This window comes from Scleropages formosus, chromosome 21 (genome assembly GCF_900964775.1).
Source record: "Scleropages formosus chromosome 21, fSclFor1.1, whole genome shotgun sequence".
NCBI classification, from domain to species: Eukaryota; Metazoa; Chordata; class Actinopteri; order Osteoglossiformes; family Osteoglossidae; genus Scleropages; species Scleropages formosus.
In genome coordinates, this window is record NC_041826.1 from 16,235,881 (window position 1) to 16,470,189 (window position 234,309).

At 46.2% G+C, this 234,309-nt stretch overlaps 9 protein-coding genes across 14 annotated transcripts; 3 read left to right on the top strand and 6 right to left on the bottom strand.

Annotated features, from left to right (window-relative positions):
* The first annotated feature begins 2,330 nt into the window (after window positions 1-2,330).
* Window positions 2,331-18,626, top strand: cerk (ceramide kinase). The gene is made up of 14 exons (XM_018729766.2): window positions 2,331-2,841; window positions 8,525-8,656; window positions 8,787-8,909; window positions 9,432-9,557; window positions 10,174-10,240; window positions 10,519-10,664; window positions 13,879-13,953; window positions 14,263-14,415; window positions 14,492-14,597; window positions 14,959-15,041; window positions 15,859-16,064; window positions 16,578-16,786; window positions 17,501-17,621; window positions 18,467-18,626. The coding sequence occupies exons 1-13, from the start codon at window positions 2,685-2,687 to the stop codon at window positions 17,586-17,588; spliced, it is 1,671 nt and encodes a 556-aa protein (XP_018585282.2). The 5' UTR covers window positions 2,331-2,684; the 3' UTR covers window positions 17,589-17,621; window positions 18,467-18,626.
* Window positions 18,627-45,619: 26,993 nt separating this feature from the next.
* Window positions 45,620-73,692, bottom strand: gramd4a (GRAM domain containing 4a). Its single transcript, XM_018730136.2, has 19 exons — window positions 73,368-73,692; window positions 68,663-68,870; window positions 64,797-64,917; window positions 57,405-57,525; window positions 56,327-56,388; window positions 55,085-55,217; window positions 53,746-53,771; window positions 53,457-53,548; window positions 52,770-52,861; window positions 52,331-52,379; window positions 52,160-52,231; window positions 51,952-51,995; window positions 51,724-51,833; window positions 51,319-51,473; window positions 49,045-49,192; window positions 48,756-48,849; window positions 48,511-48,601; window positions 48,119-48,187; window positions 45,620-47,977 (listed from the first exon to the last, which is right to left on the bottom strand). Exons 1-19 carry the CDS (start codon window positions 73,394-73,396, stop codon window positions 47,879-47,881), a joined length of 1,815 nt encoding a protein of 604 aa, XP_018585652.1. The 5' UTR covers window positions 73,397-73,692; the 3' UTR covers window positions 45,620-47,878.
* A 4,072-nt stretch (window positions 73,693-77,764) lies between these two features.
* On the bottom strand, window positions 77,765-145,690 carry celsr1a (cadherin EGF LAG seven-pass G-type receptor 1a). Its single transcript, XM_018729833.2, has 36 exons — window positions 141,806-145,690; window positions 118,100-118,744; window positions 114,073-114,295; window positions 111,900-112,015; window positions 109,875-109,963; window positions 106,255-106,335; window positions 99,782-99,939; window positions 98,253-98,416; window positions 97,536-97,661; window positions 94,707-94,873; window positions 94,438-94,623; window positions 94,092-94,205; window positions 93,641-93,815; window positions 93,176-93,317; window positions 90,037-90,157; window positions 89,474-89,657; window positions 88,981-89,082; window positions 88,705-88,799; window positions 88,339-88,548; window positions 88,055-88,238; window positions 87,677-87,820; window positions 87,065-87,245; window positions 86,729-86,896; window positions 86,513-86,639; window positions 85,048-85,248; window positions 83,833-84,007; window positions 83,359-83,471; window positions 83,055-83,134; window positions 82,790-82,916; window positions 82,292-82,417; window positions 81,801-81,895; window positions 81,315-81,418; window positions 80,690-80,851; window positions 80,158-80,367; window positions 79,836-80,076; window positions 77,765-79,402 (listed from the first exon to the last, which is right to left on the bottom strand). Exons 1-36 carry the CDS (start codon window positions 145,278-145,280, stop codon window positions 79,378-79,380), a joined length of 9,036 nt encoding a protein of 3,011 aa, XP_018585349.2. The 5' UTR covers window positions 145,281-145,690; the 3' UTR covers window positions 77,765-79,377.
* A 706-nt stretch (window positions 145,691-146,396) lies between these two features.
* On the bottom strand, window positions 146,397-153,360 carry trmu (tRNA 5-methylaminomethyl-2-thiouridylate methyltransferase). Of its 3 annotated transcripts, XM_029247234.1 has the most exons (11): window positions 153,200-153,360; window positions 152,836-153,001; window positions 151,911-152,017; window positions 151,220-151,342; window positions 150,569-150,741; window positions 149,420-149,473; window positions 149,250-149,316; window positions 149,055-149,155; window positions 148,756-148,900; window positions 148,590-148,672; window positions 146,397-147,643 (listed from the first exon to the last, which is right to left on the bottom strand). In XM_029247234.1, exons 1-11 carry the CDS (start codon window positions 153,279-153,281, stop codon window positions 147,494-147,496), a joined length of 1,251 nt encoding a protein of 416 aa, XP_029103067.1. In that variant the 5' UTR covers window positions 153,282-153,360; the 3' UTR covers window positions 146,397-147,493. The 3 variants fall into 3 exon arrangements, with proteins under 3 accessions (XP_029103067.1, XP_029103068.1, XP_029103069.1); XM_029247235.1 differs by lacking the exon at window positions 151,220-151,342; XM_029247236.1 differs by lacking the exon at window positions 148,590-148,672.
* Window positions 153,361-154,000: 640 nt separating this feature from the next.
* Window positions 154,001-156,577, top strand: LOC108920953 (L-threonine dehydratase catabolic TdcB-like). Its single transcript, XM_018730096.2, has 6 exons — window positions 154,001-154,201; window positions 155,083-155,264; window positions 155,348-155,478; window positions 155,664-155,812; window positions 155,904-155,993; window positions 156,138-156,577. The coding sequence occupies exons 1-6, from the start codon at window positions 154,021-154,023 to the stop codon at window positions 156,377-156,379; spliced, it is 975 nt and encodes a 324-aa protein (XP_018585612.2). The 5' UTR covers window positions 154,001-154,020; the 3' UTR covers window positions 156,380-156,577.
* Window positions 156,420-162,369, bottom strand: gtse1 (G-2 and S-phase expressed 1). The gene is made up of 12 exons (XM_018730091.2): window positions 162,044-162,369; window positions 161,695-161,740; window positions 161,468-161,522; window positions 160,458-161,076; window positions 159,975-160,142; window positions 159,620-159,758; window positions 159,019-159,399; window positions 158,102-158,168; window positions 157,768-158,001; window positions 157,095-157,392; window positions 156,864-156,980; window positions 156,420-156,763 (listed from the first exon to the last, which is right to left on the bottom strand). Exons 2-12 carry the CDS (start codon window positions 161,714-161,716, stop codon window positions 156,671-156,673), a joined length of 2,193 nt encoding a protein of 730 aa, XP_018585607.1. The 5' UTR covers window positions 161,717-161,740; window positions 162,044-162,369; the 3' UTR covers window positions 156,420-156,670.
* Window positions 162,370-165,229: 2,860 nt separating this feature from the next.
* Window positions 165,230-169,993, bottom strand: LOC108920789 (dual specificity tyrosine-phosphorylation-regulated kinase 2-like). The gene is made up of 4 exons (XM_018729834.2): window positions 168,467-169,993; window positions 167,336-167,518; window positions 165,858-166,460; window positions 165,230-165,382 (listed from the first exon to the last, which is right to left on the bottom strand). The coding sequence occupies exons 1-4, from the start codon at window positions 169,748-169,750 to the stop codon at window positions 165,230-165,232; spliced, it is 2,223 nt and encodes a 740-aa protein (XP_018585350.2). The 5' UTR covers window positions 169,751-169,993.
* Window positions 169,994-172,262: 2,269 nt separating this feature from the next.
* On the top strand, window positions 172,263-175,369 carry alg10 (ALG10 alpha-1,2-mannosyltransferase). 2 transcript variants are annotated; one of them, XM_018729898.2, is made up of 3 exons: window positions 172,263-172,549; window positions 172,810-173,007; window positions 173,527-175,369. In XM_018729898.2, the coding sequence occupies exons 1-3, from the start codon at window positions 172,451-172,453 to the stop codon at window positions 174,583-174,585; spliced, it is 1,356 nt and encodes a 451-aa protein (XP_018585414.1). In that variant the 5' UTR covers window positions 172,263-172,450; the 3' UTR covers window positions 174,586-175,369. The 2 variants fall into 2 exon arrangements, with proteins under 2 accessions (XP_018585414.1, XP_018585415.1); XM_018729899.2 differs by having other exon boundaries at window positions 172,265-172,636.
* Window positions 175,370-183,247: 7,878 nt separating this feature from the next.
* LOC108920937 (copine-8) lies at window positions 183,248-233,338 on the bottom strand. 3 transcript variants are annotated; one of them, XM_018730060.1, is made up of 20 exons: window positions 233,000-233,338; window positions 220,291-220,331; window positions 217,799-217,845; window positions 217,211-217,314; window positions 213,532-213,571; window positions 211,277-211,353; window positions 206,360-206,423; window positions 205,642-205,745; window positions 204,284-204,388; window positions 201,702-201,743; window positions 201,352-201,427; window positions 200,459-200,512; window positions 199,758-199,819; window positions 194,508-194,554; window positions 194,058-194,239; window positions 192,247-192,374; window positions 189,723-189,825; window positions 188,306-188,363; window positions 187,811-187,884; window positions 183,248-185,512 (listed from the first exon to the last, which is right to left on the bottom strand). In XM_018730060.1, exons 1-20 carry the CDS (start codon window positions 233,095-233,097, stop codon window positions 185,324-185,326), a joined length of 1,695 nt encoding a protein of 564 aa, XP_018585576.1. In that variant the 5' UTR covers window positions 233,098-233,338; the 3' UTR covers window positions 183,248-185,323. The 3 variants fall into 3 exon arrangements, with proteins under 3 accessions (XP_018585576.1, XP_018585577.1, XP_018585578.1); XM_018730061.1 differs by lacking the exon at window positions 217,799-217,845 and having other exon boundaries at window positions 183,249-185,512; window positions 233,000-233,090; XM_018730062.2 differs by lacking the exons at window positions 217,799-217,845; window positions 233,000-233,338 and adding an exon at window positions 228,754-228,799 and having other exon boundaries at window positions 183,249-185,512.
* Between the last annotated feature and the right edge of the window lie 971 nt (window positions 233,339-234,309).

The window sequence follows — 234,309 nt, forward strand, 5'->3', positions numbered from 1 at the left end:
GGGAAGGGGACACACCCAGGACGGGACACCAGTCCGCCGCAAGACACCCCAAGCGGGACTCAAACCCCAGACCCACCGGAGAGGAGGACTGTGGTCCAACCCACTGCACCACCGCACCCCCTAGCAAGAATAACCTTTAGTATTAATTGGGAAATTGTTGTAAAGGTGATCATTAAACATTGTAAGTTGCTTGGAAAAAGACATCAAGTGAAGAAAGTTAAAACTGTTAATGTGTACCTTATCTTTTTGTTCCCAATCCATTGCACTGAGACACTGTGTGGTACAGTGGCAAGAAAGTACATGATTCTGTAGACAAAGCAGTGTCAGTCCCAAACACTGGTTTTCGGTGTATGTCTGAACCCGCTAACTGTTCACGGTTTTAGCCGAAGTGATCGTTAAAGGAATATATTCAGCAAAATGAGTCAAAACAACAAATGGGCCTATGTATGAAGCAGTTACACATAAAATGACTCATTTGGATAATCACTGCTGTTGTAATGTAATTATTCATTTAAACACAGCACTTTATTTACATTTATTCATTTACCTGATACTTTTCTCCAAACAGCTTAGAATAATTTACCTATTTATACAACTGGGTAATTTTTACTGAAGCAATTTAGGGTAGACACCTTGTTCAAGGGTACTACAGCAGGAAGTGGGATTTGAATCCACAACCTGCCATTACAAAGGCTGTGGCTCTAAACACTACAACCACATGCTGCCCAATATGTTCAATGAATTAAAGTATAAACACTTGAGTGGGTTACAACCGACACTTGTGCATGTTTATGGTTTATTCATGATTTTATTTCCAGGTTGAACACAAGGATTTTTTTAAGTCAAACCTGGCTGCCAAAGTTTTTAAATTATTGAGCATAAACCGTTAGTGAGTAAGACAGAAATACAGAAAAATATTTTAAAAATACACAGACAAACAGGTATGTTTGCTTGGGGAATGAGAGCGTAACATCAACAGTCACCTTTAACCTCTTAACAGTTCTAAGGATATCATAAACTTGCAGTTGCTCAAAGCAATTAAAAAAGTAAATTAAGAAAAAAATGTAAGAAAAAATGAGCTGCAACAAATGAACAAATAAATAAGTAATACATATTCCAGATGTTTTTTTCATGGAACAGAATGGATTACCAGCCCACCAATGGTGTCTGACTCCACACACTGTCCAACTTGGCAGGTAGAAATTACTCCATTCATCATTTCCAACAATTAAAATCTTTATTCAATAGATAAATCCTAAAAACTGCCATGCCAATGATAAAATCAAAAATAAAACCAATAAAATCAATAAAACCAACTAAAATGAAGATTGCGTGACAGGACCTTTAAGACACTAAAAGACGTACCCCAAGGCTAAAAGCCATAATTTTTTCCCATACTTTATTTCATACCATAAGAATAAAATTTAAAACCATCCAATATTCTACATTACAAATCACAAACACAAAATCACATCCAAGCATTTCATCATAAAGACATCTCTCAGTACAAACATGACAGAGCCCATTCACTCATCCATTTATTCACTTAGCAGACACTTTTCTCCAAAGCGACTTACAATGGATACTATGTAGTGTTACTAGCCCACACACCTTCTTCCCCAAGGTGACTTACACTGCTAGATACACTACTTACAATAGGTCAGTCATCCATACATCAGTGAAACACACTCTCTCTGTGACACTCACATACTATGGGGGAAACTGAACAGCACGTCTTTGGACTGTGGGAGGAAACCCACTCAGACATGGGGAGAACATGGAAACTCCACACAGACTGAGTAGGAATTGTACCCACATTCTCTCCCACCACCCAGGTGCTATGAGACAGCAGCCCTACTCACTGTGCCACCCCAAACATCTAATTTTTCTAATAGAGTCACAAACACCAAAATTTTAAAAACAAATATAAATATCCACTATGAGAAGAAAATCTGGGACTTTAAAACCCTTAACCATTAAAAGTGTTTTTCTAAAAAAAAAAAAAAAAAACATGTGTGTTATACCCAACATGAAAGTACCCAAGTGCTATGTCAAACTTTAACACTCTGGTTTTTTTTTTTTTCCCCAAACTTTATTTAATAAAGCTACCAATAATACACACAACCAAAACAATACATTAAAAACCCACAATGAAACAAACCCCACTCTATCATTAAAAAGCATAAACAGAAAACCATAAACCGAACCAATGGCCCTATTATTCCCCAAAACGGTTGCCCACTGAACTACTAACACACGCAGTGGCAGCACTGCATTATGGGAGAGCCACAGCTCCACTCGCAGTCGCTACAAAGTATCTTATTTTCGAATGCAGTACTTATGATAGCGAATGGAGTGGATACTCGCTTGTGTTTCAGCAGAAGCGGAGCTTTTTCCTCACACGTGACACGTTGAAGAGTGTCGTACAGTGAGAAGGGGTCGGTAACACCTGGTGACGGAGCGGTGTGGACGGACGGACACACACACACACACACACACACACACCACGCTGTAAAGACACACCGAAGCGCTCCGCGCAGAGAAGTGCACGCGTTGCTGCTACCAGCGGTGACCAGGTGCGACCAGCGTGGGCAGGGCGGCTGCAGGATGCGAGGGACCCGTCACGTGTATTAGAGCGCGCGCTCGCGCTTCTCCTCTCGCCGCTCGCGGGTGAAGAGGCGGTCATGATGATGGAGCACGAGCGACCGGCGCTGTCTTCGCGCTTTGTCCTGAGAGTGGCCGTGTGCGAAGTGACCCTCAGCAGAGCCTCGCTCACCTGGACGGAACTGGGCACCGAGAAAGCGCGCGCGTCGGGAGCGCGCCGGGACGCCCCCAGGGCCGGTAAGAGTTACAGCGGGGCGGCGATGCACTTCGGGCAGGTAGCGGTGGGACAGGTGGAACACACTCACTCAGCACACTATCTATACACACTTCTGCACACGCGCTGCATCAAAGAATTTCCGGCCAAGCAAAAATATAATAATTATCGTTAAAGAAAATGTCTCTGTTCTCTCGATTTGATTTGCTTCATTTCTTGGAATAAGGCTAAGGCATTTAACAAAATCTTTATTTTACACCAGCATTTTATCTAGAATTGTGCAGTACTTTGAGCTCTTTAGCAGTGACACGTAGGTACTTTTACAGTTCATAGTGTTACAATAATTTACACAGTTTAAATTGTTACTTTTAAAGTTAGAAGGCAAGAGCATTTAATATTTATCAGAAGAGTCGGGGAGCTGCATACTCTTTTTCAGCGAAATGTTCCCTTTTTTTAATAAACTAATTAACCTCTCAGACCTTCAGAATGAAGCTCTATGACAAAAGATGTATGTATATGAATATTTAGGCTGTATATTTCAATAGTGGAATATGCCCTGATAAATGACACCATATCAGTTACTGTACCAATAAACTTCTTGAATGTGATAAGGGACCAGGGTGTGTGTGCTCTGACGTTCTGACCCTACATGACTTTTGATCTCTTCTCGACGCTCAGTGTGAGACCGGGTTTGTGGGTCAGCAGAAGGCCCTGCGCTACCCATGGAGGGACTGTGTAAATAAGTATAGTAAATGAATGGTAAGAATGGATGACCTGTTACACAAGCCATAGCCAGACTTGATGAGCGGGTTCGGATGGCTTCCAGTGTGGTTGGCGTGTTGTGCGTGACTTATTTATAGGTTGTCATGCACACAGTACATAATCCCATAGACCACCAGTGTGGTCTATGGGATTATGTACCGTATGCATGTGTATCTCTGCAGTCTGAGCTACAACTGCCAGTAATTGTCTGTTCTCTCACACACACACACACACACACACACACACACACACACACACACACACACACACACACACACACACACCATCTAAATCACTTGTCCCACACAGGGTCACGAGAGCCTAGCCCAACAGCACAGGGCAGAGGGCTGGAGGGGGAGGGGACACACCCAGAACAGGATGTCAATCCATCACAAGGCACCCCAAGCAGGACTTGAACCCTAGACCCACCAGAGAGCAGGACCCGGTCCAACCCACTGGGCCACCGCACCTCCTTTCCAAATATGTATTACACTTTCAATATCCATACTATGTAAATGTGTGAGTGAGTGTGTATGTGCACGGCTACTCTGGGATGGACCAGCCTCCTGCCCAGGGTGTACCACCACTCAGCCTTCCAAACAGTGATTCCAGGATAGGCTCTGGACCTCTGTGACTCTGACCTGGTCAAGTGGTTAATGAAAATGGATGGATGGATGGACTCCTTTTTTTTCTGGAAATTGCAGTAGATAATCAGTGCAAACATTCTGCATGTTACAGAGATGCATGTGTTGCGTACAGTGGTCTGCGTCACGAAGCCCTGGAAATAAAGCACAGCCTGTTCGCACAGTGTGACAATGCAAACTATTTATAAAAGGGTTAGGTGCTTTTGTTCCAGGAAAAAACAACAAGCACCTGCATTCTTCCCTTAACGCCACATCGCCTTATGGCCAAACAGGTACAGTCAGTCACGTGTTCTACGAGTTGTACGTTGGCACCAGAAGCAGATGGTGAAATAGACACAAGGAAAGTGTTTGGTTTCGATAAAACCTAATGTGAGTCTAGATGTGCTTTTCGATCGACAGGACTTTTCATCATCCTTCTTTTCGACAGCCTTAATAGCGTTCGTAGGTCGGAATCATTTTACAGTTCTTGGCCAGGTGCAAATCAGGGTGAATCTTTGGGTGATATAACAGATGAAGGCACCGCATGTCTGAGCCTGAACCTGCCGATCTGAAAGTTCGTGAGATCCTCACTGAAATTCCCATCAACTGATGCTGTCCTCAGATACTGTGTTTTAAAACATTTGATAAAAATACATGTGACTTGCGGTGCATGAGCTCAGAATGTTGCCTTATCTGCATTAACTTCCTTTTATATACTTTGTCAATATGCTGCTTACTTTTTTTGAATATTTATTATTGCTTCGATCCTTAGTCGTCAATTTATATTATACTGTAGAAGTTGGATACTACAAGGTACTACAGTAGGGCCACTCATGGTAATTTGAGGCAGCAGTCTTCAGCTTTCAAGTTTTGATTCTGGTTTTGGTTCTGATCCCTCCTTTTTCTTGACTGTGATCCACAACTCAGTCCTTTTTTTGTCTGTTATCAGAGACAAAGGCTTTGGTGTACTTGGCAAGTCAGCATTATGTAAAAATAAGTTGTCTACGTTCGATCTGACACCCAAACCTACATTTCCCCTAGTAGATAATTATATCTGCTCCAGTTCGTACCCCACCCCAGCCCACCGCACCCCTCATGACAGTCTCATGTGCCTGCATACACAGTGACATTGCATTTCCCAAAACTGTGCCTCACGAACCCCGTGACCCTGCAATGGACGATTGTTTACTGAGAATGGAAGGATGTGTGTCCTTCATAAATTTACCACATTCAGACCCTTGTTGTGAGCTGGGTCCCGGTCTCTGGCTGGTCGGGGGTTCGAGTCCTGCTTGGGGTGCCTTGTGACGGACTGGCATCCCGTCCTGGGTGTGTCACCTCCCCCTCCAGCCTTGCGCTCATGCTCCGGTTCGCCGCGGTTTCCGTGTGTGTGTGCGCACCTGACAGTATTTCCAGACCAATCTCATGAATCAGTGTGACATGCCAGTAAGGCAGATGTTTATCACAAAAGTCTAAAAATGGTCAACTGGCTTCCTCACTGGCATTTAGAGTGAATTCGTTCTACTTCTGCACAATTATTCCCAGTAACTTCTTATGCTGTTTTCATTGCTCTTTTTCCTACATTATGTACTTTGAAAATATTGTTGCACACAGTGCTCTGGGTTCATGGGGGGTGAAGTAGGACGCACAGGCAGCATTCGTAACAAATACTTTCTTAAACCCCAGCCCACAGGGAAATAATACACTTAGGCTACAGACTCAGCTTCTTCAAGGCCCTTTACTTCAAACCAGCCTGCTTAACACCCCCAGTCTTTTTCTTCTCATTAGCAAAGGCAGTTACCCCTTTATTTTGCCCATAAGTCCCCCCTGTGGTTGCACACTTCATTCACATTTTTCCCATAATGCAACTATTTATCATAAACGCACTCCCTGCTCGAACTTGAAGTAAAGCAAGTCATTACAATATCTTATCAGCAACAGAACTACAGTGCTGCTTGAAAGTATGTCAACCCAATAAGGATGGTAATTATTCTTGTGTAAAATATTTAAATAAACTCATTAAATATCATTGTCAAGTCTTTAAATTAACTTATAAGTTGATGATTATGATTTAAACACCTGATTCTACTTACCTGTTTGGTTTAACCAGTGCAGCTTGGGGTTCACTTACTTTTGCACCTGCACTACTTCCGTGTTTCCACTACACACATGATTTTCTCTAGAGAAACATATAGAATTGATCACACACACACACACACACACACACACATTTTCAGAACCGCTTGTCCCATACGGGGTCGCGGGGAACCGGAGCCTAACCCGGCAACACAGGGCGTAAGGCCGGAGGGGGAGGGGACACACCCAGGACGGGACGCCAGTCTGTCGCAATAGAATTGATCATTACACACCTATTATGTCACATGAGGAAGTTTGCTATCTGATAAAATTCACAGTAAATGATTCAACAACAAATATTTAGTATATATATTATATACCTTCCTCCTTACACTCAAAAAACACTAAAGTTTGTTGGGTAAGGAGTGAAAAAGCATACATTTCCAAATGTGCAAGAGCAGTTTTTATTATGAAAAATGCTGCTAGACCACGTAGACAGTACAGCCCAGCAACCTGAGGATCCATGTTGTGGTTTGGCTGTATCACCTCATGTTCAGGGACTTGCTGGTGTCAGAGTGATAAAGAAACCCAGCGCTCACTCCACCTACCAGCATTTTGAGGCTTTTTGCGCTCTTCTGCCTCGCATCCTCAAGTTGGTGGTGTATATAATAATAAATGTAATTAAACACAGAAGCCCAGAATAAAGCATAATGTACGGCTGAAAAAGTAAGCTGTCGCTGGTATTTATTTAGTGCTCTCTGAGATCATATAACACAAAAGAAGCAAAGAAATAATTTCAAACTGACTATGTTGTAATAAGAGGCACCTATCATGTGGCAATACTCATGACGGGCTTTAATAAAGCCTACATAAAGTGTAATAAAGGCTGTCTTGTGCAGCAGTTTTTTATAAACCCATCTACTCTTATGAAATTGTTGGTGCGATATAATCCAAGCTGAATGTCAAAAGGGTTCCACGCCCACGGAAGGAAGCCCTATTTATTAATAAAAGCCATTTAGGCCAAGGCATATTAATATTAAAACAATCTCGAATCATCATTAAAACAATCTTCCCATTCATTCATTCAAACACTCAGAGGGCCATACGCCACAGTAACGCAAAAGCAAAACAAACGTGGCAGTCTTCGAATAACAGAGATCAACATAAAGTGAGAAAAAGCACTTTTTGTTTTCTGCACTGTGAGGGAGTAGTGACACTGTTCTTGACAGCCTGTAACACTTCAAATTCTACAATTAATACAGTTTAATGTTAACGAAGGGCAATCTTCCTGAAGCTGCACGCATAGAATCCCTTAGTGGTCCATCACCATGGGGAAAACCAAAGATGACGATAATGTCAAAGCCTATTTTTTGCTGAAAAAAATGCACTTTTCCAAAAAAACTGTGTTTTTTGAAAAAATATTGTGTTAAAATAAAAGTGTATGGCTTACCCATGTTTAAGCACCATGCTTAAGATCCTGGTCATGGCCTACAAATGCATCAATAGAACTGCTCCTAGCTATTTACAAGACTCGATCAACCGCTACACCCCTTCACTCGTCTACTTCTGCTCGCTTGGTGGTCCCGCGCATGAAAAGTAAAGCGTGGAGGTTCTCGGTTCTGGCTTCGTTGTGGTAGAATGACCTCCCCCTCTCGCTCAGAACTGCTGAAACTCTGTCTACATTTAAGAAGGGTCTGAAAACGCAGCTCTTCCCAACTCACTTCGCCCAAGATCTCTCCAGCTCACGTATGGTGTAAATGTTCATGCACCGTGACTTCATGATCATCCCCAGATAAGCCTTTATACAGCCGCTACTCCTGTATTGCATGTAAATGTTTTTTAAAATTTCAAATTTTGCAGAAGGGTGATCAGGATTCCTCTATCCTATGTTTCATGCACCTACTCGAGCGATGAACATCAGTACATAAAGTGGAAAGAAACAAACTAAGTTTACTTTAGAATCACATGTCTGCAACTTTGTCTCTCTTCCTCCTAATGCAATGCACAAATTGTATTTTCTCTGAGATGTACATCGCTTTGGAGAAAAGCGTCTGCTAAACGAATAAATGTAAATGTAAGCTCAAAATATCACCCACTGCATGTGCCATTTCTGTTATATATTAATTTTTCATTAAGGGTGCCATTAATTCTGAAGTTGACTGTGAGCCCTCTCTACTGTAGATACACTACTGTATTGGGCAGAGGCAGCCGATTTCCATGAATCATCACTATTCCTCTGCTTCCACAGGGAACAACTGCGTGCCTGTGTGTGAAATCATAGCTGCTCAAGAGGCCGAAACTGCCATCCTGTCCATAAACAAAGGAAGTGGGCCAAGTATATCGCAGGAGCTCTTTAGGGCATACCCAAGTGCCTTCACAGGTACGGGGGCACACCTGTGCTGACACACCTCGAGTTCCTACCTCCACCTCCACAGAGGAGAGTCTGTTTACCACACTGGATTTCCCCACGGAGCCTCAGTGATGCCCGATCATTTGTTTTTCTTTATCAGTGTCCTACGTGGAGAGGGCATCTCACCACCGCTGGCGCACCAGCGATGTCACCTTCCGCTGCCCCAGTGCAGCCACGTGTCACCAGTGGGTCCAGACCATCAGGGAGCACCTCGTAATGCTGTGTAAGTACAACGTGCCTTCATTGTCTGGGAGGGAGGGTTCATATGAACCCTGAAAGGTCTTTTCTTCTGTACCATCCTATGGTGTTTTGTCTTCTCTGTCCCCTGAGTTCTATACCTGCCTGTCACTGTTGCTACTACAGCTATTTGCTGAGTTTACACAGTGTGGTCAATGAGATGGTATCTGGTACATTGCTACATGAATACCAGTTAGACGGTGTTCATCGGAGCCAGTGAAAAAGTCAGGCAAACGTTTGAATGTTTATACTGTCCGCTAGGCTGACTTTGCTCCTGTGATGCACTGTGATTTGGGTTTTACCCCACTGGGGGATTCGTAGTTATCCGAGGAAATCCCATTCTTCAGACTAGCGGTGGCTGTCAGCATTCTTCCTTATGAAGGACATAGCAAAGTTTGCGACTTTTTGGAGAAAGTGCGCGGAAGTTGTCCTGCGCCACGCTGCCCCTGCTAGGAGTCGGAGCGACACTCTCGATTGTTGGGATCAGCGAGCTCCCGTTGCCTTGCAGCTGGCCGGCCCATGCGTTTGCTGGTCTACATTAATCCTTACGGTGGGAAGCAGCAAGGGAAGCGGATTTACGAGCAGAGGGTGGCCCCACTCTTTGCCCGTGCCTCCATATCCACCCATGTGATTGGTGAGTCCCTGTCAACAGCGAGCATTAACATTTAAATGAAAAATGGGCCTTTATGGCCTACAAATTGATCCCTGTAGGCAAACGGCCCAGTCTGCTGAACACGCCTCGGAAAATGATTTTGTTTATTGCTTCATCTGTCAGCAAAATATTATGATGGAAGCTCTGATGGTCAATAAATGTAGTAATCCTAAGACGTCCATTATTTATTTGCATCTATGGAAGAGCGTGGACCCTACTAAGCGATAGTATCTTACGTTCGCATGTAAGCAGGACGTAGGAACATGGCCATTTCAGCAGTAGCTTCAGCAAATTCTTCAGCCATGTTACCATTTTATAAATGCATAGGGCTTACAGGTGGGCTGCTCTTGCTCATTGTTTCAGGTTACTTCTGGGGGTCATTGTTCATGGGGTCAAGTTGAGTGATGAGCAGCAGGAAAATGACCGTACCTTTAGAAAGCCTACTTGCATTATCCATTCAAACAATTAATGTAAAGTAGACTGAAGGATCACTAAAGTCGTGGTTTTAAAAATCCTATATTAAGTCACAATTAAGAGATGTTTTCTGGCCTGCAGTCACCGGTGGAGGAATCCACATATGACCAATTTGTTCCCACAGTAACCCAGTTTGCCGAACAGGCCAGAGACGAGTTGGCGAGCAGCGCTGACCTAGAGAAGTATGATGGGTGAGTACGGACCGTCGTGAGTTATACCAGGAGATCAAGCTCTCGGCGAAACCCGTTCGGATGGCAGCTAAAATCCTGACACTGGCGGATGACTGTTCTCAGTTGTCGAGAACTGATCGCCATTTCAAGGAACCGTAACTGAACTGGCAGCTCACCGACGGGCGGAAGACAAAGCTGTAGCGTGAATCTGAATACCACTCATACCACTTGAGGGGATTTTCAGCAGTATGTTTTTCTAATTCGGTGTGGTGAATGTGGGGCTGCTTTACCTGTCGCAGCGTGGTGTGCGTCGGGGGCGACGGCATGTTCAGCGAGGTCATACACGGCCTGATCGCTAGAACCCAGAGGGATGCGGGCCTTGACCAGAACTGTGCTGAGGGGAAGCTGGCGCCCTGCAGACTCCGGGTCGGTATCATCCCTGCAGGTGAATACTCCTACCAACACCTCAGCCAGACACTGAAAACACAGTGATTTAGTTATTTAGTCATCGGGCAACTTTTTTGTTCAAAGGCCGCAGCAATGTTTGTTGAGACTGATTTACTGTAATTTGCTCTAATTCACTAGTAATATTTACTGGAGCAATCTGTGCCATCTCCCTTGATCAAGAGTACTAGAGCAGGTGGTAGGAAAGCAACATTGGTCCAAACACACACACACACACACACACACACACACACACACACACACACACACACACACACACACACACACACACCATCTGAAACCGCTTGTCCCATACGGGGTCACGGGGAGCCGGAGCCTAACCCGGCAACACAGGACGTAAGGCTGGAGGGGGAGGGGACGCACCCAGGAGGGGACGCCAGTCCATCGCAAGGCACCCCAAGCGGGACTCGAACCCCAGACCCACCGGAGAGCAGGACCTGGTCCAGCCCACTGCACCCCCCACAACCTTGGTCCTTTGAGTGCAAATCTCACCTACTGCTGAGTGGCAGTAAACATTTCAAGGCAGGGAACACTTACGGCTCTTTGTCGTCCAGTACCGCATTAGGACGTTCCTCCTCAACAGTGAGGTACAGTTTTGTTGTGCTTGTCATTATTATTGATGCTGTTATTCATGTATTATTCATATTATGATTTATTGCTTATTTTAGTGATTCCATATACGATGAATAATTACCTTATATGTAGTTACCGCCATGGCAACAGTATTTGTCACAACAATGAAGAAATTTGCATTTAAAATTCTCTGCTTGGGATGCAAATGCCGTCAACTGCATTTGAGGGCACGCTTGAAAATGAAGCCTATAATCACGAGCTATCATCAAGGCATCAAGCTGTCATCATTTTCGGCCGGAAGATTAGCTCAGTAACTGAAGCCGGTCCTGGGAAGAATTTGTTTTACAGTGTTTGGAACTACAGGATGCTGGAAAAGCTACGGCACATACACAGAATGGAAAACATACCCAGTAACTGTGTCCGCGCATGTCTGCGTGTGTGTGTGTGTGTGTGTGTGTGTGTGTGTGTGTGTGTGTGTGAGAAACTAGGTGGGCTCTTAATGTCGTCAAAGAGACACTGGGTGGGTGTTCCACATTTTAAAAAAATCACAGCTGACAATACATTTGTTGAACATTAGCTACAGCAATGTTAAATTATGATCATATTCCTCACTGAAAGGAACGCCACGGTTTCCATAACAACGTCGCGGCCCTGTCACTTAAGAAAATGGCCAGGGAGGCATGGAGGGGCCATCATTCAAAATTCCTTTCCATTATGCATGCGGTGTCCCATTTTTAAATCACTGTAAATAGGAGAAACATGGAATAAATTGGATAAGTTGATTTGCTGCCATCGCTGGCGATTTCAGACACAGCCTCTGTGTGTGTGTGTGTGTGTGTGTGTGGTGTTCCCTTCAGCCATGCAGTAATAGAGCCGTCCAAACATTTAATGCGTTTTCGGTCGCACTTTGCTGCCGGTTCGTCCGCTCACCTGAGATCGTAAATGACTCCAGCAAGGGGTCTCGGTTTCTCAGCCTTGACAAAGTGTTCCTTCTTTACTTTTATTGTGTAACATGCATTATGTCCCGACAGTTCTGCCAGGAAGGTGTCATTTCGTTACCGTGAGCCTTATCACGCTGGAGAACGCCGCCTGACTCACGTCCCAAATTAATCAATTTTACACATCAAGAAAGGGCAGAAATAAAGTTTGAAAGTCAGAAAGTAGCTGGCAGTTTAGCAGAGTAGCCATGCTTTGTAGTACACCGTGACAGCTAAATGAATTGATTTCTTTCAGTTCTGACAGCTAGAAGACCGACTTTGCGAATGGCTGGTTGAAACGTTCACTTTTGTGTCCTCTTTTGTTTTATTTAGTACGAATCCGTTGTACGCAGCGGGTTTGGCCGGGTCCCGCTCTCCGGCGGGTCTGGGGTTCGAGTCCCGCTTGGGGTGCCTTGCGATGGGCTGGCGTCCCGTCCTGGGTGCGTCCCCTCCCCCTCCGGCCCCACACCCCGTGATACACACCGGGTTAGGCTCCGGTTCACCGCGACCCCGAAAGGGACAAGCGGTTCAGAAAGTGTGTGTGTGTGAATCCCTTGTAGTCCGCTTTGTCTTTGACATCGTCAAGGAAATCTGTTATTCCGGCAATTTTAAAGCAGCCTTTAGCGCCGTACAGTTACTGCAGTTTTTAAACGGCGTTCATTAAAGAGCAGTACGGCATTCAGACGCTGCACTGGGACTCGAGACAGATGGTCCCGGAGAGTAAAAACAGATGCCAAGTTCCTGCTTTGTAATGAAGTGTCGAGTACCTTGTCACGGCGGCGTAAGCTTTAATAACAGGTTGTGGCAGGTTATTGACAGGTCAGCGCTGCTGAAGTCTTTCCACAGCCCGTCTAGTTATGTTTTATCACAATGCTATTTATAGCCTGAGCGCAGAGTCCGTGATGACAGGGTCATAAAGTGCCTCTTTCTATCGTATGTCTGATCAGAGCACCTCCCCTTATTTATCTCCTCTTCTTGTCCTCCTGCCAGCAGCCGAGCTCGTCGTCTTACGTCCCGGCGCAGGGTGCGAGTTTCTCGATCGGAGAAGGACAAGCATGTGTTACAAACCGGTTCCGACACGGTTTTGCCTCGGTTTCCTACAATAAGGCCGGAAACACGGCAGACGGCACCGAGAGGACAGAGAAACCAAAGGCCGCGTTTAGAGTCGGCGAACGTCATTTTCGAGCGTCGTTTTCAAAGTGCTAAAATGGACACGCCCACCTCCGGGATCGGCCGCACCTCATTAAGCGATGAGGGTGAGGCGTGGCCGTAGAAATCAGCGCAAATGGGCTTAACGGTAGCTTTATACTTTTTCATTAAACCTTCAAAGTCAGCCCTGTACTGCCTCGCAGCTCGTGACTCGCCGAAGCTGACATGCCGCAGCTACGCGATACGATCGTTTGTCCGTTTACGCACTGGGGTAACGTTTTCACTGGAGCGGTTCGCCGGTAAGTGCTTTATTCAAGGGTCCTACGGCAGGAGGTGGAATTAACACCCGGCTTCTTTCGAGCGCGAGGCAGCGGCTCGATACGCTGCGCTACCTGCCGCCCCCTTCAAGCACAATAGAACTTGTTTAGAGGTGTCCCTCGTGTGGCGTTTAACGTACTGTACCAGCGCTGACGTGTAAATCATCTCGTACTACAGGGTCAACCGACTGCATTTGCTACGCATCGGTGGGCACCAACGATCCTGTGACTTCTGCCTTACACATCATTTTGGGTGAGTCGTCTTATCCAGACGGGAGGAGACGAATGTTGGGCGCGGGGCATACATCGGAGGGTCTTGACTCGGCACTCATCGGCGCTCAGAGCCACTCGTGTTGAGCATAGTGTAAAGAGAGACACAGATTACGGGGCGTTATCTTTATTTTGTCTTACCCTACGCAACCTTGTGTTCCTGGCTCGGCCAAATGTAAGCCACGTACAGCATATAGCGGCACCTTACGTATGGAAATGCATCATCCTTGTGGCAGGGGCCATTACTAACCGTGCTCCATGCCAACGCACTCCTTGCTCAACATCTCCACAGGGGACTCCCAGCCTATGGATGTCTGCTCAGTCCACCGCAACGACAAGCTCCTCAGGTACTCCGCGTCCTTGCTTGGGTACGGTTTCTACGGCGATGTGTTGGCAGACAGCGAGACGAAACGGTGGATGGGCCCGGCTCGCTACAGCTTCTCGGGTAAATTCAATTACCGGCAGCCGAATGCCTTTCCCGTCTTGTCCGTCGCTAACATCCAACGTGGTTGTCTCTTCAGGTTTGAAGACGTTTCTCTCACATCACTTATATGAAGGAACAGTATCTTTTCTACCAGCTACCGACATCCTGGGGAGTCCAAGAGATAAGACGAGGTGTAGAGCAGGGTAAATTCCACCACTTCGGCTTACGTTCCACTCCTACAGATTACATTTCAGATTAACATCTTTCTGCTCAACGGGGTTTGTTACTCCTTGACAGTATTTGTGTTCCTGGTAATAAGGACATTTTGTACTATGTAACTAACAGGAGGGGCCTCGAGGTTCAGAAGGTTTACTTGAAATATGACGTGGAAAACAACTGTAGTGCAGTGCTGGATGCAGCCATTACCACCGGTACAAGTAGACCCTGTCATGTTCTACACGGTGACCTTAAAGAACCACCGCTCCTGCCTGACACCTGGAGGAAGCCGGCGAAGCTCAGGCGTGACTCCGACCCTGCTAACCCTCCATTTTCCATTTGGCCCAGGTGCCGCCTTTGTCGGCACGACGGGCAGCTCGCTTCGGAAGACAGACAGGTCTGCAGGACAGATGAGGACATCGCTGAGAAAGGTGCGGAAACAATATCCGTTTGAATTTTTTCCTGCACGAACCCTTTTCCAGATCGGCAGCCCTTGGCACCTTGTCGCAGGCCCCGCAAACAATCGCACGCGTCGTCTCGGGGGACGAGCATAGTTATTTCCCCAGCTGTCCCCCGAGCCCGTCCCCTCATCTATTAGCGTTGTGCCAAGCAGCAGGAGCCAAGCAGCTGATAACATGGGGGATCCCTCCTCCATCAGACTGTGACATGGTACATTATCTCTCCCACACGGCGCCTGCTGTGTGAGCCGTCGTCTTTGGGGAGCATCACACCAGCGCCATAAACATTATTTGTGGCCGCTTATGCTAAGCAACAGATAAGTTGTGTTTACTGAAAACAACAGATCGCCCCCTCCCGATCCCTAATTGGCAGCTTCGCATGCTAATTTATTGCGCTCATCTCATCTTTGGTTGCAGATACGGTTCCCAGGGGATCATGGGAAAAGGGTCATTTTAATTGGGGAGACTGCCCCACTGCCAAACTCAGCTTCTGCCCCCCCCCCCCCCCCAAGCCCGATGAATGAGACACACCATCACTGCTCGTTCAGAATAGAAATATCACAAGTATGAATGCAGCTGGGCGACACACTGGCAGCTCCCATGCAAACGAGCTTCCCAAAATGCAAACAAGTCATTTGAAATGCCTGTTGCTCATGGCCTGGTTAAATACGATTAATTTTCAATACAGAATAACAAACGATGCATTTCACCTCTCCATTCTTTTATTTGTAACTTGTTTAAAGTAAAACTTGGAGCTGCTGAAAGATACATTCACGCGTATTCACGGCAGAGCACCAGGACAAGTGGCAGGTGGTCCACGGAAAGTTCCGGGCCATCAATGCCGCCACCATGAGCTGCGCCTGCCCCCGCAGCCCGGAAGGGCTCTCGCCGGCTGCTCACCTAGCTGACGGCACCACGGACCTCATCCTCGTCCACCGCTGCTCCCGCCTGGGCTTCCTGTGCCACCTGCTGTGCCACACTAACCGGAAGGACCAGGTGTGGACTCTTAATATACTACTGTACTACTAATATACTATGAATCTGTGCACTTAATATACGTTGAGGTGGACGGACGTGATGCCGCAACCGTGTTTCTGCGATTAAGAGCGCTGTGTTCTTGCAGACAGACAGATTTTGTTACTCTAAATGCTGGGAACCGGGACTCTGGTTATTGGTAAGGTTGCAGTCACGATACACTTTACATTAATGGGTACCAAGACGACACATTCATGTCGTTGCTGTCATTTCACTGCCTCACTGATTATTTTATGTAAAGCAACTTACAATTTTACCCCTTTATAGAGAGAAATATTTTTGCAGAAGCAGTTTAAGCATTTGAAAGTCCAACATCAGGTTCCCTCCTGGGACTTCCACCTGCAGCCTTACTGGTGACAGTCCGGTGTGCTAAAGCATTGTCCTACCTGCCGTAGAGAGCAAGCGTGACTGTACAGTGGCCTCTGTAAGACCTACGGGTACGAAAATGGTGAAAGCCTTCCAACCCACCCACAGTTTGACATGGACTTTGTGGAGGTGCACCGCGTGCGCAGCTTCCGCTTCACGCCCAAGCATGGAGTGAGCCGTCCAGAACCGGAGAAAAAGCACAACTCAAAGAAGGTCTTGCAACAGATGTGTAGGGACCACCCAGCCTGCAGCGTCCCCTTCAACAGCAGCTGGAGCTGCGATGGGGAGATCCTTCACCATGCTGCCATTGAAGTCAGGTTAGGGTGCTTTGTGTGTGTGTGTGTGTGTGTGTGTGTGTGTGTGTGTGTGTGTGTGTGTAAATATGTGGATTTCAAAACACTTCTACTCCTTCTTCCCAGAGACAGGATAAAACCAGGTACTGCTTATTGAGCTTTTTGCCTTGCTTTATGCCTTATCCTCCTCATGTTCTGTACGGATGGTGGGTCGCATCAACAGTGATTTAGTTGCGTGTGGCTGGAGGAATCTCCATATCTTGGCTCTTGAATCCATCATTTGTTTAATGTGTCATTGTAACCAATCTGTGAATTGTACTTGTGTCAATGATGCATGGCTTTGTAGCATTCTTAATTTAATAGCTCTCATGCTGTTAAAAGCCTACATCCATTTAATTAAAAATAAATCCATTAATTTATTGCTTTTCCCACTCCTGTAATTGTTCTTGATGCTGGTCAGCAAATAAAGTTGCTTGTTGGGATAACTAATAATTAGAGTGACTACAAAAAAGGGCAATCTTGCTTGTAGAACATCCTCTGACATACCCTCTGTTTACACTCCTCGATGCTATAATGCATTTTAATGTCATTCTGCATAACTACTCCCCGCTTCAGCACTCGTGTCTCGTTCCGTGTGATCAAACACACAAAAAGACCCACTTGAGCGTGGAAGCTGAACGCCTGTGACTGCAGCGGAGAATACGGACAGACGTGTTCTGACCGTCTCTGTGGCCGTAGGGTGCACTGCGGGTTGATCCAGCTGTTCGCAAGAGGGATTGAGGATCGGTCACCAGCCGAGCAGCTATCCGGCCCCCGCGCAACCTAAACCATGTTTCCGGCAACTTCCGATGGATTACAGGTGATTCATGAGCCCTGCATCCTCCATGTGTGCGTCTGTTACAGATTTTTTTTATATAAAGCCCATCCTCAAAACAGTGGACAATAGGAGGGACAGTGTCCATATCTCTGAAAATCTGTTCTTCCCAACATTTCATATACTACGTACATGTCTGTTTATACAGTATATGCACACACACATATTTATGTCGCTATACGCAATATTTTATTACATGAAAATATTTGCATTTTCTTGAAAAAAAACACACACACACACACACACACTTTCTGAACCGCTTATCCTATACAGGGTCACGGGGAGCTAGAGCCTAAGCCAGCAACACAAGGCACAAGGCTGGAGGGGGAGGGGACACACCCAGGACGGGACACCAGTCTGTCGCAAGGCACCCCAAGTGGGACTCGAACCCCAGACCTACCCTAGAGCAGGCCCTGGTCCAGCCCACTGGGCCACCACACTCCCCTCGCAAGTCACATGACAAAAATTAAATTTAAATAACACAAGCACTAATTCCAGGCACTGAGAAACACATGCAAACAAGTGCCTGCTGGGTTAGGGTTTGGGTTGCTCCCGGTAGTTGATGTAAAGCACCAGCTGTGATAGGTCCCAAGGCCCATTTTGCAGAACTGTGCATACTCAGACACATATGTGCATATGTACATTTATATATATTTTTGTGTATTTTTATTGTGTTAAATGCCTCTCTGTGTCTTTTGCTTTTTTCCTTAATTATTTTAAAAAAAAAATTATATTTTTCGGCCGCAGTCTGTTCCCAAAATCCATTGTTCCGCGGTTGGGCTGTATAGCAATTCTTCCTACAGCTGTCAAGTCCGAATGTGGTTTTTCAGGCACACGGAGCTGACCACCACCCCCTGCATAGTGGGACGGATACGCCTTTGTGCAGATTCAGCCCTTACTTCTGCATTCAGCTCCCGTGACTGCGCTTGTGCTTCTATCTCGGGTCCAAGAATTAAAGCAGAGATTTAAGGATCAAGTGATCCTCGGAAATCACCGCAGAGTTTGCGTTGTGAACATGTTTTATTTATTAAAAGCTTTTGATACTTCTGTAATACTGGAAATAAAAGCTTTATTGTTAAAGCTGTGGCAGATCTCTGTGTTACTAATGAGAAATTATTAAAGCAGTGTATGATGGGGAAAAACCCAGGAGGATTCACAGATACCAGGAACATGGAGGAGCAGGTTATTTGTAATGTAATATTGTGATGCTGTGAATGACCGTAGACCAAACCAGTACAGCTGACACACCCGTTCCTGTTAAGCAAGCGGCATAATCAACGGAAAATTTAAGTGATTCTGTATTGTATTCCTCTGTTCTCCCACCAAACCTTCATCATCATTCTTTCCTACAGAGAATGTTCACAGTGGCAGTACTGTGAATGCAGTACCGTGATTGAGCTGCCATAGCCCGTGATCAGGCTGACCCCGGAAAGGTCTGGTGTCTCTAGGCTTCTGCTCCAGCCAGACCTTTCAAGTCATGAGAGCCGTTCTTATTTTTTGCCCTCATTTCAAGTCACTTCTCCCATTGGGGGGATTGGTTGGCTCCCTGGGGTCTGAGTAGTGCAGCTGAGCATTTAACAGCTCTTCTACGTGGCCCATGGGAATGCTTTTCCTGTTGTATTTTCTTCTAAGGGCTCATTTTCTGTTCTTTTATTGGTTTTATTATTGTACAGTTGACAGTTACTGCAGCTTACCCTTAGCCTAGGAAAGTCAGGTCTCTGCAGATTATTTCCAGAATATTCAAATGTTTCAAAGGTTCTCACCAAAGACTACCAGTCAAAGACTTTATTTTTTGAGTTTTATAGAACAGCCCTCATATGTACAACTAAGCAGACAAATATCACGCAAGGACAATGCAGACACGCACATCCAGTGTTTCTCAGTACGTGTGTTGCAACGGCTCGGACGCTGCCTGCCCCGTATGTCACCGTGGGACTGGTTGCACTGGGAGAAATGGAGGGATGGAGGCTGCTCCAGGGCATGGTGTCAAATGAGCCAAAAAAAAAAAAAAAAAAAACACACTAGGACTCTGTATCTCAGGGGCGGTTCTGTAGCCTGGAGCCCAGATCCCAGACCGCCTGCAGTTCTGGACGACAACGGTCTGAGCAGCATGCCAAGCGGTAGTCCAACAGATGCTTCGCTCCAAAGCCAAGATCCTGTCGCACAGCAATATTGCAGCATCACACCGATGTGTGTAGCAACACCACTCTCCATATGGGAGCTAAATTCTCCAATGTTTCCAGCATCGCTGAGGGCCGATTTCTGTCCGACCTCTTCAGAAGGTGCGCTATAATCTGATTTTAATCCTAAATGTACTACACCGACACAAAGACAATTAAGAACAGTACGTATGGGTCAGGAATAGAACTGTAATAGAAAGCCTAACAACAAAAATATATTGTTTGACATCTGTACTGGAGCAAATATGAAACATTGACGGGCCGCAGACAAAGGAAGAGTATTGCAGATAGGCTTGTATACGTCAGTGAGTGTTATCATCTGTGACTATCCACCTTCTCCTACTGCTCCCCCACCTGTCCCAGCCTTGTCATCAGCGTTCATCAGGGAGGAGGACACAGGTCAAGTCCATCAGCAGGATGAAAAACGGCACGGTGCAGCGAGACAGAAGCACCCTCCCTAAATCACAGCAATTTACAAGGCAGCCCCATACCCTTGAACTGCAGTGTCCACTTTTATCCATGATGCCCACACCAAACTCAGTGGCCAAGAACAGAAGAGTCTCATTACCAGCCTTGCCAGCCCGGGTTGTTCCCGGGAGAACAGTGACTGGACAACGTATTCACCAGCACACTCTTCTTCAGCAGTACTTCCTCCTGACTCATTCACTTGTTTTTTCATTAATTCATTTTTTCCCCCTTTTCATTCATTCATTTTGTCTAGCTCTTGCTTTTATACTAATCATATAATTTTTGTAGGCTAATACACCTGGATCCTTTATTAGAGCAATTAGGGATGTGCACCAAGGGCTAACGGCATACAGCAGGGCTCCACGGAGAACTTGAACCAATGACTTTCACATCGCAAGTCTATGTCCTTAACCTGTTTTTACTGCCTGCTGCCCTACCTGTTACCCCCTGTTTATAATTATACATGCATTGTTCAGTTCCCCATCTGTCCCTCAGTGAGTGGTCGCATTCATCTGTGCAGATGCAGTCAGGCTGAAGAGCAGCTGACCTTGCTCGATTAACTTCGAGGTGACTGACAAGGTGACATGTCCATAAGGGGAGGAGAATGGGTGAGGGTACTACAAATCACTTTAAAAAACATGGGTGCCAAAGTTAAAACAACTTGCATCACTGTCCATAGCAGCTGAGAGAAACAGGGCAGCAGCATCAACCCTTGGGGGAAGAAAAAACACAGGAACATTAGTAGAACCTAATTCTCAGAGTGCTTCTGCCCTGGCAGTCTGGGGGGGGTTCCATTAACACTTTTGAGGTTCAGAATGATCACCGGTTGGCTCATTGTTGGATAAACATTGTGATGTTTAGTCGTGAACAATCTAGTCCTAGGTTCATGTCATCTTCATCATTGCCATCAAATGATTGCCAGCTTGTAGATCTTGGAAGCACTTTTGCATTGTTCAAACGTAACATTGCAAGTCACCTTGGACTCTGAGAAAACTTTTCTGTCGCAGTCATTTTTACAAGTGAAACTCCATTACAAATTCAATTTTCCATTCATCTGTGCAGAAAATACACCACAAGGCTTCTCAGAGACTTGCGCTTCATGGGAAAGCAGCAAGCAACACGCTATATGCTTTAGACAGATTGTCTTACACAGCTCTGCATTATGACCATAGCGTAAGATACTTCGAAGACAGTCGTGTTAACATAAATATCGCACACGAATGTGCTTGTCCTCGTAAATACGAGTTTGGTCAAAAAGACCTTTCAGCGAACAAGCGCAGATCCCTCGGAAAACGATAAAGAAGATGGCAAATACTTCAGTTGGTTTATCATACAGTGTATATGTATATAAACTGGATGAAAGGTATAAATTCTGTTCAACTGACTTCGCTTTGCACAAAGCAGAGTGTTTAGTCTCTGTCAAGTTGCAGGCTATATTAACACTGGCCATACGTTACACTGCTATCTAATCCAGTGTGACAATGACAATAGGCAATTTCACAAAGTAAATTTCATTCTCTCCCTCTTGCCCATGCTTCAGTGTTTATTTATTGCTATATTTCACGCCTTGCGGTGAAAAATCGCACCAAGAGCTGGCTTCGCTCTTGCCGTCTTCTCCCTGGGAACATTAAGGAGTAGAGAAAACCAAACAGCTGTTTCCAGCTCTCAGACAGCTGTTCATAGAGCCTCATTCATTCCGAGAGCAAATACGCCTGTCCAGCACCTTCAGGTGAACCTGCATGTGAGCATCATCCGGTCATGTGGTCCCAGATATATCTGCTGATGTTTTTGAGTTGTCCGTGAAATAGAAAAATGGCTTAACGTGATCGATTTCAGCTACTAAGATACAACTTAAGGGGCTTCCTCAACTTACTGCCTCTGATAAGCTGTTAATATTCAGTTAAATCAGAAGCACCTATGGCTTATGTACTGGCCAAAATTAACCATTAACGGCAGCAAAGTAAGATAGGGGAAGTTACTCAGTTTAGTGAGTTTCAACAAAATAAAGAAATCCGTAACACGTCCTAACAACCTCCACTTTAACTTCTGAAGCTGAAAGTAAACCTGGTGGTGAAATTCAACATATCAGACTAAATCAGCGGTAAACCACTGGAGGTTTATGTCCTCATTTGCAAAGAAAATTGATGAGAAGAGTTAAAATTCCAGAATTCCAATGGAGGAAAGAAAGTTTCATTAGCAACCTGCCTGGCTTGTCTAGGTACCTTGAGGAATGATTTCCAGAAGTCACAATTCAGCAAGTGCTTCTCCAAAGAACCTATGGCAGAGCTGACTCTATATAAATTAACAAATTAATTAATTAATAAAACTATGTGAAACTGCTGGATAGTAAAACCCACACAAGGAACTCTGAGATGCAGATAATTCATGTACTAATACAAGCCAGTTTGGTGCTGATTTCTAAAGTTTGTTTCAGACAAGACTATCCATGCTCTCTTGGGATAGTCCAGTCCTCTGCTCAAAGAGCCATTGATATTTGTTGGACCACCCATTCAAAGTTATCAAATAATGTTTATCTGACAAACGTGGTAGAATTGACAATGCTAAATCATGTCACGCAACTGTCAACCAGTTAACTGCTCACACAAATCTAGTCAACTGAGAAAAGCCAATACCACACTCAGGAGGTCAGTGGCTTTGAGAGAAGAAGGTTCATCAAGGCTGTGGCAAGGCAATAAAGCAACGAGATGTGTTTGTGCTGTGATGGCATGTCAACGGACCATGTTCATCCAATTTGGAGCTGTATCATGGAGGCCTCAATCAATGGAATTATGAAAATGTACAGGATCCTACACACCACCCCAAAACCATACTTGACCTCCATAAAATCTGCTTTCCTGCTTCATCCATCTCCTATAACTCCCTCTCCTCCTCCTCCTCTCTACACCTGAAGATAATGAAAGACCCATGTAACAGTAGTGTGTTGATACCAGCCCAAAGCCCTCACCTCTCACTCAATGGTTTCCATCTTGCAATCCATACTATCAGGGCTTAATGCCCAGATAGCAAATTAAATGAAACAATTATGAGCTCAAATTGAACACAGCCTTTCCAACCCGTGGTTCTTGAATACTGGAGATTTGTCGTCTTTGTTCTGCAGTTGAGCATAACTTTTGCCAAGAGCTCCACGTAGATCCACATTGGTTCGCTGTAGTGAATTATATCAAACATCATGCATCTCCTACTCCTTACCTCCCAGATGGCACCGACGAGGCAGGAGAGACACAGATGGAAGATGGAACAGGGTTGGCCTTTCACGTTATGGCATACAGTAAACCAGGAAGTGTTGATTTGGGCCTAATCCTCTGCAAATTGCCTTTGTATCCAGCATTTATCTGAAACGTTTCAAATCTCTTTCTGTGTATTAAACATGATTAGTCTGCTGCAGAATGAAGGCCCTTGCAGAGCCAGGGATTAGTGAGGGTACCTACATCTTCACCGAATGCAAGCCATAGCCAGCAGTCTGACTGGAATTAGCGTTAGCACTTTGGAAATGCTCCTGACAGAACTCTGTGCCTGGTTAAGGATGAAAAACACAGTAGGGCTTTCTTTTGACACAAGAAGCATAAGAAATCACACCAGCTAATGATGCTTAAAAGGTAAACCTACATCGTAATGCTTCATCCCGTGTCGTATGTTTGATGCGGCCTGCATGGAGGTTTCCTGCTTCCCAGGATCCTTTACACGTGCGCATGCTTCACGTTCGGAAACAAAGTACTCTTTGCACGATGTATTATTCATTTAGCCGACACCTTTGTCCAAGGAGCCTTACGCTGCAGGATTGTAGACCGAGTTCCCTATAGTTTTGTACCCATTGATACAAGTGAGTAACGTTTACTGGAGTAATTCGGGAAAAATAACTTGATCAAAGCTGCTGTAGCATGAGTGGGGATTTGAATGCAAGAAAATCCAGTTGGTCCTTGGTTGGCTCTAACTATTATACCACCTGCTCTTCTGTAAATGAGAAGTGGGACTCTTGCCGGAACTGAGAAGGGAAAAAAACTCCACGAGTAAACAAGGATCAATGCAACGGTGTACTCGGCGTTGGCCAAGTTTCTTTGAGAGCGAGCTCTCGGCTGCTACATAAGTACTCGCATACATAATTGCGGTAATTATTTGATTAACTCTTAGTGCCGTACGCCCATCTGTCTCAGGCTCCACACCGATTTAATGACTACTGTGTTGTACAAACACTTGCCAAACACTTGGAGTCAGCGTTTTCATTCCGTATTTGTACTTTTTACATGCATTCGTATCCCCTGTACCTGCAAGAGATGCGACTAAATACCACACCAGTGTCTTAGCCACACCTGTCCTTTTCTCTGTTCTACTGCATTTCGCTACACCTGTGCAGTTCTTTGCTGTTCTATATACTGTACTAGAATGGCTCTGGTGTTGCGTTTTATCAGTTATTCTTATGCGCTTCTATACCATTTGAGCAACATTCTCTTAATTTTGATCATTTATGTTAACATAAATATCAGCGGGACTGACGTTCAACAGTTGCAAAATACATATGGTGTCCTTACGCCACACCCCCCCCCCCCAAATTTTTCTCTGTTTGTTGCTGGTGGGGAATCGCGTGCCACTTTGCCCCAGAAAAAGCTTCTGGGAAATCTGACAAAGCAGGCGGAAAAGAGTGAAACAAACATTGGCGCAATCTAATGGGGCTGAAGGGAAATGCCACAGGGGATGTCTCAGCACAGTGCACACCAGAACAAACCCGCTTTTCCCAAGTCCCCTGCATGAGTGCGTGGTCAGAATTCATTTCTGCGGACTGCCTAATGTAACATCTGAACATGGCTCTACTTTAGATACGTGGAAGTAGAGGGGTAGTGAGAGAGAGATTTCAATGGAGAGCGAAAGGGTACAGGGAGGGAATGAACCTGGATCTGCAATGCCTTCTTTACATTTATTCATTTAGCATCTACTTTTCTCCAAAGTGAATTATTATGTTACAGCTAAGTGGTTTTTTTATTTTTGTTAGTTTACGGTAAATACCTTGCTCAAGGGTACTATAGCAAGACGTGCAATTTGACCCAGGGTTCTCTCAGTCCAAAGGCAATCTGGCGGTCAGTCTGCATATCCATCTCTAGGTCTTAAAAAAAAAAAAAAAAAAAAAAAAAACACACAGCACTGGGAACACATTCTTCTGAAAATCAATTTAATAAAGATCTCTGTTACTGTCTGCATCCCCCAACACAGAACTGCGCCTGTTTGTCTTTACTCACCTGGCTCTCAGATGGCTGGTACACATAGCAGGCCACACTGGCAGATTTAATCTTGCCGATTTACATCGGCCACTTAACTGCCTGCTCTATTTATTGGCCATTTTCTCTTGATTCATCCTGTAAATGAGAGTCTGAGTGTTGGGCCTCTGCGTGCAGAGCCTGTGAGGGGTGGTAATGGTCACATTGATCATGTCGGGGCTCGACGGGTCAGGCCGCCTTCAAGGACGAGCAAGCAGGCCGGCCACCTCCCGTAAGCTCGCATCCAATCAAAAAGCCATTTTCTCCGTGCCCGCGCAGCGCGACCAGTCAAAGGCTCATCAGTCCATGTCATTAACTTGTTCAGAGACGTATCTCCTCCATCTTATTGCTCGATCAGATATCCGTGCCTTCCTCCTCTTTGCATGTGCCGCCCAATTAAAACACATTTCTTCCCCCAGCTTACAGCCAGCTGTCAATTTAGATTTGATTCATTTCGTTGTCTCCCTTCGGATATCAAGCAATTAAAAAAAAAAAAAACAAATATTTATGCATTTCTCATTTAAATTCTAAGTCAAGAGAAGAGGATTAATTGTTATCACAATTAACCCAAGAATAAATCCACGTTGTTTTCAAATCTTTAAGACGACTCACAAATACTGTTAATATTACTGGAAAAAGGCAGTGCGGCAGCACAGTGGGTAACACGAGTGACACGCAGCATCCTAGCTGTGTGATCATACATAGGTGGGGCCCCTCCTCAGTCTGTGCAGTGTTTGCGTGTCTCTGAGCCTGCATGGGTTTGCGTAGGGTACTCTAGTTTCCTCCCACAGTGCAAAGACATGTGTTTCAGGTGGACTGGTGACTGTAAATCATACATAACCTTTATGTGCACGCCTGTGCTGCTATCAACTAACATCCAGCCGGCGTGCACAATGCCTGACTTAGTGTTCCCTCCATCCAGGATTGGATAAAGACCACCGTAACCTTGCATTAGGACTGGAAGTCATCAATAATGAGTGAGTGAGTGAATTTTGGAAATCTTACAGTATAGCAAGAATACACTTCACATTCTGTTCATTATAAAAGTCATTTTACCAGTGTCACAGATTTATACAAGAAAAAACAGATCACCTGACCACATACGACTTCAGAAACAACTGTTTGTGTCAGTCCACCCCTAGAGAACCCAAACTTGGTGTCAGAAAAAACTGATCAAGGTTAGGGGAAGTGTTCAGCACATACTAGGATGATGTATTCCCCTTCAAGGCTGCAGAAAGGCCCAAAGCACCGGGCAACCCTCGCAGCGCAGGCCCACGAGAAAGCCGAGGACACTTCCCCGAGCAGCCCTTCCTGACTAACTTGCAAGTGCTTTTATTTATTTGGCACGCACTTCCCTCCAAAGAAACATACGTCTTAAAGTAAACAAAACTGCATTTCACACCTGCTACAGAGTTTGAGATGCACCCATGCGAGGGTCAAAGCACAGTCAGTTTTGTCTGACTCCTAAATGAGTAGCTGCCTTTAGAACCGAGTCATATAGGAAATACAAAGTAAAAGTACAGATGGCGCGATGCAAATTCTTAGAGCCGTTAAGCGATCGGGAGAGAAGCAGGTCCGAAACAGATGTGTTCCGAGACTCTTCTTGAATGCCGAAGGGGATTCGGTAGTTCTGAGGGAGAAAGAGTGCTCATTCCACAACACTGGAGCCAAAGGTGAGAAGTTACGGTGAGCCGGTTTCTGTGAATAAATTACAAATTAGTCCTGAGCAGTTATTAGCTGTATTCAAATAAACAGAAGGGTACAGGTGATATCAGTGTATAAAACCTTGTGTAATTGTCTTTTCCTAACCCAAAGGGCTAAGAATGCCATTTCAGGCTTTGGTCAATCCGAAAGTGTGTGAACGTTTGATGCGATGAACATTTGAGTCCATTAGGGGACTGGACCGGGGGCTCTCTTTGCTGACCACAAGTCCCTTCCATGAGTCTGTATCTTACCATAGTGTATCCACCTTGACAGAGCCTGTATCACTCACACATTGTCTGAACCGCTTGTCCCATACGGGGGCCGCGGGGAGCCGGAGCCTAACCCGGCAACACAGGGCGTAAGGCCGGAGGGGGAGGGGACACACCCAGGACGGGACGCCAGTCCGTCGCAAGGCACCCCAAGCGGGACTCGAACCCCAGACCCATCGGAGAGCAGGACCCGGTCCAACCCACTATGCCACCGCACCCCCTCTCCCTGTATTACTCACGCTGGATATTTCTGCAGTAGTCAATGCTACCCGTTTCTACTGAGTGTTCCAGCAGAGGAAGTATTGATCTTCCTAAAAGCACGTTTCAACTCAGGTGTCAGAAAGGCCTTCTTGTTGTATTTAAAGCACTCCATTCGGTGAACGACCGCTAACTTCCTCATCCTCCTCGCCTGTGGCCACCGAAGCATCCCGATCGATCCCAGTCAGAAAATGTTACCGTCAGACCGTTTTGTTTCATGCAAAGCGGAGAGTAGAGAAGAAAAAGTGTATTTGGAGCCAGGTTAAGAACTTCAGAGATGCTGCTGGTTCAAATAAGGCCAGAGCTGAAAACAAGTCCGGAGACCTTCAGCATGACTGGGTCTTGGGGACTTAGAACTCTGAACTCATTCACTCCCTGCTTCTGGACTCAAGCCTTTCTTTGTTCCATGAAAGTAGATCCAGGAAGACGAGAGAGCGAAGGTCCCTCTGTCCTTCACAGCAAAGAGAAAAACAGGCATAAATCAACAGGCTCCCCCACCGCCAGGGACAATATGTCCATGTTTGTGCTGCAGACATGCTTCTGAGAGAGCAGAACCTATGATAATGTGGTCCATTTGTCCCGGTCCAGCGAGGAGCCAGTCTCCTGGTTCTTGCTGTCCTGTGGATGAACGGATCGTCACACAACTTGACGTCGCATGGAATGGTACACGTTCTGACAGTTCACTAATGCCCTCTTTTGGACCTCCTCTTAGTCCCGCCAAAGAGCAGAACTGCCTCTCTAGTTCTGTTTGCAGTTCATGTTATTGGAAAAGCTCAAACAGAAATTAGCCAACAACCGTTCTCTAATTTATATGAGGAAATTACCGCAAAGCTATATTGCATCTTTGATTAGAACATTATGTAAAATATATAGATTTAAATATTGAGGAAATACCCTTGCAAACCACACGATTATAGATTTCACGAGATTCATTTAAGCTAATGTTTGCATATATAATGGACTGTATTAAGCCTATAAATAACCACGAAGTTCATATACAGCTTTATTGCATTACTTTTGCCGATAACATTTCCCCATATCTGGTTGCTAATAGAGGGGGTGCGGTGGAGCAGTGGGTTGGACCACGGTCCTGCTTTCCGGTGGGTCTGGGGTTCGAGTCCCGCTTGGGGTGCCTTGCGATGGACTGGCGTCCCGTCCTGGGTGTGTCCCCTCCCCCTCCGGCCTTGTGCCCTGTGTTACCGGGTAGGCTCCGGTTCCCCGTGACCCCATATGGGACAAGCGGTTCTGAAAATGTGTGTGTGTGTGTGGTTACTAATAGTGCAGCGACATTCATAAGATGGTCCCTGACATTTCGATTCAAGTTTTTAGCCCAGCTCAGACCCCCTCCCCTCCAATGCAGCAGTAGAGAGGTTAATGGCCCACGCAAAGGGCGTGATAATGAGGCTCCGGGAACGGACTGTGTTTTAGCAAAAGCGCCAAAGGCTGATAGGGCTCGATCTCACGCCGAGATCAGTGCGTGACGAACAGTGTCTCCAGTTGTTAATCACTGTTCCGAAAGCTCCAGGGAACCTCTCCTTGCTTTGCTTTGTGTTGCGTGGTCTTGGTGCCGTGAAGGTGAAACCGTTTGCGGAAGGACAGGAAAAGAAGAACAAATGGGGAGACGTGGAAGGAAAGAGAAAAATCACATCGCTGTGAAATGCAGAGTACATGAAGGGTGTGATGTTTGCTGCTGATTCTTTGGGGCCGTTTGACCTCGCCACTGTTGCCCATGCAAGCACCGGGTGCTTTGGTGTAACCTTTGGGTAACCCTTTATAACCCTTCAGGTGTGCAGGCAACCTTCATAGTACCTTTTCAGTGCGGCATCACAGCTCCACCTGTTGAAGTGTCGCATGGCGACAGCTCTGACTCCGCATGACCTCCATCAACGAAGGATGCTTGGCAATGACATCCTTTTAAAATCTGATGCACCGAGCAGTCAGTTTGACTGACAGCTCTGGCTTTTCGCAAGAGGCCATTGCCGAAATTGACCCGGTGAACCAGACTGGTTCATCAAGACAAGAGTATGAGAGTGAACGTCCTTACAACTCTGAAAAAGCAGGCTGCAGGCTCTCATCTGCTTCTCTTTTCATTTTTTTTTTTATGCAATTGCTTTTTTTTTTTTAGTGAAGATGTAAAAAGGTAATTCTGTTATTCAGAACACTCCACATTTGTAATCATACTTACTATTTCTCAGACATAATACAGTATCTCTCAGACATGCCAGGGTCACAAAGGCCACCTTCTTTCCCTTCCCCATGGTGGTTGCACTTTCAGCTAATCCTGAGTTCTCATCAACACGCCTTTTCACCATTATCCGTAGCTTTTTGAGCCCAGTCCTCAGACCAAAACCTTATCATTAACAACTTCTATCCCTCTGGCTCTCATCACTGTATCTTGCCATAGTTTGCACAAGTTTACCATCTATAAATGTACTCGTTTAAAAGAAAAATGCGAGCTAAATACATCGCTAAAAGGCCCCTGATCAGTTAACAGAATCTCACAGCAAAAGCACACCTGTTCTCTGATATGCATGAATAGAGTGTACAAGCATTCAGAGGCATGAATGACAGCGAGCTAGATATAATCACAAATAAATCATCAACAGGTTCCATTAGATGAAAAACAAGTGTCGGAATATGAGCTGGAGAGAGCCTGATAGGAGAAAGAAACCAGGGAGGGTGATTAAAATTCATGACTTTGGGTTTTCACTCTGCCATATGGAGAGCAGTTGGTACATAGGAGGCAGAAGAGCGTCGGACGTTCGACTGTGAGTTGCGGGCCAGCAGAACCATTGTCCTAAGATTTTAGTCCTCGTTCCAGGGACAGTTGAGAGCTCCCTCAATGCCCAGAGACAAATGTGCCTCAGCTCGGCGCCAGATGCCCGCCATCGACTTCCAGGGACTTTCTCAAAAACTGCTCTAGGATCACAGCCAAGTGGCGCATGGAATCCACCTCTGGGACCCATGAGTGAGTGGGAGAGGGCATGTCAGATTGCCCTAATAAAGCGACCATTTAGCTCAAAGGCACAGGGGGCCGGAATCCATCCACCACCGCAAGGACTACAAGAGAGGGAGAAAAAAAAAAAAAAAAAAAAAAAAAAAACTGCCCATAGCTACCAATAAAACATTCTCTAATTACGAAGGACAATCATGACCACAGTGCAGGATAGGAGCCCAACCACCTGTTGCCAGGATAAATTTAAATTTAAAAACTACAACCTTGGAAGCCTACTTTCAAGGGGAATCCTATAAAGAATCAGTACTGCTTCCTTGTCATAAAAAAATCAATACATTGTTAGAGCCTGAATCTATCTTCATTTCAGAGCCCTGTTTTTAAAAAAAAAAAAACACTGTCTGGTGTAAATAAGGGGCCTTGCTGAGCTCAATCAGACCTAGCCGGGCTGGACTTTTCAGGTTTTCGGTGGCTTTGCTCTTCTTTCCAGGGAATGGGAACTGACTGGCACCCGATTGTGATGGATGACGTGCAGACTTCAAGCACGGAGGCAGAAGCTGCTCATACAGGAAGATGAACATGCAGCCCGGTGACAGGAGACACCCCCATTATGGCTACTATGAGTGCTTCATCTTCATTTCACACCTTGCTTGCCACAGCAACGTGACCCCTCAGACACAGAATTGGACATTACCTTGTTTCTGAGGTCACCAGTCCTTAGAGAAGCGCCCCCATCCAGGTTGATGAGTACCTTTATGAGGGAATACTATATCTTAGGTCACTCTGCTCACAGGTCCTGCCAGCAAAGATGCATCACCTCATCCTCCCAGTCAAGAGCACAAGCAGATGTAACTAAACATTTGTAGACTAAGCTGTCAAAAAGCAAAGTAATCTAACTCTAAAATTAATTATGTGATTCTCATCTGGAGAGGATTGATGGGATTAACACCTTTGAGGCTCTGCTTTATTCACTGCAGTGTAAAGTGGGCCTAAATGATGCCTATCTTTCCCAGAGTGCTCTGCATGTTGCCTCTGCAGGTAGGAGGGGGTCGGTTCTGTTTGCAGTAAACTGATCACCTGGCCACAAAGGGGCAGCTGCACCCCCAGAGCAATAAATCCACCAGCTGAGCTGTTTGTGTGAACTTTGGTACGCTACACCTACGGGAGCATTTGTCACGAGAAAGGTGTGTGCAGAATTAACAGCCTGGAGTTTTTAAAGAGCGCTGGAGTTGGAGGGAGCACAGACTAATTATCTCCATGGGGGTCGGAGGTAACTATGAAAAGTAGACTAAGGAAAACACCCTCATGTATATTTAGAAAATATGTGACCTACCACAATAGCTTCAATTGCTGCCATAAGTTATAGGTAACAGCCTTGCATTTGTTTTGCAACAGCACTGTGCCCTTAAACTGTAGTCTACTAAAAAGGTGCCATGCCTAATTAAAGCTGACATCTTATGTCTTTCAAAATGTCTGAAATGTACCTATCCAAAAGACTCCTTGATGGATTATGCAATCTAACGATGGGGTTGCGCAAATTATAGAGGCGTTGCCTTCAAATCTGGAAGTTTCTGGTTTGAATTCTTCTTCTGCTGTAGTAGCTCATCTTCTCATTTGCTTTCTGCAGCTGCCCAAGTTCAAGACCCTGCAACCAACACCACAGCCCAAAGAGACCACTACACTCCTCCACCCTTGGTCACTCAAAAGTCCAAAGGTTGTCACACCTGATGGAAAGAGCTCCCTTTCTCCAGAACGCCTGAATCCCACTCAACATTCAAGATCGATCTCAAAACATCTCTTTGGGACTCGCTTCTCTTCTGATCTCCCATTAGCTTCAAACTTTCAAAACTTGCCCCTCATCAACTCTATATGCAGCTACACATAATGTACGCTGACAAAAATTATGGTATCAGACTAAGTGACTGTACTTTGAGAGTCACGTCTGCATCGGTATCCTTGAGTTGTGCATTGCTTTGAACAAAAGTGGATGTAATACCTTTTTCTAAAGGTTCTTACAATAATCTGCTCTAGTACAACTACCATGCTGTATAAAAGCATAAAGCAATGGCAAATATTGGCATGCTACCTGGTAGATTCATGGGCCTTATGACCTAACTGCCATTTCAATGCAGGTAATCTGAATGTAGAATGACTTGCCTTTGAATAACGAGAACATCTTCATCTTGAACCCTGTCACCATTCAGAGATCATAGGTTGGTGGCCTTGAGCAAAGAGGTATGCTATTCTCGTAGCGCTTCTATTTACCTCTCATGGGAACAAACACACACATAAGCACATATTATAAAAGCGAGCTCTTTTTATGCGACATTCATGCAAAAGTGCTGGTTATGTATGAGATGCAATGGAGACCAACAGAACTGATAATCTGGATGGGAACCTGGCCTCTCTGAAGAACTCGGATTTCAGTCAGAGGAGGATGATGAAGATGGTGTTTGCCAAGTTAAAATCCTCCTTCTCTTCCACCCAAAGAGAGAACACAAGTGGTTTACACAGGAGATAATGTGCATCTGGGACATTGCAAACCTAAAGCCTTTAATGCAAGCGCAGTCACAGGGCTCAAAATGAATCAGCCCGACTGGACCACAAGCTCTAGGGACGGCCGGTCGGAAAGCACGGTGAAACATTTGGGCAATTACTGCGGCTGGAAGTTGGAATTGGGCCGCTGGAGTGATTACTGTAGGTGGTGTGGGAGATGGCTATTGAATAATTAATTTATTAACATTGTGTGGGAGGTACTGGGGTGGAGTTATGGTATGTGGTGTAGAAGGTGAGGGGGAAAGAGTTATTAACATAGCCCTCCATTCTCTCAGAATTTATATATTTAATATGTGATGCTCATACATATGCACCCCCATCATTACTGCTACAGAACAGATGCACAGCTGAGCTCTACAACACAGAGTAATAGGAGGAGCAGGGGTTTATAGTTTGGGCTTTTCTCTCTCTACCCTAAGGGTAGGAGGGGGGGGGATTTGATAAGCCTTGTATTCCTGTCTCCCCTCACTGCTATGGCCCGTAGTCATCCTGACTCTCATTCCACCCCCCCTGCCAAAGTCAGTCTAGGTCCCAGTTTGCTGCTGCGTGCCATGTGGTCTCCTCTCGGTGTTATAAATCTACATTTGGCACCAAAATGTAGGCTTGATCAAGTCGCTGCAATGGGGACACTGTCACCCCCCCCTCCAGTTCATCACATTATATGCCATCTCTATCAATCTTTGTTTCTTTCAAGAGTAATTATCCAATAAATCCTTTGTAAGTGAGAAGCTGGGCATCAGTTTAATTAAAAACCAGTGCAGGTCTTTAAAGGAGGCAGTGGTGTGGAGTCTTTTTATTTATTTATTTTTTTTAACACATGAAAACCAGTTCCAACAGGCTGAGATGCTGCGATCCCCCTCCTTCCAATAGACTTCTCTTGCTGTGGGTTTTCATCATGTCAGTTATAAGTGCGGGCTAAATTAAATCTGCGAAATTAAAAACAAACCTCAGTTGTCAAAGCGCCATTGTAATTAATCACGTACATAAACATGTCGTTTATTAGATGGTAAACCATTTCCGCTCGGTTTGTTTACAGCGTTTTGTGTCGTAGTGCTGACCGAGCCAACGCTCCTGGCTGATCCACTAACACTAAAACAGGAGCTGCCAATCAGTGTAATTGGGTTTAAAAATCATTTGACATTTGACGGGAGCAAGCGAACGTTACTTTTTGAGGAAACTATTAGTGGAAGAACAGAGAGCTGCGTGATGCAGAGAACAGACGCACACTTTGCAGCCTGAAACCCGAGCGACTCGGTGTTTCCTCCATTTGTTACCTCCGAACAGCTCCCGTTTACATTTTAGCTCCATTTCACGCATCTCCTTTTTTCCTGCTTTCGTTGCAGCAAATCAATAAAATGTTATGAAACACCGGCTCCGATTCCAACTTGGCCGTCTTTGCTCCCAAGAACCTTGGTTGGCTATGGGTACATATCCGGTTAATTCATATACTGCAGCTCTTTTGTGGCTCTGAAGAAGTAAATGCAAGGGTTCGGCGTGGAAGAGCGAACCGAAGTCCCAGGAACGCCATCCGAAGTGCACGAGCTCCTCTGACGGTACGCGGGGATCCTGAGGGTGGACAAAGCCACAGTGATTTGTAGACCATGTCCTGATCCAGGCCTTTCCTCAAACCCGGCAGCCAAATACCGTGATGAGGGCCAGTCACCAGAGGAGGACCTAAGTGCTCCTCATGAGAATGAAGGAGAGGATTAATGGCCAACATTGTAGGAAGGAGATGACTAACATAAAAGCTTGCGCAGCTTTGTTGGCAACACTAACCGGACCTGCGCCCCCCAGGCCAGACCCAACACCACTGTACCCCACATAGGCCACAATACTGCAGTGACGTTGGTTGTTCACGCTCTCCTTTCCTTTGCACAGGTGCCCGCAGACCAAAAAAAAAAATCCGTTGCAATCTACACACTGACCGCAGGTGGCCGCGTCTTCCTCCGTGTCCACACTCAGAAGCTGAACACCCACCAGAGGGCCCTACCCGCCACAGACGAACACAGCTTTACTGGTTTTCTTGCAGGAGCCCTGACAACTCACCTGTGAGCCCCCCTCACCACCTTCAAGGCTCAGGTACCACTGAGGTGGAACATCCAGGTCTGGCCCAAAATACATCTGACCCTGAGGTTTGTAAAGAAACCAGACACCAAAACCATGCCTTCCTATCCAGATTACAGAGCAGCACTGGGTTGCGAAAACTCGGGATATCCAATAAAGTCAAAACCATACAGGAGCAAAGGGAGGAGGAAAAAGATGTAGACCGCAGGGCTTGGAGTGTAAGAATTAGACCGGAGATGAGCAGAATGATAGCCTGGCCCTTCCCCAGAAGATGATGATTATTCGGAACCAAAATCAGGACAGCAGAGGGGGGTTTCAGAGACCTTTCCAGGGGCTGTTAGAGGGTGAGGGCCAGCGGCCCAAACCCAAGGCAGCACCGGCCCAAACCCGCGTGGCCCTCCACCTCCGGCCCGGAAGCAACCCGGCCGAGAAATCGCAGCCGCAAATTCGCAGCCGCATTATCGCCGACAGCGCGACGGCGCATTGAAAATCTCTCACTTACAAACAGGCTCACGTTGCCAATCATTAGCGGGGCTTAACAGATTAATACTCACCCTGTATTAGATTGGATTAGACTCGCACTGTTTTTTTTTTTTTTTTTTCTCTTTTCTCCCCAGTGAGCATACAAATGTACCGGCTATGATTACGCTCCGCTGTGGATTAGCCAACAATGCGCCGAGCCCTCATTCGCAGCAAACCTGGGTAATTGAATCCGCCGACGGACACAGGAAACCTGGCAGCGGACAGAATTAGAAGCAGAGGTAAAGGATGAAATGACATTGCCCCGGTCCCGGAACCCCGAGCCACTAGGTCTCGTCGCCGAGAGGAGCGCAGGAGAAAGACTTTCGCCGCCTCGCTCGCGTCAGATGCTGACCGTTCGGTCGAAACGGACGGCAGCGGATGACACGGTGCACGGAGTCTCTTTCCGCAAGAAGGACATCGTGAGAAAACTGCCGAGATTCAGTCAGCACAGCTCTGGCGCTTTTCCCTACAAACTGGACACATTCGCTGTTGGACAACACCGAGGTGGATGAAATATGAGTTTATACTCTCATTCTTTCATTATGGTATCAAAGCCTGAAGGCCTTCAAATGGCTTCATGCGCTGACAGCAGTAAACATCCACCGCTTGGTCCAAAAGGTCACGGACTAATCCAACGCGCCCTCAGGTGACGATGCGCTGGAAAGTAAATATCCGAGCTGTATGAATCAGTGCTGCCCGACGCAAAATCATCCGGGAGGGTCGGGACGGAACGTGACCCAAGAGGAACCTTTATGTCGGATGACGGATTCGGAGATGAACTGAATCCATTTCGATACGTGCGACACGGATTGTCACGGAGACAACAAGCACAATTATTAGCCATTAGTTCGGTGCCAGTTCAGTATAAGAAAGAAAGCAGCTTTTTCCTTGTTCCTAACAATTAAATGTCAAACGCTCAAACTTGTTTGCACGCTTGCTGAATGGTCTCTTTGCGGTGCTGCCTGAACCTTTGTTAACGAACGTAACGGTGTTGTGTATTGAGTGTTTATGTAAACGCAGGGATAAGTGTTAATAGGCCACTCTTAATAGTAACGTGGGTTAGGGTTTACTTGGCCAGCGATATGTACAAAGTGAGCGAGAGTTGTTACATGCATGCGGTTCAGTAAAAATAAATTTAAAAACATATTCCATCATGTCTTATCTTTATTCGTGTTCGAGTGTAATGAATACACCAGCAAAACACGATAGAAGGGACTCCTTTCTTTAACCTGCCTGACAAACGGACTTTGTTAGGAGTGTGGTTGCCCAACCCACCCCAGGCCCAACAAAGGCAGCTAAGGTAGAGCTGCTGCATTTGGACTACCAGGACCCACCTCTTGCTGGTATACCCTTGAGCAGGGTACTTTACCCTGGGGGGGGGGGGATAAAAATTGCCCAGTGGCTTTGGAGAAACATTTCAGCTGAACGAATATTGTTACGACTCGCGTTACTGTGTTTTAGCGGGAAATGTGTTTAATGTAAATAGTTGCATTATGGGAAAAATGAGTGAAGTAGGTGTGCAACCACTGGGGGGGGACTTACGGGCAAAATGATGGGGTGACCGTGTTTGCCTGTGGGAAGGAGAGAGGCTGTGGGTGCTAAGTAGACTGGGGGTTTTTTTGGGGGGTGTTTTCAAGGTTCTGCCATGTGGTCTTTCTATCAGCTGGTCCTTTTCATTTTATTGTTTTATTTTAAACTTTATTATTGGCATGGCAGTTTAGGATTAATTTATCAAAGATTTTAGTTACTGGAAATGATAAATGGAGAAATTCATTCATGTTGAGTTAGACAGTGTGCAGAACCAGACACTTTTGACAGGCTGGTGATCCATAGCAAAAAAGGAGAAGAGGGAAAGAGTGTAGACCTTCGAGGAAACGGGGTTCTCGGACCGAGAGCATCATCATTTCCCTACGTTCGAGATGAACGCCGCCCGTGCGTCCTTCTTCACCCCATCCAAACCCACGGCACCGAGTACCACAATATACAGTATGAAAGTGAGAGCGACGTCAGTACACGGCACGAGCCCATCACCAGCAGCAAGGACCGAAGCGCGACCGGAGGGGTCCCCGCACGTAGCCGGCTCCTAGTTCAACCGCACAGAACTAGGGGTTCGGAGGATGGAACCGCACAGCCACGCTGCGACTTCAAGCTCAGCAGAAGAACGGCTGCGCGAAACTCATTTCGAAGGCGAGTATTTGTCTTTAATCTCTCTCGAGCGCCGCACAAAGGTTGACTGCTCTGAAGAAAGAATATTGCATCACATTGTGTATTTGTTTATAAACTCATAACCTCCATCTGCGTGATACAATTCATCTCTTGGCACGCCATTGTAATTGTAACTAGAATAACTACCGGAGCGTTTATCTCCTTCCCGACAGGCCTGAATAAGCGGAAATTCATTCTCCTGTCAAGCGCCGCGCACCCCAGACGGACCGGGCTGAATGTGTTCGGTGCGGCAAATGACTACTTCTAATCCGCAGGTTCAGACGGCGCCGAGGAAGGCTGCCCGTTGTCAGGGATTACCGAGAACATTAGAAGACGGGGCAGCGTCGCAAACAGCAGCGGCAACAAACACGACGGCGGCGGCGGCGGCGGCGGGAGGAAGCGCCTGCCGTCAAACACCCCGAGGATTGCGGAGGTGAAGAAGTGAAGATGTCTCGCAGACAGGAAGATGAATACATAACCGAGGCCCGGTTAGAAGCAATCATCCTTCCTTGTTCAGCATTCCCAGGAGCCTCCAAGGTCACGTGTGGGAAAACAAACTGCCGGAACGAGCGAAGGGGCCCCAGGAGGACCCCGGCAAGCCTGTGTAAATGACAAAGTGGGGGGGTGGGGGTGGGGGTGCGACAGCACCACAGGACGTAGCGCACGCCCGAGCATGATTACAGCCGGCACCCGCAGGAACGGGTTCACCCCCAGAAAGCTGCAGAGACCAGAAATCATTTCCCCTGCTCAACAGCCTTGGGGGCGGGGGGGGGGGGGGAGGTTGGGGTGGTAGTGGAGATGTAGAGAGGGATGAGCCTGCGGGGGGACTGATGGATGAGAGGGCGATATTAAAATGTCCTCTCGCATAACCAAACAGAATGGGAGCCATCATTAGATGTGTGGAGCCTGGGGGAGGCGACACTCCAGGAGGGGTGGGGGAGGCTGGGAGGTGTTTTCAGCTAAATCAAAGCTGTGGAGAAGCGTTGCCAGTGAACGAAAGCAGCCACCCCGCCCCACCGGGGCTTCCTGGAAGCACAGTGCAAGCAGGGCTTGGTTGGCGTTCCCCGGGGGACTCGTGGGCAAGGTGCGCCGCTCCCGTGACAAACGACGGCCCAAAAAAAAAAAAAAAGCAGCAAAGTGCGTTTCAGACGTTCGCTCAGCCCAGGTAGAGCGCTGCTGAATACGCTCCTCCCGCTCCATATTCTGCGCGGCGACTCATCGGGGACCCGCGAGCCTTTGCGACGCCGTCCCTCCGGAAAGCTGCCGCAGCCCGAATACCGTTTCTTTTTGTAGCGGAAACGAAGCGGTCGACTCGAAGCCCGTCGAAAAACCTGTTAATATTGCATCCGGCCTCGATCCGGCGCCGGCGCGGGGCCGTCTCATCGGTCCAACGCTCCGCGGCGTCGACCGGGCTTCGACCGCGCAACGTTCGCCGCAAAGGGCCCGGTTCTATCGAATCGCGCACCGGAGGCTCGGGAAACACTCCCGGCACATCACAACAACGTTAGCAGGCATTAACCCCAATTACCACCCCATCGACATACTGAACCTCTTATTAATGGCCCCGAAACGTCGTTATCTAGGGATATCGCTGTACTCCCCGGCCGACCCGAACTTTAGGAATATATTACGCAGCAATTGACGGGAACCGGGTGTGATTTCTAGCTTAATTGGGTCTGAAATGTCAGCCTTTAATGCCAGGGGAAAATGTTCGAAACCCAGCTACCTTCTTAGTTACCCTTCGCGGGACGCGTTCGCCTCATGCATAGAAAACAGGGAATTAATATTCTCATCACGAGGGGGAGCATCCGAAAACGGTCAAAATAAGTGGGGCGAGTACAAATGAGGGAACATGAGATATGGGTTCAGCCATATGTCAAATCCTCGGGAAATAAAAAACTGTTGCATTAATTGTCCCGTACTTTGCATAAATATGCATAGCAGACATGCTGGGAGTGAAAATAGAAACGGCGCAAAGAGCGACGTAAAGTGACAGATGGGAAATGACAGGTGCGTTTCTGAAGTGACGCCGGTGCACAGCGGATCGCTAATGAGGTCATGTTGACACGCGTGCTTTAAACAAACGCGGCAACGCGCTTCAACGTCATCTTGTTCGTTCCTTTGAAAGCGCAGCGTCTCAGCCGAAGCGAGGAGCAGAACCAAAAATGAGCGATATCCGGTTCAAGGGGGGAACGCAAACGCTCGTTTCCAAAGCGATACCTGAAGTATGTGGTTTGCAGAGGGAAAATAATAATAATAAGAAATTGAAATTAAAAGATCAAAACTGTTTCTTTGCCATTTTTAAAAAAAGTTCATTCGGGTGTCACGCTGACAATTCGGCCTGCGGTAAAAGGGCTACTAAAAAACAAAAAAAAAAAAAAAACAGGACAGATCTGTAAAGTAGCAGATAGCAGCCGTCAGGGTTCGAGCTGTGGGATAGAGAGGCGCTGCTGTAGAGCGGGGTATCAGACAAAGGTAAACTGTACCACACTCCTCAACTGTGACTCCTCAGGGGCGGTGATTCCGTTTCCTACTCCGGTATACCACACCGCTCTATGCTGAATGCAGAGACATACTATAGTACCGTGGTCTGTGACCAGGAGCTGGTTTGTCATCATCATAGAGAAGATCCATCAGCGCTGAAGATTAAACGACGGATGACAGGAAGCGTGGCGGTCAGAGCCGATGCCCCGCAAACCCAGTGCAGATCCCTTGAGCGAGATTCTCACCCAGGACTCGTAAAATACTCTACAACACAACTGAGGGATAACTGGTAGCGTAGTGGTTAATGCTGCTGCCTTTGGACCCACAGGTTCAAATCCCACCCATTGCTGTAGTACCCTTGAGCAAGGTACTTACCCAATAGCATAAGGAGTAGCGTTGCCGTCTCTCAGTGCCTGGGTGGATGTGGGTTTGATCCCTGCTCAATCTGTGTGGAGTTTGCATGTTCTTCCTGTGTCTGTGTGGGTTTACGCTGGGTGCTCTGGTTTCCTCCCACAGTCCAAAGGTTCAGGTTCCCCCATAGTGTGGGAGTGTGTTCTGCTGGTGTATGGAGGAGTGACCCATTGTAAGTAGTGTACCTAGCAGTGCAAGTCACCTTGTTAAATAATGTGTGTAGGCTGATAACACTACATAGAGCTCACTGGAAGCTGCTTTGGAGAAAAGCATCTGCTAAATAAAGAAATGTAAAATTGCTGCAGTAAAATTATCCAGCTGTATAAACGGGTAAACAATCGTAAATACCTTAATGTTGCAAGATGCTTTGGAGAAAAAAAAAAAAGTGTCAGATGAATAAATGTAAATGGGTTAGTTGCTCTACCTTAGAAGCTTCATATACAAACTAGACACTGTGGGTCACGTTGGACAGAAGTTACAGTAATGAAGAGTAATGCAAGTCAGTCACACTCCAAACACCCCACCTTGTCCAGGCTCTCTGTGTTTGCTCAGAGGGCCCTTCTCTTCCAATGACTCTAGACACACTCCATGGAAAACTCTCACTTAATACTGTAAAGCCACCGCAGCAGTGATTTCTGGAATGTTCTCACAGGGCTGCTGCTTCTAGCGGGTTCGTTGGCTGAACTCATGGAGGACAAGGCTGAGGCCCAGTGCTGGAGGGGAGTGAAGTGCTGCAGCTCTCCAGTGGAAAGAGCCAACCTGATGCCTGGGAGTGCTGGAATGGGTGCCCCCCACCCAACCCCACTTAGAATGGCACAACTCAGCAGACACTACAACCTAATGCAATGTCATTACCGTGACGTACCCACAACACCAGAGCGTTCGCACAATCTGTACCGCGGTCCTGTTGGAATCTTCCCAGATCTACGAGGGTCCTGGCGATCGGCCACCCGTGAACCCCCCCCCCCATAGTGGGAGAAATCCCAGCAGCTCATATTGATCTGGTTTCCAGGTAGCGGGCAATTACAGCGCGAGCAGCGTGAGCACATTCATTAAAGCACAAGAGCCGACATGTTTCAGCAGGAAAGGCGCTCGCGTTCTAATTGGGGTTTTGTAGACAAAGCGAAGGCCTTTTGTCAAACACCCCCCCCCCCCCCGAGAAGCCCTCATATGCATTTCATTAGGACTCTCTTTCCATCTAACCCCACTGCACCAATTGTTTCTCTCTGCTGTTTTTTTTGCGGAGGGCGAGATGGAGGTCGGAACACGTTTGTTTCGGGGACCCGGGTTCGACGCCGTGCCCGTCTCTCCGTTTCCGCGTGATCTCCTCAACCCCGAAAGCGGGGTGCGTGTGGGGCTGAGGGGATTCAGCAGCACGCAACTTAATGTCATTGTGCTCTCTATTGTCAGAAAGACATTTCGGCAGCCTTATAAAGACATTTTTCATTTGTTAGCGGGGGGCGGCGCTGGAGCCCAGAGCCCCTGCCGACAGCCTGCAGTCTCTGAACCGGGCAGAGAAACTTTACCGCCAACAAGGAGGATCCATAAACACATTTGTTTATTAGCAGATGCATTTCTCTAACACGACTTACCGTGTTTACCGCGTAGAATTTAGCCGATGCCTTTATGCAGGATGACTACAGCGTTCGAAACGCTACGCTGAACTGCCTACAATCGTTCATACATCTGTAGAGCAGAACAACACACACACTACAGGCAGCTTCGAGACGATGCTGGGCGGTAGATGACGGGAAGCCAGCAGCGGGCTTCATCTCTTCCAGGCCTCTCCACTCACTCCCTGTGCTGCTTTTCAGTTCGCTTAATTGCTTCATTGAAACAATCATTTAGGCAGAAAGCAACCTCACCTTGAGTTTCTGGTGTAAATCGCACACTAATTAAAATGTTTCGTAAAACCTGTATGATTACATCTCCTGTGCACAGACCAGAGTTGTTAAGCCTTTGCTAAAATCATTATGCTGATGAGAAAAAAATTTAAATCTTCAATTTCATATTCCGCTGCCACTCCAATATCCACTTTGAAGTAATGCTTATAATAAATATGCGCGGATATGTAAATGCATTTTGAAAATGTGAGGTTGTGGGAAGGCAGCATAGTATGGCTGTGCAGTTAATTTGGTGTAATAGCCTTAAATACAATCACGACAAAAAAAAAAAAAAAAAAAAAAAAAAAAAAAGTATTGCTGGTATGAGCTGCTGTTTTTGTTACGTTTTACAACAGCGCCTCCTTGTGGCCACATTTCATGCGCGTTGCGGCACAGCGAACGCACCGAAGGGACTCCGTATCCACTTGTGTGTCCAGCGGGCGCCATCTAGTGGCCAAAGGGCGCACAGGCGGACGAGCAGCAGAATACAGGAATAAATGTTTACAGCGCGCCCGACAGCTGGTGCTGTAAATGCTAACAGTCATTCAAAGGGCCTCTGGGTAACGATGCACAAAAACTTGAAATATTTGATCTTTACAAGACCAGGGGTAATAATGCGGTTCTTAGTGACGTACGGTGCAGGATGGTCCGGGAGCGTCTGCAGGCGCACCTGTCGGAGCCTGTAGACCACAGCGGGGCCTTGGATCGAGGAGCGTCCCTCCTCCCCCTGCCCGCACTGCGATCGGACGCCTTTACAAACCGTGATCGCTGTCCACTCCGAAATCCGCAGCGCGGTCCTCTCCGGGCCTACAAGTCACACAGTGACCTTGGAGGTTTCTGTGGCCATGATCTTAGTCAGCATGGTACCACCAAAGCAGTGGCGGAGCACCTTGATGGCTATTGCTAAGGCACGAACGATGGCGATATATGGACATATATGAAAATATTGCATTTATATATATAATGGAGATATATTCCACTGAAATGGGGGGGTGTGTCCGCGCGCACAGCTGTTAGAACAGAATCCTGAGCATTGACAGTATTGAAAGATTTCTCAAAACAATCTGGAGCTGTCATTTCTCTCAAATTCAACATCCTGGACAAACCGGACAAACCCTTTTCTGTTTCCTTCTAAAAGAACAATTTTTTTTTTAAAAAGAAAATTAGAGCCAGACCATACGATGGTACAGCAGCTTGCAAAGGTGCATCACAGCACCTGGGTTTGTCAGGCACAGGTTCGATCCCCATTCAGTCTGCGTGTAGTTTGCATCTCCTCCCACACTCTGAAGACGGGTGGATCAGCAACTCTAAACACCTGTGCGCATGTGTGATTTCCTTGTGACATTACTGACGTTAAGCAGGGTGTACTCTGCCTCACAACCCATGACTAAGATAGGCTCCAGACCACCATGACCCTAAATCAGGCAAGCAGTTAGTCAGTGTGAGCATCAGAGACGCGCGACAGTGAGAAACACACCGAAGGCAAACGGGGTTTTCATGTGAGCCAGTGAAAGCTTTAATCCCGACTAACGCTTTAACAGTCAGAACTCTAGAAATGGAATGGTTTCCGTGAGCTGCCATTAAAAATGATTATTTACGCAGAAAGAAAAGGGTCATTTCTGAGATACTGTTACAGCAGTGTGTGGACCAGGCCTCTCAATCATTCCAGCACCACTGTGTCCCCTCGTGACCAGACCGATCGCTGAGAGAAACACAGCAGTCACTTAGGATTTGGTAATTTACAGTGCATAAAAACCACAATTACATTAAATCTGTTTACTTAAAAAAAAGTATCACTTTTTTTTTTTTTTTACAATAGGCATTCTCTTTAAAAATGTACAGTTTTTTTTACATTACATTTTATATAGAAACTCCTGTTCATGATTTCAGACTCCTACAACACAGAATATAAAGTGTTCACAACTCAAGGAGACCTTGAAAAGTGTTCCTCTGCAGTTAGATTGGGAATATAATTTAAAAATAGTCAGCGCACGCTTACAACACTGAACACTAACACCAAAAACTGCACAAGTGCACACGCGTGTGCCCAGGGAAGTCGGCAGAGGGGTTATGACAACCTTCCCTCGTGGGAAAGAGGGCGACGGGCTTTTTGGGCTCAGGACGGGCTGGAGACGACCGCTGGCTTCACAAGGGCGGGCTGTGGATGGGCAGGATGGGTTCAAAAAAGGTTTACACCGTCACATATCCCTAGATTATTGTCAGGACAACTGCACATACATATTACATTCAACTGTTACAGTTAATTGCTACTGCAATTTAGCCTTCATAGATCATGTTATTTCTTATATAATGTGACTCGGAGCAAGAAATTCCCCCGAAAGGTAACACTGTCACTTAAATGTGTGCGTACGTGGTGCATCCTGCCACATCCCTGGCACTCTGTACGGAGTGGTGAGGGTGGACGCTGGGATACAGCCATTGGTGCTCCTGCACACATTGCCTGACCGCTTCCTGCGGTAGAGCATCATGCAACAGAAAATTACGATGCTGTTCCCCTCCAAATTTACAAAGACGACCCCAAACCTGTCAAGATGGATTCAGCAATCGACGTTTACAGCCCAGCTCAACATGTTTTGAGCATGAATACAGTTCTGTCCCCATCAGCACGAACCCCAGAGAGGTGTCTGCAGGTCATCGGTAGTCTCCTACCCACCGTCACTTTGAGCCCAATATTTTTGTTTTGTTTTTTTTTTTTAAATCCAGATTGTGTTCTTGTGAGATTCACAGCAAAAGTTGTGTACAGGTTTGAAATACTTTTAATCACATCCGTTACCATAAAATCCAAGCTCCATTTGGACACGTTCAAAGATCATAGCAAGGACCTTAAGGATGTTGCTGGGGAGCCCAAGGTGCCAAGGGCTCTCCCTGGAACAGAGCTACACATTCCCTGGTGCACACCGGCAGCATGTACTTAGGAAAAGGTGCACAAGCTGTCACGTGGCCACCGAGAGCAGGCAACGCGGCAACGGCATTCGTCGGGAGAGGTGTCCTTCCAGTCTTCATTCCCCCATCGTCCGGGGTTCCAACTGGCGTCCACGGTGCGGGCGCTGGCCGGCCTCTTGTAAACATCACCTCCGGAGCAGGACACTGACCAGCGATGACTTGGACAGCAAATGTTGGCAAAAGCACAGTTTACATCACACATCCTGCTCTCGCTCAGCAGGCTCCATTGCTGCACAGTGCTGTAAAAACCCAAATGCAGCGCCAGAGTTACCAGCACAGCCAAAAAAGGCAACATAAGACTAAGAGCGGGATTTACGATTTCCGTCCCCTCGACCACGCTGCAATATTTACATCCAAGCGCTTTTTTTTTTTTTTTGAAAGGCCTGAATTTTGCTTCCTCACATAAACTAGGAGTAATTAAAATCCCTCGAGGTTACGGGAGAAAGCCTGCAGCATCTGCTCCGTGACAAGCAGAGCTTGCACCTTCCGGAAGCCCGTGGGCACAGACACACGACTGCATGTTTGCGCTCCGCTGGACAGGTCCTCTCGCCATTTGGTGAGAATCTCTACTGCTTTCAGAGTCACGAGAGCAGCTGATGTGCCACGGCACACCGGGAACATCGGGAATGGCGATAAGACAGACTCGCACGTTACCGTAACACAATCAACCCGGGGGGGGAAGAGAAAAAAAAAAAGTTCCACCGAATCAACGCAACAGACTCCCAGTGAGCATAACCGTGCAGCTGTAAGACAAAAACATCACCACCATAATTTTCTTTTAATATGCATTTTGCCAGTTAATCCAACTGCCCTTTTACACAGCAAGTCAAAACCTGATTTGGCATTGAATTTATGAAGATAAAACCCCCTTCTATAAAGAAAAAGACCAGCTTTTATACAGAAGGGCACCAGCAAACAAATATTCCCTACAGCATTTCCCCAGAAATTAAGAGAAACAATAGGCTCACTGTTCGGATTTACAATTATAAAACTGTGCGGCTTAATTTGCATTGACTAAAGAGGATTTGACCACCTTGAGATTACTTGCAATAATTATGCAACTCCCCCCCCCTCTTGAGAAACAATGGTATTCATTATTGTCATGTGTCACTGAATTACAGCCATTAATGACTGCAACACTTAAGCTTAGAGTAATTAAAAACCGAACCAACAGCAAATGGGAGAAGACAATGGGATAAATCGTAACAAAAAATGTCCCAAAACCCTTAAGGTCATCACGGAACAACAGTCCAGCTCAGTGAATTATTCGTATAACATAAGAACAAATGTTTCTTGCTATATCAATTTACCTCCTAGAACTAATTAAGGGTTCTCTTACAAAACAGTACATTATACACGGTAACGCATGAACATGCCATGTACGCAAAGACAATTCGGTTTAGCCTAGATTAGACTCCATATTATTTCAGCGTGTGCTTTTCAACAGATTTTAACACATTCATTTCATCACTGATCAGTGCATCCTAAGGAAACATTTGAGTCCTACAGAAAAATAATCATCCTAAATAAAGGCCGCAATCCTTTAAAAACGTCAACTGCTTTCGCAGAGTTTCTAGTGTAAATTGTTCAAAAGATGTTTCTAACCACCTTGACAGAAATGCTTTTTCTTAAATGTGTGTTTCAGCACATTAAGTGTACATGATGAGACAAACCAACAAAAAGGCCACACTTCCAAAGTGCAACATATTCCTAGTGCAAGGCCTGCACAGGGAATTAGAAGAGATTTTAAAAAGCGTCGTCCACGACGACGCCGTCAGGTGGGAAAGGAGAACCAGCCTCCCCGGGATGAGATGTCAGCGAAACGAAGGCCCTCCTCAACCAATCACAAAGCCAGCAAGGCCACCTTGTCCTCGCCTCCGCAAAGGAAGAGGGTGTGGCTTGCGGCCTGACCGGCCACGGCGAGCGACGCGACGCACGCGGCCCACCCCACCGACAGACACCCTGTGAGAGCGTAAAGCGTAAAGAGGAGGACTGGGTGTTCAGGAGCTCCAGCCCTGCAGTGACGGGCAGGGCCGACCGCGCAGGAGCCAGCGCTAGGTCTCCGGGACGGAGGTCGTCACGATTTTCATGTACTGGGTGTAGATGGCCTCAAAAGCCTCATCGCGGTGGACCATGGCGCCGAACACAAGGGGCTGCCGGAGAACAGGCAGAGAGTCAGTTACACGGCGGGGGGTAAATAGCGGCGGCACAGTGTGAGTGTAGACAATGACCCAAACTAGTCACTGTGTGATTCAACTAGTCGTCTTCCGTCACTCGTATTTATGATTTCTTACCTTCTGTGTGGAGGGTGTCGCAATAGATATTCCCATTCCAGACCCCGGAAGCACGGAGAGCACTTTGTACTGAAGGGGAAAATAGTAAAGAAAGAAAAAGTGGGTTACAAAATCACCCTCTTGTGGATATAGGGGAGCAGGCGGGGTAGTAGTTTGATCCGCTGCCTTTGGACTCGGACCAGGTTCGTATCCCACCTCTTGGTGTAGTACCCTTAGACATTTACCCTTAATTGTTACAGTTAAAAAAAAAAAAAAAAAAAAGTTACTGGGTTGCATAAAATGGTTAGTTACTAAGTATCTTAACATTGTTCACTGCTTTGGAGAAAAGCTTTAGTTAAATAAATAAATGTCAACGCGTAACTGATTTGAACAGCAAATGAGCGCGTACGAACCTTCTGTATGTCTGTGATTTCCGTCAGTTTGATGACTTTGTTCTTTTTGGAGGAGCTGGAGCGGGAGCTGGAGCTCTCGAAGCACAGGTAACTGGGGGCGGAGGGAGACCAGAACACAGGCATCAGAAACCTCTGAGCAGCACAACCAGCTGGGGTGTGAACTCGGGGCAACTGTACACACACACACACACACACACACACACACACACACACACACACACCGGTCCAGCACAAAGAGAACTCACTTCTCAGTGACGTAGAGAACACCATTGCGAATGTAGTCCGTGGGCATCTTCCTGTCCCTGTTAATGAGGCAGCACCGCCACCCGTTCTCACACACTGAAAACAGCACAGGAATTACATCACGCAATTAAGTCGCAACAAACATGTTTTGTTATGGAAAGCGTATAAACGGTACTAAAATCATTCACCGATTTCTATCATGCATTTAATGCATTTTAAGTAACCAATTAAACTCCAATAGTCAGAAGCCATTTGGGCCTCTAAACTGAAGAACGTAATGCCTCTGCAAACCTGGTAGGGGACGCTCGCTCTCTGGGAGGTTAAAGATTTCGTGGAAGGCACCCTTTTTTGTGCTATGTGGTCTCCCGCCTTCTTCGTCGCGGCTCATGCCGCACGGTACGTTGGTCGCCAGGCTGCCGCGAGACGCCGTGGGCTGAACCTGGGAAGCGAATAATGAGAGGCAAGGTCACATTATTCCATTGGGGGAGGAGACTTCTGCTGTAGGGGTGGGAACTTCAGATCTTCAATGCGAACCAGGGTACGCAGGGGAGTGCCCCTCCTCCAGAAAGTGGATTCAAGCATCTGACTCTGAGGAGATGATGACCAGAACACACCGGTCCTCACCATCAGAGATGTTCAGGAACACATGTGGCGTCGTGCACGGCAGAAAGCAAGCTCTTGTGAAGATGGATTCAGACTAGATATCATCTCCTGGATCATCCACAACATTTCACTGTGGTTAGTTGCATCACAGTGCAGCTATTCCAAGAATGAGGCAACACACTAAGAGAATGTTATCACTGCTTTCCACTGCACCGATTGCACTGAAGCGATGCTGACAGATGCTTCCCAGCCTAATGCAAGTTTAAAAAACATCACCAGCAGTCAAAGCACAGCCTGAGGTCAGACCAGAGAGATAAGTCTCCTGGAAGAAGATGGCCTTTCATGTTATGCTGCAAGTCAATAATTCACATCGCTGAGAAAACGGCAAACAGCAGGAAACACACTGCAAGATGTGTGAATATGCCTACAGCAGCGGAGTACAAGCAAAGCAGCTCGTACACTTGTCTAAAAATACCAAACAGAGCAGGGCAACAGGTGGCAAAGTGGTCTGAAATGTCGCACTGCAATCAAAAGACACGGGTTTCAGTCCCTGCTCTTGCTCTAGAACCCTTCACCAAGGGACTTAGCCACTGATACAGTAAGAATTGCCTAGAAGTAGTGGCTTAGTGTACAAACATAATAGTATGCTGCCTTGGAGAAAGGTATCCGCCAAATTAGCGATCGCAACTAAACCGCGCACAAGGCCGCCTAAACTAAGCGCTTATGTAACGATGATTCACTGAACAGGGATCTCGTAGAACCAGAATAAATCAAGTATTGACTCAGAACTTTTCTCTAAGTCACCAAAGCAAACTTCTGAACGTCTCGCTGTTCTTCTTCGTCTTTCTTCAGCAAATGCGTCTGCATCGCGGTAACCATCATTTCATCTATTTTCTAACACAACTCTCGTTATCTACTGTTGCTACGCACAACAAACATATACAGACACGCAGCAGAACTACGCACAATTGCATTACGATATAAAGAGAGTCATATTAGTGGACTTGCTAATTATGCGGGATCGTGTGTAGCAGTTCAAAAATCTGCCAGGACGGACATCAACTTCATTACAGCCTGTCATTCAGATTTAATGTTAGAAGTTTCCCAACTTTCCTTTCACTGTTTTTTGTAGAAGGGAATTTAGGAGAGTCACCACATGGATCACAGCAGCACTTACTATGTTGTGTGGAAACATGTGGGACAAGCTTTGATCTGTTCTTGCACAAACACTGCTCACACACACACACAGGACCCTACCTTTTCATTCCCAGAGGGCTGAGAGAGAGAGAGACACAACAAGACTCATTTGTGACAGCTGCTTCAGAATCAACACACACACACACACACACACACACACACACACACACACACACACACACACACACACACACCATGTGGACTACCAGGGGAAACTGCTGCATAGGAGCATGGATGACAGCACATCCACACAATGACACACAAACAGCAGGAATTCATTCTCTCTCACTCATTATCCTTGTGTGTTGACAAGTTCCCCACTTTGTTCTCTAACACTGCGAATTCATGATAAATTAACTAAAACGGTGAAAATGCTGGATGGCAAACAAACATAAGTTAACACCATATCATGGCCAACAAGCTGATGTATGGAATAATAAAAGGCTCAAGTGTGGGTGTAGCTAGAGTGTTTGGACCTTTTCAAAATAATGCTGATTATAAATGCAACTGCTGCAATACTATTTATGTAACCGATAATGTCAAAGTGAGAAACACTGTAGGGTTGGGCCATGTGCTATGAAAATAAAATCAAACAAAATATACAGAAAATATTACAAAACACTGTTTCCAGAAGGAAACCATCAGGACGCTAGTGGAACACCAGCTTGTCCGGAAAAACAAGTGTATCTGAAGGCCCAAGGTTAAAAGGCTACTGAAGAGAACAGAACATGGTATTAGCTGCAGGTCCACCGCAGGGTACCATACCCGTCGGGACAAGGTGGCGTTGCTGCGCTCCTTCAGCTGCGGGTCAGTGGGCAGGCTGGTCCACACGATGTAGGGTGTGTCGTACTTGTCCCGCAGCTTGGGGCAGCTCTTAAAGATGAAGTCAATGATGAAGAACTTGATTCCAGCATACAAACCTGGAAGGAGCAAAATGGGAGAGGGGATGTCAGCCAAGAAGTAACCTTTAAAGAGAACGGAATTTAAGAACACTTCCCCCCCATGATGCATCAGTCTCACCTTGGTACCAAAGACAACTAACACAGAGAGCTCTGTTATGCATCGCATCAGTAAATAGCAGTGTCCAGCTGCATTCAGGGAGTACAGGGCTGTGTGGATTTGCCTACGGAACTACAATAACCGCGAAGTGCGGCGTTTGAAAGCTCTCACCGATCATGAAGCCCAAGAGCTTGTAGGGCAGCACACAGGAGGAGATGAAGGCCACCCATAGAGCAATGTAGAGCTTCTGAGTGATTTCTGGCTGCACCCACATGAACAGACTGAAATACAGACACACACACACATACATACATACATATGTACGTACACACATGGGGTACTGCGCATGCTGTCCACCGTGCTGCAAACACCTGAAACCATCTGAATTAGAACACTTACTTCTTGATCTTCTCCAAAACATCAGCCATCTTACCGAAAAGGTTCTGTAAATGAGAAAAATTAATACTGTAAAACAGAAATGGAAATAAAACAACGAATTAAAATATTGCCCTGCGGTCCACTGTCTTAAAGGGGGTTTTGAAAGGCCCCCCTACTTCAGGGTGGCATCACCCTCATCAAGTTTACCCTCTGAAGGAAGCCAAGTCACCTGTGCTTTTTGTGCAACATCAAGGACCAACTGGAACTTCTCTGACACTGTCAGGTCCTCCTTTGGAGGTTCCTAAACATTTTTTTAAAATGTAAATTGAATGCAGGAAAACAAATGTTACATAACAAACAGCTGTCATCTTGTATCAGGCAGAAGTCATATGACACTTGCCTCTGGTTCTGAAACTTCAGGCACAATGCTCCACTGAATTCTCCAGCCCCTGTGAAGAGAGCAGGTGACACACTTACATCACAGCATTAACACTGCAAGCACCAATCTCACCGCGATATAGTTACAGCCCTCCCATCACACCACACCACACCACACCCCAGCATATCCCGTTGGAAAACATCAATCAATAGCCCTCTACTGAACTGCACCCTGTCCTTCCCTGACCCCATCAAGTTGGGCCATCGCCACAGCCAGTAGCCCACAGCCTCTCCCATCATGCAGCTCTTTGTTTTTATGAAAAGAAAAAAAAAGGGGGGGGGGGGGCAGAGGCTCCCCTAAGGCAGCCATACAGCTCACACTGAGTCAAACCCATTGCTCAAGACTCTAGAGATCAAGGAATCAGAATTTACATTATACTGCATAAAACAGGAAGAATTACCTTGCAATGAGGTAATTTAAGGACAACCTCAAGATGGCTAGAAACAGAAACATGGGGATAACCCAGCCATGCCAAGCTGCATTCATGTAGACCTGTGGGGAGAAAAAAAAAAGAAAAAAAAGTGGACAAGGGGTCACAACATTCCCAGTTGAAACACAGAGCTGCCTGGGCCTCGAACCATGGGTCACTCGGGTCACAAGTACACAGATGGCACAGTGGTTGGAGCTGCTGCCTTGCATTCCAAGCATCCAGGTTCGTGTCCCATTTCATGACGTAGTACTCTTGAGCAACGCATTCGACTTGAATCGCTCCTGTAAAAATTACTCAACCGTATAAACGGGTGGACATCGGTAAGCAGCGCAACATTTGAAAGTCATTTTGGAGCGTCAGCTAAATGCATCAATATAAATTTAAGAGAAGGTACAATCTGACTAGGTACAATGTCATAACCTCATTATAATATATTTGAGAAAGAGGCTGCCTTATACCAGTATTCTTAAATAAATAACGCTGCCCTCTCTAGGGAACAAAGTTCAAACGATGTACCAGTTCCTCATTACAATAAAGAGTCCTGCCTGGAGGTGATTAACTTGTGCAGAGCCTAAAGTGACCGCGAGCGGTAGCGCAAAATGCCACAAGTCGTGCAGAGAAAGGATGAAGAGGTACGCGTGGGCAGGGTGCACTCACAATGAAGGCGATGGCTGACGTGTACACGGAGTGCCAGTTCGATAAGGCAGAAAGGTTCCTTAAGAAGTTTGTGACGGGTTTGGCACCTCGCTCTGTGAACAAAACACAACCGAAGCGTTCACCTTACGAGCACACAGTCACAGTTGATGCGTTGGCACACTATTCCGTAGTCTGAAGATATTTCTCTGAATTTCTAAAACGCTATCGCTAACACATTCGAGTACATAGTGGAGACACTGAACAATGAGAAAACTTTCGAATAAGAAGCAAAATAGTCAAAAATACTCACTGAGACGTCTCATGTTTTCAGTTAACCTGAAAAGAAAAATTTTTAAAAATTGTGTCAACCTTTTGAATGGTTACGAAGCACCACCGGCAAGCTACCGACCGATGTCAGATGAACGATCGCAGCCCGGAAAGCGGTTCTGCGACGTTCCGTTACTCTTTAGCATCTGGGGTCTCGGCACCGGGCCCTAGGACTGAACCTTCACCTCGAACAGAGACCCTCACAGCAGTCGTTCATACCAGCCAACGGCCACCAGGGGTCTCACACAGGTGCTGGAGCCACATTCTGCTCTCTCTGTTGGGCCACGTGATTGGCTATCGACAGCCACGCTGGAGAGCCAATCAGAACGAAGGTGGAGGGAACACCTCTGAGACGATCTGACGTCACCGCGAGGCCAACGGGCTTCGTTTGCATCTCACCATGGAGACACAGTCCGATGCACTTGGACCAGGACCGAATACTTTCCAATTCCAGCAAACAAGTTTTGCATACGTCCCAAATACGCACACGAGAACCATGATGTGATTATAAATAATGTGCTTGTCACAATTTCAAACGCATTTTAGAATCATGGAACAAGCTGGACTTGCCTTAGGCATGCAAAATAGTCCATGACTCATCTTTAAAACACAGAAACTGTAAAGCAAGATACACTTCATCCTTGATTGACTGAGTTACCCCAATAAATTGATTTTTTTTTAAATAATTTTGACCATAGTATTCTTATATGTAGATAAAATGTTTTCAATTTTAATATTTTTTTTGCTCTGTGTGTTTAGAGTTATATGCTTGCAAATATCTTAAATTTGAATAAAGCTATTTAATCAAACTATGGTTTTGCCCAATATCTGCCCACTAGAAAGAAGAAGAGGGGAAAAAAAAAAATTACCGAAGATCTTACAGAGGAGGCGGCTTGTACAAAGAATGACAGATTAACAAACCATTTCATCTACATTTTTTAAATTCTGTAAATTATATATGTTTGTTTTTTTTTTTTTTTTTAAATAATACTGTGATGTACTGGATCAGCCAGTCATTCCAATATGTTGTCTCCTTAGGTCTGGGCATGAAGAGCTATACAGTATCAGCACCATTCATTTTGCAGACACCTTTCTCCAAGGCGACATAAAAAGTTTGCTTTGTACATTATGCTACTTGCATTAACTCCCCCATTTACACAGCAGGGTAAATTTTAGCAGTTCAAGGCAGGTACTTTGCTCATGGGCACCACAGCAGGTGAAAGAACTGAAACCCATGTCCTTCAGTTGCAAGGCTCTACCCACTACACCACCTGCTGCCACAAAGTGTTTTTTATTGATTGAAAACAAGTCCCTGCATTTACCTCTTAGCACTTAGTGGTTCTTCCGTTTCTACAGTGTTTTCCTCCGGCTGGAAGCGGAAGTCCTCGATATACACGCCCAGCTTGTCGTATAGCCACTTCTGCAGTCGCGAGAACATTGTTTCCCTCTGTTTCTCTGCCAGCAACATAAGGAGGTGGGTTTAGGACGACCACAGTAACAACATTAATGAAGCATTAGTTGAATCTGCAGGCGACACCCGGAACCCGTTTCCTCAATTTATAGATTCTTCTCATATAACACTCTCAACACACACTCGCTCCACAGTGAACAGGCTTGGGGGGGGGACGCAAAAGGGTCGTCTGGCCTTTATTGTATTACGTACAAATGTGATCCATTTCCAAAAATAATGTGTTTTACACCTGAAGGGAAAAAAAGCACTCAGCAAGTAGTCCTCCCTGTGGTACTCAAACCAGCCTATCCACAAGGTCAACACATCCATTCCCACTTTACTCCAGTTCCGCATCTAATCCTTACACCACTTTTACACCTTGGACCCATTTCAAAATAGGAACCAAAATTTTTTTTTATAATAAACCCCTTGACCATTACAAAACTCTTCTTACATTTGCATTTATTCATTTAGCAGACGTTTATCATTACATTAAAGGAAACTGAATTAGATGAGGACCCATGATTCTAAAGCACAGTTAATTTGTTGTTTCTCACCATATGAACTAATGTACATAAGTAGCTGCATACAAGTTTGTAATTATATTGAATAACGGATAATCAAAGTTATTGAGCAAAAAACATGTATACATTAACATGCACTTAATAGATCATAGGCTCATTCTTGCCTGAATCATTTGAATATCTCAGACAGTTCCAAGGCTGCTTGAAGAAATGTTTTGGAACTTTTATGGGGGAGGAAGGGGGATAAAAATGGAAGGAGAGATGTACTGTTGTGCTTAGATGATGACAGGAAAAGGATGTTTCAGAATGTTAAATGTGTTCTTGGATCTGCTGATGCTCCACAGCAGTGGAAACTGCCAAGAGATGAGAAGACCCTTCCCATTATGTGTATACCTCACGTCAGGCCTCTGCACTGTCCAACTTCCTCTTATTCTAACCCCTACTTTCTCACAGTGGAACAGCTGTAAAACTAATATATCCAGAAGAACCCCTGGTTGAGACTGTTCGCTGAGGACTGGAAGGTCCAAGGAAGCATCTACAGCACCATTCACTGTGGTACATCATACCCACCTGGGTGTTTGTTCACGTACCTGTGCCATTGACAGCAGGCGGCTGCAGTTTTCGTGGAGGTTGAGGTGGTGAGTCTTCCAGTCTGGAGCAAAGGAAAGTGGAACAAAATCAATGCATGAAATACCTCAACATACAACAACAGAGTCCAAAGTATGGGGAATGCAGATTAGTTGTGCATTGAATGAGCACTCCGCAGGGTCTTTCCCCATCTTCTCGAACCTACAATCAACAAGTTCACATTTGGGCTGGCTATTTTACTAGAGCAGTACTAGAGAAGGAATGAGATGCAGGGCATGAACTACCAATATTACACACACACACACACACACACACACACACACACACACACACACACTTTCTGAACCGCTTGTCCCATTCAGGGTCACGGGGAGCCAGAGCCTAACCCGGCAACACAGGGCATAAGGCTGGAGGGGGAGGGGACACACCCAGAACGGGACTCCAGTCTGTCGCAAGGCACCCCTAGCAGGACTCGAACCCCAGACCCACCAGAGAGCAGGACCCGGTCCAACCCACTGCGCCACCGCGCCCCCCACCAACATTACAGTTAAAAGAAAATATCCTCAACTTTTGCATTTCTGAGCCCCAGTCCTGCAGCAGTACCCTTGAATAAGGTCCTCACACTGAATCGTTCCAGCTAAAACACCCAAATGTACAAAATCGGCAGAAGTATCCAATAAGCAATGAACTGATAGACACATCACCAGATCACTCAGATTCTGACAAAAGTTCCATTTTACTCTAGAAAAAAGTTCAAAATTAATACGAAGGGCTCAGAATACATTGTGCTGGGAGATTGATTTTATATTTCTAGGGCAAAGACTGACGCAAGTCCCTCGACATGGTCTAATACTGCAGTACGCAGCTGGTTACTGTCACAAGGGTGGAAAAAATTTGAGAATCGCTCCTCAGCCGTGGGAGTCTATTTTTAACTGGCGCTCATGGTCACCTACTGAACAGGCCATCCCGTCTGCCCATTACTGAGGTGGAGGGCACAGCAAGGAACAAGATATCCAGGCCATCCCAACGGACATGATGCTGGCGTGATGCTGGAAGCTCTGCGTACATGCAGCTACTCACCTGCTTCTGATCACTTCATTCATTTTTTGCTCAAGGTCAAGTCGCTTTGTCTTTTCCTTCTCCAGCTCCTGTTTTAAAGCTTCAATGTTGGTTTCTTCTCTCAGCTTCCTCAACTCTTCCTCTGTAAAGAAACAAAAACGTCATCATGGATGGGAATTTACAGACTATTATGTATAAAGTATACAGTTAGTATAGCATAACCTAAGGCTTTCCATATGAAACTAGTCAAACTGATCGCAGTTTTAATTTCAAAGTGAGACTTGTAATTTTAAGTTGAGTAATAACAGCCTTACAATACTTTTCAAACATTTCAGTCAATGATGATTAATGAAAAAAGAAAAAGAGGGAAAAAAAAAAAAAAACCAACATTATTTGCAGGTGTATTCCACTTAGAGCTGCTTGAAGAGCAAGTTCTTCTTGCCTCACTGTGCATTACATTTTATATATAGATAAATGTCATCTTTGGGAAGCTTAACAGTCGAGTACATCCAAATGTTTGGGATTTCACTGGTCCTCTGCTCTGAAGACTCTGGAAGAGTCAAGAGCCCATGATAAGTGCTTTAAAGTGTTCACATCTCTTGAGCTATTAAAGTGAGCACTAAAAATTTTTTCGACCATACAAAAGCTTGCGTTGGCTATATTAGGATCCGCCACTACCCACACACTCACGCATCATGCACGCTACTCTGGATAACATAGCTAAACAAATCACATTTAAATAAATGTAAATGATTAGGGTAGCTGGATTGCAATTTGCTCTTGTGAAGGCTTGAGCTCACAGCTCACCTGATGTCACCTCAGTATGAGGTTACATGTACCTCCATGAGAGTAAATAAATGTTTGAAAAAGCCTGGCCCCCTTGCTTTAAACAAAGGCTAATGTTCACAGGACACTGGACCTTTGGGTTATTTCGCTCTTATACCTTTCAGATGATCATGACCTCTCTACGTTATATGTAATTCTCAACTCAAACTGATAGCCAAGGTTCACGGGAACTGTTCAGCACAGTGCCTCAGAAATAACAGCATCCTTTAAATGGCAAGAAGCTCTCCAAAGAGCTCTAGATTATCTGCAGCATCAAATTACGAGTGTGATGACTGGGCAGGTGCATCAACTCAGCTAAACATCATGTGCCTGAGAACAGATCAAAATGCAAACTCATCTTTTAGCACAATTTTAAAAAGAGTACATTCAGTATATTGGTATTGATTGACTGATCATCTAATGTGGCATCAATAGCAATGAGTCAATAAACCATTTCGGTGTGATCTCCTACCAGTAGTGACTAACATCTGCAAACTCACATTCAAAGCCCACGCCTTGCTATAGAGACAGTAAAAGTTACCCAGATGTTAATACAGGTAAATCAATGTAAAAATTTGTTTTAAAGACAAGGGAGCATGTAAGAGGAATGTGCAGCTAACAACTCAAGTTCCAGAGGAAGAAAGATTCGCTCCATCACTCCACCGCCTGCCATCGCCAATATTACCGCCATTCTCCACTATTCACGCCAAAGGGCATCAGTAGCAATTTCAGTGACCTGTCGCCGTCCCCACCTCACTCCCGACATCCTAATCCCTTCCTGTTGAATCAGGAGTAATGTAAGGCACGATATTCATGCCCCGTTGACTCCCCGCCAAGAGTGAGAGGCACAAGCAGCCCCTTCACGGTGGGGTTTACACTGGCACAGGAGCAGCAGCTCTGTCAGCGCTAACAGTTTTACTAGTAAGGCGATTAGGCCTCCTGCCAAGAATGCCAGTAAACCTATTATACTCTCAGCTGAAAGGAACAGGTTGAGCATCACTGGGGCAAAGAAACCAATACATCGAATCTGAGTGGAACGACTGCCTGTCTACTGCTACGTCACACATCTCCCCAGTGCACAGCAACACCACACCCCACCCCACCCCACCCTCCTCTCCAGCTGTGCTAGTGCACTCACACATGGGCCTCTACCCATCTCCCCTACTAGATGCCTATGAGCATGGCCTTTAGCTTAGCAGCATTTCACACTGTCACCCTGCACTTCAACAGGTCCTGGTCATCATGATAAACAGCGGGGGTGCCTTCCTCCCCTTTCGCATCTGGACCTTACGTGATGACACTGCTTCCCTAGAGAGATGGTGTCTTACAGAAAAGGATTCCAAACAAACCCGTAGCCATCACGGACAATGACTCGTACCATGTACACACCACCCTGGCTAACCAGAGGAGCACCTTCAGAAAAAACCTGGGAGATGGGCACTACCCAAGGTCATTCCTTCCAATGACCATTAGGCTCTACAATGAGTTCTCTCACTGTCAGGCTGGCACAGACTTCTTATTTTCCAAGTGTTCACCTGTTAGTACTACTTTTTCTTTGCACACACAATATTTTTACACTATTTTACACCTGTGTAGGCTATACTTTATTCCATTGTTATCCCAGTGTTCCCTATCACTACTTGCTGTATATATGCTGTTGTAGCCTCTTGCAATTTGCTTCAGGATCAATAGTTTCCATTTATCTATCTGTCCATCTATCCATCTGTCTCTGATGCCACAAGCTGTATGTGAAGCTGTCGCTGCAGTGCAGTTAGGAAACTACACAGAGGCATACATGTAGATGGCAATGGTCTGTACACAGCAAACTTAAAGCGGCAGCCAGTGTTATGAATTACAACTTAAACTGTACATAGTCCATTGCTAGGAAAACGGTGATCATAAGGTAGCATTTGTAACATCTTTCTTGTGCAGCAATGAGCAACGTTAAGCCAGAGATGTGCTTTACCACATCCTGTTCCCAGCCTCATCTGTGCAAGACACTCCACAGAAAAGTCTCTCTCTTGTTCAAAAGAACCACAAGTTAACCTTTAGAGTTCTGCTCAAACATCTAGACAGTTCAGGGCCACTGGCTGCCGCTCCGAATACATCATGTGATGAACAGCACCATTTAAGGAAGTACAATGCACCCGCTAAAGAAAGACTTCACACACGTAAAACGGATTAGAGTTCGGCAGATCTTAACACAATATAAGCCTTTTCACTTAGTACTTCAGCCATGTAGCATCTGGTGATGAGCACCATCACTGCCAACAATCTTCATTTCATCTTAAATTCTATATTTTTATCATCTACCAATGTCAGTACCTTGTCTCTCCCACATAGATGTTTCATTTTCCTCTAAAATGAAAAATCCTTGTTTGGTTTTTTTTTTTTTTTTTAAAAAAGTTAAGGTAAAATTCTTGTGCCATTGGAGGTAACAAAAATAACAAACGGGGAGGTTTTTAAAAGGATCTCTTCTGAATGTAAGCCTGTGACCTTTCAGTCTTCATACCACACTGAGGAAGAGGGCAGATGATTAAAGCATGGCACAGGATCTCATCCAATTCATACACGCACCAGCTACCCTGGTAGGTTCCTAAAACCATTTATTAAAATACCCTGTTCGGCTTGCAGTTAGGATCTGCAGTTGACCGAGGTTAGTTATTAATAGCTTGAACAACCAGGGGTTTGATCAGAGCCAAAGTACAGTGTTCCATACATGTGTAGTGCACCAGTGGAAAGACCCAAATATATAAACCCAATTCTGTCCTCATCACAGTGAAGCTTGAAAATGAGCTTTAAATGATTTAGCAAACAATTGTGTCATTTCCTGTAAAAAGTGCCTACTCCAGCAACACTTATCTCACTCCTTTGATTCACAACACTGGTTTTTCCATGTGAAGAATAGAAACGACAACTCTAGGATGACCTGCGATCCAAAAGGTTCATCTTCCTATTTATAGGTCTACTTTAATGAGGGATGCCCTTTATAAATAACCTACTCTACCCTGGTGAGGATAACACAAATGCCTCCATGGTATTCTGTATTCTACGAATGCTTCAGCTACGCTGTCTTGATGACACTGCTTTACTCCGAGCACCACATCAGCATACGCAACACGTCCTCATACAGCCCTCAGGAACTCAATCTGCCCCTGGCTGCGGGTCCACTTTGCTTCAGCATTCCAGCAGGGCTGTTAAGCGTCACCGTGCAACTCCGTTACGGCGATTTCAGATTACGCTGAACTGGAGGCAGAGACCATGTGACTTCGCCATGCTCTAGGCGTGAATGCATTGGCTGGGGGAGGATCCTGGAGAAACTTTACCCAGTTATATCTGGGCTGTATGTTGACCATTGGCCAGTTGTCAGCTGGACAGTAGCACAAGCCAACTGTAACCTACTTAAGAGGAATAACAGACAGGCCACATGACTGGCACCTGTCCTCACTAACTGTAACCATCACAGTTATCAAATTTCCAGACACGATGACATGTGTGAAGCAATCTTGAGGGGGGTGGGGGCGCTTCCATGGAATAGTGCATTTGTAAACTATCTGAACTCTAACGTTATTAGAGTGGTTTCAAAAACCAACCCAGTCTGTGTACCTAAATCCAGGTCTTACAGAATGCTGGAAAGTAGAGTGGTCTCCAACTCCTTATATGTGCTGCTACTTATACAGTACGTGCAATACTATGTATTCTGTGTTCTGTAGTAATATATTCTGTATTTTTATGTTACACCCTGGGAGCTGCAGAAAGTGAATGTAGTTATGCTTAAATAATGACAACGGTGCATTGAATTGAATAAATGACAAAGTATGGGTATGTGGGTATATTTCAAGTAGGTGAAGTCCAAAAACTGAGCTAGACATGAAAAATTGTAAAATCCTAAAAACCAACATTTTGGCAAGTCACAGTGGACAAAGGCATCCAGTTAAACAGTAACAGCATTCCTGGGGTGGTCAGTACCTGCCGGTGCCATGTTGTGTAATAGGCCACTCTTACTCTTGACCATTGCCGTTATCGCATACAAGTGAAGAGAAGGATGATGACTCTCTGACCTCTCAGTGCACTCCAGCACCTCTACGTCTCCGAGAAACAGGCAGTCACTGCCCGGGGTAAATATAGAAGTGACCACCTATGGTCCTCTCCTGCCAAATCACTTACTGGTTACTTTATGTAGCTTCGCAAAAAGTAATGTAGCTATCTAACAACAAACATTAGAAAAGATGACAATGGTCTCATTAAAAATTGTGTGCTGGGCTTCCAGACAGAAAGAGCAGAAAAATATATTTAATGCCGGATGGAAAAGGAACAAATAATGTAATGCATGTCTCTCTTAACTGAGTCCTTTGGACTTTATGGTTGCCCATTAGTGTTCAGCTAATGGTCTCGATCAATAGGCTTCTGTCTGAGTAGTTAATGTAATCTCTGTTTTTTTTAAGGCCTGTACTAAATCCCAAGGTTTATAAGTGAATACCAGGAAACTAAGAGAAAGTTTTCAGAAGAGAAAAAAAAGAAGAAGCAATTTTAACGTTCGGCGGACACTGCAGCCGAGAATCACAAAATGTGTTTATGCTTTTGTGTTTTAAAAAAAAAAAAAAAATACATTTCTATTTTCTGTGTTTCCGTAATGATGGAAGGTGTTGGTTTACATGCTTTCCTTGTGGATCTGCAATACCAGTCAGAAGTTTGGGTACGTTTGTAGAAAACTAGGCACTCCCCTCTCAAGGTGTGTGGTCAACAAGCCGGAGCAAGGCATAAGACCATGCCTTCACAGCGCTTCTGCAACAATTTGCAGAGATATAGGACACTTGTGGGTCGCTCTGCCTTTGCTCTTCTTTTCAGTGTGTCCCATACAAGTATTGCCCAGGTACACTCTCAAACTTGTGACTGGTACTGTATGTTTGACGAATAAACCTACTTCTTCCTCACACTGAAAACAATCAGTTAAACTGAAGAACACTAAGCTATAATATGTGATCAGGATCAGCAGAGGTTTTACAACACAGAGGGGATTTAATTCCCCAAACCAATCAGCTTCACCAGCATCTTCCCCTCTATATCACATGGCTTTCACCTAGAACAACCTCTCAGTGACAACTCAGTTTTGGCTAGAGTATGTGTTAGCTGTTTTTTTTTTTTTTTTGGTTCCAACATCCTTTCCTTAATTAATCAACAGGGTCAAAACGGTGAACATGAATTGTTATGTGAGAAAACGTACAGTCACCAATCCTTGTAACACATGCAACATTGTGGAATTTATCCTAGTTACCTAGATCTTTGGATATTTAGTAATGGAAAATAACATCTCGGGATAAAACTCACCTGACACTACATTCCAAAGTTAGCAGACACATTCACATGTAAAGGAGAGGGTAAAACAGACATTTATATATGTAAGAGGACATGTGGATGGAGAAGAAGCTAAAGATGAAAACTTCAGAAGCATCTGCCTGAAACAAGTTATTTTGCATCAAATAAAATCTAAAACGTGTACAAGCTGCACAATTGTTACACATAAGGCTCATTAACCTCCAGTAAGAGATGCCCTTTGTAGACTTGTTTGTACGCAAAAGTTAATAAGACCTGCAGATATCTGCCTGGTGTGTCAAAGTGAGTCCTTTATCTGGGTGTAACCATCAGAGCCCAGCACAGCCACAGGATTAAGAGACTCAGTTGGTCACAGAAATGGATCCCCACAGCACCACATCGCACCCTTCTTGCATATCCGCCCTGCGTCACTGCTTGCCCATCCGATGCAAAGAGAGCTGCACATATCCCTTGTGAATCTTCATCCAACAACACTCCCACAAGACCAATTATGTTACCTTGAAAAGGGAGTATAAATGTCTATAAAGTGAATTGTGACAGAACACACTTAGATTCATTTACACTGCCTTTCAGCACAAATCAGCATGGTATTTCATATCAAATTCTGAGCACTTCCTTTGTACATTTACAGCATCATCATCTCCACCAAGGACCCAAGAGTGAAAGACAAACAGCAACATGACATTAAAATTACTAAATACAGAACCCAGTCAAAAATAAGAGTAAATAACACCAATCTAGATACCACAGTGGAGGACAACCATAGCACATCTAACAGGTTAAGAGAGACAATACAGATAGACGCAAGGTGCAGAAGAAACTGTGCTGCCCATACAATGAGCAGCTCTTTCTCAGGGCAGACATCTGAATGTAAGCAATAACACAGCTCTGACCTACTCTGCAATTTATTTGGAGTTCAGACAATAGGAGAAAGCTAATTAAATGTGTGTTCGAATGGCTTACAACAACAAGATAAGAAATATCAGCAGAAAGAAAACAGTATTTCATCAAGAGTGATTATTAGACATCTTAATACATTTACATAGCCAGATCAGACTGCAGATAAAACAACAGCTCTGACAATGTGGTCTAAAACTGTTTAACACTTAGGAAAGATGAAGAGTAAGAATCCATAGTCACAAATCAAGCATAAAGGTTTAAATGTAGAATAGTGAGACAGCATTTCTCTGAGGACACCAGAAGTCACGGTAACCTAAGTTATGACTTCACTGGTCAAGCCCGCTGAGTACTCACGTAGGAAGTGCTTCTCCAGCAAGGCGATCTCCAGATGGCCCTTCACCTCGCTGAGCCGCTCAGACTCTGACCTCTGGAAGTCCTGTATTGCGGCTGCCATGCTGAGAGCTCCTGACCCAGCCTGGCACGAAAGTGACAGACACAAGAGAGCAAAGATTATTCAGAAATAACAATTTGCAGGGGAGACGCGAAAGGGATTCAAAGCACTCGGTCTCACATGACAGAAGGAAGCTATCTATGGGGTGCTCAGACACCTTGCTCTCCAGCAGCTCCTCGTTGCCCCTATTCCCTACACACAAAGCCTGGCCTGCAGATTGTGGCACAGGGCCCATTCAGATCAGCCAGGCTCTGAAAGAAAGGTGCAACATGGCTCAAGAGTCTGGGCTTGCCTGCTATCGATGGAACAGCGGAAGCCGGAGCTGTCCAAGGGGTGGGTGTGGCACAAAGAAAGGAAGAAGGGCACAAACAGAATAGGGGAAAAAACCAGCCTTTTACATCCCACGCAAAATAGAAATGATAAAACCAGAACACAGCCAAGCAAGGACATTTAATCTCAGGCATGTATGTGCAAGCAATTCCTTTTGCAGGAAAGGACAGAAGGACAGCACAAGATGTCTCACACACACAAGTCCAAAACAACTGCAAGGAGATTGTTCTTTGGTTTGGATTTTGTACACGAAATTACTGCAATGCATCCTAGGTTGGAGACAGTGAGTGCCTTGTGCGGGACAGTCACTGAACTGCATTATGGGATACAAGAATAGAATTAAATAATGCATGCAGTGTATTTTGGGAGAGACCCTGAATATATTATCTCATAGAGCTCAAGCAAGGTGTGGTGTGTCGTGATGTGGTCAAAGACGGTTTGTGTGAGGGGATGTAACAGTTTTGAAGGGGGGGGGGGGGGGACCCTAAATTGTTTTGTTCCACAAAGAAAACCGCAAATAAGCAGAGAATAAAAAAAATGAAGTCTTTCTAATACAACAAATCTTTAGGAAATCATACAACCACTGTCTCCAGACAAATGCTTTTCGAAAGAGTTACACCAATTTGCATACAGCAGACTGCAAAGGAAGAAGGAATCTGAAAATCACTTTCACAAAAAAAAAAAAAAATGCTCATGCATGGTACCATGCTGCATACCATTTTTGCAAACCCAAAAAGAAAACCACAGACTGAAAGCAAAAGTAAATATTGCTGATTTTGTGGGTAACGAAATAGCAGCATGGAAAAGCAGATTAATTTGGGCTCATTTACCATGATGAACTGAGTCAGAATAAACCCTACAGGCTTGAAGTAGTGAAAATGAATGAAGGGCAAGATCTAAATGTAAACTTTCATCAAACACAGGCAACCTAACCGAAGGAGGACGACGATGGCAGCCTCCCACAATACAGGGCTCAACACCAGACTTCAGCACACAAGAACAGCCACATGCTGGAAAACAAAAAAGCTCCTTTGCACTTAAACTTCTTTTATTTAGCGGAATTAGCATCAAGCCAGACCAGAGCTGTGGCAGAAACTATTGCCATGGGAACTGGCTTTAAGGGAAAGAAACAGCCCTCAAAACTGAATGACTGCAAAGGGGCCCAAGGTGAAGGAGAACAGCACAAAAAGCCCAGCACTGCAACACTATCCAGGACCAAATCCAACATATGACAAGAGGTGGTGGAAGGAAATTTCAACCTTCTTTAACAGTTGGTGGACTTTTTCTTTGTTGATGATGTTCTCAACACACCTGTTTTATTTTCCTTCTGAACTTTTTGAGACCTCAATCATCTCTTGGACTATGAAAGACAAGGGCTTCTGGGGATATGAGACAATAGACCACAGTGTCAATTGGTTAATGGTTAATCCGATCAATCCTCTGCGTCCTCTTCCATTTCTAATATTAAACATCACCTCTTCCACACTCTGGAAATTTTCTTAAAATAGTGCAACCCCTAGGGACAGTATGATAAATCTGGATGTTTTCTGAGGGATGAAAACAATGTAAAAACATGGATAAACTAGAAGCAAACTATGGAGATGAATACCACAAGGATCACTCACACACTTCTGGTATTCAAAAATATCTTCACTGGGATGAAGTAACCAGAGAATTTCTGGTCTCTTAGTGACCCCTTCAAAAGCAGGGTTTCCTCCAATGTGGTTGTGGAAACCTAAACCAGTTTAACTAAAACCATACCCTTTGCATTATCTTACTCTCTTTCCGGTTCAGTCAAGCACTGCATACTAATGGATTTAAGAACTACGTCAATCATCTTGTGTTCTACTGAGTGCTTGATTGTATTAATCTTTTACAACACTGTTTCAACACACCATTATTTTTTTTTCCAATGACACCTTTATGTTTTGAGAGTCTGTCTGTAATAAAGATACAAAAGCATGAGATGAACAAAAAAAATAGGCATCCATTTTCATCTATTATTCTGGAGGAGCTCTATTTACGTATTTGCCAAGATTTGACGTCAACTAGACAGCACTTAACGAGAGAGCTTCTGCTACTGTGAGGTCATGAGACACGTCTAAGCTGACCTGTGCAAATAACTTAAGATCACAAGGGACAAGAAGGGAGTGTCTCGTCAGTCTCCAGGTCAAAGGTAATGCTTTCCTGAGCTCACAGCCAACATGTAACGCCAAGTAGGTTGTGTCCTAGACTCTCAACCACTCACGGGTCTCGTTAGCTCTGAACAGTGATCACTAAAGATTACTCTGTGAAATGTCAAGCATGGTCAGGAACTAACCTACTGACTTTTGGTTGTCTAACTCAAAATAACAAGGCAATTTACTAATCATGTGTGTATACTTCCTTATACAACAGAAAAAGAGGAAATAAATTCATGCAGCTTCAATCTTGGTTTTTCCTCAAGTGTCTTGCCCGGTCAGTAAGGGCATACTTTATGAAGCCCCAGCCTACATGCATGCATGAGGTGTCCAGATACACGCAGGCATCAAACACATTATTTGGATCAAGTCTGACACCCACCACACGCTTCAGCCAAAGAGCTCTGAAAACAATCTGAGCTTTTCACAGTAACATCAGAAAGTACAGCCAAGTGTCTTACCAAATATTTTACCACTTAGTGGAGGAAGACATAAAACAGAGAAGCAAATCAGTATAAACAGACATGGCACACAAATATCAAAACAGCCCAACATCAGACGTAATGAACTCAAATCATTAAAACATTATATAATAATCCCAGAAACAATTATACTGTCCACAGGGCACCAGAGCACTCCTGATTTAGGATGGAGAGCAGTGCTAATAGGTCTCCTATGGCCTGAACTATGTGCGCAGCCTAACAGAGGACAAGAGCAGGCCGCACTAATTCTGATGCAGAAGTGGAGCAACAGGAAGAGAGAAAATAAACAGAAAGGCAATACATCAAAGGTCCTTCTGGCAGGGCCATCATACCTCCCAAAGCAGTGTGCGGTCACTTCAAACTACTGAGAAAGAGCCAGAACAAGCCAAGCATACCAACAATTAGCTAGATTAGCCAAAGTACTGAGAAGTGCTGCTTTTGAAATAAATGCCCATTTAAGCTAATTAACTAGAAAACTGATTAAAAATTAAAAGCACACATTCGTCACTTGTAACACCTTCCCAAAAATACACATTTTGTGCTCGATCTAAAAACCGTTCACTAAACAAGGGGAAGATCGGTTGTGTGTGTGTGTGTGTGTATATATATCAAGCAGCGTGACCTATATCAGGAAGATACAGTTTATCAGTCATCAGGAATAACTGATAGTTAACAGGAAGAACACAATCACAGAATGAATATTCCAAACACACAGAGACACAGCGCCCTGCCAAAGACAAGTGACGCACACCATGAGTCACACACATTAACACTTACGAGGTCTCGCAGGTCTTCGGTGTCTTTGAGAGAAGACCTAGGCTTTACGGGGACCTCATCGCCACACTCATTGTCCGACGCGTTCGGAGACTCAGCCAGATCCAGGATTTCGTCACGCTTCTGACCTCTGAACCTTATCTTGTCCAAACGCTTTAACATGTTCAACACTGGGTCTTTCGGCTTCACCTTAACATGGCTGACAGGAGTCCTGTATGGATGAGAAAAAAATAACATGGTCACAACATCTACATGGACAATAGAAGTGAATCAAAACACTAGTCAGAACATATCCCAGTATCACCTGTCATCAGCTTGCTGGACTGCACAATACTGAACCTCATCACAACCACAGGGTAGACACTGGAACACTGCATCTCTCGAGCATGTGGCTTATTGAACCTCTTCAATGAACCTTTCTAAGACAATAACTGTTCAAAGACAAGAGTTATTCTGATTTTTTTTTTTTTTTTAAACAAACTGACTAAAGAGTACAGTCTCTAGTGACAAACCTAAACCCCAAGCTTCTAACTTTATCTGATAGTTTAGAGATCCCAGTGTAAAGAGGGCGATCTGACCGACAAGGTTCTAATTTCTCATTATGCACTTGTTTCATAAGGAAATGAAATGACCATTCTTGGTCCCAGGAACAGTCAGAAAGGAAGAGCTTCCACTGGGCTGGACAACCAGCTTGTCTCAATGCCAAAAGCTTCCTTTCGCTGTCCATCAAACAAGCTTTTAATAACAGGATCAATGCCACAAACAAACGTCCTTAAACCCACGCGCTGTCCTGGCTGCGTGATGACGGAACAAAAAGCACTGTATCAGTGAAGGAATCACCCAGTAAATGAGTTGGGACTGACACAAAGACAAAACTAGATGTTAGCAAATTAAACTGTTGCCTCTATCAAACTGCCCTCTTGATTGAAAATAAAGGCAACAGACAAAAAAGGAAAATATTCACCTCCTAATGAAAGCGTCACTCATTAACAGCCGCATGCCTGAGGAACAGCTCAAATTCTGTTCTTTCTCGAGTCTGGCCCTTGACTTGTTACCCCTAAGATCGTCATCAAATCTCATTCAAAGACAACGTCACACAAATATGACAAACCTGAACTATAAGCCAGAGACAAAAGGTAAAGGGGCAAAGGCCTTCTTTGTGAAAATCTTACTGTAAAGAGTTGAATGCCGTCCAGAAGAGCACAAATGAGGGGTTCTGGGGGGTTTAAAGACCAGAGAACATTCCCACAGTAGCTCAGCTTCATTAACAGCCTGATAAGCAGCCAAGGGAGTCCCTGATTGCAGCTGCAAGCCAGAAAAGCACCAAACCAATGCCAGCGTGCTCGTCCCTTTCGACCCCTGCCAGAGCGAGATGCACACCATTCTGTTGTGCAGTGTGTGTATCTGCTGTCCCTACTGGCTCTCTGCAACAATAAGCAGCAGAGTTTTGGAACAGAACAGACTCATTTAGGCCTCCACAACGTGTGCTGCGGAAAGCATCCGTGTGCTAGTGTTAGCAGGAGGCACCTGAAACACACCAAAGAGGAGGATGGAGACAGTCAATTTGGCAGAACCAGGGTCAAACAAATCCCGCAGCCCCTGCACAGCCCTAAAGGGAACCTGTCGTACCTCCGAGTACCTGCACAAACCTCCAGGTGCTCCTCGTACTGCTTCTTCCACAGGCGGAGTCGACTTTTCGGTGGAATAAATTGTTTCAAAAGACGAGAAAGGGATGAAATTCCAGAGCGGAGAAAGGTTTCCTCATGTACGCCTGGCTTCCAGTGGAAAAATGTTGCATCACCAAATAAGTCCAACACCAGATACTGCAGCACAAATAAATATTTGACTTTTTCATGCAGAATCTAAAAGCATATACATATACAGATTATTTTAATGCTGTTTAAACTACAGGGCGGAACCAGCAAACTTAAAAGCCAGTTACACACAAACATACCCTTTCCTCGGGTACAACCTGAGTCACCACATTCCAGCTGATGAACAGCAGTACAGTGACAGCAGTCCAGCTGGGACACATCTCTGTAGTGCGTAATACAACTAGGATCTGTGTAAACTTTTCCTTAGTTTAACAAATAAGAAAGAGAAAAAAAAAAAAAAAAAAAAAAAGATTTCGTAATGTACCAAAGTTAGTCAAACAACTCATCACACTCGTGATTAGAAATTATGACGTAGCCTCTAGGGGTGACCGTGATGCAGATGTTAAGTATCAGAACAGCCAATCTGACCTCCATAAAGATATCACATAGGCCGACCAGCCAAGGTCCATTGCTAGTCAAATTAATAAGTTAGGATCTGCTATTTCTGTACAGCACACACGGTCAGAAGTTAACAGCAGAGATACGAGAGTCAAAAAACAACCTAGCAAAATGCGTGCAGTCATGAGCTGCTCAACAGGTGGTCTACAAGGACACGTAGAAGTGTTAACCAGCATTTCCTGGGCTGATCATAGGCTACGCCTCTTGGGGAAGGGACTCTGTAGGTAGGTGGAAGGAGTACTCTTCGTTTTGGAATCAAATTGTACCGTTCATAAAAATGTCTCCGCCAGGGCTACAGTGAAAAGAACGTCAAGCAGAAGACCACATCGTTGCCCGGAATTCCTCAGAAAACACCTTCATCTAAGGCAATTTCCCTGCTTGTAATACTACACTTCACCATTTGTACAGCTGGACAGTGACTCGGTTTACTTGAAGCAGCCCTTGAAACTGCCTTTCTGGTCATAGGCCCAGAAGGTTAACCATTACACCAAACTAGCAGCATCATGTCAAGAAAACGGCTGATGCTGCAGTTCGACCATAAGGCCGGAAATACGGCACCTCAGATCACCGATAAGTGAATGCTTGAGCAACCGTTCCCCGATTTGCACACTTGGCAGGAGGACGAGCGCGGCGTTGGACCCAGTTTTACCGACGAGCACCGTGATACGGCCTGCCCTGTTCCCGCAGCCCACAATACCACACAAGCGACGTGACATGATACGCCTGAAACGTGGAGGAAGTGTGTCAATTAACAGCTATTAAATCTAATGTGACTAACATGGAACAATGCATTTTCATGCAATTCATATAGGTAGTAGCATTAAGTATTCTCTTTATCCCTCAGCAAGAAACCGCCATCCGAAAAAGCAACGTTTAAACTGTAGAAAATATGTACTTTGAGACTCCCACTTCTTTGCACTTGAATGAAAATATGACCGCATTCAATTAATGTACTTTACGACTTAATCTCCACACTGAAGCAAAAGGATGACCTTTGAACAACTCCTCGGCCCCTTAACCATCTTTGCCAGCGATCACCTTACAAGAAGGCGGTAACGGCAGGGAGATAACATGGTAAAATTATTAACAGAATGAGTCATTCTATTTGTGAAAGTCGATAACTGAAGTATCGGTGGAGGTGAGAACTCCGTCCAAACTCCTCTTCGGTAAATGGCATTTTTTGTATGCGTTATTTTAGGGGATAAAGACTTACGTAAATATGCTTTTCACACACTTTTACATGACTCCTATGTAATTATGCTTTAAATAAGCTTTTATCCATGGCAGAGGATTACAAGCTTTTAAAATTCTGCCTTTTTAGAAACAGTTCTCACTTTCAAGTCAAGTCAAGTGACAGAGCAGTACAGCATCACCTACTGTCCTGTCCAAACTTAGTAAAACCGCAGTAAATGTTGAGTACCTAGGCTCACTGCTGCTGTGGGTGTTAATATATATATAAGTAGCTTTTTTTTTTTTTTTTAACTGACGGAAGAAGGGACTTTTAATCGCGGTAAATTTAGGAACTTTTGTGAGAATGAGGAGAGACGGACACGAGGTGCCTCAGACAGACGTGTGAGGTTCCACCTCCGACCCAAGGTGACAGGCCTCTGTGTGTGTCGTGTCCCGGATGTGTGACAAACAGGCTCGAATGCTGCACTAATGCTCAATTAAAACATTTTTATTGCCATATTTTTGCCAAAAAAAATGAGCTCACAAAAGAGGCCTTTGTTTACTTTGTGCGGGAGAAAACGGGCGAACACCGACTCGTCCATTCAGACGAGTTCAGTTGGAAATAAACTAAAGCGCCTGCGAGGCCAAGTGCAGAGAGACACCCGGTTGGGTTTAGTCAGTGTTTATGAAACAGAAAATAAAGCTGAACTTGGTTACAAAAATGTTCACCTAAAATTCCGCCGCCTGCTCTGCGTTTCCACTTGTCACACAACGCCGGTACGGAACAGCAGAATATAATAAAGTAGGCGTTATGTTTGCAGTCGGCTTTTTTCCAAATAAAACTAAATGTGAAAATGAAGCCATCGCCATGATTTCGGATCGTTAAACGAGGATCATTTAATTATTAATTTTGCAGCACAACACAACAGGCTGAGCACGAAACGATACGGCACACAATGAATGAAGCGAGAAAAAAAAAAAATTAAAAAAAAAGACAGGAGGAGAGAATCATGAAAGCGACCATCAGGTGCAGCGCCACACACCACAACGCGCAGTAAGACACAAAGCAGAGCGGGCTGCGGGCGTAAAACGCCGTTACTGAGGCCCCTTCTGCCTTGTGTTCGCGGTTTTAAGGTGAGGGACACGGTGCAGAGAGAGGCGCCGATGCGGCGAAGAAGCACAACCCCCGGCGCAGCGCGGTCTGGTCTCGCTCAGACAATAACAACAAGCAGGGCACGCGCGCGCGCCCGCGCTCCAGTCCTTACCCCTCGCGGACACCGTGCCGAACTCTCATCAATGCCGCGCGCGCTCGTCTCGCCTCGGCTTGTTGTTCTACACCTGCCCGGGGACCCCGGCGACATTCCCCGCCGCGGAGCGCTGCTCGGCGCGCTGCAGACACGACATGGGCTCCGCGGACGCGGCTAGCAGCTGTTGGCTCTTTCTTCTTCTTCTTATTATTCTTCCTCCTCCTCCTCCTATTTCCGCGCAGAAAAAGAAATATGTTTTAATCCAAGGAGCCTTGATTTGGGCTTTATAAAAACACCGCCGCCCCCTCGCTGACACAGAGCGCGTCTCCGATCCTCCCGTCGATTTGCTCCGAAGCACCAGGAAATTTCGTCAACGTGACACATGCATGGAAGTCTTAAAGAGACCGAGAGCGACAGCGGCTCGGGGTTCGAGTGGCAGCGGCAGAATTCATTCCTTTCGCACCACGTAAACTCGAGACCTTGTAATAAACCGACATGGAAGGACTGGCAGGAAAGCAAGAGGGATTTTTAATTAAATACTTGACGAAATGTGTGTTTACTGGAGTCCTTCGTTCAGAAATTTAGCTGTCGATGAAATGTAAAAATTACCCAAATTATACCTTTGAGGCCACAGAGACCAGGTACAATAGTGTTATTCTTGGCTCTGTGAATAGCTCATAATAATAATAATAATAATACTAGCACTGCTCGAGCTCATTTAATCTGACTTCCGTTCTCTTCCTAACTACTGCTGGCTGTTTGTTTCCTCAGTTTTCTCAAATGTCGCTCAGGGGTGTGGGCATAATCTGCAAATGCATAAACGCGAGTGCGCTGATGTGTCAAAACTACATTTTAAAAAGTTTTCCCTCCGCTGTGACTGATTCTGAAAGCGCGATAGTGGAAATGAAACCAAGCGCCGTAATCGAGGTGCGCCGCCGACGGACACCAGGGGGCGCTACATACTAACCCAGTGGTCTCGTGTCAACAGTTATCTGACGAATAACGGAAACAAAAAGTTGCACCGGTGTCACAGCTACAGTGGCAGTGTAAACCAGGCTACGAAACAACCACCTTTTATATTGTGTTGAGCACGATCACTTATTCTAAATGAATATCTAAAGGTGTTTCTCCTGTGGGGGCGTGGTGGTGCAGGGGGGTTAGCCTGGGTCCTGCTCTCTAGTGGGTTTGAGGTTCGAGTCCCGCTTCGGGTGCCTTGTGACGGACTGGCGTCCCGTCCTGGGTGTGTCCCCTCCCCCTCCGGCCTTATGCCCTATGTTGCCGGGATAGGCTCCAGCTCCCCGCGACCCCATATGGGACAAGCGGTTCACACTGTGTTTGTGTGTGTGTTTCTCCTGTGTCAGCGGCTGCACTTATGCTCCGTGTCTTCAGCCCCTGAAACGTCTGCAGATGCTGTGGCGGCTAAGAATTCCTAACTCCTTTAATCCCAAACAAGCCTCCCCCATCATATTGCACAACGTTCCCTTCTTAACGCTTAAAGGAAGCCGGGGCTCCTGCTCTAAGCTGCATTTGGGTATTAATGTGGTTTTACGGGGCCGGTTTACCACATTCCCGCGTCGCAATGGAAGCTGGCCCCGGTTGGGTGCGGAACGGTGACGGGAACAGTTGCCAGTCGGACGTCGGGCTGCTCCGGTCCCACGTGCTGGAGCCAGTTAGTCAGGCAACAATAACTGTACAGCTTTTCCCAGCCCTGGTAAATCTTTACTCCTACACCCTTATATGAGTATCTTATACAAACAGGTTACTGCCATATTCTTAGTGTTAATTTTCCCATTGATTAAGTCTAGAACATTTGGCATGTACAAAATACAAACCTTTATTTGCAACATTATTATGTTACCATGTTATTGATATTTTCTGATTTACCCCATTTATATAGCAGGGTATTTTTATGGTATCAATTCAGGGTGAACACCTTAATCAAGGATACTACAGTAGCAGTGGGACTTAAACCTGGAGGCTTCATTTGCATTGGGCATAAACCGCAAAACAAATATACACACACCCTCTGAAACCTCTTGTTCGAGCAGGGTCGCGGCAAACCGGAGCGTAACACGGCAACAAAGGGTGCAAAGCTGGAGGGGGAGGGGACGCACCCAGGACAGGACGCCAGTCCGCCCCGAGGTACCCCCATCAGGACTCGAACCCCAGACCCGCCAGAGAGCAGTACCTGACCAAACCTGCTGCACCACCGTGCCCCCCAGAACAACTATGTAGCTTTATAAATTCTTCAAGTATTATAAGAACTTGGTTATGCACAATGTTTTTGTTGTTGGACTGTGGTCCAAGATAGTCCCTCATTGCACTTCTACTGGACTCACTGTTGTTAACCACTTGTTCAGGTCGTGGTCACGGTGGTCCCAAGCAAACCCTGGATGCACAGGGCACCATGCAAGACAGTACTCCCTGAAGGGGATACCCATCCATCACAGGGTAGCTACACCCACTACAGGCAATTTCGAGTCACCAATCTACCTGAAACCGCCTTTGGACTGCAGGTGGAAACCAGAGCACCTGAAGGAAACCCATATAGTGTAAACAAAGGGAGAACATGCAAACATCACGCAGACCAAGGTGGATTCATACCCATGCCCAGATAGCTGGGGCCCTCTAAGACAGCAGCACTACCCGCTGCACCACTATGCCACCTCTCTCACAACAGCACAGCAGAGACTCACTCTCCCAGTGTGATGGAGCGTAAACGGACCAAAGGCTGCACTGCACCCTTGCATTAACTTAGTAACTACAATCAATTCACAGCGTGTTTAATAAAATAACCCAAGATCTGGTTTCTAACAAGCTATTATAAGATACATTTTCAGTTTTCCCCATTCATTCCCAAAGTGATAAATTAATCCTTGAGAAAAAAAGTTCAGTTAGTAATAGAATATTCCCTACGGCTTAAGACTAAAATCCTTTAAATTGTTTAGAAATGAAAGTAACCCTTTGGCTATTATATTGAGGATGAATGTTTATGGCGAAGTTCAGTTTCCCGTCTTATCTACAAGGACAGAAGCCCTGGAACACAGATGGAGTGTGTTTTGACAAGACAGAGATGAGCTCATTTTACTGTCCTACAGGGCCAGCCAGGCTTGGGTCCACACAGGTCCTGCCCAGGCAGACCGCGCATGGTTACAGCCGACACGGTCACGTGGCCCAAGCGCTGAGCGGTTCCACAGAGCGGAATGCAACCTGATCGGCAGCTATAGCGTTTCGCTCCAATTAAGAGCTTGCCCGCATTTCCGTCTGGCTGGAGGCGTTTTTCGGTTGGCGCGATCGCTGGGCCGTGCCCCGCGAGGCCGGCGAACAGGCCTAGGTCTGTCCACGTTTGGTACGGACAGTGGGGTGGGATCCACTAGGTCAGTAACCAACACCTGTGAGTAGCACGTGGTCGCAGGGGTGCAGTTCGTTCCACCTGTATGCACACGAAACACCGAACCTGATGCAAAAGACCAACATGTAATACAGCGCGTATGACTGCGCACCAGGGCACTAATTGCCTTCGACATTATTGCAGGGGTCCCGCTTGCAGTACCGGCTTGTCTGAACCTCAGCGACTCTGTACGCTCTCTGCCAGATGTGTCGCAGCTGAGATTTGCAACCCCTTGTCTCTTTACGCTGGAAAGTTAACATCCGGAGAACGGCGCAGCTACTACACTGGTGTGCAGACGGGGGGGGGGGGGGTGTGTGTGTGTGTGAGAGAATGGCAGGAGGATGATACAGAGTGAAGTTACTGATAAGGATAATGGTAGCACTATTATACTACAAATGGAGTTATAAAATACACCTCCGGCAGGCAGTATTGTGGTTTGGGGTGCTGCTCCGAAAGGTTTCTGGGTTCAAGTCCCACTCCTGCTGTCGTACTCTTGATCAAGCTGCTTCTCCTGAACTGACAGAATTGCTGTGGAAATGGGTAAAATCAATGTAAAGTTTACCATCTAATACTATAATTTACTTCCGATGAAGGTGTTGGCTATGCAAAGGGTGTAAGTACCACTACTGCCCTAACATACCCTCCACTGCCTTTACATTTATTTATTGTATTTTAAGCAGATGCTTTTCTCCCCAGCAATTTAGTGTTAAACTACTTACTATAACGTACCCATTTATACAACTGGGCAATTTTTACTTTAGCAATGTGGGGTAAGTACTTTGATCAAGGGGACTACAGCATGAGGTGGGATTCAAACCTGGATCCTTTAAGTGCAAATCAATGGTTCTACCCACTGCACCACCTGCTCCTACTATAAGAATTCCTTTCGTGGCCCCCCCCACCCCAAAACAGTTCCCTGTATTACCATTAAAACATAAGGCAGGCTACATGGTCAGAAAGCCAAAAAAAAGAAAAAACAAATAATTGCAAAACTTTATTTTTACATTCATTTGTTTTGCTCCAGTGTCTTAAAACCATAAAAAATAAATACACATAGGTTACAAAACAGTTCCAGTGTGAATTATACAAAAACAAAATCGGAGGGATCAGATGACTTGGTACACTTTCGGTTGGGATGGGAGTGACGTACACAGCGGTGTCGCTTTTGTTTCGGCGGGTCGGATGGAACTGCTCGTAGAAGACGCTTCCGTCACGGACAGCAGCGATCGTCCACCGGGCGTCCGCTTCCACCTTCGCCCTGCTGTCGCATCACATCACGGTGACGCCGAGGCGGCTCCTTTCTCATCTCTCGCCTCGACGGTTAACGCAGAGGAACGGCGAGGACACCCGATACTCTCCGTTAGCGCATCTCGCGCACTATCTCCATGGCAACGTTTAGTACGCTCCAAAGGAGCGCTGCATGACAGAAGACAACTGGCACCGCCGTCACCACTGTGTCCTGCATCTGACAGCGTTCTTCAAATAAAACCGTGCCTTTAGATTTGAAAGGTAAAAACAAAATGAATGGCTGCGGAAAGCGAAAGTTAAGGTTCCCCTCCCGTACGGAGTAAAGAACGGAAGATCGTGACCTCGGAGAGGCGCACAATGGAGTAGTTGTGTAACCGAGGAAGACATTCGGCGCCTGTTAACGAGGCCTTTGCTGATCTCACTGCAGGAGACGGAGATGACGGTGAAAAGACCAGGTCCGTTCACCTCTGCCATACAAACGTAATTCAGGCACTTCGGCTCGGGTGCAGCCTGACGCGGGGAAGCGTCACGCGTCAGAGGTGGTTCCTACAGTTCTGTGGACGTTCAACGAAAGCTTATGGTTAGTGCGTGACCTCGCCGAAAGGGGTAGGTAAAGGTGGTATTTTGGAGGGATCTTTCTACCACAAGCGGGTTTCTCAGAATCAGGCAAAACGCTGCCAGCAAGACTCGAGGACCTGCATTCGGCTCACGGAACCGTCGTCGCCACCGTTTTGAATCACCTCTTAAAATACACACGTGAACATTGTTCCGCGTGAAACGGTCCAGATAAAAACGCCGAAAAACTACGGAGAGCCGCAACAGACAAAGCGAGCGAGCGCAGCCGATGCGCAGGTAGGCACTTTGGGTGTTTCTGAGGGTTTGCAGCTCACGGGCTCGAGCGGCGACAGAGCTTCCACTGGGCCAGAGAAGATCTCGGCGCACGAGGCCGGCGTATGTCCATCCTCACCGATGCTCACAGTCCTTTACGATAAAAACAGGCCAACGTGGCCTCATGGGAGACGGATGCCTCTCACCCACCCAGCAAGCCAGAGAAATAGAAAACGTTCGACTTGTAATGACAATAGATTTGGCTTGAGGCAAAGCGACCGGGGCGCACAGGGCTGCCCGGTAGGAGACACGGCCGCTACGTCCTTCGGCGGTCCGGCAGCGGCGCGCCGTCTTTTCGGACCCTGGGCACGGACACATTCCCTTTTACTCAGGCAGGCAAAAGTCTGCAGCAACGCTGTTCTCCATAGGAGCTGAAGAGCCGAGGGGTACGAGGTACAAGGGGGTCTCCCCCCATCCTCCGTAACCCACCCCACAACAGGGGGACGGGGATAGAGTTCCCTCACCTCAGGAGGGCAGGACCTCCCTGGATTTCCTGCTGGGTCAGATTGAGGTTTCATTACTGCCGCTGCACAGGGAGACAGAGACAGAGGGAAGGGAGACATGCAGGGTTAATGAGGTGCAGGATGCAGGTACAACACCGCAGTTAGTTACACACGCAGCATGTTGATGCGCATGCCTTCTTTCACGTGGAGGGGGGAGCAGTCGCTGAGGTGGAGCGCATGCCGCGGTAAAAACGCGCTACTCCGAGTATGCGATGTCATCCGATGACAGCGACAGCGTAACATACTGCACTGTAATGCAATGCCGGCGAAGGGCACGGCATGCTGCTCGCTGTCAGCGTACAGCGTACTGCCGCCATCATGTCACCCCACTGCAGTCACTACTCCAAGTTCAGAGGCGCGAAGCGGGACGCGCTGCCGCTTTCAGCCGGACGGGTGCGTTACGAGTCGGGAGCGAAGCGCTCGTACACCGCCACGTCAGGCCACGCGATTACTCACTCCGAGTCGGTGCCGTCGCCTCCGTTCAGGGCCCCTGCACGTAGGGTCATGGCGACCCCGTTGGGTTGCTCCTGGGGGGGCGCCGCCGTGAGCCGCTGGGAGTTTTTAATGACGGCGCTGTTGTTCCCAGGCGCGGATGAGATTGCGGGCGGGTTGCACTCGGAAAGCTTCTCCCGAAGGCGGTTCTTCATGTTCTTGTCCGCGAGTGGCGGCGGGTAAGTGATCTTGTTTTTCAAAATTCCTGCAGAGGAGGAGAAAGGAATCGACAGCACGTCATACGGTGGCTGGGGGAACGGGGCCTGGGTGAGCAACCCTCTCTCACCCTTCCTCTGCTCGGGCTGCTGGTTGCCAGAAGGTGTTCCCTCCTTGTCCTGGACAGACTCCTCCAAGTGGTTGAGCTTATTCTCCGGGTGCAGCTCCACGCTGACCCTGGTCTCCACCCTGAGCCTCTCCGCGCCTCCCGGGTCCTCACTGTCGCTGGCTGTGGCGGCCTCCACCGGCCAGTAAGGTTTCATGTGATTGGATGCCGCATCTGCCGAGCCAACGGAGCAAGAACGCGAGGAAATATAAGAATGCCTGGACAAAATATACCTTTTCTGTGAATCGCAGACTTGAAACTGAAATGTAAAGAACTCTAAAACGTCATCTTTAGAGGAGAACGAAATATTCTGCAAGGTGGGACCTCAGGGGAACTTCTATAACTTGGCACAGTTGGATTGGTCAAACAGTTCAAGGGGAACTCATACGGATCTCGGGGAATTATAGGTCGAGGAGCGACTTGCAAGAGCCCGGCGTCTCGGCTGTTGAAGAAAGGGACTGCGTGACAGCGAGGAAATGGCTTCGAGGGGCCACACCTTTGGGAGTGCTGTTCAGAGGCTGCCGCTCGTTGTTCTTGGGCGTGCTGCCTCTCCACTTGGCTCTGGAGTCCGTTTCTTCATCCTCGCTGTCCGAGGAGTGGGAGGAAGCGTAGGAGCTGCTCTGCTCATCTGCCGAGAGCTCGCTGTCCGAGTCCGAGTCTGAGTGAGAGACAGAACGGTCAAGGGCCCTTGGATCTCAAGGATTACATCTATATTTTGAACTCTCAAGCTGAAGCACAGTTGGTAGTATAGTGGTTAGAGGTGCTGCCTTTGGAACTAGAAGCCACAGGTTCAAATCTCACCTCTAGCCATAGTACCCTTAAGCAAGGTACTTACCTTAAAGTGCTCCAGTTACATTACCCAGCTGTATAAGTGAGTAAGTAATTGTAAAATAAGTTGCTTTGAAGAGAAGTGTCAGCCAAAGGAATAAATGTAAAGCCTTAGATACATTCCTTATTAGAATTGACATAATTATGGCAGACAGGGTTGTTGTTTTTGCTTTATAACGCAGATGTTTGAAAGTGATCCTGCAGAATTTGTGCGGTATCAGCCAAAGGAACACCCTCATCACTGCTGCTGCACGTGTAAAGGGATGGGCGGGAGGAGCATGTGGATGCTGTACCGTCAGCCTTGGCACCGTTCTGTTGGAAGACGGAGGGGTCGCCGTCGGCGCGTGCCGCCTTGGCTCCGCCTGAAGAAATACTGGGCTTCTGCACGGAGTCGTCCCTGCGGAGGAGAGCGTTTCACAGCAGGCCTGCGGCTGAGCCGTCACTCACCCCCCAAAACGCACACAGCCAAAACACGGCGCCGTTGCAGCACAAAACGTGGCACAAGTTTTCATTTCTTTCGCGAATGCAGCTTTTAAGTGGAGGCCTTGCAAAGCGCGTGAAGAAGTCCCCCCCCCCACTCCTCCCCCGCACACCGTGGATGACGGGGGTTGCGGGACGTGGGGAAGCGGGCCTGGGGGCAGGATGTGGGGCGGAGTTGCCGAGATAAGCACGGGTTAAAAATCCACGAAGGAGCGACAGGAAGAACGGGTGCGACAACGCATGAGCACAGTAGCTACCTGTGGGCGTAAGCAAGGCGGCTGCGTCGGCTCTGGGCTGACCTGACGCTGTTCTCCACGGAAACGGTAGACTCGTCGATGGGCGTGCGGTACAGGGCGCCCTCCTCTGTGTACGTGTTGTTGCAGTTCAGAGACCTCTGTGGGGAGGACAGCGGACCGAGCGATCAGCGGCGGGCAGATGGACGTCACCGAACGCTCAAGCACGGGCGATGCAGACACTGCCAAGGCGCTTACAACGAGCGCATTGAGGTGTAGGACACACCTTCACAGAAGGGCTTTCACTGCATGTCTTTTGATTCTATTGTGCATAGATGTAAGAAAAAGATGCTCTTATTCAGCCTCATACAGCAGCTACAGTAGTGGTTCAGCTTAGTGTCGGGGGGGGTGCAAGTTGCTTTGAGAACGAGTGTCAAGTACGGAAATGACAACATCTTGGGCAAACAGCCGATGTGGAGTCTCCCGGAGAGCAGAGACAAGTGGTCTCTGGCTACATACTGAACCCTTTTCTGAACGAGGGGAACAGACAGACATACAGTCAACAGGGAGGCACGAGTGGTGGTGGAATCATCCGTTAAGGCCTTCTTCCCCGAAAAGACGTTCCGCAGGTTCTTCCGCACGTCTTTGTTGAAGATGCAGTAGAAGAAGAAAATGAATATCCCCTAAAACAGAGTCGAGACAGAACAGCTCCATCTGTGGCTCCATCTTCATCCTCTCAACTGAACAGAACATATCTGTACCATTGCTCAGTAACAGTGACGATGGCATTATAAAGCCATTTAAGATTTTATTGACATCATTGAGCTGCAGATCTGCATTGCTGTTGTCACTTATTGAAAGCAGTATTTTCATTTTGCCTGTCCTTGTCCCCAAGCGCAATGCTGGACAGGAGAGAGAGTCATTATTTCCAATCAAGTTTTAAATGAAATTCTCATATAGACTGCACCTCGTCATTTAAAATGTCATTAAATACATGCTACTTGCGAGAAAAACCATGCCCACACCTCTCCGGGAATGGACCCAGGAGGCCCTACCTGCAGGCAGCTGAAGACGGCGAACAGGTAGTGGAAGACAATGACATCGCTGTTGACCGCCATGAGACCCAACAGCCAGGTGGCGCTGACGAGCAGCAGCAGCAGGAAGGACGTTCGCAGGGCTGAGCTAGGGTGCAAAGACACGGGCGACAAATCTAAACGCCACCGATTTTTACCGTACCTTTACTCCGCATCTCATTGGCACGCGTCTTCCTGCACCTCCTCAACGGGTCAGATGGGGACGCTGCCTCCTCCGAGTACTCACGTGAATCCTGACTTCTCAAAGGCTCGGCGCCTTCGTCCGCAGGAAGCCTTCACAGCGAGCACAAATATGACAATGCTGACCTGTGGAGGAGAGAGGCGAGAAACCATCGCGCAAATTTGATTCGAGAACCAATAAATCACAGCGTGACATTTTTAGAGGCCCAAAGCACAAAGGCCTTAAAATGGATGGGGAAAAATAAAGAAAGAAATAAATACACTGTAATCTTATCTGTGTTGAGGCAGACACAGATACAGCGATAGGGTGGCAACTGGGGCCCGAAGCGACGGTGCCGGTGAGCACTCACCAGAACCACGACGGAGACGGGTCCGGCCAGGCTCCAGACGAGGGTGTCGTACACGGACAGCCAGCAGAAGTCGGGGTTCCCGTAACCCTGGGGGTCCAGACCCACAGCCAGACCTGAAACACAGGCGAGCAAAAACATGAGCAGATTCACAACGAGCGGGAGCAGCACCATACAAAGGCGAGCAGATCCAGCTGGCATCCGGTGACCAGGGAAGGTCCAGAGAAGAGCCAAGTCGCTCTCCGCTCTCCCTGCACTGGGTTCTCTTTGCAGAGCTTTGAGCTCACGCCAGCTGGGAACCTGATACCGGGCGGACTAAACAACGCGAGCAGGCACACATAATCACCCAGGGAGTAAGTCATTCAGGAGAGGAGACGCTTTCCTGGACCGGAAAGGTCCTGCTCGACATTTCTCACAGGGATCATCGTGTCCGGGGGACATGGGGTAAGGGGTGGGGGTGGGAGGGGTAGCTCTTACCTGTGATGACTGCAGGGACGCCCCAGCCCATGGCGTAGTAGAAGTGCATGTGGCCGTGGTCAATGTTCCGCACCTCGGTCAGCGCACGGTAAATGTGTAAGCCCTCCACGAAGGTCCAGGAAAAGGTGCACATGCAGAAGTACTGCAGCAGGATGGCGATCACTGTGCACACAAACTGAAAGGGTGCGGTGGGGTACAGTGGGCCAGAATGAGTGGGTGCCATGCTAACTCTGAAAGCACCCCTTCTGCCACCAAGGCAATATTTACATTTAAATACAAATTGGCAGAGCAATTTTTTTTTTTTTTTTTTTTTTTTTTTTTTAACAGATCATGTAGTGAAAGTTTATAAAACAGACAGGAGATCATGAGAGAAGAGAATCCAAAAATAGATGTTTTGAGACCCTTCTTGACTGTTGAGAGGGATTCAGCAGTTCCGAGTGCCACAGGGAGCTTTTCCATCACCCTGCAGCCAGAACGGAGACGTTTTGGGTTTTTGATTTTTAACCTCTTCTGTGTGTGGGACCAAGTCCAATAGCTAGATCCACTGTGAGGCAACTTGTGACTGCCAGTTTTGATTTACGCAGCAAGACAGCAGGTGGCATAGTGGTTAGAGCTTGTTTCCTTACTATAAAATAAAAAACCCAAGTTCAAATCCCACCTTCTGCTATAGTGATCTTGAGCTACTGGAAGTATTTACCTTCAATTATGCTGGTAAAAGTTACTTTACATTTATTTGTTTAGCTGACACTTTTCTCCAAAGCAACTTACAACGTTAGGATACTTAGAACTATTTACTCATTTATACAAGCTGGGTAATTTTACTGGAGAAATTTAGAGTAAGTAACCTGGCTCAATGGTACTACAGCTGGAGGTGGGATTCAAACATGTGATCAGCTGCTCCATACCGTCATTCCCTCCTATGTCACTACACTGTTGTGTGTATGGTGCCGCAGCCTGGGGAAATGTCCTTCGGGATCAATAAAATTTTCATTCATTCGAAACGTACCGACACTATCAGCGCAAACATTAAAGACACGTATTCCTGCACCTTTACACCCTTTCGATATCCCTTTCCTGGACGTACAGCCCAAGGTTCTCGCAGCTTGTTCGCATGTGACATGAACGTAATTCCAACTAAGCAGAAGCTCATTTAATGTGCTTCCCCCCCCCCCCCAAAACGTGTCCTGTTTTTCTTCAGGGAGAGTATCCGCTCACCGGGTTGTCGGTCTGGTTGATGCCGACGAGGAAGACGAGCTCGGAGAGGAAGAGCGCGGCCACCAGGTTCTTGTGGATTCCGTGCAGGTTGGAGCGCAGCTTACGGATGGCGAGGAGTAGGATGAGGGTGAGGAGAAGGGCTACCAGCGAGACCGATAATGCGGCGTAGGTGACGATCTTCAAGGGCAGCACTTCGCCATGCTGGGGGGGGGGGGAGTGTAGTAGCACTGATTTAGCTCACACTGTTGCGTCCGGCTCTCGAGGCCGGGCTTTAAGGTGTCGGCATCCTACTTTATTTACAAATGCTACTCTCTGGAAAGAGGGGTGAAGAAAAGGACCCTAACCGAACCCCTAGCCACCACAGGCAGTGCCTCGTACCCTCTACACGCCACCCCGGCTAAACAGAGGAGCACCTCAAGCGGCAGACCATGCCCACTTTTGGTGTTCCAAGGGGCGCTACCCGAGGTCATTCCTTCCGCTGACCAATAGGCTCTACGACGAGTCCAACACTACGGCGGCTCTGACCTCTACTTGTCTGAGTTGTACCGAGCTGCCAGCGCTACTTTTTTCCTCCCTTATTACCTTATCTGCTTCATCGCTGCTCTTTGCACCAACATCTATGTCTCTGTCTATCTATTCCTGTGTTGCTCCAGTGTCCCCATGTGACTACATGTCTGTTTTGTCCGTAACCGACGTACATTTGCTGAGGTAACCCTTTCAGTAGCCCTGAAAATTCCCTCATGGATCAGTGAAGTGTATCTATGTATGCAGATAACCTATACAAATACACACACATTGTCTGAAACCACTTGTCCCGAGCGGGGTCGCGGCGAGCCGGAGCCCAACCCAGCAACACAGGGCGCAAGGCTGGAGGGGGAGGGGACACACCCAGGATGGGACGCCAGTCCGTCACAAGGCACTCCAAGCGGGACTCGAACCCCACACCCACCAGAGAGCAGGCACAGGCCAAACCCGCTGCGCCACCATGTCCCCCCCATACAAATATTTATTAATTTATTAGACATGACCAAAATTGTATCAATATATTGAATACGCGGGGGGCGCAGCGGCACAGTGGACTTGGCCAGGTCCTGCTCTTTGGTGGGTGTGGGGTTCGAGTCCTGCTTGGGGTGCCTTGTGACAGACTGGCGTCCCGTCCTGGGTGTGTCCCCTCCCCCTGCACCCTTGCGCCCTGTGCTCCGGCTCGCCGCGACCCTGCCTGGGACAAGCGGCTTCAGCCACTGTGTATGTGTGCGTATATTGAATATATATTGAAACCAATGACATTATATTGAGACACCTCTCAGTCACTAGAGCTCTCTTTCCCTCAGCGCAGTGTGATCAGCTTCATTCGTTTACTGAGCAAAGTTCCGTTGTCCAAGACATGAGAACAAAGAAGGAATTCGTACAGCAACAGGGCACATCGACAACGGAGAAATGCAACTGAGCAGACTTTGACGCGCACCTCTCGCTTCGAGATGTCCATGAGCACCGCGAAGCTGGTCATGTGGTTGCACTGGCAGCTGATGTGGGTGGTGTTCCTGGAGATGAGTTCGCAGCCCTTGGAGGACCATCCACCCGTACCTCCAACCCTGGAGAGAAGTGGAATGTCAGCCTGAAGTTTCTCTGAGGTGCGTGGGCAGAGAGGAAAGAAGTGCGCGGGTGGCTTCGGCAGGCCTACGTGATGGAGTGGTTCCAGAAGACGCAGATGGGCTTGGTGCGCTCCTCCGTCTCCAGCAGGGTGTAGTCCAGGGTGATCGGCTGCTCCAGAGGGGAGGGCAACGGCACCCCTTCACTGTGGACTGCGGTGCTTACAATGGGGGTGTTGATCACGGGTCGGTTAGGCAGCCTAGGGGACAGTGGGGAGACATCTCCTCAACCACGCATTCCCAGCTGCTCGCCAATGTCTGGCATCCATCCAAACACAGCCCACAGCTCACGACAGCTCGTCCTACGTGCATTCTCCACCTGAACCAGCAGAGGACAGCATTTGGACGCGTCCACCGAAAGCAGGTACCTCAGACTCCGCCGGTCCGGGTCGTATTGCTCCGGCAGCAGCTGGCCCAGTGACCTGTACACTATCACCATGGCGACCGGGTGGGGACCGGCACTTTCCACATGGCGTCTTCTTTTCACGGGTACGGTGTTATCCCCGTCGGCGGGATCGGTATCAACAGCAGGGTCCTCTATAGTTCTCGCTGTGTGGAACCGTGACAAAAAGTGTGTACAGGGCTAGAAATATATTTTTTTCAACATCCTCATGGACTGGATTTGTTCAGCTCTGCATCAGAATCCGCTACATTGCAAATCTGCTTGTTGCGGTACAGTAATCACCTGTCTGTAATAAGTGGGTCCAGCATCAGCATGTGTCCAAGACATTTACCAGACTAGCTGCTTCCGTAAATGGAATTTACACTACCAGCGGAGTAATATGCAAGAATTTACCATACATACCAAACAGACAGGAGAACAATGCTGCCCTGTGACTCAAGTATTAATTTTCAGTGTGGGAGGTTATTGCTTTACGACAGCATGCATGGAAAAAAAAACGCATGGGTACAGTCCAGTAGCTGGCATTTTTGGAGCAGGCCTAAAGGGCCTTTTGACTTTACTGCCCATGCCAGCGTACCTTTATCGTTAGCTGGTTTAGCGATAAACTCTGGGAATCGCACTGAAGATTCTAGGTCCTTTGGGTAGGCATCCCGGATCTCCTGGAAACGAGGGATCTTCGCTTGGTCCGGACCGGACGCGTCCAGGTAATCGATGGCAACAACTGACAACGGGGGGGGAAGGCAAATAAATTACACATATTCCATGACTTTAATATGATCTATCAGTGTAAAAGCTACTGTGGTACAAAATACTGAGTATTGCTTGTATTTGTGCTCTTTACACCGTGAGCGCATAAAAAAAATGATATTCCGTCTTGCTTGCATAACATACAGACGGATGTTTGAACTACACGATCGACGACGTATCGTTACTCCGCAATCGACAAACGACGCACTCATGTTATCCGTGACGATGGTGAACGGCTTCAGGTAGGTCTTCCTCATGTTCTGAGCCACGTTGTTGGCGTACTCCTCGAAGTTCCGCAGCAAGTGGGCGGTGCCGCCCTCGGACCGCTGGATCTGGTCCCAGTGCTCCTTGTTGCTGGGGTCCAAGATGGCGCTACCAGCCACGATGATGTTCTGTTGCATTTAAGAGGACAGAAACACAGGCGCACGTGATTTCGGCGACCGAGCGGCAGAAATGTTATACGTACCCAAGAATGACAGAAGTCGGGTATACCTGGTTGAACTGAGCATCGCGGGTAGCGGCCAGGTCGAAACCCTGCTGCCGGCTCTCGTACTGCAGCACCCGGGAGAGGAGGTGGTACGCGGTCCTAACGTCGCTGCCGTGGAAGTTGGGCGTGTGCTTGGTGGCGTTTTCCAGCATGTGGGCGATGGTCTTCGATTTCTCCCCGTCCATCCTGGACTCGTTACGCTGCATCTGCTCATTCTGCCGGAGTCGCGTAAAGAACGTGAAATTTTAGGTTCCTGCCGCTAAGTGCACAAGCGGCGTAAAGTTACCTGACCAGGATGCAGCGGCGAGGCCGGGAACGGGGCAGAATATTTACACGCCTTACCGTAAACTCTACCGTAGGAAGGCACCTACCATGGTCTTCAGCTGGGAGAAGGTCGCGGTGGTGCAGTTGAAGAGCTGTGGAGGCAGCCACCCTTTCTCGTCGCCGCAGTGCCGGATCGCGGTGCCTGTAGCAGGGACGCACGTCAGCGAACGGTCACGGTGCAGTTATTTACCACGGCTCCGCACGTCAGTCGCAAACGAGTAAAAACAAACAGAACTCTTCTGATCTTCCCCGGGGTGCTCTCCAGAGATCCAGCGTCATTGGCGTGATCTGCCAAACGGCAGCGTCAGGAGAGCAACACTCACCGATGGACCCTTTCGGACAGTTCATAGCAGCAGGACGTCCAAACTTGGTTTTGGGCCACCAGATTCCACCGTCAAATGCCTTGGGGCAGCCCTCGTAAACAACTGCGAATGAAACGCAAGGCAGACGGTAGACGTACCCTGAAGCGTCACCGATGAGACGCCCAAAAAAGTAATCATTTTACATGCATTTCAAAACTCATTTAAAATCTGATTAAAAGACTTCCACAGCAAAAAATTCTGAAAATGTAACCTTGGACTGCATACAGCATTCCGGTGTTAATTGTGTAATAAATTTTTTTTTTTTTTTTTTATATAAAACAGCCACAGCAAATGAATTATAATAGCACTGTGTCGTAATGAGGGTTTCTTTTTGGACATGGAACAAAGCCCAGAAGTCCCAGAATTAAATGAACTTGAAACCGGGCCCACAAGATCTAGGCGTGGAGCGTTCGGCCCGCAGAAGAAACTATGTCGCGCGACAGATGGCACGTACCCTCGCAACCGCTGGCGGTCACCTCGGCAAAAGGGCTGTCGCAGCGGTTGCACTGGCGACCGATGACGCCTGGCTTGCAGGAGCATTGGCCTGTTTTCGAATCGCATGCACGCGTGAGCGAACCCAGTGGGAAACAGTCGCACGGGTAGCAGGTATCCGAACCCTCCGGTCTGTAGTGGTTATCCTGTACGGGGGGACAACATTACACCGCTTAAACCCTCACATACACATACAGCCTGAACGTTTTTTTTTTATTCTCCACACTAACACCCCTATACTGTATGCTTCAGGAGACACGGCAGCGAACCATCTTCATTCCGGAGTACGCAGCGGTCTCTCTGCTTTCTCTTCAAGACTTTGCCTGCATACAGTCTATTTGCACATTGTTGTGTTTTTCTAGGTGTGACACTCATCTGTCGTTCCCCTGTCTACTGCGACTTCTTTGCTGTACGCATTGCTGCTGTAACCTTATACAGTCGCCTCTGGGATCAAAAAAGCGTTTGTCCACCTACCCATCTATCTAAACACGGTAAAAAGGAGTACCGGGTCCCGAGTTGTCCTACCTTGCATCGACACTCGCCCGTGGTCTTGTTGCACTCGGGGTTGAACCCTTTGCTCGTGTCGCAGTTACAGGGCCCGCACGCTGGGTTCCCCCACCACCCGCGGGGACAAGGCTGATCCACCCTGCAAGGGAACAACGAGATGACGCCGCAGGACAGAACTACTCACCCCGCGAGCCGCCCTTGCAAGTTCCCGTTTGTCGTTCGGCTCAATGTCCAGCGCACTTTGCCCTTCGCGAACTGACAGAGCGCCTGTGACTTCGACTACGAACTACAGCCATGGCTTTGACTCGTCATTGTTTCGGGGCTGCGGGAAAGATGGGAGAAAAGCAATCCGATCGCCTTCCGCACGGCCGCATCGCAAACTCCCGAGAGGGAGAGCGACGCACCTTAACTCTGATCCACCGTACATCGTTCGTTTTTATGACATCCGCAAACGTTTGAACCCTTATTTGTAAAGGAGAACGTGGAGATTTAAGTCTAATGCACTCATCTGGATGACGCTGCGTGCGGTTGGCAGGAGGCCCGAAGAAACCCGAAGCAACGCAACGCTCTCCGACCGGCAGTCTGAGTTCGTCCTGGCTTCGGCGGAATCCCCCGCTCTTTGCCGTAAATGAAAAGACAGCTCCGGGATCAGCGCAGTGAGAAAGAGCCCCAGGCCTGTACGATCCCAGCCATATGGAGCCCATTAAGTGAACATCAGGTATTTAAAACTTGGCAGGCACGGATGCCAGAGAACCCGAGGCCGTTCCGCTAAATGTATCAAAGCTAGCGGATCGTTTTAAAACACTAGCAAATATTTTGAAAAAGATGCCAAATTATGAGCGGAGGTCAATTAAGGAAAGCCGTCTAACAATATGATATGTTGCATCTACGCTCCGCTAAGCCGGCACACGGCTGGCTTTTCATAACCGCTTCCTCTCCAGTGGCGCCAGGTTGGCGATGCGCTGCCCTTGGGTGGATTTATAAAGAGCTAATAAATGAACCACGAGTCACGTTATTCCCCACACGAAGCAGGAACGCTGTGGGACGTCAACAGGTCGCAACACGGGCACTCAGAAACCACCGCCGAAGGAGGCGGCGCTTGATGAGCCTATTAAAACATACAATTCATTATTCATCAGCAGCGCAAAAACATTTTTACCACAGATGAAGACCACAGTATCCACCATGCACACACTTTGATAGTATTAGAGTGTATTTTTCTAATACATTTATTATCCTTATTATGATATGATTTACTTCTGATTATTACGTTGTGATTTACTATGTTTTTCTTTTAGATGCAGGTGGTCCCCGACTTACGATGGTTCGACTTACGATTTTTTCGACTTTATGATGGTGACCTGGACAAAGACATTCAGTAGAAACCGTACTTTGAATTTGAATTTTGATTTTTTCCCGGGCGAGCGATATGCGGGGCGATACTCTGCCGCGATGCTGGGCAGCGGCAGCGATCCGCATCTCTCAGTCTGCCAGGCACAGGTGTGTATTAGGTGTATTAAATGCATTTTCGACTTTCACGGAACGTAACCCCATCGTAAATCGGGGACCACCTGTATACTTCTTCTGTATTCTTATTCACCGTATGGTATTCATCTTTAAATGTGTTTCATTGTATCCGAGTTATGGCCTGCTGTGGAAGTTTCTGGAAAAGAGGGTTTCTGCTACTGATAAAATTCCACTGTACTGGGACTGGATGAAGACAACCTTGGAACATCTTTGTGTCTGGCACAAGGAGATAAGACAGGTCAAGCAGGATAAAAAGACAGCAGAGAGATGCAAGCGTGAAGGTGAATATCTTGTGACGAGTGTGAATTCGAGATGGATAACGTCTCGTAAGGACTGTAATAAACCTTGGAGCTTTTAAGAAAGGAGCTCTTCTTATCGAATCCTCTACAGAACCTCAGAATTAAAAGATCATTTTCGCAACAGCCATCGGAAAATGAGGTAGAAGCACAAATATGCGCACATGCATGTGCTACGCTGCATGTGTAGGATTGAACAAAATGTGGGAAGTATGCAGTGTGTGCAAAGTGTGTGCAAAATTTCCTACCACTGCTGTTCCCAGCTCTTCTCCTCTTGTCCCCAGTACTGCCTCTCAGAAATCTCTGCCTGGATGTCTGATCACCACCTACAACCCAGCCTCTTCATAAGAGAAATCCTTCACCTCGCAGTTCGCCCATCCTCCTGTCGAGAACTCGATCGATCCGGACAACCTGCTCATTTCACCTGCTCCATCGGCTAAGAGTCTGGGACTAATGACCGACTCGGGTCTGACTTTCTCTCTACATAACCACAACCCGGTCCTGCAGATACATCCCGCATACCATATGCAGGATCCGCCCCACCTTGCAACAAACTCTAGGCAACTCCTGGTCCAGGCCATGACGATATCCCAGCTGGACTGCTGCAACTCTCTCCTGCCGGGCCGCCTGGCCTCTGCCACCAAGCCACTCCTGCACAAGTCGTGTTTGATCTGCTAAAGGGTTCTCATGTATTCCCATCCCTGTCTCTCTCTACTGGCTGCCTGTGGCTGCCCAAATCAAGGTCAAAACTCTGGTTATGAGAACACCATCAATGGATCTACTCCCAGATACTCACAGGACCTGATGGCTCACCGCACCCCAACCAGAGAACTATGCTCCTTCACCTCCTTCCGTAATCAAAAGTCCGAAGGTTCTCGGTTCTGGTTCCATTGTGATGGATTTACCTCCTTCGCTCACTCAGAACATTCAAGAAGGGTCTCAAAACACACCGCTTTCAGCCCCACTTCTATTTCGTCAACTTTCACTATAATCTATTTAATAAAATGCCCTCTCTACCACTTCTACATGCAGCCGCTTGCATAATGTATGCTGGTTAAACAGTGGTTTTGGAATGATTGTACACTGAGAACTGCATGTCTGCATCTAAGGCTCTACATCTGTTGGTCAAACACACTTCTGCTTTCTCAAAGCTGTATGTTGCTTGGGAGAAAAGTGACAAATAAATAAATGTAAATGTGGTGTAACTACAGAGGTAACCAAGCAGAAGTTCAGTATAAGCAAGCAACTACAGCACAATTCCGGTGCAAGACAGACGAAGCCTGCACTCCGTGGGAAGATGGAAAGCGACGCAAAGAAGAGCCGGGCCTCCATACTTCTTCTCGCAGTACTGTCCATAGTAGCTCTGGCCGCATTCACAGGTGTAGCCATGGGAGGAGCTGGGCCGGTGCACGCATCTGGACACATGTTCGCAGGGGTTCAGCTGACAGGCGTCCACACAGTCGTTCCCAAAATAACCTGAAGGTCATGGAGGGTGACATATGAGAGCAACAACCCAAACATAGTTGCGAATGCCTGCCAGCAATCTCTTGAAAAGCACTGGTTGCATGCATCAGGAAAGATCAGCGCAGTCTCAAAAACGGCTTTGGAAAGCAGGCTCGGAAGAGGCAGTTCTAGCAGGTTCTGCTGCTGATAAATGTAGATGTGGAACAGTGAGTCACCTGGTAATTGCTGGTGACGAGAAGTTTGTACACAGTGTTTAGCATCTTGGGAGCAGAATTTATATGGATATACAAGAACTGGTGTGCAGGTGGCGAGGCTCGCGGGGGCTGGGTTGGTACCGGGGTCACAGACGCAGCTGTGGGTGCTCCAGTCGTCGCTGCAGTGGCTGTGCTCTGGACACACGTTGGAGTCACAGGGGTCAGCCAGGTCACACCCCTCCTCTACACGGATCTTCAGGCCCTGGAGCATGTTGACGTTGCCTGTGTTGGTAGCGGTCTCCCCCATGCGAACGCCCTGCAAAATAGAGGACTGTAAAAGACGGCACACCGCGCACAGTGGATCCGCTGAGGTGGAGCGTGGATACAGGCAACTACAACCACTGACTATTGGTAAGCATAGCAGGAGAACCAGACCAGTTTCAGTTAATGTATGTTTGTTTTTGGGACAGGGTGGGTCTGGGGTTTGAGTCCCGCTTGGGGTGCCTTGCGATGGACTGGCGTCCCGTCCTGGCTGCACAATTATGGGGGTAAAGAGACAAACAAATGCACGTGGGCAGAGAGGGGAACTCACTTGCATGCAGCCCTGGAACCCTTTCTCTACCAATCCGTCCGCTCCCAACAGTCCACCGACGAACAGGCTCTTCAGCCTGAGGCCTGGAAGCTCGTTCCCAATCTCAGCTGTCTGCTGTGAATCAGAACCACCCATAAACTGTTATTGACAAAACACATTCAGTGAAAACTATTTGTCTCTCCATATTCCTCTGCAGACCGGAACCATGACTAGATCCAGAGTTCGGAAAAAGTACAACGGAACGTTCTAGAAACAGCCGCATACAAACTTTCGACTTTGACAGCCCTCCGTCAAACTGTGGTTCTTCCAGTTTATAGGAACCTGCAGGCAAAGTCATTGTTTTTACCTGAAACATGCCGTAGTCGAGCGAAACAGTCGCCATGTACTTGATGTCCTTCCCGTCTTTGATGCTCTTCAGCTCCACCAGGATGTGATGCCACTCTCCGTCATTCACTCTGACCTGGGAGAACTCCAGGCCAGCCACCTGCCTCTCACCCCGGAACACTTCAAAGCGCACGTGGTTGTGTCTGATCTGAATAGGAAATAAATGCTGGTAAGCAGTGACCATCGTCAACAACGCTTCTCCAGTGTCTTCGGTCATGGGCTTCCTCTCACCTGGAGGTTAACTTGGGAAGCGTCTCCAGCATTGGCCTGCATCAGCATCCCATTACTCTGGCGAGTGCGGAACATCAGTCCCACGTACCAGGGGATAGCGACGGTGACGTCCGGCTCGACCCAAGACACGAGGGCGTGGCCATCATAGTACAGCGGGGACGGCATAACTGAGCAGACCAGAAGCAAAAGGCTTAGAATCACTTTCAAAACTACTAAAAAATGTTTACAATCATGGTCAGGTCTCTCTGGTCGACCGGTTCGAAGTCGTGAGCATGGATAAGGTGATTTAAACCTTGAAATGGAAATGTGATCAGAATGGCTCACATCAACCAAAATGCCCATCCCCCCTAAGGCAGCATGAAGGTCAGTCGATCGATGAGGTGAATTCTACCACAACCCACCAAAGTGAGCATCTGTGCAGCTGGTAGCAGAGATGATTATCATCAGAGAATATGGCCAAGACGGATTCACCCTGAAACAGTTTTCTGTAGCCTCAACGCGCGCGTATGGGCGGGATACGGAACTGTCCGCTCCCCCGGCGTTCGGTGACGGGCACCGAATCAGGCGAAGCGTTTAGACTCTGAGGGGGAAATTTCCTCCCGAGTTCCACAACGGAAATTAGGGGGGGAAAAAAAAAAAAAAAACTGTCAACTGCAATTACATTCAGCAGGAAATTCACTGTTCTCACACTGCCGCCCTTCAGTCAAAAGCACTTTTCTCCAGTCCACGTGAAGAGGGGTTCACCAGATGTACGAAACAATGTGCTACAGACCTCCACTAATTACTGCTATAGACTATATAGAGTACTAGTATCTGTAGCTATACTATACTATATATATACACACACTACTAGTATCTATAAATTGTAACAAGAGGTCCAATCATAGAACAGTACTACATTGATTCATTCAGCTGATGCTTTTCTCCAATGCAACTTGCAACTAAGTAACCATTTATACAACTGAGCAATTTTGCCGGAACAAATTTAGGGTAAGTACCTCGGTCGAGGGAACGACAGCTGGAGGTGTAATTCGAACCTGCAACCTTTGCACCCAGAGGGAGTAGCTCTAACCGCCATGCTACCAGCTGGCCCAGGTCGGGTGTAGTTCTGTATTAAGCACTGTAAACTTGTACGGTGACCACACACACACACACACACACACACACACACACACACATTTTCAGAACCGCTTGTCCCATACGGGGTCACGGGGAACCGGAGCCTACCCGGCAACACAGGGCGTAAGGCCGGAGGAGGAGGGGGACACACCCAGGACGGGACGCCAGTCCGTCGCAAGGCACCCCAAGCGGGACTCGAACCCCAGACCCACCGGAGAGCAGGACTGTGGTCCAACCCACTGCGCCACCGCACCCCCTCAGCTTGTACGGTGACCACACAGTTTCAAAAGGACAAAACGTTTATATTCCTTCACCTTTCTCACACCCAAAGCGTTTCCACGTTGAGTACGCTAGCACAAGCTGTGTGTGTGAAGGGGGGTATTGACCAGCAATGATGTAGCAGACTAGGTGTCCAGCAAAATTAAACACAGCACCAATGAACACTGCAAGGCCCCACCGTGAAATAACGTCTACCTCTTTATTGTGAGGTGTGACAGCACGCACACAGTCCAAAGCTGAGGGTACAACAGAGGTATTTTAAAAAAATAAAAATAAAAAAAAAAGAGGAGTTTGCCTGTAAACCGCAGCAACACAAAAAGGGAGTTGGGAGTTTGTCTTTGCGCTGCTTTTGCTAATGTAAATTCGACAGGGTGGAGGCCGGTCAACCGTAATGCTGGCACCGGGCAGAGAGGGACAATATTGTGAAGCGGGTTTATTAAGAAAACAATCACACACCCACTTCTAGGATGGACCTCCCCCCAAAAAAAGAAGTATTCATCCTCCCTCTTTGCACTTTAGCCACATTCAATCACAGCAACCTTTAAATCACAAACACGCGTCTACGACCGTTCGTCCTGAGCGGGGTCGCAGTAAGCCGGAGCCTAAGCCGGCAACGCGGGGAGCGAACAAACCCAGGACGGGACGCCGGTCTGTCACAAGGGACCCCAAGCGGGACTCGAACCCCAGACCCACCAGCGATCAGGACCCGGCCAAGCCCGCTGCGCCACCGTGTCCCCAGTCTTTAAACCTCTACCACAAAATCAATGTCACAACCTAAGCGGCACTTTCTATCATTTCAGAAAAAAAAAAAGATATGAACATGTTAAGAGTAATTCAATTAAGTGGAAACACCTTTTCAAACACGAACACTTTGCACTGAAGTACACAAGTTTTTCTGCTGCCTGCAAACATTAGCTACGGCAGTGTCCCGTCTTTACGGTGATCAGATCTTCTCAGGAATGTGGTCACAGGATGCAGACTTGTCACTTGCTTGTACCAGGAATAACCCAAACTCCGATGACTCCAATCACAACCAAAAAACAGGAGAATCTCACTGAGCACTTCTGCGTGGTACAGTATTAGCGCACACGGAGCGCCGCTTCAGGCCCCAGAAAACGCTGAGTAGGTGCTTTTTGTTCGGGCTTTGTCTGCGTCACGATCGCTGCTCGCTTATCCTGTTAGCAATGGAGATGTTTCCTTCACGGGAAGTTCAGCAGCGATAACCCAAAAGTCCCCTTCCTCTCTCACAGCCTCATGTAATCCATCATCTCAGAAAGACTAACAGAGCTTATATGGTTCCTCTACATTAGGATCACAAGAGACACCCGCGTGTTCTCGTGCTTGGATGTACAGGAAATTATGTGAATTTTTCTCCAGTTCACACACAAAGACACCGACCGCAGGAGTCATCACCTGGAGCCCCCGTCTCACCTTGCTCGCAGTTCTTCCCCCCGTAGTGCAGAGGACACTCGCACGAGTACGTGTTCCACTTGTTCACGCACGTCCCCCCATTCTGGCACACGATGGCGGTGCAGAAGTCGCTCTTGGCCGCGCAGCCTGACGGACGTTTCAACGACAAAGTTACCGACCGCGAGTCCGCACGGGGGAAAGTTCTGCTGACAGAGGACTAAAAATAGGTTAAATGTCTTTTGTTAGGACAACAAAACAACATCACGGCATCGCTTGGTTCTTTTTTGCACTTTAAATGTACCGGAAGATGATGATCAGGAGTTTTCCCTTCAGAGAATCCAATAAACAATGACTAAGAACTTGACAAACTTTCATTTTCTTCAGATACACTGCTGCATAAGTCTGCAAAGTGGAAACTTTACATTTTTACATATAAATGTAAAGTTTCTACTTTGCAGCTATGCATATATATATTATAAATAGTGTATATGTATATCCATTAAAGAAATTTATACATATATATAATAAAACATATATAGGAATAGTGCAAGTAAAGCAGTACCTTGCAGCAGAAATCAAAATAAATTTAACATCAAATATCTCATTAAAGCAAAAAGATGGAAGTGCCAGTGCTCAACAAAGTTTTGAGAGTCAGAGGCATCGTTTCAGAGTCCTGCATCTGACACCCAGTTGTAATGAGCGGGACATTTCGTGGGGCAGGGTCACGGTGGAACAGACCTGCCGTGGTCCCATTGTTGGCAATGAAGCTCTCCATGTCCATGGGCTTGCTGTCAATTGTCAGGTTCCTCATACAGCCCACGAAGTCCAGGTTCTGAACTGGGAAATCCTCCGGGAGGTTGGGCACACCCCCTAGGAGCAGCGGTCCAGTGAGATCCAAAGACCTGCGAGGGTGGGACAGGACCAACATTAGAGCGTGGTCATCGCACCGAACTCGCATACATGGGCAACTGCTGCGGTCAAGAATCAAACATATCGAGACATGTAAGAGTATGACACAATCTTGGGGGCAACGCAGTGGTTACAGCAACTCCCTCTAGACTCAGGTTTGAATCCCACCACCTTCTGCAGTAGCCTTCATCGGGGTACTTTTCCCTGAACTGCTCCATTGGAAAAACTGGCCAGCTGTATAAATGGTAAATCACTGTAAGCAGCTTAACGCCAAGTTGCTTTGGAGAACAGCATCAGTTAGTTTCCATTTGCCTCTATTCATTCTATTTACCGTGATAATTAGGCAAAGATTTGAGACTCCTTTAAATATCACAGCCGAATCATTCTTAAGAGGAAATCCATAGCAATTTTGTCTCGGCGCAAAAATATACAGCGCTGGACTTCACCCGCTGAACTTCGAAACGCTGCACAACCTCGTAAGACCCAGACGTATCAAGCCGCTTATGGGCCTCTTAAAATTCTCACATCAAACGCGCGGGGTTTAAAGGGCTGAAGAGTGACGTAACGGCAATGCACAATGCGGCTGATGAAAAATTGTGAATGTGCATAAAATAATCACCTTATTCTGCAATCACATGACTCCACATCCCAGCGCCCTCGAACCCGAACTCTGAACGAAAGGACACTTGAAGTGCGGCAGCACCGTAACTCGGTTCCAATTTACCGTACTTGCGAAATGCGGATCGGTTTACAGGCCCAAATCCTCCGTCAAATTAAAGAGCAGAGGAACAATGAAGCGGGCTGCTGCCGATCAGACCGGAGGGACTTGTTCCGTCAGAATCCCGGCTCATTTATAGTTTTTAAATCAAATGTGTTTCAACGCGTTGTCCCACCTGACTGTGCCATTAACCCGCCTCGCTTTCGGCACTTCTGCTCTCAGCCACTGATCCAATTACTTGTAATGAATAAACTCTGTATGGGTAACAGTGAAAAACACTGTCATTTTACAGCTCCGCGAGAACGGACGATGAAGAGCTTGCAGATCCAGGCAGATCGCGGCAAAAGGCCTTGCTAACGGCATGGTGTCATCTGCTGTAAAGATCACGAAATGTATAATTTACAGAATTTATGAATTTATGTATCGTTTACCAGGACTCTCGCGCCATTTTCACCGGTCCTTTTCTTTCTGCCAACAAACAAACATGTCCCGCGGGAGCAGAAAGGAAAGTCACACTGTCTCAGAAAGGGTATTTGGGGCTCCAGGAAGGGAGGAGGGTAGAAGACACGGAACTACGGACCGGCGGCGGTGAGGGAAGGGTGACGGGGCTGAGGAGCGGCGAGAAGTGACACGAGCTCACTTTTTCTGGCCCGTTTGCGTTCCCTGGGCGGCACAGGAGTAGTTCCCCAGCTGGCTGCCGAAACGCACCGCCATGGCGATGTCGCAGTCGTCCACGGCAACCACAGCCACCTTCTCCCCCGAGGGTCCGTGGGGAATGCCCAGGCGTCCAATGTTGGGCTGAAACACAGTAGAAGACGCATGACATTCCCCATCACCGGCAAAGGCAAAGGGAGCCATAAAACATTTGCAAATAAATATGAAATATAGTTAAGGGCAATGTATGAACACAAAAAAGCTGTTTATGCTCTTTATAAGATGACATTTCTCCATAACTGACAATTACTTGGTGCCTCTGAAGTGTACAATATGCCTTGGGCATAATTTCAAAAGCCACAACCTCATCATTCACTGTAACAATTCTGTCCCTTAAAACGATCAACAAACAAACTATGTTAATTACTTGTGGCATTTCTTTAGTGCTCCTAGGGGTAAAGTGAAATATGGGGGCATTTTCGGCATATAAAGTATAACTTTGGTAAATGAGCCTGGACCTTTGAAATGCAGCCCGGTCCCATTTCATTGCTTGAATGAATACGAGCCATTTCATAAATCCTTTTTTTTACGGTACGGTTTTCGCATCCCAAAGAGTGAAAAAGGGCTTTCGGTGGGAGAAGTCTGCCAAAATTTGCACTCTAGATAAAGGTTTACGTGTGACGTATACACCAGGACCGGCGAAGAACGGACCCAAGGAGTGGCTTCTCACTGGGGTCCCTGACTCCTACCTCAAATACCCCAAAAACACGTCGTGCAGCGACTCAACGTTCACCACACGGGAAATTGTTTAACTACGTGTGTCACGTAACTCCAGTTATTTAGCATGCCTGTGTCTGATTGGATGGCAGCAGTAGGGGGGTGGAGTCATCAGGTGTCACTCAGGGCAATCCTGGCAGCGCACACTTTTTGACATGTGCCAGTTAGAAGCCGTAAAAGAAGCGTTCGTGCAACCTGGCTCCTCGCCCCTTTTTCCGGTTGCAGCCCAGGACTTTCCACTGAAGCGCTCTCTGAATAACATGCTCCTCACCCTGTTTTTCCAAACGCGCAATTTTGGGCTGCCTGTGAAGGCCTTTGATTGGTTTCCTGTGGGAGTGTGCCACAGCGGCAGGGATGACCTCAGCACGACACCTCGGGCATCGCCGCAGGCCGGGACAATGGGAACCGCTCACACGCAGCTGTTTTTACAATCCGCCGCTTCCAAACTCGCATCAACAGGTTGCTGCCCCCGACTTCCAAGACGGTCGGGTGAAAGCGCTGAAATATGTCAGTAATTTTTTGTTCACGCTTATCAGCAGGAAGGTAAGGAGATCTGCTGCCCAGATGTCTACCTGCAAGTGCGCCATACTGACCTCAGCACCTTCCCATGGACTGCACAGTCAACGGGTGCAGAAGCGTGAGAAGATTCGAGCGACAAAGCTGGTATCCTCATGCACCAGTCCTGCACAGGTGTCACAGATCACTCTGAGATGAGTTGGGGTAAAGAACAAAACGTTGTGGTGGATCTTCCATTCTCACAACGCGCTCTTGGATCTCATCCATCGAACGCACGGAGGACGGAAAATACCCAGCACTGGCACACGGCTTTTCCTTTGCTGCAGCCCCTCGCTGGGCACCATTTATAGCCACTGTCACCCCTCTCTGACCTCTTTCACATTTTACCTCTACAGACTCCTCTCCCAGGAGATGCGCCGTGCTGACGGACCAGTGCAAGCAGCTCTAAAAACACACTCATTGTTTGAGGAACAAACATCCAAGACAATGCGAGACGGAAAAAACCCTCACTAGAAGTCTAAGAGTAAACTGTATCTATAAACATGGACCAGTGAGGAGTTACATCACTAAAAGCACATAATCACAGAACACCACAATTTCACATTACTGGTAGGAAACTACAAACTGCGAGTGAATGTGAACAGAAAAATATTCATGAAAATAAATTAATGTACAGATGCAGTACTCAATTAAACAGCAAAGTATTTTTTTTTTTTTGTTTAAGCTGCAATTCAGAGTCTATATTTACTGTATTTATAAAACTGAATGTTTAAAGGTTCAGAGGTACAAATAGAGGGTCTCTTTTTTCTAACTTCAGGTTAAAAATCCATATCTCTGAACTAACCCCTTGGTACTATTCACACCACAGGGCAAAAAGCTTTGAACCTGGATCCAGCCCTTCTGCCCGCTTTTATTTTCATTAAATGCTTGCAATGACAGCTCAGAAATAGGGACAATATTCCTATTTTCTATTACTACTAATTATTATTATCTGTGCATAAAAACCTGACAAAAGAACAAAAAAAGTTACTGCCAACAACAGATGGAAAATGTTTTCTTTTTACGGAATCAGTAAATTATGAGAAAGGAAAGATAAATTAATCTTGAATTTGCCAAGAAAATAATAGATCTCTGCTGCGCTCCACTTTATCAATTTGTCATATTTGGACAACAGGAAAACACAAAGAATTGTACAGGGCTGTGTTTCGTCAACTATGGGATTTTTTTTAAAAAACATTCATGAATGCATTTATTCTAAGAAACTCAACTCCTCCATTAACTGAGTTCACACCTGTGTATCTATCACAAACACACAGATCTGAAAATCCTGTACAGTTCAGAGAATTTGGAAGAATAAGTGGGATAAACTCCAGAAGAAGTGTCATTTTTGCAGTCTCCCCTTGACAAAGCTGGCTGGACCCTCGTCCAAAAACCATGCGGTTAGACCCTAAATTATGACAGTAGTATGACAGTATCTGAACAGGCAGGTGAGGTTAGACCCAAAAGCTTGAGTGAGGCACAAAACTTTTCCAACTGGATGCTCAACAGTGACTGAAATCTGGCCTTCCCTGAAGTAGGCCAGAAAGAGGGTCTAGTTCCCCTTGAAAAGTTGAGTTTGAGGTCTTATTACCATCATGTAAGCTATTTAGTTTTAGACCCTTAGTCTTATCATCACTACCCAACCACAAATTCCTAATATAGGATTTCAGGGCAACGGACAAAGAAAATGCTGATCTACTACTCTTGCCACCTCTGAGATGTTGACAGTTTAAACTTCAGCTTCAATGCTCTTCTCCCAAAAGAGCATGCCTGACAGTCTCTATCTGAAAGACGACACGGAAAAAGAAAGAAAACTTTCGGTTCCATGTCCTTTCACTACCAGTGAGGGAAAAGCAGTCTAAACTTCAGGAAGTAAGCCCATGCTAAGAATACGAGTGTTTCCCTCTGAAATACAAGTCAAAACTGGAGAGATTAACAATGATGGCCTGAGTCCACATGGCTCACCTTGAAGTTGATTCAAGTTACAAACCAATGAAAGGATTTGACACTTCGAGCATCATGTGCACAGAAGTTTGCCTTTCAGGATGCATATGTGGATAAAATGGATAAGGTGGGATACTAACAGGTGATCCTTTTGGCATCAACTAAGAAGGGCATATAGAAGAATCAGATTAAGATTTTTCATCCAAAACTATATTCCCTGTTCATGTTTCAAATTTGCAAGAGATTGTGACACTGTCTCCGTTGGGAGCCCGTGTCTGTCAGCATAGGAATATTTTCATAAAAGGGGAAACAGCGAGACGACGTTTGATCGGGTTTCTGGGGGGAAACAGACTTCCCAACATGCTCAAGCAGACCTTCAGCGCTTCCTCTCTGCCGGTACAGTGTCCCGAAGGTCTCTTGGGCCCCGTTGGGCTAGGCTGCAGCAGGATCAACTCACAACCACCCAACACTCCTGAATAATTGAAGAAATCATTGGCCAAAGGTGCGCTCGAAAACAGCAGACTAACATCTTGGCTCCCGTAGAAATAAACTAGATCTACACATCGGGGATGGTGGGTAACAAAAGAAAACATGCCGATCTTCCGTTTTCGAATGTCTGCTTCATATCAAGATGCAAAAGATGTCCTTAAATGTTCATCCCCAAAGAAACCTGCTGGCTGGACATTTTGGGTCGCCCTGCAAACTTCCACTATGCACATTTCAATTACGCTACTCATTTAAGCTGCTCACAGGCTGGCGGTTCCTAACTCCCAAGGAAATATTTTTCAATTTTCAGGAGATGGACGAGAAACGTTTGGCGTAAAATCAGATATATTATCAAGAATACACTTAGGCAGAGTGGTGTGTGCAAGAACAAGATAAACATTGTTAGCAAGAGAGAGGAAGTGTAGGAGACAGAGACTAAAATAATGGAGAGGGGGGATGGAAGGAGTGAGTAAGAGGGAGAGAATGCCAGAGAGACATGCCAGGTCATCACAGCCGTTCGCGTAAACGGCCTTCCTGGTCTGTAGCTCTCCGCAGGCAACTGAGCCGGCCGTGCTGGTGTCCCTGTTCGGTCATGCTGCGTCAGCTCTCTGGAATCCCGTGTTGCAAATGAGGGCTGCCGGATGAGCCCACACTGGCGGTCAGGTAAAGCTTCATGCAGGAGACAGGCAAAGGAAACCGGGAGCAGGCTGGATATTTGAACGCTGCATTCGAGAGCACCCTCACCCTACTATCACCGCTTCGTCACTCAAACGAACCTCCCCACGCTCACCTGTCGCACCTCTACCTGGCTAGAGCACTGCTCTTTCACGCCTGGTCACACGGTGCCGGTCTCCAAAACAGTAGAGAGTGAAGGAGACCTCAGGTGGCCCTCCAGCCTCACGCCTCCCAGTCACAATCAGAAGGGCAAAGGGGAGGGGGGGGGACACTAAAGAGAAGTTAAGGAAATACTCGTGAACCAACAATACCTCAAAACTCATTTCGAACCTCATAGCAAATGCCACTCATCCCAACAAATAAAATTCAATCTACGCACGATGCGGGATCTTCTCGTTAATCTGCACAGATCACTCGATTAATACTCCACTCATCATGGACAGCTTAATGAGTCAGGCTCCAAAGAAGGGGAATCATTTCTCGGCTTTGTGGATATCAGGCAACATACCTGACAATTTACATGATGAAAAAGCAGACTTTTGCGGTAAGTTTAAGCTTAACTGGCAGGGAGCATGAGTCCAGGATCCTGCCAACATAAATAAGATGAGTCAAAAATCCCTGACTGGTCTTAGAAGCAGCAGGCCATGTGCTTCAACATGCCCTGGGGCCACACAAGCCTGGAGAGGAAATGAAGAGATTCACATTTGTGCGCGTGACTGATAGGGCCATCAGCAGACCTGAGCCATCTAAAATGAGACCCACTTGGTTGTGCTCTGGACCAGAACTCACATTCTAGTCGCTGTTCTTCAAGTCCAAATGTCCTCTTTTACAGCTATGGAAAAAGTCGTGATCTGTCAGACTCTTTTTTTTTTTTTGCAGTAGAGGGTGCAGGGGGGAGACGGTACTGCGGCGGACGTAGTCCACAAGAGCTCTCTCAGCCTCCTGATAAACACTCGCAGCCCGAGTCCCCCCCCCCGCTGCCTATCGCATACGCCCGAGGAGCAGCGCCGACACCAAAACAGCGCCGGCGATGAGTGTCGGCAACGAGAAAGCCAAGATACAAGGTCATCTCGCAGACAAATTTGAGTTGCGGTCCTTGCCGCTTCCCCTAAAAAAAGCGCAGGGCAGACACCCCCAAGCTCCACCCTGGCCCATGGCGGGGGGGGGACCAACAGACCCGTGGGAGAAGGGTAACAGAAAGATAAAATTCCACAACGATATTAAAACAGTACTGCTGCGGGAGTCACCTGACAGTGCCCAACAAAGGGAATAGAACGGCAGGAAAGCTGATAGCAGTCTTTCACACTCCATTCCGGCAGAATTGGACTGAAATTCGACTCGCTGCCCCTCATAACAAACACCATTGTATCGTTTCCTCTGAATATTGCGCAAAAACTCATGTATGTGCAGTACTTCCGGTTACGGGTCGATAAATCGGTATTACTCAAACATACACAAAATTACTGGAGACTTTTTTTCCTTTTTTTTTTTTTTTTGCAGGAAATCAGATTTTTCCACCTGTGTCAATGTTTCGCTGTCGGTAGCCCTGAACTTTTCTTCACGTCTAAACGTTCTGTGCATTTTAATTTCTCCTACCCACCTGTAACGCACTTAATACCCAACAGCCCACGATACGGATCCTTAGTTACAGTTACTATTATATGTAGTGTCTGCTCGTGCTGCGTCAACTAGAAACGATACTTCAAAATATCAACTGCATCAAACCGATGGCGTCGCTACACACCGCGAGAGAGTACAGTTCGCTTTCCTACACAACATTTTAACCCGTTGTGTTTCATAACCGCCTTTCAAAAGTGTGTATTTCATAAACACTCCGATTCTCCTTCAGAGCTGATGAGGTGCAAACATACATGCACATGCACCGGCCGACAAGCCTTACCTATCCGGGCCCAAGGGGGGGTGACTACAGAGGGTCTGCAAGCCCGAAGGCTACAGGGAGCACCAAAGAGGCCAGAACCCGAGTCAGGACCACCACCAGAAAGCTAGACTAGTCCACGTTACCTCCTTATGTTTCAGCTCCAGCCAGGCTGTATAAAGGGGAACGCGCAGCACCCCGCTGGAGTCCAGGAGGTGCAGGCTATCCTGGGTAGATCATGGGAGAAAAAGCCCTCGTTAGATCCCCGCTACACCCGTTCCTCGGTTTCGCCCGCCTCCCGTTTTCGGAAAGTCGGGACGGTCAAGCGACCCCAACCTTGCCGGGTGCGTAGAACCCAGATGGTGGAGCGGACAGCCACCGCTTTGTCCGTACGCCTCCTTCACGATGCGGCGAGCCACATTTTTCATATTTCATATTTACATACACTGCACTCCTTTCACCCATCCGCTTTAAACACAAACTCCGCAGGGGGGGGAGGGAAAAAAAAAAGAAATCGTTCGCGATTACGTTTCCGTTTTCCGAGTCGACTTGCGGAACCTGCGCGATCTCAGTCCTTCTGTTCGAAGCGTAAGGCGCTTCATCGCCGGCTGCATGCGTCGCTGGTAATACAGCTGTGTTATAAACACATTAGAACGGATAAATTCACATGATTTTAAAAGTACGGCTCAATAGAGAACAGCGTTTTAAGTGCCCCGAGTCACATGAAGGCCAACTGGAAACAGCTGGACTGTTCTAGACAGAATATAGGGAAGCAGTTAACTGTGACAGCTGTGTGGACAACATCCCACGGAGGTCAGGAAAAGACAGTCTGTTTCTTCGGCGTAATCACGACAGATGAAGAATGGGAGAACCGGTTCGACTCAACCCAACGCGTCCAGGGACGAAGGTTTGAAGAAAGGGTCCTAACGGGGCAGCAAAACCCTGTGGGACGGCAGATGGGGAGCGACGGTGGGGCGGCTTCGCAGAGGTGCTCGCGTTCGGCGCCTCGAGCCGGAAGGAGCAGGTCGTTCGGACTGTTGGGCATTTTCTTAAAAATCGCTTTCGACCAAATAATCCTTTGAGAGAAAAACTGCCGCTCGCAGCTTACGTCGCATGCAAAATCTTAACCCTGGCTGTGCATTTGGCGGCCCTTCACGATTCGTCACCTTCGAATTCAGAGTTAGGGTTTAACTAAGGCTCATTGTGCAACTGCGGTTTGGCAAAGGTTGACCGCCAGTCGTGGGATTAGCCCGGTGCGCAGAGACACGCAACACGCCTCGGCGCCCCGAGAGAATAGCCCACCGGGGGCCTGCCGACGGTTTGTTTGTCTTTCTAAGATCTAAATATGAAGTGCGACGCAGAGGGGCGGCGTGCTTTACATCACAATGAGACTCCTGAAAGATTCGACAGGACACCGATGCAAAAAATCTCACTTTCTCCGCAACGCTTATTTTCCATGCACACAAAAAATGATAATGGGGATTATTATATGAAATGTAAAATGTGATGTTGAACTGCATACACCAAGAACTGGCACAGTGAGACCTGGCAAGTTTGTCCATCATTCACTATTCACTCACTCACGTCTTCACTTTACCCACCTACAATATACTGAGCGTAGTCATACTTTTTATTCTCTATTTACATAGTCCTGTTTTTCCCTCGGAAAGCCGTACATTCTTACTAAATCCAACTGCATAACTTGGCATCATAACTATTATGACAGCTATTCAGGGAGAAAAAAAATATATTAAGCAATAGCACTGAGAACAGCTTTTCTTGAACATTAAGGAGTGCATGCCACCCTTATTTACACCTACCTACAACTAGCTCATTTCATGCAACACAAATTTAGATTTTAGAGACTTGATCAAAATAATGTGTATGTGCAAACGAATAGCTGGTAACGTAATGATTAGAGCTGCTGCCTTAGGACCCAAAGGTCACAGGTTTGAATCTCACCTCTGGCTGTAGTACCCTTGAGCAGCGTAAAACCCTACGCTGTAAAATTACCCAGCTGTATAAATGAGTAAATAATTGTAGGTAGATTAACACTGTAAGTTGCTTTGGAAAGCATCAACTAAATGAATAAATGTAATGTGGTTCAATAAGAACGGGTGCTTGTATTTATCTCACACATGCATACACACACACACTGACTGAAACTGCTTGTCCCAAGTGAAGCTGCGGTGAACCAGAGCCTAACCCAGTAACACGGGGGCAAGGCTGGAGGGGACACACCCAGGACAGGACGCCAGTCCATTGCAAGGCACCCCAAGCGGGGCTTGAACCCCAGACCCACTGGACAGCAGGCCCCAGCCAAACCCGCTGTGCTGCCGCACCCCCTGCTGTATTTATTACGGTGAGCCCTAATATTCACGTAGACATTAAATAACCAAAATGCTACGAAGGCTCAATATCATTATAAATTCAACAGATATTACAGAGATTAAATGCATACAATGAACTGCAAATAAATTTACAAGAACGACATGACCCGATCTCCTGTAAAACTCAAAAAAAAACACCTCTTCATTGAACAGTATCCTTTACTTACAGGATGCAGCCTTAGATACACTAGATTAAGCAACTGTCTCTCTTTGACAAAACAAGAACGTTCAAGTAAAGCAGGAATTTAAAAAATGTTCCTCATTTATTGCCCCGATTTAGGTTTTCTAAAGCACGCATTCCTGAACGGAAGCCGATTCAGTAAATCACTAAGGACGATTCTACGGGGATGAGTATGAACCGCTACGGCCATCAAAGACCTCCCAGCACTTAACCCCCGTGAACTCTCAACCCGCAGGTCACCAGAGAGACGTGCCCTTCCCCTTAGACCCAGGCGAGGCACGTCTGGCCACCTCCTTCTTATTGACCTTTAACCTCACAGCTCAGGCACGGAGCGGTAAGGGTGAACAGGCGACTCGCTTCTGATCTAGGAATCCTTAACTTTAGCCATACCTCAAGAAGCCATAAAGACTCTTAAGAGTTCTTGAAAATTCCTACGAAAAATTCTTCTGTTCGCGTGGTCTGACGAAACTCAGCACCGTGACTGGATGGGAAGGATCTCGCAGCTAAGCCTCCGCAGATACGAGCGTCCCGTCCTGGTCCGCCGCGTTCCGTTTCACCGTGGCGTTTCTACACCTCGATAACCTTGTCTGCGAACCTGCAGAGCTACTGCTTCCGCTCGAGTCCCGCACCGGGCGGCTGTAGAATAAGGGGGTGGGTCCGAAGGGCACCGTGTCGCGAATCGGGCGGCCCCCTGGAGGCCAAGCCCGCTCAGTACCCGTGCCCCACCCAGCCATCAGAAGGACCCCCGGTGCGCTCGCGGCCTTTGGCACGGCTGGTGGTCCGAGCAAATCCACCCTTGGAGCCGCCGCACCCGAGCTTGTTCCAGGCGGCTCAGTATCAACACGGGCAACACGTTCGGTCATGAAAAGGACCGAGAGAAGAGTACGAGCGAGGCGCAGACACGCAAGCACGGATGTCGTAGGTTCTCAGCCTTCGTCGAGCGGAAATGCAGCGCTGCCCGTATCCCCAGGACGAACGGCAACTCACTCGGCACCCGGGAGAGAGAGGGACGGAAAGACGACCACGGTGGTCCAGACGCATATGCTTGAAGTCGATCTTGAAGCGTAACTAAGGTGCATTTAAAGACAAGTAGCATTCGGAGGGGTGCCTGTCACACCCGGAGGCGCATGCTCTGTGCGCGGGGTCCTCCGTCAATCCCAAGGCCTCGTCCGAAGCGGTGCCCGCTGTCACTTACCTTGTTGTAGTAGTGCAGCTGGACCGAGTGCCACTGGCCGTCGCTGACCCCGCCGGGAACGAATGGCGACACTGTCGTTTTGGATTCCCCTGAGGAGAGAAGAACCGAGATTTCACCACCCCTCCCAAAGAAAAAAAAGAAAGACACAAAAACACTTTCACGCCCCCGTCAAATTGATAAAAGATAAATAATGACTAAACGCAAATAGGTTCGCTCATGCAGAACCGATGCGGTTCCTTTTCAACAGGCTTTAAGAGGTAATTAATAGTTACTCGCGTTTGGGGAAAAAGCAAAGCTTCGGACAGCGTGTCAAAGTGCATCGACTAAATATGACCGAATGCTGCAGCACACAGAGAGCATGTTGTGAAAACAAGAAACCGTATTACAAAATTGCTCAACTGCTCAGATTTCTTTTAAACCCCACCGGCACCCAGTTTGGGGAACATCGCTGACAAAGATTTACACAGGGGTTACCGAGTATTTACCGAAGGTAGGGACTCCGTAGTACCGACTAAATCTCAGCAAACAGGTTCAGCCCAGCAGCCGCCTTGGCACCTCTTCCCAGCATGCCTTGGCAGATGGGGCTCTAAGTTTGTTACTGGAAATTCTTTTCAACGAACTATTGTGTATTCCATAAAACAACAAGACTTACCTTTTACTAAGGTATTACTCTCGTGCTATAAAATAATTTGACGCAGCTACGCCTGCTCAGATTTAACCCTCTTGCCATTTTCGTGGGCCCATGCGGCTCAGACACCCTTACGCACGACCCCAAATATATTTACATTCGTTCAATTAGGTGACACATTTCTCTAAAGTGACTTAAAATTAATTTACCCATTCATAGAACTCAAGGGTACAATAGCTCGAGACGGTATTCGAACCTACAACCTTTCGGTGCCAAAGCAGCAGCTCTAACCACTACACTACCAGTATATATAATCACCACCCCTATTATTATTGCATATTATTTATTGATGGCACCTTCCTCAACATCCGTTCAGATATGATACCTGCAACTTCCGATACTATTCTTACTGTCTTGCTGGATGTATCTGAAGGAGCATCACGTTGCCACCTTAAACTCCTTGCACGTGCACGCACACCTGGCCACGGACGTTTCCTTCACCGCACCTAGAACCCTCGTCACGTGCGTCGCCAAGAGCGTCACTTTACAAAACAAAGGTAGCGTATTCAGGAGACGAACGAGATTATTTTCACTGCAGAAATAAACACACACACACACACACTTTCTGAACCGCTTGTCCCATACGGGGTCGCGGGGAACCGGAGTCTAGCCCGGCAACACAGGGCATAAGGCCAGAGGGGGAGGGGACGCACCCAGGAGGGGACGCCAGTCCGCCGCAAGGCACCCCAAGCGGGACTCGAACCCCTGACCCACCGGAGAGGAGGACCCGGTCCAACCCATAAACAAACACGTGAAATATAAATAAATAGATGGTGGCTGTAAGGGAGACACAGCAGCGCTTCCCGTGTCACCTGCGCGGCCTTTTCGCTTTGATAGCAAAGCCGGAGAGCGTCGCCTCACCTCTTGTCTCCGCTCCAGGGAAACGTGCCCAGCGCTCGCGGGGCTTGTAATTAACAAGCCGGCGCTCACGTTACACTGCGTACCTGCAGCCTTTAAGCCGGACCGAGGCCCGTACTCGACCGCTCGGTGTTCCGCAGAGTAAAGGACTGCGGTACGTCTCTTTCAATATGTGTATAAATCCGGCTGAATGCGGAAAGCATTTTTGTTGTAATTATCACATTATATATTTTAACTGTGTAGCATTTCTGAAAAATTAAACACACGTCAAAAAGTTTTGAGCGCTGATGGTGCCATGGTGACGACATGGGTTACTGTACCGACAAGTGTGTCACTTGCGCTGCAGTAATGACGGTAATTATAACCGTGCCGCGGTACTGACGGCTGTAATTACCGTCGTTTACCACGGCGGCAGAGAGCGTTAACCTCCGTCACCCCGCGCCTCGACGGCAACGGCAGCGAACGTGGCGGCGCCTCACCTGCGGAGAAGGTGAGCTGGACCTGCTCCTCGACGATCTCCAGGGCGATGAAGTCGTGCTTCTCGTTAAACCTCCCGTTGTAGAGCAGGAGGGCGTTCCTCTCCTGTGTGGCAAACCTGCCGCCACAAGACATGCGTTACACGGAGCCCAAGTGCAAATCAGAACATCGAGGTCGGGAGCAGATGATCTCACGTATCGAAGGCAGTGGAGGGAAGCAAAGATCTACGGGAAAAAATTAATTTAGAAAATATCCAGAGTATCGAAAGTGCAAAAAAGTGTGGGCTGGTGCAGGGCTCCAGGATAAGGGTAAGCAGAATAGATGTCGGAGGAGGACAAGGGAGGTGCGGATGTGTCGTTTGGATGAAATGGGGCAATCGAGGTGTGGGGCAGAAGAATGAGAGACCAAACTGCATGACACACACACACACACACACACACACACACACACACACACACCGGCTGAAGCCGCTCGTCCCAAGCGGGGTTGCGGAGAACCGGAGCCTAACCCGGCAACTCAGGGCGTAAGGCCAAAGGGGGAGGGGACGCACCCAGGACGGGACGCCAGTCCATCGCAAGGCACCCCAAGCGGGACTCGAACCCCAGACCCACACCCACCCCGTGGCAGGTCCCGGCCAAACCCGCTTACGCCACCACACACCCCCGCGTGACACAGCGCCACCCAAATCGGCAGTGTCGCTCGCCGCCCCCGCCGCACCGACCGCTTTCACCGGGCTGCGCTCAGGCAGGACGAGGGAGCGACGCTCGCATTTCTTCATATTTCTAGCGCTGTTCATTTTCTCCGAGCTCTTTACCGGTCTCACAATCCTTCCAGCGCTCGCATTAATTTACAGATTCCCTGATGACAAACAACTGCATGACAGCCTTTCCCAGCAAATCTACCCCACCCCACCCCACCCCCGAGATCAGAACCACGGCTCCGACGTGCCCCGACACGCCCGCGCACCAGACAGCGCTCATTAATGCGGCCGCACATCCTGCTAATTAGAGGCTCTCGCACGGCCTTTGTCTAAGAGCCCGGTTGATTGTTTATGTTCCTCCATCAGCCATCAGCTGGGGGTAAATAGAGCAACGCAAAGAAAAGCGAACACCGGCGGGACGACGGAAGACACCCCTCGAGTACCGGATGTCAGCAAACGTCGGAAGGACCGGGGCTCGCGCCGTAACACGCAAACGGACCAGCGCCGTGTCACGGCACATCTGGGAGCGACGTCAGTCGGAAGAGCGGGACCTCGACGCCCCGCACCGCAATATTGGAGAGCGAAACTAAACGGTTTGCGTTCGACTCTATGGGGAGATCATATTATTGCATATTAGATCATATCCCATTTATTCATTTATCGGATGCAGTTTTCCAAGGTAACTTACAATTATTTTTGAATAGCAAGATATACTGTGATTTATCCCATTTATACAGCTGGGTATTTTTATTGTACCAGTTCAGGGGAAGTACTTTGAACAACAGCAGGTGAGGGGATTCGAACCGAGGTCCTTCAACTGCACGGCGACCATAGAAACCACTGCAGAAAAGACGCTGCTTCTGCATTGTTGCACAATGTAACAAAAAATTTTTGCATTTTCCACTCGGTTTTGCTAGATTAAACATACTCTTGACATACATTTGTACTATATGCTAAATATTAGGAAAATATTCCACATTCTTCAAATTGGCAAATTTTGGCTAAATTTGGCACCGGATTCCAAGCACCGAATACCTTTTAGAATGAATCTTCGAGAATGTTCTGGTGCCTTCTAGAATCTTCCAATGGCTGTAAAGTACCAAAATAAAAGTGACACTACCTCACTCGTGGGACAGCTGGTAGCACAGTGGTTGAGGCTGCTGCCTTTTGACCCAAAGGTTGCAGGTTTGAATCCCCCCTCCAGCCATAGTACCCTCGGGCAAAGTACTTACCCTAAATTGGTCCAGTAAAACTACGAGGCTACATAAATGGGTAAATGGCTTAAAATTGTAATTTGCTCTGGAGAGAAGCACGAGCTAACTGAGTAAATGTAGATAAACCAGTGGTATTTTTGTAATCGATAAACTTTAACCATAGTCAACATGACTAAGAACTTTGAAAAATTTTGCTGCATCGTATTATCGGGTACGGTGGCACAGGTACGCCGGGCAGGTGGAGGTGCGCAGGGTACTCACATGAAGGACACCGTGAAGTGGAACCTCTGCCTCAGGCCCCTGAAGGTGATGAAGGAGTGACCAGGGAAGCTGCGTGTGGTCACTTCGCAATAGGGCTTCTCGTACTCCCCTTTGGGGCACTGGCACATGAACCCACCCACCAGCAGGTCCACGCACTTCCCGCCGTTCTTACACACGCCGGGCACACAGCGGCCAGAGCGGGCGTCCACCTCGCAGTGTTCGCCTGTCGAGTGAGGGAGGGGGGAAAAGGAGGGGGGAACAACCATTCTTTATTCACACAGCTGGCATGTATAGACAAAGCAGCGCTAGGACAGTTTGACCCCATGAAGCAGTGCCTAGGTTTGGAACCCACAACCTACTGGACACGAATTCATTTGATCACGTGGTTTTGCTTTACATCTAAAGTAAAACCAAAGCCATGACCCATAAGTCACACACACACACACACACACACACACACACACACACACACACACACACATTTTCAGAACTGCTTGTCCCATATGGGGTCACGGGGAACCGGAGCCTAACCCGGCAACACAGGGCGTAAGGCCGGAGGGGGAGGGGACACACCCAGGAGGGGACGCCAGTCCGCCGCAAGGCACCCCAAGCGGGATTCGAACCCCAGACCCACTGGAGAGTAGGACTGTGGTCCAACCCACTGCGCCACTGCACCCCCCCATAAGTCACAGACAAACATAAAATGTTAGACGTATTAAATTATTATAGGACAGGGTGTTGGCTCTACTGAATAAGCAAGCAGCGCTGCAATTATCGTGTGCATCGACGTGTCAAAGCCCACCGTCTGCTGCGGGACGCACTTCGGTTGACTCCAAGCTGCGCGCGGCTTTGGAGAAAAGCGTCTGCCAAACGCACAAATGATGGTGGGCGGTGATGATGATGACGATGATGATGAGGAGGATTGCACGCCGTGCACAAAACCATAACTTCTGCCCAATGACCGCACCCTCAACGTGCCCTCGCAATCAAGCGCGTCCGCCTCGTCGGAAGGATTCGGTCTAAGAGCGTTTTGTCTTCCGAGCCATTCTGCCGGCGCACTTCGGCACCGAGCGCGATCCCGGGAAGACAACAGCCTCTCTCTCGGGGTCGGGGCTTCCTTGGTGGTCAGAGATGCGCTCCATTAAATGATCCAGAGCAGTTTAACAGATGAGCTAACGCCAGAAGCGAGACACCCGTGCAGCCTCGCATTAGACCGAACATATTTTAATCCCTCCTATAGAGAAACGCAGAGCGATCGGCCCAGGGCCTCGCAGACAGACAAAAGAAAACACGGGGAACTATGGGTAAGAAGCAGGTCGGCACAACCGGCGGGGCGCGTTCCCAAAGCGCTGGGAAAGCCGACGAGTGACGACTGACGGCGCCCCGGAGGCGGTCGTTTGATGTGGTGTAACCATAGAGAGCCGAAGAGCCAGAACGGCTCTGATCGAGAGCATGAAACGGGAATCTGGCAACGGATCCGATGTCGGCGGCTCTTACCAAACCCGCGGTAAAAGCATGTCGCGAAAACTAAAAGTGCGAATGTCGCCAGCATATAATTTATCGATAACTGGAGGAACTGGTTTACGTTTTGATGTTAATGACTTGTTGGGAATTCGCGCTCGAACAGGCGAGCTGGTTTGCGTCAATTTAACCCCATTTGAGAGACGATTTCAAAAGTCGCAGGACTGTGACAAAACGGAGGAACAAGTCCAGTGACAGTGCCTCTCAGACATAAATATGGTACGGTGAGATGACACTGGTGCTTCGAATGTATTGAAATTATTTTTATTTTTGCCTTTCGGTCTTGTGTCCAAAGGGGGCGCGGCGGCGCAGTGGGTTGGACCAGGTCCTGCTCTCCGGTGGGTCTGGGGTTCGAGTCCCGCTTGGGGTGCCTTGCGACGGACTGGCGTCCCGTCCTGGGTGTGTCCCCTCCCCCTCCGGCCTTACACCCTGTGTTACCGGGTAGGCTCCGGTTCCCTGTGACCCCGTATGGGACAAGAGGTTCAGAAAATGTGTGTGTGTGTGTGTGTGTGTGTCACGTGTCCACTTGTGCTCCCCGTGTGACACAGTTCACCTCCGAACATAAATGCGCGTGAACCTCTGGACCGCGAGATTCACATCCGACAGATTTCGATCCGTCCCTCGGAACTCGGCCAAGGCCGCGTCTGGCGGAACGCTCCTGTCGGGGTTGGGAAGAGCGGTTCAACACACGCGTCGCGTCTCTTTGGGATGGCAGCGCTCCGGCCTCAGCGACGCGAAGAACGCAGGCTATGCCCGGACTTGGCGCCGACTTACGCAGCCAGTAAACGAGCGTACGTTCATTTACAACTTCCCGCATATTTTTTTGTTGGTTTAACAGCCGGTCTATTAGCGATATGCCACAGACACGTGCGCTTAAATGATAACGCCGACATTTACTGTCGGGTAAACTCAGCTGCGGCGAAATGACAGCAGTAGCAGGCAGGGAGACGAAACAGAAATTACCTCCACTGCGTATTTTTAAGGTTTTGATGAGATCCCCACCGAAGCAAAAACTCCAAACGGTTGGTCGGGAACAAATCCCTGCAGCACCCGCATCCAAATAAGGGCCCCCCCAGGTAAGGTACTAGGCAGGTAATGAGCGTGGTACCGGTCGGATAATCCCCTCCCTGAGAAGATCATAACCGAGAGAAACAAGGCGACCAGAGACACGCTAATTGTCTCGGGGCACGCGGCCCACGCCCACAGCCTCCGGGTGGACCAACGGACGGAGCCGGAGCCCCCCCCGGGAGGGCGTCGGACCCACCTGCAGCACTGCCGTCTCCAAGGCTCGGAAACTCTACACTTCCCGCGATCATCCGATACCACCGGAGACGGGATTAATGGCAAAACGGGGGCTCTTCAGCCGGCCGGCATTCGTCTCACCGACAGAAACGAGGTGCTTTCGTACAAGCGGCACATTTTATACCTACGGTCCGGGGGTCGGATCTCGGAAGACCGCCAAATGCAGATCATACCAACGACGCGACACGTTAAATTCTGGCGCGCTCAGGATATTAACTGCATGTGCCATATTTACATTTACTCATTTAGCACATGCTTTTCTCCCAAGCGACCTTCAACGAACACCGTAGTATTTATCCCACATCTTTTCGCGGAAGAAGAAACGCCAGACGCACCACGGTACAATGAGTCACTCATCTATACTCCGGTGAAACACGCGCTCTCAAACACGCACACGGGCAACAGAGTCACCGATTAACTTTAAACACGTCTTGGACTACGAGAAGGAAAAACAAGCGAACGCGGGGAGAACAGGCAAAACTGACTGAGCGGAGATCGAACCCATGTCCTCTCGCGCTGCCCAGGTGCAGAGAGGTAACAGCGCTACTTGCTGCCTCCACCGTGCCACTCTACTCAGTAAAAGCCACGTAGTTTTTACTGCAGGCCCTTCACAATTCAGGGTGAAAACTACATATATATACACACACACACCATCTGAAACCACTTGTCCCATACAGGGTCATGGGGAGCTGGAGCATAACACAGGGCGCAGGGCTGGAGGGGGAGGGGACGCACCCAGGACGGGACGCCAGTCCATCGCAAGGCACCCCAAGCGGGACTCGAACCCCAGACCCACTGGAGAGCAGGACCCGGTCCAACCCACTGCGCCCCCGAAAACTACGTAAGTGTAAATGTAACATGTGCTCTATAATACATTAGGTAATTATTACCCCAAGTAAACCTATTTAACTGTTTAGAAAACTAAGCAACAACCACGACACGATGAAAAGATGCCGTTCAAGTGACAGCATTTTGTGAGGGCAGCGTGTGACATTTACATTTATTCATTTAGCAGACGCTTTTCTGCAAAGCGACGTAGATCTCATTAAAAGTACGGTTTGTGCATTACGTTACGAGAAGTGACGACGCCGCGGATGTGCGACTCTTAAGCGCAGTTAGTTACTTTCACCACACGCACCGACGACCATCACGCAAGTTTTAGCGGACTAGATGCGCGGCACGGAGAAATTCGGCCACGCGTCACCTGTGAAGTCCTCGAGGCATTCGCAGGTGTAGCCCCCTTCGCGGCCGCGGCACTTCCCGTTGTTGCGGCAGGGTCCCGAGTAGCAAAGGTCGATCTCCGTCTCGCAGTAGTCCCCGGTGAAGCCGGGGGGGCAGCGGCAGCGCAGGCCGTTGACCGGGTGGATGGGCCTGAAGAGGACCGTGTCGGAGGCGATGAAGGGCGCCGAGCTGTCGAAGCGCAGCACCGACACGCACTTCATGTAGTTCTCGCAGGGCTCGCGCAGACAGATGTTGTCGTCGAAGGGCAGGACGCGCTGCGAGGAAATCTGCGTCAGCAGCGTGCGGTTCAGGTAGATCTGCTCCTGCAGCTCCTCCGACGGGAAGTAGCGCCCGGGGCCGGGCCCGGAGCCCGGCTGGAGGGCCGAGAAGGTGACGTTGAGGATGCTGCCGCGCGCGTCCGTGTCATTCTGGATGTTGAAGACGAAGACGTCCTCCGGGCCGGTGGACAAGACGGCGGCCACGCCTTCCATGAAGAGCGAGAGCAGCGGCGAGAGGAAGCGCTCCTGGGACATGTTCTCCAGGCGCACCGTGATGCTGTTGGTCAGCATTTCGTCCGTGATGACGGTCACGCGTAGCTTGCACCGGGCAAAGATGCGGTGGATCCCGTCTGGAAGACACAAGAGCCACGGTCAACCACGGCAGAACACGTGCTCACATTGAGGCTCCAAGACCCTTGCTACGATCCCCCTAACGCACACCAGATCGGCAGATCGAAGGGTCTGGTTTCCACGACAGGAGTGTTGGGGAGATGCTTCGTAGAGTCAAGTCTATTGTGAAAACTCTGGGAGCGGATTTACGGAACTATCCGTATTCACGTAAGCGATGGCGTTGGGTCCCGGTCCCGAAAGAGACGTTATCTACCCGTCGTCATAAAAATGTACTCAACTCAAAAGGCTACAACTATGCAGGTGCGCAAGACCCACCACAAGGTTGACTGCAGAAGTGCCATTACCCCAGGGGTTAGCGTTAACGCACACAAGTTAACTAACAAAAAAAAAAAACAGGTTAAAAGTCCATGTGTGTAAATGCTGATTGCTGCTGAACGGATAACGTTTTCCGGGAATCTACACCGACGCTAACGGAAGATTGACTTATTCCTGCTGAGCGTACGATTGAAAACACAACTCGGGCCCCATTTCCTTCGACGTCGCTTTAAAAACACGATAGTTAAAAAAAACGCGCCAGAGCCGTGTCGTGGAAATGACCCGCATTGTGTTGGTGACCAAGTTCAGGAAGATTTCCTGCTTTGCGCAAACATTTGCGCCGTGGTCGTTTCCTGACAAATATCAGCTACCGTAAAAGCGGCGCTACTGACTGTCCCGTGCGGACTCTCGCGTTGTATGGTAGCTTATAGAAGACGCTATTTATTGCCTTTAAAAACCGAAGGACTTAAGGAACGCAGCAAACACGTCGCCGCCCCCCCCCCCCCCCAACATACCAAACGTTAACCAAATTTAATTGCGATCCAAACCGAATTCCCTTCCTCGTGACCGGCGGGAGATCCAGCGAGACCGCCAGGTCTCAGCAGCCCTCCAGAACTCGAGTCCTACGGACGTCCCACAATAGACGCCCTGTCCCTGCTGCCAAAATGTCGCCGCTTCAGGGCACCTGGACATCTGTGGTACAGTCAGTCAGTTTGAGGGCAGGGACCCTGGGGCATGAGAAAGGACAACCGGGGTCAAGCCGCGAAAGTTCGGGCCGCTGTCCCAGATCGGCATCGTTGGCCGAGGCTCCGTTGAGCTGAAGGAAAGGGGATGGAAATTTGGAGCGGCATTTTCGCCGAAAGTGTTCCAGTGTACTCAAATACCTATATCGCTTGGACCTCCAAAAAAAAGAAACAGCCTAAACATGGTGATGGAGAGGTAAATCTAGTTCTTCATTAAAATGTCATTTACATTAGCGACAAAAAAACAGCAGACTCTCCAGGACTGCAAACCACGGAGATAAAAGTATTCATTAATAATTGCCAATTTTATATTAGAAAGGTAGAGGGGGGTGCGGCGGTGCAGCGGGTTAGGCCTGTGCCTGCTCTCTGGTGGGTCCGGGGTTCGAGTCCCGCTTGGGGCGCCTTGCGATGGACTGGGAGTCCCATCCCAGGTGCGTCCCCTACGCCCTGTGTCGCCGGTTAGGCTCCGGTTCGCTGCGACGCCATATGGGACAAGCAGTTTCAATCAGTGCGTGTGAGATATTAGACAGGCGATAATGTGAAAAACAACACACGTGTCAATCTGGACGAGTACCCGTCTTCTTTTTTTTTTTTTTGGGAAAAAACAGCCCGTTCCTTAACTTTTTACACATAACTTCCTTCCACCGATGATTAACTTCTGATTGTTCATTAACTAACCACTCAAACCAGCCCCCTTCTGCTATTTCCATTAAATGGGCACATTTCCCCCGAAAGAGCATTCGCACGCGTCGCACGTGCACCGAAATCGCACCGAAACGAAATTCCAAATCGAACCGACCTCTACGTCAAGTGACGCGGAAACGCGCGGCAGCGCACCGCGACTGCCGCACGTCGGAACGAAGCCGAGGTCCCCGACGCTCGGCCATTAAAACCGCGTTATTTAAACCCGCTCGAGATCAAAGTGTCCCCGTTGAAATGTTATTCTCCTAAAAAATTTCATTTACATTCTTGCACGTCGCTGCTACTCTTTCCTAAGTGCTTCAGAGCCGCTTCAGCCAAGCGGCCTTTGTTGCGTCTGTGCGCGGCGACATCAAAACGCACGGCCCGCGCAGCGATATTTGGAAAGCCAGCTGTCGCGGAGAGATCCGCGACGCTCCCCTCCCTGCGTTCCAGGACAACCGATACGCTTCCGTCCGAACGGGGCTCCCGTCGGCGAGAACGTCCCGGTACGGCTCAGCGGAAGGCCCCTCCTCCCCCGCCCCCCAGGAGACACGACACAGAAGCAAGGGAAGATTTAGAGAAGCGGCGGTAGCTTGGGGGGCTGGAATGTCCCTCTTCGCGGCACTGCTCAGACAAGTTAAAATTTACACTGTCCAAACACGAGATAACTGTGTTTGCAGAATACCTGAGCCTTCCCAGTTTTCATTCCTCGAAATACAACGGTATCATAATACAGCCCCGATACAACATCTATATACAATACGAATAAGCTTAAGGGGTATGAAAAACCTTTTAGTCATAATACGAATCGTTTGGAGGGGAGGGCACGCGGTCGAGAGCCCAGTTTTCCGTGGCAGCGGATGAATTATTAATAAGGACGAGGAGCGGTCAGCCGTGGCACCGCGCGCTTGGGTTCGGCCGACGGTCGCGAGACGCGGGACGTTAAGGTGTCGCTCCGCCGTTAAATCCACGGCACGTTCCACAGGAACGCGTTCTCGCGGAGGTCCTCGTCTGTGACCGAACCGCCGGTCAAAGCACCTTCCCCATCCATCCCGAAAGAGCCTCTCCAGGACTGGACTTCCACCTAGTCCCTCCATTCGCCACCCCCGTGTCCCATGGTGCATTACAGGGCAACCGTGCAACAAGTTCCCCTGCTAGACCCGTCAGATACAAAGGCGTGCAGATATCCCTTTACAGCTGGACCGGGGAGACAGACAGACTCTTCGGGAGAACGTGTCAAATAATGGGTCTTATTTCACACGGAGCGTTCGCAGCCCCTACCCCCAGCCTGTCGCAGCCCACCCCGCATAAGTGAGTTATGAAGACGGGACCCCGTCGGCCGCGTAACGTGATCTCCTGGATAACAAGGTGCTAAGTATTTACAACGGATCTCACCTGTCCCTTCCCCAAAGGGGGGGTATCTTCATTTTTCACTGAAAACCTTTGACTGCAGGGCTTTCCTTGTTTTACATTAATTATGGATACGACCAAAACAGACACGAACACGGGGGGGGGGGGGGGGGAGGAGGCTACGAGAGTAAACTGACCGAGCAATCATTTATTATGGAGGACGAAGCAACGGAAAAGCAACGCGATAAGAAGGACCTCCTCACAGGGAAGTCTTCCAGGTGGCGGCGGACGGAGGCCATGGAGCCAATGAGCGGCGCCCAACTGAGGATTTCAGATTTTTTAAATCACAACGAAGGGTCAGCGGTACTTTGCTGTCCGCCAATCGTAGGAAGAAAGACGGGTAACGCCCCAACCCCGGGAGCGACATACCTGCGCACTCTCGACTGCCTTTGTTCTCTGAGGTATAGACAGAAAAAGGGTTTTTTCGTTAGCCGACTTCAGAAACATCTAGAATGATTAATGCTCGCTTTGGATTTACGTGCAAGGGAGAGATGGTGCCTTAACATCGTTACCTAGAAATTCCTTATTTTATGCACACACACACCATCTGAAACCGCTTCTCCTGTGCGGGGGTCGCGGGGAGCCGGAGCCTAACCCGGCAACACAGGGCGCGAGGCCGGAGGGGGAGGGGACGCACCCAGGACGGGACGCCAGTCCGTCGCAAGGCGCCCCGAGCGGGACTCGAACTCCAGACCCGCCGGAGAGCAGGACCCGGTCAAGCCCGCTGCGCCACCGCACCCCCTTTCCTTTTTTATGACAATTTAAAGAAGTGACTCCTCCCACCCGACAATAATATTTCACGGCCACATTCGGTATACAGACGGAAGTCGTATAGGCTGCATCGACGAGGGCAGAATTCCAAACAAACAGCATCCGACAGAGGAACAAATGAGGAAAACGGTCAGTTTCAAAAATACAGAGCACCGCACTAAATCCTGCACTTATCCATTTCGTGAAACGCTTCAGTCCACGTTAAGGACGAAAACGCCGATGCTCTTCACGCGCTTCACGCTCGACGGTTCGCGTGGCAGACGATTTCCACGCAAGGCGTGTCGAAATGTCTCCTTGGCATAACAAACGCCCAAAGTTACTATCCGTCCTGAGCTGCGGCCAATAAGATCGAGCCCCTCTCGCAAACAAAGCGCCAACGGTACGAGGGGATCGCGTATCAGCGCCCCACAGATACACTCCAGCATCCTGTGTGTCCTGGCAGGGCGAATAACTTCACAGTTAATGGGATTTTTAGAGCTCTGCGGACAAACGCCAGAAACGCAATGGAAATTACATGTGGAATTAGATGGCAGAAATACCACCAGGAAGCATTAAAGCAGCCTGAACACTGAAATGCATTACGGCAAAGCATCAACCTTACACATGGTAACACGTGGTATGAAGACCGAGGCGGAGTCCTATGTAGACTTCCTCTGATGGCCTAAACGTGCGTGTGTGCGTGTGTGTGCGTGTGTGTGTGTGTGTGTGTGTGTGTGTGTGTGTGTGTGAGAGGAGCACCCTGAGGGAGAGGGGAAACGGCAGCAGTTATGTGACTGGCTACAGGTGCTGGATGAAAACAGTGAAATTTAAGTTGTCAAAGTTAATCATCGACAGTGGGCTGCTGCATCTGTCTCTACACGCACAGCTGCCATTGACACGCGTCAGGGCGCCAAAGGCTGGGGGCCCTCAGAAGGAGCTGTCATAGAGAGTCACGGTGGAAATTTCTTTTTCCACGGTTGCCGCCGTCCTGCAGAATTGCGGGAGGCGCGTCGGGCGGGATAGCCGGGCGAGGGTCACGCAAAGGCATCGCGGCACTCTTACCCGGTGCTTGGAGCCCCTTTAAAAACACAACGGGCGACTAGATGAATGATTAACCACAAGAATGCAAGTGTGAAAAAAGCTAAGAGTTGAGGGATAAGAGCAGGTGGTAAGAACTGGATGAAAGTAACCAGACAGTATCCATATCGCCGAATAACAGGATGAACACATATAGGCACATTTTTCAGGTCCAATCTCCTGCCGTACTCATGCAACAAGAGGAGGGCGGGCAAGATCTGGTTTAATAGGGCTGTAAAAGTCAAAACCTTCTCGAGTTCTACACAAATGGGGACATTATGAGTAGCTTTGAAACCGTAAAAGGTCCAGCTGAAAAGCCCAGGTGCTGCACTCCAGCAGAAGTTCAATATCTGTAGAGAGTTTACGGAGCGAGGGGGCACGGTGGCGCAGCGGGTTTGGCCGGGTCCTGCTCTCCGGCGGGTCTGGAGTTCGAGTCCCGCTCGGGGCGCCTTGCGACGGACTGGCGTCCCGTCCTGGGTGCGTCCCCTCCCCCTCCGGCCTCGCGCCCTGTGTTGCCGGGTTAGGCTCCGGCTCCCCGCGACCCCCCGCATGGGAAGAACGGTTTCAGTCAACGTGTGTGTGAGAGTTTACGGAGTTTACCGACAATGTCACACAAGTGCACTTCACCCGCACGTGCTCCACAGCCAGGTTAAACACCTTCATCACAAGCCGCGGCACTGACCGTTAATGGAAAGCCAAAGTCGAATGTGATGGCAAGCGGGCCTCCCTCTTCAGTCACCTGTTCAAATCCCTCCGTCGGGGTTCGAACCTGAGCCGTCATCGAGACTAGGAGCTCTGCAACGGCACAACGTATCTTGCAGGTCTACGCAAGCAAGTGGAGTACAACAGATGCGGCCATAATTATTCTTTACAGGAAGGAAGAGTTAGGTTGTTACTCTAGTTGTAGCTCGAGTCCTTCAATGAAGAATTCTGGAAAGTAAACACATTTTCAATTTCTTTACATCTCTTGGGAATTTTCCTTCAGATTTTTCCTTTGCTGCGTTTCACTGGGTTTCAACTGCAACCACAGACCTCAACTTGAAGAGAAATTCATTCTCGTGCATCTTCCCCAAAGATCAAACCACGTGCCGGCCGCAAAGTAAAAGTAATCCGTTTAAGATGAAGGATCTGACGGTGCAGCGTCTACGGCTGCCGGCAAATCCAGCAGGAATGTATCAACTGCTCAAGGATGAGAAGAACGGACACGAGCGATAAAGAGACAAAAGACGACAGGACAAAAGACTCGGTATGATGCACGAGACACCTACTCTGTTTTTAATTTCATTTGATTTGCTGAGCAGACTCTTTGGTATCAAACCACCTCATATCGATTCAGCTGGACATTTAAATTGAAGCATTTCAGAATAAAGTCTCAAGGCGAGAAGACTTTAACCGCTTTAAGCGAGAGAGCTGAGCAAAACAAGCACCTTCCGCCCTCGGGCGGAGGGGCTCGCGCAGCAGACACGGCCCTTCCGGAAGGAAAGCAGAGGCGGCTGAGGAGGAGGAGAAACCCCTAGAAACGATCACAATTTCACACTTGTCGTGAAAAACACGGGCAATCTCAAGTCAAAAGCACCGCACCCAGCATGCCTGTCCTGCTGGACTCTGAGGACTTCGGCCCGTTTCTCGACCTTTTTTGGATTCTCGTTTATCCGTCATTGGATTCTTTCCTGGATCCCCGGAGCTTTGAAACAAGGTAAAAACAGAAACCCGAAGCCTTGTGACATTTGCCAACCGTCCTTATCCAGTTTTCAAATGCAATTAAATGATCATAAACCCAATTAAAGGCCTCTCAGCTTTTGCTCGATGGCGTTTATAGACAGAAGGACCCGCTAGAGCGGCATTCGAACACTACGGTCCGTCCCTCTTTTAGTACGGAGAAACACAACTAATGTTAAAAAATATACCAAAAACAATCCTTTTTGGCAGACTATGGTCATCTAAATTTTGTGTAGGACTACTCTCCTGTATCAGTATCAAGTTTTAGTAAGTTCAGGCCAAACAAGAGAAAGCTATGCTTTAGATGTCATGCCTTTGGGGCTCAGATAACTGGTTTCAGTTGTATTTCAAGCCATATTAAATGACGTAAGAAAGGAAGTGTCAAGATATTCTTTGTCTATTACATTAGCTACCATAACACCGAGTGTCATTCGATGTTTAACTTAAATCGACTAAAAACGGTCACTGGTTTGCTGTAGAGATAAACACCAAGTGTCTTCTTTATTCAGAAGGCACAAACATAAGCTTCTGCAACCAAATCCCTCAGAAAAATTAGACGTGCCGCAACTGCACGCGTTGGCTCTTTCGGTAAAGGCAAATTGGCAATCGCGTTTCCCAGGTGAAGTTCGCTCAACTTTTTAACTCAACTCCAGCTATTGGTACTGGACTAAATTAGGCTATTGCTTTGAGCTTCCCATCAATGGAGAGGCACGGGTCAACAGGTCCAGGTGTCTGATCAACAGTCCTCATAAGCTCCCCACATTATCCCCACGCCCTCCCACCATGATCTCGCCCGGGAAGAGAGAAGAAAAAAAGAAAGGTCACCATGACAACACCGTCGTTGACTGTTGACCTGAATAACCCACGTTCTGCTGGCCTGGGGACGGCTCACACAGGCCGCTCATTGATGGGGACGACTAGCTGACAGACTATGCCTACCAAACATGTATAGCATGAAACTAAGGGGGAAAAAAGAGCAGCTTTCCCATGCTGCCATGGAGTAGGATCGGGTTCAACAAAAGCTCGCGAGGCTGACAGAAGAGCAGTTGGCTGATCTGGAATTGAATTTCCCAACGGTTTCACGTGTTGTGCGGACGAGACATTAGCCGTGTATTGTTTGATCGGAAATTTCAAAGATCCAACAAATAACGAGGTGTTTCTAAAACGAGCCAAGGAATGAATTTACTACACAGAAACTAACAGTACAGTACATTGTTTGGAAACCAGACAGATGTGTGCAGATAGAGGCTGTAAAAGCCAGACACCATCACTGCAACAAAGCTGAGTAAGTTTCCATCTGAATCAAAACAAAAATGAAAATATGCCAACGATAATATGTTCTCAACCATGCTTGTCAAAGCTGTTCCCTGCATGACGATGAACGTAAACTTCCTCTCTTTTAGAACCTGCTTTCAACACCGACTTTCACAGAGCCGAAGAGACCAACGCAGTGAAGTTGTGATGAAGGTGAAGATGATGAACATCATCATCAGATGAACAGAAGACTGATAACGTAGCGGATCAGAACTCCTGGGTTGCTATACCACTAATAGGGGGTGGTCCACTATCTACGAAACATCACCAAGTAATGACCTTGGAATAATATTTTCATCAAATATTGATTTTGCGCATAAAAGCAATTCTATTGAAGTCTGTTCTGAACAGCTATGGACATGCAAATATATAGGTCATAACGAATGACTGACTGATCATTTATTATAATTATTCTAATGTAAAATGTTATACTTTGGTACTCCTGCTGGGAGAACCACAGCCATGGTTTATGTGAAGATAGGATCAATACCTCAGGTAAGTGAGTCAGAGACAGATATCAGGTGAGGAGAATATTTGCCTTTTGGCAGTAATCCATGCTATGAACTCCTGTCCATTCATTGTCTTGTCCATGTTTCTTTCTCATCCTCCGAGCGAAATACCTGGCACCAGAGGGAGGCTTACACAATGTTCGTAACCAAGTAATTTATCCTTTTAGGGCTTCCTGTCTATAGGCACATCCTTCCATAGCCCACAGAGAGCTTCCTTTGTCTCAATCCGCTTTCAGGGACTCAGTCCTCAGCAAGCAGGTGCCGGACAACGAGATGGGCAGTCCATGATGTTCCATTTGCTGAAGACACCTCTCACAGGCCTCTTGTTCCCTTTCTCACCGCCACATGTTGAGCCAGAAACGTCTAGGCTCATTTTGGAAATAGAGTTCCACGAATGTGTTATTGTACCGAGCAAATGATATAAATCCATTCCGGCTCTTGTGGCAAATACTACCATGTCAAGTGCTCCAGGATATACGTACCTCCGAACCAACTTCTCCCTTGAGACTCTCTGAACCACAAGGAGTCTCAAGGAAGAAGTTGGTTCAGAGGTATGTATATCCTGGCTTTGAACGGGAGCCAAGTGTGGTACGAAGTTAGAAACGACTTACCAGTAAATTAACGTCGACGTTAGAAGGTCCAAAACATTTCAGGTGCCATTAAAAGGTGGGCCTTCACACTCCGTGACTTTCAGAAACTTGATCTATTGATTCACACTTTAACGTCATTTTGTGGAGCTCTGTGCCGAGTTAGTGAAACCAAGAGGTGAGCTGAACGTCAACCCGAGTTCCTTGCATGACTTTCCAAAGCAGCGACGCACCACTGGCAGTAGGACCGGCCCCACTTCGCAGGCTTGGGCACTGGTAGCTCGTGAGATTTGTCACCGCATCCATTTACCCTCAAAAATACCCACCCGTGGGGGAGAAAGAGGATTAACACCTTTGTGTTCCACCCAAAATCAAAAGACCGACTCCAATCTGTTGATCTTTCAAGCTTTTTCTCTATAGAGACATTTTCTAGAAACTCTAGAATAAGTTCCTATGGCATGTCGGAGTATCTGTTCTAGTAACAACAGCCCAGGAGATGAAGATTTAGAAAGAGCCAGTATAAGTATTAAATGTGACCGTGGGTCATATGAGATTCATTAACTCAACTGACTGCAGAGCTCAGAGATAAACCAGCAAACGCTGTTGCCACCAATGCAGCAGAGGCCACATTCTTCCTTCGCTCTCATTAAAGAAATGGCACAGTCAGGGGGTGGAAGCGGAGCTCTGGGAGCGCTCCGCTGGAATGTCGTAAAAGGCAGCAACGCGTACCTATTGTGGTTAATTAAAGCGCATTTCTGCTAGTAAAAGCATCTGATGGCTGCGGCTGCAGCCGAGAGCGGCGGCCCCAGAGGCGCGGGACGTACCCCCCGCATCCCACCCCACGCAGAGCAGACCGGGCAGCGAGCTGCAGCCGGTCAGAGCCGCAACGCCGGAAAGCGAACGTTCGGAGCGTCCGACTCAAAACAGGAGAAACTCAGGTTGTCAGAAAAAAGTCGATGCGTTTTCAGTCAGACACAAATGATGATTTGACAACTAATTCATGCTGAACTTGACATAAATGCATGAAGATGATGTATGTAAAACCTTTCAAACGGGAACCGCACACTGGCCATATCAGCAATGTTTTTGTCAGGTACTTTACACGTTTTTAAAAGACAACAACACTCTCCAAAGTGGCACTGAGGAAGTACAGTAAGATAAATTTCCTGCTGTATTTCCTCTTGAAATAACCTTAAGAATGAGAAACCACCCAGGGAAACTGATTGCAATGACTCGGATGTGGGACTACCCGCACGGTGCCTTTGGGAAACACCGCAGGGCTTGAGGCTTTTCCTGTAGACTCTCCAAGAAATCCTGGCTCGAGACAGGCCCTGTTTTAATTCTGACAATTAACAATATGCAGACAGTGGGTTGCATCCCTGGCTCCTGGAATATGGCTTGTATCGGTCTGATTTTGGGCGGCACGGCGGCACAGCGAGTAGCGCTGCTGTCTCATGGCACCTGGGTGGGGCGAGAGGACGTGGGTTTGATCCCCACGTGGAGTTTGCATGTTCTACCCGTGTCTGCGTGGGTTTCCTCCGGGTGCTCTGGTTTCCTCCCACAGTCCAAAGACATGCTGTCCAGGTTCACCCATAGTGTGTGTGTTCCACTGATGTATGGATGAGTGACCCAGTGTAAGTAGTGTACCTAGCAGTGTAAGTCACCGTGGTGAACGAGGTGTGTGGGCTGATACCACTACACACAGTTCGTTGGAAGTTGCTCTGGAGAAAAGCATCTGCTAAGTGAGTAAATATAATTTTGAGGACAAAAAAAATTAAAATCCTTTTTTTAATAAATGAGTTTGCTAAATATGGGTTTTAAAATCATAACCAAAACTTTATCATACAGGCTGAGGGCTTCCCTCCACAAAAATGAAACCTTCTCAGATTGAATTTGTTAAAGCTGCATATTAATAACATTTGCTGTTGCACAGAAGCAGGAGCGCCGGCCTTGGTCATTTCTCCGGCTTCTATATTTATAAACCCTTTTTAATTGTGTCCCGGAACCACTTAGACACACTACCAAGGCATAGCCAGCACTCTAGATAGATAGATAGATAGATAAAAGTTGTCTCATTTCCCTGGCAACCCCTTTTATTTCAAAAGAGCAAAACATTTAAATAAAATAAAAAAAAAAAAAAAGTGTGGTAACCAAGCTGCTGTTTACCGGTAACCAGGGGAGCCACAGCAGCAGCCAAGAACTGCCTCGGCTGGACAGAAGAGTGAGGGAGGGCAAGCAGTATCTGACACAGAGAGCAATAAAATGCCCAGCGACACACACATAAAACTTAGGAAATGAATCAAAACTAAGGTCAAGTCAATAAATTATCATTCTAAAGAGCAGAAAATGGGGGTGGGGTGGGGTTGGGGGGTTGGGGGGGGTGAGTCAAAAGGGCTATGTTTTCCGGGAGTGCGATCTAATAAAAGAAACACACAACAAACGCATGGTGGAGCTCGATCGAGATACCACGAAGGAAGTGGCGGGAAAAGAACACAAATACGATCTCGCTTTGGCCTAGCGGGCGCAATCTTCGCTACGAAACTCTAGGGATCCATCCCGTCTTTTTCCGCCCGATTCACGGACGCGGGCAAACTCGGTGCCGAAACCCCGTTGTCATCAGCCATCTAATCCCTTCCTCTTCTGAGGGCTCCACGCACGATACAGATCTTGCCAGAGCCTCCTTCCACGCAATAATCCAGAAGGCCGACCTGCGCCAAAACCAAAGTGGCCCAGGGATACCGTTTCACGGGTGAACAATTCTTTATGGGAACAGCGGTGCCCCCCCCACCCCACCAAACGCTACGACAGCATCGCGTTCTCCGCACGTCCGCGGTCGAGTACGCGAGGCCGCGCTTTCGGCTGCGGTACCGACACTCCCCTTCCAAGCGGAAGCGCTCCCCAAATACTCGGACTTGTCCCATGCGCCGGAGGAGCGTACCGCCTCTCCGCACAGAGCTCGGGGGACCGCTCTTTTCTCGCACCTGTCCGACAGCCCCTTCGGAGTAGCCCCGCGGGGGACAGAGGGCAAAATGAGCCGCGCGAAGCGCCCGCAGCAGGGACGGGACCGACTGCAGAGGAGAGACGCGGGGCTGCGCCGGGACTGCGGGAGAGGGCTGGGCCAGCAGATTGGGTTACGCACTCACGGGGCATTGTGATGAAATGCATGCCTGCGAAGCATTGTCATCACCGTAATAATAAATAATTCACTCTTTATCAGATGCAGGGTAAGGTTCTCAACGGCGCAGTCCATTATGGAAAACGTACATACCGCAACCTCATTATAGTCGCTCTTCCAGCCCTCCGTTCAGCTCCTTATTAAATCTGCATTAGCAGAATGGGAGCATTTTCGAAAGCAGATATTACTCATGTGGGGGGCGCGGTGGGTCGGACCGGGTCCTGCTCTCCGGTGGGTTCGGGGTTCGAGTCCCGCTTGGGGTGCCTTGTGACGGAATGGCGTCCCGTCCTGGGTGCGTCCCCTCCCCCTCCGGCCTCGCGCTCCGCGTTAGGCTCCGGCTCCCCGCGACCCCCTGTGGGACAAGCGGTTTCAGATGGTGTGCTTGTGTGCGTAGTGTAAAAACCAGCGCTGCTGTGCACAGGTGGAAGAAAACACTTCAGGTGGTGCATTAAGAAAAGTACCGGTGCCATTTCAATGTTCAAATAGCTCCGACTGTAGAGGGGAGTCCACCGTGCCGACCGCCGACCCGCGCGAATGCCGTAACTGGTCCCGAGGGTCTTAAACTTCGGCGCGATGGCCTCGCATCAGACATCGCTTGGAAGCAAAAAGTTGGGACACAAGCAGCAGGGTCGAAGGAAAGTGAGTGACAGGGACAGCTGCTATTACGTGCGGTAAAGATGCGGTCTTGTACCCAACTGTCCGGTTAGAGCCCAGTTGGTGCGCTTTCAGACAGGGTGTACTGTGTCAGTTTCAAATAAAAAAAGCAGCAATATTCTAAGATGCGGCTGAGGGATTAAAGTGTTTTCTGGGAAAACAAATCAGCGGTTGCAAAGCATTTATCTGCGAATGCGGAGACAACGTGAGAGATGGAGGAGGGCCCGACGGGAGCGGAACCTATATCCCCCCGCTCGCCCACAGCCCACAGGCAGCTGTTTCGAGCAGACCCTCAGAATGGAAACTGTCATCAGCGGCGGCAAGCAAAAGCTCATTCCTGACATGGCGCAGATGAGCGATTCCCACGCCGTTTGGGGGAGGTGTACGCGGGGCCGCAGCGCTGGGGGTAAGAGCAGCGGCGGCGCCGGCCAAGGGACTGCTCCGAAAGACCCCGCTCAGTCGGGCTGCCGCGACACCGACAGCGTGCGCAGGACGGCCTCATCGGCACAACGGTCCGGGAGGCACGGTGGCGCAGCGGGTTGGACCGGGTCCTGCTCTCCGGTGGGTTTGTGGTTCGAGTCCCGCTCGGGGTGCCTTGCGACGGACTGACGTCCCGTCCTGGATGCGTCCTCTCCGCCTCCAGCCTTGAGCCCTGTGTTGCCGGGTTAGGCTCCCGGCGACCCCGTATGGGACAAGTGGCTTCAGATGGTGTGTGTGTGTGTGTGTGCGTGCGTGCTTTGACAGTCAGACGAACAAAAGCGTTTTCTCGCAATTTTAGGCGCAGATGAAAGACAAGATTCTACAATAAGCCGTGTTACGAAATGCACCCAGAAAGCCCGGCGGCTCCATTGAGCGAGCGACCGGAACCGCGCCATTACGGCCCGTCGCCGCGTCTCGGGACAAAGCCCAGGACTGCCCATCCTACTTTAAGCCCCATTGTCCCGCACCTCCATTAGTGACCTTCTCTCGCACCCTGGAGAGCATGCGGGAGCTGAGGGCGGGAGCAAAACAAAGGCAAGTCCCGCGAGCAAGAGGCACAATCGGCTCAGCGCAGAAAACATCAACCTGCCAACGCCTGCATCCCCCCTCCCGCCCCAACTCGCACCCATGCTTAGTCTGCAAGATATGGGAACGTGTCTCTGCTGGGGTCCTTTCCAGAGAACGCAAGGGACCCCCCCCCCGAAGCGACTCGGCCGTGTCTTACGGACTGCCGCCGAACCGCTGTCCAAATGCGTCCCCCGTACAGCATTTCAGCTTCTGTAAATTTATCTGCTGCCTTTGGACCCAAAGGTCTCGGCTTCAGATCCCACCTCCAGCGGTAGTGCCCGAGTAAGATGTTTACCCTAAATTCTCCAGTAAAATTACACGGCTGTACAGATACTTGGAAAAAGCTTAATATTGTAATTCGCTTTATATAAAGCACAAGCATACAAACATTGTCTGAAACCGCTCGTCCCGAGCGGGGTCGCCGTGAACCGGAGCCTAACCCGGCAACGCAGGACGCGAGGCCGGAGGGGGAGGGGACGCACCCAGGACGGGACGCCAGTCCGTCGAACCCCACACCCACCGGAGAGCAGGACCCGGCCAAACCCGCTGCGCCACCGCACTCCGCTCTACCTACAGCTGGCCAATCATCTTCGTTTTTTTTTTTTTTACTGGAAAAGTTCAGAGTAAGTACCTTGTTCAGGGGAACTACAGCAAAAGCTGGGATTTGAACCTGCAACCTGCAGAGTTCCAAGTGCAGAGGCAGCGGAACTAAGCGCCGCACCACAGGTAAAACAACACGCTGCGTCACGCGCCCTGGAATAAAGTGTCTATGGCTAATATTTATTTCATGAGCGCCGACCCAGAGAGCTGCTCAACGGCACACTGCGAAGGGGAGCGAGGAGGAGTTAAGCGCCGCTTTGTCGGGAGCTCTCCGCACCTTCTCACGAGTCCAAACAAAGAGCAGCCGGACAATTAAAAATAATCGGTGAACGCGTGAACTCATTTATTCATTCGGCTGACGCTTTTCTCCAAAGCGACCTGCGACGTTAGGCTACTTACCACTATTCACCAAATTTTATAGCTGGGTAATTTTCCCGGAGCAATTCTTTAGGGTAACTAACCCGCTTAAGGGAACGACAGCTGGGGGGGGGGGGGATTCGAACCTGTGACCTCTGGGTCCAAAGGCAGCGGCCGTAACCCCTACGCTACCGGCCGTCCCATTCCGAGGCGCATTAAGAGACATCCGCAAACGAAGCTTTAAGCGTGGCTATTACGGAAAGGCCGAAGACGAGCAGGAGAACCCAGAGAACTCTAAGGCTGCACGCGAACGACGACGCAGCGTTACCCTTCGAACGTCACTCGCCCACCCCAAGGGTGCAAACGGGTCCCCGTGCGCATTTAACAGAGGCGCGCGGATTCGACGCGGGGGCGGTACATACGAGTGGATACCGGACGCGGGTCACGAACTCCTGCAGGCGCCACGCAGATTCCGTAAGTCGGCTTTCGCCAGCCCGGTTCCGTTCCTCAAAAGAGCAGCTAAAAAAAATGAGTTAAAGCACCCGTTACTTATGTTCAAAGAGAATACGTGACCGTCTGCGGAGAGAGGTAGAACACACTCGTGATACGAGGGCCGTCAGATGAAGACTCCCAGCCAGCCCCCGCCAGAGCGGTGCCATCACATCCGATTAAACCCGCCCCCACGCAGCTGCTCGTCTCGAGCGGGGTCACGGTGAGCTGGAGCTTAACCAGGCAACACAAGGCACATGGCTGGAAGGGGAGGGGACGCACCCAGGACGGGACGCCACTCCATTGCAAGGCACCCCAAGCCACTGCACCATCACCCGCGCGCCCACACACACACAGTCTGAACTGCTTGTCCCATATGGGGTCATGGGGAACCGGAGCCTAACCCGGCAACACGGGGCGTAAGGCTGGAGGGGGAGGGGACACACCCAGGACGGGACGCCAGTCCATCGCAAGGCACCCCAAGCGGGACTCAAACCCCAGACCCATCGGAGAGCAGGACCCGGTCCAACCCACTGTGCCGCCGTGCCCCTCGTTAATTTAACATTGTATGTCTGTTTATATTTGGGAAAAAACTAATTATCTCTAATTTAATTGCTTTACTCACACTCACTAATTTATGCACATGGATACTACGCTGTTAAAGGCCCCTTGGTGCTACATGATGCTCTTTCACCGTGACATTATGGCTTTATTCATGCTGGGTTAAGGATATTCGTATTATTAGGAGCTTTAACATTATTTGCATTGTTGCGATGTGCATGACGGCAAAAGCATGAAGGGAGGGGGGAGTGTCCTCATCGCCATTTATTGAAATCATCCCTGGCAGTAGGATGACCTACGACCCCTAGAAGGGGACTAGAGCGCACGTCCCTGTGTCGACTCTCACCGTTATCCCTCACCAGTCACCCTTTTGGCGCATAACTCAATAAAAATCAGTAAATAATAATAATTATAATAATAATAATCGATAAAATCAGTCCTGCTCCTTAAACACACTGTCGCTAGGATTTACATAACAGTTAATTGTCACGTTTACAGTTTTCTCTAAGGACTCAAGAAACCCAAATCTTGTACCCCACCTCCTACAAGAGTTTTAAGCAAGGCACGGCACTCGCCCTCAATTACTCCAGTAAACATTACTCAGCTGGATAAACAGGTTAACTGCAAATAGCTTAACACTTTAAATCACTTTGCAGAACAGCATCAGATGAAGGAAATCACTATTTTATCACTATCACTATAAATCACTATAGCCATTTTACTTGCGATATTAAATTTACTGTAATCGTTGGCTGTGATTTACTGAGATCATCGATATGATCAGACGTTCCCTCATGTTACCTTTTGCTAAGCACTATTAAGTCGGTGATGATAGAACACAGTTAAAGAACACAAAAAATTAACTATGTCCCCATGAGTTTTTACTCCATGTATACTTTGCTGCTGTGTTGAATGACTGCTCTGAACCAACAACTGGGGGCGGGAGTTGTGTTGTTGGGAATCACCTTTGTGGGCTGTGCAAGAGGACGTGGGTTCGATTCCTGCTCGGTCTGTGTGGAGTTTGCATGTTCTCCCCCGTGTCTACGTGCGTTTCCTCCGGGTGCTCTGGTTTCCTCCCACACTCCAAAGACATGCCGCTCAGGTTCACCCATAGCGTGTGAGTGACAGAGGGAGTGTGTTCCACTGTGTGGATGAGTGACCCAGTGTAAGTAGTGTACCTAGCAGTGCGAGTCACCGCGGTGAATAAGGTGTGTGGGCTCATAACACTACATAGAGTTTGTTGGAAGTTGCTTTGGAGAAAAGACTCTGCTAAGTGAAAAAATGTAAATGTGAGGTTCAGTGTGTGTGGCCTGTTGAGCCTTTGTGGGGATGACAACAAGCACAATAAACAGGCAAAAACGCCGCTGAATGAATCATCCTGACTGCTTTATGGGGGAAGAGAAAAGAGTACCGATCCCGAGAAGCTGTTCCAACAATTTTTCATGATACAGAACCCCATTATAATGAGGGATGAGCGAACCTATAGCTACACGGCACGACACGGCACACTCCACGTTACATTCTGGAGGGAACCGGCATCGCGTGATCGAGCGTCACGCAGAAGAGACGGGACAAAGGCTGGGTCCCATGTCACGCACCTGAGCTTTGCTCGCCGAACACCTGAGTGACACAAACCGGTCCTCTAACATCCGCCAAGCCTCAGCAGGGGCGAGCCGCTTCTCGACTTATCTTCCGCCCCCCCCCCCCCCCCATCACGACGACGGACGGCCTTCGGTACCCAAGATATCGCGTTACGAGCGTCTCGGCCCGCGGGTCTCGCAACGTCCACGTGATCAGAGAAGCAGATATTGCTTTCGAGCAAAAAGCCGCCGGCGGCATCGCCGTCCACCTAAGACGGCGATTTACCCGCCGCTCGCTACTTCTCGGCTGTGGCGTCCTTTAAAGTGCTCCTGCCTCCGCATTCCTGACCCGCCTCGTAATGCCCGGACCCACGTAAAGTCAAACTTTTCCGCTGCTGGCAAAAGTGGATGCTTTTCCAGTGCTGATGTTCACACAAAGACCCCTTTGTGTCTGCGAGAGGTGACAATGGGCAGGGGGGTCGGGGGGGGGGGCAGACACGAGAGCGTCCCGCTACATGTGGACAGCTGCCAAATGAGCCACGCAACTCTTCGCCGCGAAAGAGACCCGCCGCAGCGCCCGTCAGCCCCCCCCCCCCGCCCCCAATCCAGGATAAAGACCAGGGTCCGCAGAGACCCGCGGGCAGGGCGAACCTCCGCACAAAGGCGTCCCGCTCGGGGCCTGGGGACCGACGTTAGGGTTAGGATAACACTCGTCATTAGTGCACAGGGAGCAAAGTGTGGAAAAAGACACTGCAGGCAGGTCGCCCTTTCTTCACCTGTCCCCCCCCCCCCCAGGTGAGCGAGACGGTAAAAGCCCCGCTAGAGTGTGTCCCCGCTGCCCTGGAGACAAAAAAAAAAAAGAGTCAAAAAGCTCCAGCTTCCAGCTACTGCCGAACACGCCGCTCGCAAGCAGGTTCGCGGCTCGCGGACGTCCCCGAGTCTGAGCAAAACAAAAAAAAGAGACCCGACCCGAAGAAAGGAGGCGAGAGATCGGCTTACGCCTGATCCCAGGTGCACGAATTCCCTGAACGGGCTTTTCGGAGACGGCACATCCGCACGGCGACCCCGGCGCGTCGGCCGTAACGCCGGAGCGACCCCTCGGACGCGGCCCGGGTTCGAAGACCGGCAGACGGCGGGGTCGCCGAGGGCCGGATCCTCTTGACGAGCACAAAATCGGAAAACCCTCTCGATTATGTCATTTTTAATGAGAAACGGGAGGCTTTGGCGTTTCAGCGACAACTTACCTGTCCAAGGTTTTTCTTTTTTTTTGCACTTTGTCTTCATTGTTAGAGAGAACGATCATCTTCAGCACAGCCACACTGTTCACACTTAACAGGTGAATAAAGGTCAAATATGCAACCGAAGTTAAAACAGACATCATGACAATTTAAATTAAAAAAAAGAGAGAGAGAGAGGAGAATTGTAATGAGCCAGTACATTCCTAACTGTGAAATAAATGCAAAAAAAAAACGTACGGAGTGTTTCATTGCCCTGCACACACCCCCCCCCTCCCCCCCAGGCCCCACCGCCCACCCCCCAGCGCGTCTCCAGCGCAGCGCCCGAAAACACCCCTCCCGCCGCGGCCTTTCACCAAATGAGTCTGCAAGATTGAACACGAATCGGATTCCTTTCCCTCTCATTTACCGCGCACAAGGGGGGAGCTCGGAGCGTCGGTCCGGGGGAAAGCGATGCCCGGGCCGGCTGCTCTCGGCGACCGCTCGTCGGGCTCGGGGACGACCGGCGGGACCGTTTTTACCATAGTGCTGTTCGAAGCACTTACGTCATTAACAAGGAAGGAATTTTGCTTTCTTTCTCATTAGTTAAACAGCGGAGGCACCGTTTTTCGCAGGGTTTCTCGTGGTGCTCTGTGATGGGGCCTCCAGGAGGGCACGGTCCCGCGCCGCACCTCTGGGGAGAGCCATGACGTCAGGGGTCAGGGGTCGGCGGCCGCCACAGTAGCGGTATCAGCACTACTTGAGCGACCGAGGATTGGAAAATCCTCTGTTGTGACAACGGCAGCCCTGAGCTCGCACCCGAGGGCACACAGCGCTCCACCGCCATCCCGCTGACTACTCTTCACGCTCACATTTATTTGTTCGGCAGACCCTTTTCCCAAAAGTGACTTCCAATGGATACGATGTAGCGTTATGAGCCGACACACCTTATTCACCGCTAGATACACTACTTACACTGGGTCACTCATCCATACATCAGGGGAACACACTCTGACACTCACACTGTGGGGGAACCTGAAGAGCATATCTTTGGAGTGTGGGAGGAAACCAGAGCACCCGGCGGAAACCCACGCAGATACGGGGAGAACACGCAAACTCCACACAGACCGAGCGGGGATCGAACCCACGTTCTCTCTCACCACCCAGGCGCTGCGAGACGGCAGCGCTACTCTCTGCGGCACCGTGCCGACTTGAAATGATTTACCACATTGAGAAGTTGTGCAATTTTACTGGAGTAACTGAGGCAGAGTACCTTGCTCAGGAACGTTACAGCTAGAGGTGGGATTCAAACCTGGGTCCTTTCAGTGCACGGTAACACCTGTAACCACTGTGCTACCAGCTAAACTCTATTATACTGCTTCATCAATACTTTTCTCAAAAATAGTGTAAAATCTCACTTTTCAACGCAGGAAAGTTTTTTTTGTGTTATGTGTCATTAACGTCACTCTAGAGCACAGCAGAAGGTAAAACTGAAAGGTCCCGGCTGGGTCTTGAACCAACAACTTTCAGCTTACTAATCCTTCTCCTTGACCCCTGCTGCCCCCCCCCCCGCAACAAGCGACAACAGGGTGAATAGAGCGTTACCGTGTCCCTGGCGTATCCCGGCAGGCGGCTGCCACAGCCGGCCTCACCGCTCATGTCGACACACAGCGGGGGTTGGGGGGGTGGGGGGTTGCTGGACTGCCTCGTTTCTCTAGCCCTGGGACACGTAGTCCAAGTAGGAGCAGGACCGCAACGCACAGTCACGCCACGTACACAGAGGGCGGTCGCGTGCCAGCGCACGACGGCCGATTCCTGGTCCGATGGAGTCGGCCCTCCTCTGTTCAAAGCACCTTAACCGCCTTAACCCAACAAACACCTGGATCGCTAGAGCGCAAGCTTGCCGCGCCTTCAGAACGGTGAAAGTATTCTTCCAGGAAGCGCTCTTCTGCGCCGGGGGTCGCATCCCCGGGGCGCCGAGGACCGGCCGCCGAGCGCAGCGATGTCTCGAATGTAATCGGAAAGAGAGCGGGCCCGACGGGGCCCCAGGGCCCGCGCCGCGCTGGACGGCGCCAGCCACGCGGTTAATTCGAACCTCACGTTCAGGAGGTCGGCTAAGGCCAGACGTGAGCGAAAGGCCGACACCGCGGCGTACGCCGTTATGATGAGAAGAGCGACGGACCAGCGGACGGACCGTACAACCGGAACGATCGTGCAAAAGGCAGCCGGAGGGAATTCGGCACCTTTCGCCGAGCATCTGGGTGCAGGAGCACACTGAAACGCGCGCTTGGGACGGCGCCCGCTCCTCGCTCGAACGTTTTCCCGTTACGCGATGCAGCCGAAGCGCCGGCGAAGCGCAACGGGGAACCCAGGGGGCCCACGGTGAGGAACGGAACGGCCGATCCCGCCCCGCTCCTGCTGCAGCTGTAACGTTTATCCTGACGGTCGCCAGGAAACCAGCTCAAATCTCTCCCGGGGAGAGGAGGTGGCGTCACGCCAAAACACAGCCGGCTCAAGGGTCCGACGCCCCGACGTCAAGGACTACGCCGACACTAGAGCCCATATCCATCCGAGCCTCGTTCTCCCTAGACTAGCAGCTCTACGTTTTTTAAGAGAAAGACAGAATCCTGTCGCAACCGGAAGGCTGCCCTGCTTCATCTCAGGGGAACCGTCGCGAGTCATTGCGCCTCGAAGGCTCACGGCTCCTGATGGGGGAATCGCATTTCTGCCTCTAGACGAGCAAGAGGCACCTCCGTCAGGTTGCGGAGAAGTTTCGTGAAGGTACGAACGAGCCGTACCACCACGACGACTGCAAATAAGTTATTCGCGCACACGCACTCAGAGTGACGGATCAACGGACAGGCAGAAGAACAACTGTACAGAAGGCAGCTGGAGGGGATACGCAAACACACACATATCAGAACCGTTTTTATTACCTTCCGATTACCTTCCTTTACCCGAACGCTTCGCCGTACTCTTTTTAAGCCTCGCAGACGAAATCCTCGGCCCATTAACAGGAGCGATCGCCGACCCGAAACACACACCTGTCTAAGGACACAAGAAAGGAGCAGTTTTCATGAGAGGCGACAATCTCAGCGCGAGACCGGACGCGTTAACTTGGGACCGGATTGTTTCCGAACCCCTTAACCAAGCCTGCGGGGGCAGCTCCGCAAGGGCGCTTCATTCTCATCGTTTCCAAGGCGCGGAACACGCGACGCGACCGACGCGCGCTGCTGAGCTCCATCCCTGCGGACGCGTCTCGGTCGTCCAGGCCGTCCCCCGACATCCTGCAGGGACGAGGTAAAAGCGTCGGGCTCCGTTGCTGCGGAGGACGGCGGGAGTTCCCGGTGTCCCTGCGGATGGGCGGAAGGGGGGAAGTGGGGGGACCCACTGGACAGCGCATTAAAAGTAACCATCGGTAGCCCCCAAACAGAATAACGCGGGGCTGGACGCTGAGAATGAGCGGGGGAATAAAAAATAGTTACGGTGAGGGGACCGGCGTAAACTCAAAGGGCAGACAATGGGGACGGAGAGCAACAGCCCGGGGCGGTACTTGGGGACAGTGACCCGACGACACGGAGCCGCTGGCGGAAATAAACAGCACGCGGTCACTAATAAGCGAGACCATGGGAACGGAACCGGTCCTGTCACTCGTCAGGGCTCGACACGCGCTCCTTAATAACAGCAGTGGCAAATCGTGACAGTCCGTAAGCCTTCACGCGTGCAAGCACGCACGCACGCCAGTTCACCTAAAACCCGTGTCTTTGGACTGTGGGAGGAAACCAGAGCACCCAAGAGGAAACCCACACAAACATGGAGAACATCCAAGATCCACACGGACCGAGTTCAACGTTAAGCACAACAGCTGTTTCGGCGACACGTCAATGTCAATAAGCAGCAGAAGGCGAAGCGAGTTAGCGGTGTAGAGTAACACTTGGCAAAAGCTCAGCAGCTCCTTAAAAACAGCCCTTGATAACCAGCATGTGCACGAATGTGACCAGCCTTTGGATTAACATTAGATGGTTGGTGTTAAATGTCTGCAGAGCACCTACTGCATACCAAGAGACAGGTAAGGTCACACGCAAACAGCCTGAAAGCAGCCGAACCGGCTCCGGCTCCGGCTCCTACACCATTAACCGAGTCGAGAAGGCAATTTGGTCTCCGTTTATCGTAGGAAGCAAGTCGACCGCTCACGTCCGATTCTATAAGAAGCCAAGAGAAAAACAGCACCTCGATGACCGCCGCGTACGCCAAAACGAAGGCGGCGAGAGGTCCTACCTGTGACCGACACTTTCATGGTGGCCTCCAAAGGCCGGTTGTTGTCCAGGTCTCGGCTGAGCCGGAGGTCGCCCGTGTCCTGGTTCAGGATGAGAAGATGGAGCTCGTTCCCCTCCACGAAGCTGTAGCGGAGCCTATCGGTCACGTCGGGGTCGCGGGCAGGGACCTTGCCGATCACCCCCGTGGGGAAGCTGTTGGACTTGTTGGTCACGTAGTTGTTGAATACGATCTCGAAATCCCGCAGCACCGGGTCGTTATCGTTCACGTCGACCAGCTTCACGCGGACAGTGGTGCGGCTGACCAGGGGCGCCGACGTCGCCTGGACCACGATGACGTATTCCGTCCGCGTCTCGTAGTCCAAGTCCACGAGCGCAACGAGATCCCCGGAGAAAATGTCCAACTGAAAGACCTCCGGAACGTTGCCCTCCACAATTTGGTACATGATCTGAGCGTTGGGTCCCACGTCCGGATCGGTAGCCGTGATCCGGGCCACGACGGATCCCACGGGGCTGTTTTCCTCCACTAAGACGTCCAGCTCGTCCTTCTCAAACACAGGCGCGTTGTCATTAATGTCCTGCACGGACACCCGGATGTCCACCGCAGCCCTCAACGGAGGGACGCCCTTATCCACGGCGTAGGCCTTCAGGCTGTACTCGGCCACGTTCTCCCGGTCCAGCTTCCGGGCCGTCCTGATGATCCCGGAGTAGGGCTCGATGAGAAAGTCGCCCTCGCCGTCGTCTCCTCCCTGGAAGGTGTAGCTCAACCTCCCGTTGGACCCGGAGTCCCTGTCGGAGGCAGAAATTTGAAGGACGCTGGTATATATCGGGGCGTCCTCAAACACGGTGCCCTGGTAGACGTCGCGGAGGAACTGAGGAGCGTTGTCGTTGGCATCCAGGACGATGATCTCCACGTACGTCATGTCAGACTTCTGCGGGATGCCGTTGTCACGAGCGATGATGGCCAGCGTGTAGGAGGCCTGGTCCTCGTAGTCCATCTCCATCTGCGTGGTGATGGCCCCCGAATCTGGGTCGATCGCAAACTGGGGCACGTTGTCTTCCATGACGTAGGTGATGCGCGCGTTCTCCCCCGTGTCCTCGTCGGTGGCGCCGATCACCACCACGGTGGAGCCGACGGGCCGGTCCTCGCTGACCAGCACCTGGTAGCTGGCGCTCTGGAAAACGGGCCGATGGGTGTTGGCGTCGGTGACGTTGACGAAGACCTGCGCCGTGTCGTAGCGCGTGCCGTCCGAGGCGGTCACGCTAAGGACGTACTGGCGCTCCTGCTTGTAGTCCAGCGGCAGGGCGAGCGTGATCAGCCCGCCGCCGCTCTGGCTGGTGATGGCGAAGCGGTTCCGCGTGTTCCCGCTCGTGATCTGATAGGTCACCACGCTGTTAACGTCGCGGTCGACGGCCGTGACCGTCAGCACGCTGGTCCCCACCACCGCGTCCTCGTTGATTTTCAGATTGTACACCTTCTGCGTGAACGTGGGGATATTGTCGTTTACGTCCAGCACCGTAATGCTCACGCTGGCCGACGACGACATCGAAGGTATCCCGTGATCCCGCGCTTCGACACCAAAGGTGTAGTACTCGGTGGTCTCCCTGTCCAGCTCCGTGGCCACGGTGATCCACCCGGTGCTGTTGTTAACGGTGAAGGGAAAGCCAGGGGCCGTGTCCAGCAGCCTGTATTCCAGACGGGCGTTGTCCCCGGAGTCCGCGTCAATAGCCTGGATGTGGATCACGGAATATCCGACAACCACGTTCTCCAGCACGGTGGCCTGGAACGGGGTGCTCACAAACATGGGGACGTTGTCGTTGACATCCACCACCTGCACGACTACCACCCCCGTGCTGTTTATGAGGGGGGGCCTGCCGCCATCCTGCGCTTTTATGCGCAAGTTGTACTCGCGGATCATCTCGTAGTCCAGAGGGTTGATGACGTCGATGACCCCCGTCGGGGAGTGGATGTAAAACTGGCCCTTGACGTTTCCGCTGATGATGCTGTAGTGGACCTTCGCGTTGTTGCCCTCGTCTTTGTCCGTGGCCTCCACCCGGGCCACCTCGGTGTTGACCGCCACGTTCTCCGGCACCTGGACCACGTAGCGTTTCTCGCTGAACTGGGGGTAGTTGTCGTTCTCGTCCTCTACCGTGATGTGCACCGTGGCCGTGGCGCTGCGGGGCCCCGGGTCTTTTCCTTGGTCGTTGGCCTCCACTATCAGCTGGTACTTCGACGTGGTCTCGCGGTCGGGGCGCACCCTGATCTTAACCAGCCCGTTCCGGGAGTCGATTTCGAAGCCCGAGTTCACGCCGTCCCCGTTCACGATCCTATAGATCGTGTTGGCGTTCGACGGCGCGTCCCCGTCCGTGGCCCTGATGGTGAGGACCTCGAAGCCCACCTCCACGTTCTCCCGAATGCCGACCCTGTACTCGGTCTGCTCGAACACGGGCCCGTGGTCGTTGGTGTCGCTGACGGTCACCGTGAGGAACGTCGTGGCCGATCTCGGAGGGGCCCCGCGGTCGGCGGCGGTCACTTTGAACACGTGCGTGTCCTTGAGCTCCCTGTCCAAGGGCTGCGTGGTCGAGACGCTGCCCGTGCGCGCGTCGATTTGGAAGAGGTCGTTGGACCTGCTGTCGAAAAGGGCCTCGATGGAGTACCGGACTCGACCGTCCTCTCCGTCGTCCGGGTCCACGGCCTTGAGGGTGATGACGCGGGTGCCCGCGGGCTCGTTCTCGGGCACCGACACCTGGTAGTTGGGCAGCTGGAACTGCGGCGCCGAGTTGACGCTCCTCTTCTTCCTCCTGCCGCTGCGCGTCCGCGTGGACGCGCGCCAGCTCACGCGCACGGAGACCGCCGCGGCCGGGCCGCGCGAGCTGCGCGAGCCGCGCGCCGCGCACAGGAGCTCCGCGCTCCCTGCCGCGTCCCCGCTCCTCCGGGCGCACGACGGCGCTGACAGCCGCAGGCTCCGCCACAACCGGGACAGCAGCGCCGCCGAGGCGTTCAGCGGGGACTCACCTGCTGCGGGGGAGCGCGGCGCGTCCCCGGCTCCCCACAAGTAGTTAAGGTGCACATCGGGCTCCTTCCTCCCGCGGCTCCGTCCTTCGGCTTCGCGCGTCTTGTAGGAGCAGCCGTGGCCGTGCACGAAGGCGCTCAAACGCACCAGGATGAAGTGCCGCGCCGTGAGCGAGCTGATCCTGACGCGCACGGGCGCCGGGTTCCCGGGCAAAGCGGCACAGTCCGCTGCGCGGGACACGAGCACGAGCCCGCGCCGTCCGTCCACCGCGAGCCAGCGCTCCGCCGCGCGCCCGGCAGCCGCGCTCCGCTCGAGCGCGTAGCGCCAGCCCGCTCCCACGGACACGTTGGCCACGAGAGCCCCGGGGGGCGAGTGGTCCGCGACGTGCACGTGGAGGAGACACCTGAGCGCAGGTACGTGGTGGAGGAGAAGCGCAGCCCACAGCCAACGCACCGCCGCTTCCATGCTCTTCAAAAGCACCGGGATCCGCGCGGGTTCGGCAGCGCAGCCGCCGGAAAAGGCATCTGCCGTCCGCGTCGCCGACCCGAAGCCCACGGGAAGTTTGAGAAAAGTTGGAGAAGAAGCGCCGGCGCCGTGTCCGCGCAGCGCGATCCCGTCTCTCGCCCGCTCCCCGTTCAAAATGCCCTCAAAATGGCTCCGCGCGGCTCTCCTCCCACAGCTCGCCTTGGCTTGGCTTGGCTTGGCTCGGCTCGCGCGCGGCACGCACGGGAACGCGCCTCTCCTCCACCTGCGGGAGGACCGCACCTGAGACACAATACACACACACAGCGGCGGGGTTTACTCTGTTTCGCTCGATAACAGTTTCGGCCGTTTCTAATAACTGCTTTAGTTTATTATAATTATAATAATAATAACCAACGACACGGTGAATCGAGCCCCGGATACTGTAGGGAGTTTGGTCATGACTCCAGTCACTGGACCACTGGAGATGATGTGTCACTTAATACCGAGTTAAGTCATGAACACATTTGCTTTAAACATGTGTATCAAATTAGTTCTGAAATCAGAAGAAATTCGGGAAAATTCGCATTCTGGCTCTGTTACTGCAAATAGTTGCAAATGAAGAGGGAAGTGACTTTTTTGCGCTGACTAGAATTAATTCTCACTTTAATTGGTACCTACATTACTGAACACCCCGACACACACACCACACACACAGTTATGTTCAGCACTACAGCTGAGATTGGAACCAACTACCACCTGATTGAGAAGAGAGTTAAGGGACCTCTTTGTTTTCTCATGAAGTACAGAACGGAGCTTCTGGTCGTGTTTTGGAGGCAAACTGAAACGTCACTCCGTAGCCCCCCTTGTGTCAAACCCCACTTACTGTCTGTTTGCCTTGTTTGTGGTTGAGTTTCATTATTCTTTAATGTGTGTATATTTGTTTTTCTTCCATTTATTTATTTACTCACTCACTCTTTGTTGCATCCCCTCTGGCATTGTTGTTTGCTTGAATATCTGGTTCCTTGTCCTACACACAATCCTAACTCTTATAATTGTTATTTTGTCAATGAAGTAAAAAGAAAAAAAAAAAAAAAAAAAAAAACACAATTATGTGTGTTAATAACCAGTTCGCTGAGCGCCCTCTAGCGGACACCTCCGTCTGTACACTGTGTCCGTTTACTGTATTGCATACATTCCGTTAATTCGGCCCCGTAATAAATCTGGAAAAAGCAGAATAACATAAACAGTGCGGATAAAGAGCTCACCAAAAACTGAGGAAAACTTCAGGCTTTTACTGCGCTATGTCCAAACAAAAATTTATACATTGATGTGAATAATTTGAGGCCACTGTTTAGCAGATGAATGATTTTTCATTCGTTTTAAAAAACCTTTCACATTACTGTCATGTGCCCTGAAAGGGAGTTTTTAATGTGAAGAAGTTTAAAAACAAAAGTTAAACAAAATCGGAAGCTAAAAACCAAACTAAAAAGTGGAAAATGAACGGGCCTCACGGCCACAAAGAGTACAATAATAGACATGAATGCGACATGTGTTATTGTGATACACAAAATGGCCCAAATGCTTCTTCCAGGACAGCAGAGCTGTGCAAAAGAGCTGCCTCACATTTCGGATTCATCTGGACTTAAATTTATTTTCCACTTACAAACTGTATACGTTTTTTTCTTTAACTACGACAGTTGATGTGGAACTGTGTCTCAGTAGGTCTTTTTCTGACATTCAAACAACTTCTATGTCAGTTACTTTTGGAGAAAACAATTTCCGCACAACGTTACTAGATCTTGGAGTAAAGAACCCAAAAACCCAAATTAGGAGACAAATGACACAAATCTGGGTAAAAGGCACTTTTGTCGAAGGTTCAAAAAGAAACATGCAGTGTGGAAACTGACAACACCGAACAAAACAACCACATTTGTACATATTAAAGAGTATCACCTGCTGCTCTGATTTGAATTTTGATTTAAATGTATACCTTGATTTAACGCATGACTCACACAGGTCACATCCCATCCAGTAGCACGTACCAACCATCCAGCTCTGAAGTGAAACAGTGTACAACCCTAAAGCAGTAGCCAGTCATTGTGTGAGGCGTTGAAATGTGTCTTAGGAGCTGAGCGGCTCAAGATCGCAGAGAGTCCTTTCCGCACGCCTGCGAAAGCGGCGCCGCTCTCACGCTGGAGCCGCACTCGAGCTCCTCAGCCGACCGGCCCCGTGGTGCGATCGCCGTCGCTCTCAGAGGCGGTCTTCAGGCGATCCCGGCCCCGCTGCAAGGTGTGGAGCGAGGGACCCAGGCGCACGATCTTCCCGCTGCCCAGGCACTCTTCCCCCTTGTAAAGCACTGCAAACTGATCAAGGCACAAGGGACAGAGGGGGAGAGAGCGAGGTGGGGGTAAATGACACGGGCGCACCCAGAAACCGCATGGACGCACAGAACGCCGTACAGATGTAGGCAAAACGAGAGAGAGAGAGAGATGGGGACACGGGGAACGCCACAGAACGACGCACAGAGACACGGTACGCAGGCCCCTAGGACAGGCACAGACGAACCAAACGACACACCGACACGCCCGGAGGTTAACGGCCACGCACGCGTACAGACGGACAGCCGATATGAGCCGAGAAACAGGTTTGTAAAACACGGCAGGCTGACCGACAGGCAGACGGTAGATACCATCTCGGCTGGGGGATTAGCTCTCAGAGGGACACAGAGAAGGCTAACGGAGCCAGGGTGACATGGAGTAGCCCTCCGGGCGGTCCACACTGGGGCTTTGTTCTGTCCCGAGCACCGGACTGGCAGCCCCCCAACCTACTTTCACTGTCTCTCATACACAGGTCATCGTGTTCCTGTCTCTTTCTCTGTCCCTCTCTCTCTCTCCATCAAACAAACCCAAGCGCTGGCAGTCAGCCCAACGTGCTCCGCTACAGCCGACAGGCTCATTGTTGCTCCCTCTGTAGTGGCTTCCCAATAAAAGGGTTGACCCAAGACGAAGAAGCCCCTTTGTAGAGTAAGAGACCGGCAGAGAATGGCACTCTGCATTCTGGGAAAAAGTGCGTCCACGAATCCGTCCACAAAAGATCACCTGTATGTCCGTGCAAAAGCCTCAAGTGTCACTACCAAGACACTTAAAATATGAACAGAGATAGAAATAGTGGCTATAAAAAGTGGTCATTCTGCAAAAAAGTAAAATGACAAGTCGCCCCCCCCCCCCAAATAAATATCTTGATAGGCTATGCTGCTGGTCATTCGACAAAGTGAAGAGTTTGACACAAGGAGTCTGTGTCTGAACTCACCTGTCCAAGCGTCAGCGCTCTGATTGGCCGGTGCATGGTGACCCAAACGGATCCGTCCTGGTTCAGAGTCACGGTACACGGTACTGGAAGACAGGGAATGATGCCGAATCGCCGCGTCCATGCTAACAGTGAGAGCCCCCAAACAGCAGAATTACACCTGACTCACTGAGGGGCATCTGATGCTGGAAGCGGAACTGACAGTCCATCATTTTTCTGTGCACCAGCTCAGCCGGCGGCTCCTCGGCGATCCAGTGGAACCGATCGGTCCGCAGCGTGTCTCGGTACAGCGCTGGGTGGTTGGTCCCCGGAGCCTGCGAGAGATGTTCACGGAGCCTCACGCTTTGCAGGCTTTGCACAACTATCAGTAGGTGCTGAACTGCCTGTCACACTGTGAACGTTGCAGCGTAGCCTCAACAACATCGTCCGCGATCCCGCGCGCGACGAGATTTCGCAAAGCGCACGTACCACAAATACGTCCCTCGAGCTGACGTCCTTGTCCACCACAAACCAGGCATCCCTCTGCCCTCCGATCCTCGCCCTCTGTCCTAAAGTGAAGGTGAACCAGCCTGCGGAATCGAAGAGCACGAAATCACAAAGGTCACGAAGTAGCGCACCGCCACGTTCCGAAAGGACGCGCTGCTGGGTGAAAATCTTCACTACCTTTGTGCGTTCCCATGATCTTCCCATCTTCGACGGAGACAAAGTTTCCAGGCTGTGGCTCCAAGTACTAACAAGAACAGCGAAAGCTGAGTGTTGAAACAGGACACCAGACCGTTCGTTCGAATCTGGACTTTTTTTTGGGAAGCAGGCTTGATTTTCTCAGGTTGTACCTCTAAAATGAAATCCTCGAAGTTTCTTTCTCCAATGAAGCAAATTCCCATGCTCTGCGAAAATGGAAAACATGAATCCATCAGCATTTGTTACGCAGGTGATCCTCGACTTACGACGGCCGTACTGTTCGTTTTATTACATTCCTTTCGAGTCCCGACGTTTGGTCGTGACATCCACGGACAAGTGCTCCACGTGCTGTACTATAACATCGGCCGGACGCGCTGCCGTGAGGCTCTGTATCTGTCACCGGGGTCTCGGTCAGTGTTTGGGTGCCCAAGAGCCACTGCGTTTTGTTTGCAAACACTTCGTTTGTGACTCCCTTTATACTACCATCTATTTAAAATGGCTAGCTAACAAAAATGGATTCTGGTGATGCTGAAAAGAAAAAGTGCAAAACAATAGATTGAAAGTGAAAATTATAGTGCAGTGTGGAAATATATTTACTGTATTACACACACACACACACACACACACACACACACACACACACACACACCATTCACTGAAACTGCTTGTCCCAAGCGGGGTCGCAGCAAACCGGAGCCTAACCCGGCAACACAGGGCGCAAGGTTGGAGGAGGAGGGGACGCACCCAGGACGGGACGCCAGTCCATCGCAAGGCACCCCACACAGGACTTGAATCCCAGACCCACCAGAGAGGAGGACCCGGTCAAACCTGCTGCGCCACTGCACCCCCCTTTTACTGTATTAGCATCAACGTATATAATGTGTCTAATTACTAATTAAATACAGCAAATCCATTTTACACAAGACAGCATTCATGCACGTTAACTGTTTTTAAACCATTACGGTTCACGTAATCCAGCATACGGGGACATGCAACTTATGACGAGGTCGTCGGAATGGACCCCTTCCTCAACGTAGGACTACCTGTACCATTTCACACCACACATTTATTTATTTAGCTGATGCTTTTCTCCAAAGCGACTCACATTCTGAGCTACTTACAATTATTTAGCAGTTTATATAGCTGAGCAATTTTACTGGAGCAATTTTTGGGCAAGTATCTCGCTCGAGGGTACTACATCGTACTTTGAATTATTCCACACGACAAAATAACCACAGAAACACCGTTTACTCCCAGAGGGCAGTTTGCATATAGCGATGAATCACTTCAACGTACACTACCTCCTTTTTATTTAGGAGATGCTGGAAGCCAGCCTCCGCTGCCATCTTCTTCACAAAATCTTTAGTCAGCCCTGCAAGGGGGAAGAGTGTCCGGCGCAGTGCATCCTGGGAGATCTGGCTGAGGAAAAACGTCTGGTCCTTAAGGCGATCGGCTCCCTGATACAGTCTTACCGCTGCTTGGCAGAGAGGGACGTGTTTCAAAACAAAGAGAGAACACGGGACCGTACGAGACGTTCTACAATACAAGTCAGTGTTGCCCGATAAAAGAAAAGGAACGGAAGCAAGAACTCGGTCTGGATTTGAATATAAATTTCAGAAAGCGCAGATACACCTTATTGCAGTTCGCGAGGTCCGAAATCATTTCTGGGGCACTTCCTAGGCAGCTTTGTGCACCGCTCTCTTATTCATTTGGTGGTGTTAGAAATAAATACAAATATTGATTAAAAAGGGTAGGACTGATAAAAATTATTTTACAATTTATTTTACATGAACGAAGCTCAATAACCACGCATTTGTTTCACGATGGCTGTGACGGTGGCAGTACACGGCAGGAGTGTCCAATCGCGGGTGCGAAGTGCCGCCGTCTAGCACGCACCGTCCCGTGAGAAGGGCGTCATCCCACTACAACAAACTTAAAAGCGCTTTGCGTACGGTTTCTGATCTCAAAGCGATCCCTGAACAGAGGCCGAGGAAGGGGGACGTCTCTCCGTCGGAACGCCTCCTCGTCCTCCTGGGATGTCCTGGCATAGTGCCCCGTTGCCATAGCATCAGCACCTGCACAAGCGCAGCAATGGGGTTCAGAACGCCTCATGGGAACACACAGAGACCAGTGTTTAACGGACAGACAACAGCTTTCATTTGGAAAGGATGCTTGGAAAAGCAGACAGCTGGTAGCATAGTGGTTAAAGCTACTGACTTCAGCCCCAAAGGTCGCAGGTTCGAGTGTCACCTCTGGCTCTAGTACCCTTGAGCAAGGTGCCTTCCCTAAATCGGTCCAGTAAAAATTACCCAGCTGTATAAATGGGTAGATTAACACTGTGAGGTGCTTTGGAGAAAACTGTCAGTTAAATGAATACATGTGCAGTTTGTTTAGTGACACAGCTGCTGCTTTTCTCTAAAACGACTCAAAATGTTAAGCTACTTGCATGTAATTACTCATGTATACAGCTGGGTAATTTTACCGGAGCAATTCAGGGTAGATGCCTTGCTCAAGGGTACTACGCCGTGGGGCGAGATTCAAATCCGGGATTTTTGGGGCTCTAACCACCGCGCCACCTGCTGCTTTAAAACGAAAGACTCGTCGAGGACGTACAGAAAGCCGAGGGGGCCGAGCGTTACGCACCCAGCGTGCCGACGGCGTACTGGAAGAAGTGCTTGAATTTGATGTGCTTGTTACACAGTACGTCTGGGTTGGGTGTCCTGCCACTCTGGTACTCCTTCAGAAGATTACTGCAAAGAGTCAAAATTCACTTAACATCAACAAAACGAACGCACTCTCACTTACTCGTTTAGACGACGCTTTTCTCCAAGGCGACTTGCGACGATTTACCCCTTTACACAGGGAGGGTCTTCCGTGCCGTAATCAGTCAGTTATTACTATTATTATTTTTATTTTTTATAGAGCGCTCTTCTCACGCAGTGACACAGAGCACTTTAACACAGATACAATCAAAGAGGACGGCCGACTAACGGCTACCATAGCGAAGAACTTATTATAGAGCTGTAAGTATACCTACTGGCCACCGGGGAAAGGAACAAAAACTCCCAACTGAAGGTTGAGGGAGAAAAAAAAACTCTGGGGGTCCACGGGCCAGCGGTTGCCCACCCCTCCTGGGCATTCTAGAACATAACAATTTGTAAGCCAGTGTTTAACAAGTAATTATAATGTTGGTAAATATGGCATCTTGGATCGGTTGGATTCAGGGTAAGCACACGTGATCTTGGGTGCTACGGCACTACGGGATTCGAACCCAAAGGCAGGAGCCCTAAACGCTACGCCCCCCGCTGGCCCAAACCGGGCACTGGAACAAATAACAACAACAAAACTGACCGAGGCGGGTAGCGGGTAGCGCAGTGGTTGGACCAGAGCTGCTACTGCTGCTTTTGGAACCAACGGTTGCAGGTTCGAATCCCACCAGCTGTAGTACTTTAGGCGAGCGTGTACTTGCCCTAAATTGCTCAAGTGGCTGAGCTAAACAAACGAACGGATGCGCGAACACAGCGATCACACTGCTGTGTTGGGTGGAGCCGGACCGGACGCGGCTTACCTGAACACTTCGTTCCAGTACTCTTTGACGTAGGACACCTGGTGGAAGGGCACGTCTAGCGTCCTACACACCCTGTAGGCGTCCTCGCAGTCCTGCTCCGCAGCGCACGCGCCGCGCTCCTCCAGGTGGTCCCAGTTCTTCATGAGAACTCCCGTCACGTAGTATCCTGCAAAAAACCATCGACGCTCCTTTTAATACACACAGTGAGTGAAATGACCCGTGATCTGGAGAACAACGAATGTATGTGCTGGACACCGGACACAAGCGCGCGGCCAGAGGTCACAGCTCCCGTACTGGCCGCGCGACTCCACTGACGTGACGTTGCGCGTTGAGTCGCCTTCGCTTCGCGTTCGCGTTCGGTCACCTGCGCGCTTGAGCAGGAGCGCGGCCACGGCACTGTCCACCCCGCCGGACAGCGCGCACACCACGTGCCTCCGAACCGCCATGACCGGAACAGCACGCGCCCCGACACGCGAGGACGGCTAGCCGCGGTGGCGTCGCGGCGGAGACACCGGCACCGCGAGCTCCACCACGGGCGCAGCCATCTTTAAAGTCCGTCAGACTCCCGGGCTCGACTGACAACAAGGTAAAGTGCAGGGCTCACGTTCGTTCCGGCACGTTCCCGTCCACTTCCGCTACTTTCTCGGTTTCACGCGAAGTTGAAAGATCGCTGTTGCGAGAGCTCAGTCGCCTCAGCTTTACGGGTAAGATTGCACTTTCGCCTTTTGCAAAGTTTAAAACGTCCAGCAGTTCAAAGGAGGAGCGGCTGTGGCACGGAAAGAATCATGCCAACGTTTCGCTTAGTTAGTGTCTTTCTTTTGGGGTCAGTTGATCATCATGTCAAATGAGAAACACAAATCAAAGCCCGACACTTCACTTGTTTGGGCCTTTTAATAAACGTCGCTGGTCAGTTAAACACCCATAGTAACAATGAAGTCATCAATGATTAATCGTAATGACTGACACTATTTTTTATTAACCGACGCCTTTGTCCAAGCTTGGTTACAGTGGCAAGTTTAAAAAATGAAGCTCTTCTAGGCATCAGCCATCTGATACATGTTTTGTACATATTCTTGCTCGCTGAGATATTGTCCAGGGAAAGGGGAGGTGCCAGGTGACACAGGAATCACTCCTGCGAAAGCATTTGTCTTTGCTGCAGATGTGGGACGTGTTCCGGTCCACGCCATGGAGAGCACATCCGTAGCAGCCAGCATCACCCTGGAGATGCTGAAGGAAGCGTGGGAAACGGTGCGGTCGAGTCCCCTGGGGGTGATCAACACACCCATGATCCCATGCAGCCAAACCACGCTGCCTCTCAACTGCGGTGACAGCATCTACCTGAAAATGGAGAACCTGCAGCGGACCGGTTCGTAAATCCCGACCTCCTGTGCCCTCGGTCCAGCGACAGCGGAGCGGAAAATGCCCGGCGCACTGTAGCGAAAGGACATTGCTTCCTCGACTTAGTCATAAAGTCGACTGGAAGTTTGTAACTGGAAAGGTCTGTCAGATTAATTCACAAATCTCAGATCTACAGCCGGGTTACGTGAAACTTATCATTTTCATTAGCTTTGCACTACAATAAAATGTAGTTCTTGTAGACCAGGGTTCAAATGCAGATCTGTCTTTGGGGAGTTTGCTTGTTCTCCCCGTTTTCATTTACACTTGTTTAGCAGGTGCTTTTCTCTAAAGCGACGTACATCTCAAAGAACAATACAGTGGTTTTGCTCGTTTGCATTTCATCCCCCAGTCCAAAGACGTGCGGAAGAGAGGAACAGTAAAACAATCCATTCCCACCTTTAGTCTGGAGAGTGAGACGACTTCAATTCAAAAGCATCTTCCCTTACATTAAAATTAAAACTAATTTAGAAACACTGAAAATGAATCTAGCATCTTAAACTACAATTCTAGTTATTGACAGGTTCATCTCATAAATGTGTAAATTTCTAAGTCTTTTTGTTCAGCACCAACACCAGACAAGTTTTTGGAAGCAAGTTGAACCGACAGCCTCACGGTCCAGTTGCATTTTCTTGCTTTTTTCTCCCATCTATTGGCTGAGCAGCTAAACACGAGTCACATTTGCTCTGCTACAAAGTAAGCTAAGTGGAAAAATAAATGTAAAAACTAGAAAAGTTTATTTCTGAAAATTCACATCCCAGCTGTTCATGAGGAACCACTGTACAAGGCCCTGAAAAAATAGCATGTTTAGTTATCCTTTAATAGATTGGTTATTTTTACTTTTTTTCAAAGGTTCATTTAAGATAAGAGGAGTTGCTAACCAGCTTGCCAGAAGACCCAGAGGGCACCCATTTGTGACCATGTCAGCAGGGAACTATGGGAAGTCATTTGCCTATGCATCCAAATACTATGGATGTAAGGGCAAAGTAGTGATGCCTGACACAGCTCCTGCTTCCAGATCAGCACTGATACAAGTAAACTTGATTTTTCTCCACAATCTCATTTACTTTCATCATATTGATTTCCCTTAATGCCAATATTAATGCAAATATTACAGAGTGTAGGAGTTGACGTTGAACGTGTTCCAACTTCATCGCTGATGGATGTGGTGAAGCGGTGTGTACAAGAGGAAAGCATGACTTTCTTGCACTCTTATGATGACGTTGACCTCATTGCAGGACATGCAAGGTAAAGCTAAATTAAACACACTGCAGATAAGCTCTACACTAGAATACATATAGTTCACCTGAAATGTAAAGGACTGAAAAAAATTAAACTTAAAGGGACTTAGTGCAGAAACCACAGGGGAAAGCCCCATGTTTCACTGCAGGACAAATACCAATAATTGCATTTCATGTTGGGTGTATTTAAAGCCTGGGGTTTGAAATCCTAGAAGTGTTACCCGATGTGGACGTGGTGGTGGTGTGCTGTGGAGGAGGTGGTTTGCTGGCTGGCATAGCAGCAGCTATTAAGCTCTCGGGCTGCAAGAGCACTGAAATCCATGGAGTGGAGCCAGAGGGAGGTAAGAACTGCCTGAAGCCAAAATGGAATAACCAGGTACACTGACTTATAGGTGCAGTGTTAATTGTATAAACCTGTATTTTGTCTCGCAGCCTGTACCATGTACAGAAGCTTCATTGAGAAGAAACCTGTTGGCATGGATTCTAAAAGCATTGCATCAGGACTAGCACCACCTTTTGCAGGTACTAAAGTATTTACATGTTAAAATATGGCTGCAAACTGCAGCTACTGAGCAAGGAAAATACAAACAAACTATATAGAGGAACCCTACATCACATTACACCCTGTTTAACTACACTTTTCATGTTCAATTACTTTCATCCTAGGAACGTTGCCTTATGACATCTGCAAAGAGTTAGTGAAGGACATTGTACTGGTTACCGACGAGGAGATCAAGGCTGCTGTGTCAACCCTGTACCAGTCCGGCTTTGTGGTTGAACCATCCGGAGCCGCAGCCTTTGCCGCCATTATCAACAACAAGATACCCAACATCACTGGGAAAAGGGTTGTGGTTGTTCTCAGTGGAGGAAACATTGGCAGGGATGAGCTGACCAGTTATCCAGACTAGTTCTTCCCAACAGGACATTTTGTACACCTTCTAGAAGTGCGCTAAAAATTTTGAAATGTTTATTGGTACAATTAAAGAGGGAAGAAAAGTACAGAAGGAACAATAAAATGGAAGAAAAGGTACATACTGTTATCACAGAAAAATCCTTTTCATTATGAATAGACAATTTATAATCAGACTTCTTTTAAAGACTATACATTTTGCAAACCATGGATACAAAATTAAAGATGTCATTAACATTAGGATTACCACAGTACTATTTTTTCCTTTAATTACAAAAAGTCAGACAAATTAAAATGACAGGTTGATGAGAGGTGTACCGTCTATGGTGTTCTCCTTGTCCACTGGACTCCAGGTAATGAGCGGAGAACTCAGATCAATTAGCTGGAGGCAGAAAGTCAATATATACCTGTTAACATGCACTGTCCAGTGCAACTTGGAAAAATGCACCCTGCCCCAAAATATTAAACACCAAGCCACTCACCTGCTCACCAGATGGCTTCACTGGGGAAGTTTTTATGAAGTCAGGAGTGTTGGACAGATCAATGAGAAGCCTTTCTTCAGATCTTAATACAGGAGGTGGAGCATCTACCAGTAAAACCTGCAAAAAGCATAGCTTCACTAACTGTTTGGTTATACCTTGCCAACACATGCAAGTGATTCACTATGCAAGTACTTTAATGAAAATAGTTTTGTCTGGAACAAGGTTTGATACCTCATTTTCTTGAGTCTTTGACACCTCATTAGAATCTGACAGTTGCTGCCACCCCACTGGACTGGCAGGTTCCTGGTTCTGTGGGGCATGTTTGGTGCTTTCCAAGTGTTCAGATGGGCAAGTAACAGGTGATGGAGGAGTGCACCCTTCTGATGTGGAGTTCAGCAAAATCCCTGTTTTCTCCCTGACTTCCCCCTCCATGGAGAAGGGCTGGAGCTCAGATGGGTCAGAGAGCTCTTCCGTGGAAACAGGCTCCAGCTTTTGGGTATTTAGCTGCTCGTTCACTTTCAGCACAGGACTTGAAAAGAGAGAATACTTCATCAAAAGTACTGTAGTGGAAAAGTTCAGCACAAAAATGGAGGCTGAAATGATCATGAAATGCATCAAACAGCATTTGAGGTATTTCACTAGTTAGTAGCTACTTAATGTGCAATACATGCAGTTGGGGTAGGAACAGCTGGTAGCATAATGGTTAGAACTGCTACATTTGGACCCAAAGGTCAGAGGTTCAAGTTTTACCTCCAGCTGTAGTATCCTTGAGCAAGGTATTCAACCTAAAAATTGCTCCAGTAAAATTACCCAGTTGTATAAATTGGTAAATAATTCTAGCATTGGAGCAAAGCATCCGCTTAACATTGTAAGTTGCTTTAAGTGAGACTAGAACCAATCTCACCTCCCATGGTTGATCATCTTGGCAGACATAGGTAGACTCTCCATTTCAGCGGAGTAACTAGATTTGCTAGGCCGAGTCACGCTTTTTGGAGTCAGAAGTGGGATCCCAGAGACCCGCCGTTTAACCGGGGTTGGCAAAGCAGAAACACGTCTTGCCTTGGACTGCACAGGTGACCCTACGATACTAGGGCTTTGGAGTACGTCTGGAGGTAGGACACCCGTCTTCTGGATTAGACTGAAGGAAGTCACAGAGAAACAAGCCAACATACACTTTAACACCCACAGACCAGCTACATAGAAAAATGAGGGTGAAAAAAAATGATTTAATTAGTTACCTTTCAACACTGCCAAGAGACATTAACCTTTTTGGCTTCATGCTCATTGGTGCATCAGGTGAAGGACCTGCAGTACATCAACACAACAGACTAAATTCTACAGAATGCATTTTTAGTATAAGACACTTTAGAAGTGTCTGGGTGATTCTTACCAGAGCAATTCAAGGCAAGTACTTTGCTCAAGGGTACTACAGTACAAGTCAGATCTAAACCTGCATCCTTAAAGTACAGTCATGCGCCGCTTAATCACTGACCGCTTATACGACGGTGGACCCATAAGATTATAATGGAGATGAAAAAATTAGACTAGTGATGTCATAATGCATTTGTGTAAAACATACTGCACTGCCAGTTGTATAGAAGTATAGCACATACAATTATGAACAGTACATACTTTATATTAAACACTTGTTACGGGTTTACATATATACTGTACTTTGTTAGAGTGTACTCTACTTATAAAAAAGAGTACTGTACAACACTATGCTGTGTTATGCTGGCAGCAGCATCATAAACCTCATACCATGTTTCATGACTGCATTGAGGCTGTACCATTTAGATTTGTACAAAGTACACAATGATGAAATCACTTGATGCATTTCTCAGAACGTATCTCAGTCATTAAAAGACACGTGTCTGTACATGGCAAGTAAATGCACTAACTACTGTCCATTACCTCGCTTCATACCAAATCTGTAAACTTCTGTTGCCACTTGTTTCCACCACGATTGTCACTCTATGTTACCGCAACACCTGGCATGAAGTTCACCATGGTCCAGGAGTATACCTACTGCACTCACCATTTCCCATTAACTCAAATATCAGTTACCTTATTTGAAATACACAGGAAAAATGAAATTTGATAACAGAAAATGCTAGAAATGTCAGTTTTAGCACAAGAAAAAAAAAATCCTTACACTCTGATTGCTGTAGTCCTGTGGACTGACTTCTGGGAGTTGGGACAACAAAGCTTTTTGGTTTGGCACTGCCCTTAATGCTGGGAACAGCCCCTACTACAGTGACAGGGACATTGGGCACAGAGCTAGCCCTTTCCAAGTTTTGCTTTGACGTTTGTTGTGAAGCAGTAGGCTGTGGTTTTCTGACAGGGGTTGTCTTGATGGGCTGAGCCTGAAGATCAGTTTTGCTCCGTACTGGCGGTCCAAGCTCAGGAGCTCTTGCCAGAGAAGAGGAAGTCCGTGTGTTTGTTGGTACTACTGAACTCAGCCGTTTGTTCGCGCTTCCTGATGTACGAGCCTTCACGTTATTACTGCTCGAGTTCAACGATGTATTCATTTTCCCTGTAGAGGATGGGGGGAGATTAAACTTTACAAAATGCTTTCCCATAACCATTATTTGTTAGCACTCCTCAAATTGATGTAGGATCCAAGACCGGAGTACCCACATAAAGTTCACTGTGTGGATTAAATAAATACTTGTTTTACAAAACTGGAGTAAATCAAAATCCAGCACATCTTCTGCATGAGTCAACTCCCCAAGCATAATGAAAAGATTCCTTACCTTTCCCAGTGGGGGAGGTTGAGAGACTGGAATTCATACTGGATTTTGAGGAGGATGAGGAGGATGTATTTTTTCTGTCTAAAATTATCCTGTTTTGCAGCGGTATAACTTTCATTGCGGTTTGTCTCTGAAGGCCACTCTGAATAATAGAAGTGTCAGAGCAAACAAAAGTTAGTTTCATGCCAGTAAATACAAACTATTCTTCAAAAAGTCAAGATTCTAAACCTACATATAAAAAGTATGTTGGATGGTGTACTATTACCACCTAAAAAAAAAAAAAAACTGAGAAAAACAGCTTTAGGACTTTGGCAAGGTTCAATGCCAGTATAGCCCCTCTCTAGTTAGCCCAATTCACCTTTCTGGAAGCTGGCAAGCTTGAGCCTGTCTTCAAAGGCAAGCTGGTGTTAAGAGAGGTGTCGCTGATGTCAGAAGTAACACTGGTACCATCCGAGAGGAGGTCCTCAGATGAGCCGGCACTGCTGAGATGTCGCGTGTGGGGACTTCTTTGCCGAAGCATTTTACCCTACAACAGTAACCATCACATCAACTTCATGCATCTTTACCCCAATTTATTTAAAGAAACTAACAAATCTTTACTCCTGGTTTATGAATGCTGTGCATGCAGATTTCTACTTGGTGAAACCTCAAATTATTTAGCTGACACCTTTCTTTGGAACGACCCTTTTAGTACGCGGAGATTAAATTAGTTAAACCTGGGATATGTGACCATCTGTGATAATGTACAATGAATGTCTACACAAGTCTGCAGCATTCTTACAGACTTGAACAAGAAACAACTGCTAGCACAGAATACTGGCAAACCAGTGGAAGTAATCACCTTTTCTGTACGTGGCAGCCTGGCCTTGTCTGGAGGCAGCAGTGGAGCTGTTCCTGGAGCTATGGGCCTGCTCGGAAGGACTTTTGTGCTCGACAAGGCAGCTTTACTTCTCAGAGTGTTCTTGGGCAGAGCCTTGCACACTCTGGCTGGGCTGGAGGTGCTGGCAGAGTTCTTGGTAGGGCTGGGGGCACCGCCAGTTTTCAGGAGGCGACGCTGAATGGCTGGAGGAAGCCTTTTCATTGGGCTGTTCTGCACACAGAAGGTCTCTCTTTTGATAGGACTGAGAGCAAGATTGGCTGCTTTTCCTAAGACATTCAGCTTAGCTCTAGGGTCATCCACGAAGTTCTCCTTAGTTTCTGCATGTTTTTCCATGGCCCGGACCTCTTCGGCGACCCCCTTGTCACTGTTTTTCCTCTCAATCTCCCTGGCCAGCAGGTGAGCCTCGTTGAAGATCTCTACAAATTTGTCCCCAGGGAGCGGGCTCCAGCTCGGCTCCTCACCCACAGAACGCCCACTGCTAGCGTCCTTCCGCACGCTACAGTCAATCCCAACAGACATGCACTTCTCCTTGTGACTGAATGGACCCAAAAAGACCTCATCTTCATCATCCTCCTTACCGCTATAAGAAATGTGCAAATGAAAGACATCACCACTAGCTCAATCTACAGGCATAAGGTGTCCCCAAAAAAAAAAAAAAAAAAAAAATCAAGCCCTGCTGCACAATAAACAGATGCATGATGGTTGACAAGAACCACTTCACATTAAAATCAGGAGATCAAAAAGCCCAGGTATACATCTCTGTTCGTACCCATGGGAAACAGACATATTTTCTCAGTTATCAACAGAAGGTGACCGGTATAATCTGCACCCACGTTTGGCAGAGTGTAATGCACTCATTGTATTTTTCTTTGAGATGTACACTGCGTTGGATAAAAGCATTTGCTAAATGAATACATGTAAATCCTGGAGTAACAATAAAAACAAGACACTAAGAGTGAAATAATCATTACCTTGACGATGACAGCGAAACATCAAAGTCAAACTGCTCCTCTAACAGATTAAATTCTGAAACAAAGACGGACTTAAATAAAATAGGGCTCGAGTTCAAATACCATTTATTCCCCCCCCCCCAAAAAAAAAACACAACAGTTGAGAACACAGACTGGGCAACTGCATTAAGTATTTCCACGATTAGATGGACAAACTACGAATAAAACGTCATAAGACGAGGAGGTACCAGGGCTGGTGAGGGAGGCCATTGATTGCAGCGCTGCTCCGAAACCCTGGAGAAAGAAAGAAAGAAGAGGAGCAAGAACTTGAAGAAGGCGAACATTGAGACCAACAGCAGCCAATTAATAAGTTCCCACACGCCTGTGTGGTTTTTAACTCGATGTCTCTGGCAGTGAATACTTCATTCTGAACAAATTCAGCACCGAACACTTAACTACATAATTATATTAATTTCGTGAAAAATGAGACACGAAGTGACGATCATCACGTGATACTAGACAGTCTCGCAACGAATTTCGCGTGCAAAATCCGTTTGCCAAACGTAGAGGTATATGAACAAAATAGCCAGCACTCACCTGTATCAAAGTCAAAAAGGGTCTTAGGTTAACTTTAGTTAATTCTATGTAGTTTTTAGCTAACACAGTAACAGTGAATGTTAGGTGCTAACACAGGCCCTGACAGGGTTAGCCGGCCAGTTTACTGAGTGGGCCACTGTGTGCGCGAGCACTTCGCTTAACCGCAGCGAGAAACAGCTTTAAAAAATGACGACTGCAAAACCTGCTCTTACACTTTCATGGAACTCTCAAGGCCACTGACAAACTCTAAGAAAGTAAAAGTAGAGATACGTGAAATAATACCCTCCTCTCTCCAGAAAAGACAAATCGCACACATTTCAAATTAGGTGAACACCGCGTTTGAAAAGTCATGTGATTCGGTGCCTAGACAATTATTGGTTAAAATATTGTGACGCATAAACAGCTGATTGGTTCAATTTTAAACCGTTTCCCCTTCTGGGAAATGTAGTATTAGCTGGAAAACAAAGTCAGCCGAGTACCCGTGTTTCTAGAAAGAATTATTTCAAACGATAATTTCAATTTAAAATTATTATAATTTTACTATGACTTTTTATTGAGGTCATATCCGAAAATATTTTTTAATGTTCAGTAAACAGATACCAAAAGATCGAGATGTGACGTTATAGAAACAAGCTCGTTTCGTTTCATTTGTCATAATTATAATGAGAATCTGTGATTCGCCTGAAATATAACAGACCGTGTCTGTGTAATGGGACTTCATCTTTTCCTGAAGTCTTCAGAAAATAAGTCCCAACATCTGTTTTGCTACTTTAAAAGAGATTAATGAAAAATTCCAGTAAAAATACAGTTAAGATTGTGTTGCATTCACCAGTACACCCTACCATAGACTTTCCCACAAAGCTGATCCTTTGCATCCCCAGCCTGTATGAAGGGCAGTTTGTGTGCTCGTCTGCTGGGATTAGTTAGAATATAGATGCTCATTCAATTTGTATGATCAAGGATGTTTCACCCCCGATTTGCTGCATTTATCAACTGAAAATCCCTGTAGGGGAACTGGGGAGAGAGTACTTATCCTGGGATAAGTGAGTGAGACTCCTGAAGATTTAATAAGTGAACATCCATATAACCAGTGGATGTGTGTATAACTTAATCGGCTAGGTCTACAATAAAGAATGAACTTGGTGCTCCTATGACAGTGACAAAAGCAATGACGAGTTGTTGCCTCTGACATTCCTGCAGTATATTGATGACTGTGATGATGCCCTGCTCCTCAATTTTATGGAATGACATCTGGACTGGGAACCATCTAGATGCATAACCCACAGCAAGGCTTTCTGCCTCTTTGATTGATCAGGATGACAGTATTCTGACAGTGTAGTAAGAACAAGAGAAAGACTATAACATTTTAGTCCTATAAATTCTACTCAAGTGGTTTACCTTTTCATTACGGTACTTAATTTTCAATTTTTTATAACAAGAGTTTTAATTAGAAAAATTTAAAAATATGTTACCTTTCATCTCATGGAGCATCTCTTTGACCCTTAAAAATGTTTTTATATAACAAGTGTAAGCCAAAGCTGCAAAAACATATGAGCTGTTGAAATCTGAAGCTATCATTTGATTAATATTTATGCATCTACCAAAGGCCACTGTCCTTCAGAACTGGAATGCCTTTGCTACATCCTCTGCTAAATGCAAAAACAAAGATAATATTTCAGGAAAAAGGAGGGATTGACACATCAGAGTAACTGAGTACATCCAGCACACACACACACATTTTCAGAACCGCTTGTCCCTTACGGGGTCACAGGGAACCGGAGCCTACCCGGTAACACAGGGCGCAAGGCCGGAGGGGGAAGGGGACACACCCAGGACGGGACGCCAGTCCGCCACAAGGCACCCCAAGCGGGACTTGAACCCCAGACCCACCGGAGAGCAGGACTGCGGTCCAACCCACTGCGCCACCGCAGCCCCTTACATCCAGCATATCCAGACAAAAGAAAGAAAAGGCAGAATTGTCATGTGTGATGCATGGAGGTATTCGCTATTAGTGGTGTAGCTCCCCCATCAGACTTAGAAGGTAATTTTTTTTCTACTTAAAAAAACATATATTTTTAACTTTTATTTAAAGCACTGTGCCATCGTGCTGCCCGTTTTCTCTGTATTTTTATCTTGATGTAAGACCTATGCCTCACTACCTTCGCTGTACCTGTGCTACTTCAAATGTTACCATTGCTGTGATCTAATATTAAAATGCCAATAAAAAATATAAAAAACACGTTGCTTTTTCTGTCACATTACAAAATATGATTCAGACAAAAATTACAGTATATTTTAAATGCAGTTGTTTAAATATTCAAAACAAAAGTTTAAGAAGAGTTCAAATAGGGCTGCTGCCTCAGAGTGCCTGGGTGGTGCGAGAGAATGTGGATGCGATCCCTGATCAGTCTTTGTGGAGTTTGCATGTACTCCCCATGTCTGCGAGGATTTCTTTCCAGGTGCTCTGGTTTCCTCCCACAGTCATAAGCCATGCAGTTCAGGTGAATTGGTGATGCTAAATTGCTCTTAGTGTATGAATGGAGGACTGTGCGTGAGGCTACCCTGCAATGGACTTGCGTCCTGTTCAGGGTGTACCCCCTCTCAGCCTTATGCCCAGTGCTTCTAGGTTAGGCGCTGGATCACCATGACCCTGCTCAGAACAAGCACTTATTAAAACTGGATTGATGGGAAGTTTAAAAAGTGGCTTAAATAAAACAGCAATAAAATGAAACTGATATTAAAAATCTTTATGGAGTTTGCATGGTCCCGTGGTTATGTGGATTTCCTCCTGGTGCTCTGGTCTCCTCCCACAGTCCAAAGACATGAATTTCAGGTGCATTGCTGGCTGTAAAGTGCTTATAGTGCTAACATGTGTGTGACTGTATGCATGGCTACTCTGCAATGTAGTGGCATCCAGCCCAGGGTGTATCCTGCCTAGCCTAGCACCCCATAGAGAGATCAGACAGATGGCCACAGCCCAGCCTTAGGATAAGCAGTTATTATTAGTGAGTGAGTGAGAGTGAATATTAATAATGAATTCACACATGTACCATGTGAACAATATAATTTATTAACACATAAACTTCAAATTTACTAATATAAAAGAGCATAAAAATGAGAAAATGGTGGGAGGTAGAACAAATAAAATCTTTGTGATTAACTTGCATTTTTTTAAATGCTACAGCTCTAGTCATCTTGGTCTTCTGATAGGTTACAGCAGATAACGTGTTTTTTTAATGCTTTCCACACCTTGCCTTGGAAGCCCAGTCTCCTCTGGCACTCTATCCCTTGTCCTTCTGTCTCACTGCAGGTCATCACTGGGTGTACTCTAATACCACACTGTAAACAGATGGAGGGATTTATCCCTGACTGTCAATGATTATGAGTATCATTTTCAGAATATGGTGGCAGATATTTTATTGTTCTTTCAAAAAGGAAAGCATAACATTTACTCATTTAGCTAACGCTTTTCTCCAAAGCAACTCATAATGTTAAGGTACTTACAATTATTGAGCCATTTGTACAACTGGGGATTTTTTTTTTCATTACCTGAGCAATTAAGGGCAAACACCTTGCTCAAGGGTACTATACCTGGAGGTGGGACTTAAACCTCCACCCTTTGGGTCCAATGGCAGTAGCACTTACCACTACACTACCAGAAAGCAGGGTGGATATTTGACTGTGACAAGACCCCTTTGTTTATAGAAAGAAACCTTTCAAACACACACCATTTTTTAGAGAAGCGTGCCAACCCACTTTTAGATTGGAACTACCAGTGACACCAGTGACAGTCTTTACTATACACCAAATGTACCTTCACATGTCGCACACGTGGAGTCTGCAGGTCCGTCTCCTTGCCTTTAGATACATGAGTCAAAGGAGAGGAAACCCTGAACTTGATGCATTTCACTCCATGCCTTTCTTTTGACATGTCAGCTCTGGTCTCTGGAGCAGAGGTCACAGAGGTGTTGAAGTGCTGAAACAATTCTTCAGTAATCATCTTGGAAAGATATTCACACCCATCTGTGTCTCCCAGCAGGGTCAACATCTTTGGGATCGACTGCCCTGCCCTCACATACTTGTGATACACTAAGTCCCCCACTGTTGCTGTGACCTCTTCTAGGCCCTGCTTGGCATCCAACAGTTTTTCCAACACTTCAAAGAGCTTCTTGTGTCTGGGAGCCCTGGCAATGCCGTCTTCGACTAGAATCCATAGTCTTCTCACAAGCCTTATGCGGGTTAAACGATCCTCCTTTGATTCGTTGACCTTCATCGGTGAGATGTGGTAGACCTTGCACACAAACCGATCAAGAATCCGTAACAGGAGCTTGTATGAGATTATTTTGACATTGTAGGTCTCTGTACTATCTCGTTTTACTGTGTAACATGCTCCTGTGGAAGTAGAGGAGTGCACCTCCTGAACAGAAACAGACAGACGCAAGGAGCAGCTCAGCTGTGTGCTTCAATATAAAGTCTGAGACCAGTTTTCAGTGCTAAACACTTGCTTCATGGAAAACACAAAAAGCAAAGAACAAAACCAAAGAGCCTGAACTTATAGCTTTCTTGGTTGTTTTTTTCACAAGGTTAAGAAATTTAAGCACAAAATCCACTGACTTGTCTTCTTAGCTCTGCAGCAACTCCTAGAGATGTAAGACACCCGTGGTTTATTTTGCTTTTACTTTTGTTTTGTTTTGCCCAGGTCATCGCGTACAATATTACCCAGGTTGGCCAAATGTACTCAAACATTTGACTGCTACTGTAGGCCTATATCATAGGAGAGCCTTGGAATAACAGTAGCAGCACATACGATCCTCACTTCACCTATATAGGATATTCCAAATTCTATGGTTACCCATGGCAATACTACACTGGGACATATAGAGGTGTGAGAATTTAACAACTCTGAAAATTGGTTGAGAAGAATGTGCAAAAATTTTAAAAAACAAATTAAATTAATACATTATTAAAGAAAAAAGGGTACATGTTTTATGCTCTTTCTCATCCACTGCCTCAGTGTTACGGGCATATCCCTGCATGTTGCTATGTGGAAGATTTAATAATACTAAAAGATGATATACCCAAACCTCAGGCAATTATGTCATTACTTTTGTTTCAACCCATAAATACAGCACAGCAATCTGTTAATCAGTGTACGCGTATCCCCGAAAACAAACTAACTTAAAATCACTACAATTAAAACAATCAATCCAGTTAACTTTAATTCTGGATGGACTTAAGTATGTCTCGGACAGAAAGAGCAAGTTTTACAGAGCAATAATGTGCAAAACTTACCTCCATATATCGCACATGACAGGTCTGCCTTTTCTTGTCCTTTCTGGATATGCTGGATATACTGCATGACTTTGAAGTTAGCAGAGGTTTATCACACATTAGCCTTGGCCTTTTCGATGAAGCATCATCTCTGGCGTTGCATTGAACGGAGGATGCTGCATTCCAGTTCTCAAGTGCAGTGGCCTTAGATAAATGTATAAATATTAATCAAAATAATTTGTTCAGATTTCAACAGCTCATTCATTGTTACAGGTTTTGGCTATACCGTTATAAGAAAAGTGATTGTTTTGACAGCAAGATGTCAGAGAAAAAAGGAACATGCACACACACACACACACACACACATTTTCAGAACCGCTTGTCCCATACAGGGTCACGGGGAACCGGAGCCTACCCGGCAACACAGGGCGTAAGGCCGGAGGGGGAGGGGACACACCCAGGACGGGACGCCAGTCCGTCGCAAAGCACCCCAAGCGGGACTTGAACCCCAGACCCACCCGAGAGCAGGACCGTGGTCCAACCCACTGCGCCACCGCACCCCCTAAGGAACATGCTTTTAAGCAAATTAAAGTTATTATTGCTAACCATTTTTATGTTTAAATAATGAAGCACTTGTATAAAAAGGTAAAGCACACACACGCACTGTATGAACCGCTTGTCCCATACGGGGTCATGGGGAACTGGAGCCTAACCCGGCAACACAGGGCGTAAGCCTGGAAGGGGAGGGGACACACCCAGGATGGGACGCCAGTCCATCACAAGGCATCCTAAGTGGGATTTGAACCCCAGACCCACCGGAGAGCAGGACCCGGTCCAACCCACTGCGCCCCCCGTAAAGGTAAAGCACTGAAGTAAAATTTATAGGACTAAAATGTTATGGTTTGGAAAGGTCCACACTGAAAGCACTGAGGAAGATGAGGCCTGAGCTACAGGTAAAGCTGTGTGTAATTGCCAACAGCTTGTAGCATTTCACACATTCCCAAGGTAAGAACCTAAAAGTATGGTACTGTGTAATTTTGCCATTTTAAAATGACTTAGTCTTTATGTTTTTTTTTTATATTAAAACAGACAATCTTCAAACCAATTTCAAACAAAAAATTTACAGATAGACTATGTACAAATTCAGCTTACTAATTTTGCTAAAATTGTTCTCTGTTGGTCGTTCCTACTGGCCTTTCTCTTCTGCTGCAGTTCACTCTTTGGTTTGGAAGTTGAACTTGAGGACAGGTATAACTTGGGATATGATGTTACACTTCTGGAGTTCCCTGTGATCTGCCTCATGGCCTGTTTATCCCCAGTGGTGGGCTTTGGCAAGGTTTTCTTCAGCCACGGGTGGCGGAGTGCCTGACTGGGGGTCATGCGTACAGATGGGTCCCATTCCAAGCATCGCTTTAGAAAGTTGAATATGGGGTCATCACAGACCTTGAGGGCCATTTTCCACCTCCTGATCCTTAGGAGCCTGTTAACTTTGTCCCTGTCGAAGCAGCTACTATTAAATACCACCGAGTCATCTGGAAGAAAACTTACAAAATTTTTGGCATTTGTTGATGCATCCAGAAGCTTCTGAGATGGCACACCCAGCAGCTCAATGATACATGCCAAAAGATCCTCTTCACTATCTTCAGGGAAGAGAGGGTCCCCAGTCAGTAATTCTATTAAGATGCAACCCAAACTCCACATGTCAATAGGTATTCCATAGTCTGCTCCCAGGATGACCTCTGGAGCACAGTATGGGCTGGACTGGATGTTTATGTGGAATCTCCTGTGTTCATAGCAGCTGAAACCAAAATCAATAACTTTGATGTTGCCGTCACTCAGATGCTTGAGCATGATGTTGTGAGGATTGAGATCACCGTGGATGATCCGGTTCTGGCTCAAAAGGTCCAGACACTTGAGAATTGAGTGTGCAAACTTGCACACTAGGGGCAGGCTAAATCCCTGGAAGTCATTCATTTTCATAAACTCATAGAGGCTCATGCTGAGCAGTTCAAAGGTGATACAGACGTGGTTACGAAATGAGAAGTGCTCAAGAATGTGAATGACATTATTGCTCCCATCTTTGTCCTGTTTGTGAAGATGCTCCAGGATCCGTATTTCTTCTTTAGCCTGCTGGTGAAAAATCTTCTTATTCCGCACCATCTTGATTGCCACATACTGGCATGTCTTGTGGTCGTACGCTTTTATGACCTGGCTAAAGCCACCCTTGTCAATGATGTTCAGTACCTCATATCGATAGGCAATATGATCGTGGGGTACGGGGATATAAAAGCCCTCGTAATCATCATAGCCATCGTTGCCTGACCGCTTATTGGCATCCAGACCCAAAAAGTAGGCTTCTGTGTAAGCAAAGATTTCTTCACACTCAAATGGCGTGAGCTTGGGCATGTACAACTTTATAGCTTCTTCAGGAGTCATGGGGACATGATTGAAGCTGTAGCCAAACGGCTTAAGGGAGGTGGATTTGTCCTGAGAAAATGTTCAATAAACAGAGGAACAGACATGTAGTTTCAGTTCTAGCAACTTCTAGAAAGGCTTGAATGTACTAACAAATGATGATTAAAATAATGAACTTTCTTGTTACAGACTGGCCTATTTCACCAGCCCATGTTTTGCTACCTTATATTTTTATTTTAAAGGTGAAAAATAACATTTTTTTATCTGGACTATACATCCATACTCAGTCATATCAATTTTACCTAGTCAAAACCTCTTTACATGCTTTCTGTTGCATTATAAAGATGTATATACCTTAAGTGTAACTGTCTGAAAGAACAAGGTCTCATAGTAACAAATACAGTACCTACATTATTAATCGATTTTTCACTCTGCAGGATAGGCTCTGGACTGACACGACCCTGACCATGACCACACCGGTTAACAAAAGTGAAAAAGATATTATAACAGCTGTTTTGTAACTCACATCTACAAGCATTTAACAGACCATATAAAGAATGGTTTATATTTTTTCATATTACACTTAAAATTAATTTCAATGATTAATAATCTATCATTTAAAATAACTTTGATATTAGTTCATAAAAAATAATCTTTGTAGTTTTGTCTAATTCGGTAGATTTTACTGAGTCAAATATATGGGGGAACTGACCTTTTTAACTTCTTTGTGAGTACTCATAATTTTAAAAAAATCAGAATAATGGTAACTGTCCATTTAAAATATATACTAGTTTTTGAAAACAATACAGTTTTTAAGTATAGTTCTTCTATACTTTCCTAATTTAGAAGCAGCTAAAGTATAATACGGGGGGTGCGGTGGCGCAGCGGGTGTGGCCGGGTCCTGCTCTCTGGCCGGTCTGGGGGTTCAAGTCCTGCTTGGGGTGCCTTGCTTGAGATGGACTGGCGTCCCGTCCTGGATGTGTCCCCTCCCCCTCCAGCCTTGCGCCCTGTGTTGCCGGGTTAGGCTCCGGTTCACGGCGACCCCGCTCGGAACAAGCGGTTTCCACCAGTGTGTGTGTGTGTGTGTGTGTAAACTTTACAGTAAAGTATACTAGTTTAGAAGAAGCTAACGTATAATACTGTAGTTCTTAACAGAAAATCTCCGCATTCATTGTCTGCTTCACCAAATGTCATACTGCCAGAACGTTTGACACGTTGCTAGTGGCAACCGTCCATGTGCTTGTCTGCGTCACTGTTGTAGCGCCACGTGCGTTCTTTACTCACTGTGAGATCGTGATGAAGTTACAGACGCGTCACCATGTATGCTTAAATTAACTTCTATTAACTTCCCCAGTGTCTGTCCTCACTTATGTGACGCGTGAAAAGAGCGCTCTAAATAAATTGAATGAATATCTGCATCAAATCCGGCTTGAAGCGTCTCTGACCGCACGAACCGCTGTATTATTTATTATATAATAATATCGGCAACTAATTCCAACGGACGAAAACATACACAGTCCTGCGTGAAGAGTCTAAGGAATGATGAGAACACACACCGTTAAATTCGTGCCTATATTATATCTGAGACGCTGCACTACTCTCTGCACGTGCTCCTTAGCTGCATACATACATTGGACTGGTGAATCACTGTATATATCATTCATAGTGTGGAAAACTAACACTGAAAGTCGCTTTGGACGAAGGTCCGAACACTGAACCGCTCACGGTGGGTCGCTCTGCTGCCTGTCTCCTTACAAGCTTGAGTTGCCATGGAAACTATGTCGCCTACACGAGTCATGGATGCCTTACAGCTACAGAGCTAGGCGGTCAGAGAGCTTTCCTCGCCACACACGGGGTTTCATTGTTTCTTCAGAACTTCTGGTGTGGAAAGCTCTTCTGGGACCCCGTAAATGTCTCTGTCACTTCATGTGGAAAATGGTCTGCAGTTGGCGCCCTCGGTTAATTCTTTGCTGTTGTTGTGTGAGGACACTTTTAACCCATATTTTTAAGGGGGCATCCATCCATCCATCCATCCAGAGCTACTTCATCCTAAGGCAGGGTCACGATAGTCGCGGCAGAGCCTATCCTGGAAGCATGACAGGGGATGCGATGTCACCACCAATACTTGTGTTGCTCCACACTCTTTTCCACTGACATTAGTGAGTGTGTGTGACCTTTCCCTCTGCATTCGTTCCGCCTTCAAATGAATGTTTAAGATTTTTTACGCTGATTGACTGTAGCTTAACTACTCAAATCTACTGTAAGAACAACGTGACGACAATGACAGCGATGCAATTTTTTTCAATTTTCATAAAATTTCTCCTAATTTTAATGTATCGGCTTTACTTATTGGGGTATGTGTCGTATAATTTCAATAACCGCTTTGTCGCCGTGGCATGGGCCGTTACTAGGCAGGATACACAATGGCCAGGATGCCAGTCCAAGTGACAGACACACACTACTGACAATCCAGAGTTGCCACTTCTGAACCGGAGCTACACTGGACGGCTAAACAGCAAATGTTTTTCGGGGCTATTTTAACACGGGAACTATTAACACGCGTCACTGTTTCTACTGGGAAGCTCTATCGGGACGGACCAAGAGAGCTGTTACAGATGCAATCGCGGCTACTTTTAGCGTGAGCTGCAGCAGCGCGCGCGAGCGAGCGAGAGAGAGAGCGAGAGAGAGAGAGAGAGAAGAAGGGCCGGAGACGTGCTGTCGATGCTCGCGCTCAGGGAGACGATGGAGCGCGCCGAGGGATACGCGTTTACGGCGCTCTGCAGCACCAACTTTCTGGTGGCCTGTCTGCTGTTCGCCACGGTGAGCCGCGAACAAAGGGAGCCCTACATGGACGAGATCTTCCACGTACCGCAAGCGCAGAAATACTGCGAGGGCAGTTTCCATGAGGTCGGCGAACCTTCCTTTTTCTCCTCGCGGTGCTCACGCGATCCTGTTTATATTTAAGCGTAATCTGAGCCGCATGTCAGACACACTGTATAATATTGAAATCAGTACACCGACTGCGTGTAATGCATTTTTTTTTAAAATAATCATAAATCACCGTATTGTGTTTTCCGCAGTGGGACCCCATGATCACGACGCTGCCCGGCCTCTACCTGCTCTCCGTGGGGCTGATCAAGCCGCTCGTGTTGGCCGTGGGCTGGACGGGCAGGGCGGTGTGCTCTACGGCCATGCTGCGCTTCGTCAACCTGCTCTTCAACTGCGGCAACCTGTACGTGCTGTCGCTCATCGTGGGCAGACTGCACCCCAAAGACAAGGTGAGACAGACCACGTGTCCGTAGTGTAGCGTGCGCCACCAACCCTTGTCCCTTCGGCTCGTGCTTATTCGGGACAGCTCGCGCTGAACCCCTGTATCAAAGCAAACTGCAAAATATTTGATTACTGCTCCGAAGTCTACTCGTTCCTTCACTTATTATAGTTGCTGACACTTTTTTCTCCACGGTAATTTACAATGATTTACCCATATTTTTAATATGAGCTGCAGAACAGTGAGTTGCGGTAAGGTAGACAGTACACCAATAAATTGTAAATGCATCCACGTGTGTAAACCAAGGGAAAAAGGAGACTATTCGTGGTCCCATTTATACAGCTAAGTAATTCTTGCTGTATCAATTCTGCGCAAGTACCTTGCTCAAGATATTATAGTAGGAGGTGGGATTTGAACTCAGCCTCAGGTTCTTGAAAGTGCAAGCCAGCAGCTCTAAGCGTTATGCCACCTGATGTGAAAGCAGTCACGCGCTGTACTAGTGGTCACAAGGCTGTTTGTTTTGTTCTAGACGCGCAGCGCTTCCCGTCGTGTGCTGTCGGCCCTCGCCCTGTCTACTTTCCCAGTGCTGTACTTCTTCACGTTCCTGTACTACACGGATGCTGGCTCCACCTTCTTCAGCCTCTTTGCGTACCTCATGTCCTTGTACGGCAGCCACAAAATCGCAGCTCTCCTCGGTGCCTGTGCCATCTTGTTCCGCCAGACCAACATCATCTGGGTGGCATTCTGTGCTGGTTCTGTGGTGGCCTCCAAGATGGATGAGGCCTGGAGGACCGAGCGCTCCAAGAAAAAGGATGAAAAATCACTCTCCCAAGTGTCACTGTCTGTTAGCGGTGCAGGAAAAGTGCTCCGCTTCTCTGTGGACTATCTGATGACCCCCTGCAACACAAAGGCCGTGCTTCTCGTGATATGGCCATATGTTGCCGTGGCAGTCGGTTTCCTGGGGTTTGTAGTTGTCAATGGTGGCATTGTGGTTGGTGACCGGACCAGCCATGAGGCCTGCCTCAATTTCCCCCAGCTGTTTTATTTCTTAGCATTTACTCTGATATTCTCCGCTCCGGTTTCTGTGTCCTATGGACGAATCGTGAGCTTTTTGCATTCTGTGAGAAAGAAACCATTCAGGTACCTCTTCGTCACTTTCACCTGTTTACTCTTGGTGTGGAAGTTTACCTTCGTTCACAAGTACCTGCTGGCGGACAACAGGCACTACCCTTTCTATGTGTGGAAGAAGATCTTCCAGAGGCACGAGTTGGTTCCCTATCTGCTTGTTCCAGGGTACGTCTTTGCCGCTTGGAACTTTGCAGAAACTCTAAAGTGGAAGTCTCTCTTCTGGAACCTGGCCTTCTTGGTGTGTCTCACTGCAGCCACAGTACCCCAGAAGCTGATAGAGTTCAGATATTTCATCATGCCGTACCTAATGTACCGCCTCCATGTTCCGCTGCCCTCTGTCTTCAGGCTGCTTCTTGAGCTGGGTTTCTACACTGCTGTAAATGCAGCTACACTCTACATCTTCATCAACAGGACATTTCAATGGCCAAACAGTTCAGATGTGCAAAGATTTATGTGGTGATTAGTGAACTTGCTGACTGAAAAGTTACATTTCCAATGTTTTCAAAAAATTCAGACTAGCAAGAGAATGTTGATGGAAAACAGACTTTTAAAATGCTTTGTACATGTTTAAGCCAAAATTAAGCCATATGATGATCATTTCAGCATGTTTTAATTGCAAGTGTATTTATATGCTGAAACAAAATAAAAAGATTATAATTTGTACACTTTAGTTTGGAAAAGCAAGGAATAGCTTGTGGTTCATAGATGTTTGTATTAATGCAATACTACAGGGTCTTCAAGTCAAGCACAAATGTATAAGCAGTTAAGTGAATTTTCATAAAAAGGTAAGTTGTGACAATTGGGGTTTCTATAAATTGCTCAGTATTTATACAAGGCTAGCATTTGAACAAGTTGAATGTTTACATCACTTTGTTAATGGTCTACTGTATGTTATAAATACTAGATGTGACACTTATTTACCTGCTGTCTTTTTTTTCCCCACTGTATAATTTTGCTATATGGCACTCTGAGGTAAGTGTATTATGATGTTCAACTAGATTTGACAGCGCAGTTTAAAAAGGAAAACTATCAATCATAGCGATGAGTACATTATATTAATCTACTCAGTAAGGGATAAAGTTTGACTTTTACCTAGTTTCAGAAGTTACTTGTGCTCCTCTTAGGACTGGTCGTGTATTGTAAAAATTAGGTTATTGTTTAATGACTGTTTGAGTTACTATTCTTTAGTAGAGTGTGCATTTTGTTGAACTCTACTGCAATGTTAGATACTACAAAATGTATTCAGGCGGTATACATGTTTTTTTTTTTGTATTAATAAATCAATGTCTGTCCATATTTGATCTTACACTTAATAAAAATGTAACATTTTGATTTCTACATGTTTTTGTCTTGTAGATCTATGTTTACTCATCACATTGCCTTTAATGAGGACTGGAAGACAGCTGGTAGTGTAGTGCTTAGAGCTGCTGCCTTTGGTCCTAAACCTTGAAGGTTTGATTCCCACTCTTAGATGTAGTACCCTTGAGCAAGGTACTTACTCTAAATCGCTTCAGTAAAATTATCCAGCTGTATAAATGGATAAATAATTATACTTTAACATTGTAAGTTGCTTTGGAGAAAAGCGTCAGCTAAATGAATAAATGTAAATAAGCCTTAATATTCCTCTCGCTGTAATTTCACTGGCCATCTGAACGGAGTACCAACTTTTTCCACTAGATGTCAGAGTAGCACTTTAGTCAGTGTAGTGCAGTTTTTGCTACCATAAGAAAATTTTGAGATTTTTCCATAAGAAAGACATCAAGACATTTGAGGTTATTTTTGCCCATGATTATCAATGGAAAAAATATTCACGAGAGGAATTAATCCGAAAGGGAAAAAAAAATAGCCTCCACTTAAAAATACCTTTACACCTTCAGTAGTATAGTAAGTAGTGGTCCTTTGCAAGGAAATTGCTCTAACTAAGAATCAATTTCTTGGTCTTGCTGTAGAAGTTAATTACTCTAAATTTCTAAAATAAATGTTGCCTAGTTGAATAAATGGTTATACATATGTAAGTAGCATAATATAAAGTGTCCTACACTCACCCGTGTGCTACTGCCATGTGAATTGAGGTAAATAACCTCCTCTCCTTCAGATGATTATCTAAAAAGCACTAATTGCTGCTCCTTGTGAGAGAGAAGTGTGTTTTATCCCTGCATCTATCACTGCTCGGTTCGGCTTTCCGGTTCTCACCTCCACGTTTCCTAAATCTCTCACACGCAGGCTGAAGCCGCATGTCCCAAGCAGGGTCACGGCAAGCCGGAGCCTAACTCGGCAACGCAGGACATAAGGCTGCAGCGAGACACAGCCAGGACAGAACGCCAGTCCATCACAAAGCACTCCAAGTGGGACTTGAACCCCGGACCCCCTCCAATAAGAAATGTAACATACAAAAATTCCTCAACACTAGATTTGTACCTGCACGTGGAGTTAAGGACTGACAGTTTAAAAACCTTTAATTGGTCCTATTTTAATAATAGATTATTAATTGTAATAGCTTCTGTAAACGATCAGGAAGCATCTGCAGTGACACTGGTGGATTTGGGAAAAGCAAAATCATGCAAGCCAGCATGCCATTTTTAAAAGAAACTAGAATGATGCCATCATAACTGTCTTTGCACAAAGTGAGTGAGTGACTGAGAGATATGTACAGTCCAAACAGCAGACCTTTAGTGCCTAAAGACTCCTCTTTAGAAGGCGGCAGTACACAAGCCATATCTCTATCAATCAAAGGCTTCCTTGTCTGTGGAGATGATGAAGTATTTATGCTTAAAACCATGCCATAAAATAAATATTTCATGAGGTCTTGAAACATTTCGCAAATACACACGGCTAACTTGCCTCTGAGCTTCCTGGGCCAACCACGGTCCCTGGCGGCTTTCCGCCACGCATGGGATGGGCAGGAAGCAGAATGATTCACTTAAGGGAAGCTGGAACCTTCAGATGCCAGCGGGACAGAGGAGTTTCTGCTGCTCTCTGTCATTTCCTGTTGTACTGTACCTGCACAGACAGCGAAAAAGATGTTAAGAAATCAGCTGCCCGAGGATAAAGTCATATTAGTACTTGTGATGATGAGCAAGACGAACGCCCCCAGAGAAAAGGAAAATTCAAGGAGATCTCTTCACTCGCTTTACTTGTTCTCCTGGACATATGAGCTCCATTTAACACCCTGATGAGATCTAAGGCATTTCTGTCTACACAAATTGCTTCTGAGAAACAACAACCACATTTAACCTCTCGATAAGCTGTTGCAATAAGTTTCCTAAATTGTCTTCAGCAAATCTTATTTCAGCACCATGAGATGTCTCAGAGATAAAAAAAAAAAAAAAAAAAAAAAATTAGATTAGTGTTTTTATAACAATGTCACGCTGGCGCGCGTGGTCGTTTTAGATCAGGTTCATTAGCCTTTATACTGGCTTTTAACTATTTGGCTGACGAATTTTTAAGGCAGACATCTTGAGTCCGTCAACTAACAGGTTTTATGACTATCATTTTTAAATGACTCTTCGAAGGTCCCAAGAGAGACACCAAGAGGGCACACTCGTTGAGAACTCGACATTTTCTTCTCCTGAAAATTAAATAGTGTAGTGAGTGAATCTCAATTTACGACCGAGTATCCTTCTTCTGGAGATTTTGGATGACGTGTTCTTTTGGTTCAAAACACTACGAAACGAACGTTGTGACCTGTGAGTGCTGGCTCTTTATGTCATTTTAAATGTTTATTCAACATTCATCCGAAGGCAGTTCAGTCCTTTCCAGCGCTTTCTTAAAAACTGGAGATCGCTGGGTTGCACGTTTCAGAAACCCCGGGGCTGGCTCGCGCCGCTTCTTGGCGGAACGTGCGCGCCCGCGCGCGCGCGTGTCTGAACTCAGGTGCCGGATAACAGCGTGTCACGAGCCGGCGCCACGTGCCCCATACTCCGCCACCGTTAACAGCGTGGACCAGCGCAACGTTGTCCAGTGTGTCCCTAGTTTAACGTTAACGAGCTTGACGCTTTAAAATATTTACAGGAATGTAGACTCGTTTATAGCAGGTACAAGAGTGCAAATAATTATTAGAAATTCTCCACGATCCCAATACTCTGCCTGAAAAATGACACCTCAGCAACCTTTGTGTCCTCATAGGAAAATATTTCCTCTTTTCAGTAAGTAATACTTGTTTTGAGCACTAGTTTTCAGCTGAAATGATATATTTACATCCAGTTTTAAATGTAAAGCTGTTTACCCTACAGTTAGTTCAAAAAGTTACTATATCATTACCTGTAACTTTGTCACATTTATACTGAATTTCATATTTCCATCTACATTATGATGCCTCAGCTTCTCACCTGCATTGCTTTTAGTACCGTAAAATGGTTTGTGAGCAAAAACCAAGTTTTCAAGCAAATCTCATTAGTCCCTGTTAATATTTATGTATAATTCCATTGAGTACTATTAACCCCAAGACTTGACAAGTTGCCATACCACTACAATTTCCTCCTATGAATTCCATCTTAATTTTACTTAGGATACTTCTTTATACTGCAGGGGCAGAGTTCCCATTAAGACTGACTTTGGTACATTATTTCACATCAAAGGGATTATGACAGGAGAACCAGCCACACGTCAATTCAATTTAAGGGTTTTCTGTGTAAAATTGTTTTTTTGTGCCACTTGCAGATGGCTGAGGAGAATCAGATGCAAAGCTTTAGCAAGGAGCTCTGAGAGGTGGATCACCACAGGGCACCGACAAGACCTCAACGGGACCACCATAGGATCTCCACAGGGCTTTCAAAGGACCTCCTGCTAAGTGGCAAATAGCCACATGAATGGCAAAAGGAATACTCTGTGTAGTATTGTACCAGGTTGTGTTCATGGGAACTCGAACAACTGGTGGAAATTAGTGGCAAGAAAAGAATTTGCGAACAGCGCTGCGACTTAACTAAATGGGGAAAATATTCTCCATAACAAGAAAAAAGCAGCTTCCCCTGTACAACAGTTGAGATGTTAGATGAGGTATTTTTCCTCTGACCTTTTCAGTGTGTTGCTAAGATACAGTTCTTACTAAGGCAGGGGCATTTTATTGTAATATTTGCATTGTTTATGTGGGTAAAAGTTCAGTGCAAACTGATAGGCCGAATGATAATAGCTATGTTCTTACAAACTGTAAAATAACAGAAGTGAAAACATTTGACCTTTATAATAATTTAGTACATCCCCTGTACATAGACACACAGATACAGAAGCATACACATAGAGACACTCACACACTGCCTATGGTTCCAAGTTTGCCATTATTTTCTCTATGATGAATCACAATTCTCTGGTTTGCTCTTCACATAAGGTGACCGAATGGGTAAATATCAGTAAAACAAGGCCTACAAATAACATCAGAAACAGGAGAATACACAAATGTCAGGTTACAAGGATATCTGCACCGTTATCTGTTCTGTTGGCTTTAGTGGTGCTCTGTTTCACTAATCACATATAATGATAATGATTTTAGGATGCCATGGGAGCCAGTAACTCCATTAGGTCCCCTTAATAGATGTCTCAAACTGGTTCCCCTATATATACACATTTTAGCTACTTCTTTGTCTTAAGCAAACACATCTATATTTTTCATCTATAGGAAAGATTTAAAAAGTCCTTTAAGAATGTTTAACATATAACACATTCTCAATGGGATATTGCATTGAATTGTATAAACTGCAAATCCAAATTCCTAATGAAAATGTTAAAGTTTTGCAGTGACAACGCTTTTGTTTGTAGAATATTTTCATCCAGAAGAAACTTACATAGTTCTTAATCTTGCACTTTTTGTGTCTTGATCAGATGATGGATCCTGATACAATTTTACTGGAGAAGCTGGGATGTGTCAGTCAGCATTGCTTTTGTTCCTCATTTTAGTTTCCATTCTCTCTCAATCTCTGGATAATCCACTGCCCAGCAGCATACAAAAAACCTTTTTTTCAAACAGTTTCTTTCATGCAAAGAATCACATTCCACACAAAGTTCTTGAAATATATGCAGCCTAGAACATGTGTTAACAGCTTGTAATGTAGCACTGGAGCAAGACAGGTATCAGTGGTGTCATGAGAAGGGGCTCAGGACACTAGCCCTAAATGTGGAAAAATTCTGAAAATGTAGAAAATCTCAACCAGCATGACCTAACATCTATTTTATCAGGGCTGGAGTAAACAGCAGAGCACCAGCTGAACTAAACATGCCAATATCATTGAAAGCCACTTAGATACAGTCTGGAGAAAGGTATGATGAGTTGGTAGACAACATCAGAAGTAAAGGGTGGAAATCCTGTTAATTTCCATTCAAAGTCTGATGCCATGGTTTTCCAGCACAGTCACTGTGGAGAATGTTTGGGGATTAGGGATAATTGGCAGGGAATGACAGTGGTCCAAAAGGTGGTAGAGACAGCAGAAAAAGCATCAAGCTGGCTCTGGTACAGACAGAATGAACCAGTACGGTTGCTACAGACAAACAGTGACTGATCACTATCCTGAAGAAGTACTGGACTAAGGCACAGAACTTGTAGTGACGGATAGACCCAAATAATAAAGCCAAGGCAAACTCTTTCATCTCATCTGTATTTCATATATTTTATCAAGAGTTTGACAAGTCCATAGGTTATGCTGAATTCCTTCTTCCATTCAAGAAGGGTTTTGAATAACTTTCAGACTTTCTGCTGTCCTGATCTGCTATCTACTCCACACAATGCAGTACATTATCTTTTAAAAAATGTACTCTACCAATTCTATTTGCAGTTATTCATATAGTCTGGCAAAAACTTCAGTATTGCACTAAGTGACTATGCAGGAGTCCCTTGTTTTACAAAATTAATCTGTCTTTGAAGACGGTCCAGATACCGAAATTTCATATACTGAAAGCCTATTTCCCATTATTACTGAATTATATTATCACTAAGTTATATTATTTATAAATGGGAAAAATAACAATGCGTTCCCAGCCCATCTGAAAACCACAAACCAATTTTCCCAAATATCACAAAAAAAAAAACACCACACAACTATAAACTCATGAATTCAGGATAATATAAAACACAAATTTATATCAATTTATTCATTTCAGATGCTTTTCTCAAAAGCAATGTACATCCTTGAAAATAACAAAGGTAATTTACAAGAACAAGGAGATCTAGATGCAGACAAGTGAATCACTTAATGATTATCAAACACTTAATGAGGTCATTAATGAGTATATTTCTAGGCAGTGTGTTTTGGAAACTAGTTGTGTTTTCCTTATATCCAGTAGACAGCAACAGACATTCAATAATGAAATTTATGTAAAAAACAAGTGCAGACAATTTAAAATAAACAAGGCAATTTACTGCAATGAAGTGTTACTGTACTTACGGAGTGAAGATAACATATTTTAGTGGTTCGTGGAGACTTAGGCGTTATTCTTGCACTACTACTGCACAAACATCTATCTAGCTATCTATACATACTGTGTCTAAGAGACACAAGGACTTTACATACTTTCAAGCAGCACTGTACATACACATAGTATATTGTATATACTCATATATTGGGGCAGTACATTCCATGTCTGCATTTATGTCCCTCTGTGCACTTTTTGTTTACCAAGTTGTATGTCGCTTTGGAGAAAAGCATCTGTTAAATGAATATTTGTAAATGTTTATTCTGACCTTTTCTGTTCCTCTTTACCTGTCACACACAACACTCAGAGAGCCATGGGAAACAAGGAGATGTACTTTCCACAGTGGCTGCTTTGGAACACCACCGAATTGCTGTGCTTTGGTGCTGAAGTGATAACAAACCCCGAAATCCAGAGAGAGTAGCTGCAAATCCATGCAGTACCACAGGCGTGAATCTCACAGTAAATATCTCTTCTCAGTGTATACTCAGTTCCCTACATGGAGGAATATAGGTGTGAAATCTAGGGCATTGTTAGTGAGACTAGTGAACCCGTACTCAGGAGGGGTCTGACTGAGCCCTCTTTGTTAACGTGGTTGCTGTTAGATGTGGAGTTCTTTCCTTGTAAAACCTTTTCATTCCTTACCTCACTTATTCGGTTCCTTTTTTTGCCTTCCTCAGTGTCGTTTTGGGTGGAACATTTTTAGCCCCTTTGAGACTGTCTGCAGCAAAGGACCTTGGCCGAATCTTGTGACTTGCTGCCTCTTCGCTGCTGCCTGCTGAAACTCAGACTTCCAAATGCACAGTCGTCCTTGAAGAGGACATTTTTGGCTTTTTCACTAGGCCACAAAGGCAGCGCTCTCATCCAAGCTTTATCCCAGCTTAGGACACGTGTCCATTGGCTTCAAATGCTGAATATTCAACACTACGTACCAAAACCCACTACTTTTCTAGGATGATACACATGCTTGTTTTGTGATGCTGTACCAGGCAGCACCACATTTTTGTATGTACATAACACTGATAATAGAGCTCAAGGCTTGAGAGTCTGAGATGTCTCTATGAAGACCAGTAATTACAAATCAGAATCTGGGCATCTAACTGTAAACCATTACCTTAGTCTACTGAGGGCCAGTATGTATGCTACTTTTCCCTTTAACCAATTTAATTGTCCATATTACTAAGATGTTACAATTTATTTTAGGGTATTTCTGCACCTTTACTGAAATTAGAGGAGAAATAATATGTCATCACCATGACAACAAACTGGGTGCTGAATATTCTGGAAACGACCGAAATAAACTATACATAGGACAGCACTCATAGTTCTTACTGTATTACCATAAAGACATTAATCAAGTGAAATTTAAACACCATTGAGTGTCAGACCCATAGAAAAAGGCCTGAGGCCAAACACCTGTGTGTTTAAATTTCTTGTCTTTAAAATCCATGTCACAACTGTAAGTGCTGTCCTATGTATACTATGTATTTTTGCACATAACAGTTTTCATGTTTTCCTTGTTATTCATCAATAAAATATTTGTGCAATTTTCAGCAGGAGCAGTTCAAAGTTAAAGCAGTCCAGCTCCCAGTTCCTTGTACCTTCTAACAAGCCTACTTAAAAAAAAAAAAAAAACTTCCTTGCTTCACATTTGACAAAATACACACTTATGGCAGAAACCATATTTACTAAGAATATTTATTCCAAAATGTGTTTCAGAAATAGTTGTTTAATACAGACAATCAGTTATTTTATTTTACAGCATGCTACCTCTGATTGGCCACTTTTGGAAAAAACACAACTGACTAATCTTTTATTAAGTTGTGCAGAGAAATTATACATTACAAAGCAACTGAGCACTGACACTATATATCATATATAAATATAAAACATCTGAAGGCATAGAACAAGTCCTAACAAGAAATCAGTGAGAAATTAAGGCCATGTTTTACTGTTTTCTCCTTGTATTTTCAAAACACAATATTTAGAAATGAAACTGCCTGTTTTAAAATTGAACATGCAAACATTGTGCACGTTAGAGCAAGATATAACAAGCATACAATATATTATTTGGATATTTTAAGTAAACAAAGTTTGCGAGTGCAAGGCTCCATGTTGGAATGCAGTAAATGCATTCACTAGATAGCACATGCTCTGAGAATGCAAGGACTTGATGTGTGGTGCCTGCATCAGTACAAAGAGAGCAAAGAGAAGGAAAGAAAATGCGCAACACACTGGCATCGTATCACAAGTGCAGCCTGTGGGTGTGCTTTGATTGAACATCTGAGACAGAAGCAAGCAGTACCATGCTAATGAAATCTAACAAAGTAAACTGTCACCTTGAAGGGCCATTCACTGAATAAAAGCAAGCTTCTGTCTGCACTGCACTGGGAAGACTCAGTATGTGTTTGAATTAAATTGTTAACAGTAAAATATATATTTGTTTCCATGTTTGTGGAAGATGAGACAATGAAAATGGGGGAATGGTAGACGTCATGTAAGTAGCACAACAGCTTACTATCAGTAATAAAACGCTTAATGGACACTTCCTTCTTCTCTGTATTACAGTCTAGTAACAACAACAATAGTGCTCCATGTAATCCAGACAGGTCATTTCCATCTCAGCATCCCTTGTTTACAATTACAATTTTTTACAATTTTTTTTTTTTTTTAAAACCAAGAAGGGAACAGAGTCCGATTAATCCGGAACCTGGCTACATTGTTTCTGAGGCTGTGTGTGCAAACAGCAACTACAACAGCATGTTTAATTTGAGTAAGGTGTCTGTACAGCGGATCTTTTGGTTTCAGTTTCACCACACTGGCTGAAGGACCTCGGGGTAGGAATTTAAGCTGTGCATAGTTAGACGAGGACCATCACACTGCAGCTAAAACTGTTTGACAAAACCTTGCAGCCAAACACCTCAAATTCAGCTTACATAACAAACCTGGCAATTTCAGTAGTTCACACCATGAGCTGCACATTGGCAATTCAGATCAATAAGAAGCAATGCAATGTGCCTATTATTACTTTAATAAGCATAAGCACACACAGCTGGGTGGCACAAAAAAAATTACTGGTGTTTTTGACAGTTGGGCTCCATGATTCCAGTTCAGTTTGGAACTGATCTAATAGAATGTAAGGCTAGCTGAGCTGCTTGTTTTCAGTCAGAAAGGAATCTTGTGTAAACACGCCACCTTCAGTTCAAGACAGCAGTGACAGTCAAGAGTAAGCATTTATGTGGTTAAACAGAGCACCCCGTAGTCGTACACTCATCTTCCTGCAAGCACATGATGCTGCATGCTTCATTACAGCCTGAATCACTGCCACCCAATGCCTGTAGTAAGAATAATACATCTGGAGTATAAATACTTGTAAAATTCATATTTAAAGTAGGCTTATAAAAGTACCCAATGGTAAAAATTGTCATTAAGTAACATGTAAACATTGAGAGAGAGCAAATCAGAGAGGAGAAAGATACAGAGAGATAGAGCAAGAAAATGCATTCTGACTTCTATTTACAACAGTCGAGGGATTCTGGATCCACAGGTACTGGGACGTCCTTCAAGGACTGGCCTAGAAACAGCCAGTCCCATGAATGCTGTCAAGTTCCCAGCTGCTCCAGACTCTTTGCACGTTCAAGGCCTTGGCCCCCTGTGAGAATACTGACGGTAGAACGTTGGAAAATGGAAGTAAACATAACCTTTGTCACCTGCCACGAGAGGCTTGATCCATTATGTTGCCATAGCGCAACGGGCGAGGTGGAGTTCCCCGTACCACAGATGGGGTGGGGTGTGTCCTTCCATCAGATTTGGGTCTGCAATGGCTGTCCCGGAGGTGTGTACGGAGGGGGTGCTGGTGAGGGCTTGATGCCTCGGGTCCTCATGTAGGACAGGAATTGGTCTGGGATCTCGGCCAGCACGTCCTTGGCCAGACGGGCCATGCTCAGAATGTGGTTCCCACTTCGGTCAATGTAGTCACGGAACGGAACAAACTGGAATGAAAAAACATTACGGTAGAGGCCAAGCATGTTGGACCAAGTCTCCCTGAGAGTGTCTAACTATGACCAAGTTAGCACAAACCAAAGACCATAACCGACAGAGCGGCTGGAGGCAGCTTGTTGGTTTGTTGTCTTGGAGACAAAATTCTGGTCTTTCCCATGAGGTTTTGATAAGTGTGAATTGGAGATACTAACTGTTGCCACTTGGCTGAAACCATTAGTACCTGCTGCTAAAAGCATCTTTACCAAGAGGAATTTACCCTGTTCACCCTACAATACAACCTTATGCAATAAAGGAATGCACTTTAAGGAGTATACCCTAAGGACATGTACCCCAAGGAGTTTACCTTAAGACAGAGGTTCTTAAGGTTTTTTTCAGTCAGAACCACGTTAAAATTTTACATAATCATACAGTGTTAAGTGAACTACTCTGCACATCTAAAAGTTTATGTGAGTAACACAATAAGGGCAGAAACACAGCTACTGTATAAATAAGTTCTTACAAACAATTTTTAGAGTGCAACAGTTTATATAGCAAGAAAAAGTCAAATAGAAATGTTAAATCATTCACGTACCAGCCATACAGTGAACCATACTTCATTCCTCATAAGTAACAATCTAAATGAATAAAATCCTTTCTCCCACTGACAATCATACAAACACAGAAATACTGACTTTTTATTAAAATCATTCAGTGATACCAAAAGGTACAGTTAAAACCCACACACACACACATTATCTGAAACTGCTTGTCCTGAGCAGGGTCGCGGCAAGCCGGAACCTAACCCAGCAGCACAGGGCGTAAGGCTGGAGAGGGAGGGGACACATCCCGGACGGGATGCCAGTCCGTCGCAAGGCACCCTAAGCAGGACTCGAACCCCAGACCCACCAGAGAGCAGGCCCTGGCCAAACCCGCTGTGCCACCACACTCCCTGAATAATGTTTCAATAATTCAGTAATTATTGAAACACCAGACTCAATTTATTAGCACAGCATTTGGTTTAAATTTCTGCAATCTAATGATTCCTATAGCCATCAAAGAGGTTAATGCGACTCTGAAATGACTCTTCCTGTGCAAAGTCTCCAGTTCTCCCAGATCTGAAGGCTTCCTTCCACCAACTGTTGTTTAAGATCTCTCCAGAAGTTTTCAATAAGGTTTTGACTTGGACCCATAGCTGGCCACTTCAGAACAGTGCAGCGTTTTGTTGTAAACCATTTCTGCCATGCTTTTTTAAGTGTGTTTGGGATTATCACCGTTTTGGAAGACCCAGGACCTTTGATGGACACACAGCTGGGTATGATACTGCACTGTAAAATGCCTTGGTAGTCTTCTGATTTCATGGAGCTATGTGCACATTCAACACACCCAGTGTCAGAAGCAGCAAAGCAACCCCAAAACATCACTGAACCTCCTCCATGTTTAAGTGTTGGGAGGGTGTTAAGAAGGCTGTGTTTACTGTGTTTTCTACAACAATTGAGATATGTGCTTTACCAAAAAGCTCTAATTGGGTCCCATATTCTCATAGGACATTCTCCCAGAAGGATTTCGGCATGTTCAGGTGTGTTTTGGTAAACTACAGTGAGGCTTTCTTATGCTTCTCTTCTAGTAATGGGGTCCTCCTGAGTCTCCTTCCATATAACCCCCAAATAATAACAGCTAGTGGTAGTTGAAACTGTTATAACCTTGTGTCTTTAAGGTTGGCTTGAAACAGTGTGACGGTTGATCAATGTGACATGGGCCATACATTTCTTGATAAAATTATGTATGATGGAAACAGGAACATCAAGGTCTCTGGAGATGGGTTAGCTCCCCTGAGATTGTCCAGGCTTGTTGCATTACTGAAACAATTTGTGCACAAGTGCCAATATTTTTGATCACAACTATAGGTGTTAAAAGACTACTAGTTTCGACACTCCACCGATCAACTGTTTCCATTGATTCAAGTGAATGATATTTCAAAGGACAGACTGTGTATAAAAGACTAAGTCCACTAGCAGCAACATCCTCTGATGAATTGAAAAGGCAACAACAAACACTCCAAAATATGTCTATCCCTGATACTTCACAATACAGCACTGAATTCAGAAATAACAATTACATTTAACAAATGTATTGATTCTTTAAACTAATACATTCCAGTACATTAATTAGGTGTGCCCTTCTTTAAATTTAAAGCAAATATAGAACAAAAGAAATATTTCTTGACCTTTTGTTCAGATTAATTCCTCAGACACTCCTGATTACGATAACAGCTCACAGCAGGTTTCTAGAGTCAGTGGAACAAGACATACCTGAACAATGTCCCTTTCAGCAAATCGTCCCCTAGATGAGATCCGGATCTCGTCCCCATCAAGCTCTACCATGGCTGAAGAGAGAAAACATGAAATATCAGCAGATGAATTCATTGCCAGTGGCAGGGAGAACAAAGTCTTTCTCTGTAGTTTTTACCTATCCATCTAGATAAATGTCAACGTTGGCCAGCCACAAACCATACAAATACTGCTGGATGTAAACAAGCTCAGTGAGTCATTGACCAACGATGTTGACGTATCACAGAAACACAGCTACTATCAATGTTTGGAAAAGCATTCTGGCCAGCTGTAGAATTAAATGCATTTCTGGAGGGCAATGCTCCCATTTGCAAAAAATGTTTTTGTCTGAAGCGGACGGAGGCTGAAAGGAGTTAAATCGCAAACGTTAAAAATGAGGGACAAGGGAGCCAAAGGGAAGGAGAAAAGGAAAAAAAGAAACTGTGAAGACTGAGTGAATTATCTTTGTTTCCTTACCATCGAATTCTGCTGGTCCGACTCCCACAATTATAATTGACATAGGTAGAGAGGAGGCCTGTTGGTTTTAATAAAAAAAAAAAAAAAGACAAACAGCGATAAAGAATTTTAAACAATTCACTTTTCCCATGTTTTCCTTACCCTTTAAAAGCAGGGAACAAATAATTGCACAGGCCAAACAGCATATTCTATTATTTTCTTTCATGGGGACTAAAATTGTTTGTACTGGTATGTAAATTGCACAGCCTCAAGACACAGCACTGACCCCAATATAAACAGTCATTCTGCCAATCTGAGAGACTGAGTTGTCCTCCTTCAAGCTTTATGAATATACAAACCTATCTCACGGCGCAATAAACTGATAAACACTTTTGTGTAAAACACAATCTCGCTCTGTTACTATATTACTGAGTATTTAAAGAAGCAGTGAAAGCCAATCCATTAAATGGTCTTTTTTAACTTATTAATGAAGTTCCACCATGTAGGTGTCCTGGCGGGGCAATGAGTCTGAGCAAGAGCACAACCATAACACTAAATGCCAGGGGTGCATTCTGGGACTTCTGAGTGTTAGCCTCACATGTCTGGAGGTATAAGCTGAGAGATGACTTAAAGCAAAATGAATCATGACAGATGTTCTGTGAGGCGACGGAGTCCCCGTATCACTCGCCTTTCAGGGCTGCACAGCCTTCGCAGTGTTTGCTGCTCATCCTTCACATTACACTATGACCATTACAGGCCTCCTTATCCATACCGATCACATGGCTAACTACTCTGAATTACATTAAATTTTATACACTTGGATTTTCAAATGAGCAACTCAGTTAATTCATTACTTGGTCAAAGATGTAACAGAAAGCCCCTCCTTTAGACCTCTAAGTGTCAAGGTTGCTTCTGCAAACTGGGAAGCATAGTGGCACAGTAGGTACCCCTGGTTTCGTACAGAGCTCCTGACAATGGGATTCAACGTAGGTTCAAGTCTAATTCACTGTGTGTGTATTTTGCATGTTGTCCCCATATTCTTGTGGGTTTTCTTCCGGTGGTCTGGTTTCCTCCCACATCCCATAAAAATGTCTTTCAGGTCACTCGGGGAATCTAAATTGCCCGGAGTGTGTGTACGGGTGCGTGAGTCAGTGCTGCATTGCTTTGCTGTATAAAAGGGTGAATGACTGTTGGGAGCTTAGCGCAGCACTCCTAGTGTTGTATTGTCACTTTGGACAAAGGTGTCAGACAAAAAAGTAGTCAATAACCAGTGCATGATACGTTGGAGAAAAGCATCTGCCAAATGAATAAATACAACTTAATATTCCTAATCTGTTTCCAAATCTACACAAACTAGGTCTACCCCATAAGGACTGATTACACAAAGCAAGGGGACCATGACACTCAGAAACAGCCACCAACCAACTGGAAATCTTACATTAACAATGGACTCCTTGGTCTGGGCCATGTCTGAAATAACTCCATCCGTGATAATGAGGAGGACAAAGTACTGTGAGCCATCCTTCACTGATGATGCATACCTGAGTACACAAAATTGGGTAAAAGACTTCAGTTACACTAAGAAGACAATTGGAGACCTGCCCGTAGAAGTTCTCAGTTCACAATAGCCATTTCCTGGAAATCCCTGTGTAAAAACTTGCGTAAATAAAAAGAAGATAAAGGTAATGCATATTATATTGCAAATAATACTTGTTCAGAACATACATGTGTATTTACATCCATTGGATCTTTGCAATAATGTAGGAAACGATTTCTGCAAACATTGTTGATATTTCCTAATATGCATTATTTTATGGAAGTAGTTATGTAGGTCACTCAAAGGGAGCAGCAGCTGGTTGAGTGAAATGGACCAGTGCCGCGACCACAGCGCATTGTTTCCCATCGCTTTGGTAGTCCAATGCAGCAAGGGCCACGGATCAGTACGCAGTCACAGAGAGAGGAAGAGTGACAAACTGAGCAGTAATGAAATTACAACAACACGAGGCCAGGAAGCCAAAGCATTATTGAACTCTGTGGGCATGAAGTGAGCGCAGGGGCGCGTGAAGAAGAGGATCAAAGCTGAATTAGATTAGAGGAGCGTGGCACCGCAGCAGTAGCAGCCAGGGGACGTCTGAATGGCATTAACGACTGTGGCTCCGTGATCCGCACAACCTGCTTCCTTGTTAGTGTGTGCTCATCGGTGCTCAGGCATCTCTTCAACAACCCCCCATGACCACACCGTGTGAGAAGGAAAAGCAAGCTGACATTTAACTCCCGAATCCATTCGACAGCATTGCCCAGAGTGTTGTTTGTCAGTGCCTGCACTTGAATTTTTGTTAATTAAAGCCAAAGCTCGTAAAGAAGTAAGTCTAAGAACACTTGAATGCTGTGTTCTTTCAAGTTACCACATCTCCAAGAGTCAAGTCCATTATAGTCATAAGATGCACATGTGGAGGTTGCTACAGCCTGCTTTGTAACTAGCAATTAAGCATAAATAATGCTGAACAACAAGTGGATTCTATGCTTTATTAATGTAAAGCAATGATACTTATTCAATACCAGATCCAAATCTAGTGCACCACTTTGTCGTGGAACTCATGAAGACAATGGGGGTAGACTTGAACAAAAGGTTTAATATGAGCAATTGCACAGGTGAGGTCCAGAGCATTTCAGAAGTACCTACACCAAGAACATGTTCAAACTAACTTATACAGCGACAATCCATCTTAGCACAGTAAACAGAAAATGACACGCTAACTAGTATTTGTAGCTACTGTGTTAATTTGACATATCGGTGAGACATTCTGACAGTAAATGTACCAGCTCCCAAGACCCCCTGCTAATACATAACTTCTCACTTCGCAGACCACAAGGGAGGTCAAGTCTATTCGTATTCGTTACTGATCACCTGTAGAGTTTCACTTCCAAAACCTCTACTATTTGAAGTCTATAAACGTGTCATAGCAATAGTTTAATGATGATAAAATGAATTAAGACACAAAGCAGATTGTTTGGTGTGTTGGAAAGCCCTCGACAAGCTGGCTTTCCTTAATGGCCACAATTTTTCTTGATGCACATGAATGCGGATGAATTTGGAAGCCTCAACCAGATTAGCATAAGTCACAGCTAAATTGTGTGCACGTTGGATATCAAACTCATTAGCATAAATAATTTCTGAATCTTAAATAATGCTTAGTTCTATATTGAGCTCACAGGCATACATCAGTGGTAAAGTTTAGATGTTGTTTGGTAGGAAGCTCATTCCCATGCAGCACTGCTACAATTTTTATATGTAAATTAGTTGAAAATGAAACTCAGTAGTTTGGTATCAGTCTTATTGGAATAATAATTTAATGACAGCGATGGATGGATGGAAGTGCCATCAAGCTGAATTTGACTGACAGCAATCATTTGTGTTGTTTCCATGACAAGGGAGGAATGGAAGTTGTTCAAAAGTGCCTTTTTACATGCATGTCTGAGGAGAAAGACACAAACTCCACACACCCTGAGCTGGACTCAAACCCCATCCCACCGATAAGCTCAGGAGTTGTGAAACTCCAGCTTAACCTGCTATGACACCAAGCCCCAGAATAATGACAGCCTGGCAGAATTCTGTTACCAAGATACCTACACCACTTTACCAGTATTTGGTTAGTTTGCCAACTAATATCAACCAATCCTTAAAACATTTGTTTTGTATGCTTGACAGAAAGTACTTTACATATAAAGTGCAATGAATATTGATTATAGCCAAATTCCATAAACAATTTTAAACTGAAGTATGGCTACATTTCTTTGGTATTTGCTTCTTTATTCTTTGCAGACAAACAATGAACCAAAGTCAGAATATTAGAAAATGTCAAAAAAAGTATTTTTTTTTTTTTTTTTTGCATAGAAAAGTTGTTTTAAAAAAGTTTTCATTATTTTAGCATTCTGCCTGACAGGTGAATAACACCATTTACCTGGCAACGTGGTTGATGACAGGAGAGAAGTTGGTGGGTCCGTACAGGTGGACAGACTTCAGGCTCTGGTAGTATGCCTCCATGACACCATCGATCCCATGGCAATAAGGGTTCTGTGGGTTTCCATTCTGCGGAAATGCCATGCCAATATTTCATCCATAATGTCCTAACTTCTGCCTCCTCGTTTTGCATAAACTGCAGGAGGCCTGAGATGATCGGCCATCCCTGCCAGAGGACTGAACATTTCAACTAGAGACAAAAACAGGCTGTGGCTGGATGCCAGGCTCTCACATGCCTAAAAAACCACAAGCAATAAAAGATACCCATCAAAACTCCTTGCTTTTTCCTTTCAGTAATCTGAACTCTTTCCACCAGCAAACTGTCGGACACAATTAACCGCTTGGATAAACGAATCCTGGGTGTGAACACATATCAAAAAGCGCCGGATGCCTTTCACTTCAGGAGGTACCTTGCGTGCAGTCTGCACACCCAGATGGATTTGGGGCCTGTTGTCAATTAAGAACACAGCATGGCATTTGCTGTCCTTCATACAGTTTATAGCTGTCCTTAGGCAGAGGGCATGGGCATGCCAAGAGGAATGCAAAGAGGGACAACGAAAACAACTGTGGGATCACAATGGCACGGCCAGGGTGAAGACAGTACTCATGAACACAAACCTCGGAGACAAAACAGAGAGCAGCATGAGAGGCACTTCTACAAAAGGGGAAAGAGATTGGGATAATTTTTTAGTTTCTCAGTTTGACATTCATATGGCTGGAGGGGGGGGGAAAAAAAAAAAAAAAAAAATCTTCCTCTTGAAGTACATGTTTTTGCTCTGAATCTGGGTAGCAGGTAGCATACTAGTTAGAAGGACTCAGGTTGAAATCCTATCTCCTGCTGTCCTACCCCTGAACAAGGCTCTTACTCTGCTCCAATAGAATTACCCATTCTTACAAATGGGTAAATAATGATATTTAGCTTTAGAGAAATGCATTAGTAAATTGAATGAAGAATTCAATTTATTATCAATAATAATTTAACAGTTTTAAATCTTTGCAATATGAATCATTGTTTCACTGCTCTTTTGTTTAAGACAGACAAGGACAGTTCTTTGTTTATAAGCAATGACTTCATTATATACACAGTACATGTTGTCCTCTGATGGTAAAATATCTTTCAATGAAATACATTACAGCAAACTAAAGCATGCTGTGTGAAATGTAACAAATTGCAAAATATCCCTTTAATGTTCATCTAAGCCATAAAGCAAAATGAAAATTAGCACCCACGCTGAGATCTAAATATTAATCCCTTTAATTCCTCCACTGGGCATGAAAAACCATTACTGTTATTTAAGCATTCTTTTCCCTGTGTTTGAACTATTCCAAGATCAGTAAAGTTTCCAAATCTTTTATTAAATTATTAATGCTCAAATTAGCACATCTGCAACCCAATGCAGCTTTATCCCCTTGCTCCTCAGGCTATTCATTGTCAATAAGTGAACATCTGTAAACTTAAAACATGAAGCCAAACATCTGGAGCACGGAGCTGCTAACCAAGATTGATAGTTCAAGGTCTAGGTTTTCACTCTTCATCTCTGAGCACTGTACAGTCTGCAGGCTTTCATTGTACCTGACCTCTTGAGTACTGAAACGAACCAATTCTTGCTCTACTTGTTTAGCACTCCATCTCTTCACTGAGACATTTGAAAATCCATCAGGACCAGATCTGAAGACCATTCATACAATACAAGCAAATTAGTGGGAAGAGATGACTCTGTCCTAAAACAGTATATCAGAAGCCCAACTTACCAGGGCAAACTCATGTGAGACCCTGCCATCAGGTGGCAGTTTGGCACCAAAGCCCAGGGCAGGGAACATCTTGTCGCTGTCGTAGTCCTGGATGATCTCGCCCACAGCCTTCAGTGCCATGCCATAGGCATTGAGCTGGTACGGGCTCATGTAGTGGAGCGATGTGGGCTGGGAAGGGTTACCTGCATGAGATACACAGGACCATTGAAGAAATAAAGAACACAGACTCCCATTTTGACAAATACCTCACCTGTTTGAGGACATGATGCTCCACTTGGTACTCTGCCATGAATTTACAAGGACAATCCAGCAAACAGCTCACAACAGCACAGTCATTATCATTATCGCTTTCATTGAGTTTTTTTCATTGAATGGTAGTTGATTACTCATCTGCATATATTTAAATAATCTTCAGTCTGTACTCATCAGCTTGATATGTTCAGCACTTACCATTTGATGCTGTGAAATCAATTGCCACTGTGAAGTTTATCTGTGTTCTGGAAAAACCAAACAAGAAATTTGGCTGATCAAACAGTAACACTAACAAACAAAAAAAATCCATCCACATATTTTAAGAAACCACCTATTCAATACAGGGTCATGGGAGCCTTGAGACAATAAAACACCAGGTGCGGTACACCCTGGATAGGACAGCAGGCCATTACAGGACACTGAGTCAGTCAGTTACACTTGGGGCATCAGTTCAATTGAAATACATCTTTGAATTCAAAAAAGAACCTGAAGCATCCAGAGGAAACCTGTGCCAACATGTGAAGACCATGCAAATTCCACACATACCAAATCACATTCAATCCCAGACTACAAATTAGAGCCCAAAAAAAAGATGAGGTGCCAGTGGTACCCAATGCATCACCATGGCATCTTTCATCAAAGACATGAACACAATGCTTCTTATTCTCTGAAAGTACATAAATAAATCTATAGAAAAAGATAAACATTTCAGTACAACTGTTCCACAAAGCACTAAAGAGCAGTTTAATCCACAGAGACCATGATGTTCCTTGAACCCACCTGGTCAAACAGAATGGCAACCAATGGAGGAATCACCACCAACATGAGACAGAATATAACAGCACTATGCTGGAAGGGTATAAAAAGACAGCAGCCTGAAAAGGACCTTTTTGAAAGCATGGTGCAGTGCAATGCCACCCTGGGCTACTGGTCTGGAAGCAGACCAAGCCATAGGTCAAAGTCTCCAAAGGACACAGGGATGTAGGCATGTCCTCCTCCCCAGCCTTGGAGCATCTTGGCTACCCAGACGATACACAAGTCAGCAGCAGAGGATGAAGCACCACCCTGTGAGGAGTGGCTGAGGTCTGCTGGGTTAAAGCCAGGCCTGAAGTGCAGAGATGTCTTGTCTTGTTAGGGAAGAGTTACAGCAGAGGGTTAGAAAGAGTGTGGATGGCAGCAAATGTAGAGAGGGGAAATGTGACAACTAGACCAACAGGCTAAATCATCATTGCATTTTCACACTATCTTCCCCATTATTCACCTGGGCCACAACAAGCATAGTACCTATGATCAGTCAATTAAGCAGGCTATACAATTTCTATCTTTCATATATAAACTGCAGTCAAAGAAGAAAATGGTTCCCTTTAGAAAAGTTTCCCTGTCTGAATTTCAAAAAAGAAAAAATACCACCAACTTTTGTTTTCAGAGGAATGTCTCCCTGCTTCTCACTCATCCCAGCAATACAAACATCAGGTGCTTAGTATGTGACAGATTGTTGTTAGTTGTGCGGTGGAGGTACCACAGGGATAGGATCAGAGACATTAGGTTTGGCCAACAAAATGGTGTATTTACCAAAAAAAGGGGGGTAAACCCCACAAAAGAACTGAAGGCAGTGTCATGTGGAACAGAGCATGTGGGGATGGCTGGACCCAAGCGCAGGATCATTTGTCAAGATTCGAGGGGTCAAAGTGGAAGCAAGGATCCACGGACGTAGTCAGGAGACAAGGCAACTGGTCAGAAGCTGGGGAACAAAGAAATGGGACTTGGAATAACAGCACTCAGGCCATAAGCACTAAGGAGAAGTTGCCTCATTGAGATTCCACAAGCACAGAAGAGCCGAGGAGGGTCTTTTAAAGCCAAGTGCTCTAATTGTCATCAGGCACTTGATCGTCGTCGGGTGCTGTCGACTGCGGTGCGGGTGGGGATGTGACAGGCAGCAATATGCCCTCTTTTTTTAGGAGAACAAAAACTCAAAACCACACACTCTCTAAGCAGCATTTGAAGCCCTCAGGCCAGTTGTTTTAAAGTACTTCCTAATTCTTTTTAACTGGCAGCAGCTGACCATCATTGTTCTATTATCACCTGGCAGGACCAAGCACTGGGGAGCTGTCCAACATGCTAGCTCCAAACCCTGTCAGGGTGTCATCATCCACCAGCTCACGGTATATTCATGCCCTACCTTGCTCAGGTATCTGCTGTTTAGGCATTACCACCATGATGATTGGTAAGTATGAAGATCTGACTAATAATTATATTCCGTAGGTATGATTACAACCAACATGTAATTAACAGTATCCTGGAAAGCAGTAGAAGAGAAGCATATTAAACTTTCTGGAAGTACGAAATGAGGGAAACATATGTTGGACCCAAAACACCTGCTGTGATCCCTCAAAGTGATCTTGCTGGAAGTTGATCAGCAGGGAGTAGAAGCCCTGCAAACTGAAACACTATCTCATGAAGAACAGCTGCCAGGAAAACGCACTGGGAGAATACAGCTGAACACATCTTGACATCAACAATAAATAACTATTTGAGTCTGGAATGAAAGAGGTGTGAGTCAACAATAAGTAAGCGCCTTATGTAGCATCATTGACTGTGGCCTCATTCCTAGAAATAGTGCCAAGTACACAATGCAGTATTTTCAGAGATATCAAATGGAACTCCTTGGAACCATTAAGGAGGAAGTCATAGCAACTTAACTCGACTGGAAGAAGTGATACATTGATTGGAACACCTGATTCCAATTATCTTCTTTTCAAGGTGTTATTATCATAGAGATTCATATCCTTTTCCATCAGTTGTTTAAGCTGGCAGACTTTACGTATTATGACTTGGATGAAGATCAGATAATACTTTAGAAGGCATACAGGCACAAATCCATAATATTCCAAATGATGCATAAACTTTTTCTCACAACTGTATATTGAACACAACTGCTTTTTCAGCCTGAATCTAAAACCCATTTCGATTAACATGTCCATCAAAGTTACAACCTACCACCTCAGCAGGGTATCAGGGCTGGAAAACTGGTTTGGAAAAGATGATTGATTTGGCAAGTAGAGGATGCATTTTACTCAATCAATCAATTTCAGCACTGTGAAGATTCCATGAAACACTTACAATAGTGGACTTGTTGCAAGCACAAAGAGGAAATATGAGTAGATGTTGCAGATATCCCTAGGGTTTTGTTGGTGTCATTTTCTTATACAATCGCATAAAAGTCCTTTGAAAGCTATCAAAATGTAGAAGAAAAGCTGAATGAAAGAACCCTACACGCTTTGTCATAAAGAGACAACACAGGGCAGGCAGTGGAATATACAGAATCAGGACACAAAAGAGCACAAAGACAGAAGTTCTTTACTAGGGCCACGATACAGCACCTTCTCTAGAAGTAATTCATTTATCTCCAGAACAGCTTCTAGGGCACTGGGTGGAGACACAACTGAGCAAATTCAGAACAGGACAAAACCTTAATTAACCCACTGGCGTCCCTTCGGAGGACAGCTTACAGAAAGGGCTAGCAGCTAACAAGGGAACAGTGGGCTTCACCAAATCAGACACTGTTCTGTTAAATGTAACCCTCCTGATCAAAGGCCAGAAACATTTCCTGCTCTTTTAAGTGGACCAGGCCATGCCCTGTATTTAGCTGCATCCACCGTGGGTGCTTGATTACATAAAATATGAATCAAAATTCGTTGCCATGATGCGAGGTTGTGTGAGAAAACTTGTGAAGCCATCCCACTACCCCCTGTGTAGGTGAGGTTGGCAAAGTAGTGGAGTATTAACATTAGTAACTGACTCTGTTGTAACCATGGCAACAGGTAGTATAGGTCCACCAGCACCCAGTGGTACCCAGACCCTACGTACTCAGGTATAGTGGAATGCTCTGCCATAACAGAGTTTAGATCACCATGACAATGAATGAAGCAGCAATGCTGATTCAAGTGTATGTTGCGCTCAATGTATGCTTGTGTATGCACCACTGTTGGTCAAAAATATCCAACCAGGTCTTGCCATACAAAAGATGTCCCATTGGATATCATTTTCAAATGTGCAACTTTCATACTTCGACGACAGAGCATTGGCCACAACAAAGGAACGCTGAAAAAAACAGATCACAAGCCTTCACAATGACTTTGACAAAATACACCCAAGGTGAATCTACGGGCTATAGATAAATGTGGAAATATGTGTTAGAGAAGGAACGATTTATGGTTTGGGATGATGTGTTCCACTAGCCAATTGAGAAAGCAGGTTAGAATGAAGGACAAATGCTGTTAACTGCACTTCCTGTACAAGCTTAAAACCTGGCTGTAAGGGCATCAATAAATGACAAACACTTATAGAGTCTGATACGGCTATAACCCACACTAACCTATATGTATGTGTTTAGGTGGTGTGTATTCACACAAGCTACATAAATCAGTGAACTGTACTAACGTAACTGGATTCAGCAATTATTCCTCTCTTGAAAAACATGCTGAATAAATTATTCCAACTCTGATGCAATACAGCTGACAAATTTTGGCTCCTAAAATTACATACACCGTACCCAAGAAACTACAATTCGTTTTTTGTATTTCTGTCCCGTGACCTTCAACTGGGAAACATTGTGCCATTTAGTATTTTTGATGCTCCTTTAAGTTGCTAGTATTCCATCTGATACACACCATATCTAGAAGTGACTGGACATCACACCTCAGATTACCACCGTGCGCCTTCACCCAATGGACACTCAGCAAAAGGTGACCTATTTGCTATACATTCTGAGCTGACAGCCTCTAACCAGCTAAAAGCCCATCCTCATTCTTGTGCTAGAAAAATTACCTTCACATTATAAGCTAAAGACAAATATAGTGTGTGATGGAAAAAATTGCTGGAGACCCAGTAAAGAATTAACAGGGCTAAGTAGAGTTAAACATCACACCAACTCACAACGTACATCAGAGACTTTCGCTGCCTCGCTGCATGACTTTGACTGCATGTCAAACTGTCTCGCCCACTACACTAACTATTTTAGGAAAGATTTTTTTTTTTTGACTAAAGAACGACAGGGGCGGCTTTCTCATGATTTAATGAAAATATATTAGCCCTTCTCAGTGCTTGGCTGGGCCCATGATGAAGGCCTGTTACTGAAGAACAGGAGTCCTCCTCATTCCCAGAGACCCTCAGCTGAGCTCATTTGCTTCATATGGAAATTTTCAGGTGTAAATCAACACTGGTCTGATTCAGAGCTGACCACAGTTCCACAGGGCTGTCAGCCAGTGAGAAATTAATGACAATCTACTTAGGCTCAAATGTTCGGCTGTACAGTAATTACCAAGAGCAGACCTAGAACTCCAGCATACAGACCCGATTCTACTTCATCCAGGCCATAAATCCAACCCTGCCATTAAATAAGTTTCTGCAGTGACCAGTTAGGCTGGAAAGACTGTATTTCACACTTACCCGCCTTTAATGTAGTCAAGGAAAGTGACCTCAGTGTCAACAAGGAACGATAACAGGGTGACCTAATGGAATAACACAAGAAGTTACTGTGCATCAGTGCAACCAGTTCACTGAAGCTGTAAACCTTATTTCTACAAGGAAAGACTACATAATATTTTCCATTCATACATTCCATTCAGGGGTACTGTGCAACTCCTTTTCAAAGAAAAAAAAATAAAACATTGAATTAATACGTGCAACACATTGTCAAACTAAATGTGTTTAGGTAACTCAAACAGAAATACAAATCTTAGAGTTACAAGAGGAACAATATCACCCACCTTCAACTACAGATCTCTGCTTTAGTTTCTGAGGCAAGAACAGTTTGTCATTGTATATATATATCAAACACAGAACAAAAAGAAATTTCAGCACCAAGCGATCAGTTGATAAAACTGGGAGGATAATAAACACATTATCAATCCTGTATGCCATACATGAGGTGTGTCTAAGTATCTCTTATTTAACTACTTATAACATGAAATCTAAGAGACATAACCAGTCTGCCTTGCACCACAAAATTAACAAAGAAAATAACAAAACATAAAGCCAAAAATTTTATAAAAACAGAGCAAGCAACATTTCAGGCAAGGCAAACCGACCCTACACTGTGAAAAGTCATACAGAAATAGTTAGAAAAGAAAGTTATTCCATAAACTCACTGTTCCAGAGTTCATGTATTTTTTCTTCTTCCCTTTCTTCTTGGGGTTGAGCACCTAAGGGAAACAGTGAACATTAGGCCTTTTCAAGGTGAGAAAGTAGCCGAAGTGGCCCGTATTACATTATTCCAAACTAAATCTGTTCATTTATATGCAAAAGTCACAGTTTGGAGCCTTATCCATGCTTCTTTTTTACTCATCATAATGTCCCTGTCACACTCTCCCAATCCAAAAGTGTTGCCTGTTAAAGTACTGCAGATTCAGCTCAGATTGAACTGGTAAAGGAAGGACAACACTTCCTGAGGCTCCCCTGTGGTATAATCTGTAAAAATGCTGTCCAAAATATTGGCATTTACGCACAGCATTCTGTGGGAGGGTGTTAGACCAGCTCTGTTCAAAATATGTGTAGGTGTGTGTTTCTGTGTAGGTGAGGGTGTGTCTGTGTGTTTAAGAGAGCAACTGGCTAAACTGTTAGAAGTGGGAAAAACACATTTGCAGGTGTGCATTATTTTGCACCTTTCCCAGTGTGAGGATTTTGGTAGTTCAACGCAAAGGTTTTTGACAGTATGTGCCCTCATTACTTAAACATAAGCTGCTGAAAATAATGCCTGAATGTCTCCTCCTTAATTAACAACCACTTGTTTACCTTCCAGAAGAGATGAGATGTCCTATCAGTAAGCCTTCATCTTATTCTCTCAATCTGTTTCTAAATAACCTCTGATGACACCAGCTGTTTGTCCGTGCGTGTGTGTCTTCCTGTGTACATGTGCCCCTGTGTTTACATTTCTGGGTGTGTGTGTACACATTTCTGCAGGCACATGTTAGTTTATTTGTGATTGATACCACTGACAGGATCTCAGGTTGACGTGCATGCCCCTGGTACATGAGCCTCTCACCTCATACACGTTGAATTGGGATTGGCCGCGGGATAGCTCCCTGTAACTTGTGCTGAACTCTCCGATGAAGTCATGGCTGGAAACACGTACACATACACATATATGAGCGCAGGCCACATTTTTTGTCGAACCACACTGGGTATTGCCAAATATGTTTTACTTTCAAAGGTGACAATTCCATACAAACGCCTGCTAAAAAAAAAAAAAAATCAAAGCACCTGCAGACAGCACCTGCTGTATAATCAGTGATTGGCGGGTGATTTTCTCGTTCACTGCTCTCATGACAATGTCACTGCTCATTTGTCACTTGAGATTCAGGTGATGGAAAGAAATAGTGCAGACTGCCTTACCTGCCATCGCGATCCCAGTCGTATACCTCAATCTTGATGGCTCTACAGAATACAGTAAGCAGGATCAAAGTCAGCAATCAGACAAACACAATATGAACCAGGCTAATTTGCCTATTTCAGTTGTACTAGTGGTTGTATTTCTCCAAGAATCATGGAGGTAGTTTTTTTGACATATGTAGACTGCATCAATAGCATTTCAGCGCGAACAAAAAAAAAGCAGACAATTGCACCAAAAGCTATCACCATATTCTGAGAGTTAACAAGGAAGCTCTCTGCATTTTCACGATAAGCTTGTCTCTCATATAGTTCTGATCATAGCACTATAGTTTCATGAAGATAAGAACAACTCGATGGCCATCCATGCTGCCCACGATTCTATCAGCAGAAATTTTTGAATCAGAATTGAGATCAAATGTAGTGGAAGGGAGGCACACTGAGCTTAACTGAATTACTTTTAATTTAAGTGAAGTCACCAGGTACATGGGCCCTTCTCTGGAATATCAGTTTGAGTATTTAAAAAATGCCTGAAATGATGCTGAACTCTCTGTACCACTATGGGAAATTAAGAATGCGGTCACACAGGCAGCTGAACTTTCAACCCTATAACAAACACAGCGCAGTTATCATGGCAAGTGACTCCAAGAGAATATCAACCCTGACGGGCAGCAAGTGCATCTCATAAGGGTCCCAGCAGGAACTGGGCAGGAAAAAGTGTTGTGTAATCCCTGACTGGAGTTTCAGGAACTGGTGATAGTTTGATGCACAGGGCCGTCTCCAAGGTACCGCAAAGCACTAAATATGTACAGCACAATTAGCCGGGTGCCCATACTTTTACGTAAAAGCAAAGGAAAAAATAAACTGCAGAGGACAGTGGGCAGATGGTAAACAGATACACTGTGATTCACAAGTGTGAATCTGGAAATATTTCATTTCAAAAGCTCAGCCCAGTGAGCTCCAGCAAACTGGCAGCCACCAGATCCAAGTTTGAAAAAAAAAAAAAACAAAAAAAAAACAAAAACAAATTTCAATTAAAGTTTACCTACTGTATGCTGGGTGACATAATATTTTGGCAATGTTTTCGACTGAAAGTAATTTAAGATATAATTTCTGGACATCACAAGAGCGCTGTGAAAAGGCCAGTCTGACACTGGACTCAGTGTTACAATCCCCGTGAGGCCAGTGTGCTGTGACAGGACTAGTCAAGCAGTGTTGGCATCTATGGAGAGGCATCCCCAACCCCCATCCACCGTGGAATTGCTGAATCCCTCTATCATGTGAAAGAACCTCTCTTATCTCCAGACCCAGGGCCCAGCAGCCGTTTTCACACCACCCCCCACTTTCACTGTAACACACCTCTAATCACAGATAACACTCTAATTGTCCCGGGGAACTTGTCCCTGCACAGAGTGACACAATAGCAGCAGCGGCAGGCCCTTATTGCTGCTTAACAAGCCTGACAGCCATGCTGACAGGTGCTTAGAGTGTCTTGGGAGAACCACGCCTGTTCCTGCTTGCCCTATGTGGGGGCTATGGATCTTTAAAAATGATTACTTCCACACTGGGACAAATTAATTACAGGATATACGCGACTGCCACCTGTCACTAATTGGCCCAAAAAATTATCCAAAACCAGTCACAACTAATCATGGCATGTATTCTGTAGGAGATTCTTGTATATGAGGTATTACTACTCATACAGAATACTTATCTGATAAGGTAAGCCCCATCATCTCATGGTAGCCACTTTTGGTTTCCCTGGTGAAGGGGGTACAGGCATGGTTTACTACTGCCTTCTTTCACACAGTTCACATTTATTTATCTATCTAACTGACATTTCTGTCCAAAGCAACTTAAAGTATTAATTTTACAAGTATTTACCCATTTATACAGTTCGGTAATTTTACCAGCACAATTAAGGGTAACTACCTAGCTCAACAATACTATAGCTGGCAGTGGGATTGAACCTGCAACCTTCAGATTCAAAGGCACTAGCTGTAACCACTACACTACCAGCTATCCTAGTATTTTCACCCTGCACATATTTTTTAATTGTGAACACATAGAGAAAAATGTAGATTTTTTACACCTTAAACCAGATTCAGACCTATGCCAAAACATGGAGCTCATACTAGGTATGTGTGTTACCCGCTGGGCCACCACACCACTGCACCCACATATCACCTGAAACCACTTGTCTCATACGGGGTCGCAGGGAACCGGAGCCTAACCCGGCAACACAGGGCAAAAGGCTGGAGGGGGAGGGGACACATCCAGGACAGGACGCCAGTCCATCGCAAGGCACCCCAAGCGGGACTCGAACCCCAGACCCACCGGACAGCAGGACCCAATCCAACCCACTGCGTCACTGCGCCACCACGCCCCCTTCTACCATGCCATTGCTCATAAGGTATGTCAAAGCACTTTTTAAAGGTTTTACAGCCAATAAGAACCTTGGGGTTTTATGCCTTCTTTAAAACCTTTTTAAATGCAGCTTGATTTATCATAGTGCAATAGCACATTTCTCTGCTCTGAAAATTCCTAAACTGCGGAGCACCACTCTCCTTACTATATTCTTCCCTCACCTGTCATAGTCACCATTACACAGGGCCCTCACTGGAATCTTGAAGGCCTGCCAGACAGGGTTCAATGTGTTCTTCACCACCTCAGTCTTGTGGCAGATTGTGAACCTGTAAACACAAAGTGCTGACAGATTTCATTTTCTGGCTCATCAATGGGTACATTTTAAAGAAAAGCCACTTCTTACCTGTTCAGTATTTCTAACGTCCCTGAGTATTAAATTTACTTTGAAAAAAGAAACCTGGCTGAATAATATCTAGACAGTGACTGGAATGGCTGTAAATCAACATGGAGTATCTTGCGCTGTGAGTGTAATGGACAGTGCCCTGGTCCTCTGTGCTTTAGAGAAAGTTCCTGCTGCCTCTAGGCCAAATGCAGACTGGGACTGTGAGTCAGCTATAGAGGGAACGGAGTAAGGCCCACACCGCATACTGGGAACATTTACTTCCAGGAGGAAATGAACTTTAACCAACAGCACCCCCATTTAAAAGTTCTCCTGGTACTATGGGGAATTTTTGTCCTGCAGTCGTGAGATGCCAAAGCAGCATAAACGGGGATTTCGGGAAGCACTTTGGGCGAAACGGAGAAATGATAAAAATTTAATGACTCCTCTCATTTCTCTCTCCCAGGCCTGGTCTTGACTCGAGAGGAGGCCCCAGAATGTGCCTTATTGCCTGACATTATATAACATGACAAATGCACTCTGTTTTAATCATACATTAGCATACATTATCTTCGCTCTAGTTTTTCAGTGATGTTTTAAAATCACGTCTGTCATATATCAACAAGTGCACAAAAACAGGGTTTCCAAAATGAAAACTGCAATTAGTATCTTCTGATACATCATTTTGACTAAATCAAATGTTATCTTAAGGTAAAAACTTCAGCAGCATGGGGAGTTAATGAAATATTCCTCTTCAGTCAATCTACCATGCATAAAACATTTTACATTGAGGAAAATATGAAAAGCAGAAGCCTGCATTTGGACAGATCTTATTAAACCCAAAAATTCATGAAGCTTATCTGATGGAGAAAAGCTAGGTGAAGAACTAAGTGTTCAGACAAAAACGAAAAAATCTATTTCATTAATAACAAAAGCAAGGGAAGGAGAGACTAGAGTAATACATCAAAAGCCATGTATATATTATTATCTGTCATTAGCTGAAGTAGATGCACTGCACTGAACAGAGTGACAAAAAGAGCAGTTTGGCACACAGCAGTATGATTAAAGAAGGTCAACTCCACTGCAGTTAGGAAAATTCCTCAGGTCCCCATAATTGGTCAGATTGAATAAACTTAATTGCCTTCAGGATTATGGAAGACCAAAAGTTCACAGCTAATCAGTGCCATGAGAGGTACTTACGTGCCATCCTCATTGCTTCGATGGAAGACGAGAAAAGGATCCGATTTCCCAAAGAAGTCTTTCTTGTCTAGTTTGTTCCCACAAAACTGCATCATCACTGACTCCTAGGGGATGAAGACATGCAGATTGCTCAGTTCAGATGGGACACTGACAGAACAGCATTGTTCAGCCTGAAGAGGAAACATGTCTTTTGTTCAGTATTGGTATGATTCAATATTTAGCTTGTCATATTGCAGGCTCCCAAGTCCATGACCATCAAGTTCACAAATGATTCAGCAGGTTCTTTAGGTTCTCAGCAGTTAAGCTTGAGGAAATAGAGCACCAAACTCTACTAGCATGTGGTAGGAATATGAGCCAGGCCCAGAGGAACTGTCCTCCCCATTGGGGCATTATGACTAGGGCTGTCCTTTTGGGCTTGCAGCTACTGATTTCCATTCTGGCAAATAAGCAAAGTGGTAATCAATTCCTAGTGTATTGTGTGGTTGGGTAGGTCATTGTCCATATGGCAGCTGGACTCCTTCTGGCCCAAGAAGAAAAGTTATAGTGCTGTTCTGTAGGATAACGAGGAAGAGGCATATGTATGGGGAAGGGACCCAACTAGCAGGAGGAAACTGCAGGTTGGAAACTTTCCCCTGTAGAACACAACAGTGTGGCACCAAACCAATAGGGTAAATGGCTGAATTCTCAACATACAGAGACAAGGACAACAGAAACTCACCCTGCAGTTTCCCAGCTCTTCTACTTTCACAATAATGGTCCCACACTTCTTCCCTGGAATGCCCCTGTCAATGATAATTTCAAAAAGCACGTCAGACAAATGACGGCTGCTCACGTGATGGCTGATAACTGTTTTGGGACAAAGAAAACATTAAATATGGGACTGGAACAACAAAACAGCAAACAGGCATTAAAGCACACAGATGCACACAGCAAACAGGTGAACAACACCATTAAAGGACCTTTAATTGAAAGAAAGAAAGGAGGGGAAAAAAAAAAAAAAAAATCTTCCACTACACATTATGTGCATCCTGGCTCCAGTTCACTGAACTCTTCTGAAAATCATTATACTAAGGAAAGCAACTGCAACATTTTTGTCAATTTCATTCAATAAATCAATCGCAACAGACATTACAAACAGAATAGACAGGGGTCATAGCTCAACAGTGAAAAGCAGAGGATGAAACAAGTGTCCACAGAAAGCGGTCTGTTTAAATGTGCCACAATCTTCTATCTATGGAAATTAAACAACTAAAAGTGTTTTTCTAAAAGACCCAAAATAAGCATACCTATCTGCAGCAGACACAAAAGTCCAGGCAGGAATGTAAGGCTGGCTTTTCTGAGAGACTTCTATTTCCCTTTTTAATGCATGAAATTAACTAAGGATCCATCATTGGCCACTAAGCAGTTATGAGGGAGATTAAGTTTAGAGCGTTCCAGTTAAGAGAGGCAAATGACTAATTGTAAGATGGAAATCACTACAGCCCTCGACTCATTACATGGATATCTGTAGCCCGAGGAGATTATTCTGGGTCAATCTTTATTCAGGCTTGACAAAATTGGATTCATAGTCATAATCAGTCTTTTGATATCCCAGAGTAAAATCTCTACTTTAAAAAAATATTGTGGAAAGCAGATGGAATTTTTTTGGGCTTACAAAATCTTGAGGCTTTCTGTTTGCAGGAATCCACAATCAAAACAGCAGCAGAATACAGTGCATAAACCAAAGAACATATACTGTGTCTCATGTATGTAGAACCTTGATCGCAGCCTGGTGCCCACCTGTGGGGCTTTCTACATCCTCAGCAGCAAGTAGCAGTAATCAAGATGCTGGCAAACTATCCCTACACAACATGTTCAACCCTTTAACAACCCTTTCCACGATCAGACTAGCCCACGATGTTACCTCCCTCCCAGCTGGGTGGTATGAGTGAAAACGATAAAGGTGGAAATGCAGCAGTGAAGAAAAGGGCAAATAATATTGTTTCCAAGAATAGGTTACAAACAGGGGGTACCTAGACTGAGAATGGCTTGTGATAAGTTCACGCCTCTTAAGATGCCATCATGCATGGAGGCAGAGAAAGTACACATTTTCACCTCACTCTTCTCCCACGCCCAAATGCAGCAAGGCATGACTACATCGCTTGCTATTAATAAAAGGTTCTTACAGCTTACTATTTAGATCACCTGTTCAGTTAACGTGATGCCCGTCTACCCACTTCTTCATTATATCTACAGGGTATGTATGTACAGATGGTCCTCGATTTACGATGGATCGACTTAACCATTTTTTCAACTTTACAATATTGAGCTGGTGATAGACATTCAGTAGAAACCGTACTTTGAATTTTGATATTTTCCTGGGCAAGCGATATGCGGGGCGATACTCTCTCGCGATGCTGGGTAGTGGCAGCAATCCGCATCTCCCAGTCTGTCACACGGTTGTGTTTTGTGCATCCATAATGTCACAGAAACGCCCATGTGTGTCTCCTGCCACTAGTGAGGGAGAAGAATAGGAGGGCAATTACTCTTGAGGAGAAACTCAAGATAATTGCCCAGCATGAAGAAAGCAAGCCCCGTAATGGCCATCATACGTATGCTAGGCTATGATGTTCGGTAGGTTAGGTGTATTAAATGCATTTTCGACTTACAATATTTTCAATTTCTGATGGGTTTCGTGGAATATAACCCCAACGCAAATCAGGGACCATCTGTACTCTATATGCACAAAAGAACAACACATGATTTACAGAGCATCAGTGTAAGAGGATCTGCTCAGGATAAATCCCTCAGGTAGCTGCAGCATGTGTGATGGGTTTTTGTCGCTCAGGCCCACTTGGCTGTGATCAGCATGGTGATGGCACGCTTCACTGACTGCAAGACTTTCCAGAAGCTCTGCAGCACAGCTCAGCTGCCGATCTGTGACAGCAGCGCTGTGGAGTCACGCGACCACAGTGGCGTATGCCACTACGTGTATCCAAACCTCCTGTGGCGCAACGCCCACGATGACCCTGTTAATCACCCCCACTGCTGAACAATACATTCCGTCATTGTTAGGTCAACGCGCAGCAGCACAATGCGATCATGTATGCATCAGCCTGCAAGGGCTTGTCTGGAATGACCTCATGGCTCAAACAAAGCTCTTCCACTCTAAAACACCTAATCAAGGTGCAATGATTTGCAATCAGTGTCTTCAGAAGAAATTAAGTGCCAGTATAGGTATCAGTTTTAATTACCTCAACATGCAGACAAGGAGACCACAGTAATTATGATTAAAACACACTGTACTTCTTTCCCATGAAAACAGACGGCTCATTTATGCTCTCTGCAGCTAGGGAGTACTGACAGATGCCGGAAATATCAAACTACAGCAGCGACATTGCGCCCACTCTGCTGTACAGGTGGTCCCTATTTATGATGGGGTTACTTTCTGCGATACCCATCGGAAGTCAGAAATATCGTAAGTCGAAAATGGATTTAATACACCTAATACACACCTCCGTGTGACAGACTGGGAGATGCGGATCGCTGCTGCTGCCCAGCATCGCGAGAGAGTATCGCACTGCGTGCCGCTTGACCGGGAAAAATTCCAAATTCAAAGTACGGTTTCTACTGAATGTCTATTGCCAGGTCACCATCATAAAGGCAAAAAATCGTCAGTCGAACCATTGTAAACTGGGGACCACCTGTAGCAGCAAACATCCACTCAACTCTCAGATCTAAGAGTGCGTTGATGTAAAGAGTACGACAAAGTATTCCTTCCGCCATTTTTTGTGCATGTTTTACAGTCAGCTGGCAAACTAGATACCTGACCGTGATATTCAACACAGTTTTCTAAGCATTAGGAGATGATGTACAGTACAGTGCTGGTTAACAAGAGTTGTAAGGGGATGAAAAGAAGAAATCTCACTGGAGATTTATTTAACTGGATTTCACTAAAGGTGTGTGTGCCTTTCTATTAGGTACTTTTGAAAATATTACATAATGGAATGGTGTTACTTAACTGCACTGTATCACCATTTAGATACATTTTCTCCAGTCAGCCACTTGTATACTTGTATAATCCCAGTCAAGATCATTCAGATAAATCTTTTCACTTAGAAAATCGATTTTGCCTAAAACGCCAAATCCACATGCCAGGAAACCTTAAAAGAAAATCTATGCTTTCCAAGAGTAAAAGAAACTAAAGTATAAGCACTGTGTTGAGCTGGAGATCAAAATTAATGCAACTGCGCTGACTTTTCATGTTACAAACATTCCAGTTATGTATTCAAAGACAAAAAAAAAAATTCCATTTATTTATTTTTAATGGGATTTTCTTCACTATTCTCTTTCCTAAAATTTCTGTCTGCCACAGGGCAAGGGACAGAAACTACAAGAGAGCAGACTTGTCTTCCTTCAAAGCAAATTTTCAGTCATTTAAAATTCCTTTTAAATTATTGTACATTAAAATGAATAAAACTTTAAAAATCAAAACATCTTACAAAGTATTTTTATTTACTATAGCTACATCCAAAAGTTTTAACCAACCAATGTCAGCAACCGCTTGTCCCGAGCAGGGCTGCGGCAAGCTGCAGCCTATCCCGGAAACACAGGGCACAAGGCTAAAGGGGGAGGGGATACACCCTGTACGGGATGCCAGTCCATCGTAAGGCACCCCAAGCAGGACTCGCACTCCAGACCCGCCACACAGCGGGCACCAGGCAAACCCACCGCACCCCCCCCACTCCCCCCAAAAGTTTCACATACTCCTAAATAAATATAAAAGAAAAAAAAGAATATGTTTGTATAATTGTGCAGATAATAAAGTTGTAAGTGCCTGTGACTGACTGCTCAGTAGTTTCACTGCAATAGCAGTTCCCGTGTCACTGGGAATCATGCCTTCACAGTCAAACTTGAATAATTAAAACACTCAAAAACAAACTGTTTGTCTATGACAATCTATACCAATAAAGGAAATAAAAATGAGTCAGCCGGCTTGGGTGCAAAAAAAATCTGTTTAAGAATAGACTAACTAGTGAATACCAGAGGGGGGTCAAAGAGGATCCCACCATGTGTCAGTGGTCTCCCAGCATCACAGGCCCACCTGCTATGCTCATCAGAAAAGGATCATTAACAGGTAAAGATGTGTGGAAGTTCCCTCAGAACAGAGATATCACACCCAGCAATGGTTCACACACTGTGTGGAGCAACACGAGGCTGCAACCTCAACATGAAAATAGAAGAGATGCTCCACTCACAAGTTTTGGGTGGCTATTCCACGGCTCCCTCGACAACTGGTTCACACCTTTATGATTGCAACAGTCAAGGTACTAGCAGTATTAGTGACACACCCAGCAAAGCTCAGGCAGAGAACCTGAAAAATATCTTATCTACTACACGTTAACTAATGACTGAGTAGTTTAACTTGACCTATTCCTGTAGTTCTGTTTGTAGAGTGAAAACTTCAGTAAACTGAAGTGCAAAGAGACCCACCAACACCAAGCAGTTGTTTAGTCTCCATCTCATTCCTTGCTCAGTCATTCAAAAAGTGCCTTGCACTTTTTTTACACTTATTTCCATTAGGGATTTACACACATTAAGGGCACAAACTTGCACGTGTTGAGTTGTGGTAGTCAAAGAAGAAGCTTTTACGTACACAAGGGGCTTTTCCAAGCGGCTCCCCAAGGAACCCACCACCTCCCCCAGGGTGCAAAATGCCTGGCCCAGGAAGTCCTGCAACAAGAGAGGCACCAGTCAGTCAGAGATCTGGGTTGACTCTGTTTTTCCTCATTTCTCTTCTTAACAAAGTTCCCTGTTAGTTTCTTTCTTGCAAACAGAATTTTTGCAATTTTAAAATCAGTTTTAAGGACACAAGCTCTGCCTACTACTCTGTCTTATGATCTCTGCAGGTAGTGAGCTGTTTAAGTATCTGATGTGAGTAGCCACCAAAACACAACTATTGGGGCTATTAGATTTTAAGCTTTATGACCAAAACATTAAACATCTGCAATGAGATTAGTACCACATTCTCTAGAGAACCACTAAATTCAGTCATGGCAGGATGTTGGGACTGTTCCAAAGCCACATGTGAACCAAACAGTCAGACAGAACTGCACCTAAATGCTCCAAAGGAACTGAGAGTCCAGAGCACGAGCAGTTAACATTTTTCCTTTACTAGGTGGGAGCTCTAAAACCCCGGCTTGCCAAACCCCCGCCCCCAGCCAGCTACCCATGTGTACATAAGCCTACTTATCGGAGCTGTTTGCTGGGGGAACTGTTACCGCCGCATGGGTAAACATAAGGGAAAGTGGCCATGAGTCCACGGTGCAATGCCTTTGGTATGAAGGCAATGAGGCGAGGTGGGTTTCTGAGCACAGCCACAGTTATGGTTTGACAGTAATGAGGTACGAAGGGGGAGTCGCTCAGCCTGGATGGAGCACTGAGCACCAGTCCTCAGCCATTTATTTGCAGGACACTCACTTGACCAGGAGACGTAGGCAAACACATCTACCAAAGGGTGCGCTGAACACAGCCAGTGACAAATATAGGGAGCAGACTGACAGGTCAAAGTGTACATCAAGCTATGCTTGTGTTTGCAGCGATCTCTGCCTAGGCTGAATCATGAAATAAAAAATTGTTATTGCAGTATTTTGGGCTGCTCGTGACCACGTTTACATCCTAATGAGGAACACATGACACAGATCCTGTCCACATAAAAATAGAACATAGGCTACATAAAATGATTAATAAAACAGTGCCTGTCTACTTTAGCTCTTCAGAACCATGTGGGGAGATTACTGTGCTCCATGACAAACAAGTCGTGGTTTTTATTGTCTTGATAGTTTTTTGAATGGAGTTAGGGCTTTTTCCACAAGCAATACTGCTGACCTTACTCACTGTGTGCTTAGAGGGGGGAAAACCATGTTGTTAACAGTTAAAATGTTTTTGCAATGAATATGGCAACCCATGTTCATTATGGACACTCTGAGAAGCATGGCAATTCCACTGTAGAAAATTAAAGTAAAACCATGTTCATGGCTTCTTGTTGTTCTGTACCAGTTATTAAAAAGAGTACTGTAATTTCTACAAACATATTAAAAAAGATTTGTTTTCAATGATCAAATACATTTGTACCGTACAGGATGAGTAAGCATTATACACCTTTTTTGTTTTAACAGTGCTCAGCAAGTTATTTGAAATCAAGCCAAAGAGATCAATAAAGGCACTGCATTGTAATACTGTAAGTTGTGTTCATACTGAATAAATCATAAGTGATCTGTAATTCATTGTGATTTTTGTCTGTCCATTTTTCATGTTCTGAATCAGTGACTAGTAATTACAGGAACTAACCCTAATCCTAAAAAGAATTGTAATGGTGAGAGACATGCAGCCCATTTGATGGGTATTGGTAAGCAATGACTCTTGAGTGGCACCAGTATAATCTCTTAATATAACTGATTAGTTTATTTTCAGGGGACCCGGTGGCGCAACAGGATTGACTGGGTCCTGCTCTCCAGTGAGTCTGGGGTTCAAGTCCTGCTTGGGGTGCCCTGCGATGGACTGGCGTCCTGTCTTGGGGGTGTCCTCTAGCCCTGTGCCCTGTGTTGCTGGGTTAGGCTCCGGTTTGCCGCGACCCGACTTGGGACAAGCGGTTTCAGACTGAGTGAGTTTATTTTTATTTACCAAGATAATTAATGACAACTGGATTCAAGGAATAGCTGTGCTGCCTCACAAAGAAATTACAGGGTTATCAGACATTTTAAATAGAGGCCTTTATTCACAGCAATATTGCCCTTTTTACATATTCCTGTTACAAACAATAAAACAATAACACGTTACTCTTAGGCTAAAAGGTCCCTTACAAGAGACAGGAGCAAACTGGTTAATGATAGTGACAGTAAGACAACTTACATGTTTCGACAGGTTGGCACTCTTCGAGTCCACATCGTATCTGGGGAAAGAGGAAATCAAAAATTGGTAGCTTTGCCCCAGTCCCTTGCATGCGTTACCACCCCTCCAGCCACATGAGCAGGAGCCGGCTTTTTGGAGCACGCTGCTGATGTCTAAAAGGCTTAAGAGTGTGCTTTACCTTTCATTCCAAATGGAGTCGGTAGATTCAAACATGTAGAGAGCTTATTATGTAACATGTCACAAGCCAATGGGACACAGGTGGGCCCTGCACCTCTGGTCAAGCTCACTTCATTCATTCATGTACGTGAGCATGAACACATGTACCCAGTTGCATACGTATTTGTTTTCCTATTGTTGGACTTCACATTGGCTCTAAATTAAACAAATGATTCTTGATTACAATACATCAAAACACAAAGCGATATAAAAGAAAAAAACACTTTGAAGTCGGGCACTAATGTTCAATTTATTTTTTGTCCAGAACCTACAAAACAAATGTCTAAAAGCAGTATGTTTGTTTTAATACAGATGGATGGACAGACAGATATCTAAAAAGCTCGCTACTTTCAAAAATTTGTTCTGTCAGAAGTTGTTTTCATGCGGTCTACTTTTTAGAATTTACCATCATTGAACATTTATACACTAAGATGTCCCCTCAAGGTTAGCAAAACATGTACACAAAAACATAAGTTGACTTCACAAAACAAGCCCCAAGGCACCCCAAAGGGCAGCCAGGAGGCTACATAACAACATGACAGGAAATGACAAGGTGTTCCGACAACACTGACAAATCAGGCCGCGAATCAGGCCGCAGCCAGGAAACACCTTCTGTTCTCACAAAGATGCATTCATTTATAGGCACTATTATAAGTAATACAAACACACAAGCAAAATGTAAAGTATACCTTTTGTGTCTCCTTTTCAGTTTTTTTGTTTGTACAGTAATTACATAGAGACCAAGCAAGCAGAAATGTAGACAAGCTAATCATAGAAAAACTGTATTTTCAAGCTCAGAAGCAGAAAAAACCCACTGCAGCGTATCTATCATTTCTAACACTTTCTAATAGCATCAAACAGCCCTGTCGAGAAGTAACACTGAACAAGCACACATGGCCTGATGCTGTGGTCTTGTGACAGAATGGGTACGGGAGAGAGAGAAAAATACTCACATGAGTACACACACAAACACAAACAAGGAGAGAGAGGAGGGTGTGTCAAAGCCACTGACAGACTCTAGGATGAGAGCAGAGCCCAGCCTTCACCACGGATTGTAATATGGCATGATGCTGGCCCACACACAGCCGGGAGCCTGTGGGGACTCAGCTCCCCAGTGCAGAACCATTCACCCTTCCTCTGCCTGCTCAGGCAGCACTAGTCCCTTCCTGCTATTTTTAGGCTGTCCTTTATTCATGCCTTTCTGTCATCTCCGCCCTGTAAGGAAACATGATGGTCTCAGAGGAATATGTCTATACAGTAAACATAAGAGACCACACATCTATAGAAAGACCAACATCAGCCAGCATCTGCTTTCTGTGGTTACAGGCAGTCCTCAGATTACGAATAAGTTCCGTGTCCTCAGTCTGTCTTCAAGTCAGATTTCGATGTAACAGTTAGGTATGGTGGATATCTAACATCAGTTGGTCAAATGTTTGTCTTAGTATATAATAGACTGTGTACCTTTCCGTGCATAAAAAACATTAAAGAAACACTTCCGGATACACTAAAACATCTTTAATATAACAATACAGTAATAATAACAACAACAATACAATGTAATAATAATAAATGTAACTACAGTATTTTTAATAGCGAGACATAGAAAGCAATAACAATAAATGTTACTACTGTCATGATGAACAGAGGACACGGAGGAGGCTGGACCCAAGTGCAGGATTGTTTATTCAGACTCAAAGGACTATACGTGTTCTTGTGGTCGGGGATGGACGAATGGTCGGTCGACGAACTGAACAGAGGTGAGGATCCGAAATCGGGGTCGTGGGACAAGGCGGACGGTTGTTATCAAAGAGATGCGAAACAGGACTGGGGAACAATTAGAGAAAGGACTTGGAAGAGCAAAGTGAGGTAGGTTTGAGAACGCAGAGGGGGCAGTTGTCTGGAGTGAGATTCCGCAACTGGGAAGAGGCTGAGAAGTGTCTTTCATAGGCAAGTGCTGTGACTGAAGCTGCTGGTTGAGTTGCAGGTGTGGTTGTGAGAACTGCAGTATTTATAGCAGAAAGTGAGAGAGCAAAAGAGAGAGTATTTGTTTGTGCGCATGCATGAAAAACATTAAAGAAACTTTGCTTTTCCGGTGTTAGTTGGTGTTTCACCTTCTTCCGATCGCTTTATTATTTCCACTTTAGTGATCATTTTCCTTTTCTTGGATGCATCACCATCACTTGCATCACATTTGCACTTTGGTGCCATGATTAGGAGGGTAAAAGCAAAAAAAAAAAAAAAAAAAAAAAAATATCAAAGCCAAATACAGTAACAGACGAGTCACCGTTAACAGCAACGTGGTCCTACCTTGGGCTCACGTGCCCCGTCCACAAGCTGATGAACAGCTGTAGACACATGTTGTTTTGATGCGTGTCACAAAATAGCGCCTGTTTGTTATTACAAAGCATTGTATGTAAGTTGAATTTTTTATACAATAGGCTTAATTAAAAAGTTTTTATTTGATTGTTACTTAAGGGTGACAAAAAACAAACTTCCGGTCAGTAAGGGGGTGGCTCGTAACTACGAGTTGTACGTAAGTCGGACATTCGTAACTCGGGGACTGCCTGTAGTTTGCAGGGAATGCCTTTACAAAATAAGAATTGAACTAAAATGATTAAACAACAAACAATATCCTATCAGGCACAACAGCAATCTAAGAATCTGTCACGCTGCTTTAAAAGGGACTTTCACTGTTCAGTCACATTCAGGTTTTAAGTTTGCTTGTTTTCATGGCATGTGGACTACCAACAGTTAGAAATGCATGCTTTTTGAAAAATACCACCTGGTGGCTGTTTCTTCACATGCATCATTAAGCACAGCCACAGCATATCTTTTTAGCAGCCACAGATGCCTCACTTTTGCTAACTGCTTAGCTAAGTCCGAGTAGACCTGAACACCAAAACACCTCAAACACATCTTTGGACTGTGGGAGAAAACGAGAACATCTGGAGGAAACGCACACAGACAAGGATAAAAAAACCAAACTCTCCACCAACTGAGCCAGATTCAAACCTATGCTGAATCACACAGCACAGGTGATGTGAGGCAGCAGCACTACCTGCAGCCCCACTGTGCTGCCCTGGCCAGAAGCAATTCTGATGTAATTGAATAGAGTGCAGTTTGTCATTTTAACCTTTCCAGGTTGATAAGTGTCCTGAATGGGGTGTGGTGGCACACCCTTCAATGCTCACATTAAGTATAAAGGTTAAATTGTTCCTGTAAGGAGGAGGAAAGGGGCTGCTCATTTCAAATAACATTAAGCAATCTGGTTTAACTTCTAGGGCTTAGTCTCTTGTGGCAACAGCGACAAACTGTGAATCTCAACCTGCCATTGTGACCATGCAAACGTGAAATCTTACCTGTCCGTGCAGATCTAAACACAAACTATAACAGTCAGGCATGAAAACCTATATGTGGCGTCACACATTCACGTTTTGGCATGTGCACGTTAAGCATTACTTACAGATCAAAGCGCAGGTTCTGTCTCTCCTCAAAGAAATAGTCCAGGATGAATTTTCGTACAAAGTCAGGGTTCAGAGTGTTGTCAATGACTTCTGTCCTTCCAAACTGTAAGTAGATGAATTGGGTGAGAACAGAAAATGAGACTAGAAAACATTTGACTTAATGCTCAGCCCAAGGATTTGAAGTCATTTGACGGCTCTGTTCTGATTATCGTTTGTAGGACAGTATTGACTGAATAAGCTGTGATACAAAAGTTCAAATGGAACCATAATAAGGATGGCTTTATGGAACTCAGATTAGCATTCTGAATAAATTCCTATTGATTGTTTTAATATTTTTCATAAAAGTCAACATGGATTTTGTAAGGTATGGCTTGTCAAAAGGCAGTATAGTTTATTATGAAAACAAGAAAAAATACTTTGTACAGAGCCCATCAATACAAAATGATAATATAAGCAAAGATAGGATTACATGTGTTATGTTGAGATGCCATGTACTAATTTCCCTTAAGGCACCAATACAGTACTATCCTATCGTGTCCTATAAAATATCTCTGGACTGGAGTTACCATGTGAAACCCCACACTTACTTCTCGCCATTCTTTGTTGCCGATTGCTTGAGTGTACAGCACACAAACTGTCAAAGATGGGGCAGACAAGCATAGTCAATGCGGCTCACAGAAAACTTAATTACAAAAAGGATTGATCATTATCAGCACCGAACACCTTAGCCCAAGCACCTACAGAAATCTATTCATTTAAAATTTTAAATATACCAACTAGGGACACACATGAATACATTCCCCACCCCCCAAAAAGTCTTTGAGAAAAGACAGAAACGAAGCAGACATCTTCATGAAGGTGAAGGTGTACAGTGAAGAAAACAGAAAACTTACAGAAATTCATGCAAGGCTACTGGAGAACATGAATAGCAAGAAAGGCAGAAACATAGACAAGTGGAAACAAGGCCTGAAAGAAAAACAGAAATGAAGAAACCATGAGACTAAAACAGGGTCAAGAAAACGCATTTAAAAAAGACAATACTGGACCATAAGTTACAACTGCCTACTGATTAATTGCACAATGATGCGTAATCAATCAGTACTGTTTGTGTATTTCTTTCTACATTATAAGTGGAAACAATGGGGACTTAAGTTTTACAAACTCCTCACAAGAAACTAGTTTTATTCCAGGGTATCCCCTTCAGAAACTCATTTCTCCTCCAGCTGAATGATACTGAAGCCAGAGGTTTCTTGGGAACATCATGCATGAAGGGTTGGGATGTGGGCACCGTGACAAGACTATGGGGTTATGTAAACAAATGAGACAAAAGTCAAAAAAAAAAAAAAAAAAAAAATCACCAAATGACACTAAACAACAAACAACTGAACACACACAACTGACTTTTTTATGATGTTTTGAACCTGGAGAAGTGGGAAGTTTCACAACTGAGACAAAACTTGGTGCAGTGCTACCTCCAGCAAAAACTGGTGCTGTTGCTCCACATATGAGAACTTACACATTCCATTAGACCAGACAAACACAAAGCCACTTCAGCCCCAGACAGATTTTCAACAGTAAATCTGGTTTTACTGACCAGCACATTGGCTTTACAATATCAGGTCAGGAACAACACTGCAGGTCTTCCAAACTAGTCCCCAAGGCAGTTGATTATGTTCAAGTTAATAAAAAAAAAAAAAAAAAAAGTAAATAAGAACAGGACAGCAACACACGTTTTAAAGGTGAGCTGGCATTACAGTTTAGCCTTAGCTCTCAGAATAATAGTGATGGAATTTGAAGTTGCTGACTGTGTTATTGTAAAATCTCTCTGCAGAACAAGCAGAAATGTTACCAGCATCTTCTCAAACATCATCATTTCCACTCTCAGCCTCTCCTCTTCCGTGGTTCTTCTGCTGATGCCTTTGCACACTCAACAGTAGTATTTGCTACTTGCTGACTGTCCATCTCCCTTTAGAGCTGCGATATATTCTGAATTGCTACTGGGTCACCATGTTACTTCTCGCATTACTTTAAATACAAGCTTAGCAGAGGACAGAGGTTCCTTTACGACTATGCCATTACCAGATTTTATAATGTGAGATTGTCCATATGTGCCAAATCAGTAAGTGTGTACTACATCAGGATGTCAAGTCCAGAAATATAGGAGAAAGCCTCATTAAAGGATATAGGCTGTTCAGGGACAGGACTTTCAAAATCTTGTAGTAACTACCTGGTGTTACACTCCACATAATGCCCTCTACTTCTTCACAGTGATTGCATTTTGCTGATTTGTGCCAACTCCTATATTAAAGCAATGCTGTTTATAGGTTTACATATCCAGGAAGAACAACCTGGGATCTCAGATTCATAGAGCCTCAAAGTCTGACTGTTAGAAACCAGAAAAGCATCCATCTCTGAAATACCCTAATGTTATTTTTGTGGAACAAGTATATGCATTTATCAAAGGAAAGCAACTGGAAGGCTAGTCCAAGTGAAGCAGCAGATCAGGCCCATTACAGCAGAAGCTGAAAGAGGGATCATCTGCCTTTCTTTTTTTGCTTCTGTTTGAGAAGTAGAATACCATAAATTATTTCATTACAATTTCTATTACGGGTGAACAGCAACTTCAACATCAGTTGACTTATTTTTTGGGTCTGAATCCTTACCACATATAAATGGAGATTAGTCACTTGGGCTGCAGGCAAACTTCAGGCAGTCAGAGTGAAAAGGGACCAAGGGATGAGCTTCAGTGATTCATTTTAAGACAGAACGTGAGCCTACATACACTGCTATCTCATGCTGGTGGAGATCAGTTCAGGTGAGGATGCTGTTGAGCTCATGATAAAACACGCAGACCAGAACTGGCTCAGGAGCAGCTCCTGCCACCCATTCCAGTGCAAGGTTCTCCAGCATGAATATGGCACGATATCACCTGTCCGTTAACAACCGGCACACTGGAAGACAATGTCCTACGGTGGTTGGGATGCCGGAGTAAATGTCACACGACGACAACAAAAACGAAACTCAAGTGATATGTGCAATACAGTAGACAAATTGAGACTTCGAAGAAAGCCAAACTTACTTGGGTCAGACTTGGAAAAAGTGTCCCTGTCCAGTAGGTTTCTGCAAGACACAAATTAAGATGTTAGCATTTACTGTAACATTTTTTTGTGGCATGTTCATAACAAATCTGAATTGCATTTGTATTCCAGAAACATCTCTTTAAACTTAGTTGATGATGAAGACATAGATGGCTGCTTTATGGGTCATTTTTCAACTAAGCCCATTCAGCCAGGAAAGATTATGAAGTGTTCTGTGTGACCTGTGCTTTGGGGAAGCAAGTTATGGGCATCTCTTATTCACAAACACACACACGCACAACAGGTTCATTCATTAAATCTGACAGCCCCTCTAAGCTACAATCATAAAAATCCTACTAATATAAGGCACAGCCCCCCCAACAAGTGCTTACTTTACATTTCTAAGATGCCTGATGTGTTATTTTAAAAAAAAAAAAAAAAAAAAAAAAAAAAAAAAGAAGCTTCTGGAATGAAATTTCTGAGGATTATTAAATACTGTTCATTTTGTAGGGCTTGTTCCTGAAACACCCAATCAAGAGAGTATTTTCAGCTTTCATTATTGAGTTAAATAAATGACTGGCTGTGCTACAGCGGAGATGCAGTCTGTGAAGCCTTTGTTGCCTTCCCATCAACAGCGGACCAGGGACACTTTGGCACACAGCATGATGTTACAGGTTTACAAAGCCAGGTGATGACCACCTGCTGTTCTGACCTGTGTCTGGAGGGAACAAAGTGAGTTCTAACCAGCGACAATCCTGTCCCTACCTGTGCTTACATGGAACAGACATACTACCCAGCGACAAACCTGTCCTGATATGCGTCTGTGTGCAAAAGGACACTGTGCTTCCCAGATAACCAACATCAATTATACACCAGATCCCAGGGGCCTGTGTAGCACTTCCTTCCACTGTGCACAAGACTCACGTAAAATGTCCTCTGAACCCCTTTTCAGCAGCATTTCAGAAAGGTGTGCACTGTTCCCCAGACACTCACTGTTACCACTTGTACATGCTATAAAACTCACTGGTTACTATAATTTTACAGTAGGTTTTTGCCCTTTCTGAAGAAACAGAGGTCTTCCACCTGGAATTGGACGTTCTAGTATAGAAAAAAAAAGGCTCCTTTGGTAAATACACAGCAAAACAGTAAAGTGAAATTAAATGACTGGATCTTACTGTGCTTTTGCATCCAGAGTAAGATGAAAGGATCTACAGAGAGAAAAACAAATTTGGCCAGAGTTTAGCTGTATGTATTTCCGGTTGTGCCTGAATGGCTCAAATGTGCAGCTGCTCTTTGAAATTATTCACTGATGACACAATTATGACAGGAATGTATTAACTGTTTTGCTTCAACGCCAGCACCTGGTCATTAGATTCCCAGTGAAAAGGGCTTCAGCGAGGAAAGAGAGGATTTGAAGCGCTTTGTGTTTTTTTTGCCCGCAAAGATTGCCAGCCCACGTGTCTTTTTAGAAATTTCACCAGTATTGTTCAGAGCCAGTTACAGCTCCGGAATTCCTGTGGAAACCGACCGCTATTCCCGTTTAGCCCAACCTGAAGCAGAGTTAGTGAAAATAACCTAATGCCCTTGCTCAACTTGTGAAATTGGAGGACCACAGCAGTTTGTTACAAAACACACTTTGAAATGTGAAACAGAGAGAACCTTTTCTTTTCTTTCTCCCCCCCGCCAAAGGAGTCCCATCACAAGAGAGATTGAGAGAAGGCACGTCCAACATCACTGATGTCGCCACAGTGACAGCCTGCCTTCTTGACAGGGGATAGCAGAAGGAACAGGCAACAAGCAATGACATTCTGTTTTGACATGAACAGGAAAAATAAAGATAATTCGCTGAAACTAACTACAGGCAATCCTCGACTTACGACGGCTTTCTGCTCTGGCGACTTTATTTTAAGTTTCATCAAAAGTCGTAAACCTCCCAATACTGTATTATATTCCCCTATAAGGACATGCAAACATTTAAACAAATAGCAAACATGAGTGTTCAGTTGTACAATTGGGCTGTTCAATTCTTTAATTAATTTCATGCCTTATTCATTTTAAAATAGTACTAGAGTAACAACAATACAAATACAGTGCAGTATTATATTTTCATGTTACACTATTATTTTCACTTTCATTTCTAAACCGGCTTTCTGTTGCCTTTCTATTACTGCATACTGAACACTCATGTTTTACTCGTTAGTTATTGTAAATGAAAAGAAACTTGAATGGAATCGCATAGGAAATATTCTCCACATAAAACATTTTTACAAATGAAATGCAATCCCTAATACACAGACTGAATGAGTCAATAAGAAATATGGGTGTTTTGCAGCCAGCCAATGTTACCGTGTTACCATACAGCAGATGAAGTGATCGTCCCGAGACGTTAGGACCTCACATCAGGACTTGATAATATAACGTAATATAACAAGATTGATGGGACAGGTGCTTCAAAGACAGGTTGTCGAAAGTCACATGTCATAATACTAATTTCCAACTTGCACGGAGAATAATCAATAAATCATCGATAAAAGCTTTTCCGTCAGCATTTGTTGCATGTCCAGAGAATGGAGGACAGGACAGGACAGGACAGGACAACAGATGACAGAAGCAGATGATGAATCAGTAACTTATTCTCATTTCTGACCTGAAATCACACAATTGCCAGCACCTACTTGGCTTAAATTCCATTTAAAGGTCCATTCAAGTCTGCCACTGATGTGTCAACATGCAACATCTCTGGTTGCCTGTCCCAGTTGGACTCAAACAATCCAGCTGTGGGCTAGAACAACAGTTACCTTGGCAACGGGGGTCAATGGGGTAGTAGCTGAATTGGAATACAGTTTCTGTTAACCCCGCTCTCCATGATTTCTTTCCAGCTTGGAGCAGTGGCACTAATGGCATACTGTAAACACCAACAGAATAGCTTTCATTTTCCCCCCATTAACCCTCATCACAGTTTTATTTACTCCTGCCAAATGATTTTTATGAACATCAACTTTTCTGTTTTTTTTTTTCCGTTTCCATGATGGTTCATGAGCCACGTGGTTATGAGACGCATTGCTATGACAACAAGGTTAGGATACAAAAAAGCTTCATCAACAAAAAATAGTTTGTCAGCCCTCAGGTGACCAGAAAACCCTGACTGTATTTTGCATGTCTGAAAAATAACCTGTCAATGTCTTTTCAGCATGGACTGACAATGGCACCGGCAGGGAGGATGTTGCTAATTAGATGCTGCAGACTCTAGAAGACTTAAACCAGGTTATTTTTGTCCAGGTGGGCAATGATCTGTGAGCAAGGATAAGCCTGAACAGAGAAGGCAGGGAAGGGGGAGTGAGTGTGTGTGTGTGTGTGAGAGAGAGAGAGAGAAACAGAACAGGGTGAGGGGTGAAGGAAGAACAGCAAAAAAGACAGCACAAAGAGGCAAGAAAAGAAAAAGTGTACTAGGACCAGAATTATTTTTAAGGGACAGAGAAGGAAATCACGGCCAGACACGAACAGGAGGAAGAACACACTGTTCAGATTCAGGAGAAGAAGACAAGAGAGGGATGATGTGAGGAAGATGAGGAGGCAACGACAGCGGCAGGGTTGTCCTCTGGCTGGACCAGGATCCCAGGAGGTCCAGTCCATCGTCGGCTTTTCCTGTACTGTGGCCTGGATAATTCGTCCCACAAGAATTCGGCATCTCACTGAACTAGATTCAGCGTCTGCTTGAGGACAGACGCCCTCTGTCCCACATAAAATGGAACCAGAGCCTGTAAATAGCCTCTGAATGCACAATGAATGTAATCCATTATTATTAATGATGATGATGATGATTATTATTATTATTCCTTGGGCAACTTTTTAACAAAAAACTAAAACTTGTTAACCATTTTTCTCTGGTTCGATTCAGGCTCAGTAAGTTGGCTAAAAGACCCTTCAGGACTATGTTTTTTACAATTATGCTACCTGCTGCCCTCTTCCACATTTACTTCAAAGGAGTATCAGCAATGAAATCAAATAAAATTAAAATGACAAATGGAATAAATGAAATCCACACTGCAAGAAAAGTAGTAGTAAGTAGTAAAGAGCTTGCAGTCTGCAAGACAAATATACAATTCAAAGAACGGGCTCATTATAACAACAAGAACACAATGACTTGTGCTTTTCTCGATCTCTTACTTCTATTTACACAAGGATCCCCCGGCATCGTGAAAGAAACGGACTCAGACTGGAATTAAAGGTGGGCGCTGCATTGCAATTTCTTGTAATATAATTGAGGGTTTATGAGACAGGCATGTGCCCTTCTGATTTATGAGAGTGCATGGTTTACATTAAGGGCTGCCAGAGGGATGTTTCATTTGTCATCTGTTCCAGAAACAGGAGGAGGACCCTCTCCTCGGTCCAACGAAGAGCAGTGGCTCCTCTGGCTGCATAGGGTTCAGCTCCTTCCTCATGGAGCCCTGCCCTAATTTCTACTGACAGGGGCTGGAAAAGCAGAAAGATGGGCTCGCACATCCACACACATACCAACAAACACATACACTTACCACCTCTCTTCCTCTCATGCACACACAGATGCTCTCTCCCTCGCTTTCTCTCTCTCTCAAAAATGCTCACTGTCTCTCTGTCTCACACACACTCTCTTAATGCACTCCCATGAGTAAATTACACAAATCCACCTTTTGTTGTCCATAAAGCTTCCACTAAGAAAGCAGAGATCAGCAAGCCTTGGTGCAGTAAACATCACAGACACTTTCCTCACTAAGATGCATTTTTCCTCTTTTCCTCCACTGATGAAGCTCTGGGTATGACCAGCAGCCATCGACAGCCACATCCTGTGTGACCAGGCCAGATTCGGGATGAGAGAAGAATACCTGGAAACACTCTACAGGGGGACCATGAGCAGAGGGTTGTCTGTGAAAAGTGACTGGGCTGCTGGACAGCACATGTGAGGCCTGGTCATCCTCAGAAGACAATCAGACAGTTAAAGTCTGCAAAAGAGATATCCAGTGTGACAAGTGACAATCAACTGGCAGCACAGTTTTCCATGTGACAATAGCAGAACTCATATCAAACTAAAGCATCTTTGGTTGGCATCAATAGCAATTTCTATCATTTTGAACCGAGTTCTAGGTCAGCTTCTGCAAAGCCTTACAAATCTTCCAATTATGTACTGCATGTATCACCACCACAGCGAGTCCTGCATCAAGCTGATGACAGATTGTATGCATGACTGGTAACAGATTGTGAACTTTTCTCACACATTACTTTACAAATAGTAAGTTTTATATGCCTAACGCACATTTTGGTATATGCTTCCATATGCTGTTTTTCTATTGTTCAGCTACCACACTTAAAACATGAAAGTATATTTATATTCATGTAATTGTGTCTCCTTAGCAACTGAATTAAAAATATACTTATAAAAGTAACCCTTTATGAAGCCTTCGGTAACAAGAAACTACAGTAATAATAATAGTAATGCCAATAATGACATTCTAAAAGGTTGAGCTTTCCGTCAGTAGCTGTGCAGTTATGAAGGCTTTGGGTTCTCTGCTGTTTACCACAGCAGCTCACCTGGACAGGAGCCCCTGAGGAAATGCAAAAGGTGCCAGAGATGCCTGAGCTGCAGGGCTGGAGATTCCAAAGCTGAGGACACGGCGCAATGCTAATGAGCAGAATTATGCACACTGCTCTTCATGACTTGGAGACGCGAATTATCCCAACCAGATGACACATGCTTTCTGTCAATTTGTCATCTACAATCGATCTCACCCCAGGGAGACGAGCCAAAGCAGCGAGCGACAAATTTCATGAAGGAACCTGGCACACAGCCCGTGTTGGTATTAAATTCAAACGACAGGCCTGTTTTAATTAATCTGATTAAGGGACCAAAATGTGAGCATTAATCACATCTGCTGCATAAGCACATGGTTATATGTGGACATAAAAGCATTCATGAACAGACAGTGATACTGGATGTTCATCAGAAGGATAATGCCATCAATCTGACAGGCAGGAAGGACGTCACTCCCATCTTTTTAATTCCTATTCTCATTCAGCTCTCATGCCGTATGACCCCAATCACTTGATGAACAGTCAGATTAATTTTTCAGGTGCTAAACGTAAATCTTGCCTCTTGCATTATTTGAACAATCCTTTGTTTCACTTCCAAAAATGAAATGCAGGCTGAAAGGAGCACTGCAAATCCAGACAATGAACAATGCTCTTCAGCAAATGATATATAAAAAGACGTCATCTAAAACAGGTGTATTTGGACAACGCAATCCGGGTTTAAAGGTCACCTTTAGATTATCAAATTCTCAGCCACCGTACGTGAATAAAAATGAAGTAGAGGAGAAATGCTGGAATGACGAATACTGCAGCCCCTTGACTCAGAATATAAGGGACTCGTTTTCAGTCTGTCTGAAAATATAACTTACAGGCAGTGGAGAAAATGCTCTGCATTGGAAACCTTAGTAGAAGATCTCAATTTGTCTCTGTCATATTCACCATGTACTGATGTGTAGTTTAACTATTAAGGCATCATTGCAATTCCTCCATTGTAAGCTGTCAAAGAATTTATTTTAGAAAAGTGCCATAGGAATAAGACTGTGGGACAGAACTGCTTAAGAGCACTAGTGTACCATGTCATCAATGGCCAGATGTTGCCCTTTTAGTGACTGAACATGATGAATATTCCTTCCTGAGGCATGATGGATGAATGAAGATGATTCATGCCTTACTAACATGTTTTTCTAAACATGCAGTATGAGAACACATAGTGTTAAACCACACATACAGTTCTATTTCCACATCTACTAAACCCTCAACTTATTAAAACAGAGCCAGTTTTCACCCATGGTAATCTGTATGAACCACAAAAGCCAGTAATTTGTTCAAGATTGCAATCTTAATGTCCTTAAGAACCCCTTATTCACATATTTTGCCAATCACACTGGTCATTAGCTCAGAATATAGGCTATTGATGACTGCTGTTTATAAACAGGTCTTACTTTGACTTTCATGTTACCTTACCTATAAACTTTTCTCACTGACATTTCCAGGACTTATAAAATCCATTTTCCAAGAAACAGATTGTTCTGCAACTCCCCTTAGCCTTATTGATTTGGTGGAAGAAAAACTCACACTTTGGTTAATTAATAACAGCCAAGCTCTTACTGAGCCAAAGCGTCCACAACCTATCAAATACTTATATTTTAATGGGATACCACTGAAGTGTGCAATACTATTCGAAAAACCTGCAATCTCACCTTTACCGGTCTATAAAGATCCACGGTTATCATAAATCTATGGTTTAGAATAAAGTTTGAAACCTAAGGTGGAAAGACAGATCTCAATCTTTTTTCCCCCCACTCCAATGAGCCATATTTTAGCTCATGTTCAGATATCACTAAAGCTATAAAGGACTAGTTAGCACAGTGCAATTTATAACTAATTACATTGTGCTGTACACCCCACAGAAAGTGTTGCAGCAACTCTAAAAACCATATCCACTGGTCAAACATCCACCATCTCAAGAAGAGCAATCAAAGAACTTCTCACAAATTTGTTCACAATCTAGAAAATTTTTGATTTCTAAGAAAGCATGTGTGGGGGGGGGGGATCGAATCTCCTGAGACCTGCTTACACCAAGACAATCTCTTTGAATCACCATTTAACAGAAAGAACCTGCTGGATGACTGGAGTGACCCCCTAGGCACTTTGCTATGGAGTCACAAGACCCCATTACGCTCAGGAAGCTGTGAAGGGCAGAGTTCACATCGGCATGAGTCACGTTCACTGTAATTTACCACGCAGACCTTTGCTATTTTCTGCATGCCCAGTTAATGAACAATCTGACTATAGGCTGTTATGAGCTTAAAAATTCTGAACACTGGAAATGGCAAGATCTCCCCTCATTTCACCAGCGATGGGTAATGCTTCCTCTTTTCTGTGTGCACGTAATACTCGAACAAACACACTATCTGTTACTGTGATACTGGGAAAGTAAAATTGTGTAAAAAAAAAAAAATACTGTGATCTAGTGGTGTTTTGTATATTTGATTCTCATCTTCAGGAGGGAGAAAAGTACACAGACATATTTTCCATCATCTATGCCCAACAACACAAAAAGCGTAGAAAATGGTGTGTAACCCGATACTGGCAAAAGTACTGACTGCTCACTTGTTTTCTGGAAAACCTCTCTCTTTACTGAGTGAAAAAGTGGACTTTTCAACTTGAAGCCCTGCAACCAGTGGGGAGGCCAGCAAAACACAAAAACGGAGAGAAAATGAAAAATGCGTTTTGTTTACAAGGCTCGGTAAATTCCAAATCTCTGTAAGTGGCTATACTTCAGAAAAAAAAACACTTGAAATGCCTTCCATTAGTCCAGAATAAGGAACCTAGAGGCAGCAACATCTGAGTAAAATTAAGCATGTTAAATCGCATTTTTTCGTTCTCTTAACACCACGCACCTGAAGTTCCCTGGATGTTTTTCTGTTTCTGCTGCAGGCGCCACAGAATGCCACAGTCGCTGTCGCAGCGTGAAACACCTGGATCCTGTCACCCGATGCAGCGGCAGTCCCACCCACTACATGAGGGAACGCTGGGAGAGGGGGACCCAGCTGGATCCATACCAGCCCTGCTGCAATTCGCAGCGGTTGAGCAAATGAAGCCTGCTGCACAAAGCACCTGCATAAGCACTCATCTGTTATGTGCCTTAATAAGCACGGCAGGAACCAGGAAGTACTGCACATGGAGGGCCTCTGGCTTGGAACCAAACAGGAACGACTCTCTGGAGTACGCAGCAAGTCGTTTGACAGGAAACGGGAAGGGGAATTCTTGAAATGAGGAAAAACGTGCACATGCAAACAGAAAAGTGAATAACATCCTCTCACAGGGGGGCTGAAGTGCTTCTTCAGGAACAGCTGAACACTGGCGTCTCCAAGTCGCCACAGAGAACACAGCACAAATGAAACAAAGTCACCACGGACCAAATACGCTGGCCTCTGCATAATCGCACCCACCCCAGGAGCTCTGCTCCTCTTTGCTGTGCCGCTGTACCACAACTGACACGAAGCACCACAATTACTGGAAAGACAAGGGCCAGAATTGCAGAGCAGAGCTTCTCTGTAGGGGAGAATTGATTTAATGGACCAGTCAGAGTCAGCAGGAAATGAATCTGGACCTTTCTGCAGCCAGGCAATTTCACAGTCTGATAGCTGCCCAGCAAGAGACCAGGGTCCCCCCTTGAACCCCTCGAACCCTGGCACGCTCCAAAAGCCAGGTGTCCTCACCTTTACATGCCAAAGCAAGCAAACTTCTACCCACTGCATCTAGAATGAGCGGTTCCATAAAAAACTCGAGCGTTAAACGATTTGCCCGATTCTTTCAAACATTTGCTCATGCAGAGGATATCTGCGTTATTCTTCAGTCTTATCGCTTCACTTATCTATCCTGGAATCATCATCTTTCTTTTCATTCAGAGTTGCAGCTCTAAAAGAGCACAAGCTTTGCCTTAATCCTGTTAATGACTAGACACATTCGGAGTTAAGATTAGTGTATTGACAAGTGTCTCCACCTGCGTAAGTCCATTTCGCACCACCGTGAAAACAGTTTCTGCAGTCTGCAGATAGCAGCTTATCTAGGGAGCTTCAGGACCACGGAGCTTCTCAATGCGGCTTTTAGGTAGCAGCTCTCGAAATTGCTCCCCCGCCCATAAACAAACGGGCCGGCTTCCCCGCTCTTAAGTGCCCCCGACACACGGCGCGCAGAGGCAGTCGGAGAGCAGCACTAACTTGAGCTGATCAATTTTTAAACCAGATATGGAATAGAGCAAAGTGAGAAACAAATGAATACATTTTTAATACTTCCCCTTCAACAGTGCTGTGAATTATTTACGATCGCCTGAGAGAATCACTTTGATCTAGCCACTAGCTTTAAATGACAGATCACAGATGGAGAAAAAAAACTTCTCAAACCCTACTGTACACCTATTCTACACAAGATGGAAGTTAGGCTAAATATGATAAATAATATAATTTATTATAGATAATACATGGATATATGTGAGACATAAATGAGTTTAATAAGGCAAGTAATACCAAATATTGTGCTCAGTTTATCTCCTAAGGTTTGAACTACTAGTACTAGATCTAAGTTCCTTAACTGCTACAGCATCTGCTGCCCTGAAATTAAAAAAAAAAAACTGCTGCGCACAATTTTCAGCACAGAAGTACCACCCGAGTCCCTGCTCATGCAGGTTAATAAATGCTCTGGTTAATATCTAGCAGAGGCAATCCTCGGGAAGTCATACCAACCTTGTCTTTATGCCTCAATCTGACTGAAACCCAGAGGTAAATTTAAAGTCTCTATACTAGAAAATGTTTGGGCACAAATGTGTTGTGAAAATCGCCAACATTCTTACTCAAACCAGACCTGTTCAGAAAACTCCCATGAATGAGCAGCATTTTGAAAATGTTTGTGTTGAGGGTGGCTCCATTAATGGCTCTACACATTTCCTTACAGGCCACCTACTACAAGACCGATTAAAGTATTTCACTGGAGAAGGGCTCACTTTCCATGTGCCTCGGGTTTGACAGACGTGAATAAGCAACTCCTGGGAACAACGTTGACTCAGGCAACAACAGGGGACTTGAACGGTTGTGAAAAATTATGAATAATTCATTCTGTGAACGGTGCACAGGCCAAAACCTGCAATTCTTCAGGGTTCAATTAAACAGAAACATAACCGAACATCATACTACAAACTGTACAGTTTTTTTGCGCTTAAATGATTGTGCGGCATCATATATGAAACCAAAACTCTTCATGAGGAGCAGACAGGACAATCTAGTGAGTCTGGAAAGTTTCTGCTACTACACACTTATGACAGTAATTCACTCTCTGACAGCACATTATTCCCAAGCTGTACACATGGAGAAATCCTCTGTCCAGTGGGTCTTCTAACTGTCAAGTAAAGTCAACATTCTCCCATATCAGCGGTCCATGAACTTTTGCTTTTCGACACGCTTCAGCTGCATAATGAAGGCCATACCTACAGGCATTTACCTATGACTGAGAACAGCAGGTAGTGTAGTGGTTAGAGCTACCACCTAACACTGAAAGGACCCAGGTTTGAATCCCATGTCTTTGTGATGTACCCTTGAAAAAAAACTCCTCGATATCTTTTTTACTCTAGTAAAAATTAACCATGTGTAAAAAATGACAAGTAACTGGAAGTACCCTCACACTGCAAGCTGCTTTTGAGAAAAGTGCCGGCTAAATAAATAACTACGTTCAAACTAAATAACCTTCTGTTTCAAGAAGAAACATTCTTCATATGATTCCTATTTCTATGGCAACTTGAAATGTCAGATGATCTGCTTTATAATATATATACGGCATATAAATTTCGAATTCATAGAGCCAGGGATTCTTACTGCATCAATTCAGGGTAAACACCTAGGTAGCCTATTGCAGCAGCAGTGGGATTCGAACCAAAAACCTTCTGTCAGAAGTTATGAAAATGAGAATGACAAGAGCCCGAAACACTACACCATCTGCTGTCTCAGAGAAACTTTTACTAAGAAAAAAAATGTTAATTTACAGCGGGACTCGTTTAAAAAAGAAACAGGTTTAGGCGGCTGCATTAAGTGCGCAATGGGCTGAGCTCTCGCGTGGAAACGAGCGAGCTTCGTGAAACTCACACACTCGGGAACGGCTGAAGACCGAAAACATCACCCCCACCCCCACCCCCACACATCACACTGACCGTCAAAACAAATCCAACGCGCGAGCGTGTTCCCGGCGCGTGCACGCGGAGAAAGCGGGCATTTCCCGTACCGTAGTGTAATTGTGCATTTTAAAACGTGTCAAAAATGGGCCGTTTCATGCTTGGGAATATTTAAAAAAAGTGAATAAATCACCACACGACAGTAGCCTCACTTGCCAAAGTGAAAGTGTAGAGAAGAATGGAGAAACGTTTGTCAGATTATTCCAGAAATAACACAACAAATAATCCCCCGGTTTGAGTGACGACTACAATTTCTAGTTTTCATTCGCTTATTATTTCGTTTTACTATATTATCATCATGTCTCCCCGGACCGAAACACTGGGCAGAGGCAGTGCACTGACTTGCAGGGCGTCAGTTGTCTGCGACGACGGGAAAACACGCGAAAATGGAGTGTTGGAACGAACACGTCGGAGTGAGAGGGAACGCGTATGGAAATCCCCACGAGCGCCACAGGCACGGCACGAGACACAGAGACAAAACATGGACAGAAAAATACCCCGCGAAAACGTGCGCGCTCTACGTTCGTTCCTTTTTTCCCCGTAGCAAAATAAAAAATACATTCTGTACCATCATCATCGATGGCATCGACAAGTTTGAAACTTGTTGACTGAGATGTAAAACTGCGAAATGAAAACTCATATCCTCCGGTGTGTGTCAGTGTGCATCATCATGTGTGTTCAACGCGTGATCGTTTTTCCAGTCTATACTATACTTCACCTCGTTTTACCCAGGAATAACACGACGGACAGTACTACGAGTTGGATATATATAATCATTAAGAAAACTAAAGGCAATGAATAGCGAAAGCAGTTAATCAGCTCGGCCAATCATATACGTCAGGGCAAGAAAGAATATCCGAACTGTGTTTCAGTACCTTCGCTTCGGTGACGCGTTCACGGGACGCCCGCGCGCGGGTCAGTCTTACCTGCACGACACTGTGATTTCAACTTTGGTGGCGGGGATGGTGGCACGCAGCGGCTCCAGGTACCCCAGTGACGCCATGTTCGGGAAATTGCTGCTCATCGTTCAGGTTGTGACACGCGCTCCCCACCTGCACCCCAAAAAAAACCGCCACAGCGCGAGACCCTGCCTGCACGGAGGACGACGCTCCTGCGTATGAGTACTTGAGCAAGGAGGGCGCGAGGCTGTGAACCGCGCGCGCGCGCTGATGTCACTCCAGAGCAGGAGTCACGAGGGACCGCGGAGAGCAGGAGCCGCGCGTTGTACGCGGTCCGCGGTTAGAGGTAATAAATGTCAACATAACGGGCGGAGTGGACCGCTATAAAAACAGCAGTTCGGTTCTTGTTTATCAACCTTCATTTGCGTCGCACCTTTTTTCAAGGAGACTTACAATGTCAGATAAGGAACTTTATGATGATTTACCCGATAGGCGCGTTGATCGAAGCAAAAGGTATCACAGCTCGACGTTTAGGAATCTACCCCCGGCAACCTTAAGACTGCACCCCTACCTATACCTAAACAAGACACTAAATCTGAAGACCCGTCATTTTGAATACTGAAATACATAATTTATGCATTTTCTTTACAAAATTCCGAAATGCATATATAGAATAGAATAGAATAGAATAGAATATATTTATTGTCCCATTCTGGGAAATTTGTCTTGGACAACCACACACGGCCAGTGCACAACATTGATCGATTGGACTCACATGATAAAACAATAAATACCATAACATACAATAAAATAAGAAAAAACAACAATCAAAATATGGTTGTTGTTTTATTTCTTATTTATATAATTATTTAATTATTGATTCATTGTTGGGGGGTGCGGTGGCGCAGTAGGTTGGACCGGGTCCTGCTCTCCGGTGGGTCTGGGGTTCAAGTCCTGCTGGGGGTGCCTTGTGATGGACTGGTGTCCCGTCCTGGGTGTGTCCCCTCCCCCTCCGGCCCTATGCCCTGTGTTGCCGGGTAGGCTTTGGTTCCTCGTGACCCCATATGGGACAAGTGGTTCAGAAAATGTGTGTGTGATTCATTGTTGCCTAATTAATGAACATACTCAGTTCTCTTGAGTTCATTAAGAAATCACCAAGCTATGCATAATTATTAGCACAATATATTATTATTAGTGGGGGGCGCAGTGGCGCAGTGGGTTGGACCAGGTCCTGCTCTCCAGTGGGTCTGTGGTTTGAGTCCTGCTGGGGGTGCCTTGTGATGGACTGGTGTCCCGTCCTGGGTGTGTCCCCTCCCCCTCCGGCCCTATGCCCTGTG

Excerpts from the sequence above, each read along its gene's own strand:
- gramd4a (XM_018730136.2), bottom strand. The coding sequence starts at position 73,396 with ATGAGAGTTCGGCACGGTGTCCGCGAGGG. Across the intron at positions 57,526-64,796 it reads GCTGGAGAAGCACTTCCTAC|AGGAAGAGTTGAGGAAGCTG; the intron begins GTGAGTACTCAG and ends GTTTCTTTACAG. Across the intron at positions 48,602-48,755 it reads GTTCTCTACGTCACTGAGAA|TTACCTGTGCTTCGAGAGCT; the intron begins GTGAGTTCTCTT and ends CTCCGCCCCCAG.
- LOC108920953 (XM_018730096.2), top strand. The coding sequence starts at position 154,021 with ATGGAGAGCACATCCGTAGCAGCCAGCATCACCCTGGAGATGCTGAAG. Across the intron at positions 155,265-155,347 it reads CCAGATCAGCACTGATACAA|AGTGTAGGAGTTGACGTTGA; the intron begins GTAAACTTGATT and ends CAAATATTACAG. Across the intron at positions 155,994-156,137 it reads ACTAGCACCACCTTTTGCAG|GAACGTTGCCTTATGACATC; the intron begins GTACTAAAGTAT and ends CTTTCATCCTAG.
- LOC108920937 (XM_018730060.1), bottom strand. The coding sequence starts at position 233,097 with ATGAGCAGCAATTTCCCGAACATGGCGTCACTGGGGTACCTGGAGCCG. Across the intron at positions 201,744-204,283 it reads TGTAATGGTGACTATGACAG|AGCCATCAAGATTGAGGTAT; the intron begins GTGAGGGAAGAA and ends TGTATTCTGTAG. Across the intron at positions 188,364-189,722 it reads CCAAGGAGTCCATTGTTAAT|GCCTCCTCTCTACCTATGTC; the intron begins GTAAGATTTCCA and ends TAAAACCAACAG.
- LOC108920789 (XM_018729834.2), bottom strand. The coding sequence starts at position 169,750 with ATGACTCCTGAAGAAGCTATAAAGTTGTACATGCCCAAGCTCACGCCA. Across the intron at positions 167,519-168,466 it reads GAACAATTTTAGCAAAATTA|GCCACTGCACTTGAGAACTG; the intron begins GTAAGCTGAATT and ends CATTTATCTAAG. Across the intron at positions 165,383-165,857 it reads CACGTGTGCGACATGTGAAG|TGTGGTATTAGAGTACACCC; the intron begins GTACATTTGGTG and ends ATCTGTTTACAG.
- alg10 (XM_018729899.2), top strand. The coding sequence starts at position 172,451 with ATGCTCGCGCTCAGGGAGACGATGGAGCGCGCCGAGGGATACGCGTTT. Across the intron at positions 172,637-172,809 it reads GCGAGGGCAGTTTCCATGAG|TGGGACCCCATGATCACGAC; the intron begins GTCGGCGAACCT and ends TGTTTTCCGCAG. Across the intron at positions 173,008-173,526 it reads GACTGCACCCCAAAGACAAG|ACGCGCAGCGCTTCCCGTCG; the intron begins GTGAGACAGACC and ends GTTTTGTTCTAG.
- celsr1a (XM_018729833.2), bottom strand. The coding sequence starts at position 145,280 with ATGGAAGCGGCGGTGCGTTGGCTGTGGGCTGCGCTTCTCCTCCACCAC. Across the intron at positions 94,206-94,437 it reads TCGACTACGGCATGTTTCAG|CAGACAGCTGAGATTGGGAA; the intron begins GTAAAAACAATG and ends TCTGATTCACAG. Across the intron at positions 81,419-81,800 it reads TCCGTGGAGAACAGCGTCAG|GGACGACTCCGTGCAGAAGC; the intron begins GTCAGCCCAGAG and ends TCTCCTCCGCAG.
- gtse1 (XM_018730091.2), bottom strand. The coding sequence starts at position 161,716 with ATGGCCTCCCTCACCAGCCCTG. Across the intron at positions 160,143-160,457 it reads GGCTGCCACGTACAGAAAAG|GGTAAAATGCTTCGGCAAAG; the intron begins GTGATTACTTCC and ends TTACTGTTGTAG. Across the intron at positions 159,759-159,974 it reads GCTTGCCAGCTTCCAGAAAG|AGTGGCCTTCAGAGACAAAC; the intron begins GTGAATTGGGCT and ends TCTATTATTCAG.
- cerk (XM_018729766.2), top strand. The coding sequence starts at position 2,685 with ATGATGATGGAGCACGAGCGACCGGCGCTGTCTTCGCGCTTTGTCCTG. Across the intron at positions 8,910-9,431 it reads GGAGCACCTCGTAATGCTGT|CTGGCCGGCCCATGCGTTTG; the intron begins GTAAGTACAACG and ends GTTGCCTTGCAG. Across the intron at positions 13,954-14,262 it reads TGCCTTACACATCATTTTGG|GGGACTCCCAGCCTATGGAT; the intron begins GTGAGTCGTCTT and ends ACATCTCCACAG.
- trmu (XM_029247234.1), bottom strand. The coding sequence starts at position 153,281 with ATGGCGGTTCGGAGGCACGTGGTGTGCGCGCTGTCCGGCGGGGTGGAC. Across the intron at positions 153,002-153,199 it reads GCTCCTGCTCAAGCGCGCAG|GATACTACGTGACGGGAGTT; the intron begins GTGACCGAACGC and ends GGTTTTTTGCAG. Across the intron at positions 149,317-149,419 it reads TCGAGGATTTCATTTTAGAG|TACTTGGAGCCACAGCCTGG; the intron begins GTACAACCTGAG and ends TGTTCTTGTTAG.